The 288,358-nt window shown below is 39.2% G+C and overlaps 3 protein-coding genes across 6 annotated transcripts; 2 read left to right on the plus strand and 1 right to left on the minus strand.

Annotated features, from left to right (window-relative positions):
• Positions 1 to 46,870: 46,870 nt before the first annotated feature.
• On the plus strand, positions 46,871 to 146,435 carry LOC308258394 (lymphocyte antigen 75-like; the record flags this gene model as incomplete). Its single annotated transcript, XM_080688960.1, has 35 exons — positions 46,871 to 46,964; positions 53,391 to 53,762; positions 59,742 to 59,912; positions 63,716 to 63,880; positions 70,137 to 70,247; positions 71,937 to 72,077; positions 76,594 to 76,785; positions 77,639 to 77,796; positions 79,237 to 79,347; positions 80,009 to 80,097; positions 80,228 to 80,397; positions 83,926 to 84,125; positions 85,766 to 85,908; positions 93,623 to 93,704; positions 96,205 to 96,273; positions 100,079 to 100,197; positions 103,475 to 103,506; positions 104,245 to 104,420; positions 105,342 to 105,409; positions 105,666 to 105,745; positions 107,258 to 107,397; positions 109,236 to 109,341; positions 109,793 to 109,953; positions 113,056 to 113,185; positions 115,154 to 115,380; positions 120,511 to 120,673; positions 123,546 to 123,713; positions 125,979 to 126,095; positions 128,188 to 128,382; positions 132,104 to 132,330; positions 134,086 to 134,254; positions 136,884 to 137,033; positions 140,346 to 140,468; positions 144,096 to 144,263; positions 146,257 to 146,435. 35 exons carry the CDS (start codon positions 46,871 to 46,873, stop codon positions 146,433 to 146,435), a joined length of 5,166 nt encoding a protein of 1,721 aa, XP_080545086.1.
• Positions 146,436 to 153,022: 6,587 nt separating this feature from the next.
• On the plus strand, positions 153,023 to 181,478 carry CD302 (CD302 molecule; the record flags this gene model as incomplete). The annotated part of the gene is made up of 6 exons (XM_080688961.1): positions 153,023 to 153,089; positions 164,878 to 164,988; positions 170,984 to 171,100; positions 171,746 to 171,919; positions 173,919 to 173,945; positions 181,285 to 181,478. The coding sequence occupies 6 exons, from the start codon at positions 153,023 to 153,025 to the stop codon at positions 181,476 to 181,478; spliced, it is 690 nt and encodes a 229-aa protein (XP_080545087.1).
• Positions 181,479 to 184,248: 2,770 nt separating this feature from the next.
• MARCHF7 (membrane associated ring-CH-type finger 7) lies at positions 184,249 to 214,858 on the minus strand (the record flags this gene model as incomplete). 4 transcript variants are annotated; one of them, XM_080689216.1, is made up of 9 exons in its annotated part: positions 184,249 to 184,307; positions 186,847 to 186,895; positions 188,509 to 188,622; positions 191,874 to 191,983; positions 198,331 to 198,500; positions 202,986 to 204,087; positions 207,036 to 207,203; positions 208,222 to 208,411; positions 214,706 to 214,858. In XM_080689216.1, 9 exons carry the CDS (start codon positions 214,856 to 214,858, stop codon positions 184,249 to 184,251), a joined length of 2,115 nt encoding a protein of 704 aa, XP_080545342.1. The 4 variants fall into 4 exon arrangements, with proteins under 4 accessions (XP_080545342.1, XP_080545341.1, XP_080545343.1 ...); XM_080689215.1 differs by having other exon boundaries at positions 208,222 to 208,417; XM_080689214.1 differs by lacking the exon at positions 184,249 to 184,307 and adding an exon at positions 184,612 to 184,691 and having other exon boundaries at positions 208,222 to 208,417.
• Positions 214,859 to 288,358: the final 73,500 nt, after the last annotated feature.

A 288,358-nucleotide genomic window follows, 5' to 3' on the forward strand; every position in this document is an offset into this window, starting at 1 on the left:
GGCATGGTGGCACACACTGTGTGTGCCAATGTTAATGCTTGGAAGGCTGAAACAGGAGGATTGTAGGTTTGAAACCAGCCTCAGCAACTTAGCAAGGCTCTTAGCTTTGCTAAAATAGGTCTAGGGGGCATAGTTCTGAGGTAGGATGCCCTGGGTTCAATCCCCATTACCACAGCAAAGGAAGAAAGGGAAGAAGAGAAGACGAGAAAAAGAAAGGAAGGAAGGAAGGAAGGAAAAGAGGGAGGAAGGGAGGAAGGAAGGAAGGAAGGAAGGAAACAAGATGAACAATTAAATAAAGCTCTGTGATAGAAATGGGGAGTCTCCCTGGCCATGTGCATTTTAATTATTACAACCAAATGCCTGGATGCTGGTAGCCACTAGACACAAGGGGGAGCTCTGGGAGAAAATATGAATGAATTTCTAAGCAGCAAACCAGCATCCTTAGAAATAGGATTTGAAACGCATACTCCAAAAATGGAGTCCTGTGGCTCAAAGCGTGATTGCCACCTCCGGAAACAGCTCTTTGCTGCTGATGTGTAGTTTACACACTTGGAAAATCTTTCATAAGTTTTCTAAGTCTTAGGACTTCATTAAAAAAAAAGATGTTATATTACATGGCAGTCATATTTATGACTCAAAAGAATAATTGCCTTTTGCCTTGAGCTAACCAGATGGTATAAAAGCTCAATTTAACAATCTGTCAAGTGAAATTAAAATTCTGTTATTTTCAGTGGACTTGAAAAAACTGTAATCAATTAGCTTTCCAGTCAAAGAATATAGCCACACATAACAATTTGACAAAGTATGTCGTTAGGAAAGTGGTCGTATAAAAAGAAACTGTATTGCTTGTCAATGCTCTGTATTTTGGTATTTGGTATTAAAGCACATCTCCAGAGAGTCTGTTCCTGTAAACAGATTGTATACTCTTGGCCATTGCTAAAATTTCAGAAATATAAAGTACTAAACTATTCTGTGTTATTCATATATGTGTTCTTTTTTAAATCTTTTTCCACATTTATTTTTAATCTGAACTGGATTTTGTAGCTACAATATAAAAAGAAGAAAAGTAGCAGGGTTACAAACTCACACATAGTGAATATACCCCCCTTTTAAAAAATGAGTTCTTTCAAGCCGGGTGTGGTTGTACACGCTTGTAATCCCAGTACTTGATAGCCTGAGACAGGAAGATCACAGTCCGTGGATCCTACCTCTCAGCTACTTAGTGAAGCCCTCTGCAACTTTGTGAGACCTTGTTTCAAAATAAAGATTTTTTTTTTTTTTTGTGGTACTGGGGTTCCTGGAAGCCCTTCTATCTCCAGGCTACACTCTCAGACCCATATATATATTTTTTTTTCTTTTCTTTTCTTTTTTTAATTTGGAAACAGGGTCTCTTAAGCCAGTGCGGCTGCCTTCGAACCAGCGCCATCCTCCTGTCTCTGCCTCCCAAGCGCGGGGATTACAAGCGTGCACCACCACGCCCGGCCCCAAAATAAAGATTTTAAAAAATTAGTGCTGAGGGTGTAGCTTGGAGGTAGAATGCCCCTGGGTTCCATTCCCAGTACCACAAAAATTAATAACAATAGTAAAAAGAGTTCTTTCCTATGCACTACCCTGAGCCTCTGTATAAACTCTGGGTAATGAAGATCTCATATTTTCCAACTAAAGACATTTTGAGTTCTTTAGATCCCAACAGTCTTCTTCCAGGTTAAATGTTTCTTTTATTCGAAGCTCCACGCCCTATCAAGGGTGGATTAGGTGATCTCATTCTTGGTGTTCCTTTCCCTTTTTAACATGGCGGTTGGACCTGTGAGAGCCTGCTGTGCACTCTGGCATTGGGACGGGAACTGAGAGTGGATGTGTGTTACCCTGTGTCCACTGAGAGCAGCTGTCTGGCCCGGCTCCTGGTTCTGCTGGTGACTTCTGAAGTGTGTAGGTGGTGCAGCTTGTCTGTTCTTGATCTGGCCCTATCCCGGCTCTCTCTGGCACTATAGGTTTCCTGAGACCTGGCTGTGAGGCTCACTCAGTGCCCTCCCTAAACGCTGCACTTCTTGGCTGCCTGGCCACTTTGCCCCCACAGTGCTGAGACCTACCCAGCACTGTCAACTACTCCATTGTTCAGAGGAGGCTAACTGCTGTAGCCACCAATGCCCAGATCTTGGAATTGAAACAGGCAGAGGCTTATTTCTCACCTATGTCTACAGAAGCTTGCAGGAGGATCTACTCTATTCAGGCATTCATGGGTCCAGGACCCTTCCTATGTAATTGGGCCTCCATTTCTTTCCAAAAGGCTTCCTACCTGTTGCTGACAGCGGACTTTACCTTGAGATCTGCCTTTGATTGATTCCGTAGTTTCTATGAGTGTATGTGAGTTCTCTTTCATTTTTTGTTTTTTGTTTTTGCACTGAGACTCGAACACAGAGCCTCACTCATGTTAAGCCCGTGTAGTGACATGAGCTATCCCCCCAGACTCTTCTTCTGAAATCTATTCCCTAAGTCAACAGTCTTCAAGCTGGGAACACAAATCCTGAAGGTGCACGAAGATGTACAAGAGATACAGAGGCAGGGACTTTTTAAAGGATCTGTTTCTAGATGCTTAACCTTGATGGTTATCCTTCTTAGAAGTGACTTACCTGAGAATACCCTGGACTAAAGTGTCACGGAGCTGCTTCTTTCCTACCTTAAAAAAAGGCATGGATTCATGGATTTCGCTCCAAACCTTGTTATGATAGCTTACCTTGGGAAACTGCTCCGTAGCACCAAAGGAAAAAAATTCAAAATATTGGTCTCAGTGAAATTGCTTCAAATAAAAGGAATCATAAACCCAGTGCAAAGCCTCTTGCTTTTCCCTTAACATTTTCTGATAAGGATGAAGCAATGAATTAGAAATTAGTCACTGTAGTGTATATCCATACGGCACTGCTAGGCCTCTTTGTGGAACAGAAGTGCTACGTACCTTCATTTGAGACCTTAGCCTGTCCATCCCTTGACTATCATCAAAGGATGTCTTTCTAGAGAGAAAGTCTAGTAAAAGCAAAGTGAAGAGAGTATAGACATTGCTAAGAACTTGACATTTTATGCTATCCAGGTGAAAAATTCATGGCTTTATACATGTTAGGTTTCTTTTTTTTATTATTTATTTATTTATTTATTTATTTTATTTTTTTGGTGGTACTGGGGTTCCTGGAAGCCCTTCTACCTCCGGGCTACACTCCCAGACTTCTTTTTACATTTTTATATTTGGAAACAGGGTCTCCTAAGCCAGCCCGCGCGGCTGGCTTCGAACCCGCGTGATCCTCCTGTCTCTGCCTCCCAAGCGCGGGGATTACAAGCGTGCGCCACCACGCCCGGCCTTATCCATGTTAGGTTTCTAAATGAGTGGCAATGATGAGTATTAACATGTTTATTTGAAATATAAAATGGAATCAAGCCAAGCATGATGTCACACACCTGTAATCCCAGTACTTGGGAGGCTGATAGGAGAATCACAGGTTTGAGGCCATTCTTAGCAATTTAGCAAAACCCTCAACAACGTAGTGAGGCCCTGTTTCAAAATAAAAATAAAAAATAAAAAAGTCGGCTTGGGGTGTAGCTCTAAGGTAGAATGTCCCTGGGTTCAATTCCCAGCATTTAACACACACACACACACACACACACACACACACACACACACACACAGACAATGAAATCAGACCTTTTCTGAACATTGTCTTACTTGGCTTTTTAGTTTGGCAATGAAAATACTTCTCAAGTAGTACAAATAACAGGGAACAAGATCAAGGAAAAAAGGGATACTGATAAATTTTGACAGAGGTAGAGAAAAAGGGTTAACTTAATGCCTAATAAGTAGTAGGATATTTTAGTGAAACAGCTTTCTTTCATATATTTGTGAGTTAGAAATCAAGCTTTTAGCTGGGCGTGGTGGCGCACACTTGTAATCCCCGCACTTGGGAGGCAGAGACAGGAGGATCGCGCAGGTTCGAAGCCAGCTGCGCACGCTGGCTTAGGAGACCCTGTTTCCAAATAAAAATGTAAAAATAGGTCTGGGAGTGTAGCCCGAAGGTAGAAGGGCTTCCAGGAACCCCAGTACCACCAAAAAAAAAAAAGAAAAAGAAAAAGAAAAAAGAAATCAAGCTTTTAGCAAACTTTTCCTCATAATAATTAACTAGTAACAATATTATTTCTAGTAAGAATGGGATATTATTTCCCAATATTATTTGTTTGCTATTATAAAACAACTTCAGATAAAATTTCTGTACTTTTTTTTTATTATACTGGGCATTCTACTCCTGAACCACACCCCTCAGCTGTTTTCTGTTTGAAAACAGGATCTAAGTTGCTGAGGCTAGCTTTGAACCCAAGATTCTCCTGTCTCAGCTTCCCAAGTCCTGGGATTACGGGTGTGCACCATCATGCCTGGCTCTGTACTTACTGTAAGGATTTTCATAGAATAAATCCTAAATTCAAATATAAAAAAAAGAAATCAAGCTTTTAATTTGGTGCCAACAACAAAGAAAAGATGGGCCACGTTTATATACAGTTAACTTTTGAATCTTCTGGAAAAAAGTGATCACAGGAATGACACACTGTTACCTTTACTCTGTGACTAAGACCATTTCTCCCACTTCTTTATAGTGATTCCTAGTTAATATTAAAGTGAATTAAAAGAGGCAAAAATATAGATGGCTGATTATACATGACATTCAATTATTAACTTACATAAACAATTTCAGTTTAAATCTTTATCATATGTGTGCAAGCAACATAATTAACATGTACTATGGTTCCCAGAATCCTTGGGCATAAAAATAATAGCTTATAGCCAAAGAAATGTAAGCTTAAGTGAGCATTAGAAATAAGCATTAAAAAGTTATAAGCTGGGCGTGGTGGTACACGCTTGTAATCCCAGCATTTGGGAGGCTGAGATAGGAGGATCGCGGTTCTTGGACAGCCTCAGTTACTAGTTAGGCCATTTTCAATTCAGTGAGACCCTGTTAAAAAATAAAAAATAAAAAATAGGACAGGGGTTGTGGCTCAGAGATAGAATTCCCTTGGGTTCCATTCTCAGTACTGCAAAAAAAAAAAAAAGTTATCTTGAATTATATACAGGAATTTACAGCATTTATAATTTTGTTTCTGGGCTTACAATTCAGTATAAAATGACTGAAGTTCAATTTTGTTAATTCGTTATGTTGTAAAAAAACAAAGTAATTTGCAATAGTTTTCTAAACAGTCTTTAAAATTTAGCTACAATATTCAGGTTCAGAGAAAATGTCAGTATTTTAGGTATGGCTATAAATATGTTTTACATTTGTTTCATTTCATAAGGCAATTACATTATTGTTGCATTTTACATGTTTTTAGAAGAAGTCAACAAATGTGCTTAATTCTGAAGTGCTGGATAAAAAAGTGAAAATCCGGCCGTGCTTATAATGCCTAATGATGATTTCTAATTACGGAAGAAAATCTATAACTAAAACCACAAAATGAGCCCTCTGTATACCAGTGACCTTCTTTACTAAGAGTTAATTAACACAAGCACTTGCTTCTTGCAGAGCACTTTGCTATAATTTAGAACAAATTAAGGCAAAAAATCATTCAAGTGCTGTTTTCTTCACACCATGAAGTAAGTGTGATGGACCAAAGTTAACTCATTTTTAAATATTATCATTCATTTCTTATAATTATGAGCAGCAACACCATATCTTTTTTTTTTAAAAAAATCCTGATCTACACTCTTTTCAATTTGTTTCCTGTGTGCCTATTTATTAATGGAAATTAATTTTCAAAATTGATATAAAATACCCTTTTGCTTTTCTTCCATTAACTCTCATAGTTTTATAACATTCATTATATATTTTCCTGGATCTTTTTCATATATATATATATATATATATATATATATATATATATGTATGTATATATATACATCTTTTTCAAATATATATGTGTGTACATATACTATACATATACATATACATATACATATACATATACATATACATATTGGTATATTGGTACTGGGGATTGAACCCAGGGGCATTCTACCCCTAAGCTATACCCCATTCCTATTTTCTTTTTTTTTTTTTTTTGCCATACAGGGGTAGAATCCAGGTGCATTCTACCTCTAAGCTACACTCCCAGCCCTATTTTTTGTTCTTTATTTTGAAACAGGGTCTCACTGAGTTGCAAAGGGCCTCACTAAGTCGCTGAAGCTGTCTGCAAACCCAGATCCTTCTGTCTCGGCCTCCCATTTTTTTTAATTTTCTTATTTTTTTGCGGGTCTGAGGATAGAACCCAGGAGCATCCAACCTCTGAGCTACATACACCCCAGCCCTATTTTTTATTCTTTATTTTGAAACAAGGTCTCACTAAGTTACGGAGGGCCTCACTGAGTAGCTGAGGCTGTCCGCAAAAACCACAATCCTCCTGTCTCAGCTTCCTGAATGCTGAGATTACAAGTGTACACCACCACCTCCAATTGTTGTTGTTATTATTAGTAGTAGTATTGTGGTGGTGGTGGTGGTGGTGGTACTGGGGTCCCTGGAAACCCTTCTACCTCCGGGATATACTCCCAGACCTATTTTTATACTTTTTATTTGGAAACAGAGTCTCTTAAGCACACACCTGTAATCTCAGTAGTTAGGAGGCTGATATAGGAGGATTACAAACTTGAGGCCAGCCTCAGCAATTTAGTCAGACCCTTAGGAAATTAGTAAGACACTTTCAAAATTTTAAAAATAATTAATTAATTAATTAAGAGATACATATTTAGCTTACATATTTTATTTTCTATTAGAACACATAAATCTACATTTAACCACTAATCTTTTGGTATTGAGACAGGATCCTTCATTTTAGTATTGCTTCTAGTTGGTCTTATGCATAAAAGCATATCCATAAAGTTTTGTCCACAATCTCTAGTTTCACTGTGTTTACTGGGTGAGAATTTAAAGATGTCTGTAGCCAGGCGTGGTGGCGCACGCTTGTAATCCCAGCATTTGGGAGGCTGAGACTGGAGGATCATGGTTCACAGAAAGCCTCAGCTACTTAGGCCCTCTGCAACTCAGTGAGACCCTGTTTCAAAATAAAGAATAAAAATAAATTGGGCAGGGGGTGTAGTTCAGAGGTCAAACGCCTCTGGGTTCCATCCCCAGACCCGCAAAAAATAAATAAATGTCTATAGACCAATCTGAGTCTAAGCCCCACATTTATACAATTTACCTTTATAGTTGAAGTTATTTTGCTCAATAACAAAATTTTAGGTACTCACATTTATTGAGTCCTTGCAAAAAATAAAATATTTTAGTGTTCATAAAAGAATTCTTTTCATACTCATATTTTCTGCTATAGAATTAAGTTATAAAATTACAATACCTTGCCGGGCATGGTGGTGCACGCTTGTAATCCCAGCATTCGGGAGGCTGAGATAGGAGAATGGCAGTTTGCAGCCAGTCTCAGCAACCTAGTGAGGTTTTGCAACACAGTGAGACCCTGTTTCAAAATAAAGAATAAAAAAATAGGGCTGGGTTCCATCCCCAGTACCGCAAAAAAAAAAAAAAAAAAAGACAATACCTAGTGTATTGGCATAAGCAGATTTGGGGACAAACACAAAGAACTGGCATTAGACATCTGAAGGAACCAGTGGGCACAGCAGCTGGGCCAGATCGTATTCCAGAGAGGGCTTGGCTAATCCAACGGGGCACCAGGGTCCTGAGCTTCCTGAGCTGTTGGGCCGTCGTCGGTGCTTGAGGCTTTCTCCAATACAGGAAGTGGGACTTTCCCTCAGAACTTAACTCTGAAATCCACACAGAATGGATCTGAGCATAAATAAGCAAAAAAGAAAACAGCTCCAAGGCACCTGTTCTGGTTGTAGTTTGATTAATCTGTCTGAAGGAAGAAGGTGAGAGTGAGGAAGGAGTGGGAGGAGAAGCAGGTCCTTCGTCCTTTGCAGCCAGTGGGGAGAGTCGGGGGTGGGTGAGGGACCTGAACCTCTAGAGGTAAGGCTCCTAGGAGTATGTGCTTTAGGGGACTTGGGAGTTCTAAGGACATCCCCCGGTGAGGTTCATACATTAGACTATCTCACTTCCTGCTCTGGGCATATCTTGCTTTATTCCATATTTATGTTCATCAAAAATTTCTAGTTAGAGGCGGGGCGTGGTGGCGCACGCTTGTAATCCCCGCTCTTGGGAGGCAGAGGCAGGAGGATCGCGCAGGTTCGAAGCCAGCCGCACGGGCTGGCTTAGGAGACCCTGTTTCCAAATAAAAATGTAAAAATAGGTCTGGGAGTGTACCCCGAAGGTAGAAGGGTTTCCAGGAACCCCAGTACCACACACACAAAAAAATTCTAGTTAGGATTTAGGTCTTCAGCGTAGGTTTGCCTAGTACTGAGAGAATGTCTGATCTCTCAGATGCTGAGTATTGGGGTCCTAGGAGAATGACTGTCTAGGCCAAAGGAAATGGCTTCACGGTAGTGATTCAGTTTTTTGTGCAGCTTGGGTGAAGGTGCCAATGGTGTGAGCTTCTTGTCTTAAATTTCTAATTGTAAATTGGTAAATGCAGCATTGCAGTGTCCTCCTGAGTCTCATGCATGACTCTGCGGGAACAGTGGTAGCTCTAGATGGTGTAGGCAAGCTTGCTGGGCAGCAGGTCTAGATCCCAGGAAGCTATATTGCTGCCACGATTCTAAAACAAGTTTATACGGTGCTCACTGAGCAGTAGAACCCTCACATAGTTCCCTTATGATATCTGCTTCAGCTTCTGTGGGTGTTTAGTTAGAGTGAGGCATGGCATGGCATCGCTTGTCCCAGAAAAGAGTGGATTATTATGACTTAAAATCAAGAACCAGCCCTAATATGCGAATGCTTGAAAGAAAATGCTTCATAGGAGGAACTCTAGACAAAGGAGCTACTATAGATGAGCAAATAAGGTGACCTAACTAAGGGGATGGGAGAGAGGAAGAGGGAAATTCTCTAATGCACATGATGTACTTTAACAAACATATCAATGTGCTGAGCCAAGCATGAGAAGGAGGGAGGGGGAGCGGATGGGGTGGGAACTGGGTGAGGGCTAAATGGGTGATGTGTGCATGTGTGTCTCCACCATCTTGATTCCCATTAAGATGTATGAATAAAATGCACCAATAAAAATAAATAAATAAATAAATAAATAAATAAATAAATAAATAAAATCAAGAACCAGGCCCTGGAGCATCATGATGATCTTCATGGATTCGTCTCTACCCAGCCTCCCCCTTTTTTGAAGGGCGGCTTCCACCAGCTCCCATCCTACCTATTTTGTGGATGTATTTGGGAGATCAGAAATCTATTTCAAGCACCATTTTTCAGATGACAAAAGCAAGACTTAGAAATATTCTCTGATTTTACAAAAAGCCCATGGCTAATTCACGGCAATGCTGGATTCAGACGCTAAGTGTGTGATTCCCAGTTTCTGAGCTCACCAGGAAATCTGTGGACTGCAGGACCACAGACCCCAGAGCACTGTGGAGAGGTGGAGCCGACCGAAGTGAGGTCACAGTAGAGAGGTGACTGGGAAAGAGACCTTGTTATTGGGCCAGAAAAATCAGAGAAAGGCACCGTAGGCTCCGTCCCTCACTCGAACACCCAAGGAGGTGAGACCAATGTGATTGATTACTAGAATCCAAACAGGTCTGAGAAGCAGGGAAGGAGCCCTGGGAGGGCCCTGAGAAGGACCAGAGCAAGGAGGAGTAGGAGGGAGAGCAGGAACCCCAGCGGAGCCACCCAGAGCACCTCACAAAAAAATTCAAAAGCAAAGCTACTCACCTGATTTCTTTTCGTTCGTTCTTTACTTTTTTATTTTTTATTTTTTCTAGTAGGGATTGAACTCAGGGGCATTCTACCTCTCAGCTACACCCCACAGCTTCTCCAACTCCCTTTTTTCCTTAGATATAAAGAACAAAACTGTGTCCTTTGCAGAAAAGCAAATGGAACTGGAGAGTATTCTGCTAAGTGAGATCAGCCAGACTCAGAAAGTCGGGGGCCATATGTTTTCTTTCATATGTGGAAGCTAGAGAGAAAGCAGGAAGCCCTTTTTTACTTCTTATTTTGAAACAAGATCTCGCTAAGTTGCTGAAGCTCGCCTCAAACATGCACTCTTCGTGGCTCAGTCTCCCAAGTCCTGGGAGCACAGGCCCATCGTGTCCAGTTCCATTTGCTTTTTTGAAAGATCTTCTAATTAGAAAACTTCCTCCTCTGGCCTTGGAGACTACTTGTTTCTTTGTTGCTCTGTGCTCCTAGAACTGATGCACTCTTACTGAAAGCCAGTGGGTAGCATTCCAGCCTGATTGAGGATGTAAAACAAGCAGGTCTGAAAGTCTCATAACCCCAAGAAAAAAGAGAACTAACTGCACAGGAGCCCTTTTTAACAGTAGAGACTGGAAAGCAGAGTAAGGGAACCAAAAGGTAACTGAGTTTAGAATCGAATTAGTCACATTTATTTGAAATCTTAACTCCAAGGCCTTCAGCATCGATTGTTCAGTCCTGACTCCAGTCCTGCATATGCACTGGCTAGTCCGCCAAATCCACACGCCACCCTCTGAACGCTGCTCTGTGCCTCAGATGGCGTGTCCTTGCCCTCTGACTTCCGTTGGGTCTAGCTTGATGGGAGGCTCAGAAGAGAGGTTTAAAAATGGACAAAAAGAATGGTTAGAACCTTGCCTTGCTGCAACCTGGCAAAGCCCATGTTACTCCACTGGGGCCTGAGTGCCCGTCACCTCCCTTTCCCACAGACCAGCATCTGCCAGATCCGGGCACACCACGCCCAAGGGCTTTTCAGGCCTGCAGTGGTGAAAGCTCCCGCTGTGTGGAGCTTGCCCAGGGGCTTCAGCACCCATCCCTGCTTCCCTTGACCTTCCCACACCTTTATTCAACTCTCTCTACCACTTTCAGCAAGCCATCCTCTTCCTAGAAGAGCCCCTACTGACGCAGCAAGCTTGCAGACATAGAACATTCTTTTTTGATGTTGAATCTTTCGCTGTTTAGCAGTCTATTCTCAGGCTTTCAATTTCATATTTTGTATGAAGCTCTTCCAACACAACAACATAAAATTCCAATTAAACACATGTTCAGCCCTACTAGACTCTAAAAGCAAGCGTGGTCAATCATCCCCCAGTAAGCCATTCTTGAACTAAAATAAGAATGGACACTGTTGGGGGGGGTTATTATAGGCCCAAATTGTTAAATTATATTTTCATGACTGAACACAACTGTAATCCATATTATTATTTTAAATTACACTATAAAAAGCAGTCATTTATCACCTTTCCAAAACAGGGATAATATATTACCAAATTATCAAGGGTCCTTTAATAACGCTCTTGAATTTGATTTACAATGCACAATGTGGCTTATCCTTGAGAAGGATCTACTAAAAGGTATACTTAGTGTTAAAGCTCGTGAAATAAAATCTCCCTCTAATCAGCTGCCAGAAAGCTTCCGCTTCGATGCTTTGTTGATACTGGAGTCAGCAGGACATTAAAAGCGCAAAGCTTTTTATGTTTGATCAAATACCAACATTATGCTGAAGCAGAAGTATTAATTCATAGAATGAAGCTTCCAAGGCCTCTGTGGTTCTCCTTTATCCTTCCTCCCCTCACTACAAAGGTCACATCAAACCAGGAGTTTGGGGACAAAAGAGAGACAGGCCTTTGGGAGTGCTGGGTATACACAAGACTACTCAAAATCCTAAGGAGAGAAAAGGACTAAAATGTACTTTTCTCAAAATGTCAATCATATCTAAGAAAGTAACCAGTGCTTGGAAGAGGATAGTGACCTGGTTATCATTCTCATCTTCTAATGAGAGATGGAGAGCCAGAGGGTCAGGAATTTGCCCCAAACTTCCAGCTGCTGTTTTGGGGGAAGCTGGGATCATTGCCGATCACATGGTTATAGTCCCTTCCTGAATACAAACTTTCAACAAAGAAATAAGGAACCTACCAGATTATAGAAAATATATATTTTTATTTCCCCATTCACTACTGTAATTTTTTTCATTGCTTTGATTGTGGGCCTTCTAGAAGAAAAATTTTTATTACACTACCAGATTCACAAAAAAATTCAAGAGGATAGGTTGAATTTTAAGTGTGCCTCAGAAACCTGCAGGGAAATGTCAACAATAAAAACGAAGTTCTAAGATGATTAAAGGTCCCAAAATGTATTTATACCAATATCTTTGTAGTTACTATAAATCTTCATCTCAATAATCTTTTAAGCAGTTCTCTCCTCCTCTTACATACACACACATTTCCAGGTGCAATTTATATTGTTTCTCTTTCAGTAATAAGGACACTGTGCAACCAGAAACATACCCACCATCACTATAACATAGAGACAGGTCAAAGCCTCAAAGATTATTTGAGAGTTGTTCTTTTTTTAACCAACTGGTTGGGAAAATAAGAACAGCATTCTTTCTATGAGGTATGTAGGAGAGAGGAGCTGGGAAACTCATTGCTGACATGGAAAAGCATATGTGCACTGGAGGAAAAAGGAAAATACAAGAAGGAACATTTTGATTTGTTTCAAATCACATTTATGGAGTTGAAGAAATAGAAGTCATTTTCTTCTTATTGCCCAAGTCCTTACTACCATCAATGTATAAGACAGTGCCAGGCACCACAGGAATACTATGCATCAGACCAGACAGGAAATGAAATGTGCCACACATTATAACGAATAGCTACTCTTAATGAACTATAGGATCTAACTGAATTGTCCATATTAGGATACTGGAACAGACTTTTTTTTTTTTTTCTGTGATCAATAGAAGAACACAGCCCCACAATCCATACCTAATTTTTTATTTTTTTATTTTGCTTCAGTTTGTTTTTTCCACCCCCAAGTCAAAGAAAAAATTTTCTAGGTTGATGGTTTTTCCTTGTCAATGTTCTTATAGCTTGAAATCTGATTCAAGCATTCAGCAACAGATACCTTCTCTCATTTTAAAGATTAACTGGGTGTGGTGGCACATGCCTGTAATTCCAGTACTTGGGTGGCTGAGACAGGAGGATCACAGTTTCAAGACCAGCCTCAGAAACTTAGCAAGATTCTCAGCAACCTAGTGAGACCCTGTTTCAAAGCAAAAAACAAAAATGTCTGTAGTGCAGCTTGGAGGTAGGATGTCCCTGGATTCAATCCCTAGTACCAAAAAAATAAATAGATAAAAAGATTTTGACTAGCCCATTACACAGAAGGAAGGTTCATTTTTATGAAATGTTAGAGACTTCTCTAGTTGATATTTGATGTATATTTTTGCCATCTGTCATTTCGGAATACATTTTCTAATAGGAAGCTGACTTCTAGTCTTCCCTTGTGGCTCTGGAGAGGCATGCAACCTAAGCTCCAAGAGACATACACAGCACTTTACTTCAGGAGGAACAGCGTCACTAGAGGCTGAATAGCAGCCCCCAAAGACTTGGGTCAGATCCCCGGAACCTGGGAACATGACTTACAATGGAAAATCTTTAGCAGATGTGATTAAGTTGAGGTAGGGTAGAGAGGTTCTCCTGCATTATCCATGTGGACCTCCTGTAATCACATCTTCTAAGGAGACAGAAAAATTCTCTCTCTCTCTCTCTCTCTCTCTCTCTCTCTCTCTCTCTCTCTCTCTCTCTCACACACACACACACACACACACACACACACACACACGCACACACACACACGAGAGAGACAGCAATGTGAAGACAAAACTGAGAGAGATTTGAAGATGCTAGCCTGGAAAATTCTGGTAATGCAGCCACAAGCCAAAAAAAAAAAAAAAAAAAAAAAAGCCAGCAGCCACTCAAAGCTGAAATAAAAAGAAAGGCTCCTCTCCTAGAGCCTGTGGAGGGAGCACAGTCCTGCCAGTAACTCTATTTCAGCCCGCTGAAACTTCTGGCCCCTAAAGCTCTAAGAGAATGACTTTGGGTCCTGTTAAGCCACCACTTTTAAGATAATTTGCCACAGACTGATCATTAATACAAACATGAAGTAGTTCCCACGCAGGACCTGTTTTGTTGAGCATGGTGGTACATACACAGCTCTCACGAGCTCAGTAGTGGAAATTCCAGGGTGACTGTCATTGATGGCAGCTGCAGGAGTGTGCCTGTGGAGGGTTCCAATTTCATTCCTGCCTTGCTTTTGCTGTGCAGTCTCTGATCCTCTCAACAACACTGTGAGCTACCTAGTGTACTTCATGAATTACTTTTCTGCTTGCACTAGAATGACCCCCTTTATTACAATTTAGAATGCTGGCTATACTAATATATGAGTATTGTCTTTACACATTGGACCATCCTTGGCTACAGCAGATCCCATGTGGAGGCATTCCCATCTCCCACAAATGTATGCATTTGAATTCCAGTAAAGCTGAAAAGTATGGGTAACCATCAGGTGAGAAAGGAAAGGTGGTAATGTCAGAAGCATACTCAATGCAATTTTAATTAATTCATCAATTCAATGTATTCAACCAAATAATGATAAACTGAGCCTGATTCCTGATTCTTTGAGGAAGCAAAATGGAGAAAGACTGTAGAGTGTTGTGAGTGAGTAATATAAAGTTTTTGTCTGGTATCTTGCTCTGTGATTTACTAAAATACCATGCTTCTCTCTAAGGGCCTCATTACTCCAAGTGTGGTCCAGGGACCTGCTGCGGTTATCCAAGGGCTTGTTAGAAAGGTAGAATCTCAGACCTTCGCTGAGACCTACTGAGCAAGAATCTGCATCTTAACAAGATGCTCACATGATCCAAGTGCACATTGCAGATCGAGAAGCACTTTACAGGGGGGCACGGAGGAGGACTCACGGGAAGATAGCACTCAGATGGGGACCCGAGCTGGACTACAGAGAAAGACACTTCCGGTAGAGAAAATACCCGGAACAAAGGCATAGAAGTGGGAAAGTATGGCATGTGATTGAGCATCGTGAGATGTTTCCTAAAACAAAACAAAACCTGCACACAGGATAAATACGAAGGAACTGAGTTAGGATTCGATGGGGGAGGATCAAGTAGTTGGAGTGTTTCCATTTGGGCCTGAGGCGCTGAAGGTGTGTGAAGGGGCCAAAGAGAGGCCCGGTGACCAGAACGGTGTTTTAGGAAATTATTCTGCCCACGTATATCAAGTTGCTTTAGGGGATGACTAGAGGTCAAAGCTCAGTAGGGGGCATATGACAGTTGTTCAGACAAAGACAAAGTAGTGAGAGAGGGAGAAAGGAAGAATATGAGTTACTCAGCAGGAAAAAAAAATACTCAGAAACTGCTGTCGTTCATGGGAATGTAAAGGATGGAGGAGATTGGATTTTTTTTTTTTTTTTTTTTTTTTTTTTTTTGGTGGTGATACTGGGGGTGGAACCCAGAGGCTTTCTACCTCCGGGCTATACTCCCAGACCTTTTTTCAATATTTTATTTGGAAACAGGGTCTCACTAAGTTGCTGAAAGCCTCACTAAGTAGCTGAGGCTGGCTTCGAACCTGCGCGATCCTCCTGTCTCAGCCTCCCAAGCCTGGGCATTAAAAGCGTGCGCTACCACGCCCGGCGGAGATTGGAATTTTAAAATATGCATGTCTGGCCAGGTAGCATGAGAAATCACTAGCAAGAGGAAAGCTGGTGAGTGTGCTAGACTTGTTGATTTTGATGTCAGAGTACCATGGGGAATGTGTATCTGGTAATGTGAGATTAAACCAGCGCTCAGGAGAGAGATGGAGCCTGGAAAAATATTTGGGATAAATCAGCACAAAGGAGATAAACACTACCTGAGATATAAATGAACTTCCCGGCAGAAAATGGATAGATGAAGACAAATGGCAACTAAGAAGAGAACAGCAAGGAACTCCTTTATTTGGAAGATGGAGGGAGGAAGAAAATGGTCTAGCTAGGGATCTTGGGAACAAACCACAGAACCCAACCTCAGGTTCCCTAGGCAGGAAGGGGTTGGTTGATAGTAAGATGCCACCGCTGTGCGGCCTGCAGGGGGCGCTCGCCAGGATGCTGCGGCACCGTCGGCCTGAGCGAGAGTCCAGCTCCAGAAATGATTTCTGATTGCTCCACGCAGGAGCTCCTGATCGGCAGGGTGCCCGTGCTGTGCAAGCACGCCCGGCCTCCGGGGGGAGAGTAACAGCCCCACCCCCACCCAGCCCTAGCTATTTCCCCAAAGGCGGGTCCGGAAATTGACACATGTTCACTAAAGCAAGGAGGAAGGAAAAGCACAGAGAAGTCAGGACTGCAGTCTCAAAGGAGAAGAGAGAGCGGGGACCACGTGTTCACTGTGCCAGACACGACAGGGAAGCCGCAGGGGATGCGGGCAGACTGTTCACGGGTTAGCAGCCAAAGTCATGGGTCACTGTAGGAGGAAACAGTCCACTGGTAGGAAGATAACAGGGAGGCGGCTTCACAAAAAAGAGAGGGAGGCGGAGTGAGGAGACACACATGAAGGCTACTCAACTACTTTGTTTTGTACTGGGGATTGAACCCAGGGGCATTCTACTTCTGAGCTACATCTCCAATCCTATTTCAAAACAAAACAAAACAGGGTCTCACTAAGCTGCTGATAGTCTTGCTAAGTTTCTGAAGCTGGCCTCAAACCTGCGATCCTCCTGTCTTAGACTTCTAAGTACTGGGATTACAAGTGTGCGCCACCATGCCCAGCTAATTAGCCTTATTTAAAAGTGTAGAGGTGCCAGGTGTGGTAGGGCACCCTTGTAATCCCAGTACTTGGGAGGCTGAGACAGGAGGATCACAGGTTCACAGCCAGCCTCAGCTACTTAGTGAGGCCCTCCGCTACTTAGTGACACCTCATTTCAAAATAAAGAATAAAAAATAGAGTTTGGGATTTAGCTCAGAGAATGCCCCTGGGTTCAATCCCCAGTACAACAACAACAACAACCAAAGAAAAAAGTACAGAGGTGCAAGGAAAGATCCAGAAGAACATTAAGAACAATTCAGGAGCGGAGACATTTAGGACAGGGAGTATTCAGGCTGCATGCTTATAATTCCAGTACTTGGGAGGCTGAGACAGGAGATTCACAAGTTCAAGACCAACCTCAGCAATTTAGGGGTGGTCTTTGGCAACTTAATGAGACCCTGTTTCAAAATAAAATAAGGGATATAGTTCAGAGGTAGACTTCCCCTGGGTTCAATCACCAGTTTCAGAAAGAAAGAAAGAAAGAAAGAAAGAAAGAAAGAAAGAAAGAAAGAAAGAAAATTGAAATTTTCAGGAAAATGGGTGAAATAAAATTCTAGATGGTGCCCAGTGGAGTATGTCTGTAATCCCACTACTGAAAGGCTGAGATAGGAGGATTGCAGGTTCGAGACCAGCCTCAGCAATTAAGTAAGATTCTATTTGAAAACAACAAATAAAAAAAAAGACTGGAGGTATAGCTCAGATAGCTCAGAGATAAAATTCCCCTGGGTTCAAGCCCCAGTACCAAGTAAAAAAAAAAAAAAAAAAAAAAAGTTCCAGAGGAAATGGGAAGGGTGACAATCAAAAAAGAGGGCCTAGTGGTGGACACAGGTGGCAGAAAAGAAGGGCATTGGAGACAGCAAACCGGGGGTGATTCCTTTTCCAGTTGAACCACTATTTATGAAGTTTTTATCATAGGCAAGTATTGTGCTGGAAACTGTGGGTACACAGAGATGGATAAGATCAGCCATGATTTCAGTGAGCTGATGAACTAGTGGCCTCAAAAATGCTAGAACCTGAACCAGGAGTGGTGGTGCATGTTTGTAATCCCAGTTCTTGGGACGCTGAAACAGGAGAATCGCAGGTTTGAGGACAGCCTCAGCAAGTAGTGAGATTCTCATCAACCTAGCCAGACTCTGTTTTAAAACAAAAATACAGGCTGGGCGTGGTAGTGCACACTTGTAATCCCTGTGCTTGGGAGGCAGAGACAGGAGGATCGCGCAGGTTCGAGGCCAGCCTCAGCTGACTTAAGAGACCCTGTTTCCAAATAAAAATATAAAATAGGTCTGAAAGTATAGCCCTAAGGTAGAAGGGCTTCCAGGAACCCCAGTACCACCAAAACAAACAAACAAACAAAAAATACAAATAGCTAGGATTGTACTTCAGAAGTAGAACACCCTGGGGGTGGGGGTGGGGGTTCGATCCCCAGTACCCCACCCCCAACACGCACACACACAAAGATGCTGGAACTTTAATATTTTTAACTGCCAGTATCAGTATAAACAAATAAGAATTGAGTAAGTAAGACCAAAAGAGATACAGTTTGCTATGGGGCTCACAGCAGGAAGAAAACATTTCCAGCTGTGGGGCTTCAGGGAGGGAGGAAGCTGGATCCTAAAGGAGAATGCAGGAATGCAGAGTTAATGGGGACAGTGAGCATCCAGAGAGGTTGCAGGGGAAATCAGTCTCAAGCGCGCTCTCTCTCTCTCTCTCTCTCTCTCTCTCTCTCTCTCTCTCTCTCTCTCTCTCTCACACACACACACACACACACACACACACACATACACTACACACTCAGAGTAGACATTTATACTTTGTGAGGCTCCTAAAATCTGTATCTTTTGTTTGAGTTTCCTCCATCTCATAAAGCGGTTGACATTCTAAAGGCTGAGAAATTAGATGCTGGCTTTCCCTGCTGCCTTTAAGTCAAGGGCACGGGGACACTACTGAGATGTATCGACCTAGATTTCTCAGTGAGGCACCCTCACCTCTGCTTTCAACAGTGGCAGCTGCAGCCCTGGTTTTGCCTATATTTTTACTAGCCAGTTCATTTTCAGAGCCCGATTCTCCAGCTCTCCAACAATTCTGCAAGCTACCTTAAACCTTTCAGTATCTTCCCCGAGTCTGTTGCTTACAACTAATACTCCCAATTGATATATACATATGATCATCCTCATTCATGAATGTGATCCTGGGAACTCACATAGCCCAGCTTAACTGAAGGATGGGGAAGGGGCATTAGCCAAGGTTATATTATATTAGGAAAACAGAAAATTCTCTCAGCATATCAAGTAAAAAGGGATTCAATTCAGGGAATTAGAGGATTACACAGCCTCGGTAAGAACAGGGGCAGCAAAGGTCAGAGAAGCCTCTGTTGGAGTTCAAGAAGTTTTGAGATGCATGGGTTGCAGAAAGCACTAATGAGGAGCTCAGCTCCCTCTAGCACCAAAGTATCTGGGGCACGGCTCCCCAGATGTTGGCCACCTGCCAGTGCTCACACGTTTGCCCATAGCTGCAGTGGGAGAAAAAATGGCTTCTCTTCCACCTTGAAAATTTAAATGAGTGCCTCTCTTTGGAGAATTCTAAAATAAGTCTATTGGCAAAGAGTCGGAAAAATGTGATTTTCAAACTTACAGTCCTGCCACGACAGAATAGGATAGAAGTACTGTAGGATAAAAGAAATAAAAAGATAGTTTAAAAAAAAAAAAAAAGGAGACAAAAGGAAGGATGAGAAAATACCGCTTTAACCTGAAGTTCTCCACACCTCTCTGGGCCTGACATTCCCCAAACTGGTTCTCCTATGCCTATCACTCTCCAATTTCTGGGAAATCTGCAGATCTTAGAGTTAATGGAAATTTACCCACCTAGGAAAATTACCTTTATATAGTGTTAATTAGCTTATGTAAGAAATAGATTAAACAAAGAGAAATACAATATTTTAAGAAACCCATAATCTAGGATAATTTCCAACATTGCCTATTGATCAGATGATAGAGACCATGTCAGTCTAAGGATCCTGAGAACTGCAAACCACCGTAAACCATCCTATGATCACCAGACTAATGTCATCCTCACATGCCCGCTCATACCCACCCTCACTCTGTGTATGTGGGTGTGTGTATGTGTGAGTGTTTACTGGGCATTGAACCAGGGCTTCAGAGCTACAGCCCCAGCCCTGTTTTATTTTTTATTTTGAAACAGACTCTAGCTAAGTTGCAAGAGACCTCACCAAGTTGCTGAGGCTGGCTTTGAGCCTGCCATCCTTCTGTCTCAGTATCTCAAGTACTGGGACTACAGGCATGCACTACTACACCTGGCTCCTCACCAAGTTTTAAAAGAAGAGTCTAATCTGGGCACAGCAGTACATGATTGTAATCTCAGTACTTGCAAGACTGATACTGGAGGATCATAGTTTGAGGCCAGCCTCAGCAACTTATTGAGACCCTGTTTCAAAATGAAAAAGGGAGGGCTTGGGGTTATCTCGAGAGAAAACTCCGCTGGGTTCAATCCCCAGTACAAAAAAAAAAAAAGGAAAAAATCCTGAGGAACTCAAAAATGTCTCTCATTCTTCCTTGAACATGTCTTTCTTGTTTTCTTAAATAAGCCCTGTGCCTATAATTGACATATTTTTAAATTCACTTCTGCTGTTTTATCAAGAATCCTACTTATCTGGTTGAACTCCCACACACATACCCATACTCTAAGAACTCCTCAGACCTTCTTTAGTAATCACTGGAGGGTGGTGGGTAACTGTGCCCCTCCAAAGGCTCAGATGACTGGATTCAACACTCTTACAACCTCCTACCTCACGCTCCCACTCCCCTGCATCTGCCAAACCAGTGACTTCACTGAGACTTTCAGTGAGGCAGGACTCCCGGTTTTGTCCTTAAAATTATACTTGGCTAAAAGCAAAATAAAAACAGCAAAGCTTCCTAACAGTTCCTCCTCAGATCATAACAAGGCAGTTTGGAAGATAAGACAGCAGTCTCTCTCAAATATAAACAAGCAGAGTCATCCTAGACAGCTCAGCACAGGCTCACTCAAATCTAAACAAAGCAGTGATAAAAAGAAAAGCAATATAATTATTAATTGCTTAGTCTGCTTCTGTCATCATGCTTACACTAGGAAACACACATCTCACACCTACCCCTCCCCTCCGAACACTGGGTGACCAAATGTATAAAAGAGCTTGTATGCTCAGTGTTTCGCTGCTCAGACCTGAAGCTTTGCTTTCGGACCCTTCACCAGGGAACAAAGAAACCTGCTTCCAACTCTCATCTCTTTCTCCTGACCTTGGGGATCTAGCTTTCCTGCAACACAAGGACTGTGATACTTCGCTTTCTTTTTTTATTCTATCATCACTTTTCTCCAACTTTCTCCCAGGATTCAACTCCCTTCTTCCTTGTCTTCCAAACACTGTCTGCCTCTACCGCATGAACTCTCAGCGTCTCACCAATCTCCCTATTTGGTTCTTAGGTCCAGGCTGGTAGACATCATTGGGGGAAAACTTCTCCATGATGCGGATGGCCATCACTGCTAGTTTACAGCTCCAACAGATCTCAAGCGAGCTACAGCTCACATCCCCACATCTACTCTTTAAAGCTTAATAACACGCCCATCAAGTCTGACTCTCATGTCTTCTCCCCATCCCACACACTCTAAGCAGTGGCCTGCCTCTTTCTCCACAGAGAACATAATTAACATAAACCTGGACTGTCCCCGTCTTCCCTTCCTCCTCCCTACACAAAGCCTATATAGGCACCTATAACTGTTTCTCGTCTCACTTATCTCCCCATAGGGAAGGAGGCAGCCTCCTCCTGACCCTCCACAGCATTTTTATCAGTTATCTTTCCCTCTTGCCTAATAGCCTCAAATTATCCCTTTCCTACTTCATTCTCTTTACCATATAAGAATACTCAATTCTTACACATCAAACCAAGGGCCATTATACTCCCAAGTTAAACACCTAACCCTTTTTATTTTTTATTTGGAAACAGGGTCTCACTAAGTTGCTGAGGTTGGCCTTGAACCTGCAATCTTCCTGTCTCCACTTCCCAAGTACTGGGATTATAAGTGTATACCACTATGACCAGCTGACAACTTTTATTTTAACCCTAAACCCACTTATTTCTCTTTCTTTTTGCTCTATTCATAAACTGGCTAAATGGCTACCCAGAAGAACAGTTGTCTGCACTCATTCCCTGTCTCCACTAACTAGCCTCACACTGGGAGTTGTACGGTGGTCATAACTTCTCAGGGTTGTGTGAGGAACCCTTAATAGCAGTGTGTGGCATGCAGGAAGTGTGCATCATTGCAACCTGTTGGTTCTGATTCTCAAATCTAAAGCTGATGAATGCATTTCCATTTTTAAGATAATATTTTATTTAATCTTTTCAAGGTTGATGCCTATCTCCTAAACCCAGTTTTTAAACTTTTATAGGTGTATTGTAGTCATACATCTTAATGGAGTACAAGATGGTAGAGGCATATATGCACACATCACCCAATTAGCCCTTACCCAATTCCCACCACATTCCCTCCCCCATCTCATGTTTGGCTTAGTGATTGACTTTGATATGTTAAGCCCAATTTCTATTTTTTTATTTTTTATTTATTTATTTATTTATTTATTTATTTATTTATTTTGTGGTACTGGGGTTCCTGGAAACCCTTCAACCTCTGGGCTATACTCCCAGACCTATTTTATACTTTTAATTTGGAAACAGGGCCTCTTAAGCCAGTGCAGCTGGCTTCAAACCTGCGTGATCCTCCTATCTCCACCTCCCAAGCACGTGGATTACAAGTGTGTGCCACTACGCCCGGCTAAGCCCAATTTCCAAAGTGGGGCACACAAGATGATCCACTTGGGTAGGAAAAGAAAACATCACAACTTCTTTTGATTATGAGATCCACCATTATTTTATATACTACTAAAAAGGAAAAACAATGCAGATTATAACATTGTTGTCTTTTAAGAGTTCAGTTAGCCAGGCACACACTTGTAATCCCAGTTCTTGGGAAGCTGAGACAAGAGGATCACAGGTCCAACAATTTACTGAGGCCCTCTTTCAAAATAAAGAATAAAAAATAGGGCTGGAGGTGTAGCTCAGAGGTAGGCTGCCCCTGTGTTCAACCCCAGTTACACACACACACACACACACACACACACACACACACACACAATGAGTTCAGTTCATGTTTATTACAAGAATTTTCTTAAATCTATTTAAACTTACACATTATTTAAATTTTTAAATTTACTTAAACTTATAGATAATAACAATATGATTAAGTTATGGTTAAGTTCATGTATGGGTGGACACTGACAATCACATTATGGCTCTCTGGTGGTCAGACATTTAAATGGAGAAAATATGCATCTTAGAGCAGGTAAAAATATATCTAGTTAATGCCTACGTGTGTGTGTGTGTGTGTGTATCTGGGGAAGGAACCCAGGGGCATTCGACCTCCAAGCTACACCCTCTGCCCTATTTTTATTCTTTATTTTGAAACAGGGTCTCACTAAGTTGCAGAGGGCCTCACTAAAGTAGCTGAGGCTGTCCGTGAACCACTATCCTCTGGTCTCAGCCTCCCAAATGCTGGAATTACAAGCGTGTGCCACCACGCCCAGATCTAGGCCTACATTTTTAAAAAATTAAATATTATGAATAACTACTGTATGGATCAAAAATATTATATACATATAATTTATAAGTAAGTATACATATATATTGTTTTTTATTTAAAAAACATACTGATTGGCCATGCAATTTAAGAGACTTAAACCATCTCCCTACAAGTAATAGTGTCTCATGGTTTTCCTCCTCAGTTATGACTGTTTCTTCTTGTCTGCCTCAGTGCCTCTTCTTCATTTCTCCTTTTCCTGTCAAGTTAGTATCCCTCAAATTCTTCACTGTCTGAAATCTTCTATAATTTCACTACCTGTATATTGATAATGCTTAAATATCTCTCTCCAAGATATATCTCTTCAGAGCTGCAGACTAAAAAGATCGGTGATTTTTTCTACATCCATAAAATGGTTACCTTAGATTCATCAAATCAAAAACAGGGATTGATCTCCCCTTAAATCTTCCCCTCCTCTTGAATCCCTTATCACAGACAATGGTGCTACTGTCCACCAGTCGCCCACTTCAGAAGCCTGGAATTTATCCTTTCAACTACCACTTTATACTCCTCAATATTGTGATGCTTTCCAATAGTCCTAGAATGGCACCTGCTCTCTTCCACTGTTACTGTTATAATTTAAGCCCTGGCTGAAACAGAAAATATGTTATACTAAAGGCTAATGTCTCCATCTACAAAGTGAAATTTAAATGAAAAAATAATTTGCATCATTAGTTTATCATGCTAGAGTTACCGAGATCATCAAAATGGCCCCAAACAAAGACATCTGCTGTTAGAGAATATGTGCCAGAACTCAACACAATATTGTTTTAAGCCTGTAATTACCTGGGATGCCGCATTGATTTTTTTATCCTGTAATTTGGTGTCTAGTGACTTAAGTATCTGGCTGTTAGAGAAAATCTCATTACTATTTGGCAAACGATTTCAGACTAGATTGATTAGCCATGAAATGAATGCAAGTGATTTGCACAGTTTAAATATGCACTTAATAGTTTAAATATGAGATGACATTGACAGCTTTCCAAATAGCACTGATATTATAATAGAACAATTCACTAAGATATATCAGTATAATCCTTACGGATTACCATTTTACCATTCCATTTTTTCCACTATGTTTCCAGAATTTTTCTTTTTTTTTATCTTGACAGTATTCTTAAATTCTATATTCTGATGCTTTTCATGGACAATAGACTATGACAAAAACAAGTTACATTTCAATGACCATTCTCCTCTTCCAATATTTACCATCCACAACTGCCAAAATCATCTTGTTATCTTCTTAAAAACCTCCAATGGTGTGTAACATGCAGAAAATCAATCCAAGCTTCTCCAAGCACAGGACCTTGCTTGACAAGGCTCCACTTCCCTCTCGCATTACCTTTGGCTGCTCCTGAGCAGGTGCCCTGGCTCCACTGTAGGTTTTCATCCATTCACCACTCCAGATGCACTACACTGGGTCACCTCTTCATGGCTTTGCAGATTGCAATTCTCACTACTGAAAGGCCTTTTATGGCGATGTGCCACCCACAGTATCCTTTTCTGGAAAATCTTCCATGACATACCCAAGCAAAATTAACCATGCCCTCCTTTAAGCTGTGACCCTGGCTTTAGCAACACACACACACACACACACACACACACACACACACACACACACACACTTTGGGTATACACTATGAATACAATGTAATTGTATACCATAGTGAGATTCAAACTGATACAAGTACACATGCTCACATCACTTGCTATATTTCCCTTTATATGCCTCTGTTCTCTGTCCTCTCTCCCTACATGTGTTAATGAGATGGATAGTAAAATCTTGTATGGGCATAACCTTATTTGGACTGTTTCCTCCCTCGATCCTCATTTTTATCCTTCTCTACTTCCTTTCCTCAACCCCTTTCCACTGTTTTACTGTTTCTCTCCTTATTTGACTAGCAGTCTTTATTGCTATAATGAATCCTAGCTAGTCAAAACCATTTCTTCACCTACCTCATTGTCTTTCAGCTGAGGTACTTGTAGCCTGAGGACTGGTGCCTCACAAAATGCATAGGCAGATACCTTCTGCCCACCATGAAGCTAACTCTGCCAGGGAGAGAGAGGAGCATTACCAACACCTTCATTTTCTATACTCACTCACCAGAGGCATTGTGACCCATGTTGGAAGTTGACAGGTGATGTCTCAGCCTTGTGGAGATGGCTGTAACATGACTCATTTGTGTCCAGACGCACCCTTCCGGAATTGAGTTACCTTCTGCAGTACTTCGCTTGACCTCTCACCCTTGTTTGCCTTTTTTCCCTTCTTCATCCCATGTGCCCCACTATTCTACTAATCTGTTTGATTCTAGGAATACACCCTACTACTTCAAGTGTCCTTTCACAGTAATACAAACTCTCTGAGTTTTATTCAAAGATTCTCTTTACCAAGGCACTTTCAGACAAATCTTTATCCCAGTACCTACCTCTGGGAAACCATCTCAGAAAAAGCCACTGCATTTTCTGCCAAGCCACTTAGAGACCAAATATCTTTGACACAGGTGCTCATCTCTGATCTAATCAGCTGTCGCTGGAGGTGCTGTAGAACAGGGCATCACAACCTTTTCCTCAGGGGCTTTGGTTATGGGTCCCGGCAGCCTCTTGGAGTAAGAGAAGCACAAACCAAGAAACAGAGATCTCTCTGCAAGTGCATTCATATTCACTTGGATAATTAATGCTGGTGGTATGAACATGGCAAGGTGATAGCTAGTGGAGGCAATGATTTTGAAAGATGAAAGACAATGATACAGAAAAAAATCTCAGGAATTAGATCCAATGGGGTAAGACACACATACATAAATATGCCCACGTGTATGTTCACCCCTGCCCCCACCACACACACACACACACACACACACACACACACACACACAGTCTCTAGGAATCAACCCTTCTCACTGAGAGCAATGGGAGGTTGAGCTACATTTAAAAACCTGAATAGTATCTCTTTAGTTTTCCATTAACTCACAGGGGAAGTCTGACCACCCATGAGGTAGAAACTTATTATAGCTATTGTTTGAGATCGAAAGGGTATACCTTTATTTATGGTTATATTAAGTTTTTAATTTTTAAATTATTAGGTATCTACTTTTCATCCTGGAAGTGCAGAAAGTAACCTGGTAGGTGATTTATAGATTAAATTATTTTTGCAAGAAGAAAATAAAACAATTTACATTCAGTAACTACTTAACTCCCACATAGATGTCGTAATATACTGGTGACACTATAAACAGCCAAACAGTGGAGAAGTTAAAAACATACATGGCATCTCCAAAGAAATTGAGACTGGAAAGATCCATACATATTCTATCCAGATTCCCTCACTGAGACCTCACAAGCAAGTGGTCCAAACCCAATTCCCTGAAGGAAATAGAAAACCCAGTGTCTTATACGGAGCAGATAAAGCTTTTCATATTTTATCCTGAATTATCATCCATTAATGCTTCACAGTATTTTTCTCCTTATGGTAAAATAACTGTTGCAGAGAGCTGGGAATAAAAACATAAGACTTACTGATAGCTAGCATGGGATGATAAGCATGCGTATAAGCATATTACAAAGGAAAGCCTATCAAGCATCCTCATTCTACCTGAGGAATCAGGGATGATTTCATGAAAGAGATCTATCTGAACTAGATTTCAGGGAACAGTATAATTTCCAAAAGTGAGGCTGGGAATAGGATGCTCTAATGACTTGTTCTGCTGATCGCCATTTTTTATTACTAAAGCCACAGGTGCAGGCCACTGGAATGAAATACAGTTATATTGAAGAATGAAAATTTGTCACTGCATCTTTCTCTTAATTTGGTTAAAGAAAGAAGATTTCAGCCAGGCATGTTGATAAATGCCTGTGATCTCAGTCAGCAGTTGGGAGGCTGAGACCGGAGGATTGAAAGTTTGTGGCCAGCCTCAGCAACTTGGTGAGGCCCTCAGCAACTTAGCAAGATCCTGTTTCAGAATAAAAAGCAAAATAGGGCTGGGGGTGTAGCTCAGAGGTAGAATGCCCCTTGATTCAATACCCAGTATCACAAATTTTAAAATATTTTAGAAAGTAAAAAATAAGTAAAAAGGAAAATAAATTTCCAGGAAAGAATTGAGTAATTTATTTTAGAAAAGAAGGTAATAAGCCAAATAAGTTTCCCTTAAGTCTTAGCATCTTTCTTTTTTAGGGTTTTTAATTCAACTGTCCTTAAGGAAAGCAGGAAGCCTTATGGTGCCTTTTTTATTACAAAAGGGAGTAATTATTTTATGTTGAAAAGTCTCTCTGAGCCATCTTATCTCCACTACCCCTGCTACCACTGACATTGGAACTCGTGTTATTTTTTCCCCAGACCTTGACACTGAGTCCTGATCTATTTCTGTATCTCTACTCTCCAATCACATGGCTACCAATATGATCAAACAACGTTCTCATTGTGCCACTCCTTCCACTCAAAAACCTTTAATGAGATTCAAACAACTGCCAGATTGGGTACATATCACTCAGCTGAGCATCCAGACAGATGCAAAGAGAGTGAGAAAAAAGCAATACAGTCTTCACAAAAAAACGAAAGACCAGCATGCTTACAATGTCCTCTCCCTCTAGATGAGTCTTTAAATTAAATGCTGTTACAATGAAAGGGTAAACAAAGGGTTGGGGGTTTTTGTTTGTTTTGTGAAACTTAAAACATTGATTTTAAATATCCTATACAGAAACAACAGGGCAAGAATAGCCAAGGTCATTTTGAAGAGGAAAAACAAGTAAAATGCCTCAGTCCACCAGAAACTGTGACTTATTCTAATGGCACAGTATGTATAAAAAATTATGTTACTATTGGTGCAAAGATGGGACATTTTTAATAAATTATACATAGAGCTCTGATATTGTCTCATGAATTTATAAATGTGTACCAATGACAAGAGGTGACACTATGAGTCAGTGTGGAAAGGATAATATTGGGATAATTAATTCTTATGGTTTGGATATGAAGTGTCTCCCCCCAAAAAAGACTCGTGTGTTGACGGTTTGGTCCCAGTGTAGCAATGCCCAGAGGCAGGGCTTTGGAGAAGTGGCTGGATCATGAGGGCTCTCTCTCTTTCTCTGTCCCCTGGATGCCATGAGCCAAGCAGCTCTCCTCCATCACACTCTGCCACTATGATGTGCTGCCTCGCCTCAGCCTCCAGATAGACAGAAACCCCTGGAATCATGCGTCAGAGTTCATCTTTCCTTTTCTAAATTGTTCTTGTAAGATGTTTTGGTCAGCCGGGCGTGGGGGCGCACGCTTATAATCCCCCCGCTTGGGAGGCAGAGTCAGGAGGATCGCATGGGTTTAAAGCCAGCCTCACTGGCTTAAAAGACACTGTTTCCAAATAAAATATAAAAAAATAGGTCTGGGAGTATAGCCCGGAGGTGGAAGGGTTCCATCCCCAGTACACCAAAAAAAAAAAAAAAAAAAAAAAAAAAGATGTTTTGGTCATAGTGATGAAACTCTGACTAAATACTAACTAAACATAAAATATTATATTTCTCACAATCTAGCCAAATGTACCCTTATGTAAATATCTAAATATAAATGTGTAAAATAATTTTTTACTATTTACAGAACTTATAGAAGAATAATTTTATGATTTTCAGATAGAGAATGATTTCTTAAGAGCAAAAGGCATTTGTAAAGAAGAAAATTTAATTTTTTTGTACTGAAGATTGAACCCAGAGGCATCATTCTACCTCCATGCTACATCCAAGCCCCCACTTTTTAGGTACTGGGGATTGAACCCAGGGGCATTCTAGCTCTGAGTGACTCCAGAACTATTTTTTATTATTTATTTTGAAACAGGATCTCACTAAGTTGTGGAGGGCCTCACTAAGTAGCTGAGGCTAAACTTGAACTATAATCCTCCTGTCTCAGCCTCCTAAGTACTGAGATTACACATGTATGACACCACGCCCGGCTCCCAGCCCTTTTTTATTTTTCATTTTGAAACAAAGTCTAAGATACTGAGGGTATTGCTAAGTCGCTGAGGCTGGGCTTGAACCTGCAATTAATCCAGTCTCAGACTTCAAAGTACTGAAGTTACAGGCATACGCCAACACACCCTGCTTGGAAATTTATTTATTTATTTATTTTTGCAGTACTGGGGATTGAACCCAGGGACATCCTACCTCTAAGCTACACCCGCAGCCCTATATTTTTATTATTTATTTTTAAACAGGATCTCAGTAAGTTGCAGAGGGTCTTACTAAGTAGCTGAGGCTGGCCACAAACCTGCAATGCTCCTGTCTCAACCTTCCAAGTACTAGCAATACAAGAGTGCACCACCATGCCCGGCTTTGGAAATTTCATTTTAATGTCTAATAAATTAAAACTAAAAATATCTACACAATAAAATAACCATAAAGAAAAAAAGAAAGCCTTAAATTTGGAAAATATATTTATAGAACTGTATGTATTTCAGTTTAATATATAGAACACATTAAGAACTCCTGAAAACCAATAAGAAAAAGACAGGCACTAAAAAGGCAGGGGGAGCTGGGCTTGGTGGCGCACACTAGTAATCCCAGCATTTGAGACAGGGGGATCACAGTTCAAAGACAGCCTCTAGTGAGGCCCTTTGCAACTCAGTGAGACCCTGTTTCAAAATAAATTATAAAAAATAGGCCTGGGGGTATACCTCGGAGGTAGAATGCCCCTGAGTTTCATTCCCAGTATCACGAAAAGGGGGGGCTAGGGGAGAAAGAATGGGCAAAGTAAGGACTACCAACTCACACAGAAGGAAATGTATGGGGTGAGGTTGAACATGCTGTCATTCTAGTTCTCAAGGGAACTTGAAAAAGTCCTGCAGCCTTGTCTCACCAGCTAGAAATTCAGAAGCAATAGCAACAGTAAATATAACTGTAAGGAATCTGAAGCACATCAAGCATGTCTCCATTATAATAAAAATTGAAAATCTCACCAGTCACCTTTGGAAGATGCCAGGGAACCACCTCGTTATCATTTAATATTATATATAAAAAGACAGTGGCGTTCTGGACTTGCTGTTCCCGTAAGCACCCTTCAGCAGTATCCCATACAGACCAATTTTGTTACCTGTCTACTCAATCCACATTCTGTACCACACAGATTATTTTTAAGTATACATAGCCGATATATGTATTTCTAGGCATCCAAATAGATGATAAAGTTTCTTTTTTCTGTGTGTACTGGGGGTGGAACCCAGAGGCTTCTCTACCTCCAGGCTATACTCTCAGACCTATTTTATACTTTATTTGGAAACAGGGTCTTACTAAGTTGCTGAGAGCCTCAATAGCTGGGGCTGGCTTCGAACCTGCGTCATCCTCCTGTCTCAGCCTCTAAGCACAGGGATTACAAGTGTGAGCCACCACGCCCAGCTTAAAGTTTCTTTTTAAAGAAGCATCCAGCCGGGCATGCATGGTGGCGCACGCTTGTAATCCCCGCGCTTGGAAGGCTGAGACAGGAGGATCGCACGGGTTCGAAGCCAGCCTCAGCTACTTAGTGAGGCTTTCAGCAACTTAGTGAGGCCCTGTTTCCAAATAAAATATATATATTTTTTAAAAAAAGGTCTGGGAGTATAGCCCAGAGGTAGAAAGCCTCTGGGTTCCACCCCCAGTACCACCAAAACAAAAAACAAAAAATATAAATAAAGAAAGAAGCATCCAGCTAGCATGATGTGGTGGCACATGCCTATAATCCCAGTATTTGGGAGGCTGAAACAGGAGGATCACAGGTTTGAGGACAGCCTCAGCAATATAGCAAGACTCTCAGCAACCCAGTGAGATCTTGTTTCAAAAACGAAAAAATAAGAGATTAAAGATGGCAGAATAGAGGGATGAAGTGTGTTTAGTTGCTCTGAGACTTGGAATTCAAACAGTGGGAAGAATGCTTCTTGGCAAAAGAAGAAAAGTGGTAAGAATTCAACAGAAGAAAGACAGATGAAACATGGTGGAACTGGACACAGCACAGAGAGCAGAGGGCTGAAGAGCTGGTACGAGCTCCACACAGCTTTACCGGGTCATCAGAGATCAAAGGCTGCACCAGCTTGAAAAGCCCACGCTGGTGCAGTGTGGAGTGTGGAGACTGGCAGTTCTCAGGGACCAACTTCAGAAAAAAGAAGAAAAAAAAAAAAAAAGCAGAATCTTGTCCAGCCAATGATTGCAGAGAACCAACACCAAAAGCAATCATACACTTCTCTCCACATGCGAAATCCTCAAGACTCAGTTACCCAGACCTCCCAGCCAGATTGCCCAGTGAAATCCTGTGACTGCAGCTAAATTCATCTCTGTCTACAGGGACCTGAGCAGCACTCACCCAGCATCCAGCAGTGAGTTTACAAAGCTTCCCAGCAGGAGCCTGTGCGGCTACATAGTCTCGAGTGACAATAAATAACCAGCAGGGTCTGCAGTGTGCAAGTCACTCCTGTGTGCAGATCACTCCTGTGGAGGTGGGAATGGGGGCTATGGTCAGACACAGCAGAAATGTGACTTAGCAAACAGGCCTTACAGGACGGACCTAAGATTGACAGTTTGCCATTCACCTGCAGGATCTCCAGCAATCACCACAGAATAACCAACAGTGGTGTCTGTGGGTTGAAATAACTCATCCAGCCATGCTGCAGACTTGGAAGGCTATAAACTTGGACACTACAAGCATCAATGCCTGAGGCCACAAAGGTGTCACATGATCTCAGCCACCCAGAGCATTAGCAGTGTTCCTGGGGCTAAATAACTGAGCCACCCAAGCCCCAGCCTCAGAACAGTACAATCTCTCCCTACCAGAGATAAGGCCCTGAAAGCAGGGAGGTCAGGGGCCAGCAGGGTTTTATATGATCACATCTACAGGCTGAGAATGTAACACTCTCTCCACCAGCAGAGTTTGTGCCTAGTGACCACTCATGCCAATGATTCACATGCTCCATGAGATTACAACCAACAGATCAGTGGTGATGTCCTAGAGCCATCAAAGCTCAGCCAACTGGGCCACAAGCTTGGAAATTAGTAATCTCTGAGCCTGTTGTGCTTAGGTCCAGAGCCACAGATGCCGAAGGTCAACACTCTGTAGATTTTCAGGAGTTCACAATCAGCAGAGAAACAGTGGTGTCTGTGGGGCATTAAATAGCAACTAGCAGAACATCACAATATCTGGCCTTACAGAGTTTAAGCCTGAAAATCATGGTTACCTTCAACCAATCAGAGACTCCTGTTTGCCTGCTCTAATAAATATATCTTGTTAAAAAGGCTTTGGGAGCTGGGCATGGTGGCACACGCTTGTAATCCCAGCACTTGGGAGACTGAGACCGGAGGATTGTGGTTTGTGGACAGCCTCAGCTACTTAGTGAAGCCCTCCACAACTTAGTGAGACCCTATTTCAAAATAAAGAATAAAAAAATAAGGCAGTGAGTGTAGCTTGGAGATCAAAATGCTTCTGGGTTCCATCCCAAGACCCACAAAAAATGAATGAATAAATAAATAAATGGGCTTTGGGGGACAAACTAAAAATTTGATTATATAAGACAGATTATAGGGATAATAAATAGCATTGGACTCTCACACAAAGAGGAAGAGAATGCCAAGACAACAGAAATACAAACTGAGAACTCAAAAAACACAAGAATGAAGACCAGTGAGGAAATAATAAACTCTCACAAATCAACAAGAGATACCACCAATACTGAAATGCAGGAAATGCCAGGAGAATTTAGAATTTTGATTTTCAATATGATCAAAGACCTCATAAATAAAATAAGAGAAAGCATACAGGAAATGAAATAACATAAAAATAGAGAAATTGAGGCCTTAAGCAAGAACCAAAAAGAGGCTTAGAGCAAAATGAAGGAGACAATAAATGAAATAAAGACTTCAATAGAAACCTCCTCTGTTGGGCGTGGAGGTGCATGTTTGTTATCACAGCATTTGGGAGGCTGAGAGAGGAGGATTGTGGTTCATGGACAGCCTCAGCTATTTAGTGAGGCCCTTTGCTACTCAGTGAGACCCTGTTTCAAAATAAAGAACAAAAAAAATAGGGCTGTGGGTGTAGCTTGGAGGGAGAATGCCCCTGAGTTCCATCCCCAGTATGCAAAAAAGAAAGAAAGAAAGAAAGAAAGAAAGAAAGAAAGAAAGAAAGAAAGAAAGAAAGAAAAAGAAATCACCTCTGGTAGGCTAGATCACATAAAAAAATACAGTCTCACTCTTGAAAGACAGCTTCTCCAAAACTAATCACACAGTCAACAATGTAGAGAAGACAAGCTGACAACACAAACAGAACATCAAAGGAATATGAGATAACATAAAATGATCAAATATATGGATAACAGGCACTGAAGAAAGTCTAGAAGAAAAACCAAGAGTATTAGAAACCTCCTCAGAGAAATAATAGCAGAAATTTTCCCAAAAAGACTCAGACATCTATGTACAGGAGACATTCAGAACATCAACAAGACGAGATCAAAGAAGGATTTTCCCATGCTATATATTAATCAAAGTGACTAACATAGAGGCCAATGAACGAATCTTAAAAGCAGCAAGAACTAGCCAGGCGTAGTGGCGCACACTTGTACTCCCCACACTTGGGAGGCGGAGACAAGAGGATCGCCCAGGTTCGAAGCCAGCCTCGCTGGCTTAAGAGACCCTGTTTCCAAATAAAAGTATAAAATCGGTCTGGGAGCGTAGCCCAGAGGTAGAAGGGTTTCCAGGAACCCCAGTACCACCAAAAAAAAAAAAAAAAAAAAAAAAAAAAAGCAGCAAGAACAAAAGAATGGGTGGCATTCAGCAGCAAAACAATAAAAATCACTCCAGACTTCTTGCTCCAAATTATAAAAGCCAGGAGAAGTTAGAATGTTGTTCTGCAGACACTGAAAGAAAACAACTTCCAACCAAGACTTTTATACCCAACAAAGTTATAATCCAAAATCGAAGAAATAAAAATTTTCCAAGACAAGCAGAAAGTAAAAGAGTTCATAACTACCAATCCTGCACTATAGAAAATTCTTAAAGAAATAAAACACAAAGAAAAAAAGAAGTAAATACCAGAACCAAATAAGGGGTGACTTCTACCATATGAGCAACCAAGTAAAGGAGAAATAACACTATGTCAAACAGAAAATATAACTCACAATGAAAGGAAACAAAATAATCTCTCAATGACAACATTAAATGTTAAAGGTCTAAACCTACCAGTTAAAAGACATAAACTAGCAAAGTGGATTAAAGAATATAGTCTAACTATAAGCTGCTTGCAAGATATTTACCTTACAGCTAACAATATCCATAGGCTAAAACTAAAAGGATGAAAAAAGACATACCATGCATATGAAGACCAAAATCAAGCAGAAGTAGCTATACTCATATCTGACAAAGCAGACTCTCAGCTAAAACTTACCAGAAGAGAAAAGGTACATCACTTCTTATTAGTAAAAGCATTGATTCAACAAGAAGAAGATGCAATGATAGTAAACATTTATGCCCCAAATGTGGTATTACCTACTTTTATAAAATAAAATTTTGGAACATTTGGTCTCAAATACAATAATACTGGGAGACTTCAACACATCATTTACACCACTAACCTGATTTTCCAGGCAAAATATGAGTAAAGACTCTTCAGATCTAAAGAATACTACAACATTAAGGTCTTTTATCTATTTTGAGTTAATATTTGTATTTGGTGTTAGGTAAGGGCCCAATTTTATTCTTTTTCAGGTAGTTATTATTTTTCAACAATATTTAGTGAAAAGATTATTATTTCCTTCACCAAATGTTCTTGGAAACCTTGTCAAAAATAACTTGACCATATATGGAAGAAAAAAAACAAATATATCAAAGTTAATCAGGAAACCAAGCATGGGAAGTAGGGAGAGGGAGGGAAGGGTTAGAGATTGGGTAGGGGCTGATTGGGTGATGTGTACGTGTATATCTCCACAAGATTTTTTATCCCATTCAGATGTATGGCTACAATTACAATGCACCAATAAAAATGTATTTAACAGAAAGAAGAAAGAAAGGAAAAAAGAAAGAAAGAAAGAGAATACTACAGAACAAATGGACCTAATAGACATATACAGAATATTCCAACCAACAACAACTAAATATACATTCTTCTCAGCTGTTCTTGGAACCTTCTTCAAGATAAACCACATTCTGAGTCACACAGTAAGTAATTACCAGAAAATTTAAAAAATATAATATAATTTCCTGCATCTTGCCAGACATGGTAGCGCATGCTTGTAATCCCCGCACTTCGGAGGTGGAGACAGGAGGATCACGCAAGTTTGAAGCCAGCCTCTCTGGCTTAAGAGACCCTGTTTCCAAATAAAAATATAAAAAATAGGTCTTGGAGTATAGCGCAGAGGTAGAAGGGTTTCCAGGAGCCCCAGTAGCAAAAACAAATTCCCTGCATCTTTTCAAATCACAATGGAATCAATATAGAAATCAAAAACAGAAAGACCACAATAAATTACATAAATATATGGAGACTGATGATACACTCTTGAATGAGGATTAAATCAGAGAAAGAATAAGGGAAGAAAAATTTTAAATTTCTGGAATTAAACAAAAAGAGACACAACATACCAAAATCTATGGGATACTTTGAAGGCAGTATTAAGAGGAAAGTTTATAGCACTGAGTACCCACCTAAGAAAAACAGAAAGTCATCAAATAAACAACCTAATGACACACCTCAAAGATCTGTAAAAAATAGGAAGAGCCAAATCCTAACACCAGTAGAAGGCAGAAGATAATAAAAATCAGAGCAGAAATCAATGAATCAGAACAAAAAAATTATCAACAAAACAAAAACTGACTCTTTGAAAAAATTAACAAGACTGAGAAACCTTTAGCCAAGAAATAATCAACCCAAATTATTAAAATCAGAAATAAAAAAAAAAGACATCACCACTGATAATTGGGAAATCCAAAGAATCATCAAAAACTATTTTGAAGACTGGTACTCCAATAAATTGAAAACATAGAAGAAATTGACAGATTTCTAGACACATACAATCTAAATAAATTGAACCAAGAAGAAATAGCAAGCAAAAAGATAAAAACAAAAATAAAAAGCCGTCCGGGAAGATGGCGACGGAGGAAAGCGGGGCTTACAAGCCCCGCTAACAACCAATCTCTATTACCACAAAATCAGCTCCTTTCATAGCCAGAAAACACCATCAGCAGAGAAACAAAAAATGTAATTACAAGGGACAGAGAAAAAGAGGGCTGGAAAAATGAGACACCAGAAACCAGACCGCAGTGCTGCAGCCGGAGCCGCGGCACGGAGCGGCAGGCGCCATCTTCTTTTGCAGCACCAGGCTCCAGAGAGGAAGAGAACTCATAACGGAGCTCAGAGCCACAGAGGAGATACGCTGGCCTCACGCCCGAGGACGCAGCAGCAGCACCTTACTGACAGCGGCAGCGGCGAGTTCACCAGACAGCTCTAGACCAACGCACTCAACAGCCCACCAGGCTCCAGAGAGGAGAGTGGGACAGTGAGCCGAGGTGAGCCGCTGCGGAACAGCCGGGCGGGATTCGGCGGATTTCTCGGCGCAGGGAGCATCTAAAGCGCTCAGGGGCTGGGCTCAGCACACCTTGCAGGGACTCAGAGCGAAGCTCAAAACCAGAGAAGAAATACGCCAGCCTCACGGCCGAGGGCGTGGCAGCAGTGCCATATTGTCACCGGCGGCAGCAGCAGCAAATTCACCAAGTCCACTACAGTTACATCTGCGCCCTCAACAACAGTGAGTCAAATTGCGGGCCCTGGAGGAGAAATCCCAATACTGACTCCCAGGGACTTGACCCAGTGGGGGAGTGGCGGTGGCAGAGATATCACACCATAGGAGAACGCCCAACCTGGCACCCCCCATGGTCTCAAGCAGCCTCGATTGACTCCCTGGGTCTGAGACTCTGCCATACAACCCAGTAAAGGAGTAGTGGGGTCTGAGATACCACAGACTCGAGATCCAGAGCACCTTAACTGAAATCATAGTGACCCAAGGGAAGAACCCAGAGAAGGCACAAACTTCCAAAATCATGGGAAAGAGGAATAACAATGGAGCAATGAATGCCCACAACCCCACAACATCAGAACCTGCTAAAACAGAAATTCAGAGATTTCTAGAAGATCAAATCAGAAAAATAACTGTAGAAATAATAGAGGTGTTTCAAAAAGAATTCAGAGAGAGTCAAAAAGAGATAAAGGATGCAATTAATGAAGTAAAGGCCTCAATTCAAAGTACAAAAAACCGACTAGACCACATGGAGAATAAAATCTTGATCTTAGAAGAAGATCATTCCAAAAATGAACGCATAGTTTCTAATCTAGAAAAAAATATCAGACAGCAGGAATCTGATATTGAAGAAATATGGGCCCATTTTAAGAGAGCTAACCTAAGAATAATTGGAATAGAGGAGGGAAAAGAAAGTGATACCAAAGGGATCAACAATCTCTTCAAGGAAGTAATAGCAGAAAATTTTCCAAACATAGAGCAAGATGTCAATACACAAGTCCAGGAAACTTACAGAACTCCCTTTAGACAGGATCGGAGAAGAGGATCCCCACGCCATATAATTGTCAAAATGACCAATGTGGAAGCCAAGCAGAGAATCTTAAAGGCAACAAAAACAAAGGGCCAAGTGACATTCAGAGGCAAACCAATTAGAATCACTCCAGACTTCCCAAACCAAGTCATGAGAGCCAGAAGGGCTTGGAGTAACATATTCCAAACTCTGAAAGAAAACAACTTCCAGCCAAAAATTTCCTACCCAGCAAAACTTTCTATCAAATTAGATGGAGAAATAAGAAGCTTCCATGACAAACAGAAACTGAAGGAATTTATGTCTTCAAAACCAGCGCTAGAGAAAATACTCAAAGAGATTAATTACAAATAAGAAATAGGTAACTCACACCAGAACCAGAGAAACAAGATTTTCCATCCAACAGACAACTAAGATTGGTTATCTGTGGAGATTCATAATTTATGTTAGTCTTTTACCTATCTCTAAATTGTATTGTTTGCCTTTATTGTTGCTAATTTTTAGGATTTCTAGTTGGAATACTAATATACCTTCAGATATAGCATTTGGAAATATTTTATCCCATTCTATCAGTAACTTTTAACTCTGTTTACATTGTCTTTGGATATACAATATGTTTTTTATTTTTAGGGAGTTTGTTTACCCTTTTGTTGCCTGTGCCATTGAAATCATATCCAAGAAATCACTGCCAATTTCAATGTTGTGAGGTTTTATGTCCCAGATTTTCTACTAAAAGTTTATAGTCTTAAGATTTATATTTAGGTCTTTTATCTATTTTGAGTTAATATTTGTATATGGTGTTAGGTAAGGGTCCGATTTTATTCTTTTCCATGTAATTATTATTTTTCAACAATATTTAGTTAAAAGATTATTATTTCCACCACCAAATGTTCGTGGAAACCTTGTCAAAAATAACTTGACAATATATGGAAGAATTTATCTCTAGGATATTATTTAACTCCAATGGTTTATATATCTGCCTTTAGAACAGTACTACACTGTTTCAATTATTGTAGCTTTATATGGTTTGAAATCAGAAAATACACATCTTCTAGCTTTGTTCTTTTTCGAGATCATTTTGGGTATCTAGAGTCCATATTACATATTAGGATAGATTTTTTGTGTAAAATAAATAAATAAATATATGATAGTTTCACCTTAAAAAAGAAAAAGAAAGAAATATTCTCTGGTAAGAAAGAAAGCAAAAAGAAATATTGAAATGTTATCCTTAAGTCATCAAAAGCTTGGTATCAGACAAATGAAACTGTTATGTGAGATTATCAACGTTAATATTGGATAAATTGCTATAATACTAGATGTCAACCACTAAGCCAAGCATGGGAAGGGAACGGGGTGGGGATCGGGTAGGGGCTAACTGGGCAATGTGTGCATGTATGTCTACAAAAGTATTATTTTTATCCCATTATGATGTACGAATACAGTGCACCAATAAAATAAATTTAAAAAATAAAAATAAATAAAAAGCCTTCCAATCAAAGAAATACCCAGGTCCAGACAGATCCCCAGATGATTTCTACAAAACTTTTATAGAAGAACAAAACCAAATACTTCACAAATTATTCTGTGATATCAAAAGATAATCTTTCTAAACTTTTTCCATGAGGCCAGTGTCACCTTAATACAAAAACTAAAAAAAAAAAAATTCCTCAAGAGAAGAAAATTACAGACCAATATCATTGATATACATAAATACAAAAATTCTAAACAAAATACTAGTGATATGCATTCAAAACCACATCAGAAAAAATTGCACACCATGATCAAGTTGATTTCATCCCAGGAAAGTTAGGCTAATTCAACATACAAAAATCGATACATGTTATTCACCACATAAATAGAAATAAAGACAAAAACCACATGATCATCTTAATAGACACAGAAAAGGCATGTGACAAAATCGAACACACATTCGTGTTAATAACACTGCAGAAAATTGGAATAGTAGGAACATACCTCAACATCTTTAAAGCAATATACAATAAATCCAAAGCCAATATACAATAAATCCAAAAACTATATTTAATAGGGAAAAACTGTGAGAATTCCCTTTAAAATCAGGAACAAGACAAGGATGCACACTATTACCATTACTTTTTAATATAGTACTCAAAGCTTTTGCCAAAACAAGAAGGCAAGAGAAGGATATCAAAGAAATTCAAGCTGGAAAAGAAGAACTGAAATTGTCTTCATTTGCAGATGATACTGAAACAGGGGTATCTCCTCCCATTAGGGTTCTCATCCAGTGGAACTCAACGAATGAAATCCAAGGATTAGCAAAGAGTAGAGAAATGTGAAAGTCTACTTTAAGTTAGATAAAGACAGATCCCATCCTTAAATTCATTTGAAACAACAAAAGACCCAGAATAGCCAAGTAGTTCTCAGCAATCACAATGCAGGGAGCATTACAATACCTGACTTCAAAGTATACTACAAAGTCATAGTAATAAAAACAGCATGATATTGGAACAAAAACAGACACAGAGACCAATGGAGCAGAATAGAAGACTCGGGAACAAACAAACAAACAAACCTGTGCAGCAAAGGAAACTATTAAAGAACCTCAAGAGATGCCGGGCGTGGTGGCGCACGCTTGTAATCCCCGCGCTTGGGAGGCAGAAACAGGAGGATCGCGCAGGTTCGAAGCCAGCCCCGCGCGCTGGCTTAGGAGACCCTGTTTCCAAATAAAAATGTAAAAATAGGTCTGGGAGTGTAGCCCAGAGGTAGAAGGGCTTCCAGGAACCCCAGTACCACTGAAATAAATAAATAAATAAAAAATAAAAAATAGGCCTGGTGGAATAGCTTGGAGGTAGAATAACCATAGGTTCAATCACCAGTACCACACACACAAAAAAGTTGTCTTTTTATTACATTTCTCCCATTTAAACTGTCACCTGCACCATTAAAGTTGTTTCCTTATCCTCTGAGGCATGCATGTGTGATGATGCTATTTCCTAGAAAAGCCCCGCTGTAGCCAGGTGTGGTGGCACACACTTATAATCCCAGTGGTTGGGAGGCTGAGACAGGAGAATCACATAGGTTAGAAGCCTCAGCTACTTAGTGAGGCTCTAAGCAACTTAGTGAGACCCTGTTTCCAAATAAAATATAAAAATAGGTCTGGGAGTATAGTCTGTAAGTAGAAAGCCCCTGGGTTCCATCCCCAGTAACACAAGAAAAGAAAGAACAAAGAAAGAAAGAAAGAAAGAAAGAAAGAAAGAAAGAAAGAAAGAAAGAAAGAAAGAAAGAAAGAAAGAAAGGCCCCACTGTGCATTAAGTAATGCACTCCTACACAAAGCACACGATTGATCTTTGCACAGACCCATACTAACACCAGCATTCTCTTGATCTGTGACCCATCTGGGTATGCTCAAATTTCACTTCTGTTTCCATCAAAAACAGATAACCGACCCTAATGTGCTCTCAAAGTTATTTTTTGGACTCTTCCATTATCTTAGGAGTCTGCATCTAACCTTGCTAAGGTTAGATGGATATGCTTCTCATATCCACAATGGTCACTGAACTCTCTGAACCTCAGTTTCCTTGTCTATAAAAGTAGAAAGCAGGAAACAGCAAGATCTCTGTCGTTCCATAGCTCCTTGATGTCCATGTATGAGGCTAAGCTGATGAACTGAGTAAGTCAACCTCATCTACTCCTTGTCTCGTGCCAATGTTCTGTACACCGCCTAGCAGAACATTTCCTCATCTGAGCATTCCACAATGTAAAGACTGTGGAGGGAATTTAGTTTATTCTAGTAGGGTAAGTTGCTTAGTTTTGTTTTTCTTTTTGTTTTTTTAAGTGGTTGAATTACAACTTTATGTTTGCCCTTTGGGGTCTAGCTACATCTATGACGATAGTCCTCAAGAGTTTAGTTATGACCGGGAATAAAAGCAGACCTTTATTATCATGGTGTAGTGGGAATTCTTTAACATTTATTTTTAGGCCAAGCCCTTATCTGAGCCTCCTGGGTTCTCCCTACTACACCTGGGGCCATCTGTGGGCCTCATCATTACTGCAATTTAAATGCACACCCACTGGTTCAGGTTACAACACCATTCCTCATGCAGTTCAGTCTCACTCAATTTTGGACGCCATCTCAAGGCACAAATCTCTCACATGTTGAATCAGTATCATCAAGGTCCAGTAAGGAAAATTAAATACACGCTGGCTAGTTTAATCCAAGGAATTTATTATAGGAAAGTAACTGGTTACAGAAGTGTTGTGAGAGTTCCAAATAAATGCTAATGAGGCTACACAGAAAGTAACAACTATGGGGCCCGGCCTGGTGGCACAGCTTGAAATCCCAACACTTGAGAGGCTGAGACAGGAGAATCACAGGTTTGCAGCCAGCCTCAGCAATTTAGTGAGGCCCTCCGCAACTCAGTGAGACCCTGTTTCCAGATAAAGAATAAAAAATGAGGTTGGGGTGTAGCTTGGAGATTGAATGCCCCTAGGTTCCATCCCCAGAACAGAAAGAAAGAAAGAAAGAAAGAAAGAAAGAAAGAAAGAAAGAAAGAGAAAGATGAGAAGTGACTGCCAAGCCAAGAATGATGACATATGCCAAAAATTCCAGCTACTCAGGCAGCTGAGGCAGGAGAATCTCAAGTTAGAGGACAACTTAGTGAGACCCTGTCTCAAAATAAAAATAAGAGTTGGGGATGTGCGTGCCTAGCACTTGCAAGGCCCTAGTTCATTCCCCAGTACTGCAAAGTAATTAATTAATCAGTAGAAAGCCTTGACATCCATGGAGGCTGAAGGAGGACAGGGAAGAGATATTATCAACGTAGGAGCTAGAACTGCAGAGAAAGAACCACCCATAAGGAGCTGAAGGCATGCAGAGGTTGCCTGGTGGGAGTTGGCACACAAAGGGTAGGGCTCCCAGGCAGGAGCTGGAAACAGAGCCTCTACTTGATGTGCTGCCAAAGCAGAGAGAAAATAAATACCCTGGCTTCTCCCCCTCCCAGACTCCCATCTCCTTCCAGGAACTCCCGTTGAGGAACCTAACCAGTAGGCAATGGGCAAAGCAGTCTGGGAAATGCATGGTAGCCCCTTGAGATGCAGAGCAGGGAAGGGCAGGAAATAGATCCAAGAGGAAAAAAAAAAAAAAACAGGCAAATAATCGCATGAGAATGGGAAAAGAAAATACAAATAAATAATAAACAAAGGAAAAAATGCCCAACCTAGTAATCAGGGAAATGCAATTTTAAACCAGAGAAAAATTTAAATGCCAAATGTTGATTTTATAAAAAAAAAAAATGTTTAGCAGTGGAAATGCTTGTACACATCTGTAGGAGTGTAAATTGGAAAAAGCATTTGCATTGTCTTATACCGTTGATACTGAACATATCCTGATCTCCAGGAATTCCACTTCTGGGAACACACCTTTAGGAAGCTCTAATAATGTATGCTAGGAGACAGCTACAGAAATGTTTACAGGAGCATTGCTAAGAACTCCCCAAATGAAAACTACCCAGCTGAAAATTACTAGAATGTCTACCAGCAAGAGAACGAACATGTTTTTCGTTATAATGAAATACTAAATAAAAAAGAAATAAACTACAGATACATGTGCCAACACAGATGGATGTCACAGGCATATATTTGAGAAAAAAAAAAAAAGACTAGAGGCAAATAAAGAACTTAAAAGTACTTAAGTAGCCAGGCATGGTGGCACACACTTGTAATCCCCGCACTTGGGAGGCGGAGACAGGAGGATCGCGCAGGTTCGAAGCCAGCCATGCTGGCTCAAGAGACCCTGTTTCCAAATAAAAAAAATATAAAAATAGGTGCCTGGGAGTGTAACCCGGAGGTAGAAGGGTTTCCAGGAACCCCAGTACCACCACCCCCCCAAAAAAGTATTTAAGTAAAACTTAAAAACATGGGAAATTATATACATATATATTGTTTAAGGACCTAATCATATACGAGAAAATTGTAAAGAAAGGAAAAATAAGCTGGGAGTATTATTCAATAATAGAGAATATGCTTAGCATGTGGGAGGCCCTGGGTTCAAACCCCAGCAATGAAGGGGGAAAAAAAGGAATAGTAAATAATTCACAGAAGCAGTTACCTCTGAGTGGGAGTAAGGGGGATATGATCAGCATAGCCATCCTTTTTGAGATAGGATATATTTTATAATTAAAAACATGACTTTAGAGTTACCAGTCCTTTCTGAGTTGTCTTAGTTTCCACATCTATGTAATGAGAATAATAATAGTGTGCAAGTTATAGGATGGCTACTAAACAAGAGAGTACATGGCATGGCATGGCAGCTGCAGATGTTTGTTATTTTGTTACACCATTGCCTTTTCCAGCTTGAGTGTCTTTTCCACTGCCTCTAGCTTCTGAGTGCTACTCATTCAAGGAAATCTACTGCAGCCTCTGAAGACCCTCCCTACTACCCCTGTCCATCTCTCTCTTTTAAATGTCTAGACCTCCTGCTGCCCACTTCATTTATGTGGCATGTTATTATTTCATTCATTTATTCATTCACCCAGAAAAATCATACCAGATACTAGGAACATAAAAGCCAATAGAGCAGACCAAGTCACTGCCTTCATGGAACCTGTAGCCTGATGAGATACAGGGGAAATTAGCAAGCACATAACTATCTGATCCAGCTGAGCCAGGTGCTTTCAGAAAAAAGTAGGGGGATGCCTTGAGAACCTGTCATAGAAGATCACCTAGGCTGTACAGTTCAGAAAGATAGCTTTCTTTGAGAAAGTGACGTTCAAGATGAGATCTGAGGGAAACACTGCTTTCTATTGCCACCACTGACAGTAGACATGTTCTGAGGCTCTGTAACCTAAATGTATTTTAAGTATGCATGTATCAAAAGAACAAAAAATTGCAGCTGGAGATAGCATAGGTTAAATGCCAAGTGGACCAAAGGTCCAATGCAGCTGTTTGGAGGAGTGATAAGCCAAGGACGCTTCAGAGGGAGGTTTGCATAAAATGTGAGATCTGAGCAGGAGTGTAGGGGAAGGGTGGAACTGAAACAAGGAAGAGAGGAAAGAAGTACTTTGGATATGAGCATCTAGCAGAGACAGTAAAAGGTAAGACAGGTCTAGACAGGTTGCAGGAACCAAGGGCAGATGTACGAAGAGTATTTAAAAAGCCAGGGTCAGATCATAGAGAGACTTGCTTTATCTTTAGATGAAATTTCCTTTTTGTATCATGGCTTCTTTGAGACTCTCATGAGAGCCTAGAACCCCCTCCCTCCTCAAAATAAAAAGTATGTTTATAAAGCCGCATACAGTTTTGGGGTTTTACAACCCCTCGGACTCCAAGTTGGAAACTGCTGATAAAAACGAACAGCACTGGAAGGTTTTGAGCAGAATGGTAGCATGTTGCAAAGTGTTCAGAGAGATTCCCTTGCCTGACAGGATAAGCATTGCCAGTGAGGTCAGTTGAGAAACTATTGCAATATGAGATAATGCAAGCAGGTGCCCATGTGGCTCCCGGCTAAGGTGGTGGCTGGAGGAATTCATTTATTACACCAAAATTTATTGAGAGCTTATTCTGGGACAGGCCCTTTGCCCACTATTGGGCACACCATAAATGAATAAGACCACTGCCTTCAAGGAGCTCCAAGCCAGGCAGGATCAGAAGGAAAGGCAGGCAGCTACAGATGCAAAGGGAATTGCATCAGAGGCAGGTTCTCCTGCCCAAAATTTCCACTACCTGCTCATTAGAGAATAAAGTGAAAGTCCTCAGTATCATACACAAGGCCCTTTTCAAAACAGCCACAACTCACCTCCTTTCTGCTGTGTTTTCTACATAGGCCCTCATCACAACTACTTCCTTCCCTTACACACACACACACACACACACACACACACACACACACACACACACCCTGCAGGGCAGCTACACTGGACTCTTGACCGGCTTCTGACCCTGCTTTGCATTTTCTCTTCTTTGCATTTTCTTTCTTTCTTTCTTCCTTTCTTCCTTTCTTTCTTCCTTTCTTTTGTGGGGATGGAACCCAGGGGCATTCTACCTCTGAGCTATACCCCCAGTCCTATTTTTTATTCTTTATTTTGAAACAGGGTTTCTCTGAGTTGCAAAGGACCTCACTAAGTAACTGAGACTGTGTGCGAACTGCGATCCTCCTGTCTCAGCCTCCCAAATGCTGGGATTACAAGCATGAGCTACCACACCCGGCTGAAATGTGAGGTTTAAAAATATAGGATATTCACATCCAGGCAACTTAGGTCTTTAGATATTTGGCCTTATTTATAAGAAAGATGTTCAGGGGGACAGAGTACATGGGACTTGTAATTTCACATCCATTTATATACTGGATTGTTACTGTTAAATTATTAAGAGCTTATTTGCAAAGCCTAAATCATCCTTAGAAGTATTACAGAGTCAGTGGGGTAAATCTTGTTTTTAATTCTTTTTACAATTAAAGGATCAAACCCTAGTGTACACTATTCTACCTTTATTTGCACTATCAAAATGCCCAAGATGTTGCCAGGGACGACTAGATTCTTTGGCTGGGCCACAGACACCACACGACCAATGTACATTTCCCCTTTCCAGGGTGGAGGGGATGTGGGTGCCTTCCAAGCCCAGCTATGGATGAAATCATCGGTCCTAAAATGTGGGAACCACTCATCAGGGTAGTGCCAATTCCCAGCGAGTGCCGCATCCCCACAGCCTCGCAGATAAAAAGTGGGGCCCCTAGCTGAGTGGCCTGAGGCGCGGGCTCTTGCCCTCGATGCGCATCTCCCGCCTTCTCGTGGTCCCAACCGCTCGCTCCCAGGTGTCGAGGCCCTCAGCCCTGCACCCCGGTCCCCGCGCGCCCCACCTGCACGCCGCGCCCGACCCAGGAGCCGCGGGTCCTGATTGGCCGAGGGCGGCGGGGCGGGGCGGGGCTTTGCGCCCCGAGGTCCGGGCCAGAGCGCAGCGAGGGCGCGGGCTGAGTCAGGGCAGCGCGGGGCCGGGGCGCTCGGGATGCGGCGGCGCGGGGCGACCCCTGGCCGCGCGGCGGGGCTGCTCCTGCTGCTGCTCTGCTGCTTCGGGCTGGCGGAGCCTTCGAGCCGCGCAGGTAACCGCGGGCGCCTCGACGCTGCGGGTCGGCGGGCTCTGGTGACCGGGCACGTCCCGGTGGCCAGAGTCAGGGTCTGGGGGATCCGGGATCGGGGCCGGGGCTGGAGCCCGACCAGCCAGTGGACCGGATCTCCGACGGAGATGGCGCTCTACTGCCCTCGGGGACCCGGGAGGGCTAGGTCTTCCCGGCACTGAGGGATCGGAGTTCGCCGGGAGGAGGCGCACAGTCTTTTCTGGGAAGGTCCTCCGCCTCTCTTTGGTCTACTGCCCTCTAAAATGTTACTTTCCTGCGATAGGAGACTCCCCTTCTTCTACAGCAGGTCCCGCCCTGGACCCAGTGATAAAGGTGAGGGTCCACTCAGACCCAAAGGACTCTCAGTGATTTCCCGACTGCAGGGCGCCCGTGGTGCGCCTTGAGAAGGAAGTCAGATTAAGCCATCCTCAGCGCCTGAAGCAGTCACCCTTTCTTCTAATTGGCTTATGTGCACCAGCGATGCCCCAGGACCACACAGGCTGACAGCATCACGCTGAAGCGCCGCTTCCTTGGGGACCCAGTGCCTTTCACTAGAGAACAGACCTCCTTTGACAATGCCCAGGATGGTGCCAGCCCCACCACCCTCCTTGGCAGCAGCCAGATTTTGCTTTTACTTTCTCTTTGCCTCGACAAAGGTATGCTGAGGACTTTGTTTCTTGTTCAGGCTGCACTGGGCAATCTCTGGGCAGCCCCCACTCACCTCTTATCTTGCCTGTGTGAGGATGGAAAAGATGGTCAAGGCCATTTTGGGAAAACATTAAATTAGTTGGGCATGGTGGCATCCATCATCTCGGTACTTAGGAAGCTGAGACAGGAGGATCGCAAGTTTGAGGCCAGCCCCAGCATCTTAGCAAGACCCTGTTTCAAAAATAAGTAAATAATAAAAAAAAATAAAGTGGGGCTAGAAGTGTAGCTCAGAGGCAGAGCACTAGCCTCTGGGTTCTATCCCTAGTACCTTCAAACAGATGAAAATATTGAGTTGATTTTGGCTCTTGCTTTCTTTGCAGCTAAGCTGAGTTACTATCTGGTTTAGACTTTCTTCTAAGAAATGGGAAGGGATTTCTCAGAGCGTGAGTGGCATTGTCGTCTACATCAAGGACCTTTTAATGGGCTCTTCTCTGACTCACTCTTCTAAGTCTATTCTCCTTTGGCCCTCTTTGCTGGGAACTACCAGAAGAGTCATTAATAAAACAATCCTTTAGTGCTGTGGGAATTCTACGCCGCCTACCCCACAATCCAAGAAGGAAAATCCCACCACCGAAACTAACTCCATAAAACCACGTGAACCTTCCTTTCAGTTTCCATCTACAGCTGCCTTAGTCCATCTGCTTTGTCTCCTCCACAAATTTCAGGGTTTCCTCAACTCTCACAATCTCTACAGTCCTGTTCTGTCTTGTCAAGCCAAAGAAGAGCTCACCAGGCCTAAGTCTGTTCTCCAGGCCCTAGGTCCCATACATATTTTTTTCCATGCATCCTTCCTCTCTCCTAGCAGCTGCTCTGAGCAGCTTTCACGCCCCCTGGCCCAGGCACATGACCTCGCTAGGGGACGCATTGGACTCTTGAACACCCAGCCATTTGGTCGCTTGCTTGGCAGTGTGTCAGCTTCACGATGCTAGTGTTGGTACATGCCTCGTCCTGTGCACACAGCTAGGCTTGGGCAGGTGGTCTTGGTCACCTGCATGCTGAAGGAGCGCCTCTGTGTCCTTGGGGAGATGCCAAGCGCTTTGCCTTTTTGCCTCTTTGGAGAGCTAAAGCTTGAAGTAAAGCCACCTTTCAGGGACTCCTTAGGTTCCTGCCAGCACAAACCACCCACTCTGTGCTTGGTGGGGTTTTGACTCCTAGTGTATTGCCCAACTGTCACTTCAGGATCTCTTTTTGAACTAGCAAGCCCAGACTTCTGGTTCTCTCCCACTGCACCTGTGCACTCTGCACACTTGACAGAGACCACAAAACATTTAACAGGGTGAGGGGTGGGAGTTCCCCTGAAACTGCCACTGTGTGGTCTTCATCCTTCCTGAAGACCTCCTTCCATAGGTCTGTGGTTATAAAATGTTAAACTTGTAGCTCCTCTGTGGAGTTGGCAGAGCTCTTTGTTCTAGGGCCTATAAGACAGGACTCATTTAGTGGTCAGATAATAAGAAAACACTTAAAGTTGGTTTTCCTTGGATGGATGTGAAAATACTAATAATTCACTTTCAATTTATGATAATGCTACTTAGCCATTTTATTTCAAACATCACTGGAGTCTTTATATACTATGAAACATGTAGCCAGGCATGGTGGTGCATGCCTCTGATCCTAGTACTTGAGATGCTGAGACAGGAGGATCGCACAGGTTCAAAGCCAGCCTCAGCTACTTAGTGAGGCTCTCAGCAACTTGGTGAGACCTGTTTCCAAATAAAATATAAAATAGGTCTGGGAGTATAGCCCGGAGGTAGAAAGCCCCTGGGTTCCACCCCCAGTATTACAAAAAAAAAAGGAAAAAAATAAAGCTATCTGTAAATAATCTCTTTTATAAACTGCTCTGTAACTTTCTTTTGTAATTCATTTGTAAAAATCATTTACATGTATTTTTATGTAACAGATTTTCTAAACAAGAATCTAATTTTACGCTTTCTCAGTCCTTCCCACTCTTCAAACCTCCCATCTCCATAGGGTCACAACACCGAATAGATGCAACAGCTCCTGATCAGGGCACAGAAAGGCTTGGGGAGACATCAGGAGAGAGCAAGACCCTCCCTCGATGGTGCATTATGTATGAATGTTTACATATACAATATGTGTGAAAGCTAATAACATGTTCCTTAAGTCATATCCGATAAGTCTATGTGCTAAGTGACCACTAAAGGTGTCAAACATACTTAGTTTATGTACAAAGTTCAAATGCAGGTGTAGACAGGCTAGTGTCCATTCAGAGATGTTGCAATTTGCTAAAAAAAAAAAAAAAAAACTTGCTCTTTATTAAGATGTTTCTGTGTAGTGCTGCTTCCCATCTCTCTTGTAGTCTAGTTCCTGCCAAGGTGTTAAGTCCACAGGTATCCCAGAAGTAATATGGGTGTAGAAAATAGGAAAAAGTAAAATGTTTTTTCTCTTCCAAAGAATATTTATGAAGCAGGACTGTCACCTAATTGTGAATGCCCAATGCAAGTGAAGTTAGAAGGACCTCAAGTGCTATTAACAGTGGAGTTAGTTATGGACATCTATTTACAAACAATATGCAAAGACTAACAGTTTAGCAAAGGCTAATGAAACCTGCAAGGCCCAGGACACTGGTGGAAGCACTCCACTGCTCTCATTGACATTTAAAGATAGCAAGACCCTGGGAGATTAAATGGCTTCCACAGGCCTCTCAGCTAACTGGTAGCACAGGTAGGTCTTATCTAAGACCCTTACTTCCTTCTTCCACTGCTGTTTCCAGTACACTAAGCCTTGACCTATTCAATTTGGTTCTAGAAAGGCAGCTTGAAAAATCAAAAACCTCAAACTACAAGGGAAGACGAAGCTAAAGTTATTAGCTTTCCCACATAGTGTATATATGAGCATTCATACATAATACATTAGCGAGGGAGGGCCTTGCTCTCTTGTGATGGTTCCCCAGGTCTTTCTGTGCGCTCTTACCAGGAGCTGTGGAGTCTGTTCGGTGTTGTGATCCGATGGAGATGCGGGGTGTGAAGAGTGGCAGCTGCTTTCCCAGGTTGCCTGTGTGGAGTAAAGAAATACAGAGCAGAGTGTGCACAGAAACAGCAAGACCCCAGGGCAGGAGGGAAGAAGCTTCCAAAGAGGGGAGTGGCCACATCTCCAGAGGAGCAGAGTTACTTTTTCTGCTGTAATTCTTCATAATTTTGAACACATTTGTTTTGGAGGGGTGAGAGAATAGTTTGGAAAAGAAATAAATCAGGAGTCTGAGTGGCTTTTGAATATGTGGGAGAAAGATGTTAAAAAAAATGTGAATGGTCGTCTTAAAAGACGGTTACTTCCTTTTTTGTTGACTCAGAAGTAGAATGCCCCTGGGTTTAATCCCCAGTACCCCACCACTGACCATCAAAGAGAGAATGGCAAGGGGGATGTCAAGGAAGAAAGATGCAGCCAGGTGCGGTAGCACATACCTGTAATCCCAGTACTTGGGAGGCTAAGACAGGAGGATTGTGGGTTTGTGGCCAGCCTCAGCAACTTAGTAAGGTCCTCTGCAACTTAGTGAGACCCTATTTCAAAATAAAAATGAAATAGGGCCGTGGGTGTAGTTCAGAGGTAGAATGCCTCTGGGTTAATCTCTAGTCCAAGAAGAAAAAGGAGGAGCATAAAAAGTGAGGGGTATGACGCTGCCCTATCAAATGCATCTACCTGAAACTCTATGCAGTGTCTTAGCATTCAAATTTGAAGGCAGAGACAACTTAAATCTTACATTTTAAAGGGGATTTTTTTTTTGGTTATTGTTGTTGTTCCTTTTGTTGCTGCCACTGTTATTAAAAAACTCACCCAGCCGGGCGTGGTGGCGCACACTTGCAATCCCCGCACTTGAGAGGCGAAGACAGGAGGATCGCACAGGTTCGAAGCCAGCCGTGCTGGCTTACGAGACCCTGTTTCAAAAAAAAAAAAAGTATAAAATAGGTCTGGGAGTGTAGCCCGGAGGTAAAAGGGCTTCCAAGAACCCCAATACCACACACACAAAAAAACTCACCCAAAGTTCCAACTGCAGTCAGATTTAATTTTATAGCTATTATTTACATGGTAAAATTTCCCCTCGAGTTGCCAGCCCCAGGCATGAGATTTTTTTAAACTCTGAAGAGACTGTGAAACATTACTAGAAAAGTTATTTAGTGCTGGAAAAAAAAAAACAGTGATTGTAAAGCTAATCTAAAAATGAAAGTGTCTTTTGGGAATCAAAATTTTTTGGTTTTTCCACTGAGCTATCTGGTTCTTTGCTTAAGCTTTTCTAAAACATTCAGCTTTACTCTCCTAAACATAATGATTTGTGCTGAAACTTTTAAAAAGAACTGACCAAGCCGGGCATGGTGGTGCACACTTGTAATCCCAGTACTTGGAAGGCTGAGACAGGAGGATCACAGTTCATGGTCAGCCTCAGCTACTTAGTGAGACCCTGTTTCAAAATAAAGAGGGAAAAAATGGGGCTAGGGGTGTAGCTCAGAGGTAGAATGCCCCTGGGTTCAATCTCCATTACCACATGCACAAAAAAGAAAGAACTGACTAGATCATTTGATTTTAATTGGTTTTAACAGATATCAATCTTGCTCCACAAATCTTGCTGTGCAAGAAACCATGCATTACTTTATTAATCAAAGTAAACTTGACTCAGGGCTCCATCCCACCACGTTGGTAGAACTTTGATTTCTCTTACTTTTGGGGTCTTCCCCAGCTCGTGTGGAATGTCAGGAGAACATTCGGGGGTCCCTTCTTCAGTCTTCAGCTCTCAGTTTCTTCTCAGTTTCCCATTGTCCACCCATACTGGAACTTGAAATGGTGGCTAGGGCGATTCTGGCGCTCATGGTCCTCTCTCCCTAGGTTATCCACAGGGGATCCCATGGATCCTGTCCTGTGATCCACACAGTCCAGCCCATGTCCTCGCCCCAGGTTCGGGCACCTTCCTGGAAGTGCCACCATGGAGCAAGTCCCAGGTTCCCCACACTCAGAACCCAGATCTCTTTTTTCCTCTCGTTCCTTTATCCCTCTGCTCTACCTCTGCCCTCAGAAGTCTCCCATCTCCTCGGAGACCCCTCAGTGAGTCAGTCTTCCTTCCACAAAGGTCCAGGGGAGGAGCACAGAGGTCTAACTTTATACTTGATGGGGGCCGGGAGGGAGGAACACAGAGTGAGAACGAGCTTTTGATTTTTCATCTAATAGTTTACTCTGCCGTGGTAGCTAACATGTAAGCAAGATAGAGTTGTGGCCTCAAATAGTCTCAGGATATTTCTTTCATCGATCACAGAACACCTAAGTGAGATGAAAACTAAGGAGCTTCTTTATCCCATCTAACAAGGAGGAGGCTCTTTTATGGAATAGGAAAAACACAGGTATAGTACTCTCAGTGGTTTATATGCATTACCCCATTTCATCTCATATCATAGCGTGAAATAGATACTTGTTATAGATGAGAAAACTAAAGCACCATGGTTACATAATTTGCCCTGATCACAAAGCTAATAAGCAGCAGCACAGGTAGAATATGAGCCCAGGCCAGCTGGCTCCAGAGTCATCTCTGCATGCTGCAGTGCCTCTCCAGCCATCACTGCCCTCCTCTCCTGTACAGGACAGTTCATCAAGCCCTGGGGGTGGGAGCAGCCCAGTCCCTCCTCAGCAAGCAGGGAGCAAGGCTTGCCAGCCACATAATCCAGAATCCTGAAATGTCTTCCTTCACTGTCTGTCTCGACCCAGGTAATAATCCATTCACCATCGTCAGTGAGAACAGGGGCAAATGCATCAAGCCATTAGAGGGCTGGATAGTCGCAAAGGACTGCGATGGAAGTGAGGGCATGTTATGGAAATGGGTGTCCCAGCATCGGCTTTTCCATTTGCAATCCCAGAAGTGCCTTGGCCTAGATCTCTCCAAACCCACAGAGGCCTTGAGAATGTTCAGCTGTGACTCCGACGCCATGCTGTGGTGGAAATGTGAGCACCATTCTGTATATGGCGCTGCCCAGTACAGGCTGGCTCTGAAGAATGGGTACGCCACGGCCAGTACAAACACCTCTGATGCCTGGAAGAAAGGAGGCTCAGAGGAAAGCCTCTGCGACCAGCCTTACCACGGTGAGTACTGGAGAGGGCTTTGGCCCTTTGCTGTTGGGCTTGATAAGTGAACCTGCACTACTGGGTAAAGTAAAGCCACAGGCCGGTCACAGCAGGGAGCAAGCTACAGTTCCAGGCACTGTGCAATTACTGTGAGCTCCACTCTTACCATATGCCCGTGAGGTTGATAGTATTTACCCCACCCTAACAGGTAAGAGGGGTCACGTGTCTTGTGAGAAGTCACACAGCTACATTGTGGTAAGCCTGGGATTTGAACGCTCTCTGGTGACTGAGCATGTTTGCTTCCTATGATGACGTTCTGAACTCTAAGAGAAAGGAAATGTTAGGTTAATAGGAAATCCTTCATACAGGCAAAAAGACCAAGTGATCTGATTATTTCAGTCACATTCTAAGTTAAAGAAAAGGAAAGAAAAATATATTCATGCTTGCTTACGAGTCCAGTATAATGAGAACATGTTTAAAGTTCCATGGGGATTTTTATTTTCACTTTTGTCATGGCTATTACATGTTGTGTTTATAGTTCAACATTTTATGAGTGAGCTTGTTCTCGATTGCTTCCCGCAATAAGTATATTACCATGACCTTTGCTCTGAATATAGGGACTGGCTCGCAATGAATTTCCAAGTTTGGAAAGAATGAGTGGATGTATTTTTAACCACTAAGTGTAATTAGCTATCACCCAAGCAAAACTTTTTATTGTGTTACATTAAATTATAACATTCCATAATTATATATCATCTTACTCTTGGCTTTCTTTGAAAACTTACACAGAAGCCAGGCATGGTGGCACATGCTTGTAATCTCAGTACTTGGGAAGCTGAAGCAGGAGTATCATAGGTTCAAGACCAGCCTTAGCAACTTAGTGAGGTCTTCCTTAACTCAGCGAGACTCTGTTTCCAAGTAAGAAATAAAACAGGGCTGGGAGAATATCTCAGTGGCAGAATGCCGCTGGGTTCTAGTACCACACAAAAAAAATACTTAGATATGGGCATGGTAGTGCATACCTATTATCTCAATACTTGGGAGACTGAGACAGGAGGATCATGTTTGGCACCAGCCTCAGCAACTCAGGGAGGCCCTCAGCAACCTAGCAAGACTCTGTGTCAAAATGAAAAATAAAAAGATCTGGGGGAGTAGATTGGATGAATGCCCCTGGGTTCAAACCCCAGTATCAAAATCTTAAAACAACAATAAAAACCTTAATAATTTTAAATAGATTTTCCTCTTAAAGTCCATTTAAGCTACATTTGGCCATTGATTCAGGATAGAAGATTCGTTCCTGTCCTTCCAGTTATTTGCACAAGTTTTCCAATGTGGGGAATCTCTATTTCTTGGTGAAGATCCATGAAATCATTGGAGAATATCCTATTCTACTGTTAATAGAGACTGAGAGATGAGTTTTTCTTTTCTTCAACTTTCAACCTTTGAGTAGTTGAACAAATCCATTTCTGCTAGCCAGCTTCCTCCTCCACTTGAAGAGGCCACTCCAACTTGAAGCAGCTGATTTCTAGATACCACTTCGTGGCATGCTTAAATTTTTCATTATAGCCGGGCATGGTGGTGCACAGGAGGATCGCGCAGGTTCGAAGCCAGCCATGCTGGCTTAAGAGACCCTCTTTTCAAATAAAAAATTATAAAAATAGGTCTGGGAGTGTAGCCCAGAGGTAGAAGGGCTTCCAGGAACCCCAGTACCACCAAAAAAAAAATTTTTTTTTTTCATTATAAAAGCCTCTAACTTGCCAGATATGAGAAAACTTGGAACCCCCGAAAATGGCTTTGGACCTAAATTTACTTTTAGTTTTATTTGTTCAGGAATCAGAATAAATCATTTTTAATGGGTCTCTTTCATTTTCCTGCCCTTCTTTTGAGGGTACAGTTATAATCTTGCGTCTGTGTGTGTGTGTGTGTGTGTGTGTGTGTGTGTGTTACTGGGAATGGAACCCAGGGGCATTCTACCTCCAAGCTACACCCCTAACCCTATTTTTTATTCTTTATTTTGAAACAGGGTCTCACTGAGTTGCAAAGGGACTCACTAAGTAGCCGAGGCTGTCTAAAAACCGCAATCCTCATGTCTCAGCCTCCCAAATGCATGCGCCACCATGCCTGGCTTTTAATTGTAATCTTAAATGTTCCTAGTTCCCAATGTGTCTTTATTCCAGTATAACTTGTTTCTATGTGTCTTATTGATGCATTTATAATATTCTTCTGAGAAGGAGGTCCATGGACTTCCCACAGCTGTCAAAGTGATCAATGGCACACAAAAGGCTAGGAATCCAGCCAGGGACCACCTGCGAGAGCCCAGCAGTGCCACTAGCACGCCCACAGGCATGAATGTGTTTCTTGACCTTTCCAAATATTTGCAGCAGTGTGTGTGTGTGTGTGTGTGTGTGTGTGTGTGTGTGTGTGTGTGTACTGGGGATTGACATGTCATTCTACCTCTGAGCTACATCTCCAGCCTTTCTTTTTTTTTTTTTTTTTTTTTTGAAACAGTGTCTCGCTAGGTTACTGAGAATCTCACTGCTTGCCAAGTCTGTCTTTGAATCTGTGATCCTCCTGTCTCAGTCTCCAAAGTATTGCAATTACAGGCATGTGCCACCATGCCTGGTGCTATGTTTTCTAGAAGCACACATGATTTTGACTAGTCAAGATTCTTTCAGGTTTTAATTTGCACAGAGGCCAAGGCCAAAGCTGCCACCTCTTCTCTGCTGCTCTCTAGGTATCTGGTACCATCCAGATTCTGTGTGGCAGAAACCTAAAAATCATTCTCAGGTGTTTCTGCCTTCTTCTCCCGCCGTTCAAATTTAATCAAATATTAAATCCTGGCAATCCTGCTTTTTAAACTTTATGAATGTCCCTCTCTTTTGGGGTTAAGGACTGTTGCCTTAAGTTAGCTATTTTCTCCAGGACCTCTCTCTCTCTGGCTCCTGATACTGGACCCTGCCCCACCCCCAACTCTACCTATAGAGAAAAGTCCAAGGTTACCCAGCTGTATAGCAAAGCTAGGGATCCAAACCAGGATTCCTTTCCCCAAATATAGTATGTTTATTTCTGCTTTGGATTTGCAGTCTAAAAGATTTGACTTCAAAATAAATAAGAGCAAAAAAATTGACTTCTACTATATGACCATTTCTTTATCACTGTGCTGGGTTGCCTCTTTGCCCAACTCACATCCTATATGAATTATGTTTGTCTCAGAGAAAGATTTATTTGTATAAATCTTATGAGAACTGCTTTAGACTTGTACATATATATACATTTTTTAATAAGAGCTCTGACCTGATCAGCAGTCTTCAAATTTTAAATGTTTGGTGAATCATGCAAAAGAAATGGACTTTCAGTGGCAAGAGGGCAACAGAACTGTGTGAACTTTGGGGTAACTCCCAGAGGCCTCTTTTAACCTTTGAATCTATTTTGTCTCACATTATTAAAGAAATTCATTTTCTATGTAAACTCCTTATCTTAAAAATGTGTGGCTCTTAGATAATAAGTGGCTGTTTTAAAAATACCATCACTATAACTCACACCTTAGAGTGTTCTCAGGAAAGCCTGTCTTGTTCAGGAAACCCCTGGGATTCATGAGGCCCAGCAACAGCCAAGGACGTGTGGAAATAAAACTCTTCATGTATCACGAGCATCACTTACCTGCCTCTGTTGTATTTGTTATTTTTGCTTCTTCAAAATATTTTGGGACTAAAAGAGATGTTTTGCATATTGTTTTTCATTCAAGTTCAGTGTAAGTATATATCATAAGGAGATTTGAACTGATACAAACATATATACACACATCGCTTGATGTATTACTTTCCATATACCCAACACCCCCTTTCCCTTCCTCCCCCACCCCTACATGTTAGTGAGATGGGTAGTGAGAGCTTTTAAGGGAGCCCAGCCTTGAGCTATGACCTGAGAAGGTAGCTATGGGATCAAAGTTGTCCTTGTGTGTCAGGACTCTAATCAGAGAGCCTGCTTTTGTCCCTGTCACTCACAGCTGAGTGACCACATGCTTCACTTAACTGCTTTGCAAAAATAAAGACTTCACAGAGAAGTGCCTTCCCTACTGATCCAACAGGGTTATGGTAAAGAACAAGCGAAATAAATGTATGTGAAAGCACTTCCGTATTACAGAAATAAAAGGTTATAGGAAAAAACCCAGGTGGTCCTACAAGTGACGGCCATTGTGTTCGGGACTGTCATCTGAGTATTGTAATAGGGAAGGTCATGCACTGTTGGGAGTTTTTGGTGTGGTCAAAACCAAAACATAAGGAGGATTGGGGAAGTAGCCCGGTGGTAAAGTGTGTGCCTAGCCTACACGAGGTCTTGGGCTTTTCTCCAGCACCACAACAAACAAACAAAACCCAAATGTGTAATGAGCAGGACCTTTATAAGACATAAGGTCAACATACTCTTTAACAGAAGTACCCTATTCAAAGCCATTTTGTGACCGAGGAAAACAGAAACAATGATCCTTAGAAGATTTTTTTTTGCAAAGGAACATGCTCATATTATCTTTACCTTTTATTATACTTCTGCTTAATATATTCCAAACTATTAGTTGAATAAAGTTTCACACTACAGTCAAATGAACATTTGAGAATGATAAAGAATATAGAATCAAATACTGTCTTAAACACCCTTATCTGTGAGACCTTTTGAGGGATGCTAATAGCCTGGTAAACGGTGATGAGATTTGATGACTATGCTTTGCCTAGTAGCCATTATTTGATCTGTTAATGACTGGGGTTTTAAGCAAATTGAGGATATAAGAAAAGGTGACAGAAATAGATAGAAGGTTAACTCTCCTACAAAAACACCTTTTAGAGAACTATTATTGATTTAAGTATTGAGCACTTCCTCCTGTATTTCCAGGCTTACTTGTGTTTAGAATAATTTTTCCATGTCTCTCTGGGTACCAGGGAGAATTATTAGAATGAAAACTAGGTCTGTTACCTCCCAGGCCACCAGCTGGTCCCATGACTTCACCCACTGAAACTGGTTCTTCTTTTATAACATGAACTGCTGTGTCCTGACCCTCTCCAAGAATCTACTTTGTAATTTCAGAGAATAGCCTTTCCTCTCAGTTACCCAAAATCTAGCTTCAATTCTGTAGAACAGTGGCACTCTTTATCCATTTCTCTAATTCCATAGGTGGTTCCAAAGTCCATACACACCCTCTGTGATGCCAAGGTAATTTCTAAATATACCTTTATTTAAGCCATTTTTAATTGAAAATAAATGGTATACATTTAGACTGTGCTTGGTGCCCTCTCCCCCCAACCCCTGTTTTCCCTACCCCCCCAACGATGAGTGTCCAGGGTAACCATATTATATTCATACTTTTACATATGTTCGGATATAGCTCCTCCATTAATCAGGTTCAGCCTTCTTCCTCTGCTATCCTTCCATTCAAACTTTGCTGAGATTTTCCTTCCATTATCTGGAGTTCCTCTGGTATTCCCCATGCTCCCTAGTTTGGGCATATTAGAGAAAACATATGTCCCTTTTCTTTCTGTGCTTGGCTGTAAATATACATTTTTACTAAATATACCACAGTTACTAAAGAAAAGGGAGGTGAGTTGCGTCTTGATCAGAGTACCCTCTTGGTGAAGTATCCTGCCACCCACAGTAGTCAGGGGACCTTGACTCAATCAAGTCAGGATCTTTTAGTGCTTCATCACACCACAGTGGAAAAAAATCTTCTTGGTGGATTATCTCCTGATTCCTCATGCTCAGTGCTTGAGGTAAATACTTTTGTGCCCAGTTTACAAGTGCAGACTCTAAGCCTGCTCCCAGCCATACAGGGGATCCCAGCGTTCAAGTCCAGACCTGCACAGTCAGCATCTAACGCTTTCCACTCTGCGCAACTCACTTGGACACTCTTTTTTCATAGGTAAAAACTTTCTTTAATGCAATTTTAGAAATTAGCTAACCACCGGTGACTATCTAGATTTAACTCTCCTTTCCTCTACTTTCTACCCACAGAGATATATACCAGAGATGGGAACTCCTACGGGAGACCTTGTGAATTTCCGTTCTTAATTGATGGGACATGGCATCATGACTGCGTTCTTGATGACAATCATGATGGCCCATGGTGTGCCACCACCGTCCATTACGAACATGATCAAAAGTGGGGCATCTGCTTACAACCAGGTATGTATGGGCTTGATGAACTTTATGTGTAGAAAGAAGAGAGTACCATTTATAAGAGGGAAAAAGAGAAAGAAGACTTCAGGATGACTCAAAAGTATTTGTAACAAATATTATCCTAGATAAGGAATATAGATTGGAAGAAGAGAGAGGAGTATTATATGATATGTAACTGAGGCACACCTTCTGAACATTTAGGTGAGTGTTACAAGAGCTCTCAGTACCTGCCATGTAATAAGAAATATTATTTAAAGCCAGGTATGGTGGTTCATGCTATAATTCTAGTATCTGGGAGGCTGAGACAGGAAGATCACAGGTTCCCAGCCATCATCAGCTACTTGGTGAGGTCTTCCACAACTTAGTGAGATCCTGTTTCAAAATAAAAAAATAAAACAGGCCTGGGGCTAGAGCTCAGAGGTAGAATGCCCTGGGTTCAATCCCTAGTACCTCATATACATATATGTATATACATACATACATCTATATACACATATGTATTATATTATGTATAGTTATATATACATGTAATAAATATATTTATATACTTTTAGTGATTAGTAGGTTGAAAGAATCTATAGAAAAGATAAAGGAAAGGGCTTTAAACCTACATAATAATAGTTAAAATTTAATGGCCCTGCCAGGCATCAGGTACTATTCTAAGCTCTTAATATCTAACTCATTCAGTCCTCAGAGCAACCCTCTAAGGCAGATATCATGATTTACCCTCATTTTATAGGAAAGCATAATGGGGCAAGGGTGAATTATATGCCTAAGATCACAAAACTAATTAATAAATATGACAGAGAGGATTCAAACCTAGAAATTTGGTAGTAGAGTTCCTGTCCCAAACAGCCAATCGTGCTGCCTTGTTGGGTGGCAGCCTAGTGCTTTATAAGTAGTGCTGGGGATGCCCCCTTCAGGGCAATCCGAGCTTCAAACTGCAGAGTTGTGAGCAGCGTAAAGTGGTCCTACTGGACCACTGATTCTCAGCCTCCAGAGTGCAGCAGGATCACTTGCAGGATTTGTTGGAACACAGATTGTTAGGGCCTATTTCTAAAGATTCGGTACATTGGGGTGCAGCCCAAAAATTTGTGGTTCACAATTTCTCATGCTGCTGGCTTAGGGACTGTACTTTGAGAATTATCTGTCTCAGTCAAGGCCCAAGCTTTTTAACACTTAGGATCTACTGACATACAAAAAGCCAGTATTTGCTTCAGCTGAAATTTATAACAAGCAGAGCATGGTCAACCATGTAACTATTTCATTGAACTCCATAGTTTGGGTCCTAAATTTGCAATAGGAAAGAGAGCCTAGAGCTATCTAGCATGAACCCCTGTTTCTTGGGTGAAAGGCAGCAGGCAGACTGCATTGGTGTGGAGCCCGGTAGAGAACTCAGGATTCCTGACCGGCCTTTTCCACCTTGACCGGGAAGAGTTTCAGTACTTTAGCTTCTGGTAGTGAAGGAGTTTGTTAATGCATTCACACGCCTTCCAGGGTAACTTCTGGAAGGCGCAAGATTGTGAGTTTCTCAGGCCTGAGGATTGCTTAGTCATGACAGTTGTGTAACAAACACACTGCCATCCCACTGGCGGCAGCAGCGTGTTCTGAAATTATAAGCGGAGGGTCTCTGTGATAATAGTGAACCTGTAGGAAGTGTACCTGCACATTTGCTCCGTGTCAATGAATGTCACAATCTCTATTACTCTTTGAACATAGAAAAGTGGTGGAGGGAGCCAAGCGTGGTGGCACACACTCGTAATCTCAGCACTTGGGAGACTGAGACAGGAGGATCGCACAGGTTCAAAGCCAGCCTCGGCTACTTAGTGAGGCTCTCAGCAACTTAGTGAGACCTTGTTTCAAAATAAAGTATAACATAGGTCTGGGAGTATAGCCTGGAGTTAGAAAAGCCCCTGGGTTCCACCCCCAGTACCACACACACAAAAAAAGAAAGAAAAAAAGAAAAAGTGGTGGAGTGGCAAAGTGTACTGTTGAGAAGAGCAACAGAAGAGGTTGGGCCTCCGAATATAGCTCTTCCACAGCACCTGTTGGTCTTTGTTCCTCTTTGAAATGAGGGCATCCGGTAAGATCTATAAGGGCCTTTCCAGCAGATAGGGCCACAAGTCTGCCATCTCATATGTAAGTGGTTATGAAAAGCCCTCCAGAAAGCCCCCAAGTAGAGCCTGAGACACACAGGATGCACTTAAATTGGCTTTTCCCTCTCATTAGGAGCAGGTGGGAAGCCCTGAGTGGTTTGTGTGTGGTGTTTGTGTTTACCGGGAAGTGAACTCAGGGGTATTCTACCTCTGAGCTACAACTCCAGCCCTATTTTACTTTTTATTTTGAAACAGGGATTCACTAAGTTGCTGAGGGCCTTGCTAAGTTGCTGAAGCTGGCTTCAAACTTGTGATGCTCCTGTCTGAACCTCCCAAATACTGGGATTATAAGTGTATGTTAGCCGGGCGTGGTGGCGCACGCTTGTAATCCCCGTGCTTGGGAGGCAGAGACAGGAGGATCGCGCAGGTTCGAAGCCAGCCGTGCGCGCTGGTTTAGGAGACCCTGTTTCCGAATAAAAAAATATAAAATAGGTCTGGGAGTGTAGCCCAGAGGTTGAAGGGCTTCCAGGAACCCCAGTGCCACCAAAAAAAAAAAAAGTGTATGTTACCATACTCAACATCTGAGTATATATATATTGTGTGTGTGTGTGTGTGTGTGTGTGTGTGTGTGTGTGTGTGTATTCGTGGCACTGGGGGTGGAACCCAAGGGCTTTTCTACCTCTGGGCTATACTCCCAGAGCTATTTTATACTTTATTTAGAAACGGGGTCTCACTAAGCTGCTGAGAGCCTCATTCAGTAGCTGAGGCTGGCTTCGAACCTGTGCGATCCTCCTGTCTCAGCCTCCTAAAAGCTGGGATTACAAGCGTGCGCCACCACGCCCGGCCTGAGTATATTTTTGAACTAGTTGTCTCAACAACTATATAAGTCATCCAGGAAATAGCTTGAAGTTTCTTTGTCTGAAATTATACCTACCTTTGTATATTTGTTAAAGAGTATATGATGTAGCCGGGCGTGGTGGCGCACGCTTGTAATCCCCGCGCTTGGGAGGCGGAGACAGGAGGATCGCGCAGGTTCGAAGCCAGCCGCGCGCGCTGGCTTAGGAGACCCTGTTTCTAAATAAAAATATAAAAATAGGTCTGGGAGTGTAGCCCAGAGGTAGAAGGGCTTCCAGGAACCCCAGTACCACCAAAAAAAAAAAAAAGAGTACATGATGTAAATTATGCGATGTAAATACATGTTTCTGCACCTCCATATGCACACATACATATGCATGTATAATGTTAATTACATAATATTAATTATATCATATATTCAATCTCCTATTAAAATACTAAGAAGAAACTTGGACTTAGTTTCTGAAATAAGGTAATCGCTGGGTTCTGCATCTCAGCCATTTAGGCGGAAGCTCTGCTGTCTGTCACCATGTTCAAGTGTTTGTCTTCCATCAGCGCAGTGTTCCACACCTGCACACACTGGCTTCAATCAGAGGACAGGCAGAGGCGTGGGTAAAGACGTGGCATTGCAGTTGACAGAGGATAAAGGGAGAGTGGTAGCTTTAATCAGCTCGAGGCATGTGGTGTTCTCGGACTTCAATTTCATTGTGTAACCAAAGGCTCAGACTGTGGTTCAAAGGAGCAGTAGCAGCCTCTACTTCCGCATGTTTCAAGAGTGTGCAAATTGAGTCACAGTACTTGTAAGCATTTCAAGGAATAGAAAACATTATGATCACTAAGTAATCTTTTTATCAACAGAAAATGGCTGTGAAGGAAATTGGGAAAAGAATGAGCAGATTGGAAGTTGCTACCAATTTAATACCCAGGCGGCTCTTTCTTGGAAAGAAGCTTATGTTTCGTGCCAGAATCAAGGAGCCGACTTACTGAGCATCAACAGTGTTACTGAATTAATTTATCTTAAAGGTAAATTCAACTTGTGCATGGTACAGCAAATTGCTGAAATTATTAAGACGTTTTCTTCTTCTACATTTCATATTCAAGTGTGTTGTTTGGTGAATACCTTTTCTGACTTCTTTTGAGATTTAAACTCAACACTAAAGCCCACAAGCAAAAAAAAAAAAAAAAACGTATTGAATGTAAACATATTCTATGTATTGAAAATACATCTTGTGATATAGAGACTGATGCTTAGAAAACAAGGTCGGGTTGCAAGATTAAACAACTACCCTAATTCTAAGTGAAAGGATTTGATAAAAAGTAGACATCAAACTCTTTAAACATCGAAAAGTAGAGAATTCAAGGAAGGCAAAGCTGCTGGCCTCAGTAAAAGCCCTCACATTTGAGTGAAGGTGTACAATCCTCAGGGGCGAAGAGAGTGTTAGGAAATCTATTTGTGTGTGTGTGTGGGGGGGGGGATCTGGGGATGGAACCAGGGCCATTCAACCTCCAAGGTATACCCCCTGACCTGTTTTTTTTTACTCTTTATTTTGAAACAGGGTCTCACTAAGTTGTGGAGGGCCTAAGTAGCTGAGGCTGGCTGCAGACCATGATCCTTCTGTTTCAGCCTCCCAAGTTTATATTTATTTTTTATTTTAAAACAGGGTCTCACTAAGTTGTGGAGGGCCTCATAAGTAGCAGAGGCTGTCCGAGAACTGCGATCCTCTGGTCTCAGCCTCCCAATGCTGGGATTACAAGCGAAGTGTGCGCACCACCCCCGGCAATTTTAGGAAATTTTTTTTGTGTGTGTATGTGTGTGTGGTGGTACTGAGGTTCCTGGAAGCCCTTCTACCTCCAGGCTACACTCCCAGACCTATTTTTATACTTCTTTATTTGGAAACAGAGTCTCTTAAGCCAGCACGGCTGGCTTCAAACCTACGCAATCCTGTCTCCGCCTCCCAAGCATGGGGATGACAAGCATGTGCCACCACGCCCGGCCTTTTTTAGGATATCTTAAAGATGGACAAAACAGGTGTATGTGAGTAGAAAAGGTTATGTTTTGTTTTCAGGTTGGTAGTGGTAATCTTTTAAATTTTAATTATGAAAACTTAAATAATACAGATAAGCACAAAAGACTAAAAGAGATCATTTATTCTTTCATATAAAGTTTAGGATCACCTTATTAATTTCAATGAAAATCCCTATGGGAACTTTGACTGTCACTGTATTGAGTTATAGAGTAAGTAGGAAGGTACTGGAATCTCTGCATTGTCTTCTCATCCGTGGAAATGGTATTGGTATGCCTAGCTATCCATTTAGGATTTCTTTTACTCAGTAAAATTCTATAACTTTTTCCATCAGGCTTTTGCCTGCCTTCCTCTCCCTCCCCTCCCCCTTCTTTCTCTCTTTTTCAGTTCTAAGGATTGAACCCAGGGGTATTCTACCTCTGAACTACCAGTTCCACTTTTATCTTGAAAGAGGGTCACACTAAGTTGCTGAGAGCCTCACTAACTTGCTGTGGCTGGCCTGTAATCCTCCTCTCTCAGCTTCCCAAGTACTGGGATTACAGATGTGTGCCACTATGTCTAGTTTGCACATCTGTTTGGTCTTTGTTGTTTTTTTTTTTTTTTTTTGTGTGTGTGTGTATGTGTGTTACTAGGGACTGACTTAGAGTCATTCTACCTCCGAGATACACCCCCCTCAGTCCTAATTTATTTTTTGTTTTGAAACAGGGTCTCACTAAGTTACAGAGGGCCTCACTAAATAGCTGAGCTAGCCATGAACCTGCGATCCTCCTGTCTCAGCCTTCCAAATGATTACAAGCTGAGAGTACAAGTGTGCACCCTCATGCCCGACTCTTTACTTCTTTTTATCATTAAGGATTCACTGGTCACCCGGGCCTTGAGGCGCACGCTTGTAATCCCAGTACTTGGGAGGCTAAGACAGGAGGATTATGCAGGTTTGAAGCTAGCCTTAGCTACTTAGTGAGGCTCTCAGCAGCTTGGTGAGACCCTGTTTCCAAATAAAATATAAAATAGGTCTGGAAGTATAGCCCAGGGGTAAAAAGCCCCTGGGTTCCATCCCCAGTACCAAAAAAAAAAAAAAAAAAGTTCACTGGTCTTTTATAATTAAAAGCCCACTGGGGTGTGTGTGTGTGTGTGTGTGTGTGTGTGTGTGTGTGTTTTGTTTTTATTTTTTTGCTAAAGCCTTATTCAGACCTCTTTTCTTAAGTATAGCTTTATCAGTCATTTCCCTCAACTTGAGCTACCTTGACCAGGGTCCCAAAGCTAGAAAATGGCCATGTTAGGGCCCTGATGGCCTCCACCTTTCTGATGCATTGGAAGAGGTCTTCTCTGTCCCATTTCAGATTCATGACTATCATCAGGCCTTTAGTCTCTCATTGTGGGAAGAGGAAGGCAAGTATACAGTCAGGTCTGAAGAGAGGTCTTTGGAACAGCCAAGAAATACCTAACAATCCACAGAATAGAAAAAATTGCAAACTATCTGGGAGGGGATTAATATCCAGAAATTATAAGAAATTCAACTCATTAGCCAAAAAGCAGGGGGGACCAGTTGATTAAAATGGGCTAAATACCTAAATAGTTCTTCCAAAAAGACATATAAATGATCAGCAGATAGGTATTTAAAGTGCTCAACATCATTAGCCATCAAATAAATGCAAATCAAACCCACAGTGAGATGTTATCTCACACCTGTACAATGACTGTTAGCAAAAAGACAAAATAACCAGGTATAAGTGGTGCACACCAGTAATCCCAGTACTTGAAAGGCTGAGAAGGGAGGATCACAGGTTCAAGGCCAACACAGAGCAACTTAGAAAAATTCTGTTTCAAAATAAAAAATAATAATAATAAATCCAGATGTCGTAGTGCATGCCTATAATCCCAGTACTTGGGAGGGTGAAACAGGAGGATCAAAAGACTCTTCATCAACCTAATGGGACCCTGTTTCAAAATAAAAATAAAATGCAGCTGAGGATACAGCTCAGAGATAAAATGCCCCTGGGTTTAATCCCTAGTACTACAAAAAGTAAGGAAATAAATAAAATGGAAAGGGGAAGGGGTGTGGTTCAGTGATAGAATGTCCTTAGGTTAATTGCCCAATGCCACACACACAGGCACACACAGACACACACACACACACACACACACACACACACACACAGACAAAAATATGCTGGTGAAGATGTAGAGAAAGGAGAATTCTTATACACTGTTAGTGGGAATGTAAATTAGTGGAGTCATGGTAAACAGTATAGAAGATCCTCAAAATATTAAAAGTAAAACTATCCAGCAATCCCACTACTGAGTAAATACCAAAGAAAATTAAGTCAATATGTCAAAAAGATATCTCCTCTCCCAAATTAATGGCAGCACCCTTTACCATAGCCAAGACATGAAATCAACCTAAGTTTTCATCAAGGGATGAACTGGATAAGAAAATGTGATATATATATATAGACATATATATATATACATATATATATATATGTGTGTGTGTGTGTGTGTGTGTGTGTGTATATATATATATTCAATCATTTAAAGGATAAAATCCCTTCTTTTGTGATAATTTGTATTATGGAGAATATTGTGTTAAATGAAATAAAGCAGGCACATAAAGACAAGCACCATAGTTTTCACTTATATGTAGAATCTAAAATTCTACTCTAAAAGAGTAGAATAGTGGTTACTGAAGGCTGAGGAGAGAAAGTAGAAGGATTGGTCATTGGGTACAAAGTTACAGTTAGGAGAAATAAGTTCTGGTTTTCTGTTGCACAATGGTGTGGCTTCAGATGGCAATAATGCGTTGTACATTTCAAAACAGAGAAGAATTTGAATGGTCTCATCACAAAGGAAAGATACGATGAATATACTAATTAACCTTGATCATTACATAATTTATACATGCATCAAAACATCACATTGTGCCCCATAAGCATATAAAATTATTATGTGTCAATTAAGAATACATTAATGAAGAAAAAAAGAAAGAAAGCCTACTTGAGTGGACTCACCTACTTAATTAGGTATGGGGTTTTATGCTAGCAGTCATTTTCACTTGACAGCAGAGGTGGGGGTAGGCACAATCTCAAATTGTTCACCTCTTGCCTGGGCTGTTGGTAGAGAAAAAAGTCTAACTCCAGATTGTCCAAGTTGTATAAGAAATATCCGCCTTTTTTATTTGCCCAGCCAGCACACTTAGAATTTATCTACTTCTCAGTGACACGCACAGAACAAAGGACACATTAAGAACACCTGTGTTTGCCAACATGGTCACAATTTTAAAATCATGTCATTTTGATAAAGTCATCAGTGCAAATCACTAAGAGCATAACTTCAGAAGATCCCATCATCTAAAAGCGTACTTGCCGTGTGGTAGGATTATTCAGAGAGCCATTACTTCCTGCCAGAGGATATCTGGAAAGGCTTCTGGAAGGGATGAGACTGAATTTGGGATGGCTAGGAAGGATTGTTCCTCTGTACTGTCCTCAGCAGAAATGAATGAAGGCAGTTCTGAGAATCAGGGGTTGTGATTGAGTCTGCATTATCAGAAATATGTTATAATTCCCCGGACTACATCTTAAGGGATGATGAAAAATCAGTTGCTTTTACTAATAAGGAAAATTTAACATTTGATCTAGCTGTGTCTCCTGTCTCTTACATTTCCGTTACTCTCACTCCACTCTACTGACTCCTCAACCAGCTATAACCTTGCTTAAACTTGTACCGTTAAAAATGTGCCTCTTTCCCGTGTCCTGCAGCCTTTCTTTCACAGCCAAGCTCTTTGCGATTCCCTCCTAATCTCACATTTGCTCCTCAGTGGAGCAATAATTGAACTGGGCCCCACAACCCTCTTCCCAGGCTCCTCCCACCCCTGAATAATGCTGTCACTTCCTAGAAAGTGGGGGAATCCTTGCAATCATTCGCGTTTCTCCAGTGCACATGGACCTGTACAAACATGATAGCATCCATGTTTTGTGGGCATGTGCACACTGAGTTGCATGTCAACAATTGGCCTATTTATTTCATACCTCTCTAGCTTTCTCTTTTTTTCTGATGGTATCTGGTTGTCTAATGATAAATTTGAATGGTGCAGCTCCAGTGTGTGTGTGTGTGTGTGTGTGTGTGTGTGTGTGTGTGTGTGTGTGAGAGAGAGAGAGAGAGAAAGAGAGAGAGAGAAGAGAGAGAGAGAAAAGAGAGAGAGAGAGAGAGAGAGAGAGAGAGAGAGAGAGAGAGAGAGAGAGATATTCTGTGTTTCTCCAGCTGAAATGTTTCCAAGATTCCCAAAGTTGGTAAAAAAAAAACCACTCGCCCTAAGCAGGTGGGGGATGCTCAAACCATCCAGGAGGGCTATAGAAGGCCCTAAACAAAAAAAAAAGTAAAGCCGGGTACAGTAATCCCAGTACTAGAAAGACCAAGACAGGAGGACCTCAGGTTTGAGAGCAGCATCAGCAACTTAGCAAGACTTTCAGCAATCTAGTGAGACCCTGTTTCAAAACAAAAACTAAAAAGGTCTGCGGGTATAATTCAGAGGTAGAATGCCTCTAGGTTCAATCCCTAGTACCAAAAAAGGAGGGAAAGAGGTGGTAGAAATGCATGGTGGGGGTGGGGGGGGGTGTTGAGTAATTTTTTTTCCTGAAAAACAGGCAGTAAGCCAATACATTTTGGGATCTATGCCTAGAGCCATATATCCTATTGCCTATGTAACAGCTTCTGTACATATTTCTGACCCAGCACCAAAAATGCTTTACCATTTTGGAAATCCAAACCTGTTCTAGGCTAGATTAGAATTTTATAAGGGCAGTGACTTTTGTCAATTTGGCTTTTATACCCCTAGTACCTGGTAAATAATGTGTGCATCATAAATTTAAACTGTCAGTATGGAATACAATTAGACCTTCAAAATTTAGATGTACAACAGAAAACTGCTTTTGTTAGATCTTCTAAATCAGTACACGAGGGTTAAAAATAGATAGTGGAGCAACTGTTCTGAGAAGATTCTGTTCTTAGCTTAGAAGAAAGGCAACTGGACAAGCTCAAAGGAAAGAAGACTGGACCAGCTTACCAGCTTTCGGGTTTCTCAATAGCGTGAGGTTTTGTCTGTTAACAGTGCCTGCCTGTGCGTTCTAAACAGCCTCCTACAGCAATTTCTCCTTACAATCAAGGCCTTCAGGTCTTTCTGATATTTATAGGAACCTAGTCTGATTTAGATGATACTTCAGGCAATTTTGTCACTTTTTTAACTTACATAATTCTTACAGGACAAGAAAGCATTGCTAGGATTTTCTGGATTGGATTAAATCAACTCTATTCTGCTAGAGGCTGGGAATGGTCAGACCACAAGCCATTAAATTTTCTCAACTGGGACCCAGGTAACTACTCTTTTCACCCCCTCTACAGAACAAAAGCTACAAAAAATAAATAAATAAATAAAAGGCTTCCCACTCACTGAGATCATATAAGAGTTTCAGTTATTGACAAACCTTGTGATTACTTCTCAGAAGAATTTTTTTTTTCCTAAGACATTCTTAACTGATACTGTCATAGCCTCAATGATCACACACCATGGGCAACTGAGCGTCTGTCCCTGAGCTTTAGAGCAGCCCTGCATTTGAGGCAGAAGCAGAGTGAGCCCCCACGTGGCTGGGACCCGCAGAGGACTTGCATGCCTATGAATTTACCCATGCTGGGTTTCATGCACAGCTTTACGCTAATGTGGAAATATTCCTTCGTTTTCAAATTCTTGGGGTTTACCCTCTGTGGCACCCAAGTACTGACAACATAATGGCTATTTTTATACAAGTAAATACCTTGAGGAAAATGTTGTAGTGAATAAACCAAATAAAATCCTACTTAGCCAAAAACTTTATCCCACAAAGGAAGAAAAGGGTACTTTTTTAAAAATAAAATTGGACAGCCAGGTGTGTTGGCCCATGCCTGCAATATCTGGGAGGCTGAGACAGGAGGATTGCAGTTTTGCGGCCAGCCTTAGCAACTTGGCAAGACCCTGTTTCAAAATAACAAATCAGAAGCACTAGGAGTATAGCTCAGAGGTAGAATGTCCCTAGGTCCAATCAAGCTATACAACCACTCTTATTTATTTTTTTTTTTTGAAACAGGGTCTCACTAACTCTCAGAGGGCCTTTATAAGTTGCTGAGGCTGGCCACAAACCTGCAGCCCTCATAAGGTCTGATAAAAGCAAAACCTAAAAGTTAACATTAATTTCAGTACAAAAACATTGTGAACACATATAGGAAAAAATAAGTTCAATAAAACACCAATTGTTTCTTTGGTTTGTTTTGTTTTTGTTTTTGTTTTTTTGTTTTGTTTTGTTTTTGTTTTTGTTTTTTGTTTTTGAGGTGGTACTGAGGGCAGAACCCAGAGGCTTTCTACCTCCAGGCTATACTCCCAGACCTATTTTATATTTTATTTGGAAACAGGGTCTCACTAAGTTGCTGACAGCCTCACTAAGTGGCTGAGCACCAATGTCATTTTAGTTAACTAAATTTTCATATTTTTATAAATTTATACTCAATTATCTCAGTAAATAGAATCTCAAATTAACTTAGGTATTTTGTTTGTTTGTTTGTGTGGTGTGTGTATGTGTATGTGTGGTGCCAGGAATTTAACTCACAGCCTTGTATATGGTAGGCAAGTGCTATACCCCTACTCCTTAATTTAACCTTTCAGGCCTTAATGGCATTATAGAACCATAAATTCATATTTTGATCAAATTATGAATTTTATTATAGAGTAGCAGATCAAGAGTTACTGGCCATAGAATACATGGCATTGAAGTTGCCTGGGGACAGAGGATTGGTTTGGGTTTTTTGCTTTAAATTAACAACAGTGTATCAGAATCTTGAACTGTATCTTGTACTTTAAAAGAAAGACATATTTAAGTATATCATTTTCCATTGAGGCTTATACATTTCAATTTAGTTAAAAATTTAACGATACAATGAGTCTCCATACAGGCAGAAAATTACGAAATATTTTTTGTAACCACCAGCCTGATCCTAACCTCCTTCTCCTAACTCTGAAAATCCTACCTTCTAAGATATGCGAAGTGTACCACTAATTGGTGGGGCGAGCTGTGCCAGAATGGATGCCGAATCTGGTCTGTGGCAGAGTATTTCCTGTGAAGCTCAGCTGCCCTACGTCTGCAAGAAACCATTAAATAACTCCGTGGAGTTAGCAGGTATCTTTCTCAATTCCTCATACAAATAAGCCTTCAAACCGTAGCTTTGTGAAGTCACATAAATCCCTTTCGACCTCCTTTCACTGTCTATCTTCACTTGATACTGACAATGCAGAAAAGAATTTGATTTTTGACCCTGTCATGAGATATTATCAACTGCATACTAAAAAATATTTAGCTGAGAAAATAAAAAATATCAAGTAAAAATGTGTATGTCTGCATACACATACAGGTGTGGTGGCGCACGCTTGTAGTCCCTGCATTTGGGAGGCTGAGACAGGAGGATCGCAGTTTGAGGACAGCCTCAGCTACTTAGTGAGGCCCTTTGAAACTCAGGGAGACCCTGTTTCAAAATAAAAAGAATAAAAGATAGGGCTGGGGTGCCAGAGCCAGCCGGCAAAAGTACAGGTTCCAAAGAGAGGAGTGAGGATTCAAGAATTCAATTCAAGCATGGGAGGATCGCCAATCTATTGGGCCGACCCCGGGTTTATTCTCCTGTGGTTATTTATACAGTTTCTAGCTTTGGGTGGTACAGGAATGCAAGAAAGACAAGTCCAAAGTACATACATCTCAGACAGGTCAAACAATACCCTGGTACAACACAAACAACACAAACCTGATCTTATCTCAGACAGAACAATAGCATCATTAGTTCTGAGAGAGTCTTAATTACTTTGAAACCTCCATGACCCCAAGCCTTGTTGACTGGGTGGAAGGACAGTCAGAAGTGCTCTTTTAGTAAAGATAAGGGGAAGACCTTAATGGCTCCCAAACTGGGGGTGTCGCTCAGAGATAGAATGCCCTGGGTTCCATCCCCAGTACTGAAAAAAGAAAGAAAATGTCTATGTCCGTGAGATAGCACAGATATTTTTTTTCCTGATAGTAGAAACTCTTAATAAGGAGAGACAAACAGCAGGCTGAAAATAATACAGGACGAAGGGAGCTGAGGAAAGCAATATAAAGACCAGGCAGCTTTTGGTTTTTTTTTTTTTTTTTTTTTTTTTTTTTTTTTGGTGGTACTGGGGTTCCTGGAAGCCCTTCTACCTCCGGGCTACACTCCCAGACCTATTTTTTTATTAAATTTAGAAACAAGGTCTCCTAAGCCAGCGCATGCGGCTGGCTTCGAACCTGCGCGATCCTCCTGTCTCCGCCTCCCAAGCGCGGGAATTACAAGCGTGCGCCACCACGCCCAGCCAAGACCAGGCAGCTTCTAAGTGACTATACTGAAGGCATTTAAAAGTGAGGTCTCAGCAACAGCAAGCCTTTACATAGCATTAAAAAGTATTGAAATCTTTTGCATAAACTAAAAGAACTAAATTGTCTGCCCAGAATCTGTACGGCAGGGACCTGTTTTCAGCAGGTAATCATGTTCACAAGTAAGAACCCCTTACTCTTGTAACATTGTCCTGTTTTGTATTGAGAAATATATAACTCCCACCCTTGTAGAGTTAGCCTGCAGGCCTTAGTGACCCCACAGATGTATGAGCCTGTCTCTACAGAGACTATTTACACGGCACCATAACATACTTACATATACTTGCTCCCCCCGCCCCCAGCTGTGACTGCCTTTACTGAAGGGGTTACGGCTCATTCAATTTTATATGTAGAGTGACAGTAGATACTTGGCAATTTATTTGCATGAATGTTTAAATGAAAATGATTTTATAACACCACTATTTACATTTTAAATATCACCATCATCATCCATCTCCAAATTAGAAACACCAAACTGCGACCATGTTTACTGTGGTTTTCACAATATAGTGCTTCTAGACTTTTTTTTTTTTTTTTTTTTGTATTAAGGATTGAACCACGGGGCAGCCTACCTTTGAGCTAGATTCTCAACTCTACTTTTTAATTTTTTGTTTTGAAACAGGGTCTCACTAAATTGATAAGACTGGCTTTGAACCTGTGATCCTCCTGTCTCAGCCTCCCAAGTATTGGTATTACATGGGTATGCTAGCACACCTGGATCTTTTTAATGTACACATTATTGATTTAGTAATTTTCAGATGCACAGATATTTTTGATAGGAAATACATTTCTTTTTTGCTTACAGTGTTATTGGTGTAATTATACATTGTCATGAGAGTCAGTAACATATAAATATACACATCATCTCTGCTGCTCACAGGTGGCTCTTCCTTCCAGAGCAGTGGTTCTTAAATGTGATACCTAGACCAAGCACATCAGTGTTACCTGTTTTAAGGAGCGTTCCATATAACCCTGATGCATGGTCAAGTCTGATAGCCACTGCTGTAGGGGCAGGTCTTCTGTATCACATGCCTCTGTCACAGGTCACAGTCACAGGAATATTCTCAGGCTTTCTCACCCGCCATCCTACAACACTCAGCCCTCCTCGGTCTTTCTCTGCCAGAATAGTTCTTTAGGCATCAGGTAAAAAATAAGAGGTACAAGACAAAATGTGTACAAAGAGGGGCTTTTTCAAGAGAGGCAATGCTGACATTCTTGTAGATAGTTTCAGAAATATTTTGCACAAATGAAAAAGGAGTACCTAAACAGTCAAGCACAAGCCCCAACGCATACCTGATATTTGATTGAATCTTCACTGAATTAGAGAAAACTCAGACTCAAAACTGGATAGGGCCAGGTGTTGTAGTGCACACCTATAATCTCAGTACTTGGGGGGCTAAGACAGGAGGATCTTAGCAAAGTCCCCTGGAACTTAGTGTGACCCTGTTTCAAAATTAAAAATAAAATAGGACTGGGAATGTTGCTCATCAGTAGAATGACCCCCTTGGGTTCGATCCCCAGTTCCACAAAAACAAAAACAAACAAACAAAAAAACTGGGAGGGGAAAGGTGATATTTAAATACCCTGCTTTAAGCAGGGCGTGGTGGCGCACGCTTGTAATCCCCGCGCTTGGGAGGCGGAGACAGGAGGATCGCGCAGGATCGAAGCCAGCCGCGCTGGCGTAAGAGACCCTGTTTCAAAAATATAAAATAGGTTTGGGAGTGTAGCCCGGAGGTAGAAGGGCTTCCAGGAACCCCAGTACCACAAAAAAAAAAAAAAATAAATAAATAAATAAATAAATAAATACCCTGCTTTATGGAATTATATGGGAAGGGAGAAAAGAAACCAAATTTCTTATTTTCTAAAAGGGGGCATTGAGTAATTTTTTGAGAAAAAATAATCATAGAATAAAGAATGTAGGAAAACGTTTCAAGATAATGGGGGGGAAATGAGCATTTATCTTCACAATTAATACAAGCCAAATGTAATCCACACAACAAGCATTAAAGAGAATCTAGCACAAATGATAATAAACTAGAGCAACCGATGTTAGATTAAGTAAATATCTCGAAGTAACAATTATTAAGTAAATCATGATGTTTCCACATGATTGAATAATATGCATTTATTATAACTGTGCCAGCAGGAAAATACAAAGAGTAGAACAAAATGACATGCCTACTTATCATTTTAATCTTGTAAAAATATGTGTTCACAAAGACCAGAATATGAAAATGATTATTTTAAGTTTAATTGTGTGTGATTTCCCCTCTGTTCCTTTATTATAATTGTAAAATATAATAGCAATAAACGAATGCTTTTCAGAAACTTAAAGTTAATTGAGTTATCTTGAAGTATGAGAGGTCTGTTGAACCTGAATTTTATCCTTTAGTAAGAAACAAACTATCTGCCTTTTGGAGACGCTATGTTTTCTTGCAATAAATATCCCAAGCGGTTCTGAATGCATGAAGTTTGAGTAAGCAGACTAATTTCTGGTTTTGTTAATAGGGGAGGAAGTATTTTGTGTGGTTTTATATCTGACTCTTTCTCTAGTCTAGCAAGGGATGCACATTAATGCTCACCGAACAAAGGACAGGCAAAGACTGAAGGAGCAGAATAAGACCCTCACTTGTGAGTCAAAACAAAGAATCATTAGTTTCATGAGGATGACAGGTTGCAGAGGGAAGAAAGGAAGAGGCCCAAGACGGCCCCGCGATGCCCTTGCCCTCTCCCTCCACTGCGGCTGTCTCTTAAATGTGGAGTGTACAGATGTCTCATTCTGTTCCTTCAGTCTTTGCCTGTCCTTTGTTCAGTGAGCATTAATGTGCATCCCTTGCTAAGCTGATGAAAGAAGGCTCAACCTCATTATAATCTTCTCAACAGCAGAGCCTGGAAGGGAGCCTAACAAATCCCAGACCCCAGAAAAGATTCGTCAGCACCTGATTCACCCCACACCTTTCTTCTGTAAGGACCAAGGGCAATCCCTGCCTTGGTTGTGTCTGTGCCCCTGGCATAGCCTTTGCCCAGTCATGGAGCATGTTTGTATCACATGGAGGTCACGTCGTTCTCTGAAGGCCTTCAAGATTCTTCAAGTGCCATGTATATACATTTGGCACAATGTCAATTTATGTCACTCTAGTATCTGACAGCACATCACCCGGTTTCCCAGAAGCCTTGTGCTTCAAGAAAAGAAAAATTTGCAATGTTGTTGATTCAAATAGATATATCTTTACTGGAATACAAATTGCTGCTTTTCTCCCAGATGTCTGGACATATTCTGATACCCGCTGTGATGCAGGCTGGCTGCCAAATAATGGATTTTGCTATCTGCTGGTAAACGAAAGTGGTTCCTGGGATGAGGCACATAAGAAATGCAAAGCCTTCAGTGGCGACCTAATTAGCATTCATTCTTTAGCAGATGTGGAGGTGGTTGTCACAAAACTCCATAATGGGGGTAAGTTCTTTAAAATATTTTATTTGAGAGGTTTAAACTGTATTTAAATATCCCTATTTGTGGACTCTGAGTGGAAATGAAAGCTTACAATTTAATCCTATACATCAGCACACATCGTCCAGTAGAATTTGGGGGGTGACATAACTGTTCTCCTGTACTGTCCATAGGGTAGCCACCAGCCGCATATGGCTTCTAAGCACTTGAAATATGCTATGGCCACTGAGGAACTGATTTGTTACTTTTATTTAGTTTCCTCTGAGTTAGCATAGCCTAGTGGCTACTAAGTTGACTAATATAACTGTTGACGGAATAATATCCCTCTTCTCATAAGCTAAATTCTGTGTAAGTTCCTCCAAAAATGTAAATGATGATTATTTTGCTCTTGTAATTATTTGAAAGCTGAAGACTGGAAAGCCAAAATATACTAGGATTCTGGTCTTATGCCCTCTTTCTAGAATTCTCTAATAATAGCTAATAGTAGGAAAACTAATTGTTTTCCTTGTGAAGGCTGCAGCCAGCTCCAGGGCAGCTGTGGACAATATTTCTATTCTAACTGGCATATCTATAGTTGTTTTTACAGGGTTTCAGTAATCCCCACAAAGCAAGGTTTATCTACAGCAGAGAGCAGGAACACAGAGCCTATAGGATGGCACAGCGGCTCTTCCTGTGCATCTACTTGCACAGGCAACATGAAAAGCCTTCGTTACCCAAGCTGCCAGCCACACCAACATTTTAATGAGTGAATTAAGAACATCACAAAGGTCTAAAAACCTATACCAGGATGTAAAAATCAGCACCAGTATTCATATTGAAGAACGCAGTCAGTAAAACTAATTAAACATTTTTCTTTTAGATGCCAAAGAAGAAATATGGACAGGCCTTAAGAACATAAATGTACCCACTTTGTTTCAGTGGTCAGATGGCACTGAAGTAACTCTAACGTACTGGGATGTGAATGAGCCTAACGTCCCCTACAATAGGACTCCCAATTGTGTTTCCTATTTAGGAAAGGTAGGAAGCTTCCTGTGGTTTCTTTACCACCTGACTGTTATATGTAATAACAGTATTAAGACTGCTTTGGTTAAGGTAGTGTGTGTGTGTGTGTGTGTGTGTGTGTGTGTGTGTGATCTGAGAAATACAATAAAAGATGAGAGGCCAATCATTGTCTTTTTGATAGCTACTGAGAAAAGGTGTAAATAAAGGCAATTACTAAATAAGCACTCCACATTCTATCTGTCAGTAGCTGCTCTGATGTGAAACAGATGTAGACAATCTCTTTAGAAGTCAAGATTCTTGTGCCAGACAGATTCTCATCACCTGCCTCTCCCAGATGAGAATCTCTGTGTGACTCTCTGCCATCAATGTGGTATTTGACAAATAGCTGCAACTTTACCTGAAGATTCTTGTCTTCTCATGTTCAGATTAAGTTGTATATTAATCCTTATTCAAAGATTAAGCAAAAATACTTTCAAATATTTTAATTTCTAATACAATTTTAAAAAATATTTTTAAATATTTAATTTTTTATTTACAAATGGGGTCTACTCAGAAAAACGTCTTATTCCTGTGGATTGCCAAAACATTTACTGAACACACTTCAGTTAAGCCCTAAAAAATAGGCTGTTCTTGAGCAAAAAGGACACGTGCACTTCTGTACGCTTGTTTGTATCACTTCCTGTGGCAACTGTCTCCAACTCTATCACCTAGACATCTAGAAAGACTTAAGTAGAAGTGATGAAGGTTTGATATATTTAAAAGTGTTTCAGTAGTGAATATGTATTTAGAAAGATATCACATTTGGTGCTCTATTTAAAAGGATATCCTGGATATCTTTAGAAGAGTATAAAAAATGGTAGTGAGATCAAGAATGAACTTCAGGTAGACCTAGAGTCTTCCAGAGCTCGAGACTGACCCTCATGACAATTGATCTGTTAAAATGTCATTTCAAAAAAGCAAAGTGATTTAGCCAATTAAGCAAAATTAAATTCAAGTCACATATTGGAAAGTGAGAGTTTTGAAGTCTAGGCTAACGTACAGTTGAAAGAAACGTTTGATTCTATAATTCTTGAAGAGCAGCTCTGATAACTACCACCTTCATCATGTCTATGAGGAAACTAAACAGCGAGGTTACTCGGTGTATCCCTCATTTTTTAACCTGCAAGCAAACTTTCACCATATCATAGAGAAGAATAGAAGAATACAGTTGTTCATGGAGTGTATTCTTCTGTTCTCAGCTCCTAGACTAAGTGTCCTTTGGTGGTTTTATTGTTGTGCTTATAAGAAAATGAAACTCATCCACACTGACTTGGAGTCGATGCTGACATCATAGGCCGTGAGCGCAGCCTTCTCGCTTGCCCTCTTCCCCTACTCTCACTGTTTTTGTGAATTCAGTTCTAAAGATATAGCAAATAATTCATTTGGTGAGCAGATATTTTTATTTCTTTTTTAAAGCTGGGTCAATGGAAAGTCCAGTCATGTGAAGAGAAACTTAAATATGTCTGTAAGAAAAAGGGAGAAAAAATGAATGATACAAAGTCTGAAAAAATATGTCCTCCAGATGAGGTATGTAAAACCCCTTGGTAAATTTTCTTAAGCAAAATGATACCTTCTTTTTTAGAGATGATAGTTGAGACTTAAATAATTTAGACTTAGAAATAGAAGAAATCACTAGCTTCTGTTTGTTATATTGCAGCAAGCCAGTAGGCAGGGAATCTGAATATTGGTGTTCTTACACAAGGAAAGAAGACTTACCTATTTGTAAATTTCTATAAAAAATGTAAATGGTTACTATCCCTAATACTGATATCTTTACTTATTCCACTGATTATTCCTATTCAAAGGTAATTCAACCACCAATTATTTAATAGTGAGCCAGCCACTAAGGGTACTGGAAATTGTGCCTCTCTTTCTGCCTGGCATAGGCTTGGTCTTGTAGAGGTTACCTATAAAATTGCATCCTTGTAGCTGGGCATAATGGTGCACACTTGTAGGTCCAGTACTTGGGAGGCTGATACGGGATCATCTCAGGTCTGTAGCTTTAATGAGACCCTGTTTCCAAATAAAAACCAAAGAAATTGCATCCCTTATCATTTCTATGACTTTACTGGCCAGGTCCTCAGTTTTTACAAATTTTGAGACACTATCAATGTAGCAGATATTTGCTTGTCAAAGTGGGACATCATCAAGTCCAGAAAAGTGTGACTACATTTCTCCTCTGACTTAGGGATGGACAAGACATGGAGAAACCTGTTACAAGATCTACAAAGATGAGGTCCCTTTTGGAACGAATTGCAATCTGACTATCACTAGCAGGTGTGACCATCAGTAAACATGTACTGGTAAACTTTCAACTCTGAGTTATTTTGCTAAGCAATCTGCCTAAGAAAATCAGGCATCTTTAATTCAGCAATTGTGGAATATTTGCCAATGTGGTTCTTTATAGATTTGAACAAGAATACCTGAATGATATGATGAAGAAGTATGATAAATCTCTTAGAAAATACTTCTGGACTGGCCTGAGAGATGTGGATTCCCATGGAGAGTACAGCTGGGCAACTATTGGTAGCATAAAGCAAGCAGTAACCTTTTCCAACTGGAATTTTCTTGAGCCAGGTAAGTGTGGAGCCTTTAAGGTAGTAGAAGAGAGCCAGGCATGGTGGCACAAACTTGTATTCCCAGTACTTGGGAGGCTGAGATAGGAAGATCACAGATTCACAGCCAGCCTCAGCAACTTAGTGAGGCCCTCCACATCTTAGTGAGACCCTGTTTCAAAAATAAAGAACAGAAAGTAGGACTTGGGTGTATCTCAGTGGTAGAATGCCCCTGGGTTTAGTCCCCAGTATCCCCCAAAAAGGATTAGATCAGTGACCGATGAAATGTCATACCTCCCAAATTTGTTCTTTGCTCGCTTTTGAAATGTGAGGGAATTGATGATATTCAGGACAGAAGTCTATCCAACCACAAATAGAAGCACTGGTTCTGTTTTCCCTCTTCAGTCTCTGGAAATGATCCAGTGGAAGAAGCTGGAAAACTCAGTTCTCCAAACCCACCATCCAAAAGAACAGAGGTAGAACTACCAGTATGGGCTTTTAAATCTTTTTTATGTCACCAGGAGTGGTGGCGCACGCTTATGATCCCCACACTTGGGGGGGCAGAGACAGGAGGATTGCACAGGTTCGAAGCCAGCCTCTCTGTCTTAAGAGACCCTGTTTCCAAATAAAATATAAAATAGGTCTGGGAGTGTAGCCCGGAGGTAGAAGGGTTCCTTCCCCAGTACCACCAAAAATAAATAAATAAATAAATAAATAAGTCTTTTCTATGTATGTCTCACATAGTATCTAGACATTTCTCTATGAGGTGCTTCACATTTGTTGTTGTTTGTAGGTTTGGGCTTTTTTGTTTTATTTTTGTTTTTTTTTTTGTTTTGTTTTTTGTTGTTGTTGTTAGTGGAACTAGGAATTGAAGCCAGAGATATTCTACCTCCAACCTCTACCTTTGTATGTTTTGTTTGGAAACAGGATCTCACTAAGTTGCTGAGAATCTCACTACACTGCTAAGATTCCCCTCGAACCTGTGACTCTCCTGTCTCCATCTCAGTTTCCCAAGTACTGGGATTATAGGCATGTGCCACCTCTTCTGAACTGACTTGAAATGTTCATCTCCCTGCTTCTTAACTTCATTCTTCAAAACTTTATGTGCTTACTTCTATCAATTTCTGTAAGTAAGAATTAAGAAGGCAGTGTATTGTAGGTAACATTTTTTGAAAGTTCATTTTTATCCAACCAGGCTAGAGCCTTGTTCATAATTTGCCATGGAGTGAGAAGATTTGACACAGAAAGGGACTCGGCCTCAGAAGTCCCTTCTGATTTTAGAATTGAAAAGACTAAGGCTTAGAAAGACAATTTGCTTACAAAAGATAATCTTGTCACTGACCTAGTAAATCCATGTCTCTTGATTTCCAAGTCAGTACTTTGTAGATGACTCTGACTTTATATAAGATGGCAGCTCTAGAGCATTCTGCTTTCCTCCTTTCAGATTATTTATCTTTTCTCTTGTTGATCTAATGTGATTATGAAGACCACTTTTTATAACATGGAAGTTGGAACATATGAGCTTATAATTAAACACAATATTTATTTTATTTTTTTTGAGAGTCTGGGATGGAACCTGGGGCATTTGACCTCCAAGATACACCCTCTGCCCTGTTTTATATTCTTTATTTTGAAACAGGGTTTTACTAAGTTGTGGAGGGCCTAAATAGCCAAGGCTGTCCGCGAACCGCGATCCTCCAGTCTCAGCCTCTCAAATGCTGGGATTACAAGTATGCACCACCACGCCCGGCTAAACACAATATTTAAAACAGAGAATTCGCTGGGTGTGGTGGCGCACACTTGTAATCCCTGCACTTGGGAGGCGGAGACAGGAGGATTGTGCAGATTCAAAGCCAGCCGCGCTGGTTTAAGAGACCCTGTTTCCAAATTAAAAGGTATAAAAATAGGTCTGGGAGTGTATCCCAGAGGTAGAAGGGTTTCCAGGAACCCCAGTACCACCAAAAATAAATAAATAAATAAATAAATAAATAAATAAATAAATAAATACAGAATCCCACAACATTTGGAACATGTGGCCATGACCATCAAAGTGAATGGTATTAATAAAAATAAAATGTCCTATTTACTTATAGAAGAAGATAGAGGATATAAATGCTAATGCTGTTTAAATCTCACTTAAATTAGAAATATTGTAACAGATAAAATATTGATTTCTTTAACAGACCCTTGGCTATCTTGTAAATGTCATACTCTTTGTAGATAAGCTCAAGGGTTGGAGAGGTCCTCAGGGAGAAGCTAGCAACCTGTTCCCTCGGTTCAGCAGTCAGAAAGACTTCCATTATGCTCTCTCTGCCATGATGAGTTCCAGCTTCAGTCAACTTGGTCTAGCATGACCAAGCTGTGAATAGGGGTGAGCCCACCCAGGGTGGCATGACACTATTTTTCTCAGTTCCTTCTTCTACTTTCTGCCCACATATAAATATAAGACATGAGACCATATGGCTTTTCTAGAGGGATTACTTTCTAAGGTATGTGTCGACTTCTTATATCTGCCCACTTCCGGCTAAATTATAATCATTAAACCTTTTTGTGTGCGTGGTGTGATACTGGAGACTGAACCCAGGGATGTTCTACTTCTGAGCTGCACCCCCTACCCTATTTTATTATTTTACTTTGAAACTGGATCTCACTAAGTTTCTGAGAGCCTCTGTAAATTGCTGAAGCTGGCCACAAAACTACAGTCCTCCTGTCTCAGCCTCCCAAGTACTGGGATTACAGGTGTGCGCCACCACACCCAGATAAACCATTTTTATAACATGGATATTGGGCCGTGTGAGCTTATAATTAAACATAATATATGAAATAGAGAATGCCAACAAAGTTTGTGACACATGATCATAGCACATCATGGCCTTCTGCCCAACAAATCCAAGTTCAAATTCCAGCTCCACTTCCCACTGACTGTGAGCACGGGCAAGTTATTTAGTCATCATTTGGAAAATGGATCTGATAATACAAACTGCCTTTTAATGTTATAAATAAAGTTATGACCACGTTAGATAAATAGTAAACGTATATGTTTCCACCCACCTTCTTCTACCTTTATTGCACTTTTTCTTCCTTTGGATCTGAATATAAGAAAAGTTTTATTTTAAAGCTTAAAGTTATGTTTTAAATATCCTTAAAAGTTCTCAAAGTATTTAGCTAATTTGAACCAATACACTGAGCAATGTAGTCGCTTCAGGTACCACCCTTGGAGCAGACTGCTTAGGTTCAAATCTGAGTCAGTTGTTTACAAATAGTGACCTTGGATAAGTCACTTATTCCTCACATCGGTTATGACAATAGAATTCACCCATAGGTTCAATGTAAGTTTTCATAAGCTCAATTCTATCTGACAAGTAATAAAATACTTCTAGAGTACCCATCATCATTATCATTCTGAGGACCATCTTTCCGCTCTTTCCTCTATTGTTTTCCCTATTTTCTCTCTCCACCTTGGCTCAAATAAAGAGTAGAAAAAAGGCACTAGGAGATATTTGAACTTTAAAGTTTTAATTTTTAATCGAACTTTCCAATTCAACCCCAGCATCTCCAGGCGGGTGCGTGGCTATGTCTACTGGAAGGTCTCTTGGCAGGTGGGTGGTGAAGGACTGCAGAAGCTTCAGAGCACTTTCGATTTGCAAGAAAGTCAGTGGAGCCCTGGAGCCTGAGGAAGCAAGCCCTAAGCCAGATGGGCCCTGTCCAGAAGGCTGGCATGGTTTCCCCTCCAGTGTTTCTTGCTATAAGGTAAAGTAACATTCTCATTTAATCCTTCAGTGGTGTTATCTTTGTGCCATCCTAGTTCATGTGCTGATACAAATGATGCTCCTTCCCATTGACAGAACCTACCAAAAGTGTTTGGGAGCTTAGAATCCCTGGCAGGGCATCAGGCACCTCTAGTGTCAGGTGTTTCAGCTCTATACACTGCACATGTCCTCCCCCACAGGCCAGGGCCAGCGGCGGATGTGGCTCTTTTTCAGGGTTCTTTCCTTGGGGAAAGTGGGGTGAGCTACTGCCATGCTGACACTATGCTTGTGATTGTCATATGTCTCTAATTCTTGTCGTCAAATTAAGAGGTTCAGCTGAGTGTGAGGGCACATGCCTATAATCCTAGTATTTAGGAGGCTAAGAAAGGAAGAATGCAAGTTAAGGACAACCTCTGCAAGTAGTGAGACTCTCATCAACCTAGCAAACCCTGTTTCAAAATAAAAACGATAAAAACAGGGCTATGGTTATATCTTGGAGGTAAAATGCCCACAGGTTTAATTCCTAGTACCACACACAAAATAATAATTGAGATGTTCACTAATTATTACTGTGTAAAAAAATAATAATAACTTTGGTTATTATTATCCCACAAACAAGCCAGTAGATACCACCCCAAAACTCAGTAGTGATGACAGCATTAAACTTCAGAGTCAGCTCTTCCAGCCTGCCAAAGTTTGACTGATCTAGTTTGAATGGTCAACTCTGCTTTCAGCTGCTGGTCAGCTAGGCTGAGCTCCAGACAATGACTCGAAGGTCTGTTTCCCTTTGCTCTGGCAATCAGACCTAAAGGGCAGCAGCCATCGGGAGCACGTTTTTCTCTAAAGCTCTGGAGCTCAAGAAGGGAAGCCCAACCACATAAGCACATTTCAGGCCTCCGCTCACTCGACCTCCACTCATATCCCATCGATTACAAAGTCACATGGCCAGAGTATTCTGTAGCCACCAAAAGAGGTCATGGCAAGAGCCTGTAATTGTATTACAGGGAACTGAAGAACTGGGGCTAATTTCAGCCTATCTTGTATCTTTTCTTTCTACTCCTCCTGTCTTCCTATTCTTTGAAATAACTGTGGTTGTGGTTCTCTTGGCCTAAAATGAATTATTGTACACCAAAGATACAGGCTTTGTTTGACCACCTCTGTCAATGGTCACAAACCAGCCTAGAGTGCCCTTTGCTTCTTCTTCATCTGCAGATCGTCCTGCTCTTGTGTGGGTCTCAGTGTCTATGTTCACGACTATATTGCTAGCATACTTCTTTGCAGAAGTCTTCTCCTAAAGCATTCATTGTATAGTCTTTAAAGCCTACACTCCTTGTTTATTTTATCTTCCAACGTCTCAGGGATGCATAAGGACATGATATCTTGTTGGAGCAGCCTCCGAGCCTGACTGAGGAAGGCCACCCATCTGACAACAGGGGCGTTGCCAGACCCTTGCAGGCCTTTTTAGTTGACACTTAGAGCAGGAACCATTTGTGTATCAGAATCCATGCATTTACCTACTGGTATCTTCACTACTCAATCAGGATCGGTTCAAGGGCCCACGTGCTTGAGTATAATTGACTTTAAAACTACGAATACTTTATTATTATGCCAGGAAACAGATTAACATTATGTTTTGTTAAGGTATTCCACATAGAAAGAGTTGTGCGAAAGAGGAACTGGGAAGAAGCTGAAAGATTCTGCCAAGCGCTTGGGGCACACCTTCCCAGCTTCCGTCATGTGAATGAATTAAAGGCATATCTTCACTTACTAAGGGACCAATTCAGGTAATATTTCTAGAATGAGATTCTGTGCTAAATATGACGTCTTCTAGGTATTCATATTAACCTGTTTTATCATCTAAAGGGGCTTAGAAGTCACACAGCAGCAAGCACTCTCATACACAAGACACTGAGAGGTTCCAAGATGAGTGAGACATGGCCCCTGCCCTTTGTATAGTGAAGTCCAAGAATAGGGTTAAGAAGTGTTTGCAAAAAATCTACAGCACAGGTAAGGGAAGCCTTGCAAATTCAGAGGAAGGAGGACATGTTTTTGACAGGTATAATCAGGAAAAATGTCACAAAGAAGACTGAGTCTTGGAAGAGAGGTAATATTTTGAAAGATAAGATAGGAGAAGAAGCCAGAGAAAATAGAACATAAGCACAGGTCCTGGGAACAGAAGGTAGAGACATGGTCAAGGAGAAATGAATCATATAATTTAGCTTAAAAAAAATAGGATTTGTATATGAAATTGGAATGTCCTTGTTTGTCAGGGAAGGGGTTTGATCTTAATAAGCAACAAATAATTAATTCCCAATTAGCTTTGTGAAGAGACTAATGATGTAAACCACCTATATTTCTGTATGTTGATACACACGCTTCTGCATACCAACACATACATATATACGTATACATACACTGGGAGGAATAGGCTCTATAGGTAGATGTGGAGCAAAAAGCTATTGCAACTTTTATTTTCAAGACTTTCTAAATTTGTATCTTATCTGTCTTCTATATATATACTCTTATTGATGCATTGTAATTATACATCACAGTGAGATTCAAAGTGATAAATTCATACATGTGCACGGCAGAAAGCTATGGGGAGGAATAGCAATATGAATAGGAAAATCAGGAAGTGATCAGAGATATTACAGATATCATAGCCATTGTGATTTTAATGTTAGGGTCGAAGAAGATTTCAATGTCAGGGTAGAAGGAAGTTTCTCTCTCATTTTCCTGATGTCCTTGAGGATAACGTAGAAAAATACCAGCCAGATGATGCTGTCATGGGAGGGAATTTTCACTGAAGCTTTGGGGACAACCATGGTTATTAGGGATTGCAATGCCACAAGGTACTTTCTCTCCCTCTACTTTTCATAACTGGAAAGAAGACTCAAGTCTATAAAAAAATTTTTTAAAAAGATTTAGGGTATACCAGGACAGAAAAGAAACCACCTAACGCCGGGCATGATGGCGCACACTTGTAATCCCCGCTCTTGGGAGGCGGAGACAGGAGGATCATGCTGGTTCGGAGCCAGCCTCGCTGGCTTAAGAGACCCTGTTTCCAAATAAAAAATATTAAAAAATTGGTCTGGGAGTGTAGTCCAAAAGTAGAAGGGCTTCCAGGAACCCCAGTACCAAAAAAAAAAAAAGAAAAAGAAAAAGAAAAGAAACCACCTGAACATATACTAGTAAATACTTTCCAGATCATTTTTAATTCAACAAAAAACTCAAAAAATAGCAAAACTAAGAGAATAAGTAAAACAGCTTATCAGCGGGGACATAGTGGTACACACCTGTGATCCTAGTACTTGGGAGGCTAAGACAGGATGATCAAAAGTTTAAAACCAGCACATGATAACTTAGACCCCGATTCTAAGCAAATATGCCTGCGCACATGCACACACACACACACTCACACACTCACTCACACAAACACACACACAGAGTAAGACTATAACATAAAAACATACCCCAAGTCTAAATATTTATAATATGTGTAATAATTAAAAGAGAATGAAACTATCCTAAATCTTGAAGGAGAAACATAGAGTATTTTAATAAAACCAAGTTTTTTACTCTGTTTATGTAGAAAAATTAAGCAGTTGTGAAAATGAAAGTATAATAAATAAATTCTTCGTTTTACCTGGAAATCATATTTTAGAAACACATATACATTTTTCTTTTTGGTGGTACTGAGAGTGGAACAGAGGTGGGCTTTCTACCTCCGGACTATACTCCCAGACCTACTTTATACTTTTTTTGGAAACAGGGTCTCACTAAGTTGCCGAGAGCCTCACTAAGTAGCTGAGGCTGGCTTCGAACCTGCGCAATCCTCCTGTCTCTGCCTCCCAAGCGCGGGGATTACAAGCGTGCGCTACCACGCTCGGCTGAAACACATATACGTTTTTTAAACATTAAGACAATGTGTAGTTGAATTTAAAGAGTATGTCTATCTACTGAATGTGTAGTGGGCGGAAAAAGAGGCCCATATAAAGAAATTTTTAAAAAGGGAGTATGCCGGGCGTGGTGGCACACGCTTGTAATCCCCGCGCTTGGGAGGCAGAGACAGGAGGATCACGCAGGTTCGAAGCCAGCCACACTGGCTTAGGAGACCCTGTTTCAAAATATAAAAAATAGGTCTGGGAGTGTAGCCCAGAGGTAGAAGGGCTTCTAAGAACCCCAGTACCACACAAAAAAGGGGGAGCATGAAATCCAGCATAAAACAAGCTGCAAAGGAACCAGTTTATCCATCATCATTTTTTTGTTTTTGGGTTTTTTTTGTTTTTGTTTTTTTGGTGGTACTAGGGTTCCTGGAAACCCTTCTACCTCCGGGCTACACTCCCAGACCTATTTTTATATTTTTATTTGGAAACAGGGTCTCTTAAGCCAGCGAGGCTGGCTTCGAACCTGCGCGATCCTCTTGTCTCCGCCTCCCAAGTGTGGGGATTACAAGCGTGCGCTACCATGACCGGGATCCATCATCAGTTTTGATTAGGTTCAAGTCTACAAATTTGTTCAGTAATAATGTCCAACTCTCTACTGATGAATTAGACTTTTTATATTTTTTTTGGTGCATTGTAGTCTCATACCATAAAGTAATTCGTAGTAATACTGGTACATATACGAAAGACACTTAAAAGGAAATCTTGCCAGTTAGAACTTACACAGTCCAGAAAGTATGATGTTCTTTTCCTGTAAGGAAAGGGAGGCAAAGTAATAGAATATTGAAATTTTTCAATAAAAACGTATTTATTTAAAAATTAAAACAACTGGCAATATTATCACCTTATAGCATATAAATTATTGCTGAGTAGCTGGCGGCCCACTGCAATGGGACATCACTGTTCAATTTGCCAAGGACCTAATTCATTACCCTTTTTTTTTTATCACACTGGAGATTGAACCCACGTATGTTCTACCAATGAGCTATACTCTCAAACCTTTTTATTTCTTTTCTTTCTTTCTTTCTTTTTTTTTTTTTTTTTGTACTGGGGGTTGAATCCAGGGGCATTCTACCACTGAGCTACATTCCCAGTTCTTTTTACTTTTTTTTTTTTTTGAGACAGAGTCTCCCAAGTTAATATATTTTGGCCTTGAACCTATGATCCTCCTGTCTCAGCCTCCCAAGTACTAAGATTCGAGACATATGCAACCATACCTGACCCTAATTTATTACTTCTTAACCCATTTCTTCTACTTCTCTTATGTGCTGTCCCTTATTAACTTAAATAGAAAATTAGTTAATAACTGCAAGTACCATGTGATCATCTTAATAGATACTAAAAATGTATCTGGTAAAACACATTATTTATTTCTGGCTAAATATATAAATATGTCATATGTTTAGTGCATTTAATGAGTATAATTAATATGTAAATTATTAAAATAAAAACAATACTAACTCAAACCAATAACCATATCAAATTAATGACGAAACGTTAATACATCCATTTCTGTAAAAGTCAAGACAAAACAAGAATACCTATTACCATAATATTTTATTTTGGAGGGAATTTATTCCCTATGCATTAAGATAAAAACAATGCTATAATATATAAATGTTATTAATATATTAAATGGAGACAAAGGGGATTAAAAATGGAAAAAATACTATTTACTTTTAAAACTAAACTTTAAAAATACATTAAAAATGATTGCTAATTCTGAGAGGTAAGCTTTTGAGTGGTTTTTAAAAATGTTTTCTTTGAAAATTTCCACATTTTCCAGATTTGCTTTATCATAGCCACTACTGTATTTTTTTTCATTAAAGAGAGTGTTTTCACTATAGTGTACTGAGAACCTGATGTGAAATACAGTACTTATGTTCCATAAATATTTATGCATTAAGCATGAATTTCAGATAATCTAGACTTCATCGTCTTGCACTAAAAATTAGTAGTGGATCCATGTATGCCAATTTAGATAGACTGACTCTTAGGTTCTTTTTCAATTGAGTATTAGCTATGCCCTCAGAACCGTGAAAGTCATTATAATGAATACAACATTTGAACCAAATCTTAACATGCTCGTAGACATTTATTACATAAGCATCCATTGAAGAAACCCCAAACGTTTTGTACAAACTGTTTTATAAGCTTGGCAACATCCCAGCAATCTGTCCTTTTAGGTGTTCTGAGTTGCACAGCAGGTCTCCAATGCACCAGGGGCAGAATTCTCTCCTGTTATAGGCTGTCACAATCACTAGACCCAATGGCTGCAGGGAAGACCAGTTAGGGATCAAGACTAGGTGCTGTTTCTGAAGGCACAAGCTACTGTTCTCACGAGATCCTAATACCCTTTCATAAAGGGTGAAAGTGTCTCTAAACAGCTTAGGTAATGCCCACATCTTGAGTAATTTACAGTGTACTAATGAAAGCTCATCTTTAACATGATGTTGACTAGCAAGCTTCTAATTTCACTGAAATCAACCCTCTTTTGACATTCAGCAGAGGCTAATTACCAAAGCCTCCTATGTGGCTTCAGATCACAGGGTCTCGTGGCGGGGCCTGTGGGACACGGCTTTCTGAACACACTGCCAGTCCTCCCTCATGGGTGAATTTCAAGCAGTGCAACCGAATAGCCCTGAGATCTCAAGCTTAACACGCACAGTATCACACTGTCTAGATTAAAATGCTGACCTGCAAAAAACTCTAGATTCCAAACAAGGGGTTAATAGCTCTAACTGAAGCAGGGAGCCAGAAGTTCTAGATATTTGTAAGAAGCATTGGAATGATACCATGTGTGATAGACGTGACCACTAAGAACATTTGTATACAGAATAGATTACACTAGGAAATAAAACAATGGGAAAGGTAATTAAAGAACTTTTCCTGATTATTTATTTTTGGTCATCCTTGATCACCTCGCATTTAACACTTAATACACATTCGTATGTAAAATTTGGAAAATATAAAAAAGAATAATGAAGAAAATTTTAAAATCTCCTTAAATCCTAGTTCCCAGTTCTAAACATAATTAATAGTGCGAACCCTTTCTGTTTTCTTCTGTTCCTATACATATAGTTTTTACGAAATTAATTGTCCACAGAATGTGTTATTTTTAATTTTTTCTAATCACAAAATAATGCATATTGAATTTGAAAAAAAGGAAAAGCACAGAGGAAAAAAATCTTCATAATCCCTTCACTCATAGGAACATATTTATTTGTATGCTTATCCCAGAAGCCAACACAATGCCAGAGTAAACAGACTGTGTTGTCTGCTTAGTAAGTGTTCCATTAATAAAGTGTTTCCTTGTGCTCTATTTAGAAAGAAAACATATTCTAAAAACCAAAACTGCAACCATGGCTTAACAGAAAGGAAAGAAGCAAACCCATTTATATTAGAAAATTATTCTAAAGCTTACTTCTTGAATGCTTTAGCTTTTATTGCAGAAATTGACCTTTCTCAGCAAGAAGTCCATTGCCCACCCAAACTGTGTACTGCATGCCAAAGAGTTAAGTCAGATTACTGCTATACCTCTCACCATCCAAGTTCCACATCTCTATTTGTATTTCAATGAAAAGGATTCATGGTGTACCAAGTCATTAAGGCTCTAAGATCTTTGCAACTCTTAATGGCAGCCCAACAGGGAAAGCCATTGTAAAGCAAAATTAGTCATAGGATTAGAGAAGAAAGCCTTGTTTACAGTACCATTGCTGCTGTGTACACTACCTCCTATGAAGTGGCACGAATGGATTTAGATATAAACCTAAGGCTTTGCAGACTAAGAGCCCTCATCAAATAGTATTTATTGGAGGTTATAGCTGAGATACTGTTTTCCTTAGCAACCAGATACAACAGGAAATTTGATTGAGAATTGGAATTTTAACACATTTATATATATTAGTCTTTTATGCAATGTCTCCTTAACTTAGTAGTCTCAAAACAATATTCTTAGTGCTTGGAGTGGAAAAAAAATATAGATAGCATATTCTGTTTATTTTATAAACATTCTGTTTTTTTATAGTTATAAAAAATTATGAAAGAGATCACTTGAGTTTGACTCGATTACTCTGTTACGGTTACACGCATATTTTTCCTCCAGTTTTTAAGAATCTACATTGGAGGTGTGCAGCAATTGGTATGATTTCTAGCTTATTCTTCCCTTTGTCTGGCTACAGCCTAACAGGTCAGACTAGAAACAAATTATAATTCAGGAAATATTTTCCACTTATGACTACACACACAAACACAAGAAGCCTCTGCTCTCTGTACTTATGACACACTAGAGAATCCCTTGAAATGAAGCTAAAAACTAAATGTCTGGGTTACAGTTCAGCCTCAGAAAGGAGTAAAGACTAGAAACATTTTGGACACTTAGGCCCATTTCTCTAGGAAACTGTTCTTTAAGATGCAGAGGAGGAGCAGAGAAGACTAAGTGGGAGGAGGGGGAGCCGCTAGGTGGGAGTAGCCTGGGTGAGGGCTGAGCCTGGGAAGGTTGGGACACACCTCTAAAGACTGCAGCGGAAGCCTCCTAAATGCAGGTGGCGGGTGACCTTTAATCAGCTTCCCAGATGTGCTGTTGATTATATAAAGAAGGTAAAATATCTTATGCTTACTTCAGGGGAGAACAAAATTCCCACTAGTTCCCCAGGCCCAAGTATATAAGGTGCAAAAAGTTGGGAGAAATGAAGTTATATCACCAAGTAATTATGAGGAATGAAACGTAACCTCCTCTTCATTTTAGCCATCTGGTGTTAATCATGCTGCATCTGGCAGTTATCTAGACCCATAGTTTAGAAATCCGGCACTCGGACAATATGATCCATTTGGAAGCCTATTGGAGAGCTCTGATTAGTTGAAAATGCAACTGCAAATTCTTATTGCGACTAAATTTAGACTGAACCTAATTGTCTGCACTGGATTTATCTGAAGTCTACAAATTGGTGATTTGCCTCTGTGAACGAAAATAATATAACAATTAAAAGCCAAAAGAAGACAGTCCTCATATTCTATTGCAATAAGCTGAAAACCTGGAAGTTGAAAAGATGAAAAAGTACTTATTGATATTAAACTATGAGAGAATGTTGAACAAAGGAAAGAGATAAAGGAAAGCAATTATTTTATTAAAAAGTGAGAAACTAATTTAAAATTGCTGTAGCCTTTGATTCATTGAATAGTTTATAGAAATTTGTAGACCTATTATATTCCCCAGTGGTCTTGTAGCCATACAGTTCATTGTTTTTAGAATTGGATCCTAGCCCTTTTCTAATATGTATTATATTTATGAATGTATTCTGTATTTGTATTCATGTAAATACACATATACATTTGTTTGTTTTGTGGCCCTGAGCATTGAACCCAGGGGCATTCACCTCCGAGGTATACCCTCAGAGTATTAAAAAAAGACTTTTTTAATATAGCTTGAAGCTGTGATTTTCAGTGACAAGATCTTCTGAATAAATTTACATACCTGAAACACTTTAGGCATGTTAATGCTCAACGTTCTTACCAAGCATTATCCTCATTGTTTTCAATGATTCCTTTCACATAGTGACCAGCGTTGGTTGTGGATAGGTTTGAATAAAAGGAGCCCAGATTTACAAGGATCCTGGCAGTGGAGTGATCGTACACCAGTAAGTTAAAACATTTTTTTTGGTTATTATGTGGAAGAATTGTTTGTTACAATAGCAATTAAATTGACTGGTGAATAATCACATCCACACCTGAAATATGTATGAAACCACAAAAGACCCTGAATGGTCAAAGCCATCTTGAACAAAAAGGGCAAAGTTGGAGCAATACTACTGGACTTCAGAATACATATTAAAATGCTATAGTGACCAAAAATCATGGTACTCCCATAAAAAGAGACATATAAGCCAATGGAAAAGAATAGAAAGCTCAGAGATAAATCCATGCATTTATAGCCAAATGATTTCTAACAAGAGTGCCAAGAACACACAGTGAGGAAGGGCATTCCCTTCAATAAATGATGCTGGGAAAACTAGATACCCACGTGCAGAAGACAGAATTAGATCCTAACTCACACCCTATACAAATATCAACTCAAAATGGTGTAAAGACAAATACAAGACCCAAAACTGTGAAAATGCTAGGAGAAAACATATGAAAAAGCTCCATGACATTGGTCTGGGAGGTGACTGAGTGGCTGTAACCCCAAAAGCAGACAATGAAAACAAAAACAGACAAACGAAATTACATCAAACTAAAAAGATTCTGCACACCAAAGAAACTAGTCAACAAAGAGACAACCTACAGAATGGTAAAAAGTATTTGCAGTCTGTATATCTAAGCTGAGTATGGTGACACATGCTTGTAATCCCAGTACTTGGAAGGCTGAGACAGGAGGATTGCAGGTTCAAGGTGAGTCTCAGCCACTTAGTGAGGCCCTCCACAACTTAGTGAGACCCTGTTTCATAATAAATAAAATAGGGTTATGGGTATAGCTGGGAGGTAGAATGCCCCTGAGTTCAATCCCCAGTACCACAAAAAATTAAATATTAAAAGTAAAAAGAAGTTAATGTCTAAAATATGTAAGGAACTCAAACTCAATAGCAAGAAAACAAATAGACCAATCTTAAAATTTGGGCAAAGGATCAAAACAGACATTTCTCAAAAGAGGCCATTCAGATGGCAAATAAGTATATGAAAAAAATGGTAACCATCACTAATCATCAAGTAAATGCAAATTGAAACCACAGTGAGATATCTCATACCTGTTAGAATGGCTGTTATCAAAATGGAAAAACAATGTGTTAGTGAGGATGTGGAGAAACTGTTGTGGGAATATAAGTTAGTACAGCCATTAGGGAAAACAGAATGGAGATTCCCCACAATATTAAAAACAGAACTATTTGGGAGGCTGAGACAGAAGGATCACAAGCTCAAGGCTGGTGATGTAGTTCTTGGGTAGAGTGTCCCTAAATTCAATCCTCAGCAATGAAAAAAAAATAGAACTCTGATATGGCCTAGGAATTCCGCCACTGAGTATATATGTAAAATATGAAATTAGTATGTCAAATAAATAGCTATACTTCCATGTTCATTCATAATAGCCAAGATATGGAATCAACCTAAACATCTATCACTGGATGAATTGATAAAGGAATTGTGGTACATACACCTAATGGAACACTATTCAGTCATAAAAAGGAAATCTTGTCATTTTCAGCAAAATGGATGAACCTAAGGTGAAAAATGTTAATTAAAATAAGCCAGCCACATATGCATGATCTCACTCATATGTAAAACCTAAAAAAGTTCATCTCATAGGACTAGAAAGTAAAATGCTGGTTCCCAGGGGTTGAGGCAGATGGAGGTTGGGAAAATGTCAATAAACACAAAATTTTAGACAGACAGGAAGAATAAGTTCAAAAGATCTATTATTGTACAAAATTGTGAACAATATTAATAATATATGTTTGAAAAATGCTAGAAGAGTTGATGTTTAGTGTTCTTGCCACAAACATGATAACTATGTAAGGTATTGAATATATTAGATTTAGTCATGTACACCTCAGGACATTATGATAAATATGTACTTTACTATAAATTAAAATAATAATAACAAACAGGGAAATATATCTACATACCATATATCCAAGCCCATCTTTAAGTAGAAATAAATTCACATTTATGAAGAAAGGGGAAAACAAGGCACTAATCTTATTTTTATTTAAAAAATATGTGTAGTTTCTCTAGATATAATCTAGAAAAGACACAAACATCTCCTCATGATTTAGTATCCCAGTTTTTTAAGTGTGTTCTTTCTGTGGCATATGAGCTTGCTTATGTCATTAAATCTGCCTACATTATATCTGAATTGCAAATATTAATGCATCAGTCTTAAATTCTCAAGGTTCTTGTTGGATGTGGTAGGGCATTCCTATAATCCCAGTACTTGGGAGGCTGAGACAAGAGGAACACACATTTGAGGACAGCCTCAACAAGGAGTGAGGCTCTCATCAACCTATCAAGTCCCTGTTTCAAAATAAAAATAAAATAGGGCTGTGGGTGTAGCTCTGAGGTAAAATGCCTCTAGGTTCAATCCCCAGTACCACAATAAATAAATAAATTTTTTTTTTAATTCTCAAGACTCTCTTGTCTTTTCAGGTGTCTACTATTACCATGGAAAATGAGTTTCAGCAGGATTATGACATCAGAGACTGTGCTGCTGTCAAGGTCAGTGCCATGGCCCAAAGTCCGCATTAAAAAAAAAAAGAAGAAGAAGAAGAAGAAGCCAGGCGTGGCAGAGCACGCTTGTAATCCCAGCATTCGGGAGGCTGAGACCGGAGGATCGCAGTTCGCGGACAGCCTCAGCTACTTAGTGAGGCCCTCTGCAACTCAGTGAGACCCTGTTTCAAAATAAAGAATAAAAAATAGGGTGTAGTGCAGAGGTCAAATGCCTCTGGGTTCCATCCCCTAACCCACAAAAAAAAAAAAAAAAAGAAGAAGTACAGGACCGAGGTTGTAGCTCAGTGGTCCTGAACATGTTTAACATGCTCACGGGCCTCAGCTTGATTCTCCAGGAGAGGGAGAGACAGAGAGAAAGAAGGGAAGAAGGAAAACAAGAAGGGGGGAAGACAAGAAGTAAATCTAGCCTCCTGCGCGGTGAGAGCGCAGGTCCACGGACCGCCTTTCGTGTGGAGCAGGGTGCTGGGTGCAGTGGGCCATAAGCACATCATCATGCACCCCGTCTCTTTATCTGAGAAAGCAAAATGCTCTCGAGAAAGATGGCTTTTTCATTACAGTGCAGTAATGAGCTGCAGGGAGCGGGCTGGGGAGGGCTAATGGAACTCAGGAGTGATCTCTGGCCTGTTTCTGGAAAGAGGTGAGGCTTGACCTGGGCCTCTCAGGCTGGTTGGAGTTTGTACACGTGGGAAGGGGCGAGGCTCTCTGATGGGAAATGGGACGGGCAGGTGGCATAAAATGAGGGAGTGGAAGGAAGAGGGCGAGGCAGTCAGGAGAGCTGAACACACAGCAAGAAGCGTCATTCAGTGCTGTGCTGGAAGCAGCCCTGGGAAATGAGATTCATGTCAGGTTAAGGTGCTTGTGCATTTTTTGATAAGGCAACAGGACATATTTTTAAAGTCTCTAAAGAGGGAGGGCAACATGAACCAAGAAGAGTATAAGGAAGATTTATCTTGGGACAGGTTTCAGGATGCAGCAGAAAGGACTAGAAGACACAAAGACCCTCTGCAGGATCCATTTGCTTCTCCATTTCAGAAGTGAGATGTCCAGGGGTCTGTGAGGCACCAGGGGCTAGAACGATGCAAGGTGCAAGACACTGTCATTGCTGCCACAAGACTTACGGTCTAGTAGAAGATAAAGACAGTTAAGCAATGTCGGTACCGCTGGGCAAAGATATTTAAGCAATGTCAGTACCGCTGGGTAAGGGTAGGGCAAGCAAAATACAAGTCATATGCAAGAACGAGGTTGCTATGATATAGTGATGGTAAGCGTGAGGCTGGTGCCCGTGGTGGCTGTAGCTAACACTGGCTGGCTCCTTTATGAGCAGGCGCCGCACTACACAGGTGGCAGATATTATCTCACTTAAAACTCTCACAACCTCGTAAGGTAAATACTGTTTCCACAGTCATCACATAAAGAAACTGGAGCTTTGGGTAACTCACTCAAGGTTACAGAGTGACAGAACTGAAATTTGAAAACAACTTGTCTGGGTACAGCACTCCACTCACTTTTCCATATGCCTAGGCATTTGCAGAAATGTGCAGAATGGATACTGGTTTGTGGAGAATGGAGTATATTGTAGTTTAGACAGTTCAAATCCCACCTAGACTGAAGATATATCCTAGAGTGAGTTGAAATCAAAGAAATCAGAGTTGAAGGAAAAATGAATGTTAAAAAAGCAAATGATTAGCAACCTACAAGACTGTTTCTAAACAAAAGTAAAAAGGGATTGAAATACAGTTCAAAAGTAGAATACCTCTGAGTTCAATTTTCAGTGCCACAAAAAGAAAAAAAAATTAAGCAAACAAGCCGGGCATGGTGGCACAAGCCTATAAACCCAATACTAGACAGGAGGAGGAGGATCACAGGTTCAAAACCAGCCTCAGCAATTTATTGAAACTTTCAGCAACCTAGTGAGACCCTGTTAAAAAAAATTTTTTTTAAAGGACTGGGATATAGCTTGGAAGTAAAATGTCCCTGGGTTCAATTCCCAGTAACAAACACACACATACACACACACACACACACACACACACACACACACATACACACACACACCAAATACATAAAATAAAATGAGGAAGGAGACATATAGATCTTATCTTCACTTTATAGACGAATAAAGAGGATTATAAATATTATAAAATGGCAGGGCAAATAAAAACTGAGAAAGCTATTAGAAAGCACCATTTTTCAGTGAATGAGTGTGTGTGTGTGTGTGTGTGTGTGTGTGTGTGTGTGTGCGTGCGTGTTATTGGATATTGAACACAGGGTCATTCCACTTCTGAGCTATACCCTCATCCCTGTTTTGTATAGAAGAGGCTGGCATTTCTATGATGACAGAGAATTTATTTATTTGAGGCCTTTTGCTTGTGATACAAACCTTAAGTGGGTGTGCCAGATTCCAAAAGGTAGGTGGTAGTTATTCCTATTACCACCCTCTCATTTTATTTTGAAACAGAACCTCGCTAAGTTGCTGAGGCCGGCCTTGAGCCTGTGATCCTCCTGTCTCCGCCTCCAAGTACTGGGATTACATATATGCACCACGACACCCAGCAGAAAGCACTATTTTTAAGTAACTCTTGTGATAGTTATAGCATCATGTTAGAATTCCCAAAGTAATACAGAAAAGGTTTGAAGCTGAGAGAAGCTTGTGAAGTTTTCAGGAGTGTTCAGAACACGGATGCAATAAACTGTGTTCTATGTAAAAAGAGTCTCCATGCAGGGAGAGATTTGAAAAGCAACAACAAAGTAAATAATTGAATATGGACGCAGCCTGCATCAGAAACAACCCCAGCCAGGGACTCTCTAAAGAGAACCTTCACTCTCCTGCCGCAGTACTCACCAGCAAAGTGTCTGAAAAGTGGTGGGTGCCCCTCCCAGATCATGCCTTCCCCCTTTTGCTCTCCTGCATGCTGACTGGATTCCCAGTGAGCTACTCTGGAGCAGTGGAGGCAGGCAACATCCTAGAAATGGTAGAGCCACCGTGAGAGAGGGGCATGGGCTCCTGAGCCTGGATTGATGCCGCTCTGATCTCCTCCCCTCGCAGCCTGGCGCTTGGATACCACGAAACCAAACTCTCTTTCCTAGCTTAGTCTTTTCCAGATTTTAAAAGTGCAAGATTCTGCAATATCATGTCAACAAAAGCAGGAGGCTGGGGGAAAAAGAAATAGCTTTTTGGACATAAACATGACCTTATAATTTATTTCTGTTATCAGCCCCCTTGAAAGACTCTTGCTCAAACTGTTACTTTGTTGTTGTTGTTGTTTTGTTTTGTTTTGTTGTTGTTTTGTTGTTGTTTTTGCAGTACTAGCGATGGAACTCGGGCCTTCTACCTATGAGCTACACCCCCAGCTCTATTTTTTTTTATTCTTTATTTGAAACAGGGTCTCGAGTTGCAAAGGGCCTCACTTAGAAGTAGCTGAGGCTGTCTATGAACCATGATCCCTCTGTCTCAGCCTCTCAAATGCTGGGATTACAAGCGTGTGCTACCACGCCCGGCTCAAGCTGTTACTGTTTAAGCATTCTATTCATTCATGGGTTCATTTATTCTGCAGATATTTTTTGTTGCTAGAACTGAAATAAAGATCAGGACTGCTGGGCATGATGGTACATTCTGGTAATCCTAGAACCTGGGAGGCTGAAACAGGAGGATTGCAGGTGCAAGGCCGGCCTCAATAATTTAGTGAGACCTTGTTTCAAAATTAAAAATAAAAAGACCACAGACTTGATAGTTTAGTGTTTAATAAAGGCTGCAACAACTTCAAAATATTACACAATTCTTTTCCTTTTCTAGGTCATTCACAGGCCATGGCGAAGAGGCTGGCATTTCTATGATGACAGAGAATTTATTTATTTGAGGCCTTTTGCTTGTGATACAAACCTCGAGTGGGCGTGCCAGATCCCGAAAGGTAAGTGGTAGTTATTCCTACTCACCGCGCTCTCGTTTTAACGCCATGAATGCTGCGCTGGAACGCTACAATTGGAAATTTTACAATATATTAGCTATTAATATATTAAGTTTTTCTTGCCTGACTTCTGCTTCTAGTTGAAGTCACACTTACTGAATTTGGTGATACTTTACTCTTTGATCACGGAAGAATTTATATAGGAGACAAAATTTAAAGCTTATTTAGGGAGATTAGATTTTGGAATTGAATATTGTTTTAATATGAGGAAAGATGTCATAGGGAGAATCATTTTAACGCGAAACTAAACATGAAGATAATCTTGGAAAGGATGAGGTATGAATGTGAAAAAACTTATTTGGCAGGTCCTAGTTATAGTTATTAGCAGTTTTCAGTAAAACTCCCAAACTTCCAGTACTTCACATAAATTCAAATTCAGGGAACCAAGTAGCCACATGTAGCAGCTATAATCCCAGAAGGAGGATCACAAGTTTGAGGCCAGCCTAGAAACTCAGTGAAACCCTGTTTTAAAAGTTTTAAATAAAAAGCTCAGAGGTAGAACACCCCTGGGTTTAATCTCCAATACGGCCAATAAAAAAAAAAGTGCCCTTACTTCCTGCAAGGTGCTTCATCGTAGGGGCTGCCCCAGCCCCTCTGTAAGTGGTGGGGCAGACCCAAGAGTCTCAACAAGGGCAACCTTAGAAATGACACATCAGTAACCACAGACAACAGCATGAAGAGAGATGATTGTGACAGATAAAGGGAATTGGCTGAGTTAGCAAATCTAAATCAACCAAACAAATGAATCTTCTAAATAATTGCACCCCCACTTTTCCCATGCAGAAACAAAATTAAAAACTAAATAATTCTCTTTCGTTTGAATTAATATCTAGTCATTTGAAGCAAGCAGTGATGACTTAAGCTATACTTTAAATGTTATGTCAACTCCCCTTTGATTATACTTTTATTTCTAAGTTACAAGGCATTACATTAACCAGGTTGGATATTTTTATTGATATTTAGAGCAGCCAAAGTCTATTAATCTGCATTTTTCTGGTTTTCCTAAAGAAATGTTCTTCCTCATTAGCCTAAATCATCATGCCTTTTCTCTTCTTGCCTTGTTATTACCTGGTCCTAATTGGTCCCCTCTTCTCTAAAAGGGATATTTGGAAAGACTATGAATTTTAAGTATTCATAATCATATAGGTATATATTCATTTTTAAATTCATTTTAATCAAGGAAACTATATAAAATAAGACTCATAGGCATGTTTTACAGAAATTACCACCTACTAAACCAGCTATTTTTATTATATTTCTTGAAAACTATATACACATACATATCCATAACCTTGAGTAAAACAACACCCTGCTTTCTGCTTTTCTCACTAATTTAAAGATATCTGAAGGCTGGACAGAGCTTCCCTAACACGCACATGTTCACAAGGCTTTGACAGGATAATAGTCAAGAAACTATGTACATTTAAGTGCTTTGCAGTACTATTGGTGGAAATTACCCAATAGATGAGTAATGGCTCAGACAGAAAAACCAGAGATCCTGAATATGCAGGCAGTCCTCTGAGCAGGGTCTTCTGATGCCTTAGGCCTCAATACCACTGCAAACTGAAGAACTCATATTTTACCCTGTAGTTTCTAAGATTAAGCAAATTACATCTTGGACTGGAAACCAAAGTGACTGGCCAGGATGACAGGAGGAAAGCAGCAAGGATACGCTGCTCACTGGGTGTTTCCTTAAGGGTGGTCACGTGATCGTCATTTCCCAGAGTAGCTATGTGAGGCTCAAGGCGTTAAACAGCTCATCAGAGTACCGCCACAGCAAAGTGTCAGGGGCCATGTGCCCGACACTGTAGCCCATATTTGCTCTGTTTGCATCCTATGTGGCAGACCGTATTTTCTCTGCTCGCATTCTGGGATCCTGAGTAACTTTTAGTATTTTCTTCCCAGTTTTGTTTTACCTTCTCAAAAGGCCCAGTACTGAACCATTGTAGATTTTGTCCAACAACATCTTGGGAGCCAACAGACTCCACCACCCTACGTTTACAGAGCAGTTGGGTTCCATTAGATGCAGAAGTGGTTCCTGAGGAAACTTACCTAGAGTGGTGATTGTTTTGCTACCTATCCCTTATGCGCCTTGTAGTTTATATGACATCATCATTTACTTAATTTTACTTTATAATTATTAGGTATATTTTATCCATTTAGTCTTCCTCAGAGAATTAAAGGATACAAAGTAAAAGATTTATAGTAATATTTTTAACCCAATTCTGGGATAGAACTTAGGTTCTTGCATGTGCTAGGTAAGTGTTCTACCAGTGAACTATATCCCAGTCCTAGACTTCTAGTTATATTTTATTAATATTTAACAGGTCTACCTTATTGATTGCCATTAATGCAGCTTTGGCATAAGCCCTGTAAAATTCAATTCAGTTGATATAACTTGAAATGAAATCGTTTAACCTGAAATGCACCTGTAATCTGAGTACCTGGGAGGCTGAGACAGGAAAATCACAGATTCGAGGACACCCTCCACACTTAGCAAAGCCCTCAGCAATCTAATGAGACCCTATTTCAAAACAAAAAATAAAACTGGGCTAGGGGTGTAGCTCAGAGGTAGAGTGCCCTTGACTTCAATCCCCATTACCAAATAAGATGATGATGAAGAGGAGGAGGAAGGAGGAGGAGGAGGAAGAGGAGGAGGAGGAGGAAGAGGAGGAGGGGGAGGAAGAGGAGGAGGAGGAAGAGGAGGAGGAAGAGGAGGAGGAGGAGGAAGAGGAGGAAGAGGAGGAAGAAGAGGAGGAGGAGGAGGAAGAGGAGGAGGGGGAGGAAGAGGAGGAGGAGGAAGAAAAGTAAAAGATAAACCTAACCTGGCATGGTGGTGCATATTTATAATCCCAGTACTTGGAAGACTGAGACAGGAGGATCACAGGTTCACAGCCAGTTCCAGCAATTTAGTGAGGCCTCTGCAATTTAATGAGACTGTGTTTCAGAATTTAAAAGTGAAATAAAATAAGGCCGGGGGATGTAACTCAGAGGCAGAATGCTACTGGTTGTAATACCCAGTACCACAAAAGAAGAAAAGAAAAGAAGAAAAAAGAAAAGATAAAAAGAAAGGAAGGAAGGAAGAAGGACAGGAGGGAGGGAGGGACAAACCTTTGCAAAACTATGAGTCCTTTGGAGCCACGTTAAAGGTCCTACTTACAGTTGCTGTGCTCTCTAATTAGGTACTCAATGTAAGCCACTTGCTTTCTTTCTTATACAGGTAGCACTCCAAAAACACCAGACTGGTACAATCCAGGTGAGTTAAGAAAACTAAAATTTAGTAAAATCTGCTTATATCTTTTTGATAATATTTGTACTTAATTTTTAAGTGACAGTTTATTTTTTTATCACATTTTCAAGTGAAATAAAATGTCTCTAGGAAAAGAAGCTGGGTTGATAATGTGGAATGAGGTTTTGAGGCTGGAATTATCTTCTCTGTGAGTAAAGGGAAATGGCAGAATTACTGACTCATGAAATCTTAGTTCCTTACAGTCAACACTACTCTAGCCAGAGAGAGCCAGTAATCTAGGTGGGTGACTGTGTTAGTCAGCTTTCCATTACTATAACAAAATACTTGAGAGAAAATCAACTTAAAAATAAGAAAGGTTTGTGGTGGCTCACATTTTTTGAGGTTTTTAGACTGTAATCTTTTGATCCTGTGACCTTGGGGCATGCAGCAAGTACATCATGGCAGGAAGTGCTTGGTGGAGCATATTGTTACCTCATTGTGGCTGGAAGGTGAAAGAGAGAAAAAGGAGGTCCCAATATGTCTTTCAAAGGCATACCTCCATATAGAAGACTTCCAACTACACCCCTTCTTAAAGGTTCCAGCACCTCCCAGAAGAGTCATAGGCTGGGAACAAAGCCTTTAACACATGGGCCTTTGGGAGACAACTACCCAAGCTGTAACAGTAAATAGTTTTTAACATTACCCCATGACTAGAAGGAATAATTTGGTTGTCGTGGCCATAACTCTGATATTTTTCTTATTTAGAGCGTGCTGGAATTCACGGGCCTCCAGTTATAATTGAAGAAAGTGAATATTGGTTTGTGGCTGATCCTCACTTAAACTATGAAGAAGCCGTCCTGTACTGTGCTAGCAATCACAGCTTTCTTGCTACCATAACATCTTTTACTGGACTAAAAGCCATCAAAAACAAAATAGCAAATGTAATTTAAAAGAATATATTTTCATATTTATGTCTTGCTTTATTTATTTCATTAAAAATTATTTCCAGCCCGACATGGTGGTGAATGCCTGTAATCCTAGTACTTGGAAGGCTGATAAAGGAGGATTGCAGATGCACTGCTAGCCTCAGAAACTTAGTGAGGCCCTCTGCAACCTAAAGAGGCCCTGTCTCAAAACAAAAAATAAAAAGAGCTGGAAGTGTAGCTCAGGTGTAATACCCAATACTACTAAAAGCATCCAAAATTTTGCTAAAATCAACAAAACTTAAATCTTCCTCTAAATCTAAAAGATTTACTATACAACATATAAATTCATTGTTTCACGTGAGTAAAGTTAAATGAGATTCCTTAATGCTTTAAAATATACAAGATCAATAAGAAATGCCAATTTATGAGATAAATATTGATAGGTAATATCAATAAAATGATCCTAATTCATTATCATGCTTTCTACTAAAAGTTAATGTTATAGCTAAGTTTCTGTTTCTACAACTAAGTAAATTTGTAAAATAGATTGTGGGAACAGAAGTAATTTGTATACTTTTAAATTTGTAATTCATTGCATTAAGACACTGTGTGACCATAATAAATAATTATGTGCCAATAATATATAATTAATTAATAACATTATAATTAATTGTAATATGATACTGTGTGCCCATAATATGTTAGCCTAACCATCATATTATGCCTATTGTTACAGAAACTTTTTCTATACCTAAATAGGGTCTATGAACATACAAAAAGGATCTGTCAAATTGCTTTTTTTGGGGAAAGGTCTTGGGTCAGATAATTTTGAGAACAAATAATGAAATGTCTGCGATTATAATAAGATGGATTTAAATCAGGACTCTCCTAGAAAAGCCAGCACATATAAGGATGGGTGTTTGGTTTCTTTTGCAGATATCTGGTGCCGAACAGAAGTGGTGGGTGAGAACCGCTGAGCCGCCAGCAGAGCGATATTTTCTATAGTACGTGACATCACTTAAAAGCAGCAGTCCCAGATTTCCCTTGAATGAATGGGTTACCATTTATAAACAGTTTCAAACATTAATCCATAAACTGCCTAGATTAGAGAAACCAAGTCCCTGTGCCTATTAGTGTCAAGAAAAAAGAGTACAAAATAATTGCATTAGCATTAAAATAGAATTAAAACAACCTAGTGGAAGAATAGCAGGATGGAATATTATTTCATTCTGAGTCATCCAGTCTCTTGTTTACTTTCAGTTCACGACACCCTTGGCACCACTTTCCCACGAGGTTTGGGGAGGAATGCTCGCCTTTGTCTGCCAAGACCTGGCTTATGGGTAAAGTTAAATCCAAACTCTTTCATGTTGATTTGTAATGTGTGAGCTCCAGATTCAGTTACGAGCTTAATCTTTTTTTTAACCGTTTTTTATAAATTTTTATTGGTGCATTGTATTCATACATCTCAATGGGATAAAAAAAAAATACTTGTGGAGATATTCATACACACATCACCCAATCAGCCCTACCCAATCTCTAACCCCTTCCCTCACCCTCCCTCCTACCCATGCTTGGCTTCCTGGTTGACTTTGATATGTTTAAGTACATCATGTGCTTTAAAGAGTTTCCCTTATCCTCCTCCTTATCCCCTCAGATATGTCACCTTCATTGCTCCTCTATGGGTCTCTTCTTCATCTAGAGTTCCTCCTGTTACCCATTTCTTCCTAATATTTTCACATTAAGAAAAGCATCTGATTTCTTATTTTTTGTGACATTTCACTGTAAATGCCATAATTTTGTTCTCCCTCGTGGCTGGGCAAAATTCCACTGTGTACATATCCCATGGTTCTGAAATCCACTCATCTGTTGAAGGACATCTTGGCTGATTCCACAATTTGGCAATGGCGAACTGTGCAGCTATGAACATGGTTGTTCATGCACTAGTTTGGTATTTTGGTTTTTGTTCTTTCTGGTAGATACCCAGAGGTGGTATCTCTGGATCATACCTTTTGACTATATATTTGGTAGCTTCGTCTTATTCTGATTTATTGTTAATGACAGTAGCTCAAATTCCAAATGCAAATAAAGGTGCGTTTCACTGTGACTATAGCTTCCTTTATCCTAAAGCAGTTACTTAGAAACAAACTTGCCACTTTTGTAACTGATAATCAAATGAACACATTTACAAGGTGAATAAGGAATAGTTTTAAAATATAGGTTATTTCCCTCCTTAAACATACAGTTTTTGCCTCTCATTAAACTCCCTTTTCAATTTTCTGTCTAATTCTTGCCATCATTCTTTAGAGGGTGTGATAATTAAACCAAATGTATTCCTTTCTTTTAGCCAACATTGTTATTCAATACCTACGGATATGAATAATAATGGAAAATATGAATTACTAGGGGAGAAAGGGAATATATTTTAACCACTTGGGGAAGACTGATTTAAAGAATCTTTCTTAAACCAGGCATGGTGGCACATGCCTATAATCCCAGTACTTGGGAGGCTAAGACAGGGGGATCACAGGTTTGAGACCAGCCTCAGCTACTTAGCCAGACTCTCAGCAATTTGGCAAGACCCTATTTCCCAATAAAAAATAGAATAGGGCTGGTGGTGTAGCTTGGAGGCAGAATGCCCCTGGGTTTAGCCATACCAAAAATAAATAAATAAATAGCCTTTCTTGGTTATAGCTTTGTGGCAGGGCATGAGCTTAGCATTATGAGGGAGGCCTGTGTTCAACCCTTAGCAGCAAAAATAAAGTAAAATAAAATGTCTTTCTATACTAGTAGGTTGTTTATAAAATGTGCTGAATGAAACATCTCACCATTACAATCCTACTTTTATTTCTCAGACTTAAGTAAACCAACAGACTGTAATATCAAATTGCCCTTCGTCTGTGAAAAATATAATGTATCTTCATTAGAGAAATACAGTCCTGATTCTGCAGCTAAAGTACAGTGTTCTGGGGATTGGATTCCTTTTCAGAATAAGGTAAACAGAGAATTTCAAAATTTTTCCAAAAAAAAAAAATGATTGCTTTCATCTAGATTCAAGGCCTGTGGCAGAAGAACAACCCATGAGACGCCCCCACTAAGACAGCCCCTGCTTACATCAGTGTCCTGCCTGGTCTCTCTGTGGCCAGAATCCACGGTGATATCAAGAGTTAACTCTCAAGTTAGTCATGCCTGCAGGTCTTTCAAAGTGCAGCCTTTCTATTCTGTTGCTACAAACATTTAAATTGCCAAGTTGATCTGTCAATGGGTAGTAATACACGGAATAGTCAGGACTATCTCTATGGCCTATAGGAAATGGACTTAATGTCTGACTGCTGCTTTCTTTCCCCCTCAAGGACAGCAAGCAAGCAGCATCCAACAATCAAATTAGATCAGCATTTCCCAAAGGACTCTACAGAGACTGCACATATGCTACAAAATATTAATCATTGATCTTGCCTCTAAATGGGAGTTTTATGATTAAAAACGTTTGGGAATTGCTGCATTTCATATCTGCCTCTTTGAGATGCATAATCCATTTTAGTATACGTATCTGTTAGGAAATGCGTTTGGCTGCTAAAAAGAAATTGCCACAGTATGCTAAAATATTTGTTCTCTCACACAAACGAAGCCTAAAGGTAAGCTAGCTGGGCTGGTGTGGAAACTCCATGAAATCTTCAAAATGAGGCCCTTTTGTGTCTGTTTGCCGTCCTTAATATATGGCTGCCACACTCAAATTTAGGATCTTCTCCCTAGGGTATTTTCTAAAAGCCACCAAGTGACTTTGCCTATATCCTATTGGCCACTACAGCCTGTAAGAAAGCTGAAAAAAATTGTAGGATGTTGCAGAGAACACAATTTGGGGCTATACTCACACTACAGTGATGGTAATGTAAAAAAGAAAAAGAAATGTATTTGACAGCTGAAAGCATCTGTAGTAAAGTGAGGGATATATTTTGACTATTAAAAATTAGGACAGTATTTTTAATTCTCCAAGGTACAGGGACTATGTTAAATAGCACAGTTGTTATAAAATTGAATTGAAGCTGGGCGTGGTGGTGCACGCTTGTAATCCCAGCATTCGGGAGGCTGAGACCTGGAGGATCGCGGTTCGCAGACAGCCTCAGCTACTTAGTGAGGCCCTCTGCAACTCAGTGAGACCCGGTTTCAAAATAAAGAATAAAAAACAGGGAAGGAGGTGTAGCTCGGAGGTCAAATGCCCCTGGGTTCCATCCCCAGACCCTCAAAAAAAAAAATTGAATTGAATTGAAATATCTTGCTAGGAGAAAGAGAGATGTTTTGTCAAGTGTGTTTCTTGGTACAGAGAGGGTGATAATTAAGAGCATAGACATTAGGCTAGGAATATATCTCAGTGGTGGAGTGTTTGCCTAGTATGTGTAAGGCCCTGGGTTTAATCCTCACTATCACAAAAAGAAAGAAAGAAAGGAAAAAAGTAAACATTGAAATAAGATGAGACAGATTCCAAGTCTAACCTTACCATCTTATGCCTATTGCACTTAAAGATGGAGTTACTTAATTAACCTGTGCTTCGGCTTTCCCATTTGTTGTGAGAATTAAATGAGATAATACCACAAAAACTGCCAACACATAGAAAGCACTCAATAAGTGGAAGATTTTTTAAAAATATGTAATAGTTTGAAGACCACTCTTCAGTTATTTCTTTTAAGAGTGTAGACCTGAATTATGGCACCACTTTGTAAATTTGCCTATCTCACAGACTGAATATTACCAGTCTATTCAAAGGTAAGGCGTTTGCTTCCTGTGTGAGCCTTGTTGTATGTAGACGCTCATGCTTCGTCTGTGCTCTGTTTGCAGTGCTTTCTCAAGATCAAGCCACAGTCTCTTCCGTTTTCTCATGCAAGCGATGTCTGTCACTCCTATGGAGGGACCCTTCCTTCCGTGTTGAGCCAGAGCGAACAAGGTACCAGAATTGTTTAAAAAGCATGTTTTATTCTGATCTGGGAGCCAACTTAGTTCTAGGGAGCAGTGGGGAATTAACATATAAAATAATCTTATTAAAATACTTCTATACAAAGCAAGTAAAAGACTATCTTGATAGATAGCAAAAGACATTCACTGACATTTTTTCTACAGGTATTTAAATTTAATTTAATTAATTAAATTTTTTTTTTTTTTTGGTGGTACTGAGGTTTCTGGAAACCCTTCTACCTCCGGGCTACACTCCCAGACCTATTTTATACTTTTTTATTTGGAAACAGGGTCTCTTAAGCTAGTGAGGCTGGCTTCGAACCTGCGCAATCCTCCTGTCTCCGCCTCCCAAGTGCAGGGATTACAAGCGTGCGCCACCACGCCCGGCTTATTTTTTTTTTAATTTTAAATCAAATGCTTTTTTTTAAATCTCTTTCTAACAGATTTTATTACATCTTTGCTTCCTGATATGAAAACTGATTTATGGATTGGTCTTCGTTGGACTGCTTACGGAAGGATAAACAAGTGGACAGATGACAGAGAGATGACATACAGCAACTTTCACCCATTGCTTGTTGGTCGGAGGCTGAGTATACCAACACACGTATGTTTTTGTGAATCAATAATCTATATATCTCTGTGAAATAATTGAGCCTCCCGTAAATTAGTGAATTAAGAACAATGACATATGTTTTTCAATTTTTTTATACTTTTATTGGTGCATTATAGTAGTTCCTAGTGATGGTGACATGTGTGCACACAACACTTGGTAGCCCCTCTCCCCAGGCTCCCTCCTCATCCCCACTTCCCCAAACAGAGTACTGAGATTGACTTTGGTTTTCTTATGTATGTATACAATGTCAATGGAAATAATTTCTTCATTAATTCTCTCTCATCCCCCAACCCACACCACCTCCCTGGCTCCACTGGGTTTTCGCCTCCGTTGTCTTTTGGTATCCCAATTACTAGCTCCCACATATGAGACACAACAATGTGATCCTTCAACTTTGTGACTGGCTAATCTCACCATAATGTTCTCCAGGTCCATCCATTTTCTTACAAATGACATAATTTTTTCTTTATTGGTGAGTAGAATTCCATTGTGTGTACATCCCAGAATTCTGTAATCCTTTCATCTGTTGATTGACACCTAGGTTGGTTCCATGATTTAGCTATTGTGAATTGTGCTGCTATGAACATGGGTATGCATGTATCAATATAATATTCTAATTTCAGTCTCTTTGAAAAGATACGGTAGCTGGTAGCCAAGCGTCGTGGCACACACTTGTAATCCCAGCATTCGGGAGGCTGAGACTGGAGGATTGCAGTTCATGGGCAGCCTCAGCTACTTAGTGAGACTCTCTGCAACTTAGTGAGACCCTGTCTCAAAATAAAGAATTAAAAAAAAATTAGGGCAGGGGATGTAGCTCAGATGTCAAATGCCTCTGGGTTCCATCCCCAGACCCACAAAAAAAAAAAAAAAAAAAAAAAAAAATACCCTGGAGTGGTATAGCTGTATCATATGGTGGATCCTTTCCCAGTTTTTTGAGAAATCTCCACACTGATCTTCATAGCAACTATATTAGTTTGCAATCCCACCAACAGTGTAGAAGAGTTTCTATTTCTCCACATTCTTGCCAGCATTCATTTTTCTTTTACTTATTTAATAATTGCCATTCTTATTGGGGTTACATGGAATCTCTGTGTCATTTGATTTGCATCTCACTGGTTGCTGCTAATGTTGAACATTTTTTCATATATTTATTGGTCATTTGTATTTTCTCTTTTGTGAAGTGTCAATTGACAAGGACCTGTTTATGATTTTGATTATATGACATATTCAGAATAGGCAAGTTTATAAATATTGAAAGTTGATTAGTGGTTGCTAGAAGTGAAGGAGGATGGAAGGGCTAGGAATAATGACTGGAGGGTATAAGATTTCTTTTTAGAGTATAAAAATGTGTGAAAACTGGGGGTCGTTATACAACTCTGTAAACACACTAAAAACAAGCATGCACTTTAAATGGGTGAATCGCATCCTATATGAATTATAACTCAATAAAGCTGTTAAAAGAACAACAAACAGAGTTGGATCTGAGGGAGCACTCCTGTAATCTCAGGACTTGTAAGACTGAGACAGGAGGATCACAGGTTCACGACCAGCCTTAGCAGCTTAGCAAGACTCTCGGCAATCTAGCAAGACCCCATTCCAAAACAAAAACATTTTTTTTAATGGCTGGGGTATAGCCTGGAGGTAGAATGACTCTGGGTTCAGTCCCCAGTATCATAGGAGGAAAAAATAAGAACAACAAACAGTACTTCATAACTCTAGCCTCAGGTAGATGACCTAGTTTTTCACAAAAACAAAAAAAGAACTTGAGTCTTTTGCTGCTAAATATTATGTTGACTCTTTAAGATATATCAAACTAGGACTGTGCAAGACCCTGAGTTTGATTCCCAGCACTGCAAAAACAATGTCAACATAACAAAAACCCTCATTCTATTATAAGCTTATATTTTTAATATAAATATAACTATTTTATATTTTTAATCAAAAATAAATATTGGAACTAGGCATGGTGGTGCATGCTTATAATCCTAGTACTTTAGAGGCTGACACCAAAAGATTGCAGGTTCAAGGATAGCCTCAGCAACTTAGGCCCTGTTTCAAAAATAAAAGATAAAATAGAATTGGGTGTGTATCTCGGAGGTAGAATGCCCCTGGATTCAATCCCCAGTACCAAGAAAGGAAGGAAGAAAGGGAGGGAGGGACTGGAATCCAGGCATGGTGACACACACATGCAATCTTAGTATTTGGGAGGGTAAGACAGGAGGATCACAGGTTCAAGACTAGCCTTAGCAATTTAGCAAGACTATTCAGCAACTTAGACCCCGTTTTCAAAACAAAAAAGGCTGGGGGTGTAACTCGGAAGTAGAACACCCCTAGTTTCAATCTTTAGTACCACGAAAAAAAAAAAAAAATGTTGGCACAGTGCTAAGTTTACTGTCCTTGTTTTATCTTTTTTTTTTTTTTTTTTTTCGTGGTACTGGGGTTTCTGGAAGTCCTTCTACCTCCAGGCTACACTCCCAGACCTATTTTTTATACTTTTTTATTTTATTTTATTTTATTTATATTTTTTATTCTATTTGGAAACAAGGTCTCTTCAGCCAGTGAGGCTGGCTTCGAACCTGTGCGATCCTCCTGTCTCCTCCTCCCAAGCATCTTCTTATTTCTAATAGTTATTCTTAATCTGCTTAAAGAAATAATCAGTACTAGCACTATTTTATTTTTTAATTTCTAAAGTTAACCGCCATCATGCATAGTGATACACCCATGTAATCCCAGTACTTGGGAGGCTGAGGAAGGAGGATTGCAGATTCTTGACCAGCCTCAGTAATTTAGAGAGGCCCTTCTCAACTTAGTGAGACCCTGTTTCAAAATAAAAAATAAAAACAGGGCTGAGGATGTATTTATTTGAGAGATACAATGCCCCTGGGTTCAATCTCCAATACCACACACAAAAAAATTAAATAAGTGCCATTTTCTCATGCTTTGAAAGTTTATTAGAGATTCCTTAGAAATTTCACAGTGAGCTTCTTCATGAGATATTTTTTATGGGGCAGGAATTGGAATCCAGGATTTTATTGCTAGAATCTTCATTCTGTTAATTTCATAATTACATGTACATACTGCGTTTTTGTTTAGTTCTTTGAGGAAGAATCCCACTACCACTGTGCTCTGCTACTCAACTTCCAAAAGTCACCTTTTACTGGAACATGGAATTTTACCTCCTGCAATGAACGCCATACAGTATCTCTCTGTCAGAAATATGCAGGTATCAATTATTATTTAAATAACTATGGTACTTTATTTTATTACATATGGTTCTTTTCATAGAAATGTTATAAGTGAATACATAAATTCATAACCATATAGCTTAATTTTTCAGTATGGGTAAATTCATATTGACCCAGTGACACAAATAATCTGAAAAGGAATGGTGACTTTTTTTTATTTTTTTTATTGGTGCATTATATTCATACAACATATTGGGGTAAAAAAAAAACTTGTGTATACAAATATGTACTCATCGCTGATTTAACCCCTACCCAATTCCCACTCCATTCCCCCCACTCCATCCCTCCCTCCCTTGCTTGGCTTAGTGATTGACTTCGATATGTTTAAGTACATTGTGTGTTTTAGAGATTTTTCCTCTTCCCCCCTCCTTTCTCCTCCTTTAGGTTGTCTTGTTTGCTCCTCTATAGGATTTCCTCTTTCAAGAGTTCCTCCTATGACCCATTTCTCCCTAACTCTCACATATTAGGGAAAGCATCTGATTTCTTATTTTTTGTGACTGACTAATTTCACTTAGCATAATGTCCTCCAGTTCCATCCATTTCCCTGAAAATTATGTAATTGAGTTTTTTTTGATGGCTGAGTAAAATTCCATTGTGTACATATCCCAGTTTTGTAATCCATTCATCTGTTGATGGACATCTTGGCTGGTTCCATAGTTTGGCTATGGTGAATTGTGCAGCTATGAACATAGATACACATGCATTAGTTTGGTAGTTTGGTTTCTTTTCTTTTGGGTAGATAGGAATGGTGACTTTTTTAAGTAGCATAATCATAGACTATATTAATAATGGTTGTCTAGTTGGAGTAAATTATGGCTTAATTTTATTCTTCCTTCTCTGCCATTTTTTCAATTTTTTATCTTGGGAAAGGAGACAAAAACCTAATATTTTAAATTTAGTCCTATAGTTAATATTTTTAACTTAGTACTACACAAAACATTCATTTTAAACATCATTTATAGAGAGGTAGAGCATTATATGAGGATCACTGTCTGTGCCGTCCTATGATGCAAATCATAGTAAAGTGTGTACTTAGAATAGAAACATCCGTATTTTGAACAAGATATGTTTGAAAAGATGCTACATAATTTTTTGTCAACTGCAGTGAGTTTTTAACAAATACTTTAGAGAAAAAATGTCATATAAAAATCTGGGTATGGTGGTGCACGCTTGTAATCCCACCATTTGGGAAGCTAAGACAGGAGGATTGCGGTTTATGGACAGCCTCAGCTACTTAGGCCCTTTGCAACTCAGTGAGACCCTGCTTCAAAATAAAGAATAAAAAATAGGGCTGGAGGTGTAGCTTGGAGGTAGAATGCACCTGTGTTCCATCCCCAGTACCACACACACACACAAAAAAAAAAAAAAGGTCATATAATGAGTACCTGAAGTAAATCTTTCTTCATATACTTTGGGGTTTTTTGGGGTTTTTTTTTTTGTTTTTGTTTTGCTAATTTAATCTTTACCAATTTGTCCCATGCTTTTTAGAAACTGCCTTATTCAGTTAAGTGTTGTAAAGAAGCAATTCAAATATACTCTCTTGGAAGTGGCTTTACACATTTTCTCATGGTAGCTTTCCCATGAAAACTTTGTAAGGGGACACTTTTAAATACCTTCCCTGGTGGAGCTACTTAGACAAAGGAGGGATTTATTGGACTCTACTGTGAAATGGCAATCTTATTGCAGGCCACTTTTATTTATAGCTTTTTCCCTTTATAAACCGAAGCAAATAAACAAAAATTTGTTTTGATTTTTAGAAACCAAATGTTGCAAATAAGACATTTGACCTAAGATACAGCAAGACACACCTAATTCTCCCAGCCAAAATTTAAAAAACAAGTACATTGGCAAGTGATATCTAAGTAGATTAGTAAGGGGAGAAGATCAAAAACAATCCCATGACTTACAGTGAGGTGGTTGTTACTGTTGTTTTCTCTTACATGCAGAAATTAAAGACGGACAGCCCTCACAGAATACTTCAGAAGCTGTCAAGTATCTAAATAACCTGTACAAAATCATCCCAAAGACACTGACGTGGCATGATGCTCTAAAGGAGTGTCTGAGCCAAAACATGCGCCTGGTGAGCATCACCGGCCCTTACCAGCAGGCGTTCCTGGCCGTGCAGGCACTTCTTCGCAACTCTTCCTTCTGGATTGGACTCTCCAGTCAAGACGTGAGTTTTGGGTCCCAACCACCAGGACTCTGCAATGGAATGTGCTGTTTTTATTGTGCATAGCATCTCTCATAGACTAAAAGAAACCGGAGATGGCAGAATCTTACTCCAGTAAATTTCATGAACATATGAGTTTTTATAGTGATGATCTTTCTGCAACTAACAGATTTAGTGCTTTATTGTTTCGATGGGAAAAAAAAAAAGCCCTACTAGACAAAAAATACTTGAGCCCTTCTTTTTATTTATTCTAACCCAGTCTGAGCTAGAATCAGCAGCTGCCATATTGCCTTAGCCAACAGAAAGGTGACACAAGGGAAGAACTTAAAAATCCGAAATCAGATGGGATGGTGTCGAAAAGAGCTTTCCATCACTTTCAGAATCCACAGAGAGACATTAAGCTGCTCTCAAAAGGGATTAGAATAGTATTTCACACCATAAGCCCTGCTCCTGGGTAGATGTGTTGGGTACTTTGTATTCACTTCACAGCCCAGCAAAGATTGCTGGTCTCCCAATAATTCCCAGCACTGACCTATGTGCATGCAGAACAAGCCGGAACTGATATGCCACTGAGCTCTTGCTGTAATTAAATGGGGGTTTTTGTTGTTCTTGAGAAAGCCATTTTGTTTCTCTCAGCGCTGTAGGCCATGTTTGCATAACTCTTCTCAACCATGGTATACCGCAGTATAAAAAGATGGGTCTGGGCCGGGCGTGGTGGCGCACGCTTGTAATCCCCGCACTTGGGAGGCAGAGACAGGAGGATCGCACAGGTTCAAAGCCAGCCACGCGCGCTGGCTTAGGAGACCCTGTTTCCAAATAAAAATAGGTCTGAGAGGGTAGCCCGGAGGTAGAAGGGCTTCCAGGAACCCCAGTACCAACAAAAAAATAAAAAATAAAATAAAATAAAAAGATGGGTCTGGAGCTATATGGAGAAACTGACTGAAGACAATTTAGTCCTCACATAAGACAGGGATAGAACTGGAAAATGGATGGATAAAACAGTTGTTACCAGAAGCTCAATTAAAAGTGGTGTTTAGAGCTGGGTGTGATGGTGCATGCTTGTAATCCCAGTACTTAAGAGGCTGAGACAGGAGGAACATGGGTTCGCGGCCAGCCCCAGCTACTTAGTGAGGCCCTCTGCAGCTTAGTGAGACCTTGTTTCAAAATATAGAATAAAAATATAGAGCTTGGGTGTAGCAAAAAAAAAAAAAAAAGTGGCGTTTAGAGATGGCTTGAGCAATAGTCTTTCTGACCCTCTGGGTATTGTAAAATTTACCTTCAAGTCAAGCCCACCAATCAGGGAGCCTGCTATTCCAGCGCTCACAGAATCCACTTTCACTGCAGTGTGTTTACTTGCTTTATCTGCTGTGATTAGTGCTCTGTGGAAGTGACCACTGCAATTATTGTTAGGGCAGTTATAGGTTAATACATTTCCTAAACCTGAGCAATATTGTCATTGTAGAAAATTTGTAAAATATAGTAAATTTAAAAAAGAAAATTAAAATAATTTTATTAATGGGGAAGTTGTATTATTAAAGTAATTGAAGATAATTGTGGTTTAGTATTTTTGTATGTATCCTCTGAGTTATTTTTCAGTTTGCACATATTTATTTTTAAAACACTGAGGTTGAGCCGGGCGTGGTGGCGCATGCTTTTAATCCCAGCGCTTGGGAGGCTGAGACAGGAGGATCGCACAGGTTCGAATCCAGCCTCAGCTACTTAGTGAGGCTCTCAGCAACTTAGTGAGACCCTGTTTCCAAATAAAATATAAAATAGGGCTGGGAGTTTAGCCCAGAGGTAGAAAGCCCCTGGGTTCCACCCCCAGTACCACCAAAAACAAAACAAAACAAAAAATCCACTGAGGTCATGCTGTTTTATGGTGTCCTCCTTAATGATTTTGATCTTTTCTTATTTTATTTCAATCTTCACCTATATTTTTCTTTTCCTTTTATCCATAATTTAAGTGTATTCTGTGGAGCTATGTATTATGTATCTCCATAAGCTGCCCTAGATCTTCGAAACATGACAGGATATTAATAAATAACAGTTTATGTTGAAAGCATAGAGAAGATATTGAAAGATTTTAATAGAGAATAGTAACAATATGAGGCTTTTCCTTAAGTAAAATGACACTGGGTGAAGGGCGGGGGAGAAAGTGAGTGGTCTGATAACAGGGAAACCAGCTGTTTTTTTAAAAATTCGTTCAGAAATTGAATTCATCCTGAACCAAGGCATATTTAGTGTATTGAGGTACAGCAGTTCTGGGTTAGATAAAGCCCATCATGCACCATGGCGAAGACTCACTTAAGTATTTAAGATGTCCCCAAGGCAGTGGTAGGAGCAGGAGGACAGAGCAAGACCCAGGACATTTTAGTGAATGTTGGGAAGGAACAAGGGGACCAAGTCCTCATGACTGTCAGAGTGAGGGAGTCACAGTGATGAGAAGAACATAATCCTCAAAGGAGACATCTGAAACAGATAGGAAGCCTGGCTTTGCACTACCTCTTTCTTCTAGTTCTTGGGTGTTTAAGAATGGAAAAACAGACAGCTTTCCCTGTGGCACAGACCTTTAATCCCCATACTTGGGAGGCTGAGATAAAAAGATTGCAGGTTCCAGTCCAGCCTCAGCAACTTAGTAAGGCCCCAACAACTTAGTGAGGTTCTGTTTCAAAATAAAATAAGGCTGGGGATATAACTCAGAGGTAAAACGCCCCTGGGTTCAATTCCCCCAATAAATGTCCTCCCCCACGCACATGCACGCACACGCACACGCGCGCGCACACACACACAGAAAAAAAAAAAAACCTCAAAACTTTAGTACAGAGATATTTACAGTCTTAATCAAGAAGTAAAGAAGCAAGCCAGGCGTGGTGGCTCACGCTTGTAATTCCCACGCTTGGGAGGCGGAGACAGAAGGATCTCGCAGGTTCGAAGCCAGCTGCGCTGTCTTAAGAGACCTTGTTTCCAAATAAAAATATAAAAAAAAAAATAGGTCTGGTAGTGTAGCCCAGAGGTAGAAGGGTTTCCAGGAACCCCCGTACCACCAAAAAAAGAAGAAGTAGGAGGAGGGGGAGGGGGAGGGGGAGAAGGAGAAGGAGAAGAAGAAGAAGAAGAAGAAGAAGAAGAAGGAGGAGGAGGAGGAGGAGGAGGAGGAGGAGGAGGAGGAGGAGGAGGAGGAGGAGGAAGAAGAAGAAGAAGAAGAAGAAGAAGAAGAAGAAGAAGAAGAAGAAGAAGAAGAAAAGAAAGGTGTGGGAGGATTTGTCTCTGATGGAATCAAAATAAAATATATATAATTCCTGTTCCCAAAGCCCTGGGATTGAGGGGACACAGCAGAGGTGTGGAGTCAGGCAGTGTAGACAGGAGTACAGGCAAAGTCTCACCTCCGCAGGGCCGAGGCTAAGGCCTCCACAGCTGAGGGGTTGACTGGCCAGGCACCACCTCTGGGACTCAGGTCAAGAACAGTTCCGTACTAAGGCTTGACTGGTTTGCTGTTCATGGTTCACTAAGGAGACTGGGTCTGGCCTTTGCTCACCATTCCAAATGAGCCAGTGATACAAATGGCCTCAGGAAAGCTTTGCTCAATGATAATTCAGTGAAGCCAGCGTTGGTTATGTAAGATTCAGTGCTTTGGTGGCAACATGGAAAACTTCATGTACCTTAGACTCCATTTCTGGACTTCTCTACCTACTCTGTAAATACTATTTTAAGCCGAGTGTAGAGGCGCACGCTGTGGTCCCCGTGCTTGGGAGGCAGAGACAGGAGGGTTACGCAGGTTCGAAGCCAGCCTCACTGGTTTAAGAGACCCTGTTTCCAAACAAAAAATATAAAAATAGGTCTGGGAGTGTAGCCCGGAGGTAGAAGGGTTCCATCCCTAGTACCACCCCCCAAAAAAATCCTATTTTAAGATTGGTAGGTGGGCAGGACCTCGTCAGGATATAAGGACAGGTGTTCACAGACGTGTAGCATACAACAAAATATAGCAAAGGAAGAGATTTCCCCCCAAAGACAGATGTCAGAACAATAGTGTGAAATCTACAAGGCCTAAGGAATTAAAGGGAAGAGAACAAACATTTATGTGGCTCTGTGTACAGCTCGCCACTGGGCTATATCTTTTACACATGACCATAATTAACTATCCTATTAATTCTTTTTTTAACTATCCCATTAATTCTAACCCCATGAAGTTGTGTCATACTTATTTAATAGATGAATGGAAATTTGGAGAGGTAGACCCACAAATCAAAAGCTAGTAAGTGCCAGGTGTGGTGATGCACACCGTAATCACCGTACTTGGGAGGCTGAGATAAGAGATCACATATTTGAGGCTAGCCTCAGCAACTTATTGAAGCCCTGTTTCAAAATAAAATAGGGATGGGGGTCTAGCTCAGAGGTAAAACATCACTGGGTTCAATCCTCAGTACCTTAAAATTAATTAACGCTAGTAACTAAACCAGAACTTAAAGCCAGATATGCTTAGTTCCAAAGCCTTTTCTTTCCACTATACCATGTTGTCTCCAAATTTATTCCTGCTTACAGTGGTCCTCACTCCATTGTAGCTTTCTGGTTTCCAGTGACCAGCAGTTTCAAAGATGTGTAAGACAAGCTGGGCGTGGTGGAGCGCGCTTGTAATCCCCACGCTTGGGAGGCTGAGACAGGAGGATCGCGTAGGTTCAGAGCCAGCCTCGCTGGCTTAAGAGACCCTGTTTCCAAATTTAAAAAAATAGGTCTGGGAGTGTATCCCGGAGGTAGAAGGGCTTCCAGAAACCCCAGTACAACCAAAAAAAAAAAAAAAAAAAATGTGTAAGAGCGTAAGGGTTAGGACCATAGACCTTAGGGACTGGTGGCTGGATTAGAAGCCCAGGACTGTGGTTTATTAACTGTGTAACTTTGGATATATTCCACACCTTCAGCTCCCCTCATCTATAAAATGGAGATAATAATAGTACCTTTCTCATATGATTGTTATCAGAGTTAAATAAGTCAATACTGTTAAACCACTTAGAAAAGTATGTGGCACACAGTGAGTGCCATGTAAGTGTGTGTTAAATATAAAATAAAATATTGTCCATGAGGGCCAAAATAATACAAAAGACATAAGTATTGTCAGTTGAAAAGTATTTCCACTTTTTACAGGATGCACTCAACTTCGGTTGGTCGGATGGGAAACTTCTTCATTTTAGTCACTGGGCAGAAAACAAGCAACTTGAAGACTGTGTACTCTTAGACACCGATGGGTTCTGGAAAACATCTGATTGCAATGATTATCAACCTGGTGCTATTTGCTACTATCCTGGAAGTATGGAAATTCCAAATATCTTAATGCTTAAATTATAAGTTTTATGAGTAGTAGAATTTGGGGGGGGTGGTAAAATCTGATTTTGGAAATTATGAAGAAAATATAATCATGTCCTTTTTACAGCAAAATTTGCCACAAAAAACTTTGCCCACGTAAAATTATTACTTATTAAATATTTTGTCATTTTTGATTTTAGGTATTTTTATTTTTATAACAGCTGATGATGTTGATTGACATTTTAAACTCCACTGTTAGCCGGGCGTGGTGGCACACTCTTGTAATCCCCGAGGCAGAGACAGGAGGATCGCGCAGGTTCAAAGCCAGCCGCGCACGCTGGCTTAGGAGACCCTGTTTCCAAATTAAAAAAAAAAAAGTAAAAATAGGTCTGGGAGTGTAGCCCGGAGGTAGAAGGGCTTCCAGGAACCCCAGTACCACCAAAAAATAATAATAATAAAAAATAGTAAAACCCCATTGTTACTCAGCCTCATTTTACATTTTATATTTACATTAGAAATAACTATCATATTTATGTTTTGTACTTATATAGTAGAAAACTTACTTCTGTGGGAATTTATTCATAGTTCCTAACACTGACAAGTACCACAATTCTCGGGACTCATTCTTAGTTTTGTTGCAAGTAGCAGCAACATGCTCAAGCTGGCTTAAACCAAATGGGAATTTTAGAATCCCCAGATAGGGATTCAGCCCGTGGGGAGCGGACATCGGAGCCCAAGCTGCTCCCTCCCTTCTTGTGCTTCTGCACTCTGCTTCCTGCAGGTGGTGGAGCATGGTGGCGCCACAGCTTTCACTTATGGCTATAGCTGGAAATGAATTCATGATGTCTGAATTATACTTTTCAAATTCTTAGACTCTGAGACAAGTATGTAGTCTGTAGCCCAATTAGAGGAAAGTGATTTTACAGCCATCAGGGGCCATATTTGTGTGTTCGTGCTAGAAAGAGAATACTATGTCAGAAACAAAAGGATTTGTTGAGAGGTGAGACACGGAATGGTCTCTAGTGCATATGAAATCAGTTGATTTTCTTTAAATCAGTTGACACTATTGCTTGACTTTTAAAGACCTACTATTATTCATCCTCACTTTGCATTTTTATTTGTATTGTATTAATTTTATAAATAGAATGTTGCATCTATAGTTTATACTTGTACTGTCTAAAGAAAATATCCTTTTTTTTTTCCCCTGCGGTACTGGGGATGTAACCCAGGGACGTTCTACCTCTGAGCTACACCCCCAGCCCTATTTTTTATTCTTTATTCTTTATTTTGAAACAAGATCTCACTAAGTTGCAGAAGGCCTCACTAAGTAGCTGAGGCTCCTAGCTCAGAATTCCAAGTACTGGGATTACAAGCGTGCACCACCATACCTGGCTGAGAACATTCTTTTGAGAGTAGAGCATATCTATATTTTCATTTTCTTTAATGTACAGCCTTTTTATAAAATTCAGAAAAACATATTTTCTAGAGGTCACTATTATTTATTCATTTATTTTATTGAAGGTTGAACCCAGATGCATTCTACCTCTAAGCTACACCCCTAGCTTTATTTTATTTTGTTTACTTATGAGATTGAATCCAGGGGCATTCTACCTCTGAGATACACCCCCAGCCCTATTTTATTTATTTTTTTGGTTTTGAAAAAGGTCTCACTAAGAGACTGGCCACGGACCTGCAGTTCTCCTGTTTCAGCCTCCCAAGTCTTAGGATTCCAAGAGTATACCACCTTGCCCAGCTTCTATATTACTTTTTATTTTGAAACAGGGCCTCACTTAAGTTGCTGAGGGACCTCACTTAGTTCCTGAGGCTGACCTTGAACCTGTGATTCTTCTGTCTCAGCCTCCCAAGTACTGGAAATATATGTGTGTGTGTACATTTATTTTTTTAAAGTTTTAAAGAGCCATGATACTTTATTTATTTATTTATTTATTTATTTATTTATTTATTTGCGGGTTTGGGGATGGAACCCAGGGGCATTTGACCTCCGAGATATACCCCCTGTCCAATTTTTTTTTAACTCTTTATTTTGAAACCAGGTCTCACTGAGTTGCAGAGGGCCTCACTAAGTAGCTGAGCCTGTCCGCGAACCGCAATCCTCCAGTCTCAGCCTCCTGAAAGCTGGGATTACAAGCATGTGCCACCACGCCTGGCTGATAGGTCACATTTTAAACAATATTTCTGTTTGATTTGATTAATGTAATCGCTTGTTTAAAACATCAAATATTTTATTAAAATGTTCCTTTAAAATTATAAATAGGTGGTCATGGTGGCGCATGCTTGTTATCCTAGTACTTAGGAGACTGAGACAGGAGTATTGCAGGTTCAAGGACAGCCTCCGCAAGTAGTGAGACTTATCAACCTAGCAAGACCCTGTTTCAAAATGAAAATGAAAATTAAAAATAGGGCTGATAGTATAGCTCAGAGGTAGAATATCTCTGGGTTCAATCCCCCATCCAAAAAAAAATGAAGATGTCAGCAATCAGAAACTCGAAAATGAATTCTCCAACTTATAGTTTGGTACCTACTATTAATGTGTTTGTATAGTTCCTCTGAAACGGCTCCATGTACTTGACATTTGATAACGCAGGAAGATAAAAACTGCATTTAACCTAAAAACACATCATTTCTTATATTCTTCCAGTCCACAGCAGGGGCAGAAAAATTGTGTCAAATAATTTCCTCCCTCCAGAAAGCCAGCTTTCAACACCCTATATATGAATATAAACAGAAAACAAACATCACCAGGCCGCTGCTTCTCAGCTTCCTGAACATTTCCTACAAATCAAGTCTAATGACTGTGAACAGGATTTAACATTTACATCTGAAATTAGAATTCTTATCATTAACTTTTTTTCTAGACGAGACTGAAAAAGAGGTCAAACCAGCTGAAAGCATTAAATGTCCATCTCCCGTTCTAAACACCCCGTGGATACCATTTCAGAATTCTTGCTACAACTTCATGATAACAAAGAATAGATACACGGCAACATCACAGGATGAGGTTCACTCTACATGCCAAAAACTGAGTATGTATGCTACACTGTTGTTATAAACTGTGTCCAGATGACTTTTTAAATTGCCTTTGTTACAATAGAATTCTGCTCAGCAATAAAGGAAAACAAAATTACGTCATTTTCAGGAAAACGGATGGACCTGGAGAGGTTAAGTGAGATTAGCCAGTCACAAAAAGTGAAGGGCCATGGGCTTTCTCTTACATGTGGAAGCTAGGGAGTTGAAGGAGTACCAGAGGGACTAAGATAATGGATAACTCCAGTGAAGTGAGGGAGGTGGTCTAGGGGGAGGGGAGGGAAGAGGATCAATGAAGGAAACCCTGCCTTTGGCGTTATGTACATATGTGAGAATGCCAATGTCAATCTTAATATCATGTACGAGGAAGGGGGAATGGAGAAGGAATGGGGAGGAAGCCCACCAAGGGCTGTGTGCATGTGTGTCACCGTTCCTATAAACTGTATTATGATGTGAGACTATAATACACCAATGAATCTATTAAAAAGAAGTTATAATTGGGGGTTAGAACAGATAAAAACGCCTGTTATATATATTTCAAAATGGCACTAGTAGCTAGATCTCAAAAATATTTAACTCCTAATGTCCACATTATCAATGACAATATAATAAAATTGGTATTTACTTGAAGTGGAAAATATAAAGTAACTTTTTTTTTTTTTTCTGGTACTGGGGGTGAAACACAAGGGCTTTCTACCTCTGGGCTATGCTCCCAGACCTATTTTATATTTTTATTTGGAAACAGGGTCTCACTAAGTTGCTGAGAGCCTCACTAAGTAGCTGAGGCTGGCTTCAAACCTGTGTAATTCTCCTGTCTCAGCCTCCCAAGTGCCGGAATTACAAGTGTGCACCACCACTTCTTCATTAAAAGGAAAGGAAGTAGCCAGGTATGGTGGTGCACGCTTGTAATCCCAGTATTTGAGAGACAGGAGGATTGAAGTTTCTCCACCAGCCTCAGCAACTTAGTGAGGCCCTCCACAACATAGTGAGACCCTGTTTCAAAATAATAAAGTAGGGCTGGAGGGCTGGGGGTTGTAACTCAGAGGTACACCCTGGATTCAATCCAATCCCCAGTATCTCACACACACACACACACACACACACACACACACACACACACACACAAACACTATAGAGCAGAGAAATGGATATAGATATTAAGCAAGCTAGACTAAGGGAAAGTGAAAATAGGTTAGTTAGGGAAATCAAAAGCTTAGATACAGCACCAAGCAGCAGCCATACTTAAAACAAATATACACGTCACACATTCAGCTCTTGAGACTCTTGAGATATTTCCAGTGAAATTCACTGAGGATGTATCACGATGAAACTTTGGAACTCTGGGCTTTGTGGAAAGTTCCTATGGAAAATATCAAACCATTATTCCCCAAAGTATGCTCTGTAAAACACTCATCTTAAAATGTTTTAAAAAATCAAAGACCAAGATTGAGAAACACTATACTCCAGGCCTCCTGTCAGTTATTATCAAAGTATACCGACTTGTGTTTTAAGAAATACTGGAGCTGGAGCTGGGCATGGTGGTTCATGCCTGTAATCCCAGTACTCAGGAGGCTGAGACAGAAGCATCACAGATTTGAGGACAACTCAGCAACTTAGTGAGGCTCTCAGTAACTTACTGTGACCCCTGTTTTAAAACTTAATAAAAAAGAAATATTGGTATAAATGAACTAATAAATATTGGTATAAATGCACTAATTTAACTTTGTTTAAACTGCACATGTTTTATCCATGTAGACCTTTACTAAAAAAAAAAAAAAAAAAACTCCTTGTTAATTTTCTAACAAATACACTTTGAGAGATATTTAGCTTTTTTTTTTTTAACACTAACCCTAACCCTAATATACTAGTGTTTTCTAAGGAAAAGGAAAGTGTGCCTGATAGCCCATTCAAGAATAATATTATTAATGTAGTCCTTCATAGTATATCATTAATATAGTTGGATTTTTTCTACCTGGAGATGAGGTTGAAATGAAAAAAGGAGAAGTAAATCACTATCTTAAATTCTAACTTCAGCTACTAGTTTTCCACTATATTTTAAGAACAAATTTAACATCAAAATGATTGAAAACCTGTTCATTTTAGTATAATGCTACAGTGTTAATGTGCCTATCATTGTAATCTTCTCATATTTAATTTTTGGAGGATACTGAAGTGGAAAATAAAACTTTCTAAATCTGTCAAACAAAATAATGTGTTCTGGATAAGTAATCATTAAAATTATTGACTCTTTTTTTATTTAACAGATTCAAAATCACATATTCTGAGTATTCGAGATGAAGAGGAGAATAACTTTGTACTTGAGCAACTTCTGTACTTCAATTACATGGCATCGTGGGTCATGTTAGGAATAACTTATGAGAGTAAGTTGTAGACCTGCCAGTCTTCTCTTTATATTAGTACTTCATTATAGCCTATTTATCAAACTACAAAAACATGTTTCTTCAAAGTACATGTTTATCCGTTTGCAAAGGTGTAATTACATAGAGGTTGGAGATGTAGTTCTGTGGTAGAATGCTTATCCACCATGCAAGAGGCTCAGGGTTTCATCCCCAGCACCACACACACAAAAGTATGCTTTCTGTACTCCATATAATTTGTATATATTATGATAATTTTTCTTGTCTCAATTATTATACCTACTTAGAGTTAAATGATGGGACATAATTTCCCTTCTCCACTCTTGTAGCAACTCAAGATTAACTAATGATGACCACACTCCCATACAAATCTCCAGTATTTACTCTAGATTTCTCTTAACTATATGGAATGAATGAGAACTGACTCACACTTCTATTAATGTTGCACCTCTGGGTTTGTACTATTGGCTCGGGGTTTACGTGTGGTCAGCAGCAGAAAAAGAAGATTCGTGGACAGACGATGGGAGGGCGTATTTGAAAATTGAACTAAACACCACAAATCCAGAATGTGATTGATAATGATAATTTTTTAACCTGAGCTTACTATAGGAGAAATAAGGCCAATTTAGAAAGCTACTGAGAGGTATATTGAAAACCATGAAAGTTTTGAAACTGAGCAAAAAATATATATCTGTGGGGATAAGGCATGAAAACCATACATTTCCCCTAAAAAGGGACGCAGGATAGTAAGCTAAGACAGGGTAGGAAAAAAGCCACGTTATTCAAATATGAGTAAAACTATTTTAATATGGGCTTTTTCTTTGCTACCTAACCTGCTTATTAAGATCTTTCTTAAGTATTTATTGCTTCAGATGAGTTAGTGAAGATTAAACTCTCAAGCAGTAGGAAAGACTTGGTTGCCAGTTGAGGATGAGTTCAGCATAGGAGGACTTAATTGACTCAAGTCTTTTCCTCGGTTGCACTTGACTATCCTTAAAATGAAGGGTGGGGAAACTTGGAGAATAACTAGGTAGAAAGTGACTAAAGAAACAGAGGTCTTTTATTGCTTGTTCATATCTAAGAAGACCTTCTCTACCCCAGGTCATGAAGACTTACTTATGAAGTTTTGTACATTAAGGTCTTACATTTTAAGTTAATTTTGTGTGTGGCAACATCAAGGGGCCCAACTTTCTATCTGCATGAGAACATCCATTTGATCAGCATCATTTTTTTGAGAAGACTGTTCTTCCCACATTGAATGTCTCATCGTCTTTGTTAAAATCAGTTAATTATAAGTATGCACAATTATGTACAACTTATGTCCAGGGAGATTTCTGTCACTGGTTTTGTAGCATATTGATAATTTTTATAATAGTGTTATATTTATTTCCATTGCAATTAAATATATAAGAGAATTACAGGTAAAATTTGATTTTTATATTCATAATTTATATCTTTCGAATTAAAAATAAGCATGATTTACTGTTACAATAAAAATATTTTAAAGAGCTACAGCCTTTTAGAAGATGGAAAAAGGAGAGAGAAAATTATCCATTTGAAATACAGTCCCTGTTGAGCCGGGCGTGGTGACACACGCTTGTAATCCCAGCATTTGGGAGGCTGAGACCAGAGGATCGTGGTTCGCGGACAGCCTCAGCTACTAGTGAAGCCCTCTGCAACTCAATGAGACCCGGTTTCAAAACAAAGAATAAAAAATTGGGCAGGGGGTGTAGCTTGGAGGTCAAATGCCCCTGAGTTCCATCCCCAGACCTGCAAAAAAAAAAAAAAAAGAAAAGAAAAAAATACAGTCCCTGTGAGCCAGGCATGGTGGCCCACGCTTGTAATCCCAGTGCTTGGGAGGCCAAAACAGGAAGATCACAAGTTTGTAGATAGCCTCACAACTTAGTGAGACCCTGTTTCAAAATAAAGAATAAAAAAATAGGGTTGGGGGTATAGCTTGGAGGTAAAATGCCCCTGGGTTCAACCGTGATCCCCCAGTTGCACACACACACAAAAAGACTATCCCTGTAACTGTAATGTTTTAATTCAATCTCTAAGCACAGGGAAGAAAAAAAAAACTGTGTTTGTTTTCTAGATAATTCTCTGGTGTGGCTTGATAAGACCAAGCTATCATATACCCATTGGCGAGCAGGAAGACCAACTGTAAAAAATAGCAAATTTTTGGCTGGTTTGAGTACTGATGGCTTCTGGGATATTCAAAGCTATAATGCTATTGAAGAAGTGCTTTATTTTCACCAGCACAGCATTCTTGCGTGTAAGATAGAAATGGGTAAGTATGAAGTCCGAGCTTCCACTCCGGAGAAGAGAATGCAGGACCACTAGCTAGCTCCTCAGGTGGGAATCGCCCATGGTCTTGTGAGTGCCTCCTCTGCATTCAGGCCCATGTCAGGTGCCAGACATTTCAGAGGAAAAGGCCCTGGTTTCTGGTGTCTTGATCTCCACCTCAGTAAGTAAAATAGGCAGGAAACAGCATTAACTTCTTCTTTTTTTGTGTGTGTGTGTGTGGGTCTGGGGGTGGAACCCAGAGGCATTTGACCTCCGAGCTACACACCCTGCCCAATTTATTTTGAAACCAGGTCTCACTGAGTTGCGGAGGGCCTCACTAAGTAGCTGACGCTGTCCGCTAACCGTGATCCTCCGGTCTCAGCCTCCCGAATGCTGGGATTACAAGTGTGCGCCACCACGCCCGGCTCAGCATTAACTTCTTAATCATGGTATGTTAGTCTTTAATTACTTGGTACAGACAAAAGAGCTCAATGAAAATAGAAATTATGGAAGCAAGGAGAGCCTTCAGGAGGAGGAGGCACTTGCTTGGGCATTGAAGGATGAGTAGGAAAAAATAAGAAAACAAGAAATTATATTTGAGTAGAGTTCTGACATTACAGGCAAAGTGAACATCTCTCAACATTGCCTTATCTTTAAACAATTCCCTTTTGAAATGCACCTTTAAGAAGCCAGGCGTGGTGGATCACACTTGGGAGGCTGTGACAGGAGGATCACGGGATTACGGCCAGCCGGCTACTTCGTGAGGCTCTCTGCAACTTTGCGAGATCTGTTTCGAAACAATAAAAATAAAAAATAGGGCTGGGGATGTAGCTCAGAGGTAGAATCCCCTGGGTTCAATCCTCAGTATTGCAAAAAAAATAAAAAAGAAAAGAAAAGAAATAGAAATGTATCTTTAAATTTTTCATAGCTTAAAAACTGTTGTCACTGCCATCCTGGTGCAAGTCCTCTGCCTACACAGAGCTCATCACAATGGCAGCCTGGCTGACATCTCCCTTCTTAGCGCTGCAGAATAACATCCTGGAACCCATCTGCATCTCCCCCCAACCCCCACCTCTGAGCTACAGTCCTATTATATTTATTTTTTTTATATTTGTTTGTTTGTTTGCAGTACTGGGGATGGAACCTAGGGGCATTCTACCTCCAAGCTACACCCCCAGCCCTATTTTTGAAATAGGGTCTCACTAAGTTGCAAAAGGCCTCACTAAGTAGCTGAGGCTGCCCGCGAACCACGATCCTCCTGTCTCAGCCTTCCAAATGCTGGGATTACGTGCGCCACCACGTCCAGCTTTTATTTATTTTTTTAGGTTGAAACTGCATCTCACTAAGTTGCTGAAGACCTCACTAGATTGCTGCAGCTGACTTTAAACCCATGATCCTCCTGTCTCAGTCCCCCAAGTCCTGGAATTACAGGCATGTGTCACCATGCCCAGTTCGGCCCTTTTTATTTTTTATTGTGAAATAGGGTTTTGCTAAGTTGCTGAGGCTGTCCTTGAACCTGCAGTCCTCCTGTCTCATCCTCCCAAGTACTGGGATCGCAGGTACATGTCATCACATGCAGCCCATGTAAACTCTTGAGACTTTAGAAACCAGCCTCTGTTCCTGGTTTCTAGACTTTCTCCAGGCCCCCATATACTTCCCATTTGTGTTCATTAAACATCCTTTCCTCAGCCAAGTGGACCACTGAAGTTATCCCCTCATGTTTGTACCTTTATTTGTGTGGGGGATTTTTTTTCTGCCAGGAAGCATTCCATTTTCTTTGCTTCTTTTTTTACATACTTAACAAAATATTCATTTTAGAATAGTTTTAGAATTACAAAAAAAGTTGCACAGATAGTACAGAGAGTTTCCATACCTCCCAGCCACTTTCCCCTGCTAATACCTTCTGTTAGTATGTTGCATGTGTTACAACTAATAAACCAGTATTGATGCAGTTATTAACTAAAGTCTCTACATTGTTCATAGGTCCTTAGCTTTCACCCGAGGACTGATTCTATTCAGAATTCTGTCCAGGAGACCCCATCACCCGCAGCCCTCCTGTCTCTTTAGCCTCCTCTCGGCTGTGGTGTTTCCTCTGACTTCTCTGGGTTTTGACTACCTTGACAGTTTGGGGGAGCAGTGGCCATGCATGTCATAAACGCTCAGACTGGGTTGTCTGGTGTCTTTCTTATCATTTAACTGGGATTTTGAGTTGAGGAGACCACATCATATCCTATTACATAGGAATGGTCTGTGCTTTCCATGTGTCAGATCACTGTTGATTTTAACCTTCACTGCTTGGCTCAAGGTATTCCTGAGGTTTCTGTGTGTGAAGTTACTCCGCTTCCCCCCTTTCCTCTTTGTAAAGAAGGTACTGTGCTCATCCACACTTAAAGGTTGGGGAGTTATCCTCCACCTTCCTGAGGGCGATTATCTATATAGATTATTTGGAATTTTGTACAGATTGTCTGTTCTCTTTTTAAAATGTGTTCAGTTATTTACTTATACCCTCAGCATGTGGTTGTAGGTTTGGTTGGTTGTTTTAGCACTTTCTTCCTTTCCAGTTACTCTAATTTTTATTTATTTATTTATTGCAGTACTAGGGTTGGAACTCAGGGGCATTCTACCTCTTAGCTACACCCCCTGCCCTATTTTTTATTCTTTATTTTGAAACCAGATCTCACTGAGTTGCAGAGGGCCTCACTAAGTAGCTAAGGCTGTCCCCGAACCGCGATCCTCCAGAGGTGTCAACCTCCTGAATGCTGGGATTACAAGCGTGCGCCACCACGCCCGGCTCAGTTACCCTAATTTTTAAGTTTTTACTTTCACATATCCTTCTAGTCCTCGTGTGAACTGACAATGATCCGTTGCATGCTTTTGACTGTTAGCTAACATCTTACATTACTTAATGTTTTGGTCAGTTGTTCCGGCGCTGGCTGTGGGTTGCTCTTTCCTTTGGCCCCACCGTCCCTTTGAAATACCCTGCTCATTGCTGTGGCTTCTCGTGATTTATTTGCTTCTTTTAGCACTTCCTCACCTTCTAGATAATTCATTTTTCTTCAGTCTACATTTCCCCCAACCCTCCAGACCTTGCTTTCCAAGCTGTCTTCCTGACTCCTCTGTTGCATCCAAATCTCTCCTTCATAACATAGGCAATGTCGCATATCCCAGCGCATAACAGCTTTGACATCATTTCAGGCATCACTGGGTGTTTGTTTGTATGTGTGTTTTTGGCTCCAACTCTTCTGTTAGCTTCTTAAATAAAAACTATGTGTTTATGGCTTTTTAAAAATCAAAGAGATAAGCTGGGTGTGGTGGTGCATGCTGTAATCCCAGTACTTGGGAGGCTGAGACAGGAGGATCGGAGGTTCGAGGCCAGCTTCAGCAACTTCTGAGGTCTTCTGCAACTTAGTGAGACCCTGTTTGAAAAAAAGAATAGAAAATAGGGCTGGGGATGTAACTTAGAGATAAAATGTCCCTGGGTTCCATCCTCAGTACGGAAAAAAAAAAAAAAATGAAAGAGACAACTGTAATATGTAGGGGCCTATTAAAGCTGCTGGTGATAAGAAAACTGAAGTCTGCATTTGACTTTTTTATGAATAACAAACTCAGTCTTATTTAACTTTTGAGATGATTGCATGCTGTTTGATCCAAACCATATATATTTGGATAAAGACTTTTTTGAAATCTTTAAATTTAATTACTAACATTTATTTTAAATATTCTAGTTGACTACAAGGAAAAACACAATACCACACTGCCACAGTTTATTCCATATGAAGATGGCATTTATAATGTCATTCAGAAAAAGGTCACATGGTATGAAGCATTGAAGACATGTTCCCAAAGTGGAGGTAACTTGGCAAGTGTTCATGATCTGAACGGACAGCTCTTTCTGGAAGACCTCGTACAGCGGGATGGATTTCCACTATGGCTTGGGCTCTCCAGTCATGATGTGAGTTTTGCTTTGTTTTCCAGAAATTGTTCATATCTGTTACTTTAAGGGCTGGAAATTTGAGCATAAAATAGTAAGTCAAAGTACAATATGAAAGTAAGTCCTAGGAATCCGTTGACACAACATAGTGCTCTCTTCCTTTTTACAACATGGAACAAATAAATTTATAGAGCAAATCACTGGACATCCCAAGGACCCAATGGATTAATCTCTCAATAGCTCCACTATGGCCTTCTTGGGGATGACAACTGCAAAGTGGGTAAAAAGGAAAGAGAATCAGAGTTTTGATACTAATATCATCATCCATTTATGTACTAGGCGATCATGAGCAACTAATTTAACCTTTGCAACCCTAATTCCTCATTTGTAAAACCAGGGTAATAATATTTTGATTGATATTTTAATACAAATATATATAAATATATACAAATTGCCAACTAAAATTCTTAACAGGACTTATAAATGTACATTTTCTTTCTACTTCCCCCCCAAAAAAATTAACACCATTTAAGATTACTCTTCTAATAAACACATCTTTTTGTGCTACTACTTGAATTCTATTAGTGTATGTATATATGTACTTACAGTAATGTATGATATATAAAAATAGTCATCTGTTGATATTAGAGTTGTAGGCCTCATTTAAATAATCCTTAGATTGGGAGGCTGAGAAAGGAGGATCCCAGTTCGTGGACAATCTCAGCTACTACTTAGTGAGTCCCTTTGCATCTCAGTGAGACCCTGCTTCAAAATAAAGTATAAAAAATAGAGCTGGGGGTGTAGCTTGGAGGTAGAAGGCCTCTGGGTTTCATCTCCAGTACCGCAAAATAAATAAATAAATAAATAAACAAACAAATAAATAAATAATCCTTAGGCCAGTCATTGTGGCAAATGTCTGTAATCCCAGTACTTGGGAGGCTGAGACAGGAGAATCACAGATTTGAGGACAGCTCATGATAATTTAGGAAGACCTTATGACCTTGTTTCAAAAGAAAAAGTAAGAAGGGCTGAGTGTGTAGTTCAGATGTTGAATGTCCCTGAGTTTGATCCACAGTCCCCATTAAGTAAATAAATAAATACATAAATAATTTTGAGAACAAAGTGTAGAAAATAAAAGAAATAAAAGGTGGCAAGCAAAGATTATAGATTCAAGGAAAAAGCAAAAGTAGTTTTCCCATTTTGCATTTCTTGGGAAATATCTTTCTTTCTTAAACCCCTGCCGCTCAACAACTTCTGTAACATGGAAACTAGCCAGATGCACAAACTACAAAACTATAAAACATACAAAACTATATTTAGAACAGTATGAAGGTTGTGATTATTCATCTGTAACTGTGATAAACAAAAGCCATTTGCATGTCATTTGATTTCAAGTATTATATAAACTTGTTCTTTAGAAAATAAATCCAGAGGCAAAGTATAATAACCAGTACTTGGGAGGCTGAGATAGGAGGATCATAGGGTCAAGACCAGCCTCAGCAACTTAGTGAAATATTGTTTCAAAGTAAAATAAAATAGGACTTGCTTCAAAGTAAAATAAAATAGGGCTGAGGGTGTAGCTCCAAGGTAGACTGCTCCTGCATTCAATCCCCAATACTAAAAAAAAAAGGCAAATCTCTGACCTTACAGATAGCTCCAGACTACAATTATTTGTAGACAAATAATTAACATTCCATTAATTATGTATATTATTCTCTGTGTTCTTTTTGAAAATATACAGTTGAGCTCAGATTATCTCTATTATTCTTAAAACAGGGAAGTGAATCAAGTTTTGAATGGTCTGATGGCAGTGCACTTGACTACATCCCTTGGAAAGGCCAGAAATCTCCTGGAAACTGTGTGGTCTTGGATCCAAAAGGAATTTGGAAACATGAACTGTGCAACTCTGTTAAGGATGGTGCTGTTTGTTATAAACCTACAAAATGTAAGGTTTGATTTTGAATCACTGTACTTACTAAAATCGGACATAATGTATGCCCCTAATTAAATACTCAGTGAAAGTTTTCATAGATTTATTTAAAGGCTTACCCACAAATTCTATAAACTTAACTTTGACAGTGAATAGAATGTCTTCTCAGGGATTTTGTACCCAAAGACGTTCAGTCATTCTATCACAAGGTAAATTTCACTCTAGAATCCATGAATTCTAGTTTCACCTAGCAATGATTTCCAAAGCCTGCAATATTCATTTGAAGGCACAAGAACTGACTTCTTAATTTTTAGACATAGAAAATAAATGAAATTCTTTTTAAAAAAAAGCAATTGGAATATATGAGAAATAAGATAAAGCATTCCGAAACGAAGAGAGAATGTGTCTCAGAAAAATAAACATTACAGCATGAAGGGAAATGACAGCTAATCAAACATAAGTTCTGTGCTGTCCCGAATTGGATTATCCCCTCCCCAACAACCAAGTTTCTGTCCTCCTGGAACTTCAGAACATGGCCTTGCTTACAAACAGTTTTTCCTGTCATACTGGATGATACTGGCCCTCAGCCCAATGAGAGAGAAACACAGAGAGGGAAGAAGGCCCTGTGAAGACAGGCACAGATACGGCCACAGAGCTGTGAGCCGAGGATCAGCAGCAGAGAGCGGAGATACTTGAGTCATAGCCTCCTTCAGCACCTCCACCAAGAACCAGGCCTGCACCATCGCAGTTCCAGATGCCTCCAGAACTGGGAGATAATAAGCTTCTGTTGTTTTAAACCTCCAAGTTTGTGGTAATATGTTTTGGCAGGCCTAGGAAACCAATGTATTCCCCAACTTTAAAAACTGGTTCTTCTAAAGCCAGGTGTGGTTATGCACATTTATAATTCCAGCACTTGGGAGACTGGGAATGTAGCTCAGAAGTAGAATACCCCTGGGTTCAATCCCCAGTGCCACACACACACACACACACACACACACACACACACACACACACACACACCTGGATCCTCTAAAGCTGGACATGGTGCTCACCTGGAATCCTAGTACTTGGGAGGCAGAGACAGGAGGAAAACAGGCTTGAGGCCAGCCTCAGCAACTTAGCAAGACGGTTTTTTTTTATATATATTTATTTATTTTATTGGTGCATTGTAGTTGTACATCTTAATGAAGTACAAGTTGGTGGAAGCATACATGCACACATCACCCAATTCCCACCCTATTCCCTCTTTCTCATGTTTGGCTTAGTGATTGATTTTGATATGTCTATTAATATACATCATGTACATTAGAGAGAATTTCAAGACGTTATTTCAAATTAAAAATAAAATAGGGCTGGAGGTGTAGCTCAGAGATAGAATGCCTCTGGGTTCAATACCTAGAACCATCCACACACACACATACACTCAAAGATGAAGGGGTATGACTCAGTGGTGAGGTGCTTGCTTAGCATCTGTGAGGCTTTGTGTTTGATCCCCATCACTAAAGAAAAAACAGAACAAGATCAAGCCTGGCTGCTAACAGAAGACAGAGAAGCAGAAGAAAATAATTAAGGACCACTAAATATTCTCTTGATGACGAAGGAAATGGAAGCAGCCATTTTTCTAGGATCATAGAGACCACACAAAAGAAAGATTCCATGAAACTGAAGCCTGCAGGAAAAAAACAAACCAGGAAGAGCCCTCAGTGACTGACGGGGCCGCACACCATGTGAAATGTAATACAAAGCAGTGGTCTGGGTGGAAGCTACTCAGCCAGGATCATACTCGGCCAGGATCATCTGTACCTCGCCAGTTTGCTTTCCAGCTCCCATAGGCTCCTGTTAGAATTACTAATGGGCATCAATGGGCATAAGCTTCATTACATAGGCTTATTGTGTTACTCAGCAGTTAAAAATCAGTTTAAGTGGAAACCAGTGGACTTTTGAGAGCTGAGAAGCCATACCTACTTTTTGGGAGCTTAAGAGAGAGTTTACTGTGCTGAGATAGTACACTTCATACAACAAATTACCGAGTTTTTACTTGTAAAAGTGATGTCTAAAAATCGTTTTTTATTTATTTAAGTAAACTTGAGTTTATACTATCAGATTAAAAGGAATCCAAGGAAAAGAAAATATAATAATTATTATTTCATAGTAGTTTCAAGCCTACCCGGCCTATATTTGCTTCTTTTCCCAGTCTGCCTTTCCAGTTTTTATTTTACTCCAAATCCATCGTCTGGGCTAGGTACTTTCCTCCTCTATCATCTAAATTTTAAAAACGATATTCCGCCGGGCGTGGTGGCGCACACTTGTAATCCCCGCGCTTGGGAGGCAGAGATAGGAGGATCGTGCAGGTTCGAAACCAGCCGCGCCGGTGTAAGAGACCCTGTTTCCAAATAAAAATATAAAAATAGGTCTGGGAGTGTAGCTCGGAGGTAGAAGGGCTTCCAGGAACCCCAGTACAAATAAATAAATAAATTAATTAATTAATTAATAAACGATATCCCAAAAAGCTTAACTAGAATGTGTATTGAGTGAAGTGCATCTTACCTACAATGACAACATTTTCAAAGAGGGACTTTTAATGAGGTTTGGGAAAGCAGTCACCTTTCCTATGCTTTATAAAATTGTGTTTACATTTTTACAGCTAAAGAGCTGACCCCTCATACATACTCAACACGCTGTCCAGCCGCAAAAGAGACCGGGCCACAGTGGGTCCAGTATGGGGATCACTGTTACATGGCTGAGCAGGCACTGCACAGCTTCTCTGAGGCCAAGCAACTGTGTGCAAAATTTGGTGAGTAATGATTTATTGATTTTTTGACTCTATAATTTAATTCTGGAAAATATTCTTAAGGAAATAATTTGAAGTAATGATTATATTTTAGACTCACCATTTCTATGTCCAATGGTAGTGAAATGGTGAAGTATTTTATGATGTAAGCACTCAATGACTATTGGAATAATCATTAAAAATTATCAGTAGTCAGGTACAGTGGCTCATGCCGGTGATTCCAGTACTTGGGAGGTTGAGACAGGAGGATCACGGGTTTACAGCTAGCCTCAGCAACTTAGCAAGGCTCTCAGTAACTTAGTGAGACTTTATTTCAAAATAATAATAAAAGAGCTGGGTGCAAGTCAGAGGTAGAATATCCCTGGGTTCAATCCCTAGTACCACAGGGGGGAAAATTATCAATGTAAGAATTAGTACATGGAAAGGAAAAGTAAATTACAAATGCTAAGTGAACGGTTAAGTAAAACTGATGACAAAACAGGGTTAAATATAGAGGCTATTATATGCTTTGATAAAAGGAGTAAAGGCATTTTTAAGTAGTGAACAAGAAGTTACAGATTGTCTATTACTTATTTACTAATAAGTAAGCTTAGCCTGACCCAGATAACAAAATCAAAGAATAGGTTGGTTGTCCTTCCATTCTGACTAGGCTGTTCCACATCCTGAGAACACTGCACCTGACAAGACTTGGCTTCAGAGTTGGCCACTTTAGAAAAAGCAGCAAGCCGGGTGTGGTGGTGCACACTTGTAATCCCAGCATTCGAGCCTGAGACCAGAGGATCACTCTTCATGGACAGCCTCAGCTACTTAGAGAGGCCCTTTGCAATTCAGTGAGCCCCTGTTTCAAAATTAAAAAAAAGACTAAACAATGGGGCTCTAGGATGTAGCTCGGAGGTAGAATGCCCCTGGGCTCCATCCCCAGTACTACAAAAAAAGAAAGAAAGAGAGGGGGGGAGGGAGGGAGGGAAGGAAGGAAGGAAGGAGAGTAATCAGCAATGATTGGCTTTCTTCCATGGTAAATTTCACAAAGCAGACAACATTTACCTAATTTATTTGCTAATTTTGAAGACACTTGACTGATAAAAAAAAGTCTCCTAGTAGCCAGGCATGGTGGCGCAGACCTGTAATCGTGCTACTAAACTGAGACAGGAAGATTGAAGGCAGTGTGTGGTAACTTAGTGAGATCCTGTTACAAAATAAAAAGTGCTTGGAGTTAACTCAGAGGTAGACTCCCCAAGGTTCAGACCCCAGTATCAAAAAAAAGTCTCCTAGTTACCACTTAACTACATAATGTGAGTATTTGTGTGGAAACTGTTGTATATTATACATGTATGTATATGATAGGAACAATTGTATATTTATTCTGAAAGTCAGAAGCCTCTGCCGGGCATGATGGCACATGCTTGTAATCCTCGCGCTTGGGAGGCTGAGACAGGAGGATTGCGCAGGTTTGAAGCCTGCCTCAGCTGGCTTAAGAGACTCTGTTTCCAAATAAATTATAAGATAGGTCTGGGAGTATAACCCAAAGGTAGAAGGCCCCTGGGTTCCATCCCCAGTTACACACACACACACACACACACACACACACACACACACACACACAAAGAAGCCTCTATCTCCTGAGGGAGAAAATAAAAAGATTTATAGTAAACACAATGTATGTATTTAAGCATTTAAGCTTTTGAAACCAATGGTCTAGGTTCAAATCCCACACATACTACCCAAGTGACATGGTTGAAGTCACATCAATTGTTTCTCTTTTCTCATCTGAACAATGAGAATGAAAACAGTAGTTACTTCCTTTAAAGGCTGGTACAGTTGGGGTTGTTGAAGGAATGCACGAGATGGGATCATGTGTGCACATGTAGCACAGCGCCCTGCAAACGGTGAGCTCTGAGAACTATCCTACTAAAAAGATTGACTTTCTAGTTCTTTACCTAGCTAGCTTTGTAAACCGAACAAATAACTTAATCTCCTTGAGTCTCAATTTCTTTACCTATAAAATAGTGATAAGACTTTCCAGATACTGTCAACCAAGTAGTGCAGTATTAAACAAGGTAAAGTATAAAACACCCGTACATTGTGCTGTTCTACGAAGGAGTAACGGCTCTCCTCTGCCCCTCTTTAAATAGTTTCCACCGCAAAAGAAATGCTTTAGTTCAAGCATGGTGCGGGCTTGTTGCTGTTGAGGACTATTTGATTCCACTCAGCTTGATTTCTGAGTCCAGTTATTATTTATTTCTGTCCCTTGCCCGATGCTGGTGATAATACTCTTTTCTGAGTAGGCTTAAGAGACCTATCAAACTTTAAGAATACTCATTGAATTCCATGCTCGTTTTAGGAACTCACAATGAATGTGACAAAGCACATTTATATATAAGATAATATTAAAGGAGCCAGACATGATGGCTCATGCCTATAACATCCGTACTTTGGAGGCTAAGACAGAAGGATTACAGATTTGAGGCCAGTGCTTTGTAACTTAGTGAGATCCTGTTTAAAAATAAAAATAATAAACTAGAGCAGGAGGTGTGACTCAGTTGTAGAACGCCCCTGGGTTCAATCCTCAGTATCACAGACATAAAAAGATAATACTAAGGGAGGGCTAATGCTCCCCAATATTCCAAAACTGTTCATTTTTAATGCCATTTTAGCAGAAGCTGGTTTAAAGCTGAGTTAGACACAAATGGTTGTTGGAGAGTGCTAAAAATATATAGGATGACATATTTCTAACATAAAAATCCCAGTTATTATGACTAGCTATTCAAACACAAAAATTTTATTAGTTAAGCCGTTTTAAGATAAAAAAAAAAGTTGTCAGATAAATATTTTTTTTTAAATGTGAACTTTCTATATACAAAATTTCAATTAGAAATATTTCTAACTCTTCTGGAAGCTGTTTTGGGAGTTATTCTTAATGTTTAACATAAATACCAGGTTTTTATCTTTTTTTTTTCTTCAGTACTGGGGATGGAACCCAGGGACATTCGACCTACAAGCTACACCCCCAGCCCTATATTTTATTCTTTATTTTGAAACGGGGTCTCACTGAGTTGCAAAGGGCCTCACTAAGTAGCTGAGGCTGTCTGCGAACCTGGCTCCTCCTGTCTCAGCCTCCCGAATGCTGGGATTACAAGCGTGCGCCACCACGCCTGGCTAAATACCAGTTGTTGTTTTTTTTTTTTAAGTCTGTGTAAAGCTTGGATTTTTCAGTGATCTTATTCACAATCTATTTTTTTTAAGTGGCTACTTCAGAATAAACCACTTGCCAGTTTCCATAGTGCTAATTAGGTGCAATTTGTTTTCCTCCGACAGATCATTCTGCAACTATTGTCACCATAAAGGATGAAAACGAGAATAAATTTGTAAGCAGATTGATGAGGGAAAATAATAATATCACCATGAGAGTTTGGCTTGGATTATTCCAACATTCTATTGGTAAGTAACATATTTGCGTGTGTGATGTGCAAAGAGAGTTCTAACTCGCCGGGTGTGGTGGCGCACGCTTGTAATCCCCGCACTTGGGAGGCGGAGACAGGAGGATCACGCTGGTTCCAAGCCAGCTGTGCTGGCTTAAGAGACCCTGTTTCCACATAAAAAAGTTAAAAAAAAAAAAAAGGTCTGGGAGTGTAGCCCGTGGGAGTGTATCCCGGAGGTAGAGGGGCTTCCAGGAACCCCAGTACCACCTAGAGAGAGGGGGGGGGAGGGAGGGAGAGAGAGAGAGAGAGAGAGAGAGAGAGAGAGAGAGAGAGAGATCTAACTCATCCTAAGCACCAGCCTTGTTAAAGGATTTTAGACTGTGGCTAATTCAGATGCTCCTAATTGATGAATGAGCTGGTTCTTCTGGCTCTTTTAGAAGGTTATAAATTTTGAATGAATATGTAAGTAACTTATTAGTGATGATAGAAACCATTAATGAAATAGACAATCAGGTTAAGCCAACAAAAATTATTCTAGAGCCTTATTCCATTTTAGCTTTACCAGGATATTTTTTTCGCCTATAGCAACCTTGTGTCCACGTCCCCCACAAGGAATCCATAGCTTAATTTCCTTACAGTCCTAGTGTCCCTTGCCCCATGGTTTCACTTGTAATCCCCGCGCTTGGGAGGCGGAGACAGAAGGATCGTACAGGTTTGAAGCCAGCCACGCTGGCTTAAAAGACCCTGTTTCCATATAAAAAAGTATTTAAAAAAATAGGTCTGGAGTATAGCCCGTGGAGTGTAGCCCGGAGGTAGAAGGGCTTCCAGGAACCCCAGTACCACCAAAAAAAAAAAAAAAAAAAAAAAATTATCTTCTCGTTATTCCTTTCCCTATTAGAATATTTTAAACTATGAGTCAAAATTGTCTTATCTCTAACACCACAAAAAAGGTCTTAATAGTGATTTTTTTAAAATAGCTTAGTAAGATTGCAGAGAATTGATAAAATGAAAAGAAGTTTCATTCTAAAGAACTTCTCTTTAAGCCAGGTATGGTAGCATATGCTTATAATCGCAGTACTTGGAAGGCTGACACAGGATGATAGCAGGTTCAAGGCCAGCCTCAGCTACTTAGTGAAGCCCTCCACAACTTAGTGAGACCCTGTTTCAAAATAAAGAATAAGCCGGGCGTGGTGGCGCACGCTTGTAATACCCGCGCTTGGGAGGCGGAGACAGGAGGATTGCGCAGGTTCGAAGCCAGCCACGCGCGCTGGCTTAGGAGACCCTGTTTCCAAAAATGAAAATGTAAAAATAGGTCTGGGAGTGTAGCCCGGAGGTAGAAGGGCTTCCAGGAACCCCAGTACCACCAAAAGAAAGAAAGAAAGAAAGAAAGAAAGAAAGAAAGAAAGAAAGAAAGAATAAAAATAGGACTCAGGGTGTATCTCAGAGGCAAAATGCCCTGAGGTTCAATCCTCAGGACTGAAAAAAAAAAAAAAAAACCTTCTTTTTTTTTTTTTTGTGGTACTGGGGTTCCTGGAAGCCCTTCTACCTCCGGGCTACACTCCCAGACCTATTTTATACTTTTTTATTTTTGGAAACAGGGTCTCTTAAGCCAGCACGACTGGCTTCAAACCTGTGTGATCCTCCTGTCCTGCCTCCCAAGCACAGGGATTACAAGCGTGTGCCACCACGCCCGGCAAGAAACCTTCTTTTTATTTATTTATTTATTTATTTATTTATATTTATTTATTTACTTACTTTGGTGGTACTGGGGTTCCTGGATGCCCGTCTACCTCCAGGCTACACTCCCAGACCTATTTTATACTTATTTTTTATTTGGAAACAGGGTCTCTTAAGCCAGTGCAGCTGGCAAACCTGCGCGATCCTCCTGTCTCTGCCTCCCAAGTGCGGGGATTAACAGCGTGGGCCACCACGCCCAGCTAAAAACCTTGTTTTCAAAGAGAAGTTGTGGAAGAAATTTTCCATAAGGAGCAATAGGTATAGGGTTTAAATAAGCTTCCAATTGATAGAATGAATTAAGAGTACCAATCCATAGAAGAACAGGAGTCTGGCTCACACTTAATGCAAAGTTGACTTTTAAATAGTTGAAATGTGTGAATTCTAAAATACGGAGTACTTTTTAAAGAATTGTATATAGTCAAACTTGGCCTAATAAACTGTGTTCAACACAAGCTAGTACCGCCCTGATCAAAAACAAAAATGGAGTCATGGGGAAGGGCTCCTGGACCCTCCTCCTCCAGCAGCAAATGTTTATTTTATTTTGTTTTGTTTTATTTTGTTTTGTTTTGTTTTGTTTTATTTTACTTTACTGGGGATTGAACCCAGGGTATTCTCCCTCCAACCCACACCTCCAATCTTTTTGTTATTGTTGTTTTGTTTTGTTTTGTTTTTGAAACGGAGACTTGCTAGTTTGCTGACAGTCTTGCTAAGTTGAAGCTGCTCTGGAACCTGCAATCCTCCTGTCTCAGTCTCCCACAGCAGTAGAGCTTTAATTATATAAATTTTCTTGGGAAAAAAAGAGAGATTCTAAGCCCGGTGTGGTAGCACACACCTGTAATCCCAGTACTTGGGAGACTGAGACAGGAGGATTATAGGTTTGAGACCAGTCTCAGCAATTAAAGAGACTCTCAGCAACTTAAAGAGACCCTATTTCTAAGCAAAAAAAATAATAATAAAAAGGACTAGAGATAACTAGGAGATAGAATGCCTCTGGGTTCAATCCCTAGTACCAAAAACAAAAAGAGAGAGAGGAAAGAAAGAAAGTAGGAAAGAAAAGAAAGAGAGAGAGAAAGAAAAGAAAGAAGAAAAGAAAGGGAATAAGAGGAAAAGGGAGGAGGAGGAGGAGGAGGAGGAGGAGGAGGAGACTAGAGACTATTATCCCTGGAAATATCTCTTAAACACAATAGATGTGTAAGCACTCTGACCGTTAATCAGAACACCATGTTCTATGTGAGTGTCCAATAGAATTTTCTACACAGATGAAAACATTCTATTTCTGCACTGTCCAAGATAGTTGTCACTAGCCATGTATCCTGTTGAGCACTTGAAATGTGATGAGTGTAACTAAAGATTTTATTGAAAATTTTTTGTTCCTTTGTGTGTGTGTGTGTGGTACTGGGGGTGGAACCCAGGGGCATTCTACCTCTGAGCTACATACACCTCCAGCCCAATTTTTTATTTATTTATTTTTGGGGGGGGGTACTGGGGGTGGAACCCAGAGGCTTCCGGGCTTTACTCCCAGACCTATTTTATATTTTATTTGGAAACAGGGTCTCACTGAGTTGCAGGGAGCCTCACTAAGTAGATGAGGCTGGCTTCGAACCTGTGCGATCCTCCTGTCTCAGCCTCCCAAGTGCAGGGATTACAAGCATGCACCACCACGCCCGGTTCCAGCCCAATTTTTTATTCTTTATTTTGAAACAGAGTCTCACTGAGTTGCAGGGAGCCTCACTAAGTATCTGGGGCTGTCCATGAACCACAATCCTTCTGTCTTCATTTTTAATGTTTCATTTTTAAATAGTGGTTATCATAGAACACCATTCTAAGTAGATTATTTATTTGAACCACCTACTTTTAACTCAATAATTTAGTAGCAATAAATATGGTTGTAATTAATGTCTTTCTTCAGATCAGACTTGGAGTTGGTTAGATGGATCAAAAATGACATTTGTCAGGTGGGAAAATAATAGTAAAAGTGGCGACGGAAAATGTAGCGTTTTGTCCGCTTCAAATGAAACTTGGAAAAAAGTTGAATGTTCCCATGGCTTTGGAAGGGTTGTCTGCAAAGTTCCTCTGGGTAAGTATATACCCTGTCCTTAAGGAAACATTTAACAGATCAAGAAATATATATATATATATATATATATATATATATATATATATATATATATATGTCCAATTATGTGCTAAGCTTTTGTACTTTGTCATGAAGTATATATAAAAATCTTCATTAAATCATAGAGCTTTTCACCCTGAGAAACAGATTACAGGAGACAGTAAATATTAAGATATCTAGGACTCTCAAATGAAACTACTAAATATTCTAAACTATATAATTCTTTCCTAAGAAAAACAGAGGCTGCCAGAGTATTAGGAAGGTAATTTTTTGGAAAATGTTATTAGGATGTATTTTATTCCTTGATTTAAATATAAAAAGCATAAAGCTCTGATTGTACAGTTAGTTTGCTTTCCCATTCCCATAAAATTCATGATTATTTTCAAGCAATCTAAAATTAGATTTAACTACTTAAAATGTTCAAGATAGCCAGGCGTGGTGACACACACTTGTAGTCCTAGTACTTGGGAGGCTGACACAAAAGGATCACAGGTTCGCGGCCGGCCTTAGCTACTTAGCGAAGCCCTCCACAACTTAGTGAGACCCTGTTTCAAAAATAAAGAATAAAAAATAGGACTGGGGGTGTAACTCGGAGGTAGAATGCCCCTGGCTTCAATCCCCAGTACCACACACAGACACAAAATGTTCAAGAGAGGGCTATAGGACTATTATTTGAACCTACATTTCATCATGAATTGATAGATACAATAACTCTAAAATATTCTTTTAGCCTCATTTATGGAAAAAGCTCTAAGTTTCCCATGTTGACATTATAAAAGAGCATAAAACTTTCCATTTTGGCGTATAAAATATTAAAGATGGAACTCCAGTTGTAGGTCATTGGTATCAGCGTATACATGCATTGATTCAGCAAATATTAGAATGTCCACCATTTGATATGCTCTGTTCTGCATGTGGGACACACCTGTGAGCACACAGATCAGGTACCTGTTCTCACAGAGCTTATAGTCCAGGGAAGGGAGACAGATAAGTAAACAAGCCAGTCAGTTTTTGAAAGAGAGAAAAATATCAAATAGTTATAAACTCTTTGTGATCCAGGCCAGGTGAGTGGCTGCTCAGGATGAGGAAGGCGTCTCAAGGCAGGAGACACTGAAGCTGAGATGTAGAGGTCAGAGGAAGGGCAATTGCAGCAAGGGCCTTAGGCAGAATGAGCTCTGGGAGGAGGGAAAGTTGGCAGGTGCCAGCCACTCCAGGGTTTGGCAAGGGTCAGGAGTTCTGGTTCTGTTCTGAGTGGAATGGAAAGTAGTGGTAGATTTGGGGAGATAGAATGGAGTAGAGTTAGGGTGTTATAAATCAAGAGTTATGGCAATTTTGAGCTGTCCAGATGGAGAATGGATACCCCTGGAGAGAACGCAGTATGCAGTTGAATGTATGAGGGAGATAGGAGGTCAGCATAGAGACAGTAAAGTCATGGAACAGGGGCTGGGGCTCTAGGTCAGCTGCAGAGCTCTTGCCCAGCCTGTGCAAGGCCTTGGCTTCCGTTCCCTACCCTCAGCCTCATGACTCCACATGGGCAGCACACAGAGAAGGGGAGGTAGGGGCTGAACGAGGTCACCTCAATGCATAAATCATTTGAAGGCAAGTAATACTTTATTTGGCTCTAGGTAAGTCAATCACAGCAATTCACAGCTTTTAGCAATTTGATGAAGAAATGGGATAATGGAAGAGGAGTGATATTCCCATCAGTGGTGGTAAGAGACAGTGAAAATATGACAGGGCTTTAACTTCCTTGGAAGAAAATTCCTAAAGCAATGACAAGGATTTGAATGAAAAGGAGAATTTTATGTTAAAGCGATGAAATGAAACAGTCCGGTATTACTGTCTTTAATTTGTACGTGGCTTTTTTATGTGACACACAGCTTAATAAATAAAGTCCATACTAAAGATCACTGGTGCATTCTCTCCTCCAATGTCAAACCTTTCCCTGCTCCAGGCCCTGACTACAGAGGAATAGCCATCACTTTTGCGGTGCTCAGCATCTTAGCTCTCATCAGTGGACTTATCTGGTTCCTCTTCCAAAGAAACCGTTTCCACTGGGCAGGCTTCTCGGCGGTTCGGTATGAACAAGGAGTGAATGAAGATGAGATTGTGCTTCCTTCCTTCCATGACTAAATTCTTCTAAAAGTTTATTTGCACTAATGTAAAAGAAAAAACGAGCCACTTCAGTTTTTCCCAGTGTCAGTATTTATCTAGTCCGAAGTGGAAGACGTAAGTACTTTCTGAGTTGGTTCTTTGCAATGCCAATATACACAATTAGTTGTTCACCAAATGCCATGTTTATAACCTTACTTAATGGAAGGGAGAGAATTTGTGGCTATAACTGCAGTGCCAATTGTTTCTAGGGTGATAGGTTTAGCTAATGTGAATTATCTCTTTAAGAATATGGCTGGTAAGTAGGATATGTGTATATATATATATTTTTTTAATGGCATTTTTAAACATAACTTCTTAGAAAATTAAAACTGGCACACTACTAGGCCATACATCTTCCTTTTAATTTCTAAGAGTGTAAAATTAGTGCCTCAAGTTAAAACCCCAGCTGCAAATAATGTCAACATGGTTTTAAAATAGCCAGTTATAGCATAGGAAAAAATTAAAGAATGACATATGCTTACTTTTTATGCAGCAAAATGATGCTTCTTGGCAAGATACATCTTATACCATTCCAAAGATTTTTCATACCAATATTAGTTAAGTGGAAATGTTTCTTCTCTTCATAATTATACATAAGACAATGGCTTTTAAAGAAGATTTAATACTTAGCACTCTAAAATGTGAGAACATTATAGTTAGATTGATTAGGTGCCTTGTAGCAGTGTTTTATGTTTCCTGATCTGGTACGTCTGACTTCCTTTTTTAAAGGGACTCAGTGAGGAATGAAACTGTTTGAAAATTTGCAATTTATATATTTCACATAGCGTGCCGACTTTGACTAACAGCTTTTATCCCTTTGTTGTGTTTTTATATGAGCTAAACAGAAAAGGGGGTCTGTGAAGGAAATTGTTCATATTACTTGGATTTGTAAAAATTAGAATTTTACAGTGAAACTCTAAACTTTGTGATTACTATTAAAATATTTAAAATTTTGAATGATTCAAGATACATTTTGTGATTATTATTTTCAACTTTTACCACCTAGAATGTATTCATAATACTAGTATCTACTAGATATGATAAAGGTTTTATTCATTGTTTAACTTATATTTGTACTTGAGTATTTTGTATAAAATTCATAGATTTTTTTTAAGTTCAGAGTGTTACACTATCATAAAGTTGTAAATAATTTTCTGATACGGTTTTAATGTAGTCTACAATTATCTTAAGATATTTCTCTTGAAATGCCTTTTAGATTTTTGTTCTCTTGACTGGTGATCCGTACAACTGTAATCATTGAGACTTTCCTCAAAGAATCTAACCAACTTAATGTAAAAAGTATAGCCATATATATTGGTGATGCCATAATAAAGTTTCTTTTATCTTTCAAGTAAAATTATTGGAGTTGATGTATATTTATTTATTCATTCATTCATTTATTTTACTTGCAGTGCTGGGGATTGAACCCTGGGCCTCACCCATGCTAGTAAAGCACTCTACTACTGAGTTCCATCCCCACAACCTGGAGTTGATCCTTGTTCAATAAAAACATCTCTAGATTAGATATTATTGTGTTAGGAATATAGTATTATGAGAAATAAAATTTCCAGCTATTACAAATTGAACTATTCTTTACAGATTTTGTGAAGCTGGACATGGTGGTACACTCGTGTAATCTCAGTACTTGGGAGGCTGAAACAGGAGGTTTCAAGGCCAGCCCTAGAAACTTAGAGAAACTCTATTTATATATTTTAAAAATAAAGTTGGGGCCGGGCGTGGTGGCCCAAGCTTGTAATCCCAGCACTTGGGAGGCTGAGACAGGAGGATCACACAGGTTCGAAGCCAGCCTCAGCTACTTGGTGAGGCTCTCAGCAACTTAGTGAGACCCTGTTTCCAAATAAAATATAAAATAGGTCTGGGGGTATACCCTGGAAGTAGAAACACCCCTGGGTTCCACCCTCAGTACCACATAAATAAATAAATAAATAAATAAATAAATAAATAAATAAATAAATAAATAGCTAGGTACACTGGCACGCTGCTTTTAATCTCAGTACCTGAGAGGGTGAGACAGGAAGATTGCGGGTTTGAGGCCAGCGTCAGCACCTTAGCAAGACCCTGTCTCCAAAGAAAAATGACAAAATAAGGCTGGAGGTATCCCTCAGAGGTAGAATGCCCCTGTCTTCAATACCCAGTACCACAAAAATAAATGCATAAGCAAGCCAACTGAAGGTGAAGGGTGTAAATTGGAGATAGAATGCCCCTGTGTTCAATGCCTGGTACAAAAAAAAAAAAAAAAAGAAAGAATCATGAACACTTTTTAAAGGATAGAATCATTCCCCCATCTATGTGGGAATGGTTGGTTTCAATCTCATCAGGGATTCCATATATGTTCTATTTATTTCTCGAGCTATATGCCCACCCCCTTCCCTCTGGGGCATTTCTAAGCTCATGGTTTAAATATATAATCCAGGGTCCTGTTTCCAAATATGGGTTGGATGATCTGCATAAAAGTCTTTTTTAGCATGTCTGGAACTGCCCCCTAGCGGTTCCCTTTTCCATTTTCCCTGTTCCAGCCTTTTCAGAACTAAACCGAGTGCCGTCTTTTCTAACTAACCTAACCACTACACTAAGTCTGACAAAATTGATCTCTTAAAGCATCTTAAAAAGTAAGTAAATAAGTAAATAGACCTAATGATGAGGTATAGGGAACAAATACAAAAGTGAAGCTAATAATGATTCCTACTCCCCGCCCCCAACTTGCTCTCTTCCTAGGACAAGATATTCTCATTATCTGGGAATTCTCTCCTGCAAAAGGTGGCTCTAGTCTGACATGAGACTGCTCACAAAGCAGGCCATCGCCAGTTACCAACTGGATTACTTCAGCTCTTGTCTTGTTCTTTTCCCTGGGTTATTTGCACCTGCCTCTTCTCTGGCCTCCATCCTCAGCCTTTCCCCCTCCTCTTGTTTTCCCCACTCCTGAGCCTGGGGAAGCTGAAATACACAGAGAAGGACTCACTCTCTGTTTTGATCTAAAGTTATCTAGGCCTAACTATCTCAGGCCAGAGGGGTGCTGAGCAACGCCAAACCCAGGTACCTTTCCCAGGGACCTTATGTGGGTTAATGGTCCATCCTGAGAAGTCCGAGTGGCTTGATTTTGTGGCCAAATAACTTTTTTCTGGTACTGGGAGCTGAGCCTAGAGGCTCACACATTCTAGAGAAGTGCTCTAACAATGAACTATGTCCTTGATCGCCACTCCTTTTTTTTAAATTATTATATTTTGAGACAGGGTCTTGGTAATTGCCCAGGCTGGCTTTGAACTTGCTTGCCACCTCCTGCCTCAGTCTACTGAGTAGCTTGAATTAGAGGCATGTGCCACTGCACCTGGCCCAACATTTAATATAATGTAGAATCAGGTTGATGTTGATCTCATTGCTAAGCAACAAAAGGGTGAAGTGGGATAAAATTTGATGATGTTAACCAGTGCAAATTCAGCAGAACGGTGGAGTCACAATTCAGGTGGGAGGGAGCTGGAGAGTGAAAGGGAACTTAGGAAATGGGAAGGTTAGGTTTTGAGAAGACTGGTGCCGATGGAAGTATGGAAGGGAGGAGAAAAGTTGAAATGGGTCCGTTGGTTGGTTGGTTGGTTGGTTGGTTGGTTGGTTGTTGCTGTTTTCTGAACAAGGTGAAAAAGAGACATAGGGGTTTAGAAGCTCAGAGGAAAAGCAAAAATAGTGAATCCACATTAATAAAGTATATTTGGGGGCCTGCGGTGGGAGGGGAGAAGAGAATTTTTTCAATTACATGACCTCAGAGAACTGTTCACTTGTGTAGTTAGCAGGTCAAAAGTGTCCTAAATCAAGATGTTTCGGTATTTAAATGCAGGATATCTTTGGAAGGATTTGCTTTAGGTTTGGGCTTAGCATATAAACTCATTACTGACAACTTGAGAATAGTGGAAATAAGTTGCACAAGACCTAGTAAGTGTGGCAAAGAGGCTGAGCCTGGAGTGGGAGGGAGAGTCTAGCAGAAGACCTGGGCTCTGGGTGTTTTGTTTTATTCAATGTGTGTCCATGGCTAAGTCATGTCCCTATTTGCAACTCGATTTTCTTATCAGTATAAAAAAATTTTTTTGGTCAAATGACCTTGATGTTATCACTCCAGTTCCAGAGGCACACACTGGGCTAGCTAGGGTTGGAAAGGGTTAGACCTGATTTGCTTTTTTTTTTTTTTTTTTTTGGCGGGTCTGGAGATGGAACATTTGACCTCTGAGCGACACCCCCTGCCCTATTTTTTATTCTTTATTTTGAAACCGGGTCTCACTGAGTTGCAGAGGCCTCACTAAGTAGCTGAGGCTGTCCGCGAACCGCGATCCTCCAGGTCTCAGCCTCCCGAATGCTGGGATTACAAGCGTGCGCCACCACGCCCGGCTTCTGATTTTGTTAATAGACTACTTTTTGGGAAACTTTGGATTCGTAGAAAGTGCAGAATTATCATACACTTCTTTACATATATGCAAAAACACGCCTATTTTCCATATTATTAGCATTTTCCATTAGGGTAGTACATTTGTTGTAATTGATGAGCCAATATGGATACATCTTTTTATTCAGTTTGCTAGTTTACATTGGGCTCATCCTTGTTTTATAAGTTCTATGATTTTGACAAATTGATGATGTGATCTACCAGTACAGGATCATACAGAATACTTTCACTAGTCTAAAAACCCTCTGGGCTTTGCCTTTTCATTCATTCTTTCTTCCCAACCCCACTTCCTTCCAGCCCTGGAAACCACTTATCTTTGGGGAGGAATACTAGGGATTGAACTCAGAGGAATTCTACCTCTGAGCTAGACCCTCAGCCCTTTTTATTCTTTATTTTGAAACAGGGTCTCAGTAGGTTGCTGAGCATTTCACTAAATCACCGAGGCTGGTCTTCAACCTGGAATACTCCCGTCTCAGCCTCCCAAGTACTCAGATTACAGGCATGTGCCACCATGCCCTACTCCTTCATGTCTTTTCATAGTTTGATAGCTCATTTCTTTTTAGCACTGAATAATATTTCATTGTATGGATGAACCACATGTTCTTTATTCACCTATTGGTTGCTTCCAGTTTGGGGCAATTATGAGACTGCCGTAAGAACTTGCATCCAGGTTTTTTCAAGTAGCAAGCTAAAAACTTTTGGGGGTAAATACCAAGGAGGGCGATTGCTGGATTGTATGTAAGAGGTTTTGTTAGAAGCTGCCAAACTGTCTTCATCAAGTAGCTGTACCACTTTGCCTTCTCATCAGTGATGAATCAGAGTTTCTCTTGCTCCATATCTTCTCCAGGATTTACCATCAGTGATTTGGATTTGGACAATTCTAACAAGTATATAAGCAGTATTTTAGTTTTAACATACAATTTTCTAATGATATTTATTATTGAGCATCTTTTTATACATGTATTTGCCACTATATAGCTTCTTTAATGTGATGTCTTTTCAGTCTGCCCGTTTTTACTTGACTTGCTTGCTTTTTTCTTTATTCTCTTATTGATGAATTATAATCTCGCATCATAATGTAGTTTATAGTGCTAGTGACATACATGCACACACCACTTGGTGGGATGGTTTGCTTTCTTATTGTTGTGAGTAGGCTTAATTTTATGGGACTCTTTGGCCAATGACAAGAGGCTTAACCAAGCAGACTGATTGGCCTTGGTTTGTGTTGACTAGCAACAGAGACCTCCATGGTTCAAGGTACAGTTATATTGATAAGAATATTATAGCATGCATAAAGACTCTCAATTCAAGAGCTACTAAGAAAGAAAAGTTGTCTAAGGGATATAGTCAACTGGGAGGATCCTGGAAAAAGAGGTTTGTGGCCATTCCTTCTAAAGGAGAAAGCTGGCAGACATGCATCCACATTAACCAAGCTGTCAAAGTTAACATCACCAGTGACAGACATAATGGTACCGCGTCCTCCTGAGCAGTTCTCCTTCTGTGATACTGCCGCCCAAAATGGACAATCTGAATCCTAGGCAGGAGGAACACCAGACAAACCAAAACAGAGGGGCATTCTACAAAAAGCCTGGCCAGATCTCCTCTGATGGGCTTTGATCGGGAAGACAGAGTGACAGACGACCGTCCTCTAAGGGAAATGGACGACTCAGGTGCCATGACGAGCCTGGGTTGGATGGGAAGGAGCACTGGAGGAGGGACAGCTCGCAGAAGCACAGTAGATGAGTCAATAGCATTATACCAGTGGTAATTGCCTGGTGTTTAATCATTGTGCTGGAGTTATATAAGATGTTGAAATTTAGTGAAGCTGGCCAAAGGATTATGGAAGTTCTCTGTGCTGTTTATGCAACATTTTTGAAAGATTATTCCAGCTCAAATGAAAAGTTGCTTTTTATTTTTATTTTTATTTTTTTTAGTTAAACGAGAAGTTCCAGAAGGCAAGGGCTCCAGCCGCTTCCTCCCGGGCCGTCACTAGGTGGGACCCTGGGCCGCTGGGCCGGCGGTGGGAGGGGTCGGGCTGAGCTCCTGGCTTCCAGAGGCGCCTCCCGCCCGGCAGAGCCCGCGGCCTGTCGCCTCGCTGGTCCGCGCCCCGCGCCCCGCGATGCCCCCGGCCGCGCTGTCCAGGCTCCTGCTGCCGCTGCTGGGCCTCGCCGCTGCCACTGTCGCGGGTAAGCTGCCCCTGGCTGCAAACCCCGCTCCGCCCGCGAGCCTGGACCGCGAGCCACTTCCCCGTCCTGCATGGACTGCACCCCCCCCCCGCCCGGGAGGCCCAGGGGGGCTGCACCTGCGCCGGCGTCTCGTCCTCCGGACACCCACCCGAGCGCCCTCTGTCCCGTTATCCCGCGCCGGCCTCTCCGGGTTTGGTGGGTCCAGGGGGCGCACCCTGGGAAAGGGAGGCGGCCGGCCACAGGAGAGGGCCCCCTCTTCCTCAGCTTCTGCATCCTCGGTGGAGACCCCGCTCTGCGGGGAGGGACCCCCAGACCCGGCTGATTGGCCAGAGAGCCGAGGGACTTAGAGCCCCAGGGCGGGCGTAGTTTCAGGGGCACCGGGGCTGAAGTGAGGCGCAGGGCAGCTGAGATTCTCCCCCTGGGGTGAGCTCGGGTGAGGTGCTGGAGGTGGGGGAGGGAGGAAGCAGGCCCGCTTTTGCAAGCGCCCTTGTTTGCCCAAGTGGTTAATGTTCACGCTGTTGTAACAGGAAGAGGGTTCTGCCAAATAATCCCTGGATGGAAGAGGGTCATGAACAAGTGAGGTTAAGATTCCACTTAAGTCATGTGATTTTAAGAAATCTTTGGGTCAGTCGCAGTGATGTGATTCAGGAGGCTGAGAAAGGAGGATGACAAGTTTGAGGCCAACTGGTACAACTTGGCAAGATCTTGTCTCAAAAAAAAAATTTTTTTTTTTTTTTTTTTTTTTTTGGTGGTACTGGGGGTGGAACCCAGAGGCTTTCTACCTCCGGGCTATACTTCCAGACCTATTTTATTTTATATTTTATTTGGAAACAGGGTCTCACTAAGTTTCTGAAAGCCTCACTAAGTAGCTGAGGCTGGCTTTGAACCTGTGCAATCCTTCTGTCTCAGCCTCCCATTCGCGGGGGTTACAAGCCATGCGCCACCACGCCCAGCCTCAAAATAAAATCTTAAATGGCTGAGATTGGAGCATGGTGGTAAAGTGCTCGCCTAGGGTTCAATTCCCGGCACAGGATGGAGAAAAAAAGAAAAGAAAAATCTTTGGTCTGCTGTTGTGCAAGTGACATGTGAGAAATGACACATGATGAGTCCTTTCCAGAACAATTCCTAAACAAAATAGACAATTCCACTGAGAACACTTTTTTCTTTAAACAAGTCTTCCATGCAGGAATGTCAAAAATATGTTGAAGGGGAAACTCTGGGGAAGCCTTTTATCCAACAACACTACCGATTGAACCATTCCAGGAATGAAAGAGCAAAATAAACAAGAACTAAATGAATTCTTCCATGTGCTTAAATAAAATGGTTATGCAAGAGGCACCCACCCCTTCCCGAATTTCACTGCCTTTTTGTAAGTTCCTATTTGAAGCCTCCTGACAGGCAGGAATATTTAAGAGGTTTGCAGTGTTCAAGGTGGCAGCATAGTAAGCAGCTCAAAACTTGCTTATAAATTCACAGCTCTGCTGCCTATCTGAGAAAAAGAGCCAAGATGTGTGGATTTTTACACAGTCCAGCCTCCACAGGTTAATTTTATCTAAGGTGGGATGGGCTAGAGAGGTTCAGAGAAGGCTGCACTGTTACCTGAGCCAGTCACATCTGAATCGTACACATGTACTTTAGTCCAAAAATACATTTGTTGGCCAATTTCCAAAGAGAATAGGTTTCCAGATTTTGTTATCTTTCTTCTTCAGAGAAGCTGTTTTGATCAGCAATAGAGCAATAACTTTCTTTGGCAAGTTATATTCTTTTCCCGTTATAAGTCTGGTGTGGATCAATGGGCTTTCCAAGAGGTTTAAAAGAAGTGCGTGTTGAATAAATTCATGCTCTTAATCAGCTTCTCGACATCAGGAGGCTTTAAACATATCTTTAGAAAGAGCATGAGCTTTGCCCTTGCTAGTTACCCAACTTATCTGCACTTTGGGAACATGGAGATAAAACTTCACCAGGCTATTGTGAGCAATAAATGTGAATTCTCTGACTGTACCTATTACATGGTAAACTTGGTTTCCTTTTCTTTTTACTCATTTCATACAAGATGAAGGGTAATTATTGCAACTAGAAAACCTGAGTACCTAGGCACAGTCATATTATATGATGGTGTTGTAAGGCTGAAAAACTATGGATAGTATTTACCACTGTACCTCCCAAATCTATGTAGACAAGATCGGGAATCATATTTGGCTTAGAACTAAGTCAAGAAAGAGCTTGTCAAGGATATCACAGAATTAGCTGAATGGCAAGATCTCTTAGAGCATTACATGAAGTATAAATTTAATATTGAAATAGCGCTGTTATTCTCTGTAATTCTGGAGTTTATTAGTGAAAGTGATCTTCTGTTGATCTTAGTTATTTTCTTAAAAAGCACAGTGGGTGGCCTGGGGGTGCAGTTCAGTGGAGGATTGCTTGCCTTATATATGCAGGATCCTGGGTTCAATTCTCAGCACCACAAAACAAAACAAATACAAGACCAAAAAAATGGGCAAAACATTCTTCAAATTTCCGAGTAAAATTCCAAGTTTTTTTTTAATTATATGGTTCACATGTTTTTGTTTTTTTGGGTTTTTTGGATTTTTGCTTTTTCATTTGTTGTTGTTGGTGGTGGTGGTGTTCTGGAGATTGAGCTAACTCTGAGCTATACCCCCAGCCCTATTTTTATTCTTTATTTTGAAACAGGGTCTCACTAAGTTGCAGAGGGCCTCACAAGTTGCTGAGGCTGGTCACAAACCTATGATCCTCCCATCTCAGGCTCCCAAGTACTGAGATTACAAGAGTGTGCCATCACACCCAGCCCATGTCGTTTCTTTTTTTAATTGCATGTATATTTTTTCACATGTCACTTACACAATAGCAGACAAAAGTTTTGTTGTTGATGCTCTGGTTTGTTTTCTTTCAGTGCTGGGGACTAAATTCAGAGTCTCACATATGTTGGCCAGTACTTTACCACAGCGCTACAATTCCAGCCTTTTTAATTTTATATTGAGACATGGTCTTGCTAAGTTGCTCAGACTGGCCTTGAATGTGTGATCCTACTTCTTAAAATTTTTCTGGGCAAAGTAGTGCACACTTGTAAACCCAGTACTTGGGAGGCTGAGACAAGAGGATCGCAGGTTCAAGGCCAGCACCTCTAACTTAGCAAGACCATGTTTCAGAATAAAAATTAAAAAAGGGCTGAAGGTATAGCTCTGAGATCAGAATTCCCCTGGGTTCAATCCTCAGTACCACACACACAAAAAAAAAAATTAAAAAACAAATCAATTATTCTCTAATGGTGCATTCTACAAACAAGAGATGATCAACATATGTTTAAGACCAGTGATTTCCCTGTATGTCGTGAGAGGAAGGAATATAAGCATGTTCAGAGTACGTCCTCCTTCTGTGGTCATTATTGTGTCAGAATTAGATTTTTTTTTCTTTTTTCCAGTGCTAGGGATGGAACCCATGGCCTTATGCATGCCAGGCAAACAGTCTACCACTGAGCTATACTCCCAGAATCTAGATTTCTAACTTTGAATTGCCATGGCCTACAAGCCCTTAGATGAGGTGCCCCGGCCTTTCTCACTGAGTTCATCATTTACCACCCTCCCTGACATCACTCTGCTTATCCACACCTGACCTTCCACCACCTCTGATCTCTCCTGGTTCTTCTGTACAGAATACACCCCCGGTCCTTGGCATGGCTGCTCCCATCCCCACCATTCAGCTCTTAGCCTCTAAGTTGCCACCTAAGGCCGAGAACATCCCAGACTTTCTGTTTTATCTTCTTCAAAGCACTGCTGAGTGCATCTTGTTTATTCATATGTCTTCTTGTTTGTTGCTCATAACTGCAGGGATTTGACTGTCTTTTGAATTTTTGTTTTGTGTTTCTACTTTATTCTACTTTATAATAAAAGGATGAAAAATTGGGGCAGTTTAAGAAGCAGGTGGAGGTCAGGTGCCATGATGCATGCCTATAATCTCAGTATTAGAGGCTGAGACAGGAGGATTGCAGGCTTGAGATCAGCCTCAACAACTTAACAAGACCCTGTTTCAAAATAAAAAATGAAATAGGGCTAGAGGTGTAGCTGAAAGGTAAAACGTTCCTATGTTCAATTCCAGTAACACACACACACACACACACACACACACACACACACACACACACACACACACAGTAGACGGGGATAATTGGGTTGCAATTTATTTGAAATTATGCTACTTCTGCCATAAACTAGTCTCAGAACTTAATTCAAAACATTAAATTCTTTTAGTGTTTTGATGACACTTTTTCTGACCACAGTTTTGTCAAAGAAAATGATATCTGGTCAATTACTAGAAAAGTTTTATAAGTTTTAAAAGGTTAATGTTGGCTTTTCTTCCAATGAAAAAGTAAAATTTTAATTTGATGTTTTTTAGGACTTCTTTTATTGTTGAGGAGCTTTTGAAACTGCTTTTGTGTTAAAAATCAATGTTGTTTGCAGGGCGTGGTGGCGCACGCTTGTAATCCCCACGCTTGAGAGGTGGAGACAGGAGGATTGCGCAGGTTCAAAGCCAGCCTCGCTGGTTTAAGAGACCCTGTTTCCAAATAAAAAAGTATAAAATGGGTCTGGGAGTGTAGCCCGGAGGTAGAAGGGTTTCCAGGAACCCCAGTACCACCAACAGTGTTATTCACAATTTTTAATTGCACATGTCAAGTAATTCATTGCTTTTGTGGGTTATTTTATATTTTGAGGGCAAACCTTGCAACTGGATCTGTACAAGTTTGGGACCAGCCAGTGAGAAAGGTACAGATGAACACTGGGACACCAATTTTATGAATAAATATCATGACAGAGCTTTATGTTTACCCATGTGTGTGTTGGAGGGGTGCTGGAGATTGCATTCTACCTCTGATATACACCCCCACCCCTTTATTGTTGTTGTTGTTGTTGTTGTTGTTGTTGTTGTTGTTGTTTTTAAACAGAGTTGCATTAGGTTGCAGAAAGTCTTCATAAATTGCTGAGGCTGTCCTTGAACATGGGATCCTCCTTTCTCAGCCTTCCATGTTCTTGGATTAAAGGCATGTGTCACCCCACCTGGTTATCACAGCTCTTCTGAGAAGAAAAGTGAGAGAGAAGATGGAGTGGGATCTGGGAAGCTAGGTTGAGAAGAACGATGTGGATCAGGGATGGGTGGGGTTCAGAGTAGCGCCATTTTCTGGAGATTCGGGGAGCACAGCCACAGAACGTCTGGATTAGTCAGGGACTTGGAACAGCCATTTCCTCCTCCATTGATAATACATGAAATAAACAGCCCTTCTGCTTCCTGTGTCTGGCCAGAACTGCCCTTGTGGAAGGTAAGTGGCTGCACTTTACCTCTTAATAGGAAAAGAGCAAAGGTCTTGACAAAGAAAAAGAAACTCTTTGCCTTTTCTTTGTTAACATTTAGAACAAGTAGATCGCAAGGGTCACTTACACTGCACCTGGTGTTTTAAAAAAATCTTATAAGGGAACAGAGAATTTTATTAGGTTTGACTGGTTATGCAAAATTTCCCATGGATATGACATTCTGTTCTTTGAGCTGATGGTAATTTTAGGAGAGGATTTATATGAAAACTCTTGGAGTTAAGTACAGCTTTTAAGTTTTTCATCTGGCTCCTAAGTTTCTATACACATTATGGTAGTAGAGAGTCATTTAGGTTCATTATTAATAACAACCTATCTTTCAGGACTTTCATAAAGAAAGAAGAGTAACAGAAAGTCACTTCGCAGGCAGAGTTTTTGCTTTTGCTTTTGCTTTTTAAATGTGTCACTGAGAATTGAACCCAGGGGCATTTGGCCTCGGAGCCACATCATAGCCCTATTTTGTATTTTTAAACAGAGTCTCACTAAGTTGCTGAGGTTGGTCTCAAACCTGTGATCCTCCTCTCTCAGCCTCCAAGTACTGGGATTACTCCAGCAAAGGTACTTAGCACTGAAGATGACTTTGGTTAGCTTTCTGCCCACAAGGGACATGGGGCTCAGCAACTGTCCTCACAGTAGTTATCCAGCCTCTTCGTAACACTCTTCATCTTTCAGTAAGAATTTATCTTGAGTAGTGCTTGTTTCTGAAGCACATATTCTGACCTATAAAGCATGCAAAGAGGGGTTCAATAGTGAAGTAGCCAGAGTTACAGCTAATGCTGAAATGAGCCTAAGGAGAGCACGGCTGAAAGATCTGGGTAAGCGAGACAACAGTCTGCTTTCTATTTTTCTGCTTATAGACCTTTTTGGGGGGTCTTGTCATGCATGAGTTAATTATTCAACAAAAAATCTCTGGGTGACCAGTTGTCATTATCGTCCTCACACTTCCATCTTGAGGGGCTGTGGGTCTGCTTTGCCCTCTGTCTAACCTAAATATCCTCATGTCTTTTTTCTTCAGCTCCTTCAGGTCTTCTTTTTATTATTATAATGGAATATTTCCTAGACTCTGTTGTAAAACTGCAACCCACACTCCAAACCCAACAATCAGGATCCTGCTTCTCTGTTTTGAGTTTCTTTTATTTTCTTTCTCGTTAGTACTTATTAATATCTTTGGGATCCAGCCTCTAGGATGGCTCTGAATACTCTTAGCTCTTGGTATTCATATACTTGTGTAACCCATACCCACAATGAATGGAGCTCACGTATGTAGCAGTGAGGGCTAATTTTATGTGCCAATCTGACTAGGCTACAGAATACCTAGGTCACTGGTTAAAAAAGAAAAGTAAAGAAAAAAAGAAAGAAAGAAAGAAAGAAAAAGAAACATAAAAACCCATTCTATCTAGATGTGTCCATGAGGGTGCCTGTGGAGGAGATTAGCATTGGAATCAGTAAACTTGAATAAAATAATAATAATTAATAATAATAATAAACCCTTATAAATGTGGGCAGGCATCATCCTATTTGTTGAGGGTCCAGATTGAAAAAAAATGGCTGAGGAATGTCAAATTCCCTGTATGCTTGAGGTGAGACATTCATAGTCTCCTGCCCTTGAACTTCACATAAGCGTTCACCATCTCAGACTTAGACCAGGATTTACACCATCTTCCTCCCTTCTTCTGCCATTCTCTGGCCACCTGCTTCCTGGTTCTCCAGCCTGCAGATCCAGGATTTCTTGCCCTCCATAGCCATATGAGTCCTGTATGAGATGCCTGTCTCCTATTGTTTCTGCTTTTTTTTTTTTTTTGGACTACCCTAATACAGTGACCAGTAGGATCTTGTAGAAACAATGCAGTGTGACAGCCAAGGCTGGATCACATAAGGAAGGCATGCAGGTCTCTCTTGCCCTTGAATCACTGTGTCTAGGAAGCCACCTGCTGTGCCACAGGGACTCTATGTACTGCAGAAACCAAACGAAACAACAAAAACCCAAGATGGTAGGATAGTTATTATTAAGGGTACATTTAAATTTAAGACAACTTCTCTGCTGTCATGCAGTTAGCAATCCAGTTGGGAAAATGTAATGAATATCAGTAACAACTACATCGGGTAGGATGTGATGAGTGCCATTTGATGCAGCTCGGTCTTCAAAACATAGCACAGTCCCTTTTCCAAGAAGAATGGCTAACTATGGTTCTTATGCATGGGACTCTATGCTTTGTGCCATATTATGCTCACTACCCTAACCACAACTAATCAAAATAAAGCTAATTTCTTTTTTTTTCTTTTTAGTACTGGGGATTGAACCCAGGGGCATTCTACCTCCAAGCGACATCCCTAGCCCTTTTTAAAATTTAAACTTTTTTAATTTCTTATTTTTTATGATACTAAATATTGAATCCAGGAATATTCTACCCTGAGCTACATCCCCAGCCCTTTTTATTTTTTAGTTTGAAACAGGGTTTTATTAAGCTGCTGAAGGCCTTGCTAACTTGCTGAGGCTGGCTTAGAAACTGCAATCCTCCTGGCTCAGCCTCCCAAGTACTGAGATTATAGGCATGCACCACTACACCAGACTCCATTTCTTAAATAGAAAGCTGAAGCCAGGCGTGATGGCACATGCTTTCAATCTCAGCATTTGGGAGGCTAAGACAGGAGAATCGTGGTTTGCGGACAGCCTCAACTACTTAGTGAGGTCCTTTGCAACTCAGTGAGAACCTGTTTCAAAATAAAGAATAAAAAAATTGGGCTGCATGTAGCTCAGAGGTAGAATGCACGTGGGTTCCATCCCAAGTAACAACAACAACAACAAAAAAAAAGCTGAATTCTCTTAAGCTATGCAGCAGACCAAAAGGGGGCCTGGTGTAAGAATTTTACAAGCTGGGCATGGTGGTGCACTCTTGTAATCCCAGCATTTGGGATTGGGAGGCTGAGACAGGAGGATCGCAGTTTGTGGACAGCCTCAGCTATTTAGTGAGGCCCTCTGTAACTTAGTGAAACTCTGTTTCAAAATAAATAATAAAAAATAGGGCAGGGGGTGCAGCTCGGAGATTGAATGCCCCTGGGTTCCATTCCCAGACCTGCAAAAAAAGAATTTTACAAAATCTGTTTGACTGCTGAGATAATATCCTGAGCTTTCTTATTGCCCATTACAATAAATCTCTATTATCTGCGGTAACCTGAACACGTCTTCAGTCCTTGTAATCAAAAAAAGGCTTCTTATACATAGTGCAATAAAAAGTTCACTAGAAGTTCAGAGCAATTGGCGGTGACAGGAGGCTGGTGCTTCGTGGAGCACTGACACATGAGCTACCATTGAAACGCACACATACTTCAGCTTCTGTGATAGGTTAAAAATATAGATTTCACCAGAGACCCAGAACCTATGAAACTAAAAACAATTTGAGATTGCACAACTGCAAAATCACTGACATGTGAACTCAGCAGAGGGTTTAACAGCATCAACAACCAAAGTCACCCTTACCCTCAGTTAAGTTATAAATGAAGAGTATATTAGTAAACCAGAAAGAACAAGATTACAGTATGGAGAGCCAAACCCATTAGAAATAGAGGAAAGTGTCCAAAAGGGACATATGAGACATGATGAAAAGTCTAACATACATGTAATTTGAAGCCGGGCGTGGTGGCGCACACTTGTAATTCCAGCATTTGGGAGGCTGAGACAGGAGAATCTAGGTTCACAGCCAGCCTCAGCTACTTAGTGAGGCCCTTTGCAATTCAGTGAGACCCTGTTTCAAAATAAATAAAAAATGGGGCGGGGGGTGTAGCTTGGAGATAGAATGTCCCTGGGCTCCATTCCCAGTACCGCAAAAAAAAAAAAAGTAATTTGAGTCTCAGAAAGAAAGAATAGAGCAAAAGCTTTATTTAAAGGAATATAAGAGTCAGGACATTTAAAAAATGACCAGTGAAAGTAAGCCACAGAGCCAGGCGTGGTGGCGCACGTGGTGGCGCTTGGGAGGCGGAGACAGGAGGATCGCGCAGGTTCGAAGCCAGCCGCGCTGGCGTAAGAGACCCTGTTTCAAAAAATATAAAATAGGCCTGGGAGTGTAGCCTGGAGGTAGAAGGGCTTCCAGGAACCCCAGTACCACCAAAAAGAAAAAAAAAGAAAGAAACTAAGCCACAGATTCAACAAGTACACTGAATTTGCCAGGTGTGGTGATGCACACCTGAAACACTAGTAATTGGGAGGATGAGACAGGAGGATTGCAGGTTTGAGGCCAGCCTTAGCAACATAGTAAGACCTTGTTCCAAAAATTAAAAAATATTAAAGGCTGGGGTATAGCTTGGAGATAGAATGCCTATGGGTTCAATCCCCATTATCCCCCCCCCCAAAAAAAAAGGTGCATTGAATTCATAGCAGGATGAAAAGAACAAGTAGGCATATGAGTGTAAAACTGCTGAAAGTCAAAGAAAATCTTGAGAGCAGAGCAGCTGGAGGAGGCAAAAGCACATCACTGTCCAAAGAGCAGCACTGAGATTGACAGTTGGCTTCTTAATAAAAATGACAGAAGCCAGAGCAACAAACGTACATCTTATATGAAAGATCAGCTGCCATTCTAAAATTCTATATTTGAAAAATAACCTTTAAACATGAAGGTAGCTTAAAGACATTTATAGAATCTCAAGAGATGAGGAACGTCCCCAAAGACTTAAACTTAAAAAAAAAAAATACCAGGAAATTATCCCACTTGGGAACAAAGAAATGCAAGAAGGAATGAACATAGAGCACAACCTTGCACTTAAATCTAAAGGAACATTGAGCATGCAAAATAATAAAAAAACAATAACACAAAGAAAGGAAACAATAACACAAAGAAAGGGAGGTCTATGAAGTTAAAATATCATGTGATTCTAACATTGCCTAGCAAGTGGTAAAAGTACTAATTCAGTTAAAGTACCAGTCAATCAAGGTTATATATTAGAATTTTTAGGGTACCCAATACAGAAAAGAAAATTAAAAAGATGTAATTAATAATTTAAAAGGAAAAAAGAATACAAAATATTTTATAGCCAGGTGTGGTGGTATACACCTAGAATCCCAGTATTTGGGAGGCTGAGATAGGAGGAGAACAGCCTCAGTAACATAGCAAGACTCTCAGAAATCTAGCAAAAATACAAAAGGGACTCAGCCATAAAAAAAAAAAAACACAATTGCAACATTTACAGGGAAATGGATGGAACTGGAGGACACTATGCTAACGAGATTAGTCAGTCACAAAAGGTTAGAAATTGGATGCTTTCCCTAATACGTGAAAGCTAAGGTGATATGGGTCATAGGAGGAACTCCAGGTGAGAAAGGAAATCCTATAGAGGAGCAAATAAGACAACCTAACTGTGGGGATGGGAGGGGGAAAAAGGAAACTCTTTAAAGCGCATGATGTACTTATTCATATCGAAGTCAACCACTAAGCCAAGCATGGAAGGGAGGGATGGGGAGGGAGTGAGGTGGGGACTGGGTGGGGGCTGGCTGGGTGATGTGTGCATTTATGCCTACACAAGTCTTTTACCCCATTATGATGTATAAATACAATGCACCAATAAAAATTTTTAAAAATACAAATGGGTTGGGTGTATAGTTCAGAGGTAGAATGCCCTTGGGTTCAATCTCTAATAACAGACACACACACAGGCACACATGCATGCACGCCCACAAAAGTTTTATAATCTGAATAGAAGACAGAAAAGAAAAAAGAAATGTAAACCAAGTAGGACAATAAAAAAATAAATAGATGGTATGAAGACACTCAAATTCACTATCAATTATGTAAAGATATTAATGAAAGCTGAACATGGTGGTGAACATTTGTAATCCCAGCATTTGGGAGGCTGAGACTGGAGGATCGCGGTTCGCGGACAGCCTCAGCTACTCAGTGAGGCTCTCTGCAACTCAGTGAGACCCTGTTTCAAAATAAAGAGTAAAAAATAGGGCAGGGGTTGTAGCTCAGAGGTCAAATGCCCCTGGGTTCCATCTTCCTTCCAAGAGCAGAGTCCCACAGCCTCACCGTGCAGAGCAGGATCTGCTGTTCTAAGCGCATCACAGCCAGCGCAGCACAGCAGCGCTGAGTTCCTCGGTACCCGTGGCTCAGCCTCCTGCCCGGCACCGGGCCTTCCCGGGGGCAGGCCAGGCCACCCTGTGTGTGTCTTAATCCTTAAACAATCTAAAGACTTGTAACTTTGTAGTCAGAAGAAAATGACTGTCACATTTTCTTCACATGCATAATGGAAGCAAATTCCTATTACACAGGTTAATTTCTTATTTTAACAAAGATTTATCAAGGGAAATTGCCTTTGTGTTTGAAAATTTACTATCTTTATCATTTTCTTCAGGAATTTATGTTATTTATCTTACTCTTGAATTACTTAACAGTGTTTGTTTGTTTGTTTGTTCCACACAGACTGTCCTTCATCAACCTGGGTTCAGTTCCAAGACAGCTGTTACATTTTTCTTGAAGAAGCAATCCAAGTACAAAGCATAGAAGATGTCAGAAATCAGTGTACTGGTCAGGGTAAGGGGCTTCTTCTCCTTCCCCTTTTCCCTTCTCCTTGTCCTCCTCTTCCTTCCCCCTCCCTCGCCATTATCCTTAAAACTGTGTTGTTTTACTTCACTTCTCAACAAGTTATTAGGATTAATGTGCAAGTGTGTGTATGTGTATGTGTTTGGTACTGGGGATTGACCCCAGGGCATCTACCTCTGAGTCTTTATTTGAAACAGGGTCTTGCTAGGTTGCTGGGATTCTCCTATGTTGCTGAGGCTGTCCTTGAACCTGCAATTCTCCTATCTCAGCCACCCAAGTCCTAGGGTTCTAGGCATGTTCCACCATACCTGGCTTGATATACATTAATCCTTTAGTGACTGAACCTTAGAAACACCTGTGTCTATTTAATGCACATACCCTGTGCTGGGTACTCTGCTTAAACACTTCATATTTAACTGGCTTTTAGTATTGTAACAAATCTAGTAAGCAGTTTACTTATCTTCCTTTTATCAAGAGAAGAAATTATCTGTTGAATGCCACACAGGCAATAACAGAGTCAATATTTCAAACCTAGATCTGGCTTGGAGATCTCTGTCTGTCTGTCTGTCTGTCTCTCTCATACTAAGTAGCTGAGGCTGTCATCAAACCAGATTCTCCTGTCTCAGCCTTCCAAATGCTGGGATTACAAGCGTGCGCCACCATGCCCAGCTAGTATTCTCTCTTCTTTAAATCACTTTCTTCACTGGGCATGGTGGCGCATGCTTGTAATCCCCACACTTGGGAGGCGGAGACAGGAGGATAGCGCTGGTTCGAAGCCAGCTGCGCTGGCTGAAGAGACCCTGTTTCTAAAATAAATATATATATAAAAAACAGGTCTGGGAGTGTAGCCCGGAGGTAGAAGGGCTTCCAGGAACCCCAGTACCACCACACACACACACACACACACACACAAAAAAAAAAAAAAAAAAAAAAAAAAAATCACTTTCTTCTCTTGGCTTCCAGAAGAATCTACTAGTCCTCTATGGTCTGGGTCTCAGATGTTCCAGAATGTAACATGAGCTGTACTTAACTGGACAAAACAAAGGCCAGCCTAAATTCAAAGGAAGGACAATTAGATTGCAGCCTGTGAGTGAACTGGCTGTTGGCAGCCATATCTAAGACTGTAGCAAGAGAGATCCTGGGTTAGGGGTGGGGGTGGGGGAGGAGAGAGGTGGGGGGAGAGAGAGAGAGAGAGAGAGAGAGAGAGAGAGAGAGAGAGAGAGAGAGAGAGAGAGAGAGAGAGAGAGAGGGGAGAGGGGAGAGGGGAGAGGGGAGAGGGGAGAGGGGAGAGGGGAGAGAGGAGAGAGGAGAGAGGAGAGAGGAGAGAGGAGAGAGGAGAGAGGAGAGAGGGGATAATTGGTCTCAAATGCTACAGACAGTTAAGCAGGATAAGAACCAGGAACTATTAGAAATAGATTCTAAGGAAGCCACATAAAGACTCATAAAATTCAAAGTAAGTTGGCCAAGCTACTTACTTCTGTGCAAAAGAGTGTGCAACCCACAAAAAGTCTGGCAAGCAAGTGCATGGAGTAGGCAGTCTGTTCAGTTTTTATCCCTAATGTGATTCTGCCCCTTGCCTTGATTGGTGAGGGCATGGGCTCACAACCCTGCATGACTGACTACTTTCTAAGACAGAAAGGAATCTGAAACAAAGTTCGGCAAAGAAAGTACAACTCTGCAGTGATTGTCGTATTTCTATGAGAGGCAGCAAGTCTGACACAAAGTTTAACATTCTGGAAGATTCTTGGTCAACTAAAGTTTAAATGAACTAAGATGGCTGACATTCGGGAAGACTGAGGGAGAGAAGCAGACGGACACATGTCCAGTTGGGAAATGATGCCTGAGCTACAGTTACAAAATGGAAAGGAGTACACTTCTATATAATTTTGCTACTTTGATAGAAAAGATTATTTTATTCCTTATAGAACTGATCATTGGATAAGGTAATGTGGATGTCATTCATGATTTAGAGTGTAGAAATCTCTGTGGAGTATTTGAAGAAAAATCCTGTCTGAAGTAGATTTAAGAAAAAAATCAAAGTAGGAGGGAACAAATGCAAATACCTCATCTCTTGCTGAAAATCTAAGAGCAATAGAACAGTAACTGAATGGGGATGGTGACCTATGGCAAGAGCCATCTTCCAGGCATAAATAGCATCAATTTATCTGTTTAATGTACAACTTATTTTTGTCTCTTTTTAGTGTGGTACTAAGGGGCATTCTACCTCCTCCGAACTACACCCCCAGCCTTTTTCATTTTTTGTTTTTTGAAACAGGGTCTCGTTAGGTTGCTGGGAGTCTCACTATTTACTGAGGCTGTCCTCAACTCTGGAGATCCTCCTGTCTCAACCTCCCAAGTACTAGGATTACATGCCTCCACTACCACACCTGGCTTAAACGGCAATCTAAAGAGAGCATCGACTGACTCATTATTAACAAAAAATTCCTAACAGCACGGTGACATGGCATATAATACCTGGGCAAATTCTCTTCCTTGAATTTCAATTTCATAATTTCAAATATGAGATAAATTACCATTGTATACAATAAAAAATAAAAAAAAAACACACACCTAGATCTGTTGGGTTTTAGGCTTAGAATTCTGCATCATCTTGTTATTCTGCCCCAAAAGTGCTGCCTCAGGCATGCAGGGTGGACAGGTCAGGCTATACAGGCCCATGAGTGAGACTATCACAAAGAAAAGTAGTTTAAAGGGCAGGTTGCTACAGCATACAGTTGATGTTCTCTGAGAAACATAATTTCACAACATTTTAAATTTTAAAAATGCTTCTTTTTTTTTTTTTTTAGCTGAAGTCTCATTATGTTTCTCACGCTCCTCTTAAGCCCCTGAGCCCAAGTGCTTCTCCCATCTCATCTTCCCAAGTAGCTGGGACTATAAGCATGTGTCACTATACCCTGTAATCCCAATACTTGGGAGGCTGAGACGGGAGAATTCCATGTTTCAGGCCAACCTCAGAAACTTAGGGATAGCCTGTTTCAAAATAAGAATAAAAAAGGGCTGGGAGTATAGCTCAGAGGTAGAATGTCCCTGGGTTCAATCCCTGGGGCGAGGGGTACACAAAAAGACTGCTGGGTGTGGTGGCGCACACTTGAAATCCCAGTATTTTGGAGGCTGAGACAGGAGGATCATGGTTTACCAATAGCCTCAGCTACTTAGTGAGGCCCTTTGCAACTCAGTTAGACCCTGTTTCAAAACAAATAAAAAGACTTAAAAAATAGTGTTGGGGTGCAGCTCAGAAGTACAAGTACTGGCTTCCATCCCCAGTAACTGAAAAAAAAAAATAGGGCTGGGGATGTAGCTTGGAGATAGAATGACCCTGGGTTCCAACTCCGGTACCACAAAACACACACACACACACACACACACACACACACACACACACACACACACAATTATTGGGAGTATAAAAAACAAGTCACGTGTGACTTTTTGGGTTGCAGAGAGTTCCATTTAAAATATTCCCAGAGCTCTGTTCTAATTCACTTACTCTGCTAATATACTACATTTTGCTAATTATTTATCAATAATTGTGAGAAACTAAAATATCTTAATGTATTATAACAAACAATATTTTCATTTATTTTTTCTTTGTGTCATATATGAGCTACCCCATTAGCCATAAAAAAAAAAAAAATCCGCCGGGCGTGGTGGTGCACGCTTGTAATCCCCGCGCTTGGGAGACAGAGACAGGAGGATCGCGCAGGTTCGAAGCCAGCCGCGTGCGCTGGCTTAGGAGACCCTGTTTCCAAATAAAAATATAAAAATAGGTCTGGGAGTGTAGCCCGGAGGTAGAAGGGCTTCCAGGAACCCCAGTACCACCAAAAAAAAAAAAAAAATCCAAGACCCAAATTCCATTTCAGTAGGTAGTGTCATTGGCAATGGCTTATGATAAAAAGCACATGCATTCTCTAAGGATTTATGCTGTCTTTTTAGAAAATGAAACTGTGTCGTATTTTCCTGACATAATAATTTAAGTCTAGACAATATTTAACTAGATTACAATGTTAAAAATCATTAAAGTTCCATTGATTACCGTAAGGTCAGAGAGAAGGATAAAAACCTCATCATCTAGGCCTAAACTATAACCTACTTAAATATTTGAGCATTTTTCTTAGTGGCATTTTGGTCCCATTTCACCAGTAAATGTGTTAGTAAAACAGATTAAAAGTCTATATGACATTTAACAGACAGAAAGTGATAGTAGCTGGAGCTGATAAAAAAAAAAGCCATTAAGTTTATTAAAATGGTGAACTGACTTGGAAACTTGCTGGATTTTGACTTTGGATTAAAGTGTTGAGTATTTTAAAGGTCATTCTTAGTTTGTCTTTTAGCAGTTCTTTCATAATTACATAATAATTACGTGATAACTATAGAAAATTCAGAAGACATATATTTTAAAAGAAAACTTTTAAATCACCCTAAATTACACTACCCTGAGGTGGTTCTTTTAACATTTTGCTAACTATTCTTCTAGACTTTCAATGATGATTGTTTCTAATCTTATAATGTCATAAACAATATATGATCATGCCTATTTGTGATTTGTGAAAACAAATTTGTGTTTTGGTGCACATGTGACTAATAATAATCTTGCCCATTTGTTTGAGTGAAGAGCCAACAACTATACCTTAGCATACATCGTTAAGATTACAGGGTCAGCCAGGCATGGTGGTGCATGCCTGTAATCCCAGTATTTGGGAGGCTGAGACAGCAGGATATCAGTTTTGTGGCCAGCTTAGCAATTTAGACCCTCTGCAACTTAGTGTGACCCTGTTTCAAAATAAGAAATAAAATAGGGCTGAGGGGTGTAGCTCAGAGGGAAAAAAAAAAAAGCCCCTGGGTTCAATCCTCAGTACAAAGAGAGAGGAGGAAGAGGAAGAGAAGGAGGATGAGTAAAGATTGCTGGTCAAAGTTATATTTATCTTAAGGCTTTTGATACATCTTGCCAAATTCTCTCCAAAAAGGTTATACTTATTTTTACTCTGACTAGCTGCTTATTGGTTCCTATTTTTTCTCCAGTGAAGCCAGACGATTTTAATGTTTTCATCTTTTTAGTAGTGAGATTGAGTTTTCACAGTTCTTATGTTGTATTTCTTCTCAGGAGGCCAAATTGCCTTAACAGTCTGAGACCATTTTTTAACCCTTATTTAAGGTGTTTATCTTTTCATTTTATATTTATAATAGAGTGACAGTTTCCAGTTTTTTACATTCCTCTTTAACAATATGGTATGTTGTGATTTGGGGCCTATAGTTTCTTTCCTCTTGTAGTTAAATTTATTGGTTCCTCTGCCTCAAAAATTGCCTCTTTTAAAAGATGCAAAGGTGAAATGTATACGACACATACTTTTTATATACCTCATGGGATTGAACCTAGTGGCATTCTACCTCTCAGCTACACTCCCAGCCCTATCTTATTTTATTCATTTTATTTTTTATTTTATTTTATTTGGTGTTACTGGGGTTCCTGGAAGCCCTTCTACCTCTGGGCTACACTCCCAGACCTATTTTATAATTTTTTATTTTTGGAAACAGGGTCTCTTAAGCTAGCGAGGCTGGCTTCGAACCTGCGCGATCCTCCTGTCTCTGCCTCCCAAACACAGGGATTACAAGCGTGTGCCACTACGCCCGGCTTACTCGTTTTATTTATTTATTTATTTATTTATTTATTTTGGGTGGTACTGGGGTTCCTGGAAGCCCTTCTACCTCCGGGCTACACTCCCAGACCTATTTTTACATTTTCATTTTGGAAACAGGGTCTCCTAAACCAGCGCGCACGACTGGCTTCGAACCTGCGCGATCCTCCTGTCTCTGCCTCCCAAGCGCGGGGATTAAAAACGTGCGCCACCACGCCCGGCTTATTCTTTACTTTTTGAAACAGGGTCTCACTAAGTTGCTAAGGGCCTCCATAAATTGCTGCAGCCTTCCTGTCTTGAACATGTGTTTTCATTCTCCTTAAAAATTTCAGGAGCAGACATGCTAAGCATACATAATGAAGAAGAAAATGCTTTTATAATGGAAACTCTGAAGAAGCGATGGAAGGGCCCAGACAATGTCCTCCTGGGCATGTTTTATGACACAGATGGTAAGTGTTACTCATCTCCTGAGACACGACTGTTTTTCTTCCTTTGACGTTAGTGCAGTTTTTTGATTCCTCATTTTGATGCTTCCTGTGGCCTCCAGGTATCACATTTTCTTTTGTGTACCCATGACTTGTACCACAGCTTTTCTCTTAGTGTGTTTCACAAATGAGAGACATGGCTGATCCTCATCTGGATTCAAATATGTTCCTAGGCTTAGCATTTTTGCTAATATGGCAGAGTCATAAAAGTTAGTATTAGTATCAGCAGTTAATAGTATTAGAGTAAATTATCCTTATGAGGTTATATAAATGCATTTTTATCACTACAGAAACCTATAAAGTACATATGTAAATATTTTCAAGTGATATAAAATTACTAAGGTTGTCATTAATATTTTAAACTTTAAAAAATACCCCTATGAATATATTTTCTTTACAAAAATGAGACTTTTTATAGAACCCTTATGATTCAGTATCTTTTGGTGATTTGATTGCATACAGAATATTTTCCTCCTAATTTTAGTCCAACAACCAAAAATGTAAGCCGTATATTCCTTAGTAATTCCCTACGTATAATCTAGACCTTTTTCTTTGGCTTTAACATCTTTTAAAACTGTAATAATGCTAAAGATACTCCTTAATTGGCAGATGCAAGTTTCAAATGGTTTGATAATTCAAATATGACATATGACAAATGGGCAGAACAAGAAGATGGTGAGGATCTAGTTGACACCTGTGGTTTTCTGCACACCAAGACTGGTGAATGGAGAAAAAGAGATTGTGAAGGTTCTTTTGTGGAGGGAACACTTTGTAAAGCAGCTAGTAAGTATAACTAAATATCGTCTCCCATTCTAAGAGAGGTATGAAAATAAGGGCTGGTTTTCAAACAATTTTTGTAAATTGGTGTTGTTCATTAAATAGAGGCAGTAAGACTTAAGAATATAGTAGGGTGGTATGTTATCACGTCTCTTGAAAAATCAAGTATATAATTTTCTTACCTTTCAGAAATAGGACTAGGTCACACAAACTAGGCATAATTCAATTCTATCTGCTTATTCCTAAGAGTTCCCAAAAGATCAAAAATTGTTTTTCATGCCGGGCGTGGTGGTGCACACTTGTAATCCCATGCTTGGGAGGCAGAGACAGGAGGATCATGCAGGTTCGAAGCCAGCCACACTGTCTTAAGAGACCCTGTTTCCAAATAAAAAATATAAAAAATAGGTCTGGGAGTACAGCCCGAAGGTAGAAGGGTTTCCAGGAACCCCAGTTACCACCAAAAATAAAAAAAAAAGATTACCGTATCCTTTTGCATGTAATTTTACTAAGCAGATGTGAAGAATAACTGTATAATTCCAGAATTCAAATGTTACTTTAAAAGGAATGAGATTCCTCATAAGAACTAACATCCCTCTCTTCCGACAAACAAAAATTATATCATATTTCGTGATATATTCTGGATTAAAATATAAATTTTCTTCTGAGCCATCAGAATGTATGTTAAAGAACAAAATTGTTCTGTCTCACAACACTCTTTTGATGTTATTTGTTAAGCAGTGCACAAAGTTTGTTTAAAGTTCTGGAGAGTCCTTTCTCAGTAAAGAAACTTATCTAAATACAAATTTGGGATGTTTGAAGCACAACAGCCATTTCCCAATTTTGTGTCCTTAGTATTCTCTTCTACATTAGCTGTAAACCACTATACATCTGACTGATTACTTACTCTTTTAACTTCCTTTTTTTTTTTTTTTTTTTTTGCGATACTGAGGATGGAACCTGGGGCATTCTACCTCCCAGCTAACTCTCCAGCCCTATTTTTTATTCCTAATTTTGAAACAGAATTTTACTAAGTTGCAGAGGGACTCACTAAGTAGCTGAGGTTAGCTAGGAACCTGAGATCCTCCTGTACCAGCTTCCCAAGTACTGGGATTACAAGTGTGCGCCACCATGGCCAGTCCTATTTTTACTTCTAAAATTTACACTTTTTTAAAACTCACCACAGCAAAGTCCTTGACTATAATTAATTTTATAGTTGTTACATAAGTATCTGTCAGTTTCATAGTAGTAGAGTCTAATTTCAAATATTTGATTTTTTAAAAATTGGCTTTCATGTGCAATACTCAGGACATCATTATATAAAGAAAATTCTAAAACATCAGAAATGGTGAGTAAATTTATACTTATGCAGTACAATCACAGTTGTTTAATTTTTACTACATTTTTTCCAGACTCTCCAGCCAGAATTCTCTTATTTTCTTCAATTTACTGGCATTCTTCTCAATTTCCCTTATTTTTTCCCCACCAACCAAGTTAATTCATTTTATTAAGGAAGTGTGTGTGTGTATGTGTGTGTGTGTGTGTGTGTGTGTGTGTGTGTGTGTGTGTGTGTGAGTGAGAGAGAGAGAGAAAGAGAAGAGAGAGAGAGAGAGAGAGAGAGAGAGAGAGAGAGAGAGAGAGAGAGAGAGAGAGGAGAGAGAGAGATAGAGATAGATAGATACTGGGGGCTGAACCCAGGGGCATTCTACCTCTGAGCCATACCCCCTGCCCTATATTATATTTATTTTGAAACAGGGTCTTGCTAGGTTGATTAGGGTCTCACTACATGCTAAGTTTGTTTTCAAATCTGCAATCCCATTCCAGCCTCCCAAGTACTGGGATCATAAGTCTGTGCCACCATGCCTGGCTTCCTATATCTTTCTTTAAAAACTAAATTCAAAATGGATTAACAGAGATAGCTGACAAAGCAGATATAGCAAATTGAAAGTGTTTAAAGTCAACTTATAATAAAACATAGCTAAAATTTTTATTTTCTTTTGTATTTTAGTTCCATATGACAAGAAATATTTATCAGGTAAGTAATATTTCAGTCTTGTAATTTTTTCCACTATTAAAAGTGTATTAAAATTCAGGTACATTAAAATACTACTGTAGCCGAGTGTGGTGGTGCACGCTTATAATCCCTGCGCTTGGGAGGCTGAAACAGGAGGATCGCGCTGGTTCGAAGCCAGCCTCAGCTACTTAGTGAGGCTCTCAGCAACTTAAGTAAGACCCTGCTTCCAAAATATAAAATATAAAATAGGTCTGGGAGTATAGCCCGGAGGTAGAAAGCCTATGGGTTCCACCTCCAGTACCACCAAAAGTAAATAATTAAATAAATAACTAAATAAATAAATAAATAAATAAAATACAATACTACTGTAGAAGCTGGGTGTGGTGGCGCACACATGTAATTCCAGCATTCAGGAGGCTGAGACAGGAGGATCGCGGTTTGCGGACCACCTCAGCTACTTAGTGAGGCCCTTTGCAACTCAGTGAGACGCTGTTTTAAAGTAAAGGAAAAAAAAAAAAAAAGGACTGGGGGTATAGCGCGGAGGTAGAATGCCCCTGGGTTCAATCTCCAGTAACTAACACACACACACACACACACACACACACACACACACACACACACGGTAAAATAAAATTTCAAAATAAAAATAGACCTGTTTCAAAATAAAAATAGGGCTGAGGATGTAGCTTGGAGAAAGAATGCCTCTGCTTTCAGCCTCTAGTACCCAAATAAATAAGTAAAATATCAAAACTAAGCTGGGCACAGAGGTATATGCCTGTTATCCTAGTACTTGGAAAGCTGAGCCAGGAGGATCTCAGGTTCAAAACCAGCCTGAGAACCAGGTGTGGTGGCGCATGCTTGTAATCCCAGTACTTGGGAGGCTGAGACAGGAGAATCACAGGTTCAAAGCCAGCCTCTACTACTTAGTGAGGCCCTCTGCAACTTAGTGAGACCCTGTTTCAAAATAGTTAAAAATAAGGCTGGGGGTGTAGCTCAGAGGTACAATGTCCTTGGGTTCAATCCCTGGTACTGAAAGAAAAAAAGAAAAAAGAAAGAAAAAAAAAAAAAAACAGCCAGTTTGAACAATTTAGCAAGGCTTTAAAAAAAAAAGTAGGGCTTGGGGTGTGGTTTGGAGGTACACCGCCTCTGGGTTCAACCTCCCAGGACCACAAAAACAAAAATTAAATATTAAGTCTGACATGGTGGCTCATGCCTATAATCCCAGTACTTAGGGTTAAGAGGCTGAGACAGGATAGCAGGTTCAAGGCTAACCTCAGTAATGTAGCAAGACCTTAGCAACTTAGCAAGACTCTGATTGCAAATACAAAATTTTTAAAAGGCTATGAGTATAGATCTGAGACAGAATGCCCCTGGGTTCAATCCCAAGTGCTGCTGCTGCTGCTGCTGCTGCTGCTGCTGCTGCTGCTACTACTACATGGCTGATGGTTCAATCTCTAGTACCACAAAAATAAAAACTATGTAAAGCAAACACTGTCTCCACCCACAGTATGATGTCTTTTACTGGGCACCATTTAGTTTCTTCCTTAACTTTCTAGTGTCTCCTTGGCTAATGTAAGCAAACTAAGATGATTTTTTATTTTCGGTACTGGGGATGGAACCCAGGGGCATTCTACCTTTGAGCTATACCCCCCAACCCTATTTTTTATTCTTCACTTTGAAACAGGGTCTCACTGAGTTGCAAAGGGCCTCACTAAGTAGCGGAGGCTGTCTGCCAACCGTGATCATCCTGTCTCAGCCTCCCAAATGCTGGGATTACAAGTGTGCGCCACCACGCCCGGCAGAACTGAGATGATTTACTTTGGCTCTTTAACTTGGCTAGTACAGTTTAGAGATCTGTCATCATTACGTATAAATGGATCAATCTTCCGTTGTTGTTTTTTGTAACCGCATACTTTTCTAATGTATGAATATACATAATTTAAGAAATTCAAATTTCCACTTGGTTTTTTTCGGGTTTTTTTTTGTGTGTGTGTGGGTCTGGCTGTGGAACGCAGGGGCATTCTACCTCCTAACTACACCCCCTGTCCTATTTTTCATTCTTCATTTTGAAACAGGATCTCACTAAGTTGCGAAGGGCCTAAGTAGTGGAGGCTGGCTTTAAAACCTGTGATCCTCCTGTCTCAGCCTCCTGAATGCTGGGATTACAGGGTGCCACCACGCCTGGCTCACTTGGTTGTCTTCAAACATTTACTATTATGAAATGCTGCAATGAATCACCTTGCTTAAATACATGTTTATCTGTAGATTCCATGGAATGCAACTGTTGGATTGAAAAAATGCACCGAAATGATTAAAACTGTGTTTGGACTATAGGAGTTAAACTGTTAAAACATTTCTAGTAGCAATGTGATGAATACAAGTTAAGATATTTCTATACTCTTATCAACTAAATAGTTCTTTGTGTGTGTGCTATGGGGGGTGGAATCCAGGGGCACTCAACCTCTGAGCTACACCCCTCCCCTAGCTTTTATTCTTTATTTCGAAACAGGGTCTCACTGAGTTGCAAAGGACCTAAATAGCTGAGGCTGTCTGCGAACCACGATCCTCCTGTCTCAGCCTCCCAAATGCTGGGATTACAAGTGTGTGCCACCACGCCCAGCTCGATAATATAGTTTTAATGTTCATACAATTTGAGGTATAATTAACAAATGTAGTCTGATGTTTATGTATTCACTTGTGTAAGTACCAAATTAAGACATCCAATATTTCTGTCACCCACAAAGCTCTATCATTATCTTTCCTAAGAAATGTCCACATTACCACCCACTCATCCACCCGAGGGAAGGAACCACTGCTGTGAATTCTATCACCATGAAGTTACTTGTTATCATCTTCATATTCTATATTGTGTACTTTTACCTGGCTTCTTTTACTCAGCATTGTTTTAGACTTGTCTATGTTATTGTGTATATACCACTATATTCTATTGCTTTAAAGTATCTTATACATCACTGTTCATTTTCTTTTCAGATATTTATAACCTTGTAACTAATGAGTAGCGCCTCTTACATTCTCATGTCCATGTAGGGCCTTTCATTTTGAGTATATTTCACAATTCCTATCTATGTCCCAGTTACGTGTTCATCTTTATTGGAAACCACCGTGTAACTTTTCAAAATGGCTGCAGCATGTTTGTCTCCACTGTCATGGTATAAAGTCCCATTTGCTTCACATCATTCCACCATGGTATTGCCAATTTCTTTTCTTTTAGCCATTTGAAGGGGTGTGTAGTGATTCTACTGCACTTTCATTTTCCCAATGATGCTAAGCACCTTTTTGTTTGTGAACTGTTTGTTCTCTTGGCCACATCTTTCTTTGGGTTGCCTTTCTTGGTTAGTTTTTACAAGAATTCTTAAAATTGTGGATATGAGTCCTATGTATCTAAAATTTAACATATATGAACCATAAGTATTTTCTATATTTAGGGGTTGCTGTGATAGAACTATGATAAAGGAGGAAAATGTGTTGAATGTGTACATATAGAAGAGCACTCATTTTTCTATAGGAAATGTGTAGCATCTTAAAAAGTCAAGAATGAACAACCTGAAACCCATTACCTGGTTACTATTTAAAAAAGAGAAAGTCGGGTGTGCATGCTTGTAATCCCAATATTTGGGAGGCTGAGACCTGGAGGATCATGGTTTGCAGACAGCCTCAGCTACTTAGTGAGGCCCTTTGCAAATCAGTGAGACCCGGTTTCAAAATAAAGAATAAAAAAATAGGGCAGGGTTTGTAGCTCGGAGGTAGAATGCCCCTGGGTTCCATCCCCAGACCCACAAAATAAATAAATAAATAAATAAATAAATAAATAAATAAATAAATAAATAAATAAAAAAGAAAAAAGAAAACAACAAATGTTAGCAAGGATATACAGAAACTGGAACCCTTATGCACTGTTTTGGAAATGTAAAAATCATGCAGCCGCTATGGGAAATAACATGGCAACTCCTCAAAAACAAATAAGATTGCATTACCAGTTATTGGGAGGCTGAGACGGGAGGATCTCAATTCGTGGACAGCCTCAGCTACTTAAGTGAGGGCCTCTGCAACTTAGTGAAACCCTGTTTCAAAATAAAGCATAAAGGAGGTGAGGGTGATCTGGCTGCGACATCTGTCACCCCATTGATTGCCAGGGTTTATTCGGCTGATCTGGCTGGCTAGGCGGGTGACCCCTTCCTCCCTCACCCTCCATGTGTGTCCCTCCCGAAGCTGCGCGCTCAAAGAGGACGACCTTCCCCGAACAGAGGAGGACCGGTCTTTGGTCAAGGGTATACGAGTAGCTACACTCCCCTGCTAGAACCTCCAAACAAGCTCTCAAGGTCCATTTGTAGGAGAACGTAGGGTAGTCAAGCTCCCAAGACTCCAGACACTTCCAAATGAGGCGCTGCACGTGGCAGTCTGCCTTTCTTTAAAATAAATAAATAAAGCATAAAAAATAGGGCCAGGGGTATAGTTGGGAGGTAGAATACCCCTGAGTTTCACCCCCAGGTTTGCCAAAAAAGAAAAAAAACTCAATTACTGTATGACCCTGCAATTCTACTTCTAGAGATATACTCAAAATAATTCAAAGCAAGGACTCTGTAAACCTTTGTTGATAGTATTATTCACAATAGCCCAAGCATGGAAATATATAGACAAATGGATTAAATAAAATAGAATGCACTTAGAATTATCTCATATAGACAGAAATTGGAATGGTGTTTGCCAAGAGCTGAGGGAGCGAGAGAATGGTAGTTATCAATTTAATAGGTACTGCTAGTTTTCATGTGTTTGCGTGCGTGTGTCTGTGTTTGTGTACTTTGGGAGGTTGAAACCAAGGGGGCATTCTACCTCTGAGCTACATCCCAGCCCTATTTGTTTTTTGAAACAGGGTCTTGCTAAGTTACTGTGTGCTGCAGCCCTCAAACATACCTCTTGTCTCTGCCTCCCAAGTGCTGGGGTGTAAGCTTGTACCCAGTTAGTAGTTTAGTTCTGCAAAATGAAGAGTTCTTCTGGATGGATGGTGGCAATGTAGCATATCAATGTACTTAATGCTACAGAACTGTGAATGTAACTTCTGAATTTTAAAGATATTTAATCAAGAAAAACAGTGTTAAGGATGTTCAGAAACATGGAGACAGAATGGCAGCTGAGAAATATTGAAGGGCTGTGCAGTAGGGCCGTTCAGTGTTTTCTCATTATATACTTTCTAGAACTAAGACAGTTTAGCAGTGTGCTATTAAAAGGATACACGTAAATTGAAACATGTTTAGAAAGAGCAGATAGGTCTATGATGGGCCTCTAACCACATCAAGGCTAGAAGGAATGACTTGACATTTGGTTTCCAGGGAGTGTTATCTTTGAAACATCTATGTATGCACATCTGTATCATCTAAAGATGTATAATTTAGAAAATACTATGTGCCGGGCTTTCTTCTAAAGTTAATAATCCAACACAGAGCAATGAACAAGAAAAAAGTTTTGCTTTTCAACTTTACATTTTAAGTGGGAAAACAAACAAAAAAAATAACAGCATGTCAGATGAAATAATACTGTAGTACTGAAGGCAGGATAAGGATAAGCCCAAAAGCAGGGAGAAAGGGAGGGGTGTGTGTGTGTGTGTGTGTGTGTGTGTGTGTGTGTGTGTGTGTGTGTGTGTGTGTGTGTGTATTTTTAAAGCAGGGTAGCTAGAGAAGGCTTCACTGATAAGGCAGTATTTTAGCAGAATTAAGACCAGAAAAAAGTAAAAGCCTGTTATACTAGGATGCACATGGTTTGGTGATCATACAGGAAAGGGGAAGTTACCCCAAACTGGGTTCATGAAAGGTTACTGGTAACAACCAGGAGTTAAATCTTGAAGGATAAGTGGGCATTACACTGGAGAGTGGTTAGATCAGCATTAACGAAGGTGAACAGTCCAGGTTCTTGCTGTCACTTACAAAATGGATCTGTTCAAGTTATTGTGCCTTATAGTTAAATGTAGACAGCTGGCACTCAAAATTAAACTGGTGGTAGATTTCCTAACATAAAATATGGAAATATCATCTCCTTCAGGTTTATACTTATACTGCTTTTTCAGAGTAAAGTTTATTTTCTTCTATCACTAGGCAATCACTAAAGTAGATAATGATTATTATTATGACCATGTATTAATAAATAAAGTGTTCATACAGGTAAAGCTAGAACCCTAAACTGAAAGTGGGCTGTGTTGAGTTTAATAACACAATGAAGGAATCCTATCTGAACTCAAGTTTACATAATTCTTGTTTATTTTTTATGGTACTGAGGATTGAAATCAGGGACATTCTACCTGAGTTACACCCCCAGCCCTATTATATTATTTTTTATGATTATTTTTTGGGGGGCAGGCCTGGGGATGGAACCCAGGGGCTTTCGATCTCCGAGCTACACCCCCTGCCCTATTTTTTTTTTCTTTATTATGGCTCTACTAAACCTAACATTTGGGTAGATTTATCTCACTAATCTTATTTCTGCCAGGTCCCACTTTTAACAAGCACCAGTTGAAATAATGCGTATTAAGTATATTTCCAAAATTAAAAAAAAATGCACCTAAAGAGAAAATAAAACTCACAAAATTTATTATTTTGTTCAGTCTTTTATTATTTCCTCAAAGTATTTATCCCCTAATTACTAGACCAGGTATTTCCCCTAATTTGTTAAACTATATTTTCATAGAAAAAATACAACGGTTTTGAATAGGGAACACACAAATATATAGTATTATCTAAATGAAAGCAAAAAAAAAAAAAAACTTCAACTTTAGTATTCCCCTGAATCTAAATTCCCTAATCAGACAAACCATTAAACCCTATCCCTAAATACCACTGTTCCTGAAGAGATCAATAACATCTGTATTTGTCAAACCTTACTTCAGAAAAGAAAAGGCAAACCTAGCTTGGTTCATGCCTGGAATCCCAGTACTTGGGAGGCTGAGACAGAAGGATCAAAAGTTTGTGGCCAGCCTCAGCAACTCAGTGAGATCCTCTTTTAAAATAAAAAAAAGGGGGGGGGGGATGGCTGGGTACAGTAGCTCAGAGGTAAAATACCTTTGGGTTCAATCCCCAGTATAAACACCACACACAAATACACAAAAAAACGCCAAGGAATACAAACAGGATTGGTGAAGCACTTTACAATCTTCAGTAGGACAATGAACTGCAAAATTTACTTGAAATTTTGAAGTATGGCCATTTTTCAAATTAAAAGACCTAAATATTGAATGTATATTATTTCATGTGTCAGAAATCCTGCATACTTACATGATGAAATTATACTTTTCTTCTAAATGCAACACTTTAAATATGTATTCTCTGATCTCCTATGTTCTTTTTCTTTTCAGATAACTACATTTTGATATCAACTTTGGTGATTGCTAGCACAGTGATTCTGACAGTTTTGGGTGCAATCATTTGGTTTCTCTACAAAAGAAATTCTGATTCTGGTTTCACCACAGTGTTTTCAACTTCATCCCAATCACCTTATAACGACGACTGCATTTTGGTACTTGAAGATGAAAATGAGTATGCTGTTTAATCTGACTAAATTTTTGGTAACCTCAAATCAAGACATCAAATGCCTTGGCGACTTCTGTGCAAGATTTTAATATAAAACTTGACACTAAAAACTACAGCTTTTATAGTAATTCTTTATTCTGGTAACTTTTAAATGCTATGACAAAAAGTAACTATTTGGTTCATTATAAAAGTTGGTTTTATTTTTTCTACTTTTTTTGCAGTACTAGAAATTGAACCCAGAGGCACTCTACCTCTGAGCTACACCCTCAGCCCTATTTTTCATTCTTTACTTTGAAATAGGGTCTCACTGAGTGGCAATGGGCCTCACTAAATAGCTGAGCCTGTCCACAAACCGTGATCCTCCTGTCTCAGCCTGCCAAATGCTGGGATTACAAGTGTGTGCCACCACACCCAACTATAAAAATTGGTTTTAGAAAAGGAATGATCTTAAATTTAATTTAGAAGCTTTAACCAGCTCCTCAAATGTAAAAACTTTAAGCTGAAAGTCCAGTAAGTGAAGCTTTAACAAAAATCTGAGGTTACCAAGCACTGTGTGAATGTATGTCATTTTCTATATGACCCATGTAAAAATAAAAACAAAAATCCAAAAATCCAGCCTACTTGCTTTACCTACTTTTCTTACATTTAAGTTGAACCAATTTAATGATTTAGCTTACTCCTTCACTGATACAATGCTTTTAGACATCATTTTGGACCACAAATAGTATTCTGCCCTAATCACAAATTATTAAAATTTTGCAAATTATTTGAAACAAAAAAATATCTGTGTTCAGAAAGGCACAGAGAAGGCTGATGATGAGGTTAATAGTTAACTACTGACTCTTTAAAGAATTTCCCCCCCGGAGTCCTATTTCTACTAAATGTATTGCACACTCTAAAAACATTCAATTTTATCCTCTAATAACATGAGAACAGCTAGGCATAGTGGCACACACCTATATAGCCAGCAGTTGGGAGGCTGAGACAGGAGGATCACAGGTTCAAGGCCAACAGCAGCAACTTATGTCCTTGGCAACTTAGTGACACCCTGTTTCAGAATAAAACAAAATATGCTGAGGTTATAGCTCAGAGGTAGAATGCCCCTGGGTTCAATCCTTAGTAACCCCCCTACCCACACACACACAAAGAACTAAAACTAATCATTCCATGTTGTGCTGGGGATAGAACTCAAGAGCATTCTATCTTTCTACACCACTAGCACTATTTTATTTTTCATTTGGAGATAGGGTCTCGCACAATTGCCTGGAGCCTTGCTAAGTCACTGAGGCTGGCTTTAAACCTGCAATCTGACTGTTGCAGCCTCCCAAGTACTGGAATTAAGGATGTGTGCCACCATGCTGGGCATTAAAGAAAATTGTTTTTCAAGTTAGGCAATGCAAAGATAATAGGCATGAGTTCAGCAAATGTTTTAGAAACCTTGCTGAATAAAACGGGATGTGAAATTTTAATAAAATTCTTGGCTATAAGATCTAAAGTTTTCTTTAGGCATCAGTTTAAAAGGAAACAATTCAAACTATAAAATCAATCAATCAATATGCACTTTATTTCAAACCAAGGTTTTACATACTACCAACAAACTAAATGTGGGCAAACTGTTCATTCACATTTGAAAAATTACATGGTTTCTATTTAGGTTTGAAAGAATAGTTTGTTGCAGTAACATCAGACTTTAATCTGAAACCACCTGAAGATATTTTTAAATGTATTCTAAGAGTGTTTACAGGAAAAATACAATGTTCAGGAAGTATACACAACTCATGACCACAGTGTAGACCATTCTTGTTGAATAGGTAATGGTCATTTGTTTTTCAAAAGGTAGTGAAAAATATTAATAATCATCAAATAAATGCTCAAAATTACCAAGGAACATCTAAAAATGACAAGGATCCAAACAAGTTATTTATATCATATTTATCTAGAAAGAAGTGACAACACTAAAAAACACATTGAAAACCAGTGTTTTAAACTTGAAATGTGGGATTTAAAAATATTCTATTAACTTGAGATTGCAATAATTTTTTTAACCAAACAGTATGACAGGCAATTCTGATATTATTTAAAGCTGTAAATATTCCTAAAAGGAATACCACACATATTATAGCCTATCAAATCTGCATTTTGAAAAATCAATACAAAAACGTATCCATCATTTCTACATCTTTTTATTTATATATTTTTAAAATTAGGTTTTATTGCTAAGTGAATCAGAATTCAAATTAAATTTGGAAACCCAATATAATGCTCTTTTATAACCTTTCTGTTTAAATTTTTTTTAAAACACTGGAAGTAAATGATGATTAAAATGTGATTGCAACTTAAGGCATTTTTAAAAGGAAAACTAGGTGCCATTTGGCATTTTATTTCAAAAGCATATTTTATATCCCACTTTTCTCACTACAAAGAGACTAAAACACAAACCTTTTTTCATAAATACAACTACAGTAATCAGAACAACAACAAAAGGGTTGATGGACACTGCTTAGATACTGAAAACAAGGCAATATTCTCCCACTCATTTAAAAGAAAAATACTTTTGATTACCAGTTTACAAACATCAGATTTGCTGGGCAGTATTAAAAGGTCCAGCAAAGTTTTAATTCGGTAACAATTGAGAATGAATATATATTTACATGTACACATGTACGTATATATATTCATTTTATATAGTCAATATATTTAATAGGCATTCTTCCACAAAATTAATTCATACTTAATTGCCAGATTTAATAAACACTTGTTCACAGATCATCCATTTGTCTTAAACGAAGTTAGGCAATATCAAATGTTCTGTTATGGTCTCCATCTTCTTCAGAATCATCCTCTGAAGCTGTTGAAAGAAAACAGGATGATCAAGATGATTTTAAGGGGGATGAGAATGGGAGGTGTAAATATGAAGCCAGAACAGCAATGACTTGTAAAACAAAAATCCCAATTTAGTATACTGTTTGGTCAAAATGATAAGTTATCATGATAGAGTTAGGGTGGTTTGATTGTGGGTGATGCCCATCCACAACGCCCCCACCCCCATCTTTTTGTGATGTTATACAGTTTTTATAAAATGGAAATGCTTAAAAATGTTGTTCAAGAGCATCTTCTAAAACGTTTCCGAGATCAATTTGTGTTCATAGTAGCTAATGATATATAAACCAGAGAAAAAGTGAATTTAAGGTAAGTCCTCTCACACACCTGAGTAGAATCTGGCTTATTACCGCTGCATGTTTGGTGCATCCGATGAGAATGAAAAAAAATGTACATAGAATAATAGGTTATGGGTGTTCTTGCAATTTATATCAAAGCTATGTCTATACAATGCCAAGAAAAAGCTCTATTTTATAAGTCAAAAAGCTTTATATAGACACAGCCCAAGTTAAAATAATTGGATTCAGTAAAAAACTACTGTTGAGATATTATTCCCATGTCTCCAAACTGTCAGAAACTTAACATTTATAACATTTCTGACCTCAACTTATTTGAGTCATCTATGGCTCAAGATTTAATAAATCATTTGAGAATGTCTTTATGAAGGATACAGTAGTAAAACACCATGTATTCTGTAGACTGCTTTACATGTGAAGGAAAAAAGTTCACTGAAAGAAACATTTAATCATCATCTCTGCTATTATCAAGGGCAGAAAGGTTTAATGTAATCTTTTCTTGTATTAATAATGGAGAAATTAAGCAAGTGCAATCAACCCAGAGCATAGAACAGAAAAAGTATTAAATTTATAGATAAAACTTATTTTTAATAAATGACATCAAGCATATACCCAGCTCATGACTAAGGTAAAACCTATGTTTGAGTTTAATGTTAAATCATAAAGACATATCAAACTAAAAAGTAGAATAGCCTTTTAGAGAAACTTCTTGTGTGATTTCTATTTTAGGAACTTCTTGTGTGATTTCTATTTTATTAATTCTAGAGAAGAAAATTCAGTTGAAGTTAATTTTCACACTACATTAATACTCTAGTACTTTGGGATTTATAGCACCCACATCTTTCACTGTCGGCTGAGTGTGGGTCTATTTCACTTCTAATTTTTTCTTCTCTCTTGCATATTGAAAAAAAAAGAAATTACTATGTTTAGAAAACTATATTCTAATGAGAATGCTACTTCTAAAAAATTAGAAATCTGGGGGAAATACACTGAAACAATACTATCATCACATATGACAAGTATAAATTGTAACTAAAAACAAGAGACTTTTATATAATATGACCAATATAAGAGTTCAAAACAGAGAAGTTATAAAAGAAAAAATTTACATGAATTCCCACTGATTCCTTTAATTTTCATACATTCTAATTAAAACAAAAAATATGTGGTCTGGTTTTATCCCAAATCCTTTTAAAATTAGTACAGACTCAGTAACAAAAATCCATGTCTTAAAATATTCAAGTAATTAAAAGGTTTTTATATAAAGACTAAATTCTCAAACTATCTTCAAAAGATATTGAGCTTCCTCTAAAGGTAAAAATGTTATACAAACTACATGTAACACTCCCAAGAATTTTGAAAATGTGTATAGAATCAACTGGAGAATACATGCTTACAAACACATCAATGAGTGTACTGGGAGAGTGAGCTTATGGTATTGGATGAGAAGGTGAACAGATAGGGGTTGGATCAGGTAAGTAATCTGGATTTCCCAAGAGCTGTTCCAGACACACCAATATCTGTATGCCCACCAGCTATGAAGCATCATGGAGGTGTTACAGAACTCTAAGAAAGGCAGGTTATGAAATGCCTTTAAAGATTTGGGAATTAGGTACCTATGAGCCCACATAAAGGTCTTCATGTTGGAATGTAATCTTTATTTATTGGCACTGGGGATGGAACCCAGGGGCCCTGTATCTCTGAACTACACCCCCAGTCCTACTTTTCAGTCTTTTTTTTTGGAAACAGTGTCTCACTGGTGGAGCTACTCACCTATTAAAGGTCTATTAAGCTTATGGCTTTTGTAATGAACTCAGAATCAGGACTTTCCCCCCAAACTATCTATATGCTCAAACAAAACTTTTTATGATCAAACTGAGCTAAATAACAAGTAAAAGTTCTTAAAAAAAAAAAAACTTAAGAAATATTGCTTAAAAGGTAAATTTGTCTTGTGTTAAATCAAAATAATTAAAAAAGTAAAAGTAAAATACTAGTGGTTAAATATTGCATCCTTCTATACCTCAAAATATTTGTTTAAAATATGCTGTTTAAAAGTATCAACTGCCCAACCACTTTTTAAATCAATTTTGATATTAAGCCTACAAATGAAACTAATTTGGTAGAAAAGAGTATATATACTTAGGTTTTGTTCTCTGGGTTTAATTTGCAAAAGTAAATTCAACAAGTCTGGGGAGGGGAAATTCCACCTACTTTCGAGATCTTCCATATGTGCGTGAAGAGTTCTTGCAAGGTTAATAAACTAGAAACAATGCAGAAAGAAATACAGTAGTTTAAATGTTGCAAATGGATCTAAAAAGAGAATCAGTATAGGAGATTCATTTCTATTTAAGTCAAACACCATTCTAATCCTTTAAATAGGGTACTTTCTCCCCCCACATAAAAAATTATAACCATAAGAATATTATTGTTAAATGCTTTATATGGTTATCACATAGAAACCAGTTCCTTGAAACTGGGAACAGATACAGTCATTTTTCCAACTGGTATTGTCTTCCTATGTAACACTTCTAAAAAATTATGGAATGGGGGAGGAGACCCCTTGCTATTTGGATTCAAATGAATAAAAACATGCCAAAATTTAACTCTGTATTTTAAAAAATCCTAACAATGACTTCTACATTAATCTTAATATATTAACTTTTATTTTTTTTACAAAGGTATGACTTTGTAGACCTTACATGTTTATATGATTTATTCATGCTTAAAAGTTGAGACACCTTTTTTAGAAATCATTTGATGGCATGAACTAAAGTTGGGGCTCAAGCGTGGGAAGGAGGGATGGGGAGGGAATGGGGTGGGGACCGTGGTAGGGGCTAACTGGGCGAGATGTGCATGTATGTCTACAAAAGTATTTTCTTTATACCACTATGATGTATGAATACATTGCACCAATAAAAAATAAATTAAAAAAAATAATAAAGTTGGGGCTCATGATTTCTGAAGTATTGAGAAATCTAGATATAGTTTGTTTTCTCTCAATAAAGATAATCTGAATTGGCTCATTTTTACAATATCCACATGACAAAATTATTTTACTAACTTAGTAGTTTATATATATACTGAATTACACTATTATGGAATGATTTTCAAAATAAAAACATTAAATCTTAACATGGATTCTACTAAAATTTTTATCACCAAAGTGAACACTTCTATAAAAAGTTTGATGGATATTTATGAACAGACCCCTTGGATATTTATGACAGACCCCTTGGATATTTATGACAGACCCCTTGGCCCTTCTACACAAAATGGCTAAGGTAGCAGTTTAAGTTTCCTTTGGTATGCTGAAATAAACAGCATCATGTCCTTACAAACTCCTAAAACAAGCAGCTAGTATAAATGTTCTATTATGGTTAATAGTGTATAGAGTTAACAGCAACTACATCCATCCATCCATATCTTAACATAGTTTATAATATGGACACTAAAAATTAATATACTAGTAATGTTTCATAGGATAATATGAATACATTGAAGTTAGTTTCCCATACTCTTGGGCTTTTTGGAGTTCAATTTTAGGTTTCTGTATTTAAATAATAAGGGATCCTTTTTTAATTATAAAAAATATTTAACCCTTGGTGCTTCCAACTCTGTTTTTCACTGAAATTTATTCTAATTACTTTCAAGATCTAGAAAATCCTTTCTCTAGCTTTATGAGAAAATTAGGTTGCTTGTTACAGAAAATAAGCAAGACAGCAATTTCCATTAAATCTACAGTATCTTTATTTTTAAGAAACATTTAAAAATAAGAAGTCCCCAAAGAAAATAGGATATATAAAACATTTTTCTTTCAAAGACAAACACTTATTGTATTATACCCTCCCTCTTCCCCACTCCAATATTACTTACTCGGACACGTGTGCTTGGTTCATTTGTATTTCCCATCATATCTGAAAAGCTTTGTTCACATAAGTGAAGTAACACAACTAGGTAGAGACCAGAGCTGATAAACTCATACTCAGCCTTCAATAAGGAAGCAAATAGGAGAAAAGAAAAAAATGGAAAATAAAAAAATTAGAATGTAACTGATGGTTACATTTTCCTGATAAACTAGAGGAAATGTACTCATATCCAGTTCCTGGTAGGGCAAGCCTTTCTATTAAAAAATAATAATAATAAAATGGTGTCCTTTAAAATTTCCTAAATTTCTACTAAGGCCATGAATCCAAACAGATATAAAAATCCTTTTTATTCTCAGTCTTCTTTTACATAATTTATACAAGAGTTTAACCTTTAAATCATTTGGTGGTAGAACAAATGCCTTGGTTTTTGATAAAGTTCGTAACAGATTTCCTTTTACAAATGGCTAATGACTACTACATGTTTACTTATTTAAGCTAAATCAAATACTACTAAAAACCTATTCTGATGGGTTAAGTGTTATTATTGTATAATATAATAAGCTTAGCTTAAAGGCAACAACAAATAAACTAGTAAATGTAACACTAACTCACACAGAAATTTTAATGGTAAAAATAGTGCTTTAGTGCAAAACTGTCAGACTATCTTTGTTTTAAACTACATTTCCATCCTTGTTCTGTGGTTATAAAACAGAGTTTTAGTATGTTGCATAAGTTTTAGTATGTTGCTAGCCATGAATTTGTGATACGCTTGTCTCAGAGTCCTAAATACTGGGATTACAAATGTGTACCACCATGACCAGCAAATGTACTGTTATTAAAAATCGAATTTAGCAACTGTACCATTTTTGGGTAAAAAATTTATCTGAAGAATTGCATTTTTTTAATCTTTTTATGGTACTGGAGATTGAACCCAGAGGCATTCTACCTCTGAGCTACACCCCTAGCCCTTTTTCTATTTTTGTTTTGAAACAGGTTCTTGCTAAGTTTCTGAAAGTCTTGCTAAATTGTTGAGGCTGGTCTTGAACCTACAATCTTCATGCCACAGCCTCTCATGTACTGGGATTACAGATGTGTGCCACCACACCTGGCAAGAACTGCATACTTCTAATAGTAATTTTAGCAAGTAACATTATCAGGTTCTATTGTGCATCTGAGAAATTTGTATTAAGTTCCTTTAAATGCTTTAATTATTTTGCTAATTTTTAACCTAAACTGTATTATAAATCAAGAATTAAAAAAAAATCTTAAATAGTTATTACCTTGCAAAAGATGAAGCCACTGGAAAATGAGGAAATGAACTATGAAACTACTCAGGAAGGTGGCTGTTGAACCACCAGAACCCAGGATTCACACAGAAAAAATTAAAGCCAGGAAACTTAACCAAGGCTGCTGCTGTCTTCATAATGACCTCATCCAATATTTCCTAATACTTCTAGATTATGTAAGAATACAAGTCATTAAAATGCTTGAAGAACAATAAAGATCTGCCCTAAATATAAACTACACTGCTGGTTTAAGGAGACAGGATGAGCTAAGAAGAAAGATAGTAAGAAAAATTTCTTTTAACCTACTCTCATTCTGAAAAGACAAATACTAGCTGAGTGTGACGGTGCACGCTTGTAATCCCAGCATTTAGGAGGTGAGACAGGAGGATCGCGGTTCGTGGATAGCCTCAGCTACTTAGGCCCTTTGCAACTCAGTGAGACCCTATTTCAAACCAAAAAATAAAAAATAGGGCTGGGGATGTAGCTCAGAGGTAGAATGCCCCTGGGTCCCATCCCCAGTACTGCAACAAAAAAAAGACAAATACTGTCTACCTGCATTATTCCATCTTTCCATATATTCTTTTCTCTATTCCTTAAAATACTAATGTTCCATCTGTCTACACAGACTCCTTGGGGATTTAAGACATTTCCTTGCTGAAAGTAATTTTATTTCTGGACAACTGGCTCATAAGAGAATAAAATACTGGTATTAGATACAGCATTTAAGCTATATATACTACAAATATTTCATTCTTTAGATCAGTACTTCTTAAGCCTGAACATTAACAATTAGTTGCAAGGGCTCTGAGAATCCCTTAAGTTATATACATAATTTGTGCAACTATATATTTTGTAAGATGGATCCATAGTTATAATCAGATTTTCAGAGGGGATCCATTATTCCCATGTTTTATTTTAAAAGTAAAGGCTGAGCTGGGCTCCGTAGTACCTATTATCCTAGTACTCGGGAGGCTAAGACAGGAAGATCACAGGTTTGAGGTGAGAACAGTGTGTGGTAACTTAGCAAGACCCTATTTCAAAAAAAAAAAGTGTTGAGGGTGTATACCCAAGAGGTAGAATGTCACTGGGTCCAATCTATAGTGTTCCCCTTCACTCTCTCACACACACAATAAAGACTGTTCTCAAAAGACCTTATGTTGGTGATTTCATTTATATGAAATATCTAGAAGAGGTAAATCCATTAAATACAACACAGATTGTGGATTCAGGGGCTGAAAGAAGGGAGTGAGGGTGAACTGCTTAATGGCTACATGATATTCTTTTAGAGTCATGAAAATGTTTTGGAATCAAATAGAGATTGTAGTTGTGTGACATTGTAAAATGTTCTAAAACCACTAAATTGTTCCCTTTAAAATAATCCTGATGTGCAAACCTCACCTCAATATAAAATAGGACGGAGGGTCAAGTAGCTCATATTTGTCATCCTATCTCTTTTCATCACAAGTTTACTAACCACACTTACTTTGGTTCTAGACTCACTTTTTTCCCAGACTTTTCCTTCAAGAAAAAAAACACTGAGCTCTTCATTAAAATCTTATTTAAGTATCTCAAATGTAGTTCTGGTGAAATACACTGGCCTAGTACCACTTTCCCAAGCTTTATTTTCAGTCTTACTTAGGGAACAGGACAAGTTTTATCTTAATAAACTTAAAACCTGTACCATGAATGTTTTTCACTTAAAGTTAAGAAAAAATTATGACGTTATAAACATTTGATGCAGTAGCAGAATTATTCTAAGAATACTATTATTTTTTGTTTTGTTTTGAGGTACTAAGGATTGAACTTAGGGCATTCTACCACCAAGCTAAACTCTCAACCTTTTTTTCTTTTTTAGTTCTGAAACAGGGTATCATTACGGTGCTGAGGGTCTTGCTAAATTACTGAGGCTATCCTTGAACCTAAGATCCTCCTGTCTCAGCCTCTCAAATACTGGGATTACAGGTGTGCACCACCACACCTAGCTTATTATTTTAATGCAGGGTTTCTGACCAAGATAATCTTTTCTTCAAGACCTGTCCTTTAAGCATAGAATCGACACTTACCAAATTAGGCAAAATATACTAACTTGTTCATTTGCATGAGCTCTATGTAGTTCATGAATATCAAAATCCTCCAGGTTAAGTTGCAACTTCTCTTTACAGAGTTCACAGGTGGTTACAGCCTCTAATGAAGAACCTGAAAAATTAAATGACAAGCAAAGCTTAGTTTCAGACTGTCCTCACAAAATATTTTCCCTTATACGTTTTAGGTTTTAAATGTAGAAAATCCTAAGGGCCACGGGGAAAATGGAGAAAGAAGAAAGGAGAAAGGTAGAAGCTGAGAGATAAAGTTACTACAGCAAGCCAGTACTGCCCTAAGTGTACATCCGGTCCTGCCCTATGATTATTTAATCCTTGATGACTGTGTGTGTGTGTGTGTGTGTGTGTGTGTGTGTGTGTATGTGTGTGTATGTTACTGGGGTGGAACCCAGGGGCTTTCTACCTCTGGGCTATACTCCCAGACCTATTTTATACTTTATTTGGAAACAGGGTCTCACTAAGTTGCTGAGAGCCTCACTAAGTAGCTGAGGCTGGCTTCGAACCTGTGTGACCCTCCTGTCTCAGCCTCCCAAGCGCAGGGATTACAAGCGTGCATCACCACGCTCGGCTTGACTTAAGATATTTTTTTCGCCTTCTTGATACGCATATACCCTTGTGATTGTGAGAAGCTAACAGAGGCAATGAACTGTCATTTGTACTTACTACTTCCTCCTCGAGTACACTGCCATACCACAAAACAATATTTAATGATAAAGCATCTCAAACAACTAAATTACATACTCAGCCAGTTTATTCAGACAGCCTATACCAAGATCTTGTGGAATCTAAGGAATGGGCTTGTCCTGCTAACTAGGAGGGGGAAAGTGGATCCATCCTTTATCTAGACAATAAACAGTTCTTTGGGGGCTGCTGATATAGCTCAGTGGTAGAGTGATTGCCCAGAATGTACAATGCCCTGGGGATTTGATCCCAAGCCCCACAAAAACAACAAACCAACCAACCTACCCACCCACCCAATTCTTTGCCATAAAATGAATTAAATCTTGATACATGTAAATAGGCTGAATTCTGAAAACATGTGAAATAAAGTAGACATAAAAAGACAAATATTTTGTGATCCACTTATGTGACATAAGAGCATTGGTGGTTTGGTGGTAGAATTCTCACTTCCCACACTTACGTGACGTTATCTAGAATGGGCAAATTCAGACAGAAAACAGACCAGAAGTTGCCAGGGATGGAGAGGAGGGGAAGTAGAAAGTAAAGAGTTACTGTTTACTGGGTATAGTTTCTCACTTGAGTGTCAAAAAGTTTTGCAGAGATGGTGGTGATGGTTGCAAAATATTATGAATGTACTGGGTGCTACTGAATTATTAAAAACAAGTCCAGCCAGGCGTGGTGGCGCACACTTGTAATCCCCGCCCTTGGGAGGCTGAGACAGGAGGATCGCACAGGTTCAAAGCCAGCTTAGTGCTGGGCGTAGTGGCACTTGTTTGTAATCTCTGTGCTTGGGAGGCGGAGACAGAAGGATCATGCAGGTTGGAAGCCAGCTGTGCTGGCTTAAGAGACCCTGTTTCCAAAATTTTAAAAAAGTATAAAAATAGGTCTGGGAGTGTAGCCTGGAGGTAGAAGGGCTTCCAGGAACCCCAGTACCACCAAAGCCAGCTTAGTAAGTCTCTGTTTCCAAATAAAATATAAACTAGGTCTGAGAGTCTAGTCCAGAGGTAGAAAAGTCCCTGGGTTTTCCAAATGGGGACAGGTGTGGTGGTACATGCCTGTAATCCCAGCACTTGAGAGACCCAGATAGGAGGACAGCAGGTTCATGGCCAGCCTCAGCAAATTATCATGGCCCTCTGCAAATTAATAAGCCCTTGTTTCAAAATAAAAAATAAACCAGGTGTGGTGGTCCACATCCTTGTAATCCTAATATATGGAAGGCTGAGACAGGAGGACTGCAGGTTCGTGGGCAGCATTTAGTGAGGCCCTACACAACTAGTGAGATCCTGTTTCAAAATAAAGGATAAGAAATAGGGCTTGGGGTATAACTCAAAGAACACCACTGGGTTCAATCCCCAGTACTGCAAGAAAGTAAAAGTAAAATAGAGCTGGAAGTGTAGGCCAGAGGCAGAATACTCCTCAGTTCAATTCCTGGTATAATTTAAAAAAAAAAAAAAAGTCAAAATGAAACCATTTTTTACTTTATATACATCTTCTCATTAAAGAAGAAGACGACGACAATGATGACAATGACACAGCAGCAACAGCAGCAGTAGCAGCAGCAGCCACCACAGCCGCCAGGAGTGGTGGCACACACTCGCAATCCCAGCGTTTGGGAGGCTGAGGCAGGAGGATTGTGGTTTGTGGACAGCCTCAGATACTTAGTGAGGCTCTTTGCAACTCAGTAAGACTGTTTCAAAACAAAGAATAGCCAGACATAGTGGCGCATGCTTGTAATCCCAACATCTGGGAGGTGGAGACTGAAGGATCCAGGTTCGTGGACAGCCTCAGCTTAAAAAAAAAAAAAAAAAGTTTCAGATATACTCAACATTTGATTATCTTAAGCTTCTGGCTCCAATTTGATAGGCGGTAATTTTTAAAGCATGTAGCCTTTTCTCTTATTCTTTTTAGGATAGGGCTTCTAACTGAAAAATGTCCTAAATTAGAATAAGGAAAGAGGTTTAAATTCATACCAACTCACATTTCTTGAGTGTTTGGTTTCAAGAAATAAGCAGAACATTTGAGACTCAGAAGAGATTAAGCAGTAGACCCTGTCTTCAAGGAGCACATAAAAATATTATATCTCCTTTAATATAAAACAGTACATGTAAAAGAATAAAATATAGCATAAAGTCCAAGATAGCAGTACATATCAAACTGTGGTCAAATCAAGTTACGTCAGATTTTCACTATGCAGCCAAACACCATTTAGTCAACAAGATAGTAACATTATGAGAGTGATCCCCTAAAAAAAGTAATGGAGCTGAAAGATTCCTATGACTCGGTATAGCTGTGTAACATCACAGTGCAATACATTACTCAAAGTTTGTGATAATGCTGGTGTCAAAAACCTATCCGACTGCCAGTTATAAAAGCATATACATACAATTATGTACAGTATATAGTACTGAATAATAATAACCAGCTGTGTTATTGATTTATGAATTTACTATACCATACTTCTTAGAGTGTACTCCTTTTGCTAATTAAAAAAAGGTTTACTGTAAAAATATGCTGGCAGAGGTCTCATACATCTTGTATTTACTATGTCTTTATTGGATAATTCTTTCATACTTAATTCAATTCAGTCTTGTGTTGTTTTGTTCATCACAGCCCTAAGAGCAATAGGTTATCACACACACACACACACACACACACACACACACACACACACACACACACACGTAGATGTCTCTGTGTGTGCTATATATATATATTATAGCCTACAGTGGTAGCATATCTCTAGGTTTGTGTGAGTGTGCTATGACATTTGCAACAAAGACAAATTTACCTAACAATGAATTTCTCAGAACCTACACCCATCATTAAATGTTGCATGACTGTATTTCAACTGTATAAACAAAACCCAGGGCGTTTTTTTAGAATATGCTATAATCAAAATGCATCCAGAATATTTTCTTAAAAAAAAATTTGTACTACTAACTAAATTCAGGTAAGTCCATGTTATGACTGGAAGTAGAATTGAAAGGGACATGAGAATGAGATAAGTTAGGAAAATAGATCAAATTTATAAGTATATAACTATGTGAGATTAAGAGTCTAATAAAAGTGTAATTTTTTTTGGGGGGGGGGTACTGGCATTTCTGAAAGCCCTTCTACCTCTGGGCTACACTCCCAGTCCTATTATATACTTTTTTTTTTTTGAAACAGAGTCTCCTAAGCCAGCGTGGCTGGCTTCGAACCTGCAGGATCCTCCTGTCTCCACCTCCCAAGCGCAGAGATTACAAGCTTGCGCCACCACGCCTGGCCAAAAGTCTAACTTTTTAACAGGCCAAGTAATACTGCAAAGTGCGATGGCACTGATATTAACTTTCATAATCTTTTGAAGGAGTTAGATAACCTATTTAAATTGGAGGTAAAAGCCGGGCGTGGTGGTGCACGCTTGTAATCCCCCCCCACCCCCGGCTTGGGAGGCTGAGAAAGAAGGATCAAAGCCAGCCTCAGCTACTTAGTGAGGCTCTCAGCAACATAGTGAGACCCTGTTTCCAAATAAAAATATAAACTAGGTCTAGGAGTATAGCCCAGAGGTAGAAAGCCTCTGGGTTCCCCAGTACCAAAAAAAAAAAAAAAAAAGAACAACAACAAAAACAACAATAAACTGGAGGTAAAGGTATTACTGGGGAACTTTTCCTGCAGCTTCTGTGGTATGGTAGTCAAGGGGTGAACAAAAGCCTCCTTTGAAGCATTAGCAGGGAAGGAGTATCCCATGTGAGCTGTAGCCTCTGGAACAAACCATTTCTTCTGCACCAAACCTCTTCTCTCAGCTGACTGTTTATGGTAATCTCAAAGGCTTAGTCACTGCCCTGGGGTGTTAATAGAATTGAGAGATGACACACAAAGTGCTGAGCATGATTCTTAACACTGAATAATGGCATGACAATGTTAGCTATTACCGAAAGAAAGAAAGAAACAACTTGACTCAACTGATGCATTGATAATTGGAATGTTGGTTTTGGGTATGGAAGAAAACAGAATATAGTTTACTGGTAAAGAATAACTTACCAAACAGCTATAAGAAATGGATTATTAAACTCTACATGATATACAAAGATAAACAAAAACAAGTCTAGTATAAATGTGGGCAGATGCACTTGGGTCCTCTCAAATTAGGTGGGAAGTACAGGAAAGAACCCTACACAAGTAATGTAAGGGAATGTAGTCTGTTCCTAGCTATGGCTTCAAACCACATTCATATTCTTTAATGACTTACTTCAACAGCCACATAGACCATTCACTCTGTTCAGCCCTACCTGACATTTTTATGTTATTATCTAAAAAGAAGTAGAAATACCGTACATCCAAAACAGAAATCTTGGTTTGCTGCCCCCCACTTGTTAAAATTTCAGGCTTCCTAATCTCACTAAAAGGAACCATTATTTACTTAGTTCCTCAAGGAAAAAAACAGAAGCATCCCTGACTGGTCTCCCTCATTCCACTATATCCAATCCATTGGCAAGTCTAAGTGACTCTACCTCCAAAACACAAAATATTTCCATTTCTATTATCATCATCACTAACTAGCCCATGCTAGCTAGCCATCACCAATTCCAGCAAGTGCTACAATAGACTCCAAGGTTGGTCTCTCTGACTCTTTTCTTATTCCCTATCTACTCCATTCTCCACAGAGCAGCCAAATAGAAGTAAGATAATTTTATTCTCTTCTTCCTCAGGTGGCTTCCCATCATACTTAAAGAAAACCCTAAACGTTAGGTCCTTTTTTTTGGGGGGGGGGTACTGGAGGCGGAAGTGAGGGGCATTCTATCTCCGAACCACACCCTCAGCCCTATTTTATTTTTATTTTGAACAGGATCTTGCTAAGTTGATGAGACTGGTCTCTAACCTGTAATTCTCCTCTCTCAGCCTCCCAAATACTGGAATTTAGAGATTAACACTAGGTTTATCTTTAAAAGTCTTGTATGAGCTAGCCTTTGCCAATCTCGCATCTTGACTCTTCCACCCCCACCCTGTCCCATTAATTATACATCAGCCACATTGTGCACCAGTCAGTTCCTAAAATACACAGGAATCATTCCCGTCTTAAGAATCTTTGTATTCCTCATTCTGAAAGATCTAGTTTCCTGTTTGGTTTACCATACTATATTGTACATCTGGGCTTGGCTTTGTAACAGGTATTCAATGAATGAATCACTCATCCCTCCCCCATAGACTTCTTATATTAATTTGCTATTAATACATCATGAGAAAAAATAGAAATCTTTTTCAAAGACACAAAACTAATAGTGAGTGTACTTTAAATAAAAAGAATTTCACATGATACCAAGGGCCACTGACAGTACAGAAGTATATTATATATATATAGTTTGTTCGCTAGTTAATGTTAGAAATATACCATAAAGAAGTGTATGAAATAAGACTAATGACCTATAATGCTTTTGTTGAGACTTCAAAAATGATTGAAGTACTTTGGTAATAGTCAAAGTTCAGCAATTAATAAATTGTACCAAATTTGTTAGCAAAATGCACACATATGTTTATCAAGGGAAAACTTTAAAAGAAAGCTGGGCGTGGTGATGCAGTTTGTAATCCCAGCATTTGTGAGGCTGAAATAGGAAGATTGAGGTTCAAAGACAGCTTCAGCTACTTTATGAGGCCCTTTGCCTCATTAAGTGAGACCTTGTTTCAAATAACGAATAAAAAATAGGGCTGGGGGTGTAGCTCAGAGATAGAATGCCCCTGGATTCCATCCCCATTACTACAAAAAACCCACAAAAGAGTAAATCTTACCAGAGTTAATTTTGGCCTGTAACCATTTTTTCATACATTCTTGGTGGACATACTGTAAACTTCCTGTGCATTTGCATGGCTCTATCAGCAAATTAGATGACGATGCAGCTGCCATCTGACAAATTCTACATAAGTCACCTTCTTCTTCTTCAGAATCCTCTAAAAGGAGGCTGGAAAAGAAGGTACAACAATGCTATCATAACTCATATTTATTGGTCATTCCAAATTATACAAAATCCCAATCTTTCTTGTTATGTCTACTTACTTTGTGTAGAAAAAAGCAAATGGTAACAAAATCAAAATGTTAATAAGTAGTAATCACCATGAAAAACTATTCATTGCGAATAAAAATTGTAAGACTTTATTAAGTAAATGAAATAGATTATCCTATCATTTATATTGAAATGATTTAAGCAAATTTTATCCTTGGTAGCAATTTTTTTTGTACTGGGGGTGGAACCCAGGGGCTTTTCTACCTCTGGGCTATAGTCCCAGATATAATTTGGAAACAGAGTCTCACTAAGTTGCTGGGAGCCTAAGTAGCTAAGGCTGGCTTTCAACCTGTGTGATCCTCCTGCCTCAGCCTCCCAAGCGCTGGGATTACAAGCATGTGCCACGATGCCTGGCTTCTATTCTTTATTTCTGAAACAGGGTCTCACTGAGTTGCAGAGGGCTTAAGTAGTAGCTGAGGCTGTCTACGAATCAAGATTCTCCTATCTCAGTCTCCCAAATGCTGGTATTACAAGCGTGTACCACCACGCCCGGCTAGTAGTTTTTAAGTTCCATATTTCTCAACAGTCATTTTATAAGTAACCCTAAGAGATTTAAACTTATACAGTATCTGAGACTACCTTAAATCCAACGTAAAAATAACATACTTGTACACTCATCATTTTTGTCCCCATCACCCCCAAAATTTCAGACTATTACAATGCATTAAACACACTTAACTCGTGGTTTCTCATTAATATTTTATCATGTAATTAAGTATTTAAGCTGGTAAACATCTTATATTCAGTTATATTAAAAAATTAGTATGGAGATTTAAAACTTCTCAGCTAGGCATTGTGGCACATGCCTGTAAACCCAGTACTTGGGAGGCTGAGACAGGAAGACTACAGATTTGCAGTCAGGTTCTGCAACTTAATGAGACACTGTTTTAAAATATGAAATAAAATAGGGCTGAGGGTGTAGCTTGGAGGTAGACTGCCCTAGGTTCAATTCCACTACCAAAGCAAGAGATGAAAACAAAAAAATTTTATTATGCCACCCCTAGCAATCTTATTAAATTATCCTGATTTCTATAAGAGTAGGCTTTTAAAGCATAAAAATGTTTCCATTATCTTCTGTCCTAACAGGCAAAAATGTGCTGCTTATTTTAAATGCAGAATATTCGTTATATAAAAATAAGTTATTTGTTAAAATCCCTATTACATGGCTTGGGATGTAGTTCAGTAGCAGAATGCTTGCCTATCACAGGTGAGGCCCTGAGTCTGATCCCTAGCATGGCCAAACCAAAAGTAAAAAATATAAAAATCATTATTGCATTTGTCCTCTGCTGGTACAAAATGGGTGCTCAATAAACTAATACTGAATACTCAATAAAATAATACTGAATGCTGAACTGCTTAGTAAGGTTACTAATGGACTTTTAGCAAGATCTGTGGGAACAAAAGATATAAACTATTAGTTGAGTTCAGTGCCTAAACTTAATCAGAGACATGACTGCAAGCATGTATTATTTTAAAAAGTAGAAAAACATGGTTTCTAGCTGAGCATGGTGGCACTAGCTTGTAATCTCTGCATTTGGGAAGTTGAGACAGGAGGATCGTGGTTTGTGGACAGGCTCAGCTACTACTTAGTAAGGCCCTTTGTAACTCAGTGAGAGTTTCAAAGTAAAGAATAAAAATTGGGAGCCAGGCGTGGTGGCACGCGATTGTAATCCCAGCATTTGGGAGGCTGAGACTGGAAGATCGCGGTTTGCAAACAGCCTCAGCTACTAAGTGAGCAACCCCCCCCCCACCCCCGCTGCAACTCAGTGAGACCCTGTTTCAAAATAAAGAATAAAAAATTGAGCTGGGCGTGATGGCACACGCTTGTAATTCCACGCTTGGGAGGCAGAGACAGGAGGATCGCACAGGTCCAAAGCCAGCTGCGCTGGCTTAAGAGACCCTGTTTCAAAAAAAAAAAAAAAAGTATAAAATAGGTCTGAGAGTGTAGCCCAGAGGTAAAAGGATTTTCAGGAACCCCAGTACCAATAAATAAATAAATAAATAAATAAAGTTGCTTTTAAATTTAACTTCATAGTTTATTTTTTATGTGGATGATTATATTTTTCTATGCCTGTAATAATTATACAAGTCCAAAAATCCTCATGTATGAGCCAAAAGGAACACACACACAAATTCTTGCAAAAATCCAAAAATTAACCAGGTGTGGTGGCCCATGCATGTAACCCCAATACTTGGGAGGCTAAGAAAGAAGGACCACAGGTTCACAGCCAACCTTAGCAATTTAAAGTTCAATAAACTAATGTTCTGCCCTGTTTATAACATTAGATTTAAATTAACCTAACCTTCATGGTAAGAGTTAATACATTCCTCAGCACACAGATTACATCAGAAGAAGTTGCTAAATAGGTGAACATTAAAGCTAATAGTATCAAGGTAGAGTAAATCTCTTTCTACAAAATAGAAAAAATAAGTATTTTTAAAAGGAGGAAAAGAACAGCCATATGGTAAAAAAAAAAAAAAAAACACCATCCTATAAAAGGAAAAATGAATACAAAAATAAGAAAAAAAATAAAGGAAAAATGGGAGTACAGTAACCTAATGCCCAACATCTCAGAAAGCCCATAAAACTTCCTTTACCACAAGAACTGGAAATGAACATATTTTCTTAAAGTACAAAAATATATAAAAAGCTATGCTTCCCAATAATTCCTAAACATTAAACTTCTATGAAAAAAAATACCTCCCCAATTTTAGTTTTTATAGATGTTGTTTTCCTACAGTATACTTTATATATAGTATTCTATCCAGTTTTTTGTTTGTTTCTTTGGGTTTTTTTGGTATTGAGGATGGAACCCAGAGGTTTTCTAACTCTGGTCTACACTCTCAGACCTATTTTATATTTTATTTGGAAACAGGGTCTCACTAAGTTGCTGAGAGCCTCACTAAGTAGCTGAGGCTGGCTTTGAACCTACGCGATCCTCCTGTCTCAGCCTTCCAAATACTAGGGTTACAAACACCATGCCTGGCTCTATCCAGTTTTATTGCAAAAATTATTGTAATAGAAACTAGAATAATGTAAAAAAAAAATTGTCAAGCTGGGAGTAAAATCTTTGGTCTTTCACCTTTTTATTTTTTTTTTACTCTTATCAGTAAAATTTATGCAATGTTCAAATGTACAAAAAATTTCCTCTGAACAGAATTATTCTAGACCCTGAATTTAAAATATTTCTGTCAATAAGCCCTAGCACAAAGAGTATTCAGTACATACTTGGATTTAAAAAAACAAAATAAAAATTTTATAAATCTAAATATTACTTCACTCCACTAAATAACTTAAGTGAGAAAGCAAATGGTAAACAGTTCAACTTAGTAAAGGTTAAAAGAAATTTATTAATTTTTTATTTTTTTATTTTTATTTATTTATTTTTTGTGGTACTGGGGTTCCTGGAAGCCCATCTAGCTTCGGGCTACACTCCCAGACCTATTTTATATTTTTATTTGGAAACAGGGTCTCCTAAACCAGCGCACGCGGCTGGCTTCAAACCTGCACGATCCTCCTGTCTCCGCCTCCCAAGTGCAGGGATTACAAGCGTGCGCCACCATGCCCGGCTTAATTTTTTATTTTTTGATGGTAGTGTGGATGGAACCTAGAGACCTTCTACCTTCAGGCTATGCTCCCAGACCCATTCTATTTTTTATTTGGAGAGCCTCACAACTTAAGTTGCTGAGACTGGTTTCGAGCCTGCAATCATCTTGTCTCAGCCTCTGAAGTACTGGGATTACAGGCATGTGCCACCAGGCCTGGCTCACATTTATTATTAATTCATGATCACTTGGTTCCTCTTACCAATTCCACTTAGCAGGAGTCTAATGAACAAATAGGATAAGATTAAGATTTCTGTCTCTAGCCGGGTGTGGTGGTGCCCGCTTGTAATCCCAGTGCTTGGGAGGCTGAGACCGCCTCCCAAAGCGCCTCCCAAAGCCTCTCTTTGACAGGTTCAAAGCCAGCCTCAACTACTTGGTGAGGCTCTCAGCAACTTAGTGAGACCCTGTTTCCAAATAAAATATAAACTAGGTCTGGGAGTATAGCCCAGAGGTAGAAAAGCCCCTGGATTCCACCCTAGTACCACCACCAAAAAAAAAAAAAAAAAAAGATTTTTGTCTGTGTGTACATGTATAGCCCAAGTTAGTTTAAAAAAAAACAAAAAACAAAAAACCTTTAGATAGCTTGATACAATCCACATTGCCTACCTCATTATTAATTCTCATCCATTTATCTGTGAGATGCCACTATCATATGGAAATAAATGTTAAGAAAAGAAATTTTGGATATCAATGTTAAAAGAAGCCATTTTAGAAACAAAAAGTTCTTTCTCCAATTTGCTCTAGCTTTACAGGCTTAAGAGAAATGTTCAAATTTACCTCTCTTTTATTTTCTGTAGTTTTTCTGGATCTCTTGAAGGTGCACTTTTAGCTTTATCACCTTTTCCATCAGCTGAATTCCAACCTGAAGGAATAATATCTACAGTGATCATGACATTGTCGGCCAAGTTACTTCCAAGTGATGGGGGGACTGCAAATCGGAATAAGGAACCAGGAAGAATCCCTGTTATTCCTGCATTTCTTCCACCTTGAGCTGAATCTGACATGGAGCCACCCATAGAAGCACTGCTTGATGCTCCAGATGCTTGTGGTCTGTTGGCAGATGCCCCAAGGGAATCACCCTGTGCTTCAAGATGAACTACTTCATTTGATTCTCTTCTAAAAATATGAGATCTAGATGGTATATCAGAAGTAGTTATCCTTGAAGATTCATCTCTTCCCTCTCTCCTCCTCCTGGAGAACAAAGGTGTACATCTGTTTCTAAGTGAAGAGGATAACCATGGTCCTGTATTTCTACCTTCAGTTTCCTGGTTTAAATTTTCTGAATCTGGCTCAGAGCTATGATTTTGGCTAAGAGGTGATAAACCCCATCTTCTCCTAAGAAATCGAAATCCCTGAGAAGCTTCAGATGCCCTATTATCGCTCACTTCAGAAGGTGATGTTGCATTACTCCGAGACTGTGAAGTTGTCAAGACTCTTGGAGAAAGGTAAGAATTTTCAGAACTCAATGGCCTTGTATTCAAGGAATCCTGACTGGATCTTCGTGAAAAAAAAGTAGATGACATGCTAGAAGCTATACGTGACAGCAATCTTCTGGTTGTGCGCCTACCTTCATTGTCAGAAGATTCATGAAATGATCTTTGAGATGAACCAATCCTTTCTGAACTACTTATGGTTGGGGTTTCATCTCTGCTTGAAATATAAGCAAATCCAGGGTGTGTACTACTTCGAATAGATTCTGATTCTCTTGAAGAAAAATTTGATCTTAAAGAATTTCTGATGGAGTCCCTATAACCTGGTACTGTTTGATGTTCAGAAGGCAATTGGCGGTTTGTGGATGATGTATTCAAATGTAAAGTGCTCACTGAGTTTTCTTTTGGTCTTGCTCCCAGTGAATAGGCAGGAACTCTGTCTTGAACATCTATTTTTTGAAAGGAAGGAAAGGTAACAAATTATATGAAATAATTTGAGTATTATTAAATTTGCATTTATTAGTGACAAAATGAAACAGGTTCAAACAAAAACTACTTCCTTATAACTCCTGAGCTTAACTATTACTAGAGAAAAATGTAAATGCATTTCTCTTATTCTTATTGGTAAGACCTAGCACTGCTACATAAAGTCACCTTACAAATAAAAAGAAAAAACTTATCATGAATGTGTGAAAAACTAATAAAGTTAAAGCATTCAAATTACCTAAAAATGGATGCAGTAGAAGGTTCTCTAAATAGCTAAACTGATAAATTTTAAATAGACCAAGTAACACAATATAAATGATTCCTATAACGATTAGAAGCAAAATCAACCCAGGGAGATTGTTTTGGAGATTCTTCTTTGAGCAATAAATATTAAAAAGCTTATTTTAAGCAAATGGAATCAACCTTCTAATATTATTTTTGTGGTAGGGGTTTGAATCTAGGGATACTACCACTGAGTCACATAAACAATCAGTATTTTTTATTTTGAGACAAGGTCTCCCTATGTTTCCCAGGCTGGCCTCAAACTTATAATCCTCCTGTCTCAGTCTCCCAAGAACTAGGATTTTACCCTTCTACTTTTATGACAAAACCTGGCTAGTAGCTAAAAATTTCTCTAATTTTTTATATTTTCTTTCTTCGTGTGTGTGTGATTGTGTGTGTGTGTGTGTGTGTGTGTGTGTGTGTGTGTGTATGGTGTAGAGATTAAACCCAGGGGTATTCTACCCCCAAATCATACTCCTTGCCCTTTTTTACATTTTTAAGTTTCAAAACAGTGCCTTCCTAGATTGTTGAAAGTCTTGCTATGTTTCTGAGGCTGGTCAGAAACTTGTAATCCTCTTGTATCAGCCTCCCAAGTACTGGGATTATAGGCACTGCCACCATGCTGGGGTTACTTTTAAGTTACCAGCAGTGGTTCTATTCAATGGTTGTTCATCAGACACACTTTTGCTTTTTGGGGGAGAGGGGTACTGGGAGGATTGTACCCAGGGACATCCTATCTTCAAGCCACACTCCTGGCTCTTATTTTGTGTGTGTGTGTGTGTGTGTGTGTGTGTGTGTGTGTGTGTGTGTGTTTTACTGGGGAAGAAACCCAGGGGCATTCTACTTCTGAGCTACACCTCCAGCCCTATATTTTATTTTTTATTTTTGAAACAGGGTCTCACCGAGTTGCAAAGACCTTCACTAAGTGGCTGAGGCTGGGTGCGAACCACAATCCTCCTTGTCCCAGCCTCCTGATATGCTGGGATTACAAGCATGCGCCACCTCGCCCAGCCCTCCTATTTTAAACATTAAAACAGTGCCTGTTAAATTGCTAAACTGGCCTTGAACAAAGAATCCTTCTGACTAGCCTCCCAAGACTAAGAGTGCTGCAGGTTATGTGCCACCATGCTTGATCATCTTTGCTTTGCATGTGCGCAGTATTGTAGAGACTGAGCCCAGAAGCATTCTACCTCCAAACTACACCCCCAGTCCTATTTTATTTTGAAAAAGGGTCTCGCTAAATTGATGAGTCTCATTATTTGCCTAAGCTGTCCTCAAACCTGTGGTCCACCTGTCTCAGCCTAACAAGTACTGGAATGACAGAGGTGTGGGCCACCACACCTGGCTCACTTCTGCTTTTTAATACTGACTCAGCTGAGTCAGAATAGGGGTTTGGCATCTGCGTATTAAAAAATATGCCTTAACTGGAGGTTTCAATCTTCAAATTGGATGGGAAGCACTAAAGGACTCCTTTGTAAAGAATACTCAACCTTATACCTAGGGTTTTTTTTTTTTTTTTTTTTTGTGTGTGTGTGTGTGTGTGTGTGTGTGTGTGTGTGTGTTGTTTTTTTTTTTTTGCGGGTTATGGGATGGAACCCACGGGCATTCGACCTCCGAGCTACACCTCCTGCCCTATTTTTTATTCTTTACTTTGAAACAGGGTCTCACTAAGTTGCAGAGGGCCACACTAAGTAGCTGAGGCTGTCTGTGAACCGTGATCCTCTGGTCTCAGCCTCCCGAATGCTGGGGTTACAAGTGTGTGCCACCACGCCTGGCTCAATCTTATACCTAGTTTTAAAAGCTACAATAATACTGTGCTAAACAAGGAACCTCAAGAAAAAATAAACTGTTAGAGGGCTAAATCTCTGTCCTGTTCTTCCATTTCCCCTTAAAATTAGAAATTATTGATAGTGTCTACGAAAGCCTGTCTACTTTATACTTTCCTCTAAATCCAGAGATGTTTTCATTTGTCTTAAGGCATTCAATAAGACTACTTAAAATAATCCAAACTTGTAAATCAAAATATATTTTATCCCATGCAAATCGAACTTAACTTCTGCCTGTGGTTTTGAATGTTGATTAGTACATTTCCCCTTCAGTTACTTAATGCAAATGTTTATTTTTTAAAAACTTAACATGTTATACAAAAGTAGTTCTAAATTATACCTTTAAAATGGTGGTTTCAACATTCAGTTATTTAAAAATTTATTTAAGAGTAGTTCCTTATTAGTATATATTCCAGGTAAAATCACATTTGACTAATTATCTAGTATGCTATATTAAAATACACATTCTTAAACAATTTAAACAAAAAAACCTAAAGACAGATAAAATATTAGCACTCGTGTATATCTGCTTTAAATTGTTTACTTTTAAAAAAACAACAAGGTAATAGAAAACATTTTGCAGGCTGGCGAATGTGGCTCAGTGATAGAACATTAATATGCTAGAAGTCCTGGGTTTAACTGACATCACAAAGAAAGGGAGGGGAAGGGAAGGGGAAAAAAAAGAGTATAGTGTTTTTTTTTTCCTGAAATTATCATAAAAACATAAGATTCAACTTCATTTATCTGTTATTATTTTAATAACAAAAATTAGATAAGCTATACTTAATGTAGTTGATACATACATGAGGAAGTTGTGAAATCACCACTGCGGTGACTATAATCCATAAGATTACAAAAGGAGGAATCTGTTCTCCTCTCCAAATCTCTCCTTTCTCTCATTAAGTCTGTTCCAAATGAACCAAGTACCATTGATGAAGATCTAGGAACTTGACTGTGCCTCCAAGAAGAATCTTAAAATTAAAGAAGTTTTATTTTAGAGAAAGCTTTCAATATTTCTGATAGTAAATCTTCAGTAATGCAAAGAGAGGTTTACTGTTATTTGTTGTGGAAATAATTGCATTGAAAAACAAAATTCAGCAAAACATAAGTTATTCACTAATCCCTTACAAATTTTTCTTACTCAAACAATTCTTTCGAGGGAGGTATGTACTGGGGATTGAACTCAGGGCCTCACAAATACCATGGGCCTCACAAATACCATACATTAAGCATATTATTTTTTGGTAATAGCACTGGGGATTGAACCCAAATGTATTCTACCTCTAAGCTATACGTAGAGCCCTTTTCCTTTTTATTTAGAGACAGTATTGCCAAGTTACTATGTAGCCCTTGAACCTGTGATCATCCTGTCTCTTACCCATGCACACTACTCACTACCTACTCTTAATATCCTTCAGATGGGTAGTATCTTTCCCATGCTATATTGCTTATACTAATATAACTGGCAATAGAGTAAGCATTTTAAGAACTTTACCTCCAACTGTGTTATCAAAAGTTTTCTCTCCTTTTATTTTTATTTATTTCTTTGGTGGTACTGGGAATGGAACCCTTCTACCTCTGGGCTACACTCCCAGACCTATTTTATATTTTATTTGGAATCGGGGTCTCTTAAGCCAGCGAGGCTAGTTTGGAACCTGCGTGATCCTCCTGTCTCCGCCTCCCAATCCCAGGGATTACAAGCGTGTGCCACCATGCCGGGTCGTTTTCTCTCCTTTTAAAACAATTTCAGAAGCGAGTGTGGTGGCGCACACTTGTAATCCCTGTACTTGGGAGGCCGAGGCCAGCCTCGGCAACTTAGTGAGACCCTGTTTCAAAATAAAAAATAGGGCCAGAGGTATAGATAGGATATAGGTTCAATCCCCAGTATGGCCAAAAAAAAAAAGGAACTATAAGAACAATCATGCAACATTTTGGAAAAAGGGCTTTAGTTCAAATGCACATAAAATTACTTTTATAAAACCTTCTTACCCGATACTGCATTTAAACCACTTCCAACATTTCTCCCAGCTGAGGTAGATGTACAGTTTGTACAGGAAAGTTTGGGTCTTTTTGAATCATGATCCCGTTGCTGGTTTTGTGATCTTGAACGTGCTCCCTGAGTTATCTCAGACTCATTATACCACGTAGACGGAAATGATGATGCAGATGCCGATGCTGATGTAGGCTGCAAGTTAAAAAGTTTTTACAAAACAAAATGTATGCATCCAATATTTAAATTTTCTTTATTTTTTGTGACACTGAGGATTGAACCTGGGGTCATTGTACCTCTGAGGTATACTCCCTGCCCTATTTTATTCTTTATTTTGAAACAGGGTCTCATTAAGTTATAGAAGGCCTCACTAAGTTGCTGAAGCTAGCTGTTCCTGTGATCCTCCTGTCTCAGTCTTCCAAGTATTGGGACTACAGGTGTCTGCACCACCACACCAAGTCCCCAATATTAAACTTAACCTAAAACACTCTAATAATTTTTTGTGTGTGTGTGGTACTGAGGATGGAACCTACCGAGCAATACCCCGAGCCCTATTTTATATATTTTTTTTGACAGTACTAGGAATGGAACCCAGGGGGTTCTACCTCCAAGCAACACTTCCAGCCCTGTTTTATTTTATTTATTTATTTATTTTGGTGGTATTGGGGTTCCTGGAAACCCTTCTACCTCTGGGCAACACTCCCAGACCTATTTTATACTTTTTATTTGGAAACAGGGTCTCTTAAGCCAGCACAGCTGGCTTCAAACCTGTGCAATCCTCCTGCCTCCACCTCCCAAGCGCGGGGATTACAAGGGTGCACCACCACACCTGGCTTTATTCTTTATTTTGAAACAGGTCCTCACTTGAGTTGCAAAGGGCATAAGTAGCTGAGGGTGTCCGCGAACCACGATCTTCCTGTCTCAGCCTCCCAAAAGCTAAGATTACAATTGTGCACCACCACCCCGGCTTATTATTTTTTGAAACAGGGTCTACATAGCTGAGGCTATCTGCGAACCATGATCCTCCAGTCTCAGCCTCCGAATGCTGGGATTGCAAGCATGCACCACCACACCCAGCTGACAATGCTATAATAAATTTCAAAGGGACCACTTATTCCCCAAAATACCAATTTTCTATCATGTGGGGTTTTTTTTCCTTAAGAGTTTATTCCTTCCCACCTATTTATCTCTTTACACTATAACTGTATTTTACTAGGCTATTAATCTAGATCGTGTTTTCTTCGTAACTGTATTATACACTTGGTAATTAAACACTGAAGAGTAAAACTACACAATAATTTTTCCTTTTTAAATACTTCAATTTTTACAACTACTTTCATGTTAACTGCATGTATATGCATGAATTTACTTTCTTGGAAACTATACTTGAATATGGTAGATCAAGAAAAAAGATCACTGGATCTTTTAATTCTTGAGAAAACATCCTATACAAAACATGCAATAATACTAATCCCCATAGAAGATGGTATACAAACTAAAAAAAAGGTAAAAGTAACTTTAAAAAGTACATACATGGAGTTGAGGTATAGCTTAGTAGTGAGCACTTGCCTAGCATGCCTGAGGTCTTGGGTTTAATCCCCAGAATCACACGCATACAAAAACAAAAACAACAACAAAACAGAAAAAAAAGATGATCATAGTTTTCAACAATGGTGCTAAAATTTTAAAGATGAAGTGAAAGAAATACTAGAAAGATTAATAATAGGTGGAGCCCAGCTTAAAAATGGCAGAGAACCAAAAGACATTTAGGAAATCAATGTTTGGAACTACCAAAGAAACAACTGTACCCAGAAGGCCTGGATCCTTAAACTCAATTACATTACATACTAATCACCAAGTGTGATGGTTCACACCTATAACTTGTTAGGCTGAGAGGAGGATAGCAGGTTTGAGGACAGCATCAGCAACTTAGCGTGACTGTTTCAATATAAAAAATTAAAAAGGGCTGGGGGTTTTACTTGGAGGTAACATGCTCCTGGGTTCAATCCCCTGTACCAAAAAACAAAAACACAAATTACATACTATGTAACAAGAAGAAATCTTTTTATCTTTCTGAATTTCACATCCTTTACCCATGAAATTATACAAGTATCTGTCCCATTTAAAATTAAAAATAAGAAATGTTCTACAGGATGTCAATCACCATATATAATGATTCCATATTTAATCCACAACACTGCATTGACATTCAAGCACTGCCCCTGAACCTCCTACTTCACTAATTACCTGAGATAAAGGAAGTTTTATAAATAAAAAAGCTTGCTGAGCTGGGCATAGTGGTACATGCTTGTAATCTCAATTCTTGGGAGACTGAGACAAGAGCATTGTAGATTTGAGGCCAGCCTCAGCCATTGAGTGAGACCCTGTTTCAAAATAAAGGCTAAAAAAATTGGGCTGAGGATGTAGCTTAGAGGTAGAATGCCCCTAGGTTCCATCCCCAGTACCATTAAAATAAAAAAAAAGCTTTAGAAAAATTTTTAAATGATCTCTTTGACATTGGAAGATCTTTCATTCATTATATTTTGCTGAATACCCATAAGACTGTCAAATGAAACTAAATAAATATTAGAGTTAACATAGTAATCATCAAAGGTATATATGGTTAACATGTGAACTGTTATATTCCAGGAAATATTGTTCTAAGTGCTTCACATGTATTTTTCCCCCCTTTTGGGTACTGGGTACTGGGGATTAAGCTCAGGCACATTCTACTTTCAAGCAACACCCCAGCTCTATTTTAGGTTTTATTTGGAACAGGTCTCACTAAGTTTCTGTGGCTGGCCTCAAAACTGCAATCCTCCTATCTTAGCTTCCCCAGTACTGGGATTACAGGTGTGTGCCACAACGTCTGACATGCACTATTTCTTTGAATTAACAATTTGTGAAGAAGGCACTATTACTTTCAAAGAGGAAGCAGACTAAAATACTTTATTCGAGAACAGAAAGCTGGGCATGATGGAACATGCCTGTAATCCTAGTACTTGGGATGGTGAGACAGGAAGAAAAAGGGTTCGATCAGCTTCAGCAACTTAGCAAGGCTCTGAGCAACATCATGAGATTGTCTCAAAATACGTATGTGCTTGGGGTGTAGCTTGGAGGTTGAAAGCCTCTGGATATAATCCACAGTATCCAAAAAGAAAAAGAAAAAAAATAGATGTCTGAGTTTCTAAATCAAAACTACAAAAAGAGCAAGATAAGAAGAGCTAACATATAACAATAACTACTTCCATTATTTATTTTGCTGTACTCGGGATTGAACCCATGGCACTGCATGTACAAGGTAAGCACTGAGCTATGTCCCCAGCCCCCCCCCCCACTATTGCCCAGGCTGGCCTCAATCTTGCCATTACACCCCTCAGTCACCCATGTAGCTGGGATTATAGTCATGTATCACCATACCCAGCTATTATTTGCTTTACAAAAAAAAAAAAAAAAAGTATGGGACATGGTGGTACAGGCCTATAATTCCAACTACTCAGAACACCGAGGCAGGAGTATCTCAAGATCAAAGCCAGACTGGGCAACTTAGTGAGACCTGTCTCAAAATAAAATAAAAAATGAGCTGCAGATATAGGTCAGTGGTAGAATGCTTGCCTAGCAAGCATGAGGCCCTGGGTTCAATCCCTAGTACTGCAAAAAGAAATAACTGTTTTAGAAATTTGAACATCTACAAAACTGATTAATCTTATTGAAATTTTTTTAAGTTTAATTTTTATTTGGCTTAGTTTTAGATATATACAAGTAATTTCTGTATTTTACTTTGATACTTAAATACATTAAAATTCCCAAATAGAGGGCTGGCAGCACATATACATGGTAGAGGATTTGCCTAATGGTGCTAGGTCCTGGATTTCATCTCCAACATGGGGGGTGGGGGGACCAAAAAACTAAAAACTTGAAACAAAATAAATTTGACATTAATAGGTTACTACTAGCATGTTTAGGTGGGATAATTTCATAGTCATTAAAATGTCATTTAAGAAAATTATCCTTGTAAGCCAGGCATGGTGGCGCACACTTGTAATCCCAGCTCTTGAGAGGCTGAGACAGGAGGATAGAACAGGTTCAAAGCCAGCCTCAGCTACTTAGTGAGGCTCTCTGCAACTTAGTGAGACTCTGTTTCCAAATAAAGTACAAAAATAGGTCTGGGAGTGTAGCCCAGAGGTAGAAAAGCCCCTGGGTTCCACCCCCAGTACCATCACCACACACACACACTCTCACACTCTCACACTCTCACACTCTCACACTCTCTCTCTCTCCCTCTCCCTCTCCCTCTCCCTCTCCCTCTCCCTCTCCCTCTCCCTCTCCCTCTCCCTCTCCCTCTCCCTCTCCCTCTCCCTCTCTCTCTCTCTCTCTCTCTCTCTCTCCTCCAGAAATTTGTATTTGGGCTTTGAGCTTTTGAAAATAAAGTTTAAAAACAGAGTATGAATACTACTGTAATATACAAGAAATATTCTATCAAACCCTAAAAGTTAACATAAAAACAAATTTAAACTTTCTGATAGTTAACAAAATAGTGGCTGGTTAAATAAATCTTTTAAATATATTTGAACCTTTAACACCTAAAATAATGATTATTAAAACATAGTAAGCGAATTGATTAAATAGCTAACATTTCTAGTGTTTACCAGGTGACAACCACTATTCTCATTCACTATATTAATTCATTCTAACTCTAAAAAAAAATAAAAATCATTCAGTAATTTGCACAGGTTCACAAAATTGGTCTCAAAACATCTTTTCCTTACTAATAAGCTATATGAAAAAAATTAAAGACGAGTAGACAAAATTTTACATAGATACAAAAAATAATTCTGTACCCTTTATTATCAATAAAGGAATTTCACTAGCATACAAATTATATGAATCTGTACCTCTGACAGATGTATGTACACCTGCCTACCGACAGAACAAAACATATTGCCAGGTGCACTGGTGCTAGCCTGTAATTCTAATACTTAGGCTGAGAGAGGAGGATTGTAAATTCTAGACCAGTATTAGCAACTTGGTGAGACTTTGTTTCAAAATAAAGAATTAAAAGGACTGTGGGTATAACACAGAGGTAGAATGCCTCTGGGTTCAATCCCTAAGCACCAAAAAAAAAAAAAAGAATTAAAAATACTTTATCAATATCACTCAATATTCAAAATAAATCAAGTAAAGACTCGTTAGTAAATTGGGGGTGGAACCCAGAGGCTTTCTACCTCCGGGCTATACTCCCAGACCTTTTGTTTATTTTATTTGGAACCAGGGTCTCACTAAGTTGCTGAAAGCCTCACTAAGTAGCGGAGGCTGGCTTTAAACCCGTGCGATCCTCCTGTCTCAGCCTCCCAAGCGCAGGGATTACAAGCGTGCGCAACCACGCCCGGCAGGAATTTTCTTAACTGAGATTTCATCATACATTAGGTCACATGATATTAAAAAAGAGCAGAAAATTTCACTAATGGATGTTTTTAGGTTCAGCTGCCTCAGAATTAGACTTCTGTACGCTAGGTAGGCATGACAGTGAATGCTTTTAATACCAATACTTAGGAGGCTGAGATAAGGAGGACCACAGGTTCAAAGCCAGCCTTGGCAACTTAGTTATGAGGCTTTCAGAAACCTAATGAGACTCGTGTCCAAATAAGAATATAATTGGGCTGGGGGTGTAGCTTGGAGGTTGAATGCCTCTGTGTTCAATCCTCAGTTATAAAAAAAAAATTTGCAAATTACATGTTACATGATTAGCTATTCAGCCACAAATGCTTTAAACTCAAATTCAAAGATGAGCAAGATATACTGCACTAAACCTACAAATTATTCCTTATGAGATTTATAGCATTTTTCTACAACTATTGTATTTTAATACTAATAAGCACTTTGAAAAACCAACGAGCTGTTTGTCCTAAGGAAACCGAGTAGATAGATGAATCAGTGCAAACACATTGTTAACCATAAAAATAGAACCAAAGGTTTATGTAAAAGGCTGTCAGTAATTTATCTTCAGAAAATGGTTGAGTTGTGAAATTTTTTTGGTTTTTGATGCTGGAAGTAAGAGCCATGTTAAGTACCCACTCTACCACTGAATAAAAAAACCCTTAGCCAAATTGTTAATTTAACAATCACTCAAAATTAAAAGCAAAATACTTAGAAGTCACAGTCTCAAAATACCATTTAATAATCCTTATCCCATAACTACTTAGGGTATAGGCAGAGAAAAGTCATATGAATAAGTAGGCTACCTAGAGAAAAAGGATGCAGATATTGGTCTTTTGACATAGCTTTCCAAGTCATTGGAAAGTATGTTATATAGATCACAATATTTTAAAAGTCTGAAAATCTCAGCTATTTATTATGGTACTACTATTATATTTTCATTACAGGATGCCTCAGATCCAGCTAGGGGTTTTTATTAAGTCTACACATGTGGCCCCAAAACTTTCCAAATAGACTATATACATATATCCCAAATTAAGATGTTACCTGATATTCAGAATCCAATCTAAATGAAGAGTCTCTTGAGTGATAGGTATCACTTAAACTACTTCCTCTGCTTCCAGACATCATGCTAGCACTTAAAGAGCTGGAGGGTTCAACAGAAATTCGTCTTGGAATCCTTGAAGGTTTAGACTCCATTCCTCAGGTTTTCTGTGAAATGCAAATTTCCATTAATTGCCTTTGGGAAAACATGCAAGCCTTTAATTCTAAATCCTACTTAATTATCAGCTCAAATCAAGAATTAACCATGTAAATTAATTATACCCAACAAGGAACTATGAAACTATCACTACCAACCTCTTTTCTTTAGGATATGGGGACTAAACCAGGAAATTCTCTCTTAGCACTTTTCTTTTCTTTTCTTTTTTTTTTTTTTTTTTTTTTTGGTGGTATTAGTGATTGAGCCCAGGGACATTTTGCCTCTGAGCTATACTCCAGCCTTTTTTATTTACTTTTTGCAGAACTGGGGATGGAACCCAGTAACATTCTACCTCTGAGCTATACCCCCCGCCCTATTTTTTATTCTTTATTTTGAAACAGGGTCTCACTGAATTGCAAAGGGCCTCATTAAGTAGCTGAGCCTGTCCGCGAACCATGATCCTCCTGTCTCAGCTTCCCAAAAGCTGGGATTACAAGTGTGCACCACCACACCAGGCTCTAGCTCTATTTTTTTTTTTTAAGTCAGGGTCTAAGTCACTGAGAGTCTTATTAAATTGCTAAAAATGGACTAGAAACTACAATCCTATCTCAGCCTCCCAAGTACTGGTATTACAAAAGTGTGTGCCACCACACCTTACTCAAGCACTGATTTTTATTTTTTGAAAGAGTGTCACTCTAAGTTGCTGAGGCTCGTCTTAAGCCTGTGATCCTCCTATCTCAAGTCTCCCAAATATTGGGGTTACAGGCATGCACCAGTATCTAGCATCACTACCTTGTGGGTATGTGAGATTACAGAAATATATATATAAATGCATATACATACACACACACACATACACTAGGGATTGAACACAAGTGGAGTTCTACTTCAAAACTATACCCCAGCTGTATTTTATTTTGAAATAAGATCTTGCTAGTTCGCTGGGAGTCTTGATACTTGCTGAGGCTGTCCTCAAACCTGCCATCCTCCCATCTCAGCCTCCCAAGTACTAGGATTACAAGTGTGCACTACCACCCCTGATTCCCCACCTCTTTTCCTAAAGGAGAGATCCACTTAAGTTTCTTATTGTCCATAAAATGAAGCAAACATGGAAAAGTCCAGTAAGAAGCCTTGAGATCTATTTTTTTTCCCAATGCCAAGACATCTTTCCTTATTCAAATTTGTTTCTGTATAAAATCCTTGTCAGCAGGGTGCAGAGGTGCATACCTGTAATCCTAACTGGGAGCTGAGACAGGAGGATCACAGCTTCAAGGCTGGAAAGTGGTAACTTGCCCAAGATCCTATTTCAAAATAAAATATAAAATAGGGCTAGGGATGTAACTGAAAGGTAGAATGCTCCAGGGTTCAATCTCTAGTACAACCCAAACAAGCAAAAACCTATGTGTATTTGCCCTAATTCTCTTGTTGCACTTCTCTGTTTAGTATTTAATGCTCAAACCTACTGTACTATTTGCATGACCCTTAACAAAATACCCTCACATCTTTGTCTATGTCTGGAAAGCTGTTATTTCCCATCTAACTTTTGGTCATCAGTTTAAACACAAGCACCTTCTGAGAGAGAGAGAGAGAGAGAGAGAGAGAGAGAGAGAGAGAGAGAGTGTGTGTGTGTGTGTGTGTGTGTGTGTGTGTGTGTGTGTGTGTTACTGGAGCAGAACCCAGGGGCCTTCTACCTCTGGCTACACTCCCAGACCCATTTTATATTTTATTTGGAAACAGGGTCTCAGGAAGTTGCTGAGAGCCTCAGTAAATAGCTGAGGCTGGCTTCGAACCTACATGATCCTCCTCTCTCTGCCTCCCAAGTACTGGGATTACAAGCATATGCCACTATGGCCAGCTGTATTTTAAGGTATCACACTACCATTACCTTAGACTGTACTGTGTTTACTAATCTATTTCTCCTTTTCAACAGTGAAGTGCTCTAGGTCAGAATGTTTTTTTTTTGTTTTTGCAGTACTGGGAATGAAACCCAGGGGGCATTCTATCTCTGAGCTACACCCCCCAGCCCTAATTTTTATTCATTTTGAAACAGGGTCTTGCTGAGTTGCAAAGGGCCTCACTAAGTAGCTGAGGCTGGCCACAAACTGTGATCCTGTCTCCACTTTAAGCATTTTAAAACACGTTGCCTGTGATATAAAAGGTACTCAAAAAAAAAAAAAAAAACCCCACAAGTTAAAACATTTTATTTGCCACTGACAGGCTCTTGTTTATAAATTTACCTAATAGCTGACAATTACTTAGTAGTATATGCCAGGCCTATGGGTAAGGGTCTTTTGATTATTAATGCAAGCTAATCCTATGAGGAGTTACTATATTATTCCCATTTTATACATAAGAAAACTGGCACTTACGAGATTCAGTAATTTGAAATGATTGCAGAACTTTATAAAGTTTCCTAGAATGTTTTCAAAAAATGGTTATTACAGTATTGAAAAGTGGTATTTTAAGTGAAAAGGACAACCTTTAAACTACAAAATCTATAAAGCTACACATATGGCAGTGATTCTAATTATATTTTTAAAAATAAAAGACAATACCAGGTAAATTAATAAAATGTTAAATTTGGTTTATATAGAATGTGAGATTGAGTGCTTTAGATTTTGTAGATTTTTAAGTTTTCTTCACTCAACATTTCTTCACTCAATTATTCCTTCACTCAATAATCCCATGATAGGATTAACCATTAGCTATGCCTAGAACCATACAATAGATACTCTCATGTCTGGCTTATGTACTCAACATTATATTTGTGAGATTATTCCACGTTGTAAATTATAGTAAATTCACTCGAATTTTTCATATAGCATTTCACTGATGTACACAATTAGTGTTCCCAGATTAAAGAAACTTTCCCTGGTGGTGGCGGCACATTCCTGAATTCCTAGCTACTTGGGAGACAGAGGAGAAAAATTCCATGTTTAAGGTTGGCCTGGACAACATAATAAGACCATCTCGAATAAAATTTTAAAAAGGGCCAGGGTGTAGGTCAGTGGTAAAACTCTTGTCTAGCCATGTGCATGGCCCCAAGTTCAGTCCTCCATACAGAAAAACAAAGTCTTTTTTTTATTCTTTTTTTTACTGGTGTATTATAATTGCACATGATCGTGAGAGCCACAAGGTTAACATTCACATATGCAGAAAACATTACCTGGTCTATTTCCTTCCCCAAACCTCTCCTTTCTCTTCTTTCCCCCCTCCTTCCTCTTTTGTTATCCTACTGATCTCTCTCCTCTAATTTTCATGAGGTCCTTTTCCTTTTTTTACTCTTTAGCTTTTCCATATGAGAGAACACATGACCCCTTATTTTCTGAGTGCAGTTAATCTCTCTTAGCATGATGTTCTTCAGTTTCACCTATTTTCCTGCAAATAACATAATTTCATTCTTTATTATATCAGTGTAGAGGATCTTCAGGAGACTGGGAATGAAGCCATCATATAATAAAACCATACCACTCCTCTGTTTTAATTCAAAAGATTTAAAGTCAACATACTTTTAGTGATACACCTCTTCCCATGTTTATGGCAGTGCTATTCACAATGGACAAATTGTAGAGCCAGCCGAGGTGTGGATTAGAAAAATGTGTAGCTTGGAGGTGGAGCACTCCTAGGTTCAACCCCCAGTACTACTACCAAAAACAAAACAAACCTTCAAACTTAAACATTAAAGTTAAAAATATGTAATTCAGCCAAGTGTGGTGGCACATGCCTGAAAACTCAGAAGACTGAGACAGAAAGATCACAAGTTCAAGTCTAGCCTCAGCAATTTAGCAAAGTCCTTTAGCAACTTAATGAGATCCTGTTTCAAAATAAAAAATAAAATAGGGATGGGGTGTAGCTTAGAGGCAGAATGCCTCTGGGTACAACCTCTAGTAAACACATACAAAAACACGTAATTTATTTTTAGCATGTAACCTTCATTACATTTTGGATTAGTCACCTCTTCCTGCCTTTGAGTTACTGCAAAAGCATCTTTTTTTCAATAAACTTCTCTTCAAAACATGGCATCAAGTATACTTTTATACTAGTATACTTTAAAAATGAGATATAAGCCCAGCATGGTGGCACATGCTTGTAATTCCTACATTGGGAGGCTGATACTGGAGGATCACGGTTGGAGGACATCCTCAGCTACTTGGTAAGGCCCTTTGCAACTCAGTGAGACCATGTTTCAAAATAAAAAATAGGCTGGGGGCATAGCTACAATTACTATAGATTTCTCAAAACATTAAAAATAGAAACATATGATTCAGAAATTCCATTTCTGGGCATATACCCAAAGAACTCAAAATAGAGCATCAGGGAAATGTTTGTATGCCCAAACTGTCTCCTGTCTACTGTCTACCAGCAAAAGAATGAAAATGAAGCAATGGACTATTATTCAGCCATAAAAAGAAAGAAATTCTGACACAAGCCACAATAAATTGACACTGAGGACATTGTGCTAAGTGAAATAAGCCAGTCACAAAAAAATTGTGTATTTTTACATACAAAATTTTTATATTTATAAAAGTTATTTATAGTAGTTAATATCAGAGAAAACAGAACGGTGGTTGCCAGAGATTGAGGGAGGGGAGAGTTACTGTTTAGTGAATACAGAGTGTCTGTATAAGATTAAGTTATGGTGCTGGAGACAGTGCTGGAGAGAGGTTACAGTTGCTTACCATTATGAATCTATTTTATAAAACAATAAATCATACACTTAAACACAGTTAAGGCGGTAAATTTCATGTTCTGTGTATTTATTCACAATTAAAAAAAACTAAGAGAAAAAAGATGAGATCATTATAATGGAGTTTGATCATCTTTTTCAGTGGATCTAATAAACAAACATCAACGATCACTGGGTACATCTAAGAAAAGCCTCCATATAAAAGACAGACTGAAGTAAACATCAACAAAAAAGGAACTTAAGAGATAATTTAAGAAGTTTTGGGGAAAAGGGTTAATTTCTATCCTCAAAGGGATCAAAAACATTCATAGAAAGCAACAGGATAAACTGGGCGTGGTGGCGCATGCTTGTAATCTCAGCACTTGGGAGGCTGAGAAAGGAGGATCGCACAGGTTCGAAGCCAGCCTCAGCACATAGTGAGGCTCTCAGCAACTTAGTGAGACCCTGTTTCCAAATAAAGTATAAAATAGGTCTGGGAGTATAGCCTGGAGGTAGAAAAGACCCTGGGTTTCACTCCTAGTACCACACTCACAAAAAAAGGAGCAAGATATTTGAGAATATAATCAAAGTATAATAAAGAGCTTGTATAATCATAGTATAATAAAGAAAATCAAACTAGTATACTTTTTAAAAGAGATATAAGCCCAGCGTGGTGGTGCACACTTAAAATCCCAGCATTTGGGAGGCTGAGACAGGAGGATCGCGGTTCCTGGACAGCCTCAGCTACTTAGTAATGCCCTTTGCAACTCAGTGAAGACTCTGTTTCAATATAAAAAAATAGGGCATGGGGTGTAGCTCAGAGGTAGAATGCTCCTGGGTTCCAGCTCTAATACTCCCCCCACACACACACACACAAAAAGATATGGCCAGGCATGGTGGCACACGCTTGTAATCCCAGCATTTGGGAGGCTAAAACAGGAGGATAGCGGTTTGTAGACAGCCTCAGCTACTTAGTGAGGACCTTTGTAACTCAATGAGACCGTTTCAAAATAAAGGAATAAAAAATAAGGCTTGGGGTATAGCTCGAAGATAGAATGCCCCTGGGATCCATCCCCAGTACCAAAAATAATAATAATAAAAAAAAAATCAATTTTTTACTTTGGTAAAAAGAACCGCTGTTCCATAAAGGAGGTATTGTTTTTGGTTGACCTCTTTAATATTTACATAGTCATAATAATATAAAGAGACTATTGAATCAGTACTAGGGATTAAACCCAGGGATATTCTACCTCTGAGCTATATACCCTGCCCTATTTTATTTTTTATTCTGAAACAGGTCTCACTAGGCCAATGAGAGTCTCACTACTTGCTGAAGCTGTCCTAGAACCTGTGATCCTCCTGTCACAGCCTCTGAAGTACTGGAATTACAGGTGTGCACTACCACACTTGTCTTAAAAAATACGTGTGTGTGGGAGGGGGGGTACTGGGGATGGAACCAAGGGATCTTCTACCTCCGGGCTATACTCCCAGACCTATTTTATATTTTATTTGGAAACAGGGTCTCTAAGTTGCTGAGAGCCTCACTTGTAGCTGAGGCTGGCTTCAAACCTTTGTGATCCTTCTGTCTCAGCCTCCCAAGTACTGGGATTACAAGCGTGCACCACCACATCTGGCTCTTAAAAAGCTTTTTAAAAAACATACAATAGCATATTATGTAGAAACATGAAATATATCCTAGAAGAAAATAGCTAAGTCGTGCCAGGCATGGTGGCACATGCCTGTAATCCCAGTATTTGGGAGGCTGAGACAGGAGGATTGCAGGTTCAAGATCAGACTCAGCAATTTAGCAAGGCCCTCAGAAATTTAGCAGAATTCTGTTTCAAACTAAAAAATTAAATAGAGCTGAGGGTGTGGCTCAGAGGTAGACTGCTCCTGGGTTCAATCTTCAGTACCAAAATAAAAGAAAACAGCTATGCAGGTTAAAAGAAACTCTGAACGTTAGATGTGGTAGCACATGCCTGTAATCCCAGTAATCCCAGTACTTGGAATGCTGAGGCCATGGACTGTAGGTTTGAGGGCAGTTTTTAGCAAGATTCTACTTCAAAACAAAAACCTGGGCTTAATCCCCAGTACTAACAAAAAGAGAGAGAGAGGAGAGAGGAGAGAGGAGAGAGGAGAGAGGAGAGAGGAGAGAGGAGAGAGGAGAGGGAGAGGGAGAGGGAGAGGGAGAGGGAGAGGGAGAGGGAGAGAGAGAGAGAGAGAGAGAGAGAGAGAGAGAGAGAGAGAGAAAACAGCAAAACAGTAAGACAGGGCCGGGCATGGTGGCGCACGCTTGTAATCCCCGCACTTGGGAGGCAGAGACAGGAGGATCGCGCAGGTTCAAAGCCAGCCGCGAGCGCTGGCTTAGGAGACCCTTTTTCTAAATAAAAATATAAAATAGGTCTGGGAGTGTAGCCCAGAGGTAAAGGGCTTCCAGGAACCCCAGTACCACCCCAAAAAAAAAAAAAAACCAGACAGTAAGACAGAAAGACAGACGACAGGCAGACAGACAGACAGACAGAAAGAAAGAAAGGTTAAACTTTGGAAAGTGGGACCCGAGATGAGGTAAAGATGGGGCGAAGTGCTTCTGTTTTCCTCGCAAGTAGGATGACCATACTTTTGCCACTGTCCTAGAAGAGTCCCAGTTTATGCCCTGTAAAGTCCTAATTTATGCACATTGTCTTGGAATAATTAACAGTGCTTAAAACTCTTAAAAGTCTCTTAAAAGCAGCCTGGCCGGGCGTGGTGGCACAAGCTTGTAATCCCAGCGCTTGAGAGGTAGAGACAGGAGGATCGCGCAGGTTCGAAGCCAGCTGCGCTGGCTTAAGATACCCTGTTTGTTTCCACATAAAAAATATAAAAAAATATAGGTCTGGGAGCGTAGCCCAGAGGTAGAAGGGCTTCCAGGAACCCCAATATCACACACACAAAAAAAAGCGGCCTGAATGGAAGATAAAGCATATACTCACCCAACTTGAAAATCTTTCCTACCAGTGGCTTTTTATAATCTATGTACATATTTGATAAATCCATATAAAATCATTTGTTAGAAAATGAATTGTATTTAGAAATTTAAAGAATATATTAAGAGAAAAAATGTTCATAGTGAAAGACTGACATTCAAAAGCCCATAAATGAATGCCCAGCAGCAAAAAAGAAAAGGCTCACAGGGTGTGGTGGCACATGCTTATAATCCTAGTACTTAGGAGGCTGAGACAGGAGGATCAAAGGTTCCCGGCCAGCATCCGCTACTTAGTGAGGCCCTTTGCAACTCATTGAGACACTGTTCCAAAATAAATAAAAAATAGAGCTGGGGGTGTAGCCCAGAGCTAGAATGCTCCTGGATTCAATCCCCAGTACCATACACACAGAAAAAAAGGATCAGAAATGATTTACAAAAGCAGTAGGTTTATTATTTTAAGACATCTATGAAAATACTAAACAAAGGACTGTATTTGCAATCTGAAGATTTTAAACAAGAAAACAAATGCTTTTTGAAAAATGTGTCTATAGTTTTTTTTAAATAATGCCTCCTAATTATATCTCTCATAGTTTTCTTTGACAATATTTATCATTCTTATTTGCAGAATTAAACGAAACCTGGTAGGAAATCTGCTCAAAACAACCCCCTTGGGAGAAGGCAAAGAGGCAGAGTCCTATGAGAGAGATAATTTGATACTGCATAAAATTATTTTTGGCAACTCCTCTACATAAACTGATTGAATTTTGACAATGTAGGTGTTACGTGAAAACTTATGTAATTTGGTTGCATAAGTTGTAGGTCAACAGCACAAAAAAAAAAAAAACCCAGTAAAAAATATAACATGCAGTCCTTGAAAAACTTCTACCAGATCATTTAATAAGGATCTATAGGGAATTTTTAAAGTCCATTAATTCACTTAATAAATTTTTGGGTGTTTATTACATGCCAAGGATGTTAACTAATATTAAACAAGAGACTAAAGTGAGCAGACACACGGAACATACTAAGATTCCTAACAAAGAAGTTTTAGTCTAGTGGAGAACTACAGAAACTTTATAAACACTCTAAGGAAAAGGTATAAGCAAGAATAAGAAACAAATCACATTTTTAGCAGAAAAAAATGTGAAATGTTTTATTTTATTTTTTGGTGGTACTGGGGTTCCTGGAAAGCCTTTTCCCTCCGGACTACACTCCCAGACCTTTTTTTAAATATTTATTTGGAAACAGGGTCTCTTAAGCCAGACGAGGCTGACTATGAACCTGCGAGATCCTCCTGTCTCTGCCTCTCAGAACCTGCGAGATCCTCCTGTCTCCGCCTCTCAAGCGCGGGGATTACAAGCGTGCGACACCACGCCCGGCTGAAATGTTTTAAACAAATAATACAAGTACAACAGAGAGCCAGGCAAGGTGGCGCACTCTTGTAATCTCAGTAGTTGGGAGGCTGAGACAGGAGGATTGCAGGTTCAAAGAAAGCATCAGCAACTTAGTGAGACTCTGCTTCAAAATAAAGACTAAAAAATATGGCTGGGGGTGTAGTTCAAAGGTGGAATGCCCCTGAGTTCAATTCCCTGTACCACAAAAGAGATAAAAATAAGTAAACGATAGAGGGGGGGGGAGAAAGAATAAAATAGGGCTGGGGGTATAGCTCAGAGGCAGAATGTCCCTGGTTCAATCTCCAGTGCCACATAAATAAATAAACAAACAAATAAATAAATAAATAAATAAATGTACAGCAAAAAGTTCACAAGTACTATATGGTTTTTTCTCTCTCCTGGTATTGGAGATGAAGCTCAGGGGCATTCTACCTCCCAGCTACAATCCCAGCCCTACTTTTTATTCTTTATTTTGAAACACGGTCTCACTGAGTTGCAAAGGGCCTAAGTAGCTGAGGCTGTCCACAAACCATGACCCACCTGTCTCAGCCTCCCAAATGCTGGGATTATAACCATGTGCCACCATGCCCAGCCACTAGAGTTTTTTCTTTAAATTTAGACTTGATTCAAAAGTTGGATAGTCAAATTTGTGTTTGATAAGAAAAATTTTACATCAGTATGGCCCCTACATTTGACTCAAAAGTCCTGAGGATGACATCCTAAAATTCTTTATAATTTTATCTTTGAATTTGTGTTTTATAAGTGGAGTGAAATAGGAGAATAGAACCTGAGCTTCAGCAGAAAAGATATGTGCCCATCTGCCATGCCTCACTGTTCAATTTGCATGCAGCATGCTTTATTACTATGTAGCTTCTATAATACAATTTGTACTTGCTTTGAAATGGACTAGGCATGATAGGTCCACTGAAATTCTTATGACCATATCTATGACTAAGGGGAAGCAGGCACTGACAGATCCAAGAGACCACACTTTCTAAACTATAGAATTTTCTTCAAAGGCATAAAGAAGGCAATGAGCCACAAAGTCACAAAAATGTTACAATCAATATTTGAGACTTGTAGGCTCAGACTGGAGGATTGTGGTTCAGGACAGCCTCAGCTACTCAGTGAGGCTCTTTGCAACTCAGTGAGACCAGGTTTCAGAAATAAAAAAGATTGCTGGGCATGGTGGTGCAGCTTGTAACCCCAGCTTTTGGGAGGCTGAGACTGGAGGATCGTGGTTCGCAGACAGCCTCAACTACTTAGTGAGGCCCTCTGCAACTTAGTGAGACCTTGTTTCAAAAATAAAGAATAAAAAATAAGGCAGGGGGTGTAGCTCGGAGGTCGAATGCCCCTGGGTTCCATTCCCCAAATCTGCCAAAAAAAATTTTAAAAAAAATAAATTAAAAAAATAATAATAATAATAAAGCAAAAAAGACTAAAATTTAGGACTGGGAATGTAGTTTGGAAGTAGATTGCCCCCTGAGTTATCTCCAGTACCGCAAAAAAAAAAAAAAAAAAAAAAAAAAAACAAACTTTCAGTTCAATCCCCAACACCAAAAAATTAGATTTTGACTTCGCCAAACTTTTCGTGTGTGTGTGTGTGTGTGTGTGTGTGTGTGTGGTACTAGGAATTGAACCCAAAGGCATTCTACCTCTGAGCTACACCCCCAGACCGACTTTATTTATTTGAAAAATATATCTTGCTAGGTTGATGAGAGTCTCAATACTTGCTGAGTCCTCAAACCTATGATCCTCTTGTTTTAGCTTACCCCGAGAACTAGGATTATAAGCATGTACCACACCATGCCCAGCTTAACTTTTCAACTTCTAAGATCTAGTCTATGCATGAGGATTCTCTGAAGCTGCTATTTAACAACCTAATTATACATACTTTGTTCTCTGTAATGTGTGGCCTCACCTTCAGACATTTTAACAGTGGCTTTCATACACAGCAAGAAAGGGAAATGAGCCAATGCATGGTAGCATACAAAGGTAATGCCAGTGCTTGGGAGGCTGACACAGGAAGATTGCAAGTTTGAGGCTTGCCCCAGCAACTTATTGAGATTGTTTCAAAATGACAAAATAGGGCTAGTAGTGTAACTCTAAGGTAGAATGTCTCTGGGTTCAATCTCTGAGTACCACTGGGAAAAAAAATTCCAGCAAAGCTAGAATGGAAAGGTAGAGGAGGAGGAAGGCTGAACTTGATTAACGAGGGTCCACATCTGAATATGTGTAAAATTATGAACATGGCATGGTTACCCGGGACAATCATTGTTGGGATGGGGAAAGGGAAAACAGGGGCGGGAGGGGGGAGTGGGCATCAAGTATAGTTTAAATGTATACCATTTATGTTCAATAAAAAATTTAAAAAAAACTAAAAATTGAATTTCAATGTGAAGTACAAAATAAATATTTTATAGCTAAAACTTTTTCTAAATAATCTACTAGAAAGTATATTAAGAAGTAAAATAGTTGTAATGAGTAAACATTTGATATGTTTCAAATTGGAAACTTCAAAGGAAAACGTTAAATCTATTGCTATAATTTACTACTCTAAAATCACTAACAGCAGTTCTTATCAATGGATTATTTTGGATCACTTCCAACCTGAGAAATAAGTTCTGTTTCAGTGAAAAGAGCATAAGTACAGGGAAATTTGGGTATCAAGTATGGCAGTTCGTATAAAAGGTGATCATAGAGAATTTAGGTGATTATACATTATATGGAAAAATTCAAGGAACTGACAACACTAAAGGATGATAGTTTTGATAGTATGTATCAGCGGAAATGAAAGAGGGAAATTGTGGATGCTGGGTCAGTAGATATGAAGCTAAAAAGATTTGGAACAACATAAACCAGACCAATTCAGGCCTAGATATAGCAAAATCAAATGTCAAAAAGCAGTTAAAATAAAGTCATTTGAAATATATGAATAGTCATAATATTGATTTCAAAAGAGGTTCAAATGAAATAATATCCATGAATGCTGGATTAGAATGATCAAGGAATGAGAAAAATGAACATAAACAAGTATAGACACACCTATGTTTTTACCCACTTGTGTAGTACTCAAGAGAATCTCATCATGCTAGTTGAATTCAGTTAAACAAATAATGCTGAGTTTGAATATTCCTATGATAATGCAATATAATTTAAAAAGAAAAATATCTCTAACTATAGTACCAAAAAAGTATAAGAACAAGATTATTAACTAGGGATCTAAAACATCATTACAAATACAGAATTATGGATAAATTTTGTATAGATATATTGCCCCAAACACCCAAAAAATATATAAAAGACTACTTGTTTTTTTCCACTGATTTACACATCCATCCAATCCATATACTTTTCTAATCCTTATTTATATGCAGATGGTCTCTGACTTTTGATGGTTCAACTTAAAATTTGTTGACCTTACCATGGTTCAAAAGCCATACATATTCAATAGAAACCATATTTTGATTTTTAACTTTTCCCTCCCTGATTAATGATGTACAGTACTTTTTAAATCTTTTAAAATTCTTGGCAGTGGAGGTGAGTGACAGTTCCCAGTTAATAATAGGATCTCAATAGTAAACAACTGATATAATACAGTATAGTATGTTGCTCAACAATGACAGCAGGTTACATGTATTAAATGCATTTTAGCATATCATATTTTTAACGTATGATGGGTTTTTATAACATAATTTCATCATAAGTCAAGGATTATCTGTATTCATTTAATGAACATTTATTAATTGCTTTTCCTGTAGCACTGATATCAATGAACATAAGACACAGTTCTTTATGTTAAAGTATTAATGGAACTCTGTGAAAGTTAATAAAATGGATTCAAATGCATTCCCAAAAATTAAAAAAAAGTGGAAAATGGTTATTTCCTATTAACTTCACAATTTATGTAGTCTATACATCTAACAGGATTAACTACTTTTTTTTATAGATAATTTAGCCGATCATCCTAGGAAATTGCAATGCTCCTTAAAGCAAGGTCATGTTTTTGTGGCCTGTTAAACACAAAGTTTATTTCACAAACTTACTGTAGGTCTGAGACCTAGACTGTTTTTATCAGCAATATTTTACTTGAACATCAGGACAAACCCACAACGTTTGTCTCTATCCTATAGTAGGCTTTGTATAAAGAAGTCATCCTAACTGCCCAGCGTGGTGGCACACCTTGTAATCCCAGCATTTGGGAGGCTGAGACGGAGGATCATGGTTCGCAGACAGCCTTAGCTACTTGGTGAGACCCTGTTTCAAAAAGTAAAGAATAAAAATAGCGCAGGGGCTGTAGCTTGGAGGTCAAATGCCCCGGGATTCCATCACCAGACCCACAAAAAAAACAAAAAACAAAAAACAAAAACAAATAAAACAAACAAAAAAAAACCATCCTAACTATCCATTTTCTCTTGCATCTCATCCTAACTGGTAATAGCACCATTACCAAGCAAACTTTCAATTGCTTTCTATCATCTTGAAGTCTGTTTTTTGAACTTTGGGGCTGATTGTGTCCCCCCACAAAAACTTTTTTGTGTGTGGTACTGGGAATTGGAATTCAGAAGCATTCTACCACCAAGCTATACCCTTAGCCCTAATTTTATTTTTATTTTTGGAATAGGGTCTCACTACTTTTCTGATGCTTTCCTTGACCCTGCAATCCTCCTATCTCAGCCTCCCAAGTACTGGGATACAGGCATGCACCACCATGCCCTGCTTACTAGAAATTCAATCTTAACACAACAGTGTTAGGACATGGAACCTAATAAGAGCCTTAGATCAGGAGAATGCCATATTCATAAATAGTAAAAAGTAACAAAAGGGTTCCAGACTGAGTTCAATCTCTTGCTCTCTTGCCTTTCTGTGTCTTCTATGGGATGAAGCAAGAATGTCCTCACCAGATATAGCCCCTAGATCTTGGACGCCCCAGTCTCAAAAACTGTAAAAAATAAATTTATTTTTTTATAAATTACTCAGTCTCAGGTATTATTAGAGCAGCACAAAACAGATTAAAACAAAGTCCAAATTCACCCAGAATTCTAACCTGCTTTTCCATTTAATTTCTGACATCTTTTTAAACAATCCTAACTCTGATTCAGTTTTTTTTTGTTGTTGTTGTTTTTTGTTTGTTTTTCTGTGGTACTGGGGATGGAACCCTTCTACCTCTAGGCTACACTCCCAGACATATTTTATGTTTTATTTGGAAACAAGGTTTCTTAAGCCAGCAAGGCTGGCTTCAAACCTGCAAGATCCTCCTGTCTCTGCCTCTTAAGTGCAGGGATTACAAGCATGCTCCACCAAACCCGGCTGGTTCAGCTTTTTAAAGTTAGTTACTGAACAAGACCTGTTAGCACACCTGAGATTCCAGTACTTAGAAGGCTGAAACAGGAGTATTATGAATTTGAAGCCATACAGTGAGGCCCACATTAACTTAGTGAGAAATCCTCTTTCAAAACAAACAGCCCAGCCGGGCATGGAGGCGCACGCTTTTAATTCCCGCGCTTGGGAGGCTGAGACAGGAGGATCACACAAGTTCGAAGCCAGCCTCAGCTACTTAGTGAGGCTTTCAGCAACTTAGTGAGACCCTGTTTCCAAATAAAATATAAAAAAGGTCTGGGAGTATAGCCCGGAGGTAGAAAGCCTCTGGGTTCCACCCCTAGTACCACCAAACAAACAAACAGCCCCGCCGGGCAATCCCTGTGCTTGGGAGGCTGAGACAGGAGGATCACAGGGGTTTGAAGCCAGCCTTGCTGTCTTAAGAGAGCCTGTTTCCAAAATAAAATATAAAATAGGTCTGGGAGTGTAGCCCAGAGGTAGAAGGGATCCATCAAAAAAAAAAGTTAGAGGGGTAGCTCAAAGACAGAATGCCCTGGGTTTAATCCCCAGTAAACACAAACACAGACATTACTGTGAGCCAGATGTGGCTGCACAGTCCTATAATCCCAGTCCTTGGGAGGCTGAGACCAGAGGATCACAAGTTCAAGGCCAGCCACAGCAACTTAGAAAGATCCTGTTTCAAAACAAAGAAACAGAGAAAGGGCTGGAGATGTAACTCAGAGGCAGCTTGCCATTGGGTTCCATCTCCAGTACCACAGAGGGGGAAAAAAAGTGAGATAAAAGAGGACAAAGATTTGTTGGTGCTGACCAAAAAGAGCTGAAGCCCCTTGTGTTGCCCTTAGGAAGATAAATTAAATGCAGCCCTGCCTGCTCCACCCCAGTGCTTCCCCCTCCAATTTGGGACCCAGTCAAGGTATGTGGGGTATTCGATTCATATGCTGTTAGGTCAGGTAGTCTGTTGGCACCTGAGCACCTTGCACTTGGCAAGTGGCTGATACAGCAAAGATAGGAAAGTGGACTATTGGCTTTTTGGCATAGCAATCAAGATAAGAAAGATAACCCTAAATTAGACCCCAAGGTTTGAGAGAGAGGCGGGGAGTATTTCACTTGGGTACTTCACTACATTCTTCTTGGAGGCTTAGTGCTTGCTCTTTGTATTAAAATCCAGTGTAAGTATTACAACTGGAGTTTCCTAGCTCTGTATTTTTATAATGGGTCAAGGAAAAGGACCCAAGGCCATACCAAAATCATGAGTTTGACAGTTAAACTCTCAGTCAACATCAATACAGGGGAAGTCTTTTCCATAGGCCTCTATTATGTGCTCACAACAAAGAATGAGGGCAAACAGAAGACCTGAAAGTTCCCCATTCTATAGCAAAACTACCATGTAGGTTCTACCTACATTTAAAAGGAAACTCTCAACAAACAAATCCATGTTATGCATCTTGCCTAAGTACAAGGTGGTAATAAATTGTTGCTAGGAAAAGATTAGAAAACCCAATTTCTACAAGAACTCTGCACTGATACAGGGTAAAGGCCTGTGGCCACTAGAGGAGAAATATAAAAGCTACCTGCTGCTGGGCTTGGTAGCGCACTCTTGTAATCCCTGCACTTGGGAGGCTGAGACAGGAGGATCGCACAGGTTTGAAGCCAGCCTCAGCTACTTAGTGAGGCTCTCAGCAACTTAGTGAGACACTGTTTCCAAATAAAATATAAAATAGGTCTGGGAGTATAGCTGGGAGGTAGAAAACCTCTGGGTTCCACCCACAGTACCACCCAATAAAAATAAAAAAAATAATAATAATAATAAAAAATAAAAGCTACCTGGCTTAAGAGTCTCCACAAATACAAGGCAGAGATCTACTGCCACTGGGGCCTAGGGACAGACATAAAATCTGCCTACACTCCAAATTGTAGAATGAACAACGGGCAAGAAAGGTAAAAATGCTGGCAGATTCCTACTTCTAATGATCAGGAACACAAAACCTCCCCAAGACTGGAGAAGGCCCACTAAAATTAAGGTAACTATAGCTTTGCTTCAATTAAGTAGTAACTACTTATGAGAAAGGTACAATAGCCTTTAAGAGACCTTTCTCTAGTGTAAGGCCTATAGAAAGCTGAGGGTAGTAAATATTGGGAAAAAAAAATCTTCCAATATTCTAGGTATTGTTCTAAGCATTGGCAATATAAAACTGGAGTACTCTGAAGGCAAATAAAGGAATAATAAAGCTCAGACTCAGCTCAACTACAGACTAAACCACCTCAACACAATATACTAATTAATGCCTTAACAAAGTAGTTTGTCTTATATTAAGGTATAAACATTATTTCTCTATTTATTTAAAGTATTTGGCATTCAATCTAAAATTATAAGACACATAAAAATTCAACAGGGGAAGAAAACCAATCCATTCCCAAGAGATAAAAACAAAGAACCAGATCAAAAGACAGCCCTAATGTTAGCAAATGGGAAGCTAACAATTTTATCTAAAAGGAAGCAAAGAAAGGCATTCAGTGGCAAATACAGAAGAGGATTTAAGAGACAGGAAATAATAAGATAGCCAAGTGTATATGTAATTTTTTTTTTTTGGTGGTGGTACTGGGGTTCCTGGAAACCCTTCTACCTCTGGGCTACACTCCCAGACACCTTTTTTTTTTTAATATTTTTATTTGGAAACAGGGACTCTTAAGCCAGCAAGGCTGGCTTCGAACCTGCATGCTCCTGTATCCGCCTCCCAAGCACAGGGATTACAAGCGTGTGCCACCACGCCTGGCTGTATATGTAATTTTTTATTGAAAAAAGGAAAGGAGGCTTTGACAGAAAAAGTATCTGAAGAACAATGGCTAGAAGTGATGAAGAATCAAAAAGCCTAACAAATACCACATAGAATTATTAGCAATTTACACCTAGATAACTCATATCAGACTGCTGAAATTCTTGCCAGGCATGGTGGTGCACTCTTGTAATCCCCGCGCTTGGGAGGGTGAGACAGGAGGATAGTGCAGGTTCGTTAGTTGGCTTAAGAGACCCTGTTTCCATATAAAATATGTCTGGGAGTGTAACCCGGAGGTAGAAGGCCCCTAGGTTCCATCTCCAGTACCACACACACAAAAAAAACTCATCATATTATGGGAACACTGAATGTGAATTTGAAAATTCCAACAAAATGAGGAAGACTTCAGAAACAGTAACATGAGTTGGCATTTGATAAGAAACTAGAAAAGAACAAGGCAAGAAGATGCTAAAGATGTGCAATTCAGACGAGATCGAGCACGTTCAGGGTGCTATGACCATAGATGCTCCCATGAGATGTGCAATTCAAAGTAAAGAATGGAGAAAAAAACCCGAAAAGCTCTGAAACAGTAAATGCAGAAAGTAAATTATGTCCAAACTGAAAAGAAACCTGTATCCGCTGCTCAGGAATATGTACTTTAACCCATTCCCATTCGTCCTGAGAACCATGGCTGGCATATGCAGCATTTATACCAAGATAACTCAAGCATTACTCTTATAGGATTTTGCAAATAAATAGAAAGACACTGGCAATGAGGAACTCAAAGATTCTTCCTGCAGGTAATGTTACTGTAAGGTATTGTGCAGAACCCTGAACTAGAGATGGGAAGATCGACAGGCCTCTTTTGGATATACTTTAACTCAGACAAATTATCACTGGTGAGAGATTTTATTTTGGTTTCAGTGACTGCATTTTGTCAACAGTTCTCCATATCTGCTGGTCAATCAAATCAACCTTCTTATAAGTTTTCAACTGTATATACTCCAAACAGAACCAATTGCAGTCATGAATCAGATGTTGTTCAAACTATAGTACTTTGTAAAAGTACATACACATATCATCACATACATGTGTTACATTTAGAGACAAGATCTGTTTAGAAGAAACTCCAAGAACAGTTTATTTTCACATTGAATGCCAATCAGATTCACTTCAGTCTCAAAAAGTGTATTTATATAAACTTAAATGTGGCAGTAAACTGCACTTTCTCTAAAAGAGAAATAGGTTAATAAGGCAATTGCAAAGCTCTCTACCACCAGTGCTTTGAATATTATTTTTCTCCCTAAGGACTCCAGAAATTATGTTTCTGACAAACAGCTAGAGCTTTCAAAGAAACAGTTCACCAACAAAACTTTACCCAATTTTGTCTTCCCTTAACATTAGGTAGATATATAACCTGCTGCATTTGTTACAATACTGACAGCCACTCGATTCACTGTATTGCCTTTGTGGAACCATGGAAAACAAATTGATTAGGAGCTACTAAAGATTTTGAAACAGGGTCAACTAAAAGCTTAAAATACCCCCAAACCCAAACCAAATTGGTATCCACATCAGTTTGCAGAAAAATATTGGCTCTAAAACAAATTTGAGGGCCCAAAGTGGTAGAAAAAAGATAGGTGTATTTAATTAACTAGGAGGAGAAGGAAGCAATTCAAAATGCTAATGATAAACCAATGTTTTAATGTTTTCCCTTTTCCCCCCAGGGGGTTGGGAATGGGTGACAAATTGGTTTTTAAGAATGAGCAGTTTAAGCCAGGTATGGTAACACATGTCTGTAATCCCAGTACTTGGGAGACTGAGACAAGAGGATCACAGGTTCAAGACCAGCCTCAGCAACTTATCAAGGCTCTCAACAACTTAGCAAGACTCTTTTTGAAAATAAATTTAAAAAAAATAGGGCTGGGTGTATGGCAGAGGTAGAATGGCCCCAGATTCAAGCCCAGTACCAGAAAAAAGGGAAAAAAAATCAGCCTGAAGTGAATAAGCAATGACATTACCTAAAGTCCAGAGGATGCTAGAAATGGTTTCGAAAATGATTGTTTTACTTTTATTGGTGCATTAGTCTCACATCATTACATAGCTCATAGCGATAGTAATATACATACACATAGCACTTTCAGTCACAATGATCATTTATTTCTTTCCCAGGCTATATGCTACCTTCTTCTTAAAACGGTATCTTCTTTTCGAGTCAGCCTTAGCATTTCCCTTTCTGAACTCATTATCTCTAGTAAAATTAGGGTATTATGAAAAAGTAAACTGAAAATTTTGGGCAGTGTAAGAAAATACAGAAAGCCAGGCAAGGTGGCGCACACTTGTCATCCCAGCATTTGGGAGACTGAGACCAGAGGATCGCGGTTCGCAGACAGCCTCAGCTACTTAGTGAGGCCCCTGCAACTTAGTGAGACCCTGTTTCAAAATAAAAGAATTTTAAAAAAAAACCAAAAACAGGGCAGGGGTTGTACCTTGGAGGTCTAATGCCCCTGGGTTCCAGACCCAGACCCACCCCCCAAAAAAAGGAAAAAAAAAGAAAACACTCAGAGCAAAGGAGTTCTACCTATTACCCTATTTATAAGTGCCAATTTCCTCACTAACTCAAATTGCCTACCATGCATAGCTTGGATTTCTAGTTTATCAAATTTGGAAATTTGTGAATTCCTAAAAGCAAAGAAAGAACAGCGCAATTACCCAAAAGTACTTCTTTGATATTACTACAATGGCTTTTCTTAAGTAATGTATTCTCTCATCACTCTATAGATGGCTGTGTCCCACTATTACAGCCATGATTTCCTTCCACTGTATCACAAACCAAATATGCAACTTAACAAAACATCCCAACTCTATCCATATTAATAAAGCTATTTCCTATCCTGTTGTGTTAACAGAAATGTATTTAATGCATTCATTAATAAATTAATTTTCTATTTTCTCCAATAGGAAACAGGGGCTTGGCTGGGAAAAAAATGGAAAAAAAATTAAGCGTGGCCTCATTTTGCACATGAGCTAATTTCTAACAATCTGTAGAAATGTGATAGTTAAAGAGCACAAGCTGTGAAATCCGCCCTTTACTTGGTGTAACTCTAAGCTTACTTACTCTCTAATCCTTTACTTCTTCATGCACAAAGATAATAACAACATTAATTTCATAGGCATATTGTGAGCTTTGTAGAGACAGCAACTACTCAGCATATACTAGTTGTCACTCAACAATATCATTAAGGATTTCACATTAAGAGCTTAGTAAAAATTATTTTGGCTTTTTCACTATTTGAAATTTGTCAGCTGGGCATGATGGCACACGTTTGTAATCCCGGCACTTGGGAGGCTGACAGAGGAGGATCATAGGTTCAAGGACAGCATCAGCAATGCAGTGAGGCCCTGTTTCAAAAACAAAAAATAAGGGCTGGGGGTATAGCTTGAGGAGGCCCCTGAGTTCAATCCCCAGTACCAATAAATAAATAAATAAATTATAGAAAAAGAGAAAGACTATGGGCATCCACTGCAAGGCAAGACGGCTACGTGCTTACCTACATGGACACATGCACTGAGAACCGGAAAGAAGAGCTGCTCTATAGTCACAGGTGCAAGGCCACTGGGTGATAGCATCACCATCTATTTTTTCTTCTTCATACTTGCCTCTCCAAAACTTCTTTAATGTACTTGTCTTTGCTAACTAAGGGAAACAATTATTTACAAAAGAAAACATTTTTATAACTTACAATAAAATTATAAAATACATCTAAAACAATATTTTCTCTAATTGTGGGGGTAGAGCCTTAGCATTTACACACCACAAAGTAGTAAGCATCAAACAATAAGGTCCTGTTCTAATAGACAAAAATGGAAGATCAAGTTAAAATTACTTCACAAAATGAAGTTTAGATTACCTGATTATGAGTATTTACTATGGAAGTTTTCACACACATACACAAGAGAAAATGAGCTTTGATGTACCAATCAACAATTCATCAATCCTATTTTATCATACCTTATATTAAAGCACTCATGATCCTGCCATTTTTAAGAATTCAAATCCTTAAAATGGTCTAAACCCGAGATAAGTCATAAAGCATGGCTACAAATCCCAATCCCAGTATATAAACACTTTTGCAAGTTAATATTGATGGGAACACTTTTGCAATTTAATGTTGATGGTCTGCCCCAGATGAGGTAGATTCTTATTTTCCCACCCCTTTGAATGTAGACTAGTCTTGTGAGACAAGTTAATATATGCGAAAAGGTTGTATAACAAGCTGAGTGTGGTAGAGCATGCTTGTAATTCCATTACTTGGGAGGCTGAGACAGGAGTATTACAGGTATGCAGCAGGCCAGCCACAGCAACATTGAGGCCCTGTTTCAAAATAAAAAATGGAAGGCTGGGGGACGTAGGATACCCTTGGGTTCAATCTCCAGTATCACACATACACAAAAGAAAAAGGAAATGTTGTAAAAGGTTTTATAGCTTTTATCTTCACTCCTGAGATGTTATTCTGGAATATACCCTTGTCATAAAGATCACAGGCACAAGACCTAGATAATCAACCTACACGAAGTGCCAGACATGTGAGTAATACTATCTTGGATGTCCAACCTGAGAAATCCTCCAGCTGAATTCTGGTACCTGAGTGAACCCAGACCAAACCAGTAGAACTGCAAAACTGTAAAAAACAGTAAAAAGCTGTTTTAATCCACTAGACTTGAGGTAGTTTGTTACGCAGTAATATAGCACAAAAGCTTATTAACTTACCACAACTTTTCTTCCTATTCTCATACCATTATTTGATGCCCCTAGCCTCTATGAAAAACCTGATTCTAAATAAAAAACCTGGTTCTGACTCAAAAATCTATCTTAAAAAACAATTAAAGTTACAGTTAATAAATCACTAAGCGTGTGAAGGCCAAAATTATCCCACAAAATATTAATGTATTTCAATAGCTGAGAATCTTCCAAAGCACAATTACATTATTTAATAATACTTCTTATATTCTTTTAATATAAAAAAGGCTTCTGGAGAAAACTTTTACTTAATGAGAAATATACTAGTGTCACATTGATGCTAGTTAAAAAGGAGATAATGAAAAGTTGTCAAATGAGGGAAACACTTAGCACAGAATTTAAAAAAAAACTTTTTGCCGGGCATGGTGGCGCACATTTGTAATCCCCGTGCTTGGGAGGCAGAGACAGGAGGATTGCGCAGGTTTGAAGCCAGCCGCGCACACTGGCTTAGAAGACCCTGTTTCCAAATAAAAATGTAAAAATAGGTCTGGGAGTGTAGCCCGGAGGTAGAAGGGCTTCCAGAAACCCCAGTACCACCAAAAACAAAACAAAACAAAACAAAAAACAACAACAAAAAAAAAAAACTTTTTTTTTTAGCTGACATGTATTTAAGGCAGAAAGATATAACCAAATCTTTAAAAAACAAAAACTTGGTAAAGCAAGTTAAATATCTCCACTGTAAAGTATAACTATGGTGTCTACACTAGACCATTTTAAGGGATAACCAGTTCTCCTTGAAGTAAATTTACTTAGTAGGTGTTACGTTTCAATCTTCATTAAATGGAAACCCTTTTAAGGTTCTTTCTGAAAAGTGAGAAACACATGATAACTAGCTTTTAAGGTTCAAACTTTGCCCTCTTTTAAAGTTGTTGACAAAAATGGGTGTAGAACAGTATGTGGTTTTAAAACTAGGCATTCAACTTATCTAGTCTAACTGGTAGAGTCATAGAGAAATATATGAGAACAGGAAAAACCAGCTATGACTACATTAGGTTCAAATCAGAATAGGAAAATTGGAAATTAAGATCAGTGAAAACCAAACCCCAGTCAGCGTTCAAATTATAAAGTAATTTTACCTCTTCCACCAAGCCTTTTTGGGCTAATTTTATAACTAGCAACTTTAATAAAGATATAATTTTTGTAGAATTGCTTGTCATTAGATAAATCAATCCACTGTAATGGAATTCTGCTTAGTGAATTCAGGTAATCTTAGGAACTAAAAATGTTTTTAATTTTACATTTAATCATTCTAATATGATTCACTGTTGATTCAGTTAAAAGGTTCATTAATTCAATTTTGCTTAAAATTGATACAAACTTGTACATTTCACTTATGTATTCCTCACTGTTTTCTAAACTGGTACTTATCTGTGAGAAAAGAAGAATATATAACCAAAGAATATAAAAATCTTTTTTTCCCTTGGCTTAGGAGCAAAGCAGCTTTTCATTCTACAACACAGAGCACTAATTTTCTAATACAGCACAGAAGGTCTTTCATGTCAAGCTCTACCCTCCCATTTGATTTGTTTCAGCTATGGGAAGCAAATTGTCACTTCCTAAAACAAGCCATAGCATGACTTTGCAGTTCTCCTAACAAAGTCATAGTCATCCTTCACATCTTAATCCAAGCAGTAAAAATTTCCCCAAAGATTAAGCACCCCTCCCCTTTCTGATACCACAACAGTAGTTCTTTATACATTAGTCGGATGACTAATTTGTGAGTTGTGGAGAGAAGGTGCTGTGTCAAGCGCATCCTTGTAATATGGAGCCCTAATCTAGCAGCCAGTCAACACCCAACTACAAATTATCAAAAGATGTTTTACATGGCTTGATAAATTTTGTACTATAAAATTATTTTGCTAAAATATATTAAAATGTGGACAGCTCTTGAAGGTAATACCAGATGAAGAGGTATGAGAACTGGTTATGTCTAAAAACTGGTTACAAGAGTAATAAGTATTTTTACGTTTTATGTGTGGAAATAAGCCCTTCTGCCACAGTGGCAGAAAAAAACCACCCACACTTATTTTAGTAGGAATTATTATTTGAGACACCTGGGCTATAGTTATAATGCAGTGGTAGGCAGTTGTTTATCATGCACAGGACTCTAGGTTAGAATGAAAAAAAAACAAAAAACACCTGACCCATCATGACCTGAAAATAAGTCCAGATTACACGTGTTGACCGTTTAGGTTAAAAGAGTTGTATAACATTCTTACCTAGAACAGGTAAAGTAGAATGTAAATATACTTTAAATATATATTATTGTATATATGAAGTACTGGGCCCTTTGTAGTGGGTATACTAATGGCAATCAATGTTCAGGATTTTCTGACCAAAATGCTTGTATAGAAACAATTGAATATAAACTATTTGTTTATATTCATTAAAAATCCATTATTGCAAATATTATATTCTACTAAGCATTTCCTGTTTCACACACTACTTCACTTCATCTTCACCTCAACCTTAGTAATTATTTTCCTGATAAAGTCTGAAGAGGTTAAATAATGTATAGCGAAAATCAGGACTCAAACCCAAACCTTCGGACTCTAGTGCTTGCTATTCCCTATGCACCAGTTTCAGTTAACGCCATAGAAGCTGCAAAATAAAAGCTTGACCCCATTTCTGAAACAAAATTTCCTTCATGAAAAGATGTAGTTATAATACATGTCCGCCTTAATAATAGTATAATGCTTGATTCTTAAAAAATTCATCTCTAAATCCTTATTATTGATTCTGGACAGAAAGAGGTACGAAAGAAGTAAAAAAAAAAAATGGGGAAAATTAAAACCATGGGAAAGAATAATGCCTAAAAGGCCCCACAAAAATCAGAGAAAGAAAAATAATCCTTATTGAATTCAACTTTATTTGGCACGTTTACTCTTAATAGTGTCGGACGCCATTGGTGACGAACTTATTACCCACACTGTGATCCCCCTCCCGATATTAACACTTTGATACAAAGGAAAAGGTATTAATTGTAGTATTTCAGCGTGAGTACACATCCATCTTCACTGCGCAGTTTAACCAAAAGAAAAAAAAATAGTAATAATAAGGCTGCGCTCTACTACTCCCTGTTTATACTTCTGACGCCAACAGGTCTGTTTTCCTGCCCAACACCACTAATTTCAATAGGAAGAATACCTAATTGACCACCACGCAAAAAGCGTCACGACATTCCGGAAGTGCAGCTATCCATGAGCGCATCGCCTCGGAATCTCGGGCTGACAAAGCCTCCGGGAGGCAGGGGCGGCCCAGCACGCGCCCCCAACGCCGCGCCCGCGACACCGGGCTCGCGGGCCCGGCCGGGTCGGGCCGGACCCCCGACCCCGGGCCCGACCCCGGCCCGCCCGCCCCGGGAAGCCGCGCAGCGGCCCCGCCGCCGCCCGAGGCCGCGCCCTGCGCCCCCGGCCCGGCCGCCGCCCGCAGGCCGCGCCGCCTCTTCCCCCGCCGGCCGCCGCCCGCGTCCCCCCTCGGCGCGTACCCCGCTCCGGAGCCGGGCCGAAAGGTGCGTCCCGCCGGCGCGCCCGCCGCCGCCTTCGTCCGCCGCGAGGTCCGTGCCTCCCGACGAGGCGCAGGCGTCCGCAGCCCAGCACAATGGCGCCCGCCCCTCGCCCGCATCCGGCGCAGCTCCAGCCGCCACCGTTAAATGCCCCTCCCCGCCCCGCCCCCGCCCCGCCCCGTTCGCGCCGCGACTTCTCGCGAGAGGGGCGGCGCCGCGGGCGGGCGCTGGGCGGGCCCCGCCGCGGGGTGGGGCTCTGCTGGCCGGCTGGACGGCGGCCCCGGACGCTGGGATGCGCCCTGGTAAGCGGCTGCGGGGCGGCGGCGGCGGCGGCGGCGGGCCGGCCGCTGGCTCGTCCCGGAGGCTCCGCCGGCTCTGTTTTTTTATTTTTGGCGCTCGGCAAGTGGCGCAGTGAATGTTGATTGAATTGGCTCAGCGCCGGGCGCCCGGCCTGGGGGTGGCGGCCGCCCCCGAGGGCGCGAGGGGCCGCCCTGCGGAGCGCCCTGGTGTGATGGAGCCTGGGCGGGGGGCAGCGTGAACTGTCACACCTCGAAAGGATCACCATGTTAGCCTTTGATAGCATAACTGTAGGTTTTGCAGTAAAAATTCACTTATTTAGAAAGAGAGAGGGAAATTGTGACGTAAAGGGTTGGTGAATATTAGATGAAACTTTAAAAACAACTGTCACTGTGGTAAACTAAGACGCAAATGAGGACTAATAAGTAAAAGGAAATGAGAGGGAAAAGCCACAACTTATGAAGATTTAGGCGATGCGTGGATTTTGAATAATGTATCAAACAAATTTTTAACGTAAGCATCAGCTATTCAAACTTGGAAGCATTCTGAAGGCACTTTATTTTAAAGCTGCCTATTCTGTATTTTGTTTTTGTTTTTGTTTTGTGGTACTAGGGTGGAACCGAGGAGCTTTCTACCTCCGGGCTTTACTCCCAGACCTATTTTATATTTTATTTGGAAACAGGGTCTCACCAAGTTGCTGAGAGCCTCACTAAGTAGCTGAGGCTGGCTTTGAACCTGTGTGATCCTCCTGTCTCAGCCTTCCAAGCACAGGGATTACAAGAGTGCCCCACCACGCCTGGCTCCTATTTTGTTATTAAAAACAATTCATTGGATCCAAATGCTTCCAATAAGTGAAATATGTTTATATTTGTCATTTCTGTTACAGTTTGGAGGTGAGGGTTACTGTCTGGGGAACCATCTCCAGAGATCTTTGTTAGACCCCTGGGAATAATTTCCAAGAAAAAAAAACACAAAAAAGATAAAAAGCACCAGTTCTTGTCCTGAGCTAAGGATAAATATGCAGTAGCCCAGACTCTTGCTGAAGATTTAAAGAAGTTTATTAAAAAGATAGAAAATACAGAAGACAGTTACAGCCTCATGTTAGGGGTAACATGAGGGGGTGGTTCGAATGAATTCACCAGAATACAAACTACGGAACACACTTTGTATACACATGACCTCCATCTTGTTCAGGTAATTCTGACATAGTAAAGTTCCTGTAAGGTTCCTCCCCCTCCAAGGTGTCATCTTTTAGGAAGGTCGACCCCCTCCTCCCATCCTAGCTAGATTATCCAATTATGTAAACCTGTCTTTAGAATGAGGATGAGGAAGTCCTAATTCCCCTCTCCTATAGACATGCTAATTACCTTTTGCTAGGTTAATTTACATTGGAATAGTTGCCTGAATTTTTTGGCAGAAACCAAGTCCTTTCACCAATTTTTGAAATATATTAATAATCAGAGCTTTCTCAAATCTTCCTAGGCCATTCCCAATACTGGTACAATTTCATCTAAAGGGAATGGAATATTCAACTATCATCCCCATTTTCCTATATCTTAGAGACCAACTATCATTGTATTTTTTTCAAATACTGTACATTTTTCTTGTGTGTGTGTGGCATTGGGGATTGAACCAGAGGCATTCTACATCTGAGCTAAACTCCCAGCCTGATTTTATTTATTTGGAAACAAGTTCTCACTAAGTTGGGGAGGGCCTCACTAAGTTGTTGAGGCTGGCTTCAATCTGTGATCCTCCTGTCTCATCCTCCCAAATACTGGAATTACAAGTGTATGCCACTAAGCCCAGCTTAAATGCTATAAATTTTAAAGATTTAAAGTGTGATTACTTGAAGTGGACACAAATTTTAGTCTAAGTGAGATTGTTTGGCAGGGGATAGAGTGAGCACAGATTATAGGAAAATAATTTTTCCAACCTGTTTGAGTGACCCCATACCATGGCAGAGATATATGTGTATAGGAGATATGTATTTATATACATGCATATATGTGAAGGGGTATGTGTATGTGTGTGATTGTATACATGGGTTCAAATCTCAGCCCTACCTTTTCTTCAGCAGTTCTTAAACATTGTTAAACCTAGGCTTCCTGTGAATTGGGGTTAATAATAATACCTAAACCCCACAGGGTTGATGAAAGGATTAAATGAGATAATGCATCAGCTTCTAGAACATAGTAAGCATTCCATAATTATTAGCTATTACATTCCATGTCCAAAACACCACTAACAATGTGTTTCTGGGACTTAATATTATTTAGGTTCCTTATACATCTTTTCAAATTTATTCTACGTTAAGAGGAATGATGACACCATTTTCCTGAGCTATGGCATTCAGATCTGGTAGTGGAAACTTCTCTACAGAACCCCCAAACCTGGCAAGAATGGTTCAGATCTTGACACATGATGGTTTTATACCCTCCCAGAATTGATATTATCAGAGGTGAGTGTGACACCACAGTTTTCTATGTTAAACAGAATCTGGAGTCTAGTTGTTGTTGTTGTTTTTTTTTTAATGGTAGTACATAGGTAGACCACTGATAAATGTTTTTATTCTTTGTGTGTGTGTGTGTGTGTGTGTGTGTGTGTGTGTGTGTGTGTTACTGGAGATGGAACCCAGGGGCATTCTACCTCCAAGCTACACCCCCAGCCCAATTTTTTTTTCTTTATTTTGAAACAGGGTCTTGCTGAGTTGCAAAAGGCCTCACTAAGTAACTGATGCTGTTTGCTCCAGACTGATGCTGTTGTATCCAGTCTCAGCCTCCCAAATCCTGGAATTACAAGCATGCACCATACCCAGCTCTAAATATTTTTATCCTTTAAGAAGGGTTAAGCACTGTGCGTGGTAGCTCACACTTGTAATCCTAGCTTTTGGGAGGCTGAGACAGGAGGATCTTGGTTCATGGCCAGCCTCAGCTACTTAGTGAGGCCCTTTGCAATTCAGTGAGACCCTGTTTCAAAATAAAGAATAAAAAATTGGGCTGGGGTGTAGCTCTGATGTAGAATGCCCCTGGATTCCATCCTTGGTACGGCAAAAAAAAAAGAAAAGAAAAGAAAAGAAGAAAAGAGCTAGGGGTGTAGCACAGAGGCAAGAATGCCCTGAATACAAAAAAAGAAAGAAGGAAAAAAAAAGAATGTTTGGATGTATGTGTGTAATCTGCTTTGAATTTCTAGGTAATTATCATTATCAACAATTCCTGATATTTTACTATGTTAAAGATATTTTGCGCCGGGCGTGGTGGCGCACGCTTGTAATCCCCGCGCTTGGGAGGTGGAGACAGGAGGATCGCGCAGGTTCGAAGCCAGCCGTGCTGGCGTAAGAGACCCTGTTTCAAAAATATAAAATAGGTCTGGGAGTGTAGCCCGGAGGAAGGAGGGCTTCCAGGAACCCCAGTACCACCAAAAAAAAAAAAAAAAAAAGATATTTTGCTAGAAATTATGAATACAAATTAGGTATGATAGTGACCATATTCTCTGAACTAAAAATCAGGACAGATTATTTGACAGACAAGTATCTGAAATCAGAACTGTTCTAAACAATCTAGACTCCATAGTTATCTTTTATCTACAGAGATTTCCCTTTTGACCTTTTTTACTAAGCATTTTATCTTTATGATTCTATAATTTTTTCTGTATTTAAATATGTTCACCATTTGCCAATATCTTACACTGTTAGTTTACATTTTGAAATTTTGCTGTATTCAAAGGTTTTTTGTTTTTTGGGGGGTTTTGTTTTTGTTTTTGTTTTTTTGCAGTACTGGGGATGGAACCTAGGAGCATTCTACCTCCGAACCACATACCCCCGCCCTATTTTTTATTCTTTATTTTGAAACAAGGTCTCACTGAGTTGCAAAGGGCCTTACCAACTAGCTGAGGCTGTCTGTGAACATGGATCCTCCTATCTCAGCCTCCCAAATGCTGGGATTACAAGTGTGCACCAGCACGCCCAGCTACTCAAAGTTATTGTCTAACAATTATTAATTTTCCTCTTTCTACTTTATAAACTTGTTTGTAATTTAGCTGTGGTAACAGCCCTTTACTCTTAGGTTTAAGTATTTGTTTTTTCATAAACCTGACAGCTTTCTGTTTTCTTTTATTCCCAGAACTTGGGAGGTTGAGAATTTGAGGCCAGCCTCAGCAATTTAGCAAGACCCTATTTCAAAATAAAAAGAGCTGGAGAGTATATTGCAGGGGTAGAATGACCCTGGGTTCAATTTTTAGCACCAAAAACAAACAAACAAACACACCCAAATTTCTGTCCCCCCCTTTTTTTTTTCCACTTTACATTTACCATTTTAAATCCTGACCTCCTAAGAAATTTCTCTATGGCATTATATAGCCTTTATATTTGAAACTATATGGTTATATTAGTTTTTTGTATATCATATGTTTTGTGGTAATGGGGTTAAACCCAGGGGTGTCCTACCTCTGAGCTAAACCTGTAGCCCAGTTTTATATTTTATTTTGAAATAGGATCTCCCCTAATTGCTGAGGCTGGCCTTGAACTCTTCCTTCCTCAGCCTCCCAAGTACTGAGATTACAAGCATGGACCACCATGCCTGGACTTTTAAAAAAATTTTTTTGGTGGTACAGAAGATTGACCCCTAGGATGTTGTGTATGCTGGGCAAGTACTCTACCATTGAGCTACATCCCTGGATCTTTTTATTTTGAGACAGGGTCTTGCTAAATTGCTCAGGCTGGCCTCAAACTTGCTATCCTTCTGCCTCAACCTCCCAAGTAGCTTAAATTATAGGCATGTACCACCTAATCATATTATTTTAAATTATATATTATTTCTTAATTTTTTTTGTTTGTTTGTGGTACTAGGAATGGAACCCAGGGGCATTCTACCTCGAGCTGTGCCCTCAGCCCTATTTTTTATTCTTTACTGAAACAGGGTCTCACTGAGTTGCAAAGAACCTCACTAAGTAGTAGCTGAGGCTGTCTGCGAACCTTGATCAGGTCCTGTCTCAGCCTCCCAAATGCGCCACCACACCCAACTATTTCGTAAATCTTTGAGAAATAGGAGGTCATACGTGTTTTGAGACTGAAATGCTCGTATTGAGGTCCCTAAGTAGAAAACAAGGAATGTCAGTTCTTAAATGGAAATCCTATTAATTCTTAGAGAAGGGAACCTGGTGTCTTGAATTAACTTGAGAACCTACTATTTGAATTTCTAAGTAGATCCCAGGGGTAGATTGAGGATCTCTACTTCTAAGAAATATATTACCTAAAAGTCTTTTGCTTTATATCTATGATGAAAGGAATTCCTTTCATGCCAAAAATAATAAACCTCCTATTTAGTGCTTTTATACATTTTTACTTTCTTATTAAGTTTTATTGAACAGTGCCACATTTAATAAATTAACATCCAGGGCTGCAGATATAGCTCAATGGTAGAGTGCTTCGTTAGCATGTGCAGGGTTCTGGGTTTGATCCCCAGTACCATGAAAATTATTGAATTAAAAATAAGTGAACAGTCAGACATGGTAGTACACCCCTCTAATGCCAATACTTTGGAGTCTAAGACAGGAGGATCACAGGTTTGAGAACAACTTTAGCAAGTAGTAAGATTCACATCAACTTAGTGAGACTCTTTCAAAATAGTACTAAAATAAGGCTGGGGTGTAGCTTGGAGGTAGAATGTCCCTGGGTTCAATTACCTATACTACCAAAAATTAGAAATTAAAATAAATAAATGAATAAATAAAATTTTAAAAGTAAGTACACATCAAAAACATTCTCTTAGTTGGACTTCTAGATTAGCAGTAAAAGATTTCAATTTCTAAAGGAAATAGTTAAAAAGATATTAAAAAAAAAACATCTTGGGACCTTCTTTGAGACACCTCTCTCACTTTAGTTTAAGTCTAGATTTCACAGTTACTAGGTAGGTTTCTTAGTTTCTTCAGAATATCTGGCCCATCCAGGAAAAATTACCAATTTATGGGACATAATTCCCATTTTATATGTGAAGTCCCTTTCCCATTGCCTAAAGTGCTTGATAAAAGCAGCTGTTATTGATTTAAAAAAACAGGAATTGGAAAACTATATTACTCAGGTTAAGCTTGGCCTAGCACCTATTATTGTAAATATTTATGCTGGAATATAGTCATACCCATTAATTTATTTATTGTCTATGTTTTATCGTTCTCTAGAAAGACAATCAATTTTATTCATTACCTATCAAGAGATTTATTTTAAAGAATTGGCTAACTCATTTGTGGAGCTGGCAAGTGTGAAATTTATAGGGTAGACTGGCATCCTGGAAAACGTGGACAGGAGTGACGCTACAGTTGCAGAATTTCTTCTTCTCTAGGAAACCTGTTTTTACTCTTGAGGCTGATCAAAGGAGGCCCATCCACCTTATAGGTAGTAATCTTTACTTACAGTTAATGGGTTGTAGATGTTAAGAACTATAAAATACCTTCATAGGGGTGAGGGGATATAGCTCAGGGACCGAACACTTGCCAAGAATTCTCAAGGTTCTGTGTGGTCCCTAGTACACCAGAAAACAAAATACCTTCACAGCAATGTCTACATGAATATTGATTGAATAACAATTGTAGCCTTGCCAAGTTGGTGCATAAAATTAACCATACCTCATTTATGCCTGCTTTGTCCATACTATAATAGAATTGAGTCATTGTGACAGAGATAATATGACCATACATCCTAAAATACTCAGTATTTAGATCTTTATAGAATGTTTATTTCTGGAGCAAATTATAAAACCAGATTAAAATGACCTCTGTTCTTATAACATACACACATGTATTTGTGCATATTTATACCTACACTACACACAAATAAATACAAATGACATGGTGATAATAAATAAGAACTATGTTGATTAATATAGGTTGTAGCTCAATGGTATATGAGCCTAACATGTGCCTGAGGCCCAGAGTTTAATCCCCAGGACCTCAAACAAAAAACAAAAAGAAAAACATGTTTGGGCTCCATTGCATTTCAAACTACATTTTTGTGAGACTGTAAGCAGAAGAGGATACTGGTACAGATTTCTTGGATATTCCTCCTGACAAGTTTGGCTATATCATTATGTATATAAATATAATTTCATTAAAAGGTATATGTGATGATAATACATAATATTTTTAGGATAATCATTTTTCTTTTTTCCTTTTTCTTTCCTCTCTTCTTTTTTTTAATTTTTAATTTTATTTATTTTATTATTTTTTTAGTGGTACTGGGGATGGAACCCAGAGCTATTTTATATTTTATTTGGAAACAGGGTCTCACTAAGTTGCTGAGAGCTTCACTAAGTAGCTGAGGCTGGATTCGAACCTGTGTGATCCTCCTGTCTCCGGCTTCCGAACATGGGTATTACAAACATGCACCACCACACCTGGCTCCCCTTTTCCTTTTTAATTTGGTCTTCTTGGCTCAATCAACTGCTTTAGGAACATTCTTTACAATTTACATTGACAAACTATTGCATATACATTCACATTTTAGTCTGCATAGTCATATAATCATAAAAAGTCATGTTGTAATATATATGCCATATAAACATTCAATTATATAAATATGTTAACTTTTACCATTTGTTTTATTTTAAAAAATGATAAAATTTAAACATGTATCTTCAGGGATGGAGAAATAGCTCAGTGGTAGAGCATTTGACTCTGGGTTCTATCACCAGCACTACAAAGAACTAAAAACATGTATGTTCATCTTTTTTACTCAATAGTTCCTCTTCTCTGAAAGCCTATTTATAACAGGTTGTTTATCTTTCCAACTCATTGCAGATATTAATATTGCTACTTTCACAATGTTTTCTCACCTTTGTGATTTTACATTTACTGTCGTTTGCTCTAAATATAAGCTTATATGATAAAAATATCTATAATTTATAATTTCTGGTTACCCAGTTTAACTTAAAAAGGTCTTACCTATTCCTGGATTATATGGTATAGTATCTTAGATTTTTCCAGATTACTTGAATTAGTTAAAGTTAATCTCTTCTGTTTAAAAATTTTTATTTTTGTATATGGAATAAGATAATATGACCCAGTTTTATTTCTAAGTAAGTACCCAGATGTACCAGTAGCATTCATAAATAATTCATTCTTTTCTCTGTGATTAGAAGGAGCACCTTTGTCATATGTTGAATTTTTAAATTTATACTGGATTTTCTTTTCTAAAATTATTGAGAGCGCTAAACGTAAACTGTTCAGAAATCTAAATATCGTTTGCCCCCTCTTGAGTCTCTCTTAGTTAATACCTTTCTGCATTTCTGTCATCTTCCTATTCAATTATAAGGAATAGTGACTCTCTTTCCTCCAGAATCACCCAATATACTTAACTATTTTTTTTATTATGTAGTATATGTTAGGTTACTAGCCTCCCTAAGAATGATCTGAATTTCTTTTTTCTACTATTCTTTTTCTATTCTTATTTCCCCATCTTAGCAGCTTGCTAAGGCCATTGAATAAATATACTCTGTAGCAGGGCATGATGGTACATGCTTGTAATTCCAGTACTTCGGAGGCTAAGATAGGAGGATTGTAGGTTCAAATCCAGCCTCAGCAACTTAGCAGTGCTCACAGCGACTTAGTGAAAATCCTGTTTCAAAATAAAGAATAAAAAATAGGGCTAGGGGCGTAGCTCAGAGGTAAAAAGTCCCTGAGTTCAATCCCCAGTATCACAAAATAAGTGTGTGTGTATATATATGCTTATTTTATTACTACTGTTATATATAATCTATATACTTCTGTTATTTAAAATTACCTCATCAATGCTTTTGTATATCTTAATGATTTTATTTATTCATTTTTTATTTTTTGCAGTAATGGGGATGGACTCCAGGGGCATTCTACCTCTGAGCTACACCCCCAGCCAGCCCTATTTTTTTTTTTAAACAGGGTCTCACTGAGTTGCAAAGGGCCTTACTAAGTAGCTGAGGCTGTCCACAAACCGTGTTTCTCCCATCTCAGTCTCCCAAGTGCTGGGATTACAAGCTTGCGCAACCACTCCCAACCCATGACTTGCTTGCTTGCTTGCTTGCTTGCTTTTTCTTTTTTGGTGGTACTGGGGGTGGAACCCAGAGGCTTTCTACCTCCGGGCTATACTCCCAGACCCATATTTTATTTGGAAACAGGGTCTCACTAGGTAGCTGAGAGCCTTCACTAAGTAGCCGAGGCTGGTTTCTAACCTATGCGATCCTCCTGTCTCAGCCTCCAAAGCGTGGGGATTACAAGCGTGCGCCACCATGCCTGGCTCTTTCTTTCTTCTTCAGTACTATGTATTGAAAGCAGGAGCATTCTAACTCTAAACTACATGCCTAGCCCTATTTTTTTATGCTTTATTTATTTATTTATTTATTGTGGTACTAGGGATGGAACCCAGGGGCATTCTACCTCTGAGCTACATCCCAGCCCTATTTTTTTATTCTTTATTTTGAAAGAGGGTCTCACTGAGTTGCAAAGGACCTTACTAAGCAGTAGCTGAGGCTATCCGTGAACCATGATCTTCCCGTCTCAGCCTCCCAAATGCTGGGATTACAAGCGTGCACCATCATACCTGGCTTTATGCTTTATTTTGAAACAGGGTTTCACTATGTGGTGGAGAGTCTCACTAAGTAGCTGAGGTTGGCCCTGAACCTAAGATTCTCCTGTCTTAGCCTCCCAACTACTGGAGTTCCAAGCATGCGCCACCACACCTGGCATAAATTTTTAAAAACTATACACATTCATACATACATACTAAATTAGTTCTCAAATAAACCTGTTCCCTATGCTAGAGTCCAATCTAACTTTTTCCACATGGAGCTTAAGCTGTTCTTGACAGCAAGTCTGTCGGTGGTACCATGAACGATATGGAAAACATCATGCTTTTCCCACTACTACATCATCACAAATGGTATGGGAATGGTGATGTACTTTCAACATTTAGATTTTATATGGATACATGTATACATAATATGTTTTTATTTCTTAATTTATTTCATAATATGTTTTATTTGTTAATTTGTTGTAGTTTCAATGTTCTCTGCAAAGTTGAGAATTATGCACTTTTAAAAATTCAGTTGGCTGAGTATGGTAGCACACGCTTATAATCCCAGCATTCAAGAGGCAGAGACCGGAGGATCGTGGTTCATGGACAGCCTCAGCTGCTTGGTGAGGCCCTTCGCAACTCATTGAGACCCTGTTTCAAAAATAAAGAGACAAAACAATAGGGCTGGGGCTGTAGCTTGGAGGTAAAATGTCCCCTTGGAGGGTTCCATCCCCAGTACCGCAAAAAATAATAATAATTATATTTTTGAGCTGGGCATGGTGGTGCATACTTGTAATCTGAGTCTTTTTGAGGCTGAGATAGGTGGTTCACACCTTGGCGACCAGCCTCAGCAACTTTGTGAGGCCCTGTGCAGCTTATTGAGACCCTGTCTCCAAATAAAAAAGTAAAATAAGGCCGGGCGTGTAGCTCAGAGATAGAATGCCCCTGGGTTCGATACCCAATAACACATACACACACACAATTTATTTTGCTGAGCATGATGGTACAAACCTGTAATCCTAGTATTTGGGAGGCTGAGACAAGAGGACCACAAGTTCAAATCCAGTCTCAGCAACTTAGCAATGCTCACAGCAACTTAGTGAAGATCCTGTTTCCAAATGAAAAATAAAATAGTTCTAGGGGTATAGCTCAGAGGCAGAATGCCCTTGGGTTCAATCCCTACACCAAATACAGAAAAATATTATATTTTAATTTAGTTTATTTATTTATTTACTTATTTATTTATTTATATTTTTGTGGTGCTGGGAATTTAACCCAAAGGTTCCTACCTCTGAGCAAAGGAGGTAGGAGGGCCATACTAAATAGCTGAGGCCAACCACAAACCTGTGATTCAGCCTCCCAAGTTCTGGTATTACAAATGTGCATTACCACACCTGGCTCAACTTAGTTTTTAGAGTATATTAATTTATATGGATTTTTGTTTGTATAGGTTAATTTTGGATTAATTTGCAGGAAGACTATTTCATTGCTTTCAAAGTCTATTTATTAAAGTATTTTTAAACTTATTTTTTATCTTAAATAGTTAAATACTTTGAAAGTTGTAAAGTCTGGCATGGTGACACACACCTATAATTCAAACTACTCAGGAGGCTGAGGCAGGAGGATCATAAGCGATGCTTTGCCTCAAAAAAAACTTTTTTAAAAAAGGTCTAGGGACAGCTCTGTGGAAAAAGTTTTGAATATGTATTTGCATATTAGAACTCTAGAATATAATGAAAAAGAATTTTAATGAATATTTGATTGCTCTTATGCCTTTTAACAGGTTTTTGTTGTTGTTTTTGTTTTTGTGGTACTAGGGGTGGAACCCAGGGGCTTTTCTACCTCCAGGATATACTCCCAGACCTATTTTTTATACTTTATTTGGAAATAGGGTCTCACTAGGTTTTCTGAGAGTCTCACTAAGTAGCTGAGGCTGGCTTCAAACCTGTGTGATCCTGTCTCAGCCTCCCAAGTGCTGGGATTACAAGTGTGCACCTCCATGCCTGGCTCTTTTAACAATTTTTTAAACAGACTGATATGACTGTTTTGTGTTAAACTTTACTTTCTCCAGTTAATAACTAAATGTTTTCCTAAATTAGTAGCATTTTGTTATTACTACTAATACTACAAATGCCAAGAGTAGTTCTAAAACACAACTTTTTATGTAAAGTTTATCATGATTTAACAGGCTTTATTAATAATTTTCAACTTGATTCTAGTGTTTAGGCTGGATATATACCTTGTTGGTAGACTATGTGCTTAGAATGCACAAAACTCTAGATCCATTAATTCTCCAGCACCAGTAATAATAATAGTAATTTCATTAAAAATTAATTGGGCATATGAAATTTATCTCAGAAAAGTTTAGGTAAGCCAAGTATGGTGTGTGCACCTATAGTCCTAGCTGTTTGGGAGGCTGAAACAGGAAATTTGGAACCAGCCTGGGGAATATAGGGAGAACCAATGTCTTAAAATTTTTTAATAAAATGTTATGGATAAAGTATTTTAAATTTAATAATTCTTGATAATGTTTAGGAATAAAAATTACTATGTTTAATTTATCTGTGCTTGGAAGAAAGCTACATAGAAATAATTTGTATTTATTCTCTTTATTAAAAGAACGATGTACAGAAAAGACTAAAAATACTACGGTAGTTTGTTCTAAGTCAGCCTAAGTGGGAGAAAAACAACACTGAATGGGAATGTTTATGCTTTATTTAGAAGATTTTGCTTTCTAAAAATACAGATCATCCTTGTATTTTCTTGGCTTATATTTCTTGCTTATATTTTGTATTTTCTTGGCTTATATATGTAGTGGGAAAGAAATGTACAAAATTAATGTAAAGTAGATGAAGAAAGGAAGGTGTTTTAAGAATAAAAGGTAAAGTACAATATTTAAAATATAGATAACTGGCCAGGCATAGTGGCACACACTTGTAATTCCACGCTTGGGAGGCTGAGACAGGAGAATCGCACAGGTTTGAAGTCAGCCTCAGCTACTTAGTGAGGCTCTCAGCAACTTAGTGAGACCCTGTTTCCAAATAAAGTATAAAAAAAATGTATCTAGGAGTAAAACCTGGAGGTAGAAAAGCCCCTGGGTTCCACCCCAGTACCACCACCAAATAAATAAATAAATAAAATAAAATATAGATAACTATTTAAAAATATATTGTATGGATGGGTATATAGTTCAGTGGTAGAGCACATGATTAACACTTTTTTTTTTTTGGTGGTACTGGGGTTCCTGGAAGCCCTTCTGCCCCTGGGCTACACTCCCAGACCTATTTTTTATATATATATTTTTAAATTTGGAAACAGGGTCTCTTAAGCTAGAGAGGCTGGCTCCGAACCAGCGCGATCCTCCTGACTCCACCTCCCATGCTCGCGGGGATTACAAGGGTGCGCCACCACGCCCGTCCTGATTAACACATTTAAGTCAGTGGGTTCAATACACATGCACACACCAAAAAAATGTAAAATTTTGATTAGTATGAGAGCATTTCCCTTTTTTCTAAAATTTTAGTAGCACTTTGATTTAGCATCCCAGCAATTCATAAATAAGTGAGCAAATCTTCATTTGTAAAAAGCAAAACAAATGATATAGGTCCTTAATTCTTTAGAATGAGATGGAGCCAGACAATGAAGTATGTGCTTGAAATCCCAGCTACATAGAAGACTGAGAGTGGAGGACCCCTCCTGGATGGGTTCAAAGCCCTCGTAAAAGGACCTGAGGAAGTGGGCTCAGTCTCTTCTGCTCTGCTATGTGAGGAAGACACAACACTCCTTCCCTCCTGAGGGTGCAGCAACAAGGCATCATCTTGGAAACAGAAAGGAGCCCTTAACAGACACCAAACTTGCCAACATCCAGGTCTTGGAAAATCCAAACTCCAGACCATGAGAAACAAATTTCTATTATTTATAAATAACCCAATCTGTGGTATTTTGTAATAGCGGCATAAATGGACTAAGGCAGGAAGTAAGTAGTATCTTTGAATGGCCAAATTTTATTTAGATAATGAGTGAAGTAGAAACTGCCATCTGCAAATACTTAATTTGTGTTTAATAACAAGTAAGATTAAAGCAAAAATGATTCAAATATTTATTTTCTATGCTGGATATTTTATTAGTAACTCACTGAGGTATGACATTTTATAATTAATAATAATAATAATAATAATAATAATAATTTTGTATTAGAAATTGAACCCAGGAGCATTCTGCCTCACAACTACACCCCCATCTTTTTTTATTTTGAAACATGGTGTTGCTAAGTTGCTGATGAACTCCTTTAGCTGCTAGAGCTGGCCTGGAACTTGGAATCTTCCTGTTTCAGCTTCCCAAGTACTGGAATTACAGGTGTGGGCCACCATGCCCACTTTAAAAGGAAGAAAACAGTTAAACTTTTTTATAGACACTTATTTCAGAGAAGTCACTTAAATGGTTAAGTTGAAGATATAGTTCATATTCTAAATATAACCATTATCATAAAATTTTTTCAGACTTATATTGCTTTATTTTTTTGTTTTGGGAGAGTTGCTTTTTTGTGGTACACAAACTTTTCAGAGTATATGAATAGAACTTACTGTTCAATCAATCATAGATGTTAAAGATGATATAGAAATGTAAGTTGGGTTTTTCTTTTTCTTTTTCTTTTTATTGTGGATTGAACCCAGGGGCCTTTTTTTTTTTTTTTTTTTTTTTTTTTTTTTTTTTTTTTTTACCTCTGAGCTAGATTCTCAGCCCTTTTTATTTTTATTTTGAAACAGTGTCTTGCTAAGTTGCTGAGGCTGGCCTTGAACTTGTGATCTTCTTGACTCAGCCTCCCATGTACTGGTATTATAAGTATGCACCACCATGTCTGGTTTTAGAAAGAGAGAATTAATGCCAACTTCTTAAAGCTCTTTATTCCACCCTACTTACTCCCCAACCTCATACTAGAGATCAAACCCAGGGCCTTGCGCTTTCTAGGCAAATAGAATACTCCATTGAGCCACCCACACCCCCACTCCTAGCCCTCTCATAGATGTGAGTGTATAAGCTGGGTGTGTTGGCACATGTTTGTTATCCCAGTACTTGGGAGGCTGAGATAGGAGGATCACAGGTTCACAGCCAGCCTCAGCTACTTAGTGAGGTCCTCCACTTAGTGAGGTCCTCTGCAACTTAGACCATTTTTCAAAATAAAGAATAAAAAATAGGGCTGAAGCCGGGCATTGGTGGTGCACACTTGTAATCACATCATTTGGGAGGCTGATACCATAGAATCATGGTTGGTAGACAGCCTAAGCTACTTAGGCCCTCTGCAACTTAGTGAGACCCTGTCTCAAAATAAAGAATAAAAAATAGGGCTGGGGATGTAGCTCGTAGGTAGAATGCCCCTGGGTTCCCTCCTCAATACCGGGAAAAAAAAAATAGGGCTGGGAGTATAAATCAGAGGTAGAAATCCCTGGATTCAATCCCCAATACCGAAAAAAAAAAAAAAAAAAGAGTGTGTGTGTGTGTGTGTGTGTGTGTGTGTGTGTGTTACTAGGGATTGAACCCAAGGACCTTCTACCTCTGAGCTACATCCCCAACCCCAGAATTATTTATTTTGGAACAGGATCTCAATAAGTTGCCGAGGGCCTCATGTTGCTGAGGCTGGCCACAAACCTGCAATCCTCTTGTCTCAGCATCCTAGGTACTAGGATTACAAGCATGTGCCACCATGCCCAGAAAAGATTATTTTAAAAGAACATTTATCTAAAAGGACAATAAGAAGCTACTTACTTATTTTTGTGATTTCCTTAAGGTAAATTAATCCAAATGCTTGGGAGGCTGATATAGGAGAATCACAGGTTTGAGGATAGCCTCATCAAATAATGAGACTCTCATTAACCTAGGGATACCCTGTTTCTTTCTTTCTTTTTATTCTTTTTTTTTTTTTTTTTGCAGTATTGGGGATTGAACCCAGGGGCATTCTATCTCTGAGCTACACCACTCAGTCCTATTTTATTATTTATTTTGAAATAGGTCTTACTAAGTTGCAGAGGACCTCATTAAGTAGCTGTGGCTGGCTGCAATCCTCCTGTTTCAGCCTTCAAGTTTTGGGATTACAAGTGTGTACCACCATGCCTGGCTAATACCCTGTTTCAAAATAAAAATAAAAATAACATAGGTCAAAGGTATAATGCCTCTGAGTAACACACACACACACACACACACACAGAGACAAGTTTTGGGATTACAAGTGTGTACCACCATGCCTGGCTAATACCCTGTTTCAAAATAAAAATAAAAATAACATAGGTCAAAGGTATAATGCCTCTGAGTAACACACACACACACACACACACACACACACACACAGAGAGAGAGAGAGAGAGAGAGAGAGAGAGAGAGAGAGAGAGAGAGAATATAAACTCCTTATTTTAAGGCAATTGGTAAGACAGATTTTACAGACACTGTGCCTATATCTTGCTATGTCATATGGCTCCATAATTGTAACATACATATTTTGCATCATTTTTATTGATGTTTCAAAAGTATCTTAAAAATGATTTCCTGCTTTAAACAGTTTGGGATTTTTATTAGAATAATTTGAATAAGTGATTTATATATAATGAGAATATTGACCGCTCATATATTTCAAACTCAAGAGAACAATTTGGTCACATTTTCATTATTTGGCATCTTTTGTTGTTGTTTGTTGCTGGGGATTGAACCTGGGGGGCAATCTACTTCCAACCTACACTCCCAGCCCTGTTTTTTTATTTTTTATTTTGAAACAAGGTCTTGCTAAATTGCTGACAGGCTCACTAAATTGCTGAGGCTGGCTTTGAACCTGTGATCTTCTTGTCTCAGCCTCCCAAGTACTGAGATTACAGGCGTGTGCCACCACACCAGGCTACTTGACATCTCTAATTCTTGAGAAATTTTAAGACTATGTATGTTTAACTTTTTCTACCAGTTAACAGTGTGCATGCTGCTGAGCATAGTGGTTAGTACACACATATAGTCCCAGTCATTGGAGAGGCTGAGGCAAGAAGACCAGAAGTTTGAGACCAGCCTGGGCAATTTATTGAGACAATATCTCAAAATAAAATAAAGTTTAAAAGGGCTAGACATATAGATCAGTGATAGAGTTCTTGCCTTCCATATATGAGGCCCTGAATAACACACACACACACACACACACACACACACTCACACAGTTTGTATTGTACTTCCATGTGAGTAAAAGTCCTAGGACCATTTACTTCTATAGTTTAGATGAGAAACTAAGATTAATACAGTCATGTGTTGCTTAATGATGGAGATAAGTTGTGAGAAATGCATTATCAGATAATTTTGTCATTGTGTGAACATCATAGAGTATACTTCTATGTAATATACTCTTAAGAGACTATCATTATATATGCAACCCATTAGGAAATGTTGCTACATGACATAAGACCATTTATATAAAAAGATAACATTAAGACAGTATAATATAAATAGCAAATAAGCAATATCTATAGATAAGTAAGATGTTAGGAATTATTTTTTTCCAGTATTAAGGATTTAACCCAGGGGCATTCTAGCTACCTCTGAGCTACACCCCCAGCCCAATTTTATTTTTTATTTTGAAATAGGGTCTGGCTAAGTTGCTGAGTCTGGCCTCAAACCTGTGATCCTCCTGCCTTTGTCTCCCAAGTACTGGGATTACAATTGTGCTCCACCATACCTGGCTCAGATTCTCAGAATTCTGAGTTGATAAAATGGATTATAATTCAGGATGAATAGAACTCATTTTAGGCTTCATGGATGGTATTATAGCTAGGCTGAAAAGGACTCAGATGGGTAGAAAGAATTAAGAAGTAATATTCAGGGTAACTGATTAATCATGGTGCTGAGGCAAAATATTAGAAATTTATTGTGTGGTCCTTGAAGAACAGAATTAGAAAATTCAGAGTTTGCTTCTAACCCTGGGGGGGGGGAGAGAGAGAGAAAGAGAGAAAGAGAATGAGAATGAGAATGTGTGACGTGTGTGTGTGTGTGTGTGTGTGTGTGTTCCTTAGGAAGCCAAGGGCATTCTCACTAATTTGCTGAAGCCAACCTAAATTGTTAATGCTATCTTTGAACCTGCAATCCTCCTGTATCAACCTCCTAAGTACAGGAATTATAGGCATATGCTACATTGTTTTCTTTGTCACCACATTCTACTTCTAATATCTGTAATTACCAAAGGGAAGTCCTTGCAAGCTATAGGCTCAGTAAATGTTGACAGAATGAACAAACACATTGTGTTGGCTTTCTGGTTTTTAGTCACTTAAAGAAGTTAAGTGGTAATTAGCTGATAGTATTGCAGATACATTCTTATGTTTAAAGACAGTAAATACTTTCTTATTGCTAATAAATCTTCAGTTCGAGGTACTACTTAGAAATGTTTATAGCCATTAGAAGTTTTAAAAATATAGTTAGTGCTTTTAATAATATTGTAAAATTAATAGACAAGTTTTAACTCCTAAGAACTTTAGGAAACAAGTCACTAATTGATCCAGGCAGCTACTAAAAATTTACTATTATATAAAGATATAATAGGAATGGCAACTAAGCATTCTTAATATATGAGTAGTGGTAGTTCATATTAAAATATTTTATTATTTGTGTGTGTTTGATATTAAGGATGGAATCCAGGGGCATTCTACCTCTGGGGCACACTCCCAATTCTATTTTTTTAAATTTTGAAACAAGGTCTCACTAAGTTGTTGAGGCTGACTTTGAACCTGTGATCCTTCTGTCTCAGCCTCCCAGGTACTGGGATTACAAATGTGTGCCATCATGCCCAGCAAAATTTTTTATACTGGAGGCCGGGCGTGGTGGCGCACGCTTGTAATCCCCGCGCTTGGGAGGAGGAGACAGGAGGATGGCACAGGTTCGAAGCCAGCCGCGCTGGCTTAAGAGACCCTGTTTCCAAAAATAAAAAAGTATAAAATAGGTCTGGGAGTGTGGCCCGGAGGTAGAAGGGCTTCCAGGAACCCCAGTACCACTATATATATATATATGATACTGGAATGAAGCTGGCTGCATGTAATGCTGCATAGTAACAGTATTCACTGACATCCTGGTGGGTGACACATGTCTGTGATTCTGTTATTGGGAGGCTGAGGCAGGAGAATCTCAGGTCAAGGACAGCATGCAACAAGTTAGTGAGAACTTGTTTCAAAATAAAAAGAATTGGTGATGTAACTGAGTGGTAGAATCCCCTTTGGTTCAATCCTTAGTATCACCAAAATAAAATAAAATTTACTAGAAATATCTAAATGTTACATGCACATGAAATAGATGTTCTGTTTAGGGTGTATATATGTGTGTTTTGCTAGATATTGAACCCAGGGCCTTGCGCATGGTAGGCAAGTCCTCTACCACTAACCTATATCTCTAGTCCTCTTAAATGTGTGTGTGTGTGTGTGTGTGTGTGTGTGTGTGTGTGTGTGTGGTACTGGGTATTGAACCCAGGGGCATTCTATTGTTCAGCTACACCTCCAGCCCTATTTTTATTTTGAAACAGGGTCTTCCTAGGTTGACGAGAGTCTCACTACTTGCTGAGGCTCTCCTCAAACCTGTGATCCTCCTTTATCAGCCTCCCAAGTACTGGGATTGCAGGTATGGCATCACACCCAGCTCCTAAATAAAATATTTTTATATTGAGGAGGAAGAGTAGATTGTTGGAGAACTCTGAGCTTCATAATATACTATAATGAGTGTTCTGGCATTGGTGTTAGCATTACAATATGTACTAGGCAGAATTATAATAAGTAGTAATTTGCATGAAGTCATTTCATTCTGATATTTCTAAGTATTTTAACACTAGTTAAACCTTTTAAAGCCTCTCTTACGTTAGCTATGCATGATTAAATTAATTACACATTCCATATGAAAAAACAAAAGCTTAAAAGACAAACTTATTTACCTAGAATTGCATAGTATGTAACCAATAGAAACTGAGTATTTCTAAATTCCAATAAATCAACTCTAACTCTTTTATAAATTCGGCATAGTAACACTGAAAGAATGATATTACAACCCTCAGAATAAACAAAAGATATTAAATCACAGCAATTTAAAAGAAATATCTTTAATAAAATGAGTATTCCAACTTAATCTCTATTAAGCATAGATAAACATTTATCTTGTGTGTGTTGTGCCTATGTCCAGCCACTGCAGGCTGTTCTGTACCTCTTTATTTCAGTAAGGGAAGACTAGCCAAAGCTACTGCCTACTTTCATTACTAGTCTGATTAAACAGCAGGCCTCTCTTCCCAAAGTCTTGTCCATAGTTATATTTCACTGCACCTAGTAAAATATAAACAGTCCTCATAACAAAATTATAACATTTTTGCATTTTTAAGACATGATGTACACCATGCATTCAGAATTCCTGAATGCTTTTTGCCTCATCTTTTCTGCTTTCCCCCTGAATTTATAGTTGTTGGAGTCTTTTGTGCTTCTGTTGCACTGGAGATGGACTCTTTGAAAACTATTTCATCATCATCATCATCATCATTCATTTCAGCTCATTTAGATTTTCTTCTTTCCAAAAATGTTGGTGGAGAAACTGGTGGGTCCCTAGTTATCCAGGGAGGCTTCTCCGGAGTGCCATTTGAAACCATTCTCTTCTTAGAAATCTTTTTCTTTTTATCTTTAGCAGGTATGCCTGAAACCTCTTTTATCTTATTAGGTAAAACTAATGAAGGAAAGTCATACTCAATTCCTTTTTTAGCTAATTTCCTTATGAGTAATTTATTTTCTTTTTTAATTGCTTTTTCATCTGTATCTTTTGGATCAGTGTCCAGCTATGATTATACTCTTTCACTGCTGGATAAGGTGGCTGACAGAATAGAGCATTCCAAACTTTAAAAATTTTTTAGCCCGGCGTGGTGCCACAGGCTTGTGATCCCCACTCTGGGGAGGCTGACACAGGAGGATTGTGCAGGTTCGAAGCCAGCCTCAGCTACTTAGTGAGGCTCTCAGTAACTCAGACCCTGTTTCCAAATAAAATATAAAGTAGGTCTTGGAGTATAGCCTGGAGGCAGAAAGCCCCTGGGTTCCACCCCTACTACCACCAAAACAAAAAAAAAAAAAAAAAAAAAGAAAAAAGAAAAAAAAGTTACTTATAGCTGGGTGTGGTATCCCACACTTGTAATCCCAGTAATTGGGAGGCTGAGACAGAAGGATCTCAGGTTCAAAGCCACCTTAGCTACTTAGTGAGGTCCTCTGCAAACTAGTGAGACCCTGTTCCAAAAAAAGAATGAAAAACAGGGCTGGGAATGTAGCTCAGAGGTAGAATGCCTCTGGATTTAATCCTCAGTACCACCACCCAAAAAAAAAGTTCTTTAGTACCTTTTCTGGTGCCATAAAATGACACACCAACAGTCTTTCACCAAAAATGTAGTTGTTCATTGTTTCAGCAACTATCTTGACCATATCCTGAAACTCAAACTCCACAAAGGCATAGACTCTGCTAATTTTAGTCCTTTTACTTCTGGATAGTCTGAATTTTTCAATAGAACCCAACTGAGAAAAATATTCTTTGATCTGGGTTTTATGAAGAGTTGGAAATAGGTAGCCTACAGAAATTACTCCAGGAATAAGTTTTTCTTGCTTCTTTTGCTATAGAATGCACTGGCATACCTGCAACACTTTCTGAAACTGCTTGTCCTCCTGTGGATTCTGAGACAGAGCCAGCTCTGCCAGGCCAGTGATCACCACTATCAGTATATTTATATATTTCTATTTAAGTAGAGAGTAAATTCAACTTGATGCAATGACATACCTGTAACCTCAGTTCTTGGGAGGGTGATACAGGAGGATGACAGGCTTCTTTGAGACCCTGTTTGAAAACAAAAAATAAAAAGGGCTGGGGGTGCAGCTCAGAGGCAAAATGCCCCTGGGTTCAATTTTCAGTACCACACAAAATAAATGATAGTAATTTATTTTATTTATTTATTTTTTTTTGTGGTACTGGGGTTCCTGGAAGCCCTTCTACCTCCGGGCTACACTCCCAGACCTATTTTTACATTTTTTATTTGGAAACAGGGTCTCCTAAGCCAGCGAGCGCGGCTGGTTTCGAACCTGCATGATTCTCCTGTCTCTGCCTCCCAAGCGCGGGGATTACAAGCGTGCGCCACCACGCCCGGCTATTTTATTTTTAATATCATGGTCAATAGGATTTTTATATGAACTCTTTTCTGGTAAGAAAGCTAAAAAGAAAATTAGTATGGTCTGTGAATCAAATACTCTCTACAAATGGATAGCCAGTTCTCCCCAGCACCATTTGTTGAAAAGGCTGTATTTTCTCCAGTGTATGACTTTGGGCCCTTTGTCAAAGATCAATTGACTATAAGAATGTAGGTTTGTTTCTCTGTCTTCTATTCTGTTCCATTGGTCTGTATGCTTGTTGTTGTGCCAATACCATGCTGTTTTACTATTATTGCTCTGTGTATAATTTGAAGTCAGGGATTGTGATGCCTCCTGCATGGTTCTTATTGCTGAGAATTGCTTTGGCTATTCTGATTCTTTTATTTCTTCACATAAAATTCATGATTGATTTTTCTAGTTCTATGAAGAATGTTGTTGGTATTTTGATAGGAATCGCATTGATCTGTAGATCACTTTTGGCAGAATGGCCATTTTGATGATATTTATTCTGACTATCCATGAGCAAGGGAGATCTTTCCATCTTCCCAGGTCTTCTTCAATTTCTTTCTTTAATGTTTTATAGTTTTCATTGTAGAGGTCTTTTATGTCTTTCGTTAGGTTTATTCCTAGGTATTTTATTGGTTTTGAGGTTATAGTGAATGGAATTGTTTTCTTTATTTCTTTCATTGTAGACTCATTGTTGGCATATAGAAAAGCAACCAATTTCTTTAGGTTGATTTTGTATCCTGCAACTTTGCTGTATTGGTTAATCAACTCCAGTAGTCTTTTGATTGAGTTCTTTGGGTCTTCTAGATAAAGAATCATGCCATCTGCAAACGTGGATAATTTTAATTTCTCTTTTCCTATTTGAATTTGTTTGATATCCTTCTCTTATTGCTGTGGCAAGAGTCTTGAGGACTGTATTGAAAAGGAATAGTGATAGTAGGCATCCTTGTCTTGTTCCTGATCTTAGAGGAAATTCTTGCAGATTTTCCCCATTCAATATAATGTTGGCTTTGGGTTTATTGTATATTGCCTTAATGATGTTGAAATATATTCCTTCTATTCCAATTTTCTGCAGTGTTTTTACCATGAATGGGTGTTGTCAAATGCTTTTTCAGCATCTATTGATATGAACATGTGTTTTTGTTCTCAGTTTTATTTATGTAGTGAATAACATGTATTGATTTGCGTATGTTGAACCAGCTTTGCTTTTCTGGGATGAAAACAACTTGGTTGTGGTGTACAATTCTCTTGATATGGTTTTGAATGCATATAGCTAGTATTTTGTTTAGAATTTTTTCATCTATGTTCATCAAGGATATTGTTCTGTAATTTTCTTTTCTTGAGGTATCATTATTTGGTTTTGGTATTAATCTTATACTGGCCTCATAGAAAGACTTTGGGAGAATTCTATCTCTTTTGATTTCCTGGAACAAGTTGTGAAGTATTGGGATTAGTTCTTCACTGAAGGTTTTGTAGAATTAGCTGGAAAGCTGTCTGTGCCTTGGCTTTTCATTGATGGTAGAATTTTTATTGCTGTTTCTATTTTTTTGCTTGCTATTGGTTGGTTTAGGTTTCCTATGTCCCCTTGGTTCAATTTGGGTAGGTTATATGTGCTTAGAAATCTATTAATTTCTTCCATGTTTTCAAGTTTATTGGAGTATAAATTTTAAAAATAGTTTCTGCTAATCCTTTGAATTTCCCCACTGTCTGTAGTGATGTCTCCTTTTTCATTTCTTTTAATGATTTGAGTTGATTATTTCTTTTGATTAGGTTGGCCATTAGAGGAGGGCATAGACTCAACACTCTAACATGTAGGCACAGGTAGTAACTTTCTCAACAAGATCTCCAAAGCACAGAAAATTAAAAAGAGAATTAACAAGTAGTATGGCATCAAACTAAAAAGTTTCTGCTCATCAAAGGAAACCATCAAGAGAAAACCTACAGAACGGGATGATCTTTACCAGCCACCACTTGATAAAGGGCTAATATCCAGAATATACAAAGAACTCAAAAGACTCTACACTAGCAAAATGAATAACACAATCAAGAAATGGGCAACTGAGCCGGGCGTGGTGGCGCACGCTTTTAATCCCAGCATTGGGGAGGCTGAGACCAGAAGATCGCAGTTCACAGACCTTCTGCAACTCAGTGAGACCCGGTTTCAAAATAAAGAATAAAAAATAGGGCAGGGGGTGTGGCTTGGAGGTCAAATGCCCCTGGGCTCCACCCCCAGAAAAAAATAAATAAATGGGCAACTGAATTAAATGGACACTTCACAAAAGAAGAGATGAAAATGGCCATTGGATACATGAAAAAATGTTTAACATTATTAGCCATCAGGGACATGCAAATCAAAACTACACTGAGATTCCATCCAACCCTAATCAGAGTGACAAGTATAAAGAAGTCAAATAACAAATGCTGGCAAGGATGTGGGGAAAGAGGAACTCTTTTACACTGTTAGTGGGAGTGCAAACTAGTTCAGCAGCTATGGAGATCAGTGTAGAGATTCCTTAGAAAACTGGGAATGGATCCACCATATGATCTGACTATACCACTTGTGGGTATCTTTCCAATGAGGTTGAGATCAGAGATCTACAGTAATGTATGAATACCCATGTTCATAGCAGCACAATTCATAATAGCCAAAATATAGAACCAACATAGGTCTCCATCAGTAGATGAATGGACTGCAAAATTATGGGAAATACACACAGTGGAATTTTACTCAACAATAAAGAAGAACAAAATCATGTCATTTGTAAGAAGATGGAAAGATCTGGAGAACATTATGTTAAGTCAGATCAGCCAAGCACAGAAAGAGAAGGGACATATGTTTGCTCTAATATGCCCAAACTATGGAGTATTAGGGATACCAGAGGGACTCCAGATAATGAAGGGGAAACCTCAGCAAAGCTAGAAAAGAATGGGACGAGAGGAAGAAGGCTGAGGTTGATTAATGTTCAAATATGTGTATAAGTGTGAATGTAGTATGGTCAACCTGGACACTCATTGCTGGGAGGGGGGAGGGGACCAAGTACTGTGTGAATGTATGCCATTGCTAATATGATCCACATTTTGATGTAAAACTATAGTGCACCAATAAAAAATTTAAAAAAATACTCTCAAATAGACTATGACAAACTAACTTGGGGTGTGTGTGTGTGTGTGTGTGTGTGTCTGGGAATTGCACTCAGGGGAATTCTACCTCTGAGCTACATCCCAGACCTATTTTTGTTTTTTATTTTGAAACAAGGTCTCAGTAGGTTGCTGAGGCTGGCTTGGAACCTGCACGATGCTCGTATTTTAGCCTTCCAGGTACTGGGATTATAGGTGTGTGCCAACCCACCTGGCTAACTGATTATTTAAATTTAAAAAATCCCTAATGGAGAATCCTAAACAAAACTTTCTAGATTCTTTTGCATAAAACATTTGCATTATTTTGTATTTCTATTTTATAAACAATTATAAAAAATTTTATTTTACATAACAATTTTTCTATTGTTATCATCACTGGTTAGAAGATATATGATTTATGATTTGTTTGGATATCAAGGTAGGAGTACAGTATCTTTATGCTATAGTAACAGATAATTAGCTGGTTTCAGTAATATCCATATTCATTTTTACTATTGTAGTGATAGACATATCCCAGACCATTAAAAACCTGACAGTTCGCCGGGTGTGGTGGCGCACGCTTATAATCCCCGTGCTTGGGAGGCGGAGACAGGAGGATCGCGCAGGTTCAAAGCCAGTCGCGCTGGCTTAAGAGACCCTGTTTCCAAAAATAAAAAAATAGGTCTGGAAGTGTAGCCCGGAGGTAGAAGGGCTTCCAAGAACCCCAGTACCACAAAAAAAACAAAACAAAACAAAAACCAAAACAAAAAACAAAAAACCCTGATAGTTCTTCATCCAGGAAAAACAAACAAAATATTTACCAAAAAAACTTATTTTTTTTATTTTGTGGTTCTGGGGATTGAACCCAGGGACATTCTACCCCTGAGCTATACCACCAGCCCTTTTTTAATTTTTTTTATTTCTATACAGGGCAGAGTCTCACCAAGTTCTCAAATGCTGGCCTCAAACCTGTGATCTTCCTTTTTCAGCCTCTCAAGTACTGGGATTACAAGTGTGTACCACCACTCCACTCTATTCTTTATAAGTCCAGCCATCCTCAGAGGCAGGACTAGAGATGGGAAACATAGTTAACATTGTTAACTCTTAAAGTGAGTAGTTTCTACATATATTACATATATTTAAGGAAAATTTGGTTCATATGTATTTATCATGTATTTATATCAGTTTGAATTTGTGTATAGCTATTTTACTCTTTGGGTGAAAGTATAATATGCCACTTTTTATTGTGTCACTCAAATTACCCAGCATTGGCCACTGGTAAGGAGTTGTTTCTGATAGACTTCTAAGGAAGGCCCGTTGGCACATCCCCATCCTTTGTTTTTTTGCTTTCCAGTACTGTAAGATGTTTCTGCTTTGTCTTGTATTTTCCCTGTTCCAGCCCTAAAATCGGCTGTTTTTTAAAGGATCTTTTATTTCTTTTATTAGACATTGGTATTTAGAAACCAAGATCTTGGCACTAGAAGGTTTGTATTATTTTGTACCTTTTCTGCAAGTCTGAAATTATTGCAAAATAAAAAGTTAAATTTAGGAACTAAAAGGTATAAGATGCATTTGTTATTCTTCAGTGTTGTACTTTAGTTAACTATATATTAGTTACTGAAGTTACCTTTTTAACTCATAGATGGATGCTTATACTTTATAAATAAAAACTGTATTAAGATTTCACTTGGTATCTAGAAGTTATTAAAATTACACTACAGCTTCATTTTTGTATGTTTTATTGACAACCTTTTTATATAGGATAAGAACACCTCGTTATATTTCCATGTTCTTTTGAAAAGTATTGATGTATATATGATTAAATTCATAAAACATAACAAAGCTAATCAGTAAGCCATCTAGTTTAACATACATACATAAGAGGACATAGCAGAAACATGAAGGAAGACCTAGACATTAGCTATGACTCTGTCAAGCCATGATACCTCCACCCTCAAGTTCCAGATTAGTGAATAAGCATGACATAGACAGCTTGACCTGTTTAACAGGAAAGTCCATGTTTGAAAATGTAGCATTTCAGCTGTGCATGGTGACACACACCTGTAATCCTAATGCTTGGGAGACTGATCCAGGAAGATCTCAGGTTTGAGGTCAGCCTCAGCAACTTAGCAAGACACAGTTTCAATATAAAAAGTAAAATCAGGCTGGGGGTATAGCTCAGGAGTAGAATGCTCTCAAATTCAATCTCCAGTACCACAAAAACAAAAAAACAACCACAGCAAGAAAGAAAATATAGAATTTTTCTGGAAGATTTTAAAAGGAAGTTTTTGATCTCACAGAAGGGCACTACTAAACCAACTGGTTTGATGCTATCTTAGAGGTTCATGAGAGAAAGTAAATTATTGCTTTCAAAATATAAGAATGAATAAGTATACACTTGATAATATAGCTGTGTTTTAACTTTCAGTGACTTTTAAGGGTATATTACCAAATAATGTAAAAGTGAATATGAATAAGGACAGTTACAATATACTTTGTATAATGTATAATGATATCTCATATTAACTGATCCCATTTTTATTTATTTATTTACAGTGCTAAGGTTTGAACCCATGGTCTCATGCAATTGTGGGAATCTAACCCTACACTACACTCTACCACTGAGCTATGCCCCCCAGTCTTCATTTAAATATAGAAACATAAACATACTTGTTTATACATGAATAGAAAATTTTTAGATCATTGTCAGTCTGTAGACTGCTACCTCTTGGTGTATCATGAAGTCAGTTTAGTAGGTAACCATCATTTTTTCCAGTTAAAACAGGATACAAATGTCAGTGTTTGACACATAAAAAGTATAATTAGTATGACCTAAACTTTTTTTGGTACTGGGAATTGAATTCAATTTCATTCTACTTCTGTGCTATATACTTCCAGCCCCATATTATTATTATTATTATTATTATTATTATTATTATTATTTTGAAACAAGTTCTCCTTAAATTGCTGAGACTGGCCTAGAACCTGAGGTCCTCCTATCTCAGTCTCCAAGTACTGGGTTTACAGGCCCAGCTTACTGAAACTTTTTTTTTTTTTGGTGGTTCTGGGGTTCCTGGAAGCCCTTCTACTTCCAGGCTACACTCCCAGACCTATTTTATATCTTTTATTTGAAAAGAGGGTCTCTTAAGCCAGCACGACTGACTTTGAACCTGCACGATCCTACTGTCTCCGCCTCCCAAGTGCAGGGATTACAAGCATGCGCCACCACGCCTGGCCTTACTGAAACTTTTTGAAAAGAATGCTGGAGATTCACCCTAGGGCCTGATGCATGGAAAGCAGGTACTTTGCCACAAAGCTAGACTTCTATCCCCATATTACTGAATATTTATTTTAGGGTTTTTTTTTGTTTGTTTGTTTGGGGTTTTTTTGCGGGTCTGGGGATGGAACCCAGGGACATTTGACCTCCAAGCTACACCCCCTACCCTATTTTTTATTCTTTATTTTGAAACAGGGTCTCACTAAGTTGCGGAGGACCTCACTAAGTAGCTAAAGCTGTCCACGAACCACAATCCTCTTGTCTCAGCCTCCCAAATGCTGAGATTACAAGCGTGCACCACCACACCTGGCATATTTTAGGTCTTCACGTGAGTGAGTAAGTGTGAGTGATTTCTGGGTTATGATGTAAAATACATTTCTTATTTGAGGTCTGAATGAAAAAGGTTATCCAAAAACATGGTACTGGAATGCCAGATCAAAAACATAGTAGTGGACCTTTGGGAGAAGGAGAGAGATTTGAGCAGGGAAGAGGTTTTGAAGGTAAAGGTCTGCTTCAGCCTCCTGAGTAGCTAGGATTAGCACCATTGCACTTGACCATCTCCCCTTTTTGGGGGAGGAGGTACTGGGGTTCCTGGAAACCCTTCTATCTCCGGGCTACACTCCCAGACCTATTTAATATATTTTTTAAATTTGGAAACAGGGTCTCTTAAGCCAGCGAGACTGGCTTCAAACCAGCGCAATCCTCCTGTCTCTGCCTCCCAAGCACGAGGATTACAAGTGTGTGCCACCATGCCCAGCTGACCATCTCCCTTTTTAAAAAGAAATTTAAGAGCTTTTAGCTTACTGAGAATTCTGAGTATATTTCTCCATGGAGAATTATTTATTCTCCATTTATATAGTTGTTGCCATCTGTATTATATTGTTGATGTATATATAGAATTTCATGTGCTAAAATATCCACCAGCATGTCTAATTTTGTTTCTATTAGAAAGTATTTTCTGAGCCGGGCGTGGTGGCACACGCTTGTAATCACCGCGCTTGAGAGGCGGAGACATGCAGGTTTGAAGCCAGCCGTGCTGGCTTGAGACCCTGTTTCGAAATAAAAATATAAAAAATAGATCTGGGAGTGTAGCCTGGAGGTAGAAGGGCTTCCAGGAACCCTAGAACCACCAAAAGAAAAAGAAAAAAAGAAAAAAAAAAGAAAGTATTTTCTGAACAAACATTTTTTAAAAAAATAGTTTTATTGAAGTATAACTTACAGTAAATTCACACTCTAAATGTTTACTGTTTTGCAAGTTTACAACAAGCACATGTAGTCATAACCACAGCCAAAATGCAGAAGAGTTCCATCTTGCCAAAGCATTACCTTGGCTTTATTAAGTCATTCTCAGATGACCTTGAGTACACTATATATTTTAATTGCCAGGACCCTTATGAGTTTGTATAGTATGTAAAATGATAAGAAAAAACACAGCCAATGAAGTAAAAACTGCAGACCTGAAAAATGATATATTGATAGACTTATTATATTGAAAGATATTCTTATCATTTTACATACTATACAAACTGCATGATCTTCCTGTCTCCACCTCCCAAGTATGGGGATTACAAGCATGCGCCACCACACCGGGCCTTATTCTTTACTTTAAAACAGAGTCTCACTGAGTTTTGCATTTGGAAAGGGCCTCACTAAGTAACTGAGGCTGGCCCCGAACTGTGATCCTCCTGTCTCAGTCTCCCAAATGTTGGAATTACAGTGTGTGCCACCATGTCTTTCATTCTTGTGTGTGTGTGTGGTATTGGGGATGGAACCCGGGGCATTCTACTTCTGAGCTACACCCCCAGCCCTATTTTTAATTTTGAAACAGGTCTCAATGAGTTGCAAAGGGCCTCACTAAGTAGTTGAGGCTGTCCAAGAACCGCCCCATCCTCCTGTCTCAGCCTCCCAAATGCTAGGATTACAAGCATGTGCCACCATGCCTGGCTCTCACTCTTTTTTTTTTTTTTTTTTTTTTTTTTGGTGGTACTGGGGTTCCTGGAAGCCCTTCTACCTCCGGGCTACACTCCCAGACCTATTTTTACATTTTATATTTGAAAACAGGGTCTCCTAAGCCAGCGCGTGCGGCTGGCTTCGAACCTGCGCGATCCTCCTGTCTCTGCCTCCCAAGCGCGGGGATTACAAGCGTGCGCCACCACGCCCCGCTCTCACTCTTTTTTTGATGAGTGTGATTTTCTTGTTTGTTACTTTGGACATCCCTTTTTTGGTGCTAGGAATTAAACCCAGGGCTATGGGCATTCTCAGCACCCTACCACTGAGCTCCTACTTTTAACTCTTAATTAAACACATTTACTTAAACGTATTATTTTTAAGATGAGTGTGGTGTCACACACCTGTAATCCCAGTACTTGGGAGGTTGAGATTGGAGGTTTGGGATCAGCCTCAGCAATTTAGTGAGACTATTTCCAAATAAAATTAAGTGACGGGAGTGGGGCAGGGGGGTTTAAGATTAAAATGCCCAAGTTCAACCCCCAGTACCAAAAAACAAAATAACATTTTAAAATTTTTTGTCAGATTTATATTAAAATTAATTTTACTTATAGTAAACTAGAGTTTTGACTAATTTTGATGGATGACTAAGCATAAGATTTTCTCATGGATTTAGAAATTTTTATTAAGCAGGGTTGTTTTAAGTAGAGTAATACTTTCTATTTTGTTGTCCTCCCATTTTTTTTCTACCTCTAGCTCTATGCTTACCTACCCATCCCTAGAAATTTCCACTTTACCTTTGTGTAACCTGAAGCCTCCCTCCAGTCTAGGAATAGGTTTTATAATACCATTTTAGGGCTTTTACACTGCAACATTATTTGGGGATGTGATGTTGTTAATTCTGACATGAACACATGGTCATGAGACTATATTTTTATCTTCCTTTTCCCTTGAATCCATACTTCCCCACAGAACTGGAGCCCAGGGTAACATTTTTTATCCTTTTGTCTGTAGTAACAGCCAATCTGTCCTCATTTCTGTCCTGCACCCTTCTTTAGTTTCAGTGAACCTGTTTGATCCCTCATTGTCAGATACAGCATGTTTTGGGAGAGTTATTCTACAAAAGCTGAATTCCCAGCTGCCTCTTCCTGCCCTTGTATTGGAGACTAGTAAATGTGAAATATAAGCCCCATTCTTTAATTTGTATTACTCTTCAATTTTTGTACAGAGATATGTTTATTTGGCCTTCAGATTTTATTGTACCCTTGTTTTGTTGTTGTTTTGTTTGTTTGTTTTTTGTTTGTTTTTGGTTTTTTTGCGGTTCTGGGGATAGAACCCAGAGGCAGTTGACCTATGAGGTACACCCCCTGCCCTATTTTTTATTCTTTATTTTGCAACAGGGTCTCACTAAGTAGCTGAGGCTGTCTGCAAACCACGATTCTCTAGTCTTAGCCTCCCAAATGTTAGTATTACAAGCGTGTGTCACCATGCCTGGCTCGTACCCTTGGTTTTCTACTTTAAAATTTTAATCTGTCAGTCAGCGTGGTTATACAACACCTGTAATCCCAGGACTTAGTACTAAGACAGGATCACACAGGTTAGAGATCAGCATGGGCAACTTAGTGAAACACTGTTTCTCTTTCTTTCTCTCTCTTTCTTTCTTTCTTTCTTTCTTTCTTTCTTTCTTTCTTTCTTTCTTTCTTTCTTTCTTTCTTTCTTTCTTTTGTGGTCCTGAGGATGGAACCCAGAGGCATTCTATCTCCAAGCTACACCCCCAGCCCAATTTTTTATTCTTTATTTTGAAACTGGGTCTCACTAAGATGCAGAGGGCCTCACTAAGTAGCTGAAGCTGCCAGCAAACTGTGATCCTCCTGTCTCAGCCTCCCAAATGCTGGGATTACAAGCGTGTGCCACCACCACACCCAGCTTGAGACCCTGTTTCTAAATAATAAATAGGACTGGGGATATAGCTCAGAGTAGAATGTCCCTAGGTTCAATCCCTAATCGCACAAAAGGAATTTTTTATCTGCTTTTTTTTTTCTGTTTGGAATGTAGGAAATGAGTCCAAGTATGTAATTATTTTATTAGAATCTAGCCCTGGTATTTAACAAATAGATGGCATGAAGACATAAAAGTATAGATTTTTTTATCAAATAAGTATGTCACAAATCCAGAAGAGTTTAATAAAATGAATGATTAAATTTTTTTTTTGTGGAGAGGGAGGGAGGGTGACTCAGGATTACACCCTGGTGACTTCTATCTTGAATTACACCTCCATCTCTATTTTATTTTTTATTTTGAAATAGGATCTCACTAAATTGCCAAGGCTGGCCTTGAACCTGTGATCCTCCTGTCTCAGCTTCCTATGTACTGGGATTATAGGTGTGCTCTACCACAACAAGCCAAAGAAAAAAAAGAAAAGAAAAAGAACTTTATGGCTGGAAATATAGCTCATTGTTAGAGCACTATGTCTACTATGCTCAAGGTCCTGAATGGAATACCTAGTAATTTAAAAAAAAATTATAATTTCTCAACAGGTTTCAACCTTCTCCTTTCTCTCTTCCTTTTTTTCTTTAAGATTATGCTCTTTTCCCTTGAATACTCTGGATTTTGTTTTGTCTGGTACTGACTGATGGCTGTGTAGAGCTCTCCCATCAGTTTTTCTTGCTCAGTCTTCAGAAAAATCACATATTTCTAACATAATATAGGCCCAGAATTTAAAATGAACATTATTTTTCCCTAGAACTAAATAGTTTCATAGAGATTGGAGTTTAAGAATAATTTCTCCTAAGCCAGAGATGATACATTTATTTGACTGCATTGAAGAGGTCTATGCATTGAACATCCTGAGGTCACATCAGAGTTTTACAGCAAAGTGAGCCATGAATGGTTGTTGGTATGCTGTACACAGAGAAAAGGGAATAGTGACCTGAGTATTTGTCATTCCCTTCCTAAGTTTTTAAGCAATTTATGATATCTTCCTGTGTTAAAAGATGATTTGATTATTCAATCCTATTTTACTTTTTCTTTGCATTAGTAGAAGTAATTTCTTAGTGCTAATTCCTAAAGAGTGATAAAGTAATTTAAGCATTTAAAGTATTATATTTAAATTATTACTCTATTGAAAGCACATTTTTGTATCTCATTTTATTTAAATATCAGAATTAGAAAAGGTTTATCATAGTAAATCTACATTTAAAAATTAGAGCCTAAACAAGCCGGGTGTGGTGGTGCAAGCTTGTAATCCCAGTACTTGGGGGCTGAAACAGGAGGAATGCAGGTTCACAGCCAGTCTTAGACACTTAATGAAGCCCTCTGCAACTTAGTGAGACCCTGTTTCAAAATAAAGAATTAAAAAAAGGGCTGGGTGGTGTAGCTCGAAGGTAGAATGCCACTGAGTTCCATCCCTAGTAACACACACACACACACACACACACACACACACACACACACACACAAAGATATAAAAGAATAAAAAATAGGGCTGGGGATATAGCTCAGAGGTAGAATGTCTCTAGATTCAATCCCTAGTACTACACACACATACACCAAAAAAAAAAAAAAGAAAGAAAGAAAAAAAAAAAGAAAAGAAAGCCTAAACACAAATGCTAAGGACCACTCTTTTTATATCATAATCACCCCAAAGTGAAAATACCCCAGGTATTCTTCAATGGTTAATATCTAAACTATACTAAACTTGTACTACATGATATACTATGCCATATAATATACCATAAAATACTACTTAGCAATAAAAAGAAATGGAGATTGATACACTAAACAACTAGAGAGAATCTCAAATGCTGAATGAGAAGCTATTCTCAGTTATATTTTGTATGATTACATTTATAGCTGTTTTTGACAAGACAAACCTTAAAATATCAGTGGTTTCCAGTTGTTAGAGACTGTGTGACTGACTATTATAGTACAAAATATTTGGCAGGGAAGAATGGGACTCATTGAAGTGTTCTATGTCCTGATTATGGTGGTAATTACATGAGTCTATCCATGATATGGTTGTTGTGGTGGTTGTTTAAAGTTCTGGGGATCAAATCAGGGGCCTTGAGCATGGCAGGCAAGCATTGTACCACTAAGCTTCACTCTAAGCCCTGTAGTCTATTTTTGTTCTTTTCTCTTTCTCTTTCTTTCTTTCTTTCCTTCTTTCTTCTTCTTTTTTTTTTTTTTTTTTTTTTTGCATTACTTGAGACTAAATCCAGGGGCATTCTACCTCTGAGCTAATCCCCAGCCTTATTTTTTCATCATTAAATAGCTAAGACTGGCTGCAAACCTGCAACAATCCTCCTGACTCTGCCTCCCAAATACTGGGATTACAAGCGTGTGCCACCATGCTCAGCCTGTACATGTTTTTTTTTGTTTGTTTGTTTGTTTGTTGTTGTTTTTGCGGTACTAGGAATGGAACCCAGGGGCATTCTACCTCTGAGCTCTACTCCCAGCCCCATTTATTATCCTTTATTTTGAAACAAGGTCTCACTGAGCTGCAAAGGGCTTCACTAAGTAGCTGAGGCTGTCTGGGAACCTGGATCCTCCTGTCTTAGCCTCCCAAATGATGGGATTACAAGTGTGCACCACCATGCCTGCCTTAAATTTTGTTTTATAATTTTAAACACATTTTTTTAATATTTTTTATTGGTGCATTGTATTTATACATCATAATGGGGTAAAAAGACTTGTGTAGACTTAAATGTACACATCACCCAGCCAGCCCCCACCCAGTCCCCTCACTGCCTCCCCCTTCCTCCCACCCATGCTTGGTTTAGTGGTTGACTTTGATATGAATAAGTACATCATGTGCTTTAAAGAGTTTCCTTCTTCCCTCCTCCCATCCCCACAGTTAGGTTGTGTACAGTGGTACTTTTGATTTAGTTTCAGCTTATAAACATGCTGTAAAATGGAGTGAAAGAAAAATTCTGAGGATTAGAATAAAAGATCTAAGAAACTATATACAAAAAAAGCCTCCTGTATATTGTGATTTGGTATTAAGGATTAGTATATAGTTTCTCATTATTTTACTTGTATTTTGTAATGATATAGGTATAAAACCATCTATGTTACTGAGGTTGCTCTATCACTATCTAGTCCAAAGAACTTGATCAAGTAAATTAAGTGGCTAGGTACTAAGGATAGAACCTGGGGGCCTTCTATCTCTGGGCTAAACTCCTAGACCTATTTCATTTTTATTTGAAAACAGGATCTTGCTAAACTGCTGAGAGTCTCACTAAACTGCTGAAGCTGGTCTCAAACCTGTGTTCCTCCTGCCTCAGCCTGCCAAGTACTGGGATTACAAGCATGTGCCACCACGCCCATCTGTTTTAAATTATTTAGCATTAAGTAAAGGAAATGTTCCAAGAAAACACTCCATGGTTTTTCTGGTTACTTGGCTTAGTCCCTGACCTATCATTATATCATGCTAGTTGTAATAGCATGAGATAGGTAATAGAAGAGTATTCCTCTGGCTATAATTTTTTATGTTTTATGACTTCCCAAATAACTCTTGAGTGTTTGTTTCTTAATGCTACACAGAACAAAAATTTAAGACCACTAGGTGGGGTTGTAAACAATATAACATTTGTTATTTCTTATGTGCTTTAAAGTACAAATCTTGAGTATAATTCCCAGAAAAGAGAGGATAAAACCAAGAACAAATTCAAAGAAGTGTATCGTGTTACCTTTTTAAATGCTGTGGTAGTCTGGATTTAGGGAAATTAAGCTTCTGAATTAAGAATGAAGGCATCTGTGCTTCTAATGCATATTGTTGAAACCACACATGAAAGACTCTCTGTGAATGACTCCATTGTCACAATAGACTATATTCTTTGTTTCCCAGATTTATTTTGTCCTAAGACATGTTTAATGATACAAAATTCTAGAATTCTAGTGTAGTCGGGTATGGTGGTGCACACTTGTAATCCCAGCACTTGGGAAGCTGAGACAGGAGGAGAATGGGTTTGTGGCTAGCCTCAGAAACTTTGTAAGGCCCTCCTCAACTTAGTGGAACTTTGTTTCAAATAAAACACAAAAATAGGGCTGGGGGTGTAGCTTGGAGATTGAATCCCCAGTACCACAAAAAAACCCCAACAACAACAAGAAACAAAAAAGCAAATAAAATTTGGGTGTTAAGATACAATGTAGTATTTTCTTTTTTTCATACTCTCTTTGATGCTATAAAAACTAAAGTAACTTGACAGTGTTAAGATATGTCGAGCTAGGTATGGTGGCACATGCTTGTAGTCCCAGCATTTGGAAGGCTAAGACAGGAGGATTGTGGTTGGAGGACAGCCTCAGCTACTTAGTGAGGCCCTTTGCAACTCAGTGAGACCCTGTTTCAAAATAAAGAATAAAAAATAGGGCTGGGGGTGTAGCTCGGAGGTAGAATGCCATCCCCAGTAACACAAACACGTGCGCGCGCGCGCACACACACACACACACACACACACACACACACACACACAGGGAGGACTGAAGATGTAACTCAGTGGTAGAGGGCTTTGTAGAAGACCTTGTATTTAATCCTGAGTACCACACACAGACACACACAAAAGGAAGGGAGGCTTGAAAAAGGATTAATTCATAGTAAACAAAAGATGAAAAAATAAAGATAAAAGTAGAAGTTAATGAAGAGATAGAAAATAAACACATGCCAGGCGTGGTGGCGCACGCTTGTAATCCCAGCATTCGGGAGGCTGAGACCAGAGGATCATGGTTCGCGGACAGCCTCAGCTACTTAGTGAGGCCCTCACAACTCAGACTTGGTTTCAAAATAAAGAATAAAAAATTGGGCAGGGGGTGTAGCTCAGAGGTACAATGCCCCTGGGTTCCATCTCCAAACCCGCAAAAAAAAAAAAAAAAAAAAAAAAAAAAGAAAAGTAACACATATTAGGGTAAAAAGCTTCAAGTTCATTCTTAAGATTTTTAAGAATGATAAATTTCTAACAAGAATTGTCAGGAAAAGAAAAGTAGGCACAAATCATTTTTCACAATAAAGGAGACATCATTATAGATATATACTAAAATAAAAAGATATTTTCAACAACTTTATGCTAATATTGGGAAATTTAAGAGAAATGGACAAGTTTCTAGGGAAATTCAACATACAAATATACAAAGTCTTATATGTGTATTTATTATAACTATAGTTAAAAGCCTTTTCCACAGTAAACTCTAGGCTAAGATGATTTTGCTACCTATTCAATGCAAAAGAAGAAATAGTATGATCTTAACACCGATTTTTTTCAGAAAATAGAGTAAAAGCAAAAACTTGCCAACACATTTTATATGAGATCAGCATGACTTTGATGCTCAAATCTAACTAATACAATACAAAATCTCCCATATTGAACTTTAAGTTCAGTCAAATTGTAATACAAGCCAGGCATGGTGTTGCATGCCTATAGTCCCAGTATTTAGGAGGCTGAGACTGGAGAATCACAGGCTAGTCTCAATAATTTAGTGAAACTCTGTTTCAAAATAAAAAATAAAATAGGTCTAGTGGTATAGCTTAGAGGTATAATGCCACAGGGTCCAATCCCTAGTACCAGACACATATACAAAAATTGTAGTATAAGCAGAGCAACTAGAATTGTTATATACTGTTAGTGGACCACACCACTTTGGAAACTTTTTGTTAATATTAAGCAATATGAATATATACATATTCATATATATCACCCTACATTTCTATTTGTATATCTTCTCAATACAAATGAGTATGTTTAGTCAGGCATGGTGGTGCATGCTTATAATCCCAGTACTTGGGAGGCTGAAACAGGAGGATCACAGATTCTAGGCCAGCGTCAGCAACTTAGTGAAACTTTATTTCAAAATAAAGAATAAAAAAATAGATATGGAGGTATAACTTGGAGGTAAAATGCCCCTGGGTTCAATCTTCAGTCTTGCAAAGGAAAAAAAAATGAGTATGTATACCAAACTAATATGTATAAAAATTATGGTAGCATTATTCTTTTTTCTTTTTTTTTTTTATGGAACTGGGGATGAAACTCGGGGGCATTCTACCTCTGAGCTACACCCCTGGGCCTTTTTTTTATTCTTTATTTTGAAACAAGGTCTCCTAAGTAGCAGAGGGCCTCACTAAGTAGCTGAGGCTGCAGTGAGCTGCGGTCCTCCTGTCTCAGCTTCCCAAATGCTGGGATTACATGCATGCACCACCATGCCTGGCTAGCATTAAATATTCTTACAAGCACAGTGGGGCATCACTAAAGCTATATGTAAAGTAGTATTTACTACATGATTCTATTTACATAAAATTTAAAATTCAACTGATCTATGATGCTAGAATCCATGACACTATTCTTCTGTATCATTGTAGGTAATAGTAATTGGAGGATATATTAAAGGACTTCTTATTTAATGTTCTATTTATTGAACATTTGTTCATTACATATACAGTTTGTGCTGCTCTTTTCATTATGTTCTGGTATAAAAGCTTATTAAGGGACAAGGATGTAGTTCAGTGGTTGCGCACTTGCCTAGCATGCACAAGGCTCTGAGTCTGATCCCTAGGATAGCAAAAAATAAAAAGATAAATAACCTTATTAGATAAAATTACTCTTCCTTTAAAAGAAAAACTTAGAATATATTGACCAAATTAATATATAGATGTTTTTATTTGTATCCCAGAGAAATAATTTTGTGACATAATTTGAGAAATTTGAAAACTGATTAGATATTAATGCCACTGTAAATAATTATTGATGTTTAGGTGTCAAAATGGTGCAGTGGTTATGCTTATATAAAAAAAGTTTTACCTTTTAGAAATATATTCTGAAGTAGTTATAGATGAAGTGATAAGATTGTGTGGTTTGCTTCAAAATAATCCTGTGAAGGAAATAATTAGAGGTATAGAAAGGAAAAGAACATCCATATGGTCATAATAAACTATATAAGAATATGTATGGATTTTATTATACTATTTTTTCTACTATTCTAAATCTTTGGAGACATAATAAATTCTTAAATTTTTTTTTTTTTTTGGTGGTACTGGGGTTCCTGGAAGCCCTTCTACCTCTGGGCTACACTCCCAGACCTATTTTTTTATATTTTTATTTAGAAACAGGGTCTCCTAAGCCAGCGCGCGCGGCTGGCTTCGAACCTGCGCGATCCTCCTGTCTCCGCCTCCCAAGCGCGGGGATTACAAGCGTGCGCCACCACGCCCGGCCTTAAAATTTTTTTTAATTATTTTTGTGCTTTTGTTGGTGCACTGTAGTCTCACATCATAAAGCATGTTGACAGTGATATACATGCACACGCTCTTAGTGTCCCCCCCATTGAAAATTGTTTTAAATGAGGTGGGCATAGTGGTTCACTGCTATAATCCTAGTACTTGGGCCCTGTGGCATGTTTTAATCCAAGCTAAACTTTAGTTAAGGAAACTAGTAGAAAAATTTACATGTACTGTAATTCAGGGTTTTTTTTGTTTTATTTATTTATTTGCTTATTTATTTATTTATTTATTTATTTATTTTTGGTGGTACTAGGGATGGAACCCAGAGGCTTTCTACCTTCGGGCTATACTCCCAGACCTATTTTATACTCCGTTTGGAAACAGGATCTCACTAAGTTGCTGAGATCCTCACTAAGTAGCTGAGGCTGGCTTCAAACCTGTGTGATCCTCCTCTCTCAGCCTCCCAAGCACTGGATTACAAGCATGCACCACCATGTGTGGCCTAATTCAGTATTTTTAAAAACATGGTTTATGATCTTAAGGGCCTGAAATATTATTGCTTTTACAAAGGCTTCATTTTAGACACTGAAACGGAGGCCCTCCAAGTTCAAGAATCTTGCTTATTATCTCTTTTCAAATGGCCCACTAACAGAATCCAGGATTCTTTAGATAATAGCTATTCCCATGTTTGTAATGGAAGAAAATAATACTGGTATATAATATATTATTGTATAAAAAGAAAGACAACTTTTATATATTATTTTGTAAAAAAGAAAGAATACTTACCAGGCTGGAGCTAGGCTTAGTAGCCTAAAATGCACAAGGTCCTAAGTTTGATCCCCAGCCCCCTCCCACTCAAAAAAAGAGAATGTCAGTCTGAAAATACTGACAAAGATGGCAACTTCAAAAAGCTTTTATTGGCCAAATCTTGACGATTTAAATATGAAAAAGAAGACCATGATTACAGTAACTGGAACCAGTTGAAAAGTGTAGATCAATAAGGATTCTCTAAAAGTAAACTTCATTTAGAAAAGTCATAATTCAAATGACCACAGTTATAAAAATATATACTTCAAAGTTACTGGCTAAAAGATCACTCATCAAGGCTCTAGTAGTAGACTATGGAGAAAAAGTTTGTGACTGTGGTCCTGAGGCTGTGTTCAGTTTAAGAACTTGCCCAATACAAGAGTGTTTGGGTGTTTTCTGGTTAGGGTTTGTTTTGTTTTTAAAGTGTGGGTCTTACTATGTTGCCCAGGCTGGCCTTGAATTCTACAGATCTGGGACCACAGATATTTGTCACTGGACCTGGCCTGCATGTATTTTAAGTAAACTTTTCAGGAACATAAGTCACACAAATGTTCAAGAAAGCTTAATATTTGAGGGTTTTGGTGGTGATGGAAGGGTGTATATGTGTGTGTGTGTGCATGTGTATATACACATGTTGTGTGCTGGAGATTGAATTCAGGGCCCCACAGATTCTAAGCATGAGCTCAACCAGTGAGCTATACCCCTACCCCCTAGATTTGAGATTTTTATTACGTACATTCTCCTAGGTAAACTCTAAGAAATATGCTAGCTGTTTGTTGTACACTTACTCTAAGTTAATGGAAAGGATTCCCCAGAGTCTCAAATGAGGAGTTAAGAAGCTGTAGCATTTGCCTCCTTCTGAAAGAATAAAGCAGATTCCTGGGCGGGGGGGGGGGGGGGACTTGACTCTGGTTAGGATCGCTGGCAACTATATTTCTACAAGGATTCTAAGGCCTCAGGTTCTGTACAATATAGAGTGTTATCTAAATTCCTTCTTTTCTATTTTAATGAAAATTATATAGTTCTATCTTTTTCTGCTTATATTTATTACTTGATGTATTTATTAGAAAGAAAAAGACAATATTAATAGTTGTTGAAAATTGTTATTTAGGATGAGGTCCTTTGGATTTAGAAACTAAAAGGCTACAATTTGTATATTTATGTGGTAGACTAGGATAGCTTAGCTAAATTATAGTAATTCTTAAGTATTTACACAGTTACACTATTTCCTCTTTTACATTTTTGAAATATAGATAATAAATCCTGATTTTGTTTTCATTCATTTTAAGCAGACTTATATTTTAAAGCAAAATTACTATTTTCTTGCCACCAGAAAACTATGTATATTAAAGTTTTACATTGAAAATAAAATAGTAATGTCAAATCTAACATATAATAACATATAAAAAAGAAAAGAAAAGGGAAAATGAGATGAAGAATTTTCAAGTAATTCTTAAGTCTGACAACATGATGTTTTTTGTGTGCAGCTCCCAAGAGAACCATTTTAGAAGAGGTATGGAATAGTATTAAATATTAGGATTAGTTATTTTATAAAAGAATTTATTGATATGATTACAAACTAATGTCTATGAGAAATGGCCATTACAAGCAGAAAAAAGTTCCACAAATCTGAAAGTTGTTAGCATAAGCATCTATAATCTTTGATATTCATTACATAAATAGATCACTTACTAAGAATCTGTGAACTCTTTGTTTCTACTAGTTTGACTAATATCTTGGGCATACATGAGCAGAAAGAGTTCATGTTCATTGATTGAGCATGCCTCCGATGATTTTAGCAGAACTAGACAATTTGTTTATTCTGTCTAATTAATGAAAATCACTCCTTAAATGATAATTACCATATTGTATATTTTCTTTTTAAAATGGAAACTTTTATCTCTAAACTCAGTTTCAAAAATATTACCTCTTAGCCTGGGGGTGTTGCTCTGTTGGAGAATATGTGTTATAACAGTCCTGATTTCATTTCCCAGTGTATGCGTGTACAGAACACACACACACACACACACACACACACACACACACACACCTGCTTTTTTTATATTTAAGGTAGTGCTTTCTAAAAAGAGTTTTTGTGATATTGGGGATCAAATCTAGGGCATTCTGCCACTGAGCCACATCACCAACTGTTTTTTTAAAAAATTATGGGACACCAGGCATCATGGCACACGCTTGTAATCCTAGTACTTGGGAGGCTGAGCCAGGAGGATCTCAGGTTTGCAGACAGCCTCAGCTACTTAGTGAGCCCCCGACACCCAGCACAACTTGGTGAGACCCTGTTTCAAAATAAAGAATAAAATAGGGCTGGGAGTAGCTCGAATATAGAATGCCTGTGGCTTCAATCCTCAGTACCTCAAAAAAATAATAATAATAATTCTGGGACAAGGTCTCCCAGAGTTGTCCAGGCTAACCTCAAACTCACAATCTTTTTGGTTTAGCCTCCTAAGTAGCTGGTATTATAAGGCATGTGCCACTGCTCCTGGCCAAGTTTAGAAATCCTGTGTAGCTACTTATTATTTTCTGTCTTAATAGTTCTTGAAATCCTCTTTAGCTATAAATTATTTTCTGTCTTAATATATATTTCTCTTTTATGTACTTTTTATTTCAAATGGTCCTTTGGGAGGATAATGAATTTCAAGAAACTCCAATGGCCTGATTTAATTGTAAAACTTTAAAAAATCAGCAATTCTGACCGTTAATGTTGGTACCTTCAAATGAAGAAAGTATATAGTAAGGGGGGCAGATTTAGAGGGCAGAAAATATTGGACATGGCAGAAACTGAAGGGATGAAGTATTGTGAGGTGAAGTTTAGAACCATGAGGACTATTCTTGAAAAATTTGAAACCTAAGATAAAGAGAAAATCTGGAGAGCAAACAAAGAAAAGCAGTGTTTTATATACAAAAGAATAATAACTCCAATGCCAGCATTTTTTCATCAGAAATCATAGATGCCAGAAGACAGTATAACATCATCCTAAAAGATGAAACAATAAGTCAGCCCACAATTCCATGTCCAGTGGAAGTGTTCCTCGGGAATGATGGCAAAAAAAGGACAATTTTATAAGTGAGAGACTAAGAGAAATTTGTCTTCAGCAGACCTGTACCACAAGAAATGATAATGGAAGTTCTTCAAGTGAAAAATGAATGATATTAACAGAAAACTTGGATCTTCAGGAGCAAATGAAGGACATCAGAAATGGTAAATATCTGGAGAAAAAATAAAAGACCATTTTTACTCTCTTAAGATCTATGGCTGTGTAAAGCAAAAATTACAATGTTGTCTTTCAGGATTCTGCGTGTATTTATTTACTAAATATCCAATAAAGCTAATATATTAAATACTAAAAAATAAACAAAGCCCCAGGAAAACATGGTAAGTGGGCAGTGGTAACTAACGGCACCTAATGCTTGCAAGGTGACTGTATTGGACCTGAAGAGGTACAGTGTTTTGGTTGAACTCTGAAAGAGTAGAGATATTGGGATCCTTAGAGAAACCAGTAAAGGAATATAAAGAGCTGTAGCCCCCTTTTTTTTGGGGGGGTAGTATTAGGGATTGAATCCAGGAGCACTCTACCTCCAAGCTATACTCCCAGTTCTATTTTTTATTCTTTATTTTGAAACAAGGTGTCAATAAGTTGCAGAGGGTTTCACTGGCTGTGAACCTGCAATCCTACAAGCGTGTGCCCCCATGTTTGACTAGAGCTATAGCTGTTTAAGGAGTATTTTATTTTATTTATTTATTTTTGGTGGTACTGGGGTTCCTGGAAGCCCTTCTACCTCCGGGCTACATTCCCAGACCTATTTTTACACTTTTATTTGGAAACAGGGTCTCCTAAGCCAGCGCGCGCGGCTGTGGCTTCAAACCTGCGCAATCCTCCTGTCTCTGCCTCTCAAGCGCGGGGATTATAAACGTGCGCCACCACGCCCGGCTAATAGGAATATTAAAATGGAGTGTAAATAAATTTTCTTGTAAAAGTCAAGTAAGGCCAGGCGTGGTGGTGCACGCTTGTAATCCCAGCATTTGGGAGGCCAAGACTGGAAAATCACGGTTCAAGGATAAGCCTCAGCTACTTAGTGAGGCCCTCTGCAACTCATTGAGACCCTGTTTCAAAATAAAGAATAAAAATAGGGCTGGGTGGGGGTGGGGGTAGCTTGGAGGTAGAATGCCCCTGGGTTCCATCCCTAGTATTGAAAAAAAAAAAAAAGTCATGGAAGAAGCAACTATTACAACAAAGTGGCAAAAACCAGAATGAAATAATAAAATTGGTAAGTGAAATCCAACGATCCCAAGAATCATATTAAATGTTAAGATCTAAATATTGCAAATTAAAGACAGATTGTCAGGGTGCATATAAAAGAAAAACCCAAACTACATTGTTTACAAAAGATTGGCTGCAGGTACAAAAAACTCAAATACATTAAAAATAAATGAATAGACAAAAGTATACCAGGTAAACAGCATAAGAAGCAAGAAATATCTATATTAATATAAAATGGAATTGCTTTTACAACTGCTAGGCTTACCAGAGATAAAGAATAGTATTTTATCATGATAGAAGGCACATTTCAGGAAGACAGAATTATAGATGTCTATATAATGAACTGCAACTTAAAAATATAAAAAACTACGAAATGTGCCTGTTAGCCTGGTACTTGGGAGACTGAGACAGGAATATCTTACGTTGGAAGCCAGCCTCAGCAACTTAGTGAGACCCTGTTCTCAAATAAAAAATAAATAGGGCTGGGAGTGTAGCAGGAGTGTAGCTCGGAGGTAGTATGCCCCTGGGATCAATCCCCAATACCACTGGGGGAAAAAACACCCACCAAGGAATAGGGTCTTGCTAAATTGCCTACAGTCTCACTAGGTTGCTATGGCTGCCCTCAAACTGTGATCCCTCTGTTTCATTCTCCCAAGTAGGATTACAAGCCTGTGCCACCATGGCTGGCTTAGGTTTTTTTTTTTTTCCCCCCCCCTCTGGTCTGGAGATGGAACCCAGGGGCATTCAACCTCTGAGCTATACCCCTTGCCCTATTTTTTATTCTTTCTTTCTTTCTTTCTTTCTTTCTTTCTTTCTTTCTTTCTTTCTTTCTTTCTTTCTTTCTTTCTCAGGTCTGGGGATGGAACCCAGGGGCATTCGACCTCCGAACTATACCTCCTGCCCTATTTTTTATTCTTTATTTTGAAACCAGGTCTCACTGAGTTGCGGAGGGCCTCACTAAGTAGCTGAAGCTGTCCCAGAACCGTGATCCTCCGGTCTCAGCCTCCCAAATGCTGGGATTACAAGCATGTGCCACCATGCCCGGCTTTTATTCTTTATTTTGAAACAGGTTCTCACTAAGTTGCAGAGGGTCTCACTAAGTAGCTGAGGCTGTCTGCAAAATCTGATCCTCTGGTCTCAGCCTCCTGAATGTTGGGATTACAAGCATGTGCCACCACACTGTCTTAGAATCTTAAAATAGGTCCACACATATATAATTAACTTTCATCAAAGTGTCCAGGTAATTTAGTGAAGTAATGGAAAGTCTTTTCAATAAATTATATTAATACAATTTGCTATCAATATGGGGAAAAATTTAAACCGTGCCATGAAACATGAACAAAAAATTAACTAAAAATGAACTATAGAATTAAATATAAAACTTAACACTATACATCTCTGAAAAAAATCAAGAGAAAAGTCTTTGCAACCTTTACATAAGAAAATTATTTTTAGAACTAAGAAAGTGTAAACCATAAAATAAAATACAAGGGATTTCTTTTTGAATTGGGGATTTATCCCAGGGGTATTTTACCTCCAAGCTACACTCCCAGCCCTTTTAAATTAATTCATTCATTTATGGTGGTACTGGGGATTGAATCCAGGGGAATTCTACCTCTTACCTACACCTCCAGTCCTATTTTATTTTTTATTTGAAACAGGTCTCACTAAGCCGTGGAGAGCCTAAGTTCCTGGAGCTGGCTTTGAACCTGCTATCCTCCTGTCTCAGCCTCCCAAGTACTGGGATTTCAAGTGTGTTCTACCATGCCTGGCACTTTTTAAAAAATTGATTGATTCATGGTCTTGCTAAGTTTCCAAGGCTGGCCTCAAATATGTGATTTTCCTGTCTCATCTTCTGAAGTAGCTCAAATTACAGAAGTGAGGGACCCGGTCTGGTATGATAGCTTCTTAAAAGTTAACAATAAGCTGGGCTTGGTGATGTACACCTGTAATCCCAGTACTTGAGATGCTAAGACAGAAGCATCACAGATTTGACTTCAGCCTTCAAAACTTAGACATTGTTTTAAAATAAAAATTACTGGGGTACAGTGCCCTGGGTTCAGCCCCTCATACCAAAAAAGAAAAAAAGCAAGCGTACTAGAGGAGAAGCTCAGTATTGGAGCATTTGCCCACCATGCACAAAACTCTAGGTTCAATCCCTAGTATAACATACATACACAAAGTTAGCCATAAAGGGGCTGGTCATATAGCCCTTGCCTAGTATATGTAAGGCCCTGGGTTTGATCCTCCAAAATTCAAAACAACAACATCAATAGAAAAATAGATAAATTAGACTTTACTAATATTAAAATTACTAATATTAAAAACTTTTTTAAAAAAGGTAAAATGACAACCAACACAATGGAATACAATTTGCAAACCATGTATCTCAAACATTTAAAAAGCCATTTACAATTGAGCAAAAAGTCAACCCATTTAAAAACTGAACAAAAAAATCAAAATAGACATTTATCTAAAGATATATAAATGATTCATGGTACAGAAAATGATGCTCTGTATCATTAGCCATCAGAGAAAATGCAAATCAAAAATACAGTGAGGTACTATTTTCCACTCACTAGTACAATTATTCATTCATTTATTTATTTATTTATTTATTTATTTATTTATTTATTTATTTAGTGGTGCTGGAGATGTAACCCTGGGTCTCATGTGTGACAGGCAAATATTCTACCATTTAGCTATTTTAAAATGATCATTTTTAAAAAGAAAGAAAACTTACAAACAAGTCTTGATGAGAATATGGAAAAATTAGAACCTCTCATATGTTGCTGGTGAGATTGTAGAATGGCTCAGCCACTATGGAAAATAATTTGACAGTTTCTGGAAAGTTAAACAGAATTAACATATAACCCCAAATTTCTACTCAAGTATCTACCTTAGAAAACTGAAAATTAGTACGGAAATGCTTGTACAGGAATTTGTTGGAGCACTATTCATAATAGCCAGATGGTAAAAATAACCTAAATGTTCATCCATGGATGAATATATAAACAAATGGTGGTATGTTCATATCATGGAATATTACTAAGCCAACAAAAATAAATGAAGTAGTGATATATGGTACAAGTGAGTCCCAATAATATGGTGAGTGAAAGAATCCAGACACAAAAGGCTGCATGTAGTGTGATTCCATTTATTTATTTATTTATTTATTTATTTAATTTTTGCAGTACTGGGGATGGAACTCAGGGGCATTCTACCTCTGAGCTACACCCCCAGCCCAATTTTTTATTCTTTATTTTGAAATAGGGTCACTGAGTTGTAAAGGGCAATCCTCCTGTCACAGCCCCCCAAATGCTGGGATTATAAGCATGTGCCACCATGTCTGGCTGTATGATGCCATTTATATGGCATATCCAAAATAATTAAATCTAGAGACAGAAAGTAGATTAGATGGTTGCCAATGGCTGGGGGAA

Source organism: Muscardinus avellanarius, assembly GCF_963383645.1.
Source record: "Muscardinus avellanarius genome assembly, chromosome: 2".
NCBI lineage: Eukaryota > Metazoa > Chordata > Mammalia > Rodentia > Gliridae > Muscardinus > Muscardinus avellanarius.